This window comes from Martes martes (assembly GCF_963455335.1).
Source record: "Martes martes genome assembly, chromosome: 7".
Lineage (NCBI taxonomy): Eukaryota > Metazoa > Chordata > Mammalia > Carnivora > Mustelidae > Martes > Martes martes.
Window position 1 is genome coordinate 48,004,223 of NC_137894.1, and position 229,777 is coordinate 48,233,999.

Below are 229,777 nucleotides of genomic sequence, written 5' to 3' on the forward strand. Positions count from 1 at the left end.
TAATTCTATAAAATTATTTTTAACGGTTGCCAAATATTCCATTATTCACTTACTCTGTAAATAATAATTGAGCACCTACTACGCGAGAGGTATTGTTTAGGGCTCTTGGGATACATCAGTTCACAAAACTGAGAATAATCCCCATCCTCATGTAACTTACATTTTAGCAGGAGGAGATAGACATTAAAAAACAAAACAAAAAAACCCGTAATAAATAAATAAATGTAGGGCCTTATAGGCCAGTGTAAGGATTTTTATTTTTAGTGTGAGTGAAATGGGGAACCACTGCGCTGGCCATTGTGTAAATATGTAATTTATCCAACCAATTCAGGCATCGGTTGGACGTTTAGGTTATTTCTAATATTTTGCTAGTATAAGAACATATTTTTATACGCTCATATGATGGGTACATTTTTTGTTTATTGGATATTCTAGCCATAGAAGAAATCTATACTAATTGTGACAAGTAAATGATATAGAGATCTATACACAGAGAATTTATATACTCTCCTCACTATCTTCTTCAATTTCACCCTCCTTAGTTAATTAAAATGTATGGGTCAGGAAAACAGAAAATACCTCAGCATTTTAACAGACAAAATTTTATCTAGGGTGGAGTTGGCACACTAAGGCCCACAGGCTAAATCCCACCCGCCACATATTTTTGTAAATAAAGTTTTATTGGAATACAGCCAAGCTCATCCCTTTCTGTATCGTCTATGGCTGCTTTCATTCTATGACGGCAGAGTTGAAGAGTTGTGACAGACACCATATGGTCTGCATAGCTTTAAATATTTACTGCCTGGTCTTTTACAGGAAAAGTTTATAAACCTCTGATCTAGGGGTTTGGGATAGTACACATATTATAGTCCCCAAAGATGTCCATGTCCTAATCTCCAGAACCTGGTCATTTACCCGATGTGGAAAGAGGGACTTGGCAGATGTGATTACATGAAGGATTTTGAGATGGGGAGATGACTGTGGATTCTCCATTTGAGTCCAGTGTAATCACAGGGTCCTTATAAGGGAGAGAGGAGGCAGGAGAGTCAGAGAAAGATTTGAAGATGCTGCGTGGCTGTCCTTGAATATGGAGGAAGGGGCCATGAACCCAAGAATGCACGTGGTTTCTAGAAGCTGGAAAAGGCAAAGAAATAGATTTCCCCAGAGCTTCCAGAAGGAGTGAAGCTTTGCTGACATCTTGATTTTAACCAGGTGAAACCCACTTTGGACTCTGACACCCGGACCTGTAAGATCATATATGTGTGTTGTTTTAAGCCCATTACAGCAGCAATAACAAACTAAGACAGTTGACTTGACAGGTGGTGGACTGAGAAGGCAAAGTGTCCACGTGGAACGGCGGGAGGTGGCTCCCATCCTAAGGCCTGAGGAACAAAGGGGACTGGCTGAGTCATTTGAACCCAGAAACGTGGGGAAGGGGCCTGTGAAGCCAGCACCCAGACCTCTGAGGAGTGGGCACTCCAAAGTTCATTCTGGGCATGTGGAATATACTGGAAACCAGAACCAGGGTGAAAAATGACCCTGCTGCCAGGGTGAAAATGACTGGGGATACTCTGATAGGAACAGGAAGCCCTCAGGAAGCAAACAGGAAGTTCCTTCTCCAGCCTCCTAGAACCCCATATCACCACCCTGTTACCAAAGTGTCACAGGGCAGCTGGCAAGGCAGAAGTGTAGTTTGTAGAATCTCATCCTGGAGTCACAAAGAGTTAAAGGGTTGGTTTGGACCCGGGACGAGAGCCTAATCATACACAGCGCTAATAATTTGGGCTGTAGCTTACAGGCTTTTCTCTATGCTCATCCAAAGATACAGTCCCATGTGTTACAGGCTTTTCCCCTCCTTCCTACTTAGAAAAAATGTGGTCCTATCATACGCGTGACTCAGAAACTTGTGTTTCATTGAACAATATATCATACACATCTTTTCATGTCAGCATACCAGAGTGATCTCATTTTTTAAAGAAGCGCTTGGTTAAAGAAAGAAAGAAAGAAAAATACATTGCTCAGTAGTATCTCATGGAAATGCCAAAACTGATCCAATCACTCCCAGTCTCACTGATTGGCTCGGGTTTGCCATGTGACCCCAATCCAGTCTGATCCCCACCTCCCGCTGCAGGCTGGTGTGGTCAGACCTACCCAAATCACATGGCTGAGAATGGGAGAGGGGCAGCTCCCCCAGAGAAAATCTAGGTGCTTTTGTCAGGAGAAGGACAAACAATGCTGGAGGAGGAAACAATTGTCCCCGACTTCCTCATATCCTTTGCCCTATTGTTTCTATTGGGTTGTTCTGTCATCGGTTTACGGATGTGCTTTGAGTATATGGCTCATGTTAATGCTCTGTATATGCGCTGCAAATGCTTTTCCCTGCATGTAATTTCTTGTAGTGTCTTTTTGCTGTGTGAGAGTTAAAATTAGAATATTGTCCAACGTAACTTTCTTTCACTTTATGGCTTGTGGATTTCCTTTCTTGCTTAATAATGGTTTCCTCCTACAAAGATAAGCCCACTGGTCACTGGATTGGTCAGGTTAGGTTAAGGATGCTATGGTAAGAAAACAAACAACCTCTAAAATTTCAGTGGAGTAACTCAAATGAAGTATTTCTTCCTCACACTATGTGATGGGTTGAAAGAAAGCTGCCTAGTCAGTTGTGGTCACTTAGGGACCCAGGCTGATGGAGGGGAGACTCCTTATCAAGAAATGATCAGTAAGCCCTAGCTCTTAAAGTTTCTGTCCCCAAATGACATACATGATTTCCTTTCACATTTTATTGGAAAAAAAAAATCAGTCACATGGTCAGGATTCATTTCAAATGAATTGGGGAAATACAATCCTACCATGTGCTTAGGAGAAGAGAGCCAAATATTTGGGAACAGTCACAATGTAAGCAGAAAGAGTTAGGAGTCCCTGGAAAAAGAAAGACAGGCATAGGTTTCTTGACAGAAGAAAAGTCATTTTAGGGGCGCCTGCGTGGCTCAATGGGTTAAAGCTGCTGCCTTCGGCTCAGGTCATGATCCCAGCGTCCTGGGATCGAGCCCCACATCAGGCTCTCTGCTCAGCAAGGAGCCTGCTTCCTCCCTTCTCTCTCCGCCTGCCTCTCTGCCTACTTGTGATCTGTCTGTCAAATGAATAAATAAAATCTTAAAAAAAAAAAAAGTCATTTTAGGGGGCACCTGGGTGGGTCGGTCAGTTGAGTGTCTGCCTTCAGCTTGGGTCATTATCCTGAAGTGCCAGGATTGAGCCCTGTGTGGGACTCCCTGCTCAGTGGAGTGTCTGCTTCTTCCTCTGCTCGTCGCCCTCCCCCATGTCCTCTCTCCCTCTCTCTCTCAAATAAATAAATTCTGAAAAGAAAAAGAAAAGAAAAGTCATGTTAAGACCCCAGCCATCTTGTGAAAGAATGTAAGAACAAGCAGCCACTAAAAACAAAAAAACAAAATGAAAACAAAAACAAAACAGCCACTATCAGGCCAGTAGGTAGCCTTATCATATCAGGGACAATAAATCAGTGGTAAAACTCCCAGGGCTGATTCAAAAGTAAAGATTGACTTGACACACATTCTTGGCTTATCTTTGCAGGATCTAAACCCCTTTGAGCATTTAGATACCCAACCAACTGGAGCCTAAGAATTGTTGATGCTAATCCTTGCCAGCCTCGTGACTTTAACCTGGACGGAGTTACCTTAAGGTGACTTTCGTCCCAATTTCATGCTGTATTCCTCATTGCGCAAGCCTCTTCATGAATATGTATGCACTCTCCGCTTAAAACGTCCCCAGTCTTGTTGTTCAGGGAGACACTGTTTTGGGGAAACAACCCCAGTGTTCTCCTTTGCTTGTCGCAAGTAAATCCTTTCCTTTTCCAATTCTTTGGGTTGGTTGTGTTTTTTGGTTCAACACATACCAAGAGGTGAACCTAGTTTCAGTAACAGTAAGGACAACTCTTCAGATCTTCCTCAACTTACAATGGGGTTACCTCACCATAAACCCATCCTAAGTTTAAAATATTGTCACTCAAGGATGCATCTCACACACGGAACATCATAGCTCAGCCTCGCCTGCCTGAAACGTGCTCAGAACACTTACATTAGCCTACAATTGGGCCAAATCCTCTAACCCAAAGCCTAGTTTATAAGAAAGTATTGAGTAGCTCATGTGATTTGGTGAATCCTGTACTGATAGTGGGCAACAGAATGGATGTCTGGGTACAGAGCAGTTCTAAGCCGATTGGTTGTTTACCCTTGTGATGGATGGCCTGGTTGCCTGGTTGCTGTGCCCACCGTCCCTGCCCAGGATCACCAGAGAGGATTGTACCACGCACCCACTAGCCAAGGAACAGATCCAAATTCATGACGGGGAGTACAGTTTCTGTTGAATGCTTTTGCACCATCATAAAGTCAAAAAATCAGTAAGTCGAACTATGGCTAGGTTAGAGACGGTCTGTAGTCCACATTTCTGGCCACCAAATGCCATCCCCGCAGTCAAAATGGCCTCATTCACCCTTTCTGAGGCAGTCAACCCCGGAGTCTCATTCTGGTTAGACCTGTATTCTGATGCCTTAATCCACTCAGAGGTTTTTAATGTGGATGTGAAAGCAATATTTTTTATTAGATCCTTGTCCTAAGGCTGAGTTTTCACTGTTTCATCTTTCATCTAATTGTAATGAGATGCAGTCTGTCTTCCAACTCTGCAAATCTCTGAATTTGTGGACTCTTTTGCTTTTCATTTCTACTTGCCAACGAGCCAATTCCTCTCTCTCTCCCTCCCTCTCTCTCTCTCTGTGTCCTCTTCCCACCCCCACCCCTCCTTCTCTATCCATCTACATCTCTATCGCTCTCTCTCTCTCTCTGATATCTTGCCAAATATAGCTAAGGCACACCATTCATATTATGTTTTCTTTCTCTCTCTCTTTTTAAAAGATTTTCTTCTTCTTCTTCTTCTTTTTTTTTTTAAGATTTTATTTATTTATTTATTTGACAGAGAGATAGTGAGAGACAGAGAGAACACACAAGCAGGGGGAGTGGGAGAGGGAGAAGCAGGCCTCCCGTTAGGCAGGAAACCCAATACAGGACTTGATCCCAGGACCCTGGGATCATGACTTGAGCCAAAGGCAGACACTTAGCAACTGAGCCACCCAGGCGCACCTAAAAGATTTTATTCTTAAGTAATCTCTACACCCAACATGGGGCTCAGACTCACAAGCCTGAAATTAAGAGTCCTATGCTCTTCTGACTGAGCCAGCCGGGTGCCCCTAATATTACATTTCCTAATTGCTTCTTCTAGAGAACAAGGTCATTAGGTACATAATCTACCTTCCAAGTAACTTCAGGCAACATCTTTACCAAATGTTTCACTATTGTGTAATATGGCTCACCATCCTTATCAGTGCCAGTCACACCTTTTAGGGTTATGTCCTGGCAGCATCTCGTATTAGGGATCGGTCAAGATAAGATAGGCTAAGGTGTAAGTAACAAATGCCAAAACATCAATCACTAACGATACGATTATTTCTTGTCTGTGCTACATGTCCAGTGTGGATCTGCAAGGACATCTGCTCTTTCAAGCTACTCAGGAAACTTAGCTGATGTGAGCAGCATTTTATCCTCTGCTTCCACAATCATCCCATCAGGGAGAGAAAGATCCATGGCTCTGCCTAGAAGGGGCATGTCTTCCTTTTCCCAATCCTTTTTTTTTTCTTTTTTAAGATTTTATTTATTTATTTGACAGACAGAGATCACAAGTAGGCAGAGAGGCAGGCAGAGAGAGAGGAGGAAGCAGGCTCCCCGCTGAGCAGAGAGCCCGATGTGGGGCTTGATCCCAGGACCCTGGGATCATGACCTGAGCCGAAAGCAGAGGCTTTAACCCACTGAGCCACCCAGGTGCCCCTTCCCAATCCTTTCTTACTCAAACCAAATCATTCCAGTATTCCTAGCTTCAAAGGGTTCTGGGAAGTGTCCATCTTATCAGATTCACAGAAAAGAGAACCTACATACTTGTGAATGTTCTAAATGGCTATCACAGGTATTTTTGTTTTGAGAGTTTATTGCCATGAAGTAGACTATAGGTAACAATTATCCATATCCTTGGGTCTAGTTTTATAACTCCATGTGGGAGGTGCCTCATTAGCACAGTAGGTAGAGCGTCAGTCTCATAACTCCATGTGGGACTTCTGCTGCTCTATTTCTTGTGGTTGTGATGGGAAGCCATCACATTCTATGCCTACTCTCAAATAAAATTTAATTTTGCTTTACACTTGAATAAAAATACCTAGTCCTTAAGACTGAGTTCCTTCCACTTAAGCCACACCTATTCAACCAAAGTTATAATTTGGATATTTCTTTTTGTCCTATCCTCCCTTCCTTATCTGACATTTCCTTCTGCAATTCTATCAGTGACTGAAGATCTTGGTTAATAATGTATTTTGCAAGAGGGTCCATTCAGAAAAATTACAAGTGTTTGTTTTTATTCAAAATGAAATGTTTGTTTTGGGGTTTTTTTTTTTTTGCTTTTATTCAAAAATTTAAAGATTTTTATTTATTTATTTGACAGAGAGAGAGATATCACAAGTAGGCACAGCAGCAGCAAAGGGGTGAGGGAGGCAGGCTCCCTGCTGAGCAGAGAGCCTGATATGGGGCTCGATTCCAGACCCTGAGATCACAACCTGAGCTGAAGACAGAGGCATAACCCACTGAGCCACCCAGGAGCACTTTTTATTCAAAAATTTAAAAATGGCTTACTTTAGTTCTAAAATAATGGATATTCTTGGGGCGCCTGGGTGGCTCAGTGGGCTAAAGCCTCTGTCTTCGGCTCAGGTCATGATCCCAGGGTTGTGGGATCAAGCCCTGCATTGGGCTCTCTGCTCAGCAGGCCCAGCCTCTGCCTGCCTCTCTGCCTACTTGTGATCTCTGTCTGTCAAATAAATAAATAAAATCTTTAAAAAAATAAAATAATGGATATTCTTAAGGTTATGATTGTCTATTTTGCTGAATGGAAGAATGTTAGTGAGAAAGAAAACAGAGCTGTTGTTTAGCAACTAATATAAATATCTAGGCATATTTGAGAACTTCAGTAACAACATGAGGCAGCTTTCTAATCTTTCATCCTGAAATTAGATCCTATGTCTTGAAGCTAGTCTTACTAAATGCAGGCTTTTAAATCATTGGTTGAAAATGCCCTGCCGGAAAATATGTCAAGTTAAACCTTTCAGTAAAGATGGCTGCTGAGGGGTGCCTGGGTGGCTTGTTAAGCATCTGGTCATGATCCCAGGTCCTGGGATTGAGGGGATCATGGGGCTCCCTGTTCATTATGGAGTCAACTTCTCCTTCTCCCTCTGCCCTTCCCCCCAATCGTGCACTCTCGGTCTCTCTCTCAAATAGATAAATAAAATCTTTAAGAAAAAGAAAAAGACTGTTGAAAACCCCTTTTTGTGAATAAGACTCAAGGCTGTAAGGTTGCAAGCAAAGAAGACATTCATTCATTCATTCATCATCCAACTGACATTCATTGAATCCCTGTTATAGGTCAGGCCATATTCTAAGTGCATGGCGTACAGTGGAAAACAAGACAGGTAGGAACACTGACCTCCTGGAGTTTATTCTTAGATGTGGGTCAGCACCAACTAGAGGAACAATTGAATGAAATAATTACACACTGCAATAAGTACAGTGAAAAAGTGAATGAGAGAATGATGTATCGGTCAGGATTCTTTTTTTTTTTTTTTTTAAGTAATTTATTTAATTTCTGCTCCCAGTGTGGGGCTTAAACTCAAGACCCTGAGATCAGGAGTCAAATGCTCTTCCCACTGAGCTGGCCAGGGAATGCTGCATCAGTCTGGATTCTTGATTGCAAGCAAGGATAGACATTTAAAAGAAAAAAAAGAGGGGCACCTGGCTGGCTCAGCCAATAGAGCATGCAACTCTTGATCCTTGTGTAGTGAGTTCAAGCCCCATGTTGGGCATAGAGATTACTTTAAAAAAAAAAAGAAAAAAGGAAAAAATAAAGGAAGATAATTGGGAGCTTTTAGGATCAAAGGGAGCCTGAACGAGTAGGCTTGTAAAGTGAAGTAGAACCCTGAGAAATTGGGGAGTAGGTAGCCGGAACTCAGATGGTCATGCTACAGAAAGCTTGTTTGCTGGGTCTCTGCCTTGGTGTCTGCATGTCTCCACAGAGAACTGGGGAGCCTGCAGTGAGGCTTTGCTTGATTGGGCTTGGCTCACACACCTGTTCCCCTAGCTGAACCATGAAGCTATTCTCTCTCAGCTTCTGGCCTCCAGGTTGGGTGTCTAGCTCTTGGCACTCCCCTCCCACCAAAACTCCCACAGTGGGGAATTCCCTCTGTGAGGGCTATTATAGTGAAGGTGACTTATATGTGGGTCAGCCAAAAATAGGGCTAATGTTGACAATAGTTGAAATAAACTCTACCACCTACTGTCTCTAGATAAGAAGGCATTTCAGAGAAAGTAACATTTAAGCTGAGCCAAGCCTGTTCCATTCTTCCCAAGTTTGTCACACTATGGTTTTAGTGAGTGTTTCCCTGGTGACTGACGAAGTTGAACATCTTTTCATGTATCTATAGGGCATTTGGAATATGATCTTTAGTGAAGTGCCAATTCAAGTCTCTTGTCTATGTGCTCTATTGGGTTGCATGCTTTTTGTTCGGTTAAATTGACTTGAAGGAGTTTTATAAGCTTGTAGTATAATATTCTAAATGATCTCTTTTGTTGGATATGTGTATTTCAAATATATCCTCCCACTGTTGACTTGCTTTTTTTCTCCTAATAGTGCCTTATGATGAAAAGAAGTTTTAAATTTTAACATGCTCCAATTAATGTTTTCCTTTGTGGTTGGCATTTTTTCTATCCTATTTGAGAAATCTCTGCCGAGAGGCACCTGAGTGGCTCAGTTGGTTAGGCATCCAATTCTTTTTTTTTTTTTTTTTAAAGATTTTATTTATTTATTTGTTAGAGAGAGGGAGAGAAAGAGAGCATGAGCACAGGCAGGCAGAGTGGTAGGCAGAGGCAGAGGGAGAAGCAGGTTCCCTGCCGAGCAAGGAGCCCAATGCGGGAATCAATCCCAGGACGCTGGGATCATGACCTGAGCTGAAGGCAGCCACTTAACCAACTGAGCCACCCAGGCATCCCCATCCAATTCTTGATTTTGGCTCAGGTCATGATCTCAGGGTCATGGACTTGAGCCCCTTGTCAGACTGTGTTCAGAATCTGCTTGAGATTCTCTCTCACCTTCTCCCTCTGCCCCTCCCATGTTTTCTCTCTGTGTCTCTAAAATAAATGAATAAATCTTAAAAAAAGAAAAAAGAAAAAAGGAAATCTCTGCCTACCTTAAGGTCATAAAGATATTCCTCTATGTTAACTTATAAAAGATTTACTTATGTTTTTACATCTCACATTTAGATTTATTATCTATCTAGAATTGCTTTCTAAGTGTGATTTGAGATAAGGGTCAAGATTCATTTTTTGCTAAATGATATCCAGTTGACCTGTACCTTTTATTGGAACGATTATGCTTTCCCCAAGTGTGTCTGAACTATATCTTCTGTTTCTTGATCTACTAGTCTGTCCTTGTGCTAATATTCATGATGTAATCACTTTAGGTTGATAACATATCTTGATATCCGGTATTGTGAGGCATCCACTTAGGTTGTTTCCTTTGGGATTGTATTTGCTATTCCTGAATCATTTCATTTCTGTAAATACTGGAATCAGTTTATAGTATTTACAACAAATGTGGTAGGACTCTGATTGCAATTACATTGGATATATTCCAATTAAATATGTATCAGTTTGGGTTGAACTGACATCTTTACAGTACTGAGCATTGAAATCTATGAAAAGAGTGTAATCCCTTTAGTTATTTGGGTCCTTAATAGTTTTCAGTGTAGAGGCCTTTTTGAAAAGGGTGTTCCAAGATGTTTTTTATTATTTTAAAAATTCATTGTAAGGGTGCATGGCTGGATCAGTCATTAGAGCATGTTACTCTCGATCTCAGGGTTGTGAGTTCAAACCCCACATTGGATGTAGAGCTTCTTTTAAAAAAAGATAAAAATATGAATAAAAGTGTTATTGTAACTGATATCTTTTCCTTAATTATATTTTCTATTTGTTTACTGCTGATATGTAGAAATAGAATTGATTTTTATTAGCTCACCTTGCATCAAGTAAGCTTGATAAATTCACTTATTAATTCTATTATCTAATAGTTTTTCAGAGAATTTTTTTAATAGTTTCTTTTTTTTTTAATTTTTTTAAAAAATTTATTTATTTGTTAGAGAGAGAGCGAGCGAGCACAGGCAGACAGAGTGGTAGGCAGAGGCAGAGGGAGAAGCAGGCTCCCCGCGGAGCAAGGAGCCCAATGTGGGACTCGATCCCAGGACGCTGGGATCATGACCTGAGCCGAAGGCAGCTGCTTAACCAACTGAGCCACCCAGGCATCCCCAGAGAATTATTTTAGATGTTATGTTCTCCGGGCACAATCATGTTCTCTGTTAATGACAATTTTATTACTCTTTTTCCTAGTCCTGATATTTTTTTCTATTTACCTATCACCTTTCTCATAGCCATTATCAAAAGGAATATTTTCAATATTTTACCATTAACTAGGTTTTATGTATGCTTTTGGTAGATTCTTATAATCATATAAAGGAGTTTCCTTCTATGACTAGTTTATTAAAGTTGATATGATGAATGGGTGTTAACTTTTTATTAAATGCTTTTTCTGCATCTATCAACATGATAATACGATATTTTACTTTCTGTGTCTGTTAATGTGATGCATTAAGATGATTGGTTTTTAAATGTTAAACAACTTTTTGTGTTCCTATAATAAGTGCCTCTTGGATATATTCTATTTTGCTTTTATATATTGATGTATTCAATTTGCTAATATTTTGCTTAAGAGTTTTGCTCTTATGGAAATGAGGGAGAATTGTCTATACTTTTTCTTTTTCGTAGTGTCCTTGCCAGGTTTTGGTTTCAAGGTCCTGGCCTCATAGAGTTGAGTGTATCTTTTCCTGTCCTTGGGAAGACTTTGTGTAAGATTGGTGATTGTTTCTTCCTTAATTGTCTGGAAAATTCATTGGTGAAATCATCTGTGTCTGGAGTTTTCTTTGTAAGAAGGTTTTAAATAATGGATTCAATTTCTTTGATAGATGTAGGACTATTCTTATTTTCTATTTCTTCTTGAGTCAGCTTTGGTAAGTTATATGTTTTATGGAATTTGTTTATTTTATTTAACTCATCAGCTGTATTGCAATAGGCTGTTCCTAGTGTTCTCTTATAATCTTTTTTAATGTCTACAAGATCTGTAGTGATCCTTTGTTTATTTGTGGTAGTGATAATTTCTCTTTTTTTTTCTTCTTGGTAAGCCTCATTAGAGGTAACCAATTTTATTAAAATGTTAAATAGCCAACTTTCAGCTTTATTGATCTTCTATATTTTGTATTAGTTATAAATTTTATATCTGCTCTCATTTTTATTATTTCCTTACTGCTAGTTTGAGTTTGATTTGGTGTTCTCATAATGTCTTTCTGAGATGGAAACTTACATAATTGATTTTCAACTTAAAAATTTTTATAATATATCAGGGCGCCTGGGTGGCTCAATGGGTTAAAGCCTCTGCCTTCGGCTCAGGTCATGATCCCAGGGTCCGGGGATTGAGCCCCACATGGGGTTCTCTGCTCAGTAGGGAGCCTGCTTCCCTCTCTCTCTCTGCCTGCCTCTCTGCCTGCTTGTGTTCTCTCTCTCTGTCAAATAAATAAATAAAATCTTTAAAAAAAATTTTTTTTCTAATATAGGCACATATGGCTCTAAATTTCTAAGTCTGTCTGTTGTATTTCTTTAAAAATTGTGGTAAATTATATAACACAAAGATTGCCACTTATAAGTTAAGCAAATTCAGCAAATGTGTGAAATACAAAACCAATGCACAAAAATCAGTTGTGTTTCTATAGTAGCAACGAACAATTTGAAAAAGAAATGAAGAAAATAACTTCATTTATGATGGTATCAAAAAGAATAAAATTCTGATGAGTAAATGTAACCAAAGGAGTCATAAGAGGTATTAGTCTATAGTTTTCTTTCCTTGTAATATCTTTGTCTGATTTCAGTATTTTTTTAAAGATTTTATTTATTTATTTGAAAGAAAGAGTATGTGAGAAAGAACATAAGTGGGCAGAAGGTCAGAGGGAGAAGCAGACTCCCAGTGAAGCTGGGAGCTGGATGTGGGACTCTGGGACTTGGTCCTGGGATTCCGGGATTATGACCTGAGCCAAAGGCAGTCGCTTAACCAACTGAGCCACCCAGGTGACCCTGATTTCAGTATTAATGCCAGTTTTACAGAATAAGTTAGAAAGTACTATGTTCTTGGGGCACCTGGATGGCTCAGTGGGTTGAGCTGCTGCCTTCAGCTCGGGTCATGGTCTCGGGGTCCTGCAATCAAGTCCCACATCGGGCTCTCTGCTCAGCGGGGAGTCTGCTTCCCTCTCTCTCTCTCTGCCTGCCTCTCTGCCTACTTGTGATCTCTGTCAAATGAATAAATAAAATCTTAAAAAAAAAAAAGAAAGTACTATGTTCTCTTCATTTTTGGGGAAGAATTTGAGAGGGATTGGTGTTAATTCTCTAAGTGTTTGGTAGAAGTCACCAGTGCAGTCACCTGGTCCTGGGATTTCTTTGTTAGATTTTTTTTTTTTAAGTTATGGATTCAATCTCCTTACTTGTTAAAAGTCTATTCAGATTTTCTATTTCTTCTCAAGTCATTTTGGTAGCTTGTGTGTTTCTAGGAATTTGTCCATTTCATCTAGGTTACCTAATTGATTGGAGTACAGCTGTCATAGTAGTCTCTTGTAATTCTTTTCATTTTCATGAAGTTGATTGTGTTGTTTAATTTCCATATCTTTGTGCATTTTCCAGTTTTCCTTTGGTTATTAATTTCTAGTTTTATTCTGTTGTGATTGGAAAAGATATTTTGTATAATTTCAGTATTTTTGAATTTATTAAGACTTTTTTGGACTAACATATAGTCTATCCTGGAGAATATTTCATGTGCACTTGTTTCATATATTTTGGGGCTCTGTCAATATGTACATACATGTTTATATGTGTTATATCTTCTATAGGTATTAAATCTTTGTCAATATAAATGTAAATGGATTAAACTTTCCAATTAAAAGACAGATTGTCAGAACAGATTTTATTTACTTACTTAAGTTAATTTTTAAAGACTTTATTTGTTTATCAGAGAGACAGAACAAGTCGGGGGGCAGCAAACAGAGGGAAAAGTAGGCTCCCCACTGAGCCAGGAGCCTGACTCCCTCCCAGGACCCTGGGATCATGACCTGAGCTGAAGGCAGATTCTTAAACCAACTGAGCCACCCAGGTGCCCCTTATATTATCCTTCATTCTTGAAGGATAGTTTTGCTGGATATAGAGTTCTTATTTGGCAGGATTTATTTACTTCAGCACTTTAAATATGGACTTCTCTTGCTCTGCAGCCTCTACTGTTTCTGAAGAGAAATTGGCTTTCAGTCTGATTGAGAATACTTGTATATGATATATTGTTTTACTCTTCCTCTGCTTTCAAGATTTCCTCTGCTTTCTTCTGACTGCTTAAATCTGTTCTGGAACCCATCTAGTGAATTTTTCATTTTAGTTATTGTAATTTACAGCTCTAGAATTTCTACTTCTTTAAACAATTTCTATCTCTTTATTGATATTTTCACTTTGTTCATACATTATTTACCTAGTTTCCTTTAACCCGTTGAGAATATTTAAGACAGTGACTTTAAAGTCTTTGTATAAATCCAGTGTCTGAGCTTCCTCAGGAATAGTTTTTGTCGATTTTTTTTCATTGACTGGGCAATATTTTCCTGTTTCTTATTATGTTTTGTGATTTTTTTGGTTGCTGTCATCAAAAAACTGAGCATTTGAATATTATAATGTGTTCTCTCTGAGAATCAAATAATCTCCTTTCTCCGGGGTTTGCTATTCTTTTTTTTTTTTTTTTTTAAGATTTTATTTATTCACTTGACAGAGATCACAAGTAGGCAGAGAGGCAGGCAGAGAGAGGAGGAAGCAGGCTCTGGGCTGAGCAGAGAGCCCGATGAGGGGCTCCAGGCAGGGCTCGATGCGGGGCTCAATCCCAGGACCCTGAGATCATGACCTGAGCTGAAGTGAAGGCAGGGGCGTAACCCACTAAGGCACCCAGGGGCCCCTCAGGGTTTGCTATTCTTGATTGTTAAAGCCTCAGCTTATGTTCAGCCAGTGTTTTTACTGAGATTTCTTTCGACACTGGGAACTTCAAACAAAGAAACAAACAAACAAACAAAACACCTTTCCCAATCTTTGTGGTTTGGCTTGTGTGAGGGTATTTCTTTTAACACTTAACTAGGCCATTTGAAATTCTTCCTCAGCCTTCACTTTCTGGTTGCACTGAGCATATTTATCCGTCAATGGTGGAATCTCGGGGCTTTCTTGGCTCTTTCCTGAGATGCATCTTGTCTCAGGCATATGTGCGTGGCCTTCTAAAGGCCCCAGTGTTCATGACTACTTTTCAGTTTGAATTACCTAATTTCCCAGTAAATTTCTCTCCCCAGCTTTTACTACCAGGCTTTAGGTGTCTGTTTAATACCAACCTTAATCTTTGACCCCGGGCCGTTGTAGGTTGCTTATTCATCTAATAGTGTTTCTAAGCAATGGTTGCTGCTTTTCTAGTGTGGGTCCCAGGTTAAAACAAAACAAAGATAGGGCTTGCAAGAGTCCTTCAGCTCGCTCCCAGGAAGATTAGAACAGAGGAACACAAGGATTTCCAGGGACCAGGGCTCCATCCTGGGAAGGTGGGCTGCTGTCTTCCAGACTGCTGCCAAGTCAGGGAGGGAGTAGGGCAGGGATAAGTGAAAGTATCATGAACTTTTCTTACTGTTTTTAAGTTGTCTTTTTTTTTTTTTCTTTTTGGATTAAGCATTTGCTCGGTTGCTATAAACTTTTGACTATTTTCCAGAGTTCTGACAAAGTTGGTCTGACAGTTGCTGGTTATTTTTTAAAGTTTCTGTGAAGGTATGGGACTTTGGAGCTGCCTATTCTGCCATTTTGATGATGTTCTTCTCCCCACAATTTTGATTCATTTTATCTTCAATATTTATATACACATGTACTTTTCAGATATACACATTCATATATACATATGAAAAAATGTGTACTTTTATTTTGAAGTAATTGCAGATTCAAGTCACAAGAGATTGCAAAGAAGTGTATAGGGAAGCCACATGCATCCTTTCCCCTGTCTTCCCCAAAGTCAACATTTTATGGAACTACAGTGTAATATCAAAACCATGAAATTGACATTGGTAAGAACCACCCTTTCCCCCCATCCCTAACTCCCTGGCAACCACTAGTCTATTCTCCATCTCTGTAATTATGTTATTTCATTAATGTTACATACATAGATTCAGACAATAAGCATCCTTTTGGGATTTGTTTTTTGTTTTTTGTTTTTTGTCTTTTTAGTCAGTATAATTTCCAGGAGGTTTATCCAAGTTGTTGCATGTGTCAGTAGTTTTTGTTTGTTTGTTTGTTTGTTTTTGTTTTTAGATTGCTGAGTAGTACTCCATGGTATACATGGATCACAGTTTGCTTGGCCATTTACCCTTTAAGGGGATTTAGAGAGTTTCTAGTTTGGGGCTCTTATAAAGAACGTTCTTGTACAATGTCCTGTATAGAAAGAAGTCTTCATTTCTCTGGGATAAATGTCCAAGAATTGTTGAGTTGTAGGATGAGTACCTTTTCAGTTTTCAAAGAACTGCCAAACCATTTTCCAAAGTGGCCATACCATTCCTACCACAAATGCATGTGTGATCCATGTCTAGCAAAGTTATGTCTCATTAAAGGTTATAGAGATTTACTCCCTAAGAGTTTTATAGTTTTAACTCAGATTTAGGTCCATGATTAACTCTGAGTTAATTTTTATGTGTTGGATGGGTCAGTAATTTTAGGTAACACAAAAACATTTTAAATCTTTGAAATCAGAAGAAAAAATAAGTATACTCTGCTTGGATTGCATTAGTCTTTACACTAATGTATAAAGACTACATTTATACAAATGTAAATGTAGTTTTTAAAATATAATTATATATATATTTAATATATTTATGGAAGAAGGGGTCTCTGAGGTTCTTTCTGACACCAAATATGTGAAATCTTTCCACACCAATTCTCCAATGCCAACCAAGTATTCAACAATTCAGTTTTGACACCAACTCTGGGGATAAGCTCAGACCCCACAGGTTAAGGGCTCAGCCCCACAAGACTGCCCCTACTTCAGATACCAGTTGCTAGTCCCGTGGGCCACTTGTACTGCTGACTTGCTTTGTGGGTTCCTATAATTCCTGCTCAGTTTTGATAATTCATTAGAGTGGACTAACAAAACTCGGAAAAACACTTTACTTACATTTACCAGTTTATTATAAAGGAAATAACTCAGGAACAGCCAAATGGAAGAGATGCATGGGGTAATGCATGAAGGGTGGGGATGCAGAGCTTCCCTGCCCTCCCTGGGCACCGACCATCCAATACTTCCATATGTTTACTAGCCCTTATCTAATCATGTATTTAGTCTTCGTGTTTAGTCTTAACCAGTGACCAGCTCCCATCCTGAAACTCCTGAGGAGCCACACTCTCTTACCTCATTAGTACAAGCTCAGGTGTGGTGGAAAGGGGCTCATCATGAATAACAAAAAACAATCCTATCCTCCGGAAATTTAAAGGTTTTAGGAGCTCTGTGCCAGAAACAAGAGATGAAGTCAAATTTTATTTTTTAATAATACCACAGTCCCTAGAATGCAAAAGTGTGTAGGGCAATGAAAGTCATAATGTGGTCCTCTCAGTTGAGTAGCCTTTCTAACATTCCATTTGTGAAATTATGGCATCTTGGAATCGGGTGATGGTAGTGGCCGGCCCGTGACACGGACAGGCTTCGGAAATGTTTTAGAGGTGGAGTCAGCCGGATTGGCTGATGGATTGGATGTGAGAGGTGAATGAAAGAGAGGGACCAAGGATGATTTTCAGATTTTTGGTTTGAACAGCTGGCTGAATGATGGTGCCATCCATGGAGAATAGTGGGAAAGGAACAGGGCTGGGGGTAAAATCAAGGCACAACTTGACATAAAGCTTGAGATGACTAGAAGTCATGAAACAGATATTAAGTAGATAGTTGGATTTGTGAACCTGTATTTTGGTGGGGAGGTCTGCTAAACAGACATTTGAATGTCAAAGAGTTGGATAAATTCACCTGGGGACTGTAAAACAGAGAAGACAAAAGGGTGAGGACTGAGCCATGGAGGGCTGTAACATTAAAGATTGAGCCAAAGAGGAGAAATCAGCAGATGATTTTGACGAGGAAGCTCAGTAAAGGAATAGGAAAATCAGGATAGGGAGATGTTGAAGGAAGTTCAGGGGGAAAAGTGTTTCAAGAGAAAGGAGTCTTGTCAACTGTTTACTGTTCTCCTGAGAGGTCATAGAGAATTGACAATTAGTTTTGGAAACATGGAGATCATTAATAATCTTGATAGGCGATCCTGGTGAGAGAAGTCAAGGCTGGATAAGAGGAGGCTGAGAAGGGAATGTGATGTGAGGAAGAGAGAACAATCACTGTAGAGAGATCTTGAAAAACCTGAGAATTTATGCGTGGAGAGAGAGAAATAGAGTGGTGCTGGAGGAGATTTTGGAATCAAGGTAGGTTTGTTTTAGATGGGAGGAATTTCAGTATGTTTATATGCTGATAGGAGTAAGCTAATAGGGGAAAAAGTAATGATGCTGGAGGGTGAGGTGATTGTAGGAGTAAAGTTCTTAGGAATGTGGGAGGGAAAGGAATCCAGGTCACTGGTAGAGGAACTGGCCTTCATAGGCACAGGGACACTTCATTCATAGTGACCCAAATGTTACTATGTCTGTAGAAATAGTTTTGATGGTGAGAAGATAAGGGAGTTCATATCTGTTATCTTTTCACTTTTTCTATGACGAATGAAGCAAAACTGAGAGCAAAAAGTGTGGGTTGGGGAGGAGGTATAGGAGGCTTTCAGTAGAGAGGAAAAGGTGTGAAATAATTCTTTCATCACATCTACTTAAATGTCAGTTTATTGGAGAAAGCCCTCCAGGTATTAAGTACATCTCCTTCCAACTGCTATTCTCTCACGGGACCTTTGCTCTTTTCTGGTACTCACCACCATTTGTAACTGTATCTTTATTGGTTCACTTGTCTGTTCTTCCGTTAGAGAACTACGGGAGGGCAGGCACTTTTTGATTTCCCGATGTACACATAAAGAAACAGGACTGGTACATAATCACTAAATAATTACTTGTTGAACAAAGAGTTAATGAATGAACCTCTTCAGAATTTTGTCTTGGGTCATCCCTGTTAAGTGTTTGGGCAAGTCACTTTTCCTCTCTGAGCTTTCATTTCTGACTATACACATACCACGGGAATTGTAATCTCTTCTCTGCCCACCTCACAGCGCTGTCATAAGGAGGATCTGAGCTAATAAATCCGGAAATGCTCCATCAAGTGATCCTCAAATGTAATGGATTGTTATTTTTAGTCCACGCGTAGCCTCGCAGGTAGCAGGTGCTGAAAAGGACTCGCTGATTGGGGGGAGAGGGCCATTATAGTTTCTGTGACCATAGGCTTCGAAGCTTTGCAGAAGGGTTCCGCAGGCCGCGGAGGGCGGGGCTTAGGCCCGCAGCCCACTCACTCCGGCCTTTCCCTGGAGGCGCTAGCCCAGCGAGGATGGGGGGCGGGGAGGTCGAGGGGGGAGTAACTGTCAAACCTCCCCGCTTGGCGCCATTATTTAAATGGTACGTGCCGGTCTCGCTGCTGTACGTGCCCGGGGCGGGGCTCCGAGCGCCGGGAGAGGGGCGGAGGCCAGGGGCGGGTCGGGGAGGTGGAGGGGCGAGAGGGGACGGACTAGGGCGGGGCCAGGCTGGCTAGAGGGGCGGGTCTAGCGGCGGCCCCCGGCGAGGTTCAGTGCGCTTGCGCTGACAGACGCAAGATGGCGGACAGTGCGGAACTAAAGGTAAAGCGCAGCTCGAATTCACTTCTAATATTCGGCCGCGGAGACGGCGCCGCTGGTGCTGGGGGGGATGGGTCCGGCCCTGGGGGGCCGCTCGGGCCTGACTCCCCCCGGGCCTGGAGTTGTAGGGAGGAGCGGCGCGCCCGGCCCCAGCTGAGGGGGCCCGGCAGCGGCGGGCCGCGGGCCGCGGGTGCCTCGGGGGCGCTGACGGGTCGTCCCCGGCGTGTTATTGTTGTGGGCGCCTCTGGCGGGGGTGGCGGGGTAAGAGATCGGGAGTCTGGAGGTAGGGGCCTCGGCTGCCCCCTGGGCTCTGCTTCTTCACCTTCCACCAGCCTCCCCGCCCCCCCATGGGGAACGGGGGCTGGGGCAGGTTGTTAGTGTAGGGGGATTGGGAAAGCTCCCCGCCGCCGCTTCCTCTTCCTCCTTTGCAGTCCCGGGCTGCTGTCAGGAGCTCTCCTCAGACCCCCGGGAACTTGGCTCCGGCCGCCCCGCCCCTCCGTGGCTCCGTGCCGCCCCCGCCCCAGACTCGGCTCTCCCCGGCTGCCCGCCTGTCAGGAGGCGCCCGGGGTGCCCCGCTTGTGGGCAGCGCGATCCTGGGGCTGTGGGGCGGGGATGTGGGGAGAAGCTCCGGTAAAGTTTAGTGAGCCCCTGGCCGGCGTTGGGGTTCGGCTGAGGGGTAGCGGGGGAGTCTGCCTGGGCGGGACGTTACTTTCTCTCTGATCCTGGGCAACCGGAGGGGGGGAAGAACCCCCCTCGAAGGGTGTGTATTTGGAAGCAGTGGTGGGTGGTGGGAACCAGCTACCTTTCCCTTCTTTTCCTTCTCTTCCTTTGCTTGGTGTGGAGGGTGAGAGGAGCCTTTGGGGGTCTCTGCACACACCATGATGGCGATGCTATAGCTGATGGAGGTGAATGGTTCGTGTTTATATCCCCCCGTTGCCTTTTGTTTGTAGGGACATCTTGCTGGCCATGTTGATTTGAACGAAATTCTCCCCTCATCCTACTTCAACCCCCAATAAATAGAACGTTCCTCCGTATCTCTCAACTGTACCAATTACTCACGCCTCGCGAAATTGGATGAAAGGGTGCCCCCTTTTCCCCGCTTTTTCTCCCACCCCAATCTTCTTTACCTGATGATGGCTTCTTTACCGAAGCAGATATACCACTACACAAGCTGTTGGGGGAGGGGGGTGGAACCCTTATGATTGGATTGTGACAAATGGGGCTCCGCTTGAGTAATTTTGGTTTAGTAGCAGGCAGTTTTAACTAACGCGTATTATTTAGAGGCTCTGAACGCGATATTCCCCTCTCGGTGGCTTCCTGTGTGTGAACCAGGCAGCTGGTTATATCTTGACCCAGAGAACTGACATCTCTGTCAGAACGGTGATTGGGATATACAGTTGTAAATCTTTGGGGAGAGTCCTCTGTCTCTATTTAATAAAAATTATTTTTTAAAAATGTCTCCGTTATACTGAAACGACAGCTTCTAGAACAGGCACACACTGGGTTTGTTTCTGGAGTTTTTCTGTGGAAAGCTTCGCTGAAAGATCGATTTCCTCAATAATTTTGCAATATTAACATTCCAAAATTTGTATGCTAAGGCGCTGGCTTTGAATGTCATTCTTTTAAAATTTACTTCTAATTACGAATTAATTGAACAGAGTACAGATTTGGAATGGTTGGTTTCGTTTTTTTCCAGTTTCAAACTGTTGACTGAAATGAAAAAGCCTTAGCAATTTGAATATTTTGAGGTCATTAACTCTTGAAATATAAAGTATGCAACTTTAAGATAGATGTTTTCAATAGTTTCACTCTTAAGATGTAGTCACAATGTTGCTGTGATCTCCGCCTTCTAATATTTATTTTTTTTGGAATCCTTTTGAATGGTAGCTAATCAGTTCTGTTATACATGGGCCTCAGAGTAAAGCTGAAAAGCTTGTGCTGGGTATATTGTCACCCTTGATGCTGTCTAAAGAAACTGGTATGGAAAGCACATGCTGGGAGATTTCCTCCTTTGTTCTTTCTCATTTTAAGAAAGTGCCTTTGGGGATAGATCAGATCCCTGGTGTGAGTCTTGTTAGGTAAAGTTTCTCTTTACAAAAATGAGCCTGTATCAGATAAATGCCAAACACTTGGGGGAAACATTATTTTTCTAAAAATGATCTCCCTTTTTGCTTTCTCAAAAATCTACTTGAGTTTTTTTTTAGTGGAAAAACTACTCTTGTGTTTCTGTAGTACAATTTTTTCAAATTATAATAACTGTTTTGACCTACAGGTTGGCATTGTGTGTGCCCAGTACTTTTAGAAGCTGTGATAAATTGCTTAGCTGTTGATAGCTGTGTTAAAAATTTTAGTATTTGATTGTGGTTAGATTTGCTGGTTTTTGTTTTTTGTTTTTTTTTTTTGAAGGCGGTAGATGATCTTAGGAATGCCTACCATAGTTATTTGAGAATGTGTATATATAAATTTCTGTGCAGTAAGCTTTGGCAGACACTTCTTTTGGAAATCATATTTTCTGATGGTTTTCTTTTTTGTTTTGGAAGTAAATAGCATTTATTCTTAATAAGATAGGAGAAGTCAATAAAATTTGAGAAAAACCCAGATATTTCAGCTTTAAGTGAAAATACAGTACTACAGTGGATTGCCAACTGTAAGGCTTTGAGTAAATAGTGACTTTTTTGTTATCTTGATTCACAACTCACATTTCATCTTGCTGTAGATTGTATTCGTAATTATTTTCCTCATGGCCCATTTTAGTGAGTCCTTTCAAATCTATAATCTACAAAGATCGGTTGGGGAAAATGGATAGATCTGTATCTCCTGTAGGAATAGTGCAAGCTGCAACACTTGAAGATACTGCCAATAAAAATTAGATTGTGAGTCATACATATCAAAAAGAATTCTCTATGCACATTTGTTTATGAAAGGTTTAATTTTTCATTAGGGGAATACCCATAAATGACATCTGGAAGAGTGTAAAGAGTGAGCATTTTATTATCTTTAGGAACTTAAAAAGCAGGAGGATGTGATGGCCGGATTATCTTGGAAGTTAATAATCTGACAGCTTCATGTAGTTCCTCTTAAAGTACCTTTTTTTTTTTTTGAAGATTATTTTAGAGAGAGAGAGTGAGAGCGAGTGAGCTCGTGAGAGCGCGCATGCTTCAGGGAGAGTTGAAGGAGAGGCAGAGGGAGAGGAAGAAAATCTCAAGCAGACTTCCTGCTGAGCCAGGGGTGGGGTGGGGTGGCTTGAGGGCCTGATCTCAAAACCCTGAGAGGAGCTGAGCAGAAATCAGGAGTTGGATGCTTAACCAACTGAGCCACCTAGGCACCCCAAAGGACTTTTTTTTAATTACAAGTTTTTTGTATTAACTCTCAAATCAAGTTATATGGCCATTTTAACTCACGGGAGGAACAGTGGGGAGGAAGAAGTTCATCATTTTAGTGGAATAAAATAATGGAATTCAATGGGAAGAGAAGCCATACTTTTGACACTATGCTTTTTTTTTTTTTTTTTTTTTTTTTTTTTTTTTTAAAGATTTTATTTATTTATTTGTCAGAGAAAGAGAGAGAGAGTGAGCACAGGCAGACAGAGTGGCAGAGGGAGAAGCAGGCTCCCTGCGGAGCAAGGAGCCCGATGTGGGACTCGATCCCAGGACGCTGGGATCATGACCTGAGCCGAAGGCAGCTGCTTAACCAACTGAGCCACCCAGGCGTCCCGACACTATGCTTTTAAAAGTATCTATAAGCATGTCAGGAAATTGTTGTCATATTCTGCCTCTTTATTTTCAAGAAATAGCCATTTAATCTTGATCTTTGTGGTGTGATTTTAGAAGGAAATAGACCAGTTTATTCATGAATTTGATTTGATTCTCCCTAATTTGGTTTGGTGTCAAGTGCCACATTTTGTTAGCTTTTGTTTTAAGTCACCATTTTTATGAACAGTATTTAAAAACAATTTATAAAACACTTTAGTTTTTAAGTATTTCATACAGTTGTTTTGAAATACTGCTTTTTCATCTACAGTTTTCTTCTGGGTCATTGTATTGTCTTTCTCTTCAGAGTTTCTTGTAACCGCTGTGAGTTGCAATAGTGCTTAGTGGTGAGCCCATAGCTGATTAATCTCGGGTTTCTCTTGGTGAACTACATCAACATGCTGCTCCAGGGTTCTTGCTGAGGCTTTTTGAGTTCAGTGTAATTTGTACCCTTTCTTGGTGGTAAATAGGGATAAGAAAATAAAATGGCTCATGGTTGTAGTGGGAACTGGGAAGAAGTATCTTGAGTTTCTGCAAAACTGGGTGTTTGTGATAAGATGAAGCCTTTAAAAACAAAACCCCTGGGTCATTACTTTATAGAATTGATTGTAGTGCTCTCTGAAGTATTGTGCTCTGGCATTAAGCACCTTTTTCTTTTTTTCATGTTTGAATGAATAATATTTTTTATAGTATGTTGTACTTCATGATGTTGCCGTTTATAATGTATCCCATTATCTCATCTGATCTTTCCAGCAGTTCTTTGAGGTAGGAAGGCAGGTCTTATCTCTTTTATTGGTGAAGTGAGCCCAGAAAGAGTAAGTGACTAGCCCAGGGTCATACAAGTAAAAGTGGCAGGGACTTGAACCTACCTAGGTCTTGTGATTTCAAACCCTGTACTATATAGGGTGCTGTAAAGGTCCCATGTCTGTCCTGGAGCCCTCTAGGGTGCCTCGCTCGCAAAGAATTCTAGTTATGTTGTTGCTAATACTTTCCCTCTTGCTCTATGCCAGGGTATTTTTGGATATTCCTTGGGCTTTTTGCGAGGGAGATTTTGGAGTTTGTTAGTCCGAATCATAGATGTTAATTCTTGCAAATGTCATTTTGCCAAAATTTCAGGGAATACTGAAAAATAAGAAGAAAAATAAACACCTGTAATCCCAGCACTTAGAAATATCATGGTTAACATCTGGGGATCTATCCATTTAGACTTTCTCTCTGTGAACATATGTGTATGTATATTCATCACAAAAAGAGACCACACTTTTCTTTATATGTAATCTGCTATTTTCATGGCTATCTTTGCAGGTAAGTAAATATAGGTCTGTGTGATCATTTGAAAGGTAACATTGTATTTTTATTTAGCTAGTCCCTTATCATTGGACACTTAGATAGTTCCACTTTTTTGCTCTTTTTTTTTTTTTAAGATTTTATTTATTTTTTGACAGACAGAGATCACAAGTAGGCAGAGAGGCAGGCGGGGGTGGGGGTGCGGGGAAGCAGGTTCCCTGCTGAGCAGAGAGCCCGATGTGGGGCTCGATCCTAGGACCCTGGGATCATGACCTGAGCCGAAAGCAGAGGCTTTAACCCACTGAGCCACCCAGGTGCCCCCACTTTTTTGCTCTTTTAAACAATGTCTTGACAATCAGCCTGATATAAAGGTTTGCAGATGTTTTATTCTAACAAAAATACACTGATGTGACAACTTTTTCTGTGCTTTAGGGAGCAGTGCTAATGCTATTTTGATAAGATGAAGTTTTGTGAGTGAAATAAGTAGTTCTTGATTTGTTCATTGTCTATACCTTTGTTTCTGTTTCTATAAACCTATCAGATAAGATTATTAAATGATGGCAGAGTATATTCTATAAAAATACAAGTAAACATTTGATAAAGTATAAAATAGAGTATGAAACAGCATTTATAATTTATTTCAAGTATGTTTGACACAGAAATCAAATATTGGAAGTTAATATGCCTTGTTTAGATGCCCATGTGTTTTTAACTGACATTTTAAGAAAAGCAGTGCTGACCATTAATATAGGTAAAGTAGAAATGAGAATTTGCCTTACTCATATTTTTTTCTCAAAATTAAGTGTTGGGGTGCTTGAGTGGCTCGGTGGGTTGAGCCTCTGCCTTTGGCTCTGCTGGGGTCATGATCTCAGGGTCCAGGGATTGAGTCCCGCATTGGGCTCTGTGCTTGGCGGGGAGCCTGCTCCCCCTCCACCCCCCCTCCTTGCCTACTTGTGATCTCTCTCTCTCTCCCCCTCTGTCAAATAAATAAATAAATAAAATCTTTAAAACAAAACAGCAAAAAGACCCTAAGTGTTGCCAAAGTATTAGTTTGGTAGGTAACATTGTTTTGAGGAGGTTGTTACAGGAAAGAGGTTATAGAGGCAATGAAAATACTTTTCTATTTTAGGAAGAAACCTTACTGAGTTAAATCTGCTAATAAATGCATATGTGAACCTTTATGGGTTAAGTCAATAAATGGATATGTCAGTTGAGTTAATATATATATTTTAGAATTATTTATTTATTTATTTGACAGAGAAACCACAAGTGGGTGCAGAGGCAGGCAGAGAGAGAGGGGGAAGCAGGCTCCCTGCTGAGCAGAGAGCCTGATGCGGGTCTGGATCCTAAGACCCTGAGACTATGACCTGAGCTGAAGGCAGAGGCTTAATCCACTGAGCCACCCAGGCGCCCAGTTGAGTTAATATTTGTGCAACATCTGGAAAGTACTGCACTGTAGAAGGAATAGTTGATGAGATTAAGGGCATATAAGTGCTCAAACTCTAAATTTAATGTCAGATTTAGTCCTCATGTAAACTTGAATTTATGTAACAAGTTTTAGTATTAGGATTTTTAAAAAGAGGTGATAAATTTTAAGTATGTAATTGTATTTTATTATCAATTTTGTAATTGCTATGCACTTTTTGCTTCTCTTACTACAAAATGTTTGTAATTATACTTCCCCCTTCCATGTTAAAAACTGTGGAACTCCCATTACTTTTGATTCCTTCTACTTTTGGTTTAAGTGGTATCACATGAAATGGTAGCCCCCCGAACTCCTCCTCCCTTCAGAATTAACTGGTAAAACTTCCTTCTTTGAAATGAATTTCTAAAACTTAGTAAAATGAAGAAACTATCTTCTTTCCTTTTCCATTTCACATTAGATCAAACAAAATAAATATAAACCCTTTGAACATTAACTAGTAACTTTGAAATATCATTAACTCTCCAGAGATTGTTGCAAATATTCCTATTTTTTAAAACTTCATCTCCTTCTTACTTTTCCTGCTATTCTTCTTGCTTTCAGTTTCCCCCTTTGGTTGCCAGGCTCATTTTCCCAAAACACTTCTTTTCATCCTGTCACTCCAATGGCTTTCCATCGAAAACAAGATAAAGTCTTAGCTCTCAGGTATTCAGGATTTTCTGTAGTCTGATCCTAGTCCATTTTTTGTGTGTTTTGTCTTCATTCTATGGCAAAAGTCCTTAACTTAAAGCCAGAACTGTTAGTTTGCTTCTTTTTGCTGTCTGTTCTGCTTTGTACACCACTTCATTTCCCCCCATTCCTACCCTGTGGACATAGTAGGTGCTTAAGGTGCATTTGTAAAATGAACAAATTATGTTCAAAATTTGTTTCTGTTAGTAAGGGGGCTGATGCACATGTCTGTATGATAGTCTAAATTGCAAATGTTCACATCTTCATTTTTTTTTTAATGGCTGCTTTGTAGATAAATTCGAATAACGTTAAATCTAGAATAATTTATGGGACACCTTGGTGGCCCAGTTGGTTAAGCATTTACCTTCAGCTGAGGTTCGTGGTCCCGGGGTCCTGGGATCAAGTCCCACATCTGGCTCCCTGCTTCCTGGGGAATCCTGCTTCTCCCTCTGCCTGCTGCTCTCCCTGCCTGTGTATTCTTGCTTTCTTCCTCTCTCTCTCTCTCTCTTTCTCTGACAAATAGTCTTTTTAAAAAAGAAACTTAAAAATCTAGAATAATTTATGAAAGATTTTTAGGTTTGTCTTTTATTTTCTTCAAGTTATATAAATTTAAGTGACTACATTTCTGATTGTAGTGATGTGGTAGTAAGTAGAGTACAGTTTTAAAGACCTTCATCTTCAACCCTCCCCTCCCTGAGAGGCAGTCACTTTGGTATCTATTCTTTTTGGGGGGATGGGGAGCATAACAGCTTTATTGAGATATAATTCACATACCATATAGTTCATTTATTTAAGGTACACAATTAGCTGGTTTTTAATACATTTACAAAGTTGTGTAGCCATCAACATGATTAATTTTAGAATATTTTCCTTACTCCCCAAAGAAATCCTGTACCTTTCAGCTATCACTCCCACTGCCCACAACTCATTTCACCCTGAGGCAGCTGCTAATCTGCTTTTGTTCTCTGTAGATTTGACTGTTTTGGACATTTCATACATGTGAAATGTCTTCTCTCTCTGACCTATTCATTTTTCTTTGGGTGGGCATTTATCTGTGCCTGTATAATATTTTTAATTTACTGTGTGTGTATATCTAGATTCAGATATTACTGGGCACACAGAAGGAACTCAGTATTACTAAATGATGTACATGCACATAAATATATTTTCTAAAAACGTAAATGGGATCATACTATACCTAATATCCTTTGACTTGCGTTTTTCACTTAATAATATATATTGAAGATCTTCCCATGTTATATCCCCAAATGAGATCATCTCATTCTTTTTTAACAGTGTACATATTTTGTATGTATATTTACAGAGGTTTACCTCTTGAGTTTATCAGTGTATATTGTCTAAAAGTTCTTGTTTTGATAGTTTTGTTATACTGTTGCTTTTTTTTAAAACAGTTGCCACATTTAATGTAATAGCTATGGTATTAGCACTGAAGTGTCCCTGAAAAATAGAAATAAAAACTAAAACAGGTAAAGGTTGTTTGGCTTGAGGAGAAATGGAATGTAGGCTCTTTATGGGATTCTGGCAGTGCGCAACCAAAGCAGTTCATTTTGTATTTGGGTTTCTGAATGTGAGCAAGCCTGTTTTTAGCTTCATGGCATAGTGCTTAAAATAGAATTTAACATGCTATCTTGTGCTTTATGGTGAATTTTAAGACTTTTACTTGCAGTCGTGTAGGTCTAATCTTAAAAAAAGATCCGAAAGATTTCAGGATAAACATTTTTCTCTTACATTAAAATCATCATTCTGGTCTCTAGGGTTCTGTAAGTTACCCAAGAAGGGGAATGTAGAGGCGCCTAGCTGATGGTAGGTATTTGGCAGTAGTTTGTGACTTACTCAGGAGGGTATCTGTCACATTCTGTCATTCATAATTTTTGAGTTCCAGCTCTGAGGTATCAGGCTATCAGTAGTTTGGGTGTATCTCTGTGTAGATGTATGTATTTAAACATTTTTGTTGTAATGGGATATCTATTAAAAATTACCTTTAAAAAAATTTTTTTTAAGAGTTCGTTTATTCGGGGCACCTGGGTGGCTCAGTGGGTTAAAGCCTCTGCCTTCGGCTCGGGTCGTGATCCCAGGGTCCTGGGATCGAGCCCCGCATTGGGCTCTCTGCTCAGTGGGGAGCCTGCTTCCTCCTCTCTCTCTGCCTGCCTCTCTGCCTACTTGTGATTGCTGTCCATCAAATAAATAAATAAAAAAAATCTTAAAAAAAAAAAAGAGTTTATTTATTCATTTGACAGACAGAGATCACAAGTAGGCAGAGAGGCAGGCAGAGAGAGAGAGAGAGGAAGGGAAGCAGGCTCCCTGTCGAGCAGAGAGCCCGATGCGGGGCTCGATCCCAGACCCTGGGATCACAACCTGAGCTGAAGGCAGAGGCTTCAGGCGCCCCCCAAATTATCTTTTTTAATCATACAAGTAGTGCATCAGCTATTACAGTGGTTCTCAAAGTCCATTTTCCAGGCCTTCGGTGGTTCTCTAGGCTCTTCCTGGGGGTTGTCCAGGTCTAAAACTATTAATAGTAGTAAGGCATTATTTATTATATTGGTGTTTGCAAAATCAATGGTGGGTGAAATTGCTAGTGCCTTAACATGAATTAAGGCAGAGGCACTAAACTGTAGTAGTTTAGTACATCACCATACATTTAGAATTAAAAAATAAATGCCGAATATCCTTAGTATCCTTAATTAAGCAAAAAAAGTATTAATTTGATTATGTCTCAATCTTTGAGTCCATTTGGAAATATATTTTGTGTGATGTAATGGGAAGTACCTGTAAAAGTATTTTTTTTTTTAAAGATTTTTTATTTATTTATTTGACAGATCACAAGTAGGTAGAGAGGCAGGCAGAGAGAGAGAAGTGAGGATGCAGGCTCCCCGCCGAGCAGAGAGCCCGACGCGGGGCTCGATCCCAGGACCCTGGGATCACGACCTGAGCTGAAGGCAGAGGCCTCAACCCACCGAGCCACCCAGGCGCTCCCCTGTAAAAGTATTTTTACTGAGTACCAAATCCAGCGGTTGACTCAAAGAAAAGATCTTATGCAGTTGTTTGAGTTATGGGCTGAACTAGCTGCTTTTTTAATGGAATACCATTTTTACTTGAAAGAATGACAAAGTATGGTTATACAGACTTGGATATTCAGGACATTTTCTGTATGAGAAAAACAGCTGACAGTATTTGTTGCTGATGATAAAATTTAAGTTTTCAGGCAAAATGGAATTTTGGAATACCTGTATTTGCTACTGTGAGTTTGGCAGTTTTCCAATACTTATTTTTGCTTTGTTTTGTTTTTTTAGAGATTTTACTTGTTTGTCAGAGAGAGAGGGAGAGCACACAAGTAGGGGGAGTGGCAGGCAGAGGAGGAAGCAGGCTCCCTGCTGAGCATGGAGCCTGATGTGGGATTTAATTCCTGGAGTCTGGGATCATGACTTAAGCCAAAGGCAGACGCTTAACTGACTGAGCCACCGAGGTGTCCCTTACCAACACTTTTTTTTTTTTTTTAAGATTTTATTTATTTATTTGACAGAGATCACAAGTAGGCAGAGAGGCAGGCAGGGGGTGGCGGGGGTGGGGGGAGCAGGTTCCCTGCTGAGCATAGAGCCCGCTGTGGGGCTCAATCCCAGGACCCTGAGATCATGACCTGAGCTGAAGGCAGAGGTTTTAACCTACTGAGCCACCCAGGCACCGCCCTTCCCAATACTTTTTGATAAGGTCATTGGTGGTACTAATAAATGTGATATATCACAAGTGTCAACATTTGGAAGAACTGCATAACTCAGTGAAACAATACTCTCTAAATGCGTGGTATTGAAAATCATGCATGGGTAAAAAGATGCATTGGAAATAGAAGATAGACTAATGGATTTCAGTAAATCAGAGTAAGAAGTGTTTACCTGATATGGTTTTAGATTCCATATTGCAATAGCTTTTAAGAAACTGCAGCTTATTGAGTTTTGGTGAAGGATCAGAGAATATCCACAGTTATATGAAAAGCCAATTGAAATACTGTCTTTTTCCAAGTACATACCTGCATGAGGCTGAATTTTCTTCCTGTACTTCAGTCAGAAAAACCTCATGGAGCAGATTAAATGCAAAAGCAGATATGAGAATCAGGCCGTCTTTATTAAGTCAGACATTAAAGTGGTTTGCAAAAATGTGAAACAGTGACAATCTTCTTGGTAATAGATTTTTTGTCTTGGAATGTAGTATTTAAAATTAATATGTGATTTATGTTAACAGATAATGAATTATTTTTAAATGATGATAAATCTTTAAAAAATTCTCTTTTAGTTTCTTATACAGTAAAGATGGGTAATTTTTAAAAAAGACTTATTTTTTAAAAAGGGGGGGACAAAAGGGCAGAGGGAGAGGGAGAGAATCTCAAGTAGACTCCCTGCCGAGTACGGAGCCCTACACAGGGCTCAATCTCATGACCCTAAGATAGCTCCCTGAGCAGAAACCAAGAGTTGGATGCTTAACTGACTCAGCCACCCAGGTGCCCCAATATCGATAGATTTAATCAACAAAGTTTTTTGGGTTCTCCATTTTCTAGACTGTAAAAGAGTCCAGGGAACAAAAACTTTGAGAACTTGAACATTGTTTATATAAGATTTACAGTATAGGAGTCTATAGCTTAAAATCAGACTATCCTTTTTACCCATGGCATTTAAAAAAAAATATTTAAAAGAAAAAATAGTTTGCTTATAGATAATAGTGATCCCATTTACAAGGCAGTTTGCAAGCAGAAACTGTTTAATTGTATCTTGCATCTCTGTGGTAAAAATACTAATGGTTTGCATTGCATTGCATGACTCTACTCTCAAATGCTTTAAATCAGTAGTGGTATGGGGATTGTATAACTTTTTATTTTCTCAAGGTTATGTCTCAACCCTTGATTGGCCTTTTTTCTGTAGTAGGGAATAGAAATAGCTTGAATAAATGAAAAATCCATACAGATGTCCCCTAACCTACTTTAGCCAATAATTTCCTCTTTTCATCAGATCTTACTAGTTCTTACGAAATATCTAAGACGATTGGTTTACATTGGACCTATTTTGTTTTCTTCCTTTCCCTCTTGTGGGATTGAAGTGGAACCTAGAGATTATAAAACTCTAAATGCTTTTCTAGTTTCTTTTTACCTTTCCTTAGAGTTGTATTTGAAAAGCTTTAGCTTCTGTACTCCTCAAGCGTCTTTAACCAGGGTGTCAAGGTAATAGAAAACAAAGATTTTTGTGCAAAAGTTATTCTAATCTGTGATTTCAATATAAAGTAACATCTTAAAGGTGAAAGTTTTAAGTATGGTATTTCGTGTGTAATTGAATCCTTTAGGGTTGCCATTATTTTTCACTTCTAAATTTAAATAGTAATCCCAGGAGTAGTGCAATTACTAATGAGAATGGGGAACAGTAAAAGTTAATAACCCTTAATTCCAGACTATTTTTAATAAGTTACTTCTTGGTATATGTGGCAAATATGTTAAAAACTTTTTCTGGGGTGTCTGATTGTCTCAGTTGGTGGAGCTTGTGCTTCTTGATCTCGGGGTTGTGAGTTCAAGCCCCACATTGGGAGTGGAGCCTACTTTAAAAAAAAAAGTATTTCCATGTGACAACCCTGCTATGCCCAATGGAAAGGATGTTAGATAAGATTCACTTGTAATTAGCAGCGTTATTTGCATATAAAAATGTGCTGTAACTCTTGAATAGTTTGGTTGAGTAGGTTCAACTTTGCTACTTATGGGGTTGGCTAATAATTGTTTAGAACATACTTTTTTTTTTTTTTAAGATTTTATTATTTGACAGAGGGGGAGAGAGCACAAGTATGTAGAGCGGCAGGCAGAGGGAGAGGGAGAAGCAGGCTCTCTGTTGAGCAGGGAGCCTGATGTGGGGCTTGATCCTAGGACTCTGGGATCATGACCTGAGCCGAAGGCAGCTGCCCAACCAACTGAGCCACCCAGTGCCCCTAGAACATATTTTCTTGTAGATAAACTGTCCTGCATTATTTTCTGGAATCTGCTGATTTTAACTGATCTAATCAATTCTATTGAGTGTGGGGAGTGATAACTGAACATTTTGTTTTGCATACAGTTTCCAGTTTTATCTGTAGCTTTAGTAAAAGTGACCCAGTTTTTGATGTTGAAATGTCTTGTCATGCTAACTGCATAATCCATTTGAAGGAATGAGGTGATGTTTGTGTTTATGTGGTGGGGTGGTGGTGCTGAGGATGTGAATGGTCTTGGAATTCAAGGGGTATGTCTTCTGTTGAACGTAATTCTGCAGGTAAAGTTAATCAGGGGAAAAGTGATATTGATGTGAAGTGCAAATATAGCTATACTCAAGCTTTTATTAATTAGCTGTGGGGTTAGGTTATTTGATTGAAGAAGTAATGCCTTATGAATATAAAAATAATTTTTTTTTACTTAAAAATTATTTCATCCATTAATGCTTTCCCTTTTATAATTTTTTTTAAAGATTTTATTTATTTATTTGATAGAGATTACAAGTAGAGAGGCAGGCAGAGAGAGAGGAGGAAGCAGATTCCCCACTGAGCAGAGAGCCCGATGTGGGGCTTGATCCCAGGACCCTGAGACCATGACCCTGAGACCATGACCTGAGCTGAAGGCAGAGGCTTTAACCCACTGAGCCACCCAGGTGCCCCCCTTTTATAATCTTAACATGGCTCATTAAAAACTTGGGGTTGATGAGAACTTATTTTACTTTCTATATAGTTAGGTCTGCTCATACAGTCATGTATTTATTCACTTAATATTTGAGTGTATGCCATGTGTCTGGTATTGTGTTAGTTAGCAGAATACAGGGATAATTAGAACAATTCCTGTTGGGAAGGAATTCAGTCTGGTGGAGAGACAGGTACATACTATCTTGCATCATAATTATCTGATTAAAACCAGTAATAAAGCCATGCATGGTTGATGTGTGCATTTTACTTGCCTTTGAATATTTATATTTCTGGATTATTATATTTAAGATTGTTTTCCCTCAACTTTCACATAAGAATTAACTAGATTGGTAGGAAAAAGAATTATCGTAACTTAACTCTTGAAAAACTTACTGTAATCTTTTGTTTTGAGATTTTTGTATCCCTCCTGTCCAAATGCCTGCCCTCTGCCCACTTCCCTTCCTGCCTGACCCATGGTTTTAAAAGGATCCTTCATTTTTAGGTTAGTATTTTGCCAAGCCTAATTAACCAAAATCTGTTAGGAGCAAAGGACTTTAAGTAAAGTTAAGTAAGAACTTTACTTAAAGTCTTTTTATTTATTATTTATTTATTTTTTTTAAGGTTGAACCTTAATAATGATCTTACTGAAAGTTAGTTTACTGTTAGAGTTTTGAGATATCTTAGGTTTTCAGAAAATTTTCTTCAAGGTCTAGTTTTTTCTCTTGAATGAAACTAGACAGTTTGAAGTATGGTAGAATTTGAGCAGTTAGAACAGACATTTTCTCTTGTATATACTTCTCTTTTGTAACATAAAGATGAGTTTTGCATTCTACAGGGTACAGAGTGCCATTTCATACTTGAACCTTTACATGTGACCTATATGGAGGTTTGAGGATCTTTATTCCTAGTGTGCTCAGACATCATGATGAAATGCCTTCATATGGGTATCTTTCAGTCATATGCTAAGGTACTTGATGGCGCGGTCTGGAGACACATGTCCTTCACTTCTAGGAAATCGTCTTGTATCAATCCTTTAGTAATAGTCTCCCTTTCATTTTTTGTTTTTTGTTGTTGGAGGGCTGGACCTGTGCCTTGCCTTGCCTTTTTTTTAATTAATTAATTTTTTTTAAAAGATTTTATTTACTTATTTCACAGACAGAGATCACGAGTAGGCAGAGAGGCAGGCAGAGAGAGAAGGAGAAGCAGGCTCCCTGCCGAGCAGAGAGCCCGATGCGGGGCACGATCCCAGGACCCGGGGATCATGACCTGAGCCGAAGGCAGAGGCTTTAACCCACTGAGCCACCCAGGCGCCCCAATTAATTTATTTTTAAGAGCCCAGCATGGTACCTGGACTCATGAGCCTGAGATCAAGATCTGAGCTAAAATCACGAGTCAGATGCTTGACTGACAGAGCCAGCTAGGCGTCCCTGCCTTTTTTTTTTTTTTTTAACCAGTTGATTATTGTCTTTTGCTCTTTGTGCTTATGACTTAACTTTTCTTTTTTTCTTGTTCCACTGTTATTTTGTTTCTTTTTAGGGAGGGAATATGGTAGGTATTTGTGTATGGTCGTTGGTGGACATTGTAAACTCTGTGAAGCTCATAATATGAACTGTATTAATATATGATAACCATTCTTAACTAGTTGCCAATGTTGGATGAAGATTTATATTTAGTGATAATAGAAATTGTGTTCTTTTCTGAGAGAAAGCTAGTTGCTTTAAGAAAATGTATATACAAAATAATATATATAACTTTGAGGAATGTATAACTTGTAGAAGATGAACAAAACATCCAACTTAATAGAGTATTCCAAAACTTTGAGGCTTTTTTTGGTGAACCCTCCTCCTATTCCTCTCTAGTTCCTTTTACATAATTTGTATTAATAAGTTGCTTTTAAAGTCAAAACTGATGATGAAATATTAGTTATGTATATTATTTACTTGTAAGCTTGTTTTTAAGCTGTTGCTTCTAATTAAACCATCTAATTATATATTATAGTCTTATAAATTTCCTAGATTTGATACAGCTTTCTTTGAAGAGGAAGATTCCATAGGTGGAGATGGAGAGGAAAGTTTTAGAGACCTCATTTTGAAAACATGCATAACTGTGGTAAATATATATGCCCATAGAATCTAGCAATTGTGCCTGTTGATTTTTGGGGAAGACAAAGGGACTTAAGTAATTACCACAGTGATCGACACTTGTTTAAGTTTTGAAAAGTGCTTAGATTTATATGTGTTCATCCTGTAATCCATGAGGAAGTTTAATTGAAGTGGTGAGAAAAGTCTAGCTTTTTGTGGAAGCATAAACCATTAAATTTGTGTTATACTTAATATATTTTTTCATTATTTTGTTTGATACATTTTAAAAAAAGTTTCATGTAAAGTATAATTATTTCTTTTTTTTTTTTTTTTTTTTAAAGATTTTATTTATTTATTTGACAGACAGATCACAAGTAGGCAGAGAGGCAGGCAGAGAGAGAAGGGAGGAAGCAGGCTCCCTGCTGAGCAGAGAGCCCGATGCGGGGCTCGATCCCAGGACGCTGGGATCATGACCTGAGCCGAAGGCAGCGGCTTTAACCACTGAGCCACCCAGGCGCCCCGAAGTATAATTATTTCTTTACTGGGCTATATACATTCTGTGCTAAACCTTGGAAACAAATAAGCACTCTCCCCTTTTCTTCCCTTAACCTGTTTCAAGTTTGGCCTTTCATATCTCAGTTGGTTAAAGCAAGGATCTCATTCCATCGGCAAAAATGAGAGCTGATTTATGTGTCAGATAACTGTGTTAGATGCTCAGTCGTTATTTGGAAGTGAAATAGATTTGGGTCTTGGCCCTTGTGAAACTTATATTCTAGTATTCCATTTAAGTACATAAAAAATACCTTGGTTCTAAAAAAAAAAAATACCTTCGTTCTCCTGCACCTTTCTATATATGAATTTTTATAAAGAACATATTTTTGTAATTAGCAAGAAATGCTGTTTTTAAATTTTGGAGTTTTTTTTTTTAAAGTTTATTTATTTATTTTAGAGAGAGAGAAAGAGAGGGAGAGAGTGCGTGAGTGCACAAGCATTGGGTGGGGGAGTAGTAGAGGGAGAGAAGCAAACTCTGTGGAGTGGGATGTGGGCCGCCTCCCAGGACCCTGAGATCATGGCCTGAGCCCAAACCAAAAGTCCGAGGCTCAACCAACTGAGCCACCACGGCACCTCTGGACCTTTTTTTTCTTTTAATAACAGATAGTAATTTTGAATGCTTTGATATAAAAAGTTGAATAGTCATTTGCTTTATGTATGCTTATTAAAGGTAGTTTTTGGAGGGAAGAGATGTGGGAGGAGCAAGGAATAGATTAAAGTAATTATCATGGGAAGTTTGATTACTGGCTTACTGGAAAATTTAGTGGGATGCCTGTGTCCATTGAAATTGACAATTATAGGATGCCTGGGTGGCTCAGTGGGTTAAGCCTCTGCCTTCGGCTCAGGTCATGGTCTCATGGTCTCAGGGTCCTGGGATTGAGCCTTGCATTGGGCTCCCTGCCCAGCAAGGAGTCTGCTTCTCCCTCTCTCTGCTCATGCTGTCTCTTTCTGTCTCTCTCAAATAATAAATAAAAACTTAAAGAAAATGAAAGTATAGTTAGTAGAAAATTTAAAATTACATGTGTAGCTTGAATTTGGAGCTTATATTATCTTTCTTTTGGGCAGTGATTTTCTAGAAATAATATGACTGGTAAGTAGTATGAGAATTAGAAGGGAAGACATCTGTAGGGGTCTTTGTAGAACCCAGTATAAGAATCCTTTGGGAGAGGGAGTGGATTTTTACTGGTTCTCTGATGCTTTCTCTTCAGCTGTTTTTTGTGCTTAGAGTTGCCGTCTATTCAGCCTCTCCACACCTGCCTCTGCTCCCTTTGCCCCATACCTGACCTCAAGAAGTTTGCCTCTTTCATGTGGAGGAGAGAAATGTCTAGAACAACTACAATGGAAAGCAAAATAAAGGAGTAACCATATGAATAGTTAACAATGTATTCATAAGGGGAAGAGGTCACTTCTGGTTAAGCTTATTGCAAATTGGGCCTTAAAGGAGAAGACTTGATAGTTGATCATAGGAAGGTTGTTTCAAGCAGGGGGAACAACAGGAACAAAGGTAATGTGGAGGAAAAAAACATGGAGGTGTATTTTATGGAACACCCAGTAGATTCATGTGTGGAGATATACATAGGACAGCAATGCAAATTCTGGGAAGTTAGAGATAGATTGCTATCAGAGCTTTTCCCATTGAAATTATTCTGGGGGCGCCTGGGTGGCTCAGTGGGTTAAAGCCTCTGCCTTCGGCTCAGGTCATGATCTCAGGGTCCTGAGATAGAGCCCCGCATCGGGCTCTGCTCGGCGGGAAGCCTGCTTTCCCTTCTCTCTCTGCCTGCCACTCTGCCTACTTGTGATCTCTCTCTCTGTCAAGTAAATAAATAAAATCTTTTTAAAAAAATGAAATTATTCTGAAACTGTAGTAAGTTCTATAAAGGAAAGGGACAGAGTAAGTACATTTAACAAGGAGACCTGACCTGGTTTGGGTACTCAAGGAAGGCTTCTCTGTTTCTGAATCTTCTGAACTACAAAATCCCTCCACATACAAGTCTTGTCACATCTTTCTTAATGTTAGTTTTTCTTTTCTTCCCAACCACCACTCTTACTATTTCATTCCCATAGAATCATTTTGGTGTTAGTCAACAATCTCTAAATTGGTCTCCTATTTTAATTTCCCTTTTCAGTTCACTTACTCTTCAGTTACATTGACTTTTTGATTACACACACACACACACACACACACACACACACACACTTCTCGTTCTGTGTTGGATTAAGAACAAAATTCTTTAACTTAGCCATCCAAACTAAGTAATCTATTGTTTGGATACCAGTAACATACTGACTGAGCATTGGGCAGAATTATATAATGTTTTTATTTTAGGGAGGTAATGTGTATATTTCTAATAGGTTCACACTACCAGTATGGTTCATATAATTAAGACAGATCTCAGACCATCATTACTCACATTTATTTATTGACAACAAGCAAGACACAGTCTGTATAGACAGCTTATAGTTTGATAGAGAATAGACCAGTAAACAGGACTTCTCTACATACAGCATAAGGCTCTCTGTATTGGGTTAATCTGTGGAGCATGTAGGAGGGTAAATTTACTAATGTTGGGGGGGGACTGAAGAAAGTATCCCAAAGGTGATGACGTCTAATTTGACACCTGAATGAGTTGAAGTTAGCTAGAAAAAGGTTGGGATGAGAGAGGGAGAATGACTTGCTGAAAAAACAGCATGTATATACAAATCCCAGATGATGGGGAGCTGGTTAAGGGGTTTAGTGGCAGTGGCTGAGACTGGATCGTGAAGTATATTTTAGGCCATGCTAAGATGTTTGGCCTCAGTTGAGTGCAGTGGATGATCATTGCAGGGTTTAAGCATGAGAATGACATGATCAGACTTACATTTTAGAAAGATCACTAGTGTGGAGAATGACTTGGAGGGGATAATATCGGAGATTGGTAGAACAGAGATAGCAGTAGTCTGAGTTAAAGTGGTAAATAGGGTTCTTCGGGGGGACGGCATCCAAAGGTGGTCCAGCGTTTGACATTCCACCACAGGCTGTCCTACAATATAGCCTCTAACAAAACTAGCCGTCCTGAACCCTTGGGTCATAGAACTGTTTACCCTTCTAGCACTGAAATTTGCATTAGTGTATGCCCAGGTCGACTTAGAGAAGTTCGTGCTGTGAGACCTAAAGTCCTTTTAAGGTTGTCTAAAACAGAAAAACAAGGGTGCCTGGGTGGCTCAGTCAGTTAAGCGTCTGTCCTTGGCTCAGGTCATGCAAGCCCCGCATTGGGCTCTCTGCTCAGCAGGGATCTTGCTTCTCCCTTTCCCTCTGCCTACTTGTGATCCGGAACACACCCCTCACCCCCCACCCCCCCCACCCCCCCCACCCCCCCACCCCCCCCCCCGGTCAAATAAATAAAATCTGAAAAAAAAAAAAAAAAACCCGTCAGCAGGGGCTTTGGTGGGTCTGTGTACAAAGTGTGTTCGCAACACGATCAAGCACGCTTTCCTTATGGGGGAGCAGAAAATTGTTGTGAAAGTGTTGAAAATGCAAGCCAGAGTCAGAAAGCCAGATTAAAAAACAAAAAACACAAAGCTTTTTTGAGCAATAAAAAAAATCCAAAGGCAAAAGCAACAAAAAAATAAAGTGGTAATAGGGACTTAGATATTTTAAGGTGGTAGGATTGTATGACTTGGTAAAAAGACATAGGTGAAGGAGAAGATGGTGGGGAAGTTTCTGGCTTGGACAACTGGTGAGGTAGATGGAAGGTTTGAGAAATTTGATGTTTTAGGTTTGGGCATGTTGACTTGAGTACGTGTGGGACATAGAAGAAGTGGATTTGGGAGTTAACAACTTAGAGATGGCATTTTGAAGTCATGAGATGGATGAGGTCATCCAGAAAGACTGGTCTGAGTGAAAATAGGGTCAAGAATAGAGAGGAATTCTCATAGTTAAGACCTGGAAAAATTTTTAAAAATATCTTTTAAAACTTTAAACATCTTTTACGAACTGCCTTAATGTTTTTAAGATAGCGTCTTTCCTTACGATTTTATATAATGGACTCTTTAAAATCTTGCAATTACACTGTCTAAATCTGTTTGGTTTGTGAGTTCAGTTAGCAAGAATTTATTAGTCCAGAGTTATTTTGAAAATACTTGTAAGATTGCTAGCGGAGAATTCTTCATGAAGTTTGGGAAAATGGTTCGAGATTAATCATCATCTACATAACATTTTAACTGCATGCAATAACATGGCCATGTTAATTTAACATTTGATAAAGGTAGCACATGTTTTATAACTCATATTTAGTTTTGGAGTATTAACTCTGGCTAGATAATTTATCGTCCATGCTGGGGCACTTTTAAGAGTGGAAGGGGGAAGCTTTTAATAATTCTGCTGGAACAACAAGCATAAAATCGAACTCCTAGACAACTTGAATATCCTGTAATTTGTTCTAGATTTCTTTTGTGAAGTGCTAAGAAATGAGATGTTAATAGATTAAACAAAAGTAGTAAGGAAGGTTTTGTGGTTAAGTAAATGTGCAAAACGTTAAATGCAGCATTAACATTTCTGTTGGACTTCTTGGGACCTTTAATGTGTTCAAATATGACTTGAGAAAGGAGGGCATGGTGGGGAATTATAGAATCTTGAATTTCTTGAACTTGTTTTGCCATAGAACTCTATTTCTCTGAATATCCATTAACACTGTGAACCTAGTTTGGAAAAAGCTGATTTAGAGTATCCTTTTGTTTAAATTAAAGCTCTTTAACATGAAGCCCAGTCAGATTGCATCATAGTTATGTTTTATTTTGGGATTTTGATTGGTGGTGTCTAGGCAACTCACTTTGCCAAAATAAGTAAATTTGGGGCTGCCTCAGTTGGTTAAGTGTCTGACTCTTGATTTTACCTCTGTTCATGATCTCAGGATCGTGAGGTTGAGCCCCATGTCAGGCGCTGGGCGTGGAACCTACTTAAGCTTCTCTCTCTGTGCCCCTTCTTCACTCAAACCAACCGTAGGCAAATTGTCACTTGAACAGCATTTTCCTGCAGCCTATTTTTTCTTTTTAATATTTCTCTGTAGTTTTTGAGAAATCATTTCCAGGGCTTTTATTTTATTTTTTACTTTTTCTAAAACTATTTGTTTAAGTAATCTCTACACCCACCATGGGGCTTGAACTCATGACCCCAAGATCAAGAGCCGCATGTTCTGACTGAGCCAGCCAGGCATCCCATTCTCAAGGCTTTTTTTTTTCCCCCAATGATTTTTTTTTTTTTTAATTTGGGAGAGAGAGAGAGAAAGAGTGGGGGGGGGGGTTGCAGGGGCAGAGGGAGAGAGAAAAGTAGAATCCCCACTGAGCAGGAAGCCCTTTGTTGGCTAGATCCCAGGACCCTGGGATCATGACCTGAGTCAAAGGTAGATGCTTAACCCTCAGAACCACCCTCCCCAAAAGGCTTTTAGAAAATTTGTGTACATCTTATCTAAGCTTATTTTTCTCTGAAAAGCAAGTCTGTAAATCAGGATTGAAATATGATAGCTGATAGCTTTAATTATTTTTCTTGGGCATCCCAGATAGTGTACATTAAGATTAGGGAATATTGGGGAAAAATAGTCATCTGCATCCTAAGTAGTCGAGCAATGCTATATGTAATCTTAAACTTTATTGTTAACTGAAGAGGCATCTCTTACGATGTGCCACAAGTCCCTGTAGTCTTGACCCTGTTATATCCCAAGTTTTAAGGATGACCTGTGTGAATATTTCTTATTTTGTAGGTGGCCTGGGAAGAATATGTTAGGTCACGGAATCAAAGGGAGTTAGTTTGTCATCATCTCCTGGGCACTTACCAAGTGTCAGGTACTATACCCAGCATAGGTGATATGGAGATAAGTCCTTGTTCTTGAAAAGCTCAAAGTCTAGGGGAGGACATAGATTGGAAAATAAGCAATTTATAATACCATATATGTGCTGCAGTAGAGGGTGGAGAGTGTACTTCTTCAGAGGGGTTTTGAAAGGCTGGAGTGATGAACTGGAAAAAAAAAAGTGAAGTTTAACAGAACCTAATATAAAGTTCTACTTTTAAATAAAAAAAAATTTGTAATAAAGCATGAAGAATTTTAACCTAAAAGCAGTTCATATAAAAAAATCAGTTAAAGGTTTTAGTCCACTTCAAGCTTAGTACGAGCAACTATATGATGTGGATTCACCTCCCCCTCATTGCTGAAACAAAAACATAACACATACCACATCCTTCCCCTTGCACAGGTAAAACAAACCAATTAGCCCTAAACTGTGAATGCCTTATTTGGACTGTGTTCATAATAAGAAAGTGGTAATACTGCAGTATTCAAGATTAGGCGACTATCTGGATTATTTCACTCACTCTGAGTACAGTGGACTGTTAAATGCTCCAGAGAACAGTGATCAGGATGGGAAGGGGTCTAGAAACCAAGCCTGTTGAAGGAAAAGAGACGTCTTAACACATTTAAAGAACAGGCAAAAATAGACAAAATTTTAGAACCATTGGGTTTGGATTCATACAGCTTTTCAGTAAGGTAGGTCACTTTAAGATTAGGTTGTGAAGTCTTAGAAGATTTTCAGCAGAGGCTGGGAGACCATCAATTAAGGAGGTTACAGTAAAACTTCATATATTAGACGGAGTGTTGGACAAGAAGATTTCCAAAGTTTTATTTGATGTTGTGAATCTCCTGTTTCCAAAAACCATCATTTTCCAGTTATATTTAATAGTATCTATCATTGTCAGTACTTTGGAGAATTGTGTGGACTTTGGCATCTGACTTTTGAGTTGGACCGCATTACTTCCTAGCTCTGTAACCTTGTGTGGGTTACCCCTGTTACTCGGAAATAGTTCCCTTGATAATTTCCCTCTAGGGCTTCACCTAATCTCTTTTCTGGGACTCAGACGGCTATGATTTAAAGACTTTCTGTTTAGTTATAGAATGTGTTTTTCCCCTTCACTTTTTGTTTTGTTCATACTTGTCTTTTCTTTCTTTTAAGTGTCTTAACTTTCTCTCCGATAGAGTATACTGTTTATTTCATAGCTTCTTGTCTTGTCTGAAACTTAAATTAGATGAGATGGTATCTCCCAATTGCACATGCAGTGTTTTGCTTGTTTTTGGTTGGGGGAGTTTGGAAGAGAATCCTCAGTCTTTCATAATTCAATAGAATTAAAATTTCATCAAGCCCTGCTTATTATATGTAAATGCTAAGTTTTATTTGAAAAGTGGATGGTAGTTGTTCTTATGATCATGTACGGTACTAAATGTGAAAAGAGGCATCTGTAGCTAGAATATTGCGTGTGACCGGCAGTTTTCTTTGCAGTACTTCTTGGTTCTGTCTCCTCTACGTTGACCGTCACATTTCCTGCTTCCCCTATATGTAGATAAATAATTCTTGTTGCCATACGTTTTTGCTAGAAATCTTAAATTTCTTAATATCTTTTGTTTCATTTGTCCTACAGGTAGCTACTTGGATAGCCTTAAACACTATTTTTATCACATTTTCACTGCCCCAAAATATGCTTGTTTACTTTGGGTAGTCTAAATTCCTCATGACATTTAGTGCCCCCCTGTCCTAGTGTAACACATATTCTGCTCTGGCTGAGATTTGTGATAAGACACTTCTCTTGGTTAGTGTTTATGAGCTTAGGCTCTGGAGTGAGGTCACATTTGAGCTCTGTCTCCATCACTTAGTGTTTGACTTCAGGTTTTGCATCAGTTTTCTTATCCATGCAGTGGGAATAATAATGGTGTGTCTTTTGGGTAATCGTGTCTTTTTGTGTAATCATGTTTACTATAATTGGTATATGGTTGGCATATTGTAAACATGTAACTTATATTGGATTTATCATTATTTTTATTCTGTCAGCCCAGGTAAATGACCCTTAAAATTTTGATTGAAAATCTTACTAACCTAGAATCACTGACTTTACAGATTGTTTATATTTCCTTAACTATGGAAGGGTAGAAGAATGAGAAGAAAGATTTCATTTAATAGAGTTATAACATTGTAGAGCTTTGAAATTTTAAGGAGCCTTTGAGAACCTCTAGTTAATGCCTCATTTTTTGATGTGAGGAAACAGACCCTGTGAAAGATTGTGTTTCAGTAATTGAGTGGTCAAGTTGGTACTGGAATCCAAATTCTATGTGTACTGGTACCATGTTATGTTTTATATGTACCTAGCACATAGTAGGTGTTCAGTGACTTTTGAGAATCAAATTAATATGATGATTATGTATGTCTGTCTCTGAAGACTAGCTTCTCTGTATGTGTTCAATGTTCCTGTATTCCCTTTTTCTTCATACTCATTTAGGGGCTGTGCATTGATCCAGAAAGCATTTATTGAACATCTGGGTGCAGAACAGCCTTTTACTCAAATAAAAGTCGTATTTTCCTACCTCTGCATAAGAAGTTTGGCAATGTGTTAGAATCTTACACTCTAAACTTTTTTATTAGAACAAGTATTTTATCCAAATTTTAAAATGTTCTGAGTTAGGTTTGTTATTTTTAATATCCAAGTTATCATCTGGAAGGAGCCTTTTGAAGGACACATCCAGATGTTTCATGAAATGTGGTAGTACGTAAATGGGTATGGTGTTTAAATCATCTGTCACAAATTGAAGCCGTGGTGCACTAACTTAACAGTCCTAGGTTTGTACTCTGCATAAAGGAGAGTGGAATCTCCGTATTTTGTCATTATGTGCGACTAAATGCAGCTGGTATGATGTAATAGAGACCAGGAGAAGACAGAGAAGATCAACTAGGGGAGTAGGCTCTAGAAGTCACTTTTCAGTTATCTTATATTGAGAAATAAATTAAAAAATGAGAAATTGGGTCGAACGAGATTATAGAGATAACCAACCTGACTTGATCCTTTTGTAGAAACTGTCTAACTAGGTTTTCTGGTTGAACTGAGTAGTGACAAATTACTAATCTAACAGCTGCTTATTAACTATTTCAAATGGAGAGATTAGAAATGATGCAGAAGTCATTTTCATTGATGAAGCATCTGACTTTAAAAATAATAAAATATTTTTGTTGTACAGGCTTTAATGTATGCAGTTATAGAATTTTTGATGATTGCTGTTGTGGATAGAAAGTAAAAGTATAAATGAAATATTATGACATTGTTAAATGCCTAATTTGTCTATGTTCAGAATTCATTTTGGTTTACTGTTATAAATTGATACCAGATAGTCATAATATAGAGTCTGCTTTATTATGACTGATCCTCTAAACTACTGCAGTGGGATGTATGAATGAAAGTAATTATGTTGCTCAGCAGGAAGGACCTAATTCTTAATTCACAATTTAGGCATGACCTTTAATGTAAGGTCATAAATAAAGAACAATAATACTGGCACTTTTTGTTTAATTGCAAAAAGCACTCTGTCTGTAGTACTTGTTGATACTGCTTGAATATTGTCTGTATTTATCTTTCTCAAAATGTGGTCCCTGCCCCTGTGGTTGGCATAGTTGTTTTCATACACACACGCATGCGCACACGTGTGTGTGTGTGTGTGTGTGTAAAATTTTACATATCTGAAAGGGGGATTAAGTTGAAATGTCTTAATTTCTGAATGGTGAGGACCTCCCCCTTCTTTCTCCGCATTATCCTGAGAACACTGGAAGCTGGTCATACTGCCAAAGCAGAACATTGGAGGATTCCTCTTTCAAAAGTGATTAGTTAAAAGGAAAAAAGGAATCCTCAAAACAGCCAAATTCCTGCCCGATCATCCTAGAATGAAGTACCCCAATCTGCTCACTCACACAGATCATTTGATCATGTTTTTAAAGTATTTTTTAGTATCTTTTAAATGTAAATGTACAGCCAGAAATCCCTTGTCATTTGAGGAAAACATCAAGCGGGAAAGGCAGAGACTGAAGCAGGTAGTGAAAAAGAGTCCAGAGGTTACAGAGACCCTGCAGACAGCGGAAGACAGTAACACCACCATTTATATGTATCATCAGAGAGGAAGCAAGATACTCCATTCATGAAAACTAAAAGCAAGATGTAGGGGGAGAAGAAAAGAAAAAAAGGCATGTAACAAACAGAACAGAGCTCATGGGAGTGAAAATTTTAGTAGAAACGTTAGAAGATCAAGTTGAGGAAATCTCTCAGGAAACAGAGTGAAATGCAGGAGATGTAAAATGCAAGAGAAGGGGAAAGATAGAGTAAAGGAAAATTGGAGAATTGGTCTAAGACCAGTACCTAAATAATAGGCACACAAGAAACGTGCATCTCTAAATTTAAAAGACAGCAATTACCAGGTTCATACAATTAAAGCAAAAACAAAACCCCACAGAAAACCAACCCAGCCCCAGAATGCAACACTGTAAAATTGCAGAGCACGTAGGAAGAAGCTTTTTTTTTTTTTTTTTAAAGCTTTTATTTATTTATAAGAGAGAGAGAGAACGCGAGCGAGCGCGGGAGCATGAGCAGAGGGAGGAGAAGCAGACTCCCTGCAGAGCACAGAGCCTGCTGCAGAGCTGGATCCCAGGACCCCGAGATCATGACCTCAGCCAAAGCAGACGCTTCACTGACTGAGCCATGCAGGCACCCCAAGAAACTTCTATATACGCTCCCTTAGGGGGATATACAGGCGACTGTGGAGGATTGGGGATCAGGATGATGCCAGGCTTCTTAACAGCAACACCGGAAGCCAGAAGACAGTGAGGAAAGGCTGTTAAAATTTTGACAAAACATGCTTTCCTGTCTAGAATTCAAATACTGAGCCAAACTCAGTTATTAAGTATGGGTAAATGAATATATTTTTGGACAATGCAAAGAATTAAAAAAGTAGCTTCCAGTTCCTTCTTAGGAAGCTAATGGAGAAAATACTAAAAAGAGAAAACTAAGGAAAAAGTGAGATCAGTGAAATCGGATGCAATATGGAAGAGGGACGGGGAAATTACAAAGATACGTTGAAGGGGAATTCTGTGACCATAGTTGTGTACCAGGTCTAGAGAGCAAGCAGTCCAAATTGGAACCTGATAGAGGGCTCCAGAAGGCATGTATTTAAGAAAGAAATGAAAACAGTTTTACCTGATATATTTGAATATGTTAAATCAGTTACAGTTTATCAGTTTTATCAGATGAATTAATAGTTACCTAGAAAACAAAGCAAATGCACAAATGGTGCAGTGATTATTAAGGAAAGCCAAAGTTCTACAGAATGGAAGAGTAATCATGATATACTTCAGCTCAGATATGGATATTATTTACAGCTGTAATAATAATGTAAACGACAACTGATTCAACCAAAAATTGTGAGGGGATATGGGGGTAGAGATATCACAGAGCCCAACTGTTATTTATAATAAGTCATTTTTTCCTAGAAGGAAAAATTTTAAGAACACATAAACCTGCTGTATAGAATATAGTGAAAAATGCCATAAGAAATGGCCAAAAAGACTTTAAAGAGTTTGCCCTAGGAATGTGAAAAGTGGGAGTGGGGCAGGGGATCTCTGTTTTCTGGTCGCACTATTTGACTTTTTAAACTGTGTGCATGTCTGCTTGATTAAAAAAATTAATTTTAAAAAGATGCCCCTCACAGAATGCTTTCCGTACAGTGTATATACATCTTTCAGGCATTCTGAATTTCCTGGGGTTCTGACAACTCTATCATTTGGGGATATAGTCACCAGAATGCTATTTGAGGAGGTAATGATTTCTAGTAGTAGCAGTGGTTGATGTTATCCTTAGTTAAAAATATTCATTTTGTTGTGGTGCTAACAAATGGAGACTTTTAAACACATGATGGATTAAAATATATTGCATTTCAACATCTCATATGTAAGTGTTTAGTTTTCCTCTGTGTTGTCAACACTTTGCATTGTGAATTGACTGCTCCATGCTTCTCTGAAACTTTTCGGTTGAGTGATGCTTCAGATGTTTGTGTTTCCTGTCCCCTTTTATTTATTTTTTTAAAATACTGCATGCTTATTACAGTCCTTGAGAGTATGCAGTAGCTGCTCCAGTAATAGCCGTGGATAGTACCCCATCTTTCACTAAACCTGATTTTAAGGTGCAGTGGTTAATTTGAATCTAGATGCATTCTTTTCTTTTCTGAACCACCAATTTTTTTAAAGCCAAAATATTGGTGCTTGAAACGGAGATTGAATGTTAAATCAATTAGTCTTTTAAAAGGTTTTTCTCTTTCCTAATTGGAAGTGTAAGAGCATAATATTTGGAGCAGTTGTATAGTATTCAACAAATTTCTTAACCTGCTTAGGCCTCAGTTTTCCTGTCTGTAGAATGAGGACAATACTTGCTGCATAATTGTCAATGATAATTACACATCCTGTAAAAACAAAAACAAAACTTATGCTTATGTCATCAACTTTTTTCTTTCGACTGTCACACAAGAGGTTTTATTTTATGGGAATTGCCAGTGTGTACTTCCATATAACATAAAACAATAATACATCTGTGCTGCATCCTTATACCCGTAGAGTCAGGACAAAAACTGTCATTGGGGAAAAGCCTGTGATAATCAACTAATTCAAGTTTATTCGTGTTTGACCTAGGAGAATGCAGTTGAAGTGGGAAGACATTGTTTTCTTTCTAAAATTTATACTGTATTCTCTGTAAGATGAAGTACATTTGACCAGTGCCAACCTAAATTTATTTTTAACTGATAATCTTTGAAGCATAATTTCTGTTATTTCTCCAAATGCAGAAGCTTACTTATAGTACTTCTCAGTTGAAGTCCCAGTTCCTTTTAAAATAAGTAATAAAAAAATCTTTAAAACTCTTGTATTCTTAGGACATTTTGGATAGTAGGGAGAAATTGATAGCTTGCTGACATTATAGTTAGTAATTAATCTCTGATCATATCTAAAAAAGAGAAGCATTTATAGGATTTGGGGTAGGCTTTATTTGTAAGGCCTGTAGTATTTCTTTGCCTTTTAGTGAACGTAAGAGTTTGGGAGTTCATTTGCATTTGCATTGTAGTTATGTGTATAACTTACCATTGTAGATTCCACCACCCTTTCTTCTGGTGTGACTTGTTTATTTCGTTCTTTCATTCATTTCTTTATTCATTGTCCAGTCATTTGATGTGTTTCTACTGTTGTCAGGCCCTAGTGTTAGATACTAATGGTGACATTGGCATGTGCCCTGGAGGACCTCAAACTGGTCATGGACTCACTTGTACAAATAGAAAAATATAAAAAAGCAAGACAAGTGCTAAATAAAGGTATGCGAAGTGGCCAGTAAAAGTAGTGAGAGAAGAGTCATTAATATTGCCAGGCCTAATTGGACTAAGGCTGACAAAAGTTAGAAATTGAGGAAACAGTATTTTTCAGGCCAGAGAAGTAGGGAAGGGCACATACATGTTTGATAGCCAGCTATATTTGATATAAAGCTCTTTATACACTGTTTTCTCACTATTTGATTTTTTTACCTACTTTGTTTGCACTCTTTAAATAGCTTCCACAGGATTGGTTGGGGTGAGGTGGCCTCTCAGGTAGTGGCAGTGAGTTAGGAAACGCAGTTTATCTTTTGTGTATTGCCATTAGGCCTGAGATGAGGGGATCAAATAGTGGGGGAAATAGAGAGCCAGTGGTAAGCTTACATGTGTCTTCTACCCTAGCACCTCCCTGTCAGTGGTGGTCAAGTCAGGAATCTGCTATTAATACTGTATGATCTTGGGTAAGCCATTTCTTCTCTCTGGATTCCATTTTCTTCCACTTTAAGATGAGAGGGTTGGTATAGTTGGGTATTTCTTGTTGGTAGTCTCTTAGTAATGGGAGAAAAAGGAGAAAGTGACCAAACAAGTTTGGGAACAAAGAGTTAAACAGATTTTTAAAATTACAGCCTTCCACATTATGGCATGTGGATTGAATTCCTAGACTTTTTAGCCTGGCCTTGCTAGTGGAGTGAGTCAATATTATGTTTCCAGCCCTGTCCCTTTCCTAAAGCTTTAGTGAAAAGAGTGTGGACTTTAGAATCATACATATCTGGGTTTGAATCCTGACTGCTACTTTGTATCTGTGTGGCCTTAGGTAAGTTATTTGACCTTTCTTAACTACATAGTTTCTACATGTGTAAAGAGGGAAGGGGATAATAGCTTGTGGAGATAATAAAGATTTAGTGACACCCATATGAAAATACCAAGTATATATGGTAAATACGGGGTCAAAAAGGATATATAGTTTTTAAGTCCTACAAATTCCAGGGTCAGCATAGAATGTAATACCTGGTAGTATGTTTTGTTTTTTTTTTTTTTAAAGATTTTATTTATTTGACAGACAGAAATCACAAGTAGGCAGAGAGAGAGGGGGGAAACAGGCTCCCTGCCGAGCAGAGAGCCCGATGTGGGGCTCGATCCCAGGACCCTGGGATCATGACCTGAGCCGAAGGCAGAGGCTTTAACCCACTGAGCCACCCAGGCGCCCCTACCTGGTAGTATGTTATTTATACCCTGCTTGCATCTGATGTTTGAGGTGGGCATTTATGTGTTTCATATATACTTATATACTTTTCCCCCAAGAAAACAAATGTTCTTGAAGCCTCATCATTATGTTTTGCCATCTGCATAGCAGTCAGCACTCTCCTGATGACTCAGGAGGCTCTTGATGAATGAATACCTGACAGTTGCATTGAAACAGGGCAATGAGGTGAGACATGGTTCTGCCTGGTGTATACTTCATCTTACATTTTTCATAACCCTGGGTAGAAGTCACTGAATTTATGAATATTAATTTTGAAATTTTTTTCGATTACTTATTTTAAGCTGGAAATAACTAGAATTGATTGTAACTGAGCTGGCCTTTAAAGCAGACCACGAGGGGAAAGGGTTAGAATAAAGTATTGTTTAATATTGTGAATTATACTCTTGGAATACTAACATTTAACATTTTGTTTTGTCTCTAAGCAAATGGTTATGAGCCTTAGAGTTTCTGAACTCCAAGTACTGTTGGGCTACGCTGGGAGAAACAAGCACGGACGCAAACACGAACTTCTCACAAAAGCCCTGCATTTGCTAAAGGCTGGCTGCAGTCCTGCTGTACAGATGAAAATTAAAGAACTCTATAGGCGGAGGTTCCCCCAGAAAATCATGACGCCTGCGGACTTGTCCATCCCCAATGTTCATTCAAGTCCTATGCCAGCAACTTTGTCTCCATCTACCATTCCACAACTCACTTACGATGGTCACCCTGCATCATCACCGTTACTCCCTGTTTCTCTTCTGGGACCTAAACATGAACTGGAACTCCCACATCTTACATCAGCTCTTCACCCAGTCCATCCGGATATAAAACTTCAAAAATTACCATTTTATGATTTACTGGATGAACTGATAAAACCCACCAGTCTAGGTAAGATTATTCTATAATGGTTATTTGGTTACTTGAGGGTGAGGGCGGGGAGATACTCAGTTTGACCGAGTTTATTATTCATTGTGAATAGTAGTGCAAATCTTTGATAGTAGCATTCAGATTACAATAAGGATCTTTCAGTTTTAAACAAAATCAAATATAAGCAGTCTTTTAGGCAAAGAAAAAAGTATAGTCAAGTTTCCAGTGATGGTTGCTGACCCAGTAAATATTAAAAAGTTTCCAAGAACATAAACTTTTATTAAAGTGTAATATTTTAGATCGTTGATTAATATTTTTTTTTTAAAGATTTTATTTATTTATTTGACAGACAGAGATCACAAATAGGCAGAGAAGCAGGCAGAGAGAGAGGAGGAAGCAGGCTCCGGGCTGAGCAGAGAGCTCGATGTGGGGCTCGATCCCAGGACCCTGGGATCATGACCTGAGCTGAAGGCAGAGGCTTTAACCCACTGAGCCACCCAGGCGCCCCGTTGATTAATATTTTACAGTAAACTTTACAAATTAAAAAAGTAAAATGTAGTAATACTACCAGCCTCTGAATTCAATACTTAAATTTTTAGGAGTTGATGACATCTAAAACAAATGACTGACGAGTTTTGATTATTTAAATGAGTTAATGGTTTTAATTATTATAAAAGGAGATTTGAGCTTTGATGTGTAGTATTTCAGTTTCAGCTGACTTTTCAAGTGGATATGTGTGCTTTTAGGTGCACACATGATCATGGTTTATAATATTGAAATTTTATTTACTGTGTTTTTATCATCGTTTGATTAATATTTGGGATATTAATAGAATTAAGTATATTAACTGACCTGTAATTTTGATTTCTCCAATACTACCTTGCTTTATTTAATGTAGAATAAAACTGACTATTGTGATTTCTGATACCTTTGTCATGATGTATTTTAAATATCAGATGTCAAGGTGCTGGTTTATTGTCATAAATTAGTGGTTGACAAGCTGTGGCCAGCAAGGCAGATTCAGCCTATGGTCTGTTTTTTATGATCTAATAAGCTAACTTGTGTGTGTGTGTGTGTGTGTGTGTGTGTGTCTGTCTGTCTGTTTATATTCCCAAAGGGTTGTAAAAAAAAACCAAAGACAAGAACAAAAAGAATAATATGTAGTAGAGACCATGTTTGTCTGCAAAGCCTAAAATATTTACTGTCTGACCTTTACAGAAAAAGTTTTCTAACCCTTGTTATAAATCAGTAAACATTTCAGCTTGGGGGATTGGTTAGTGTTAAATTTTGAGAACATACTGAAATTCTTTGAATTCGGAAATGTTTGTTTTTAATTTAACAGGATTTACCTGAATAAGTTAAGTTTATAGGAATCATTTTCAAACAACATGAATTTTATATCACATTATATTATTTTTAAAATAGCTATAACAAGGTATATAACAAGGTAACTTAACACTTGTCAAGAACCTATGCTTATAAAACTTACACATGCTCATTATAAAAAATGAAAGTGTTAAAGTCCCTTTCTCATTAGTAGTTTAATGTGTGTGCATATATAAACGAGTTAACATTTCTTGCTTTTCAAGAAGGAATCTTATTTTATACCGTACTCTGTGACTTGCCTTTTTCCCCCCTAATATAGATATCTCTCCTTGTCTGTCTTGTTTCACCTTTTTCACTGAAGGCCGTGTATACACACATATACACAGTATATGAGCAGATGTATATACATATATATGTGTGTATATACATACACACACACACATATTCTAGCTCATTTCGTATTAAACTATATACTATTCCATGATTTAAATCAGTCCTCTGTTAAAAGACAAATTTTTCGGGGCGCCTGGGTGGCTCAGTGGGTTAAGCCTCTGCCTTCAGCTCAGGTCATGATCTCAGGGTCCTGGGATCGAGCCCTGCATCAGGCTCTCTGCTAGGCAGGGAGCCTGCTTCCCCCTCTCTCTCTGCCTGCCTCTCTGCCTACTTGTGACCTCTCTCTGTCAAATAAATAAAATATTAAAAAAAAAGACAAATTTTTCTTATTTTTTGCTGCCAAAAACTGTGCTCTAGTGAACATCATCTGAAATATAAAAGGGAAAAAGATGTTGGTGGCTTTTTAAAAATTTCATTCCCTGTTCTCAAATTCTCTTCTGGTTTTAATTAATGTATCTTGCTGTTTTCATTTTCTGTAATATAAATCTCAGGTACCAGTGTGAATAGATGATGTTTAAATATGTATCTAAATTTTGTTATAAAGAGTAGAAATGCAAACTGGAGACAGATTATGGTTATACTGGATAATAGTTTAAACAAATTAGAATTTAGAGAATTTTAAGTCAATTTTTATTTCGCCGAGGTACTTTCCTTGAATATATTTAAGTGTTAATTTCTAATTGTCTACACTGATGGTCTTTTCATGCCTTTTTAGCTTAACTTTCCTATCATTTACATTCCTATAATTTACATTTTATATTTTATTGCTTTTTTTTTTTTTTAAAGATTTTATTTACTTGAGAAAGAGAAAGAACATAGAGGGAAAGGGAGAACCAGACCCTCGCTGAGCAGGGAGCCGGATGCCGGGCTCGATCCCAGGACCCTGGGGTCATGACCTGAGCTAAAGGCAGACGCTTAACTGTCTGAGCCACTGAGGCATTGCTAGGCAGTAAATTTTAAGTCATTTTCCCATCTTTATTCTTTATCTGGAAACTTATAAATTACTTCAGTCTGGTGTTTTTGTGTGTTAATTTAAAAACAATGCTATAAAGTTTTTTCCCATCTTTGATGACCACTAAGTAAACCCTTGTATTTATAAAATTGCGTTGAAGTACTAAAATATTTCCCATGAGGTTTATTTAATTAGGCTTTCTTTGTACTGTCAGTTCTTGTTATTTGCATATTTTGTGTTTGTGAATGTCTGCTATCTCAAATTTATTTGTAATTCTAAAATCATTACAAAAGTTTCATGATTATTTATGGACATGCATGAAAAATCTGAGTCTTCTGACTTGAACTTTCCCACAAGGTGACTCTTGCTTGCTTGTTTTCAGCTCTCATACTGTAAGGACATGTCCTCTTTTGTTCTCTATTTAATGCCATGTTTTTTGCATTTTTGTGCTTTTTGTCGGTGATTTCAGTTTTTTTTTTTTAAAAGATTTTTATTTATTTATTTGACAGAGAGAGAGAGAGATCACAAGTAGGCAGAGAGGCAGGCAGAGAGAGAGGGGGAAGCAGGCTCCCTGCTGAGCAGAGAGCCTGATGTGGGGTTTGTTCCCAGGACCCTGGGATCATGACCTGAGCCGAAGGCAGAGGCTTTAACCCACTGAGCCACCCAGGCACCCCGTGATTTCAGTTTTAAATAGCCCCTAACCATAGTGCTGAAGCTCTGTCTAGTGTTCTAAATGCGAAAAGGCTCTGATGTGCCTAATGGAGAAAAAAGTAACGTATGTATTCAGTTTTGTTCAGGCATGAATTAGTGCTGTTGGCTCTGAGGTCAAGGTTAATGAATTGTATTATTAAATAAATAAAATTATTATTAAGTAATAAGTGAATTCTATATTAAATAAGGTGTCCTTGAACAGAAACACATCTAAAACAAGATTACAGTGATTAGTTGATAAAAATGTGATCAGGGCTTGCAGGAACCTAGCCCTGTGTATTCCCTAGGAGCAGTGATTCAGTATTCACTAATTCATTGTTTGTGGTGACTTTATAGAACAGTTACCACACATAATAAAAATTGTACATTTAAAATATAATTTGATTTGAATACTAGTTTTTATTAAATAAATGTATTGTTTGTGGTGTACACATAATGAATAGGTGTTATAGAATTGCTTGGTGCTTTATAAATAGATTTCTAATTTCTCATTTTTGTCATAGAATTAAAAGTCATCATTTTGGTTATGCATAAAACAATCTTACCAGAAAGTAATTTGTGGATGTTTATTGATTCAGTAAATATATAGGGGCGGGAATGTTCAGTGAATCTGAAAAAGATTTATTGAAAGAAGATTTTGAGTAATTTGCAGAGTTTAGGATGAACATCTTTTAAAGCCCTGTTTGGCAAAGAACAAAATAAAAGAAAAGAATCTATAAGATGCTTTAATGTTATTAAAACACTATTTCTCCTTCATTAAATGAAGTGACTACTTTATCATGGAATTCAGTTTTCTAAAGGATTACTTTTGCCAGTAGATCGTTTGTTTTAAATGTAGGAAAATGATATTTCCTGAAAAATTAAATGGCTTCTGGCATTCTCTTTGTCTCTAAACATGTGTGTGTGTGTGTGTGTGTGTGTGTGTGTGTGTGTGTGTGTGTATTTAAAATCATTATAACCTCATAAGAGTTAGTTGTGACCTATAGCCAGCTAGTTCATTACCATTATCACTTGTGTCCAGAATGTGACAAGTAAATTTAATTTTTCATCCCTCCCCCCTTTTGGCCTTAACCATTAGATTTAAATGGATTTTAAGATGTTCTTATGTAACTGAATGGTTTTTCTGCTGTATGGTTCATGTTTCTAACCAAAATCACAATAGTTTTGGTATCCCCAGTTTTATTAGGTAATTGTTACCCATTCTTAAACTCATTTTGTTATTTCTTGAACAGTGAGTAATTTTAAGGTCCTTCATTTTGGAACCACATATTAAAGAGAGTTCTTTTCATTGTCCATAGTTAACTAGAAGGATGGTGAGATGAAGATGGATGATTATTTTTGCCTATAATTAAAATCCTGTTTGTTCTTTTTAGACTTATTTTAAATACTTTTAAAACCTTTTCCATGAGTCTAAGATTTCCCCCTATATCTGTTCCTTCCCCCACCCAGAATTGAGTTCACTTTCTTGCATGTTCTTATAACATTTTGTTGTTAGTTCCTCAAAGTGGAAAGGTTCTGCTGTATTTATCTGTATATTCCCATAATAGCTATCTGTGAATTTGTTATATGGTAGTTGCTCAGTAAACATTTATTAGCTCTCCAGTTTATTTAAATACAGTAGATAGAGTCTTTTATTTCACTCTGATTCAGTGAATTTTAATCATTTTAATGTTCAGATACAACCAAGGCATACTACATTATCCATCATAAATAGTGGCTTATGGTAGGGATGGAAGATAGAGTAGGGAGAAAAGAGTTGTCCTTCCCTTTATTGTTTCCACCCCCATTTTGATCTCTATGGTCAATAAGTGACTTGGATATTTAATATATTCTCCATTTTCCCCCAATTACCAAGATATATATCACATGTTTAATATAGACTCCATAGACACTACTTAACTTTAGAAAGTAATTTAAAAATATTTCTGTTGTGTTCTAGTCAGTCATTGTTTTGTGTGTGTGTTTGTGTTTATTTCTGATTTTGTTTTAATGAAAAGGAGAATCTCAAATACTGAGTTAACCCAGGAGATTCTTAGCTGCATATATTATTGACCCATATCAGTAAAGAATGGGGCACAGTAAATTATAATCTTCATAGTATATTGAGCACAATGTGTTAGAAGTGTACTTTGAAGTATCTTATTTGTACACTGTGTCACTCTTGGTGTTTCTCAGCTATCGAATTTACAATTACAAAAGTCAAAAGGACAAGTTATTTTGGATTAAAATATCTTGGGGGCGCCTGGGTGGCTCAGTGGGTTAAAGCCTCTGCCTTCGGCTCAGGTCATGATCCCAGGGTCCTGGGATCGAGCCCCGCATGGGGGGGGGGGTCTCTGCTCAGCAGGGAGCCTGCTTCCTCCTCTCTCTCTCTGCCTGCCTCTCTGCCACTTGTAATCTCTGTCTGTTAAATAAATAAATAAATAAAATCTTTAAAAAAAAAATCTTACGTTCATTCAGAGGCAAGATATTTTCCTTCAGTTCTTTAATATTATTTTATTTAGAATAATAAAATTGTTTAGAGTATTATTGTTTTGGGTTTTTTTAGAGTATTACTGTTTATATTGTTTACATTGGCCTGTGTTAGAACATAATGGCAAAAACAAAATATTTTCACAGCGATTGGAAGACTATTTGGTTTGATTCAGATGGGTAAACATCCATTAATACTCGGTTTTATGTTTGTTAGTGATTTAGTTATTTCTGTTTTCCTTGACTCAGGTAAATTTTTCAAAGAGTGGCTACATTTTTAAAAAAAATTGTGCCTTTAAATATTTTTAATAGTTTAAAGTATTTCAAAGGCTAACAGGAAACAGCTTTGCCTTCGTTTAGAGTACTTGTGTAGAAGTTTGTTGAGTCATCTCTAAGATTTGATTTATATCAAATTCAAGCCAAATTATACCTTTTAAAGGGTTGTCTTCAGGTTTTTATTTTTCATTCATTCATTCATTTTTATTTAGGAGATTTTATTTCTAAGTAATCACTACACCCAACATGGGGCTCAAACTCACCACACTGAGATCAAGAGTCACGTGCTCTGTTGAGTGAGTCAGCCAGGTACCCCCCTTCTCTGGTTTTTGAAGGTCTTAGGTAATACAGCTGAATAAGTTCATATCATGTCTCTTTGGATTTCCCATAGATTGGTATGAGGAATAATAATTGTTGAGCATTATTTCTGATGTTCTCATTCAGTGTTCTAATTGATCACCAAAGGATACATTTCCTCTTATCCAAATTGGAACCAACTGATAAAAATGATACAGAATAACTTAAACATTTTATTTTAATGTAGAACATATTAATGTATATTCACTTGCCAGTCTTTTGGTGTAGGTCAAAGCCTTTCTTTGAGACTGCAGATTTTCCAGTTTTAGTTGTTTTTGTTTTTGTTTTTGTTTTTGAAGCAGAGAGAATTTAAAGACTTGTGTCGCAGTTTGAGTGTAGAATCTGTTACAACTGGGGAAAAAATCTTTTATAGTTATGCCACTCAATTTCATTGCATTTTTTTAAAAGCAGCTTTTGTTGGGTCTTTGCAGAGCATTCAACTTAGTTTTCATGAAAACAGCAGCTCTTTCTTTTTGCACTTATATTTCATCAGTTTTGTAGTATTTAAGTTTCATAATTGCAGGTGCAACTGGCATACACAGAGTTTATTTGAGAATAAACACCCCTGGCTCTCCAGTGCAAAAGCACTGGAGAGTGTTCTGTTGTTACAAGTAGTCACCTTGCTAGAGCACCAGTCAGGATGTATGGAGGCAATGGAGAACATCAATTCATTTAAGAGCAGGTCAGTTAAGAGGGTTAACTCTCCAAAGATAAGGAAATTAGGAGTTTATTTGTTCTTTTGCTTGAGAATAATTTAACTGGTTTCTTCTTTGGAGGAATAAAGTAGATTATAATTTTTATGGTTGAGGTATTTCTGTTGTTGTTGTTTGTTTTTAAAGAAAGCATCTTCTGGGGTATCTGGGTGGCTCAGTTGGTTAAGTGTCCAACTCTTGATTTAGGGTCGGGTCATGATCTCAGGCTTGTGAGATCAAGCCCCACATTGGGCTTTGTGCTGGGCGTGGAGCCTGCTTAAGATTGTTTCTCTCCTTGCTCGCACATTCCTTCTCTCTAAAAGAAAAAAAGAAAATGAAACTTCTTTTATTTCCCGGTCACTTCTTTGGGAGGGGTAGATGGGAAGTTTAGTAGAAGTAAGGAACTAGTAAGTAAGTGATGTTTTTAATCGTACAGTTTTATGTTTGTAGTCTTTCTTTAGAATTCATTATTGTTTAATTCTTTTCTCTTTGAGGACAGTGATTGTAAAGGAAAGGATAAAAATGAAGTAAATTCACAGGCATTTTTTCTTAAATTTGATTTTTAACTAAAAATTGTCATAAAATATTAGAAATTGTGAAGACGGTCTCCTCTTGGTCCACCTCAATTCTTTTTTTTTTTTTTTTAAAGATTTTATTTATTTATTTGACAGAGAAAGAGATCACAAGTAGGCAGAGAGGCAGGCAGAGACAGAGGGGGAAGCAGGCTCCCCGCTGAGCAGAGAGCCCAGTGTGCGTCTTGATCCTAGGACCCTGGGATCATGACCTTAGCTGAAGGCAGAGGCTTAACCCACTGAGCCACCCAGGTGCCTCCACCCCCCCCCCCCCCCCCGTTTTAAAAGACTTTATTTATTTATGTCCACCTCAATTCTTAAAATGAAATATGTTTTGGAAAGCATTTGGATGCTACAGACTGAAGTATCTGAAATACTGACATATTTTAATTGATCACATGGATATCATTTCTTCAATTTGTGATAAAACAAGTCACTTGTTTATGTTTTATCTTTTTTTTTTTTTTAAGATTTTATTTTTAAGGAATCTCTATATCCTGTATGGGGCTGGGACTTAACAACTCTTGAGATCAAGAGTCGTATACTCTACCAACTGAGCCAGCCAGGCACCCCCTTTCTCTTTTTTAAATCTTGGAAGGTGGCTTCTGTTTAAGTTTTAATGTTTGTTAAACAGTCTTTCCCATTAAAAATCATGAATATCTGTTGTCTGGGTTAATTGTATTTGCATTTTCCTGAGCTTTGTTGCAGCTAGTTCTTACTTGATGTAGATACTTCCTAAGGAAGACCCCAGCATTCTAGGTGTGTTGGGTTTATAGTCTCAGTATTTTAGAAAGCTAGGTTGATTGCTTTCCTTTTTAAAACAGAACACTTCTATATAGAAAATTACAAGTATTTTAGGCTTTGGAAGATGTATGAATAATTTACAGAAAAGGTTTGAAATATATAATTCATGTATATTAAATTCATATATATAGATGTGTGTGTGTAGTGTGTGTATGTGTGTGTGTATAAATTTGGGTTTTGCCTTAGGAAGAAAGGCAGCAGATGCTTTAGCACTTCCAAATAGTTAAAATGATCCATCTTGTTTTGTGTAGCACGGGTAAGGTTTCTGCTATATCTTAATAACGTTGATTACCAGTGTTTTCTGCCAAGGGCTCCTCTGGCATTGGATTAGATTTCACAGTTTCCTTCTCCTCTCATTTTTTTATAATTGAGTTTGCCTTCCTCCACATGCCTGATAGCCACTGCCTGAAGATCAGGTGATGCAAATTCAAGGACGCAGGCTCTGATAAGTATTGGAAAGGGCATTCAAAGGTTTTGTGATTCATTCCTCTGTGCTTTTAGAAAATCTGCCTTCTAACAATTCAGTACAAGCTGTGCTCTTCTATACTTGAATTTTGGAAAATCTGAGCACTAATTTTTTCTGTAGGTGGGTTTTTTTCCTAGAAACTTTTCTTCCTAATTTGGCAGTCCTGGCTTCTGACTTTCAAAACAAAATCTAAGATTTACCTTCTAAATCTGTATTCCTTTGTAGATATATTCGGTCTTTTTATTTAATATTTTGATTATAATGTTTCTGTAGTGGTCCAGAAGCACAAAGGCATCTGTGTTTTTAATAAATGGGTGTCTTTGTTAATAAGTGTTACTGGTTCTTGGGAGCTAAGAATGAAAGACGTATGGGTTGGAAAGGAATCTTGACAATCAGAATCAGTAAAGAACCCCTCTGTGTAATTGTAAATTTGAAATTAAAAATCTTAAATTGTGACATTAATGAGCCAGCCATTTAGATTCAGAAGCAAGTAAGTATGGTTTAACAAAGAAATCAACATAAAAGATTTTACTAGGATGGAATTTAAAGATCAAACATATAGTATATAGTGTTTGGAAAACAGACTTTGCCAGCAGGTTCTACAGTTCTTTGGCCCCGTTTCCCCAGCACAAATCTAGTTCCATATGAGTTGCAACCAGCTAGCTGGAGGACTTGGGTGTGGTAATCATGGGACAGGTAGGATGGTTCACCAAAGGAAGAACTCAATTTTGACAATCCATTTTTTTCTTTTTAGAATATATATATTGATATAAATATTATGATTTATATGTATTTATATTAAATATATTATATATCATATAATTTATATATTTACATATATTTTAAAGATTCTATTTATTCATTTGAGAGAGCGAGCACAAGCGGCGCGGGGGAGGCAGAAAAACGGGGAGAAGCAGACTCCCCACTGAGCTGGGAGCCCAATTTGGGGCTTGATCCCAAGACCTAGAGATCATGACCTGAGCCAAAGGCAGATTCTGAACCACCCCCTAAGGGCTCCCTTTTTCCTTTTTTTTTAAAGAAATTTGTTGATCGATATCTGGGTGATTGGATGCTAATTTTAAGCCATTGCCTTTATTGAGCCATACTACTTTATTGCTGATAGTACTTGGAGATGAACTCGGTTTTGAGCAGAGATTAGTTCTAATTCATAGGCACTACTGCTGCTAAATTTATTTAAACAAAAATGTAAATAAGCTTTAGATGTGCCAAATATGGGAATTTTGTGGTTCAGAAGAAGCTGGATGTTGGATGTCGTGTTGGAATTAAATCGCTTCAAGGTAGGTAAAAATAAAAAGGCTAAATTACTTCTACATGTCCTTTGCAGTTCCTAAAATTTTGCTTCACTGTTTATTTTAGAGCCATATTTTTTGAATATTTTATTTCTGCTCTTAAATTTCAATTGTAGAATTAATGATTTTAATACATAAGATGGATCAGAAAGGAAAATCACTTGTGTATAATATGCTCATAACATTTTATGCATCTTTTTACCACCTCCCCATGTAAACTTTATTTTTTTAAAGATTTTATTTATTTGAGAGAGAGCGAGGGAGAGGGAGGGGGAATGAGAATCTGAAGCAGACTCCATGCTGAGAACAGAGCCCAATTTGGGGCTCAGTCTTGTGACTGCAAGATCACAACGTGAGCTGAAACCAAGAGTCGGCTGGCTGCTTACCCAACTGAACCACCTAGGCGTCCCTATCCCACATAAATTTTGAATGTAAAGTTAGCAACTTATGTTTACATACAATTTTAGGAAATCACAAAGAAAGTGATGGGTTGAGTTGATTACATAAAAATGTTAAACCTCTATATATGCATCATGGTTTTTTTTTTAAAAGCCCAAGTATAAAAGTAAATACCAAGTAGAAAATACTTTAATCATATATAAGACTAAAGGAAAGAACTCTCACAAATCAGTATGGGGGAGGCTGCTAAGACTCTATAGGGCAAAATATATGAATAGGTAAGTTAGTGAAGGGGAACTACAAGTAGGTAACATCAAAAGATACTTTTACTAGTTCCTAAAGAAAATTCAAAAGTCAACAGTGAGGTTTTAAATCTTGTCTGAAGTACTAGATATAAAAGTATATTTCTATCCCGTATTGATAAGATTTGTTAAAATACATGTAATCTGCTATTAGCAAGCTAAATTACAATACAGCTCTTTGAGAGTACAGTTTGGCAATATGTAGCAAGAGCTTAAAAATAATTTTTGAGGAGCGCCTGAATGCCTCAGTTAGTTAAGTGTCTGCCTTCTCCCGAGATCAAACCTTACATCAGGCTTCCCTGCTCAGTGGGCAGCCTTCTTCTCCCTCTCCTCCCAGCTTGTGCTTGCTAGTGTTTTCTGTCACTATCTCTGTCTCTCAAATAAATAAATAAAATCTTAAATACTTTTTGATCTATCTGTTAATTTCACCTTTGGGAACCCAAAGCCTAAGAATATTCACTGTAACATTATTACTAATATAAAAATTAGGAATAACCCAAATATCCAATAATAGAAAATAATTAATTAACCTGTGATCTATCTACTATGTAGAATATTTTAAGACTGAGTTAAAAATGATTACCCAGAGTGCCTGGATGGCTCAGTCACTTAAGTGGCTGACTCTTGATTTTTGGCTCAGGTCATGATCTCAGGGTCCTGCAAGCTGCCCCATGTCAGGTTCAGCAGGGAGTCTACTTGAGGATTCTCTCCCCCTTCTCTCTAAAATAAATAAATAAGTCTTTTAAAAAAATGATTATCATGAAGTCTTTAATGTGTGAATTAACAAGAGAAACGGGGTACATAAATAAAAATTATTGGGCACCTACTTGGATAAGCATTAAGCTAGGAGCTTTGTATTTGTTACCTCATTTAAGCTTCCAGACAACTTTGGAAGTTTAGCCCAATAGCCTAAATACTACGTAAGAGGTAGCTGAGGTCTGCACAAGGTAAACAAAACTTAAGAGATGGGGCCAGGGTTTGAATACAAGTTTGCTTCCAAAGCCAGTGTTCTTCCTGTAATATAACACGAGGCATTAAAAATAAAAAGATTTTTAAAATTGTTCTTTAAAGTACGGTATCAATTTTATAACAACATCTTTTGTTCTCAGTTTTATTTAGGAAAAAAAAGCAAAAAACAACTCCTTGAATTTTTTCTTTAGTAGAATTCATTGGGGGACCCCTGGGTGGCTCAGTTGGTTAAGCAGCTGCCTTCTGCTCAGCGGGGAGCCTGCTTCCAGGGTCCTCCTTGCTCACTGGGGAGCCTGCTTCTCCTTCTGCCTGCCACTCCTCCTGCTTGTGTGCTCTCTTGCTCTCTCTCTGACAAATAAATAAATAAAATCTTTTTTTAAAAATTTCATTGGATCTACAAATGGGATCACTCCTTTGAAATTTACTTGTAGAGTACTACAGAAGGTGTTTTTATAATTCCACTTACATACATTGAAAGGGGGTTTGAGATTTTAATTTTACATGATAATCTTTACCAGTACACACTGTAAGAGAAATGGGTTTTTATTTCATCAGATCAGTTTGGACCTGTGTGAAATTTACAGCACATATGAGGAATTCCAATTTATTACATCTTGATGTTAGCCCCTAGATTATTAAAAAAAGTATGTTAAAATTATAGCCCGTTCATAACTCAATACTGAAATATTTTAAAGAAAACTCAACTTTTTTTTGGTGCTGTCTAGATTTTCGTTTTTTTTTTGCTAACATTCATTCTCTTAAAATGTGATGTATTTGTAGTTAATCTCAGAATCTTTCTGATGATTTTTAATATTTTGCAATAGAGAAAATGAATTTTTCAAAGTTCTTCTAAAATTACTTGAATAAAAGAGAAATAAAAAGGAGTCATAGAACACTCCTCATTTCTTTTGGTAATTTTCCTCAGTTCGTTATCCCTCCTTTTGTTTTTGCTGATTTTTGTCCTTTTCATATGGATCAAGCCACTGGAAAACATTCCAAAAGAACAAAGATTTTTTAAAAAGTACCTTTTCATTTTTATGTGAATAGTCATGATCTTGGAAGTAGAATCTTCTCCATCCCTTCCTGCCAAGAAATTTGTGACTTTTTAAGCAACGTAACTTTAAAAATAACTTATACTTGGTTTTTAAAAATTTATTCATTCATGGGCACCAGGGTGGCTCAGTTGGTTAACCATCTGCCCTTGACTCAGGACATGATCTCAGGGTTCTGGGATCGAGTCCCACATCGGGGTTTTACAAACTGATCTTTTGTAAACTGAAATCTTACAAACTGATAAAATGAAAATAATATTTTGTTTTAATTAATATATCTTTGCTTACTGCTAAAGTTGAATGTTTTTATGATCATTAACCAATTGTAGTTTCTCTTGCTTGTTCATTCTCTTGCTCATTTTCCTAGCCCTTTTTATTGGTTTGTTTTACCGTGAGTACTGTTTACTAGTCAGTTCTTTATTATATATTACAAATATTTTATCTCAGCCTGTTACTTACCTTAGTGTGTAATTTATAAAATGTTTCATTACACAAAAGTTGAAAACAAGTTGTCTAATCTATTAGTTACTACTTTTATGGTATTTGGATTTTTAAATTAACAGCTTCATTGACATATAATTCATACTTTACATTTCACCTTGTTAAAGTATACAGCAATTCAGTGGTTTTTTAGTATATTCATGAAGTTATGGATCTATCACCACAATTTAATTTAAAAAATTTTTGTCACTCTGAAAAGAAACACCATACTGATTAGCAGTCATTCCTTTCTCTTCCCAGTCCTTGAAAACCACTAATCATATTTCTGTTTCTATGGATTTGCCTATTCTGCCTGTTTCATATAAATGGAATCATACATGTTTGTGAGTGGCTTCCTTTACTTAGTTCCATGTTTTCAGGGTTCATCAGTGTTATAGCATGCATCAGTAGTACTTCATTCTTTTGGAGGATATATAATTTTTTTTTTTTAATTTTAAAGATTTTTATTTATTTATTTATTTGACAGAGAGAGAGATCACAAGTAGGCAGGGAGGCAGGCAGAGAGAGGGAGGGGGAAGCAGGCTCCCTGCTGAGCAGAGAGCCCGATGTGGGGCTCGATCCCAGGACTCTGGGATCATGACCTGAGCCAAAGGCAGAGGCTTTAACCCACTGAGCCACCCAGGCGCCCCTGGAGGATATATAATTTTTAATGAGGTGTTTCTAATTTCCTTTTTAAAAAAAAAAACAGATTTATTTATTTGTGGGAGAGTGCGCCAGCAGGGGGAGGGGAAGAGCGAGAGGGAGAGAGAATCTCCAGCAGACTGCCTGCCAAGTGCAGAGCTGGACATGGGCTCAATCCCACGACCCCAAGATCATAAGCAGAGCTGAATCCCAAGATTCTGATGCCTAACAGAGCCACCCAAGTGCCCCTCTAATTTCCTTTTTAAATTTTAAAAATTAGGGTAAAAGTGGGGTGCCTAGACAGCTCAGTCTGTTGAGCATCTGGTTCTTGGTTTCAGCTCAGGTCATGATCTCTCTGCATTGAGCTGAATCTGGAGCCTGCTTGAGATTCTCTCTCTCCTTTCCCTTTGCCTCTCCCCTGCCACCCGCGCGCTCTCTCTCTCTCTCTCTCTCTCTCTCCCTCTCGGAAAAAAAAAAAAAAAAAGTTGAGATAAAATATTTGCCCTCTTAACCATTCTTAAGTATACAGTTCAGTACGTTAACTACATTCATATTATGGTGCAACAGACTTGTAGAACTTTTTATCTTACAAAACTGAAACAATACCCATTAAACAATTCCCCATTTTCTCCTACCCTTAGACCCTTGGTAACCACTATTGTATTTTTTGTTTCTAAAAATTAGACTAGTTTAGATATCTAAGTGGAATCCTTCAGTATTCATTTTTGTGACTGGCTTATTTCATAACTTAACACCACACCCTCAAGGTTCATCCTTGAGGCATGTGACAGGATTTCCTTCCTTTTGAAGGCTAATATTCCATTACATTTATTACATTTAGCAAATGTAGTATATGCTAAACTATTCCTCTGTAGATGAACATTTAGGTTGTTTTCACTTCTTGGCTGTTGTGAATAATGATGCTATGAACATGGGTGTACACGTATCTCTTTGAGATTCTGTTTTCAATTATTTTGGATATATATCCAAAAAGGGACAATGCTGAATCATGAGTAACCACCATACTGTTTTCCATAGTGGCTGCACCATTTTATGTTCCCACTAACCATGCGTAAGGGTTCCAATTTCCCTGTATCCTCACTAACACTTATTTTCTCTTTTTTTTAGTGGCTGTCTTAATGGCTGTGAAGTGGTATTTCATTGTGGTTTTGATTTGCAGTTCTCTATTGATTTGTAATGAACATTTGTTCATGTGCTTGTGGCCATTTGTATATCTTATTTGGAAAATGATCTAGTCAAGTCCTTTGCCTATTTTTTAATTGGGTTTTTTGTTGCTGAGTTGTTGGAGTTCATTATTTATTTTGGATATTAACCCATGATCCGATATATGATTTCCAGATAATTTCTGCCATTCCATAGGTTGCCTTTCATTTTAGTTATTTCCTTTGATGAGTAGAAAATTCTAAGTTTGGTGTAGTCCCAAGTGTCTGCTGCCTGTGCTTTTGGTGTCATATGCAAAAAAATCATTGCCAAATCTATTATCATGAAGTGTTTCCCCTATGTTTTCTTTTAGAAGTTTTATAGTTTCGAGTCTTTAATCCATTTTTAGTTAATTTTTGTATATATTGTAATGGAAAGGCTCAACTTCATTATTTTGCATGGGATATTTAGCTTTTCCAATACCACTTGATGAAGGTACTGTTCTTTCCCCATTGTGTGGTCCTAGCACCTTTTTTGAAGATACTTTGACCTGATTTGTGAGGGTTTATTTCTTAGCTTATTCCTGTTCCATTGGTCTAATATGTCTGTCTTTATGCCATTAACACACTGTTTGGGTTATTACAGCTTTGCTCTGTGTTTTTACATCAGGACACATTGAAGCCTCTGACTTTGTTCTTTTTCAAGATTGTTTTGGCTCCTCAGAGTCCTTTGAGATTTTATATGAATTTTAAGATGATTTTGTTTGTTTCTACAGAAAATGCCTTTGGGATTTTGATAGAGATTGTGTTGAATCTGTAGATCACTATGAAGGATGGACATTTTAACAGTACTAAGTCTTCTGATCTACGAGCACTGGATATGTTTCTATTAATTTGTATTAATTTCAGCACTTCTTTGTAATTTTCCCCATATATCTTTCACCTCTTTGGTTAAGTTTATCCTAAGTATTTCATTGTTTTTGATGCTATAGAAAATGGGATTGTTTTCTTAATTTCCTTTCCAGATTGGTCATTGTTAATGTTAGAAACACAACTGATTTTTGAGTGTTGATTTTATATCCTACAACTTCCTGAATTTGCTTATTCTAATAATTTTTCTGTGGAATCTTTAGGGTTTTCTACATATAAGTCATGTCATGTACAAGTAAAGATTTCCTTTCAGATAGAATGCCTTTTATTTTTGGGGGGTGGGGTACCTCATGCCTAGGACTTCTAGTACAGTGTTAAATAGTTCCTGGTTTAGGAAAAAAGCTTACAGTTTTTTACCATTGACTGTGATATGTTAGCTGTAGGTTTTTCATATTTTGCCCCTATTTTGTTGAAATAATCTCCTTATATTCCTAGTTTGTTGAGTGTTTTTATCCTGAAGGGTATTGAATTTTTGTCAGATGCTTTCCCTCAACTGGAATAATCATGTGGTTTTTTTTCTTTCATTCTGTTAATGTGGTACATTTGGTAATTTTCATAATTTTGAACCATCCTTACATTCCATAAATAGACCCCACTTGCTCATGGTGTATAATCTTTTTCATAATGCTGTTGAATTTGAAGAGTGGACATTCTTATCTTGCTCTTTAGAGGGAATGTATCTAGTCTTTCATCATTGAGTCTGTTAGCTATAGATTTTTTTCGCAGATGGTTTTTTTGTTGAATTTTTTTTTAGTCATGAAAGTGTGTTGGAATTTGTTTAAATGCTTTTTCTCCATTTATTGAGATGATCCTGTGGTTTTTGTTCTTTAGTCTAATACATTGATTGCTTTTCATATGTTAAGCAGTGGCTTTGGATTTTGTCATGTTTTTGGTGATCCATCCTATCTCCAAGATGAGTAAATTAAAAGTGCCTTGCATTTTCCATTTCTTGTGTGTGTGTGTATGTGTGTGTGTTTTAATCAACTCTAGATTTTATTTTTACTTACAGGGGGATAAAGCTCTTATTTTCTCCAAAACTTTTTTGAATGAATATTTTTTTTGGATCTTATTCTGTACTGCTGATTTGTTTGTATATTTTCCCACTAATATGGAATTATTTTATTTAATATCTTTGATTGTTTTAAAACTTTTAAATCAATAATATATTTGCTTGATACAAAACCCAAAAGTTACTAAAGACTTTATAATGGAAAAGAAGTTCCTCTCCAAAAAAAAAAAAAAAAAAAAAAGAAGTTCCTCTCCTACCTTTATCTCAATCACAGGTGTTGCTTTCAGTTCCTTCTTTATCTTTCCAGAGAGTTCTCTGTATATGCAAACATTTGCCACGTTCTTTCTTTCTTTCTTTTTTTTTTTTTTTTTAGCGTCTACTTACCATGTGATTGATTGGACTATGCTTTATTAAATATTCTCCTACCAAGTAACATTTAGGTAGTTTCCTGCTTTTAAAAACAGCACTGTAGAGAATGTTTTGTAGCATATATCACATGTCTAAATGTATAAAATATTTTTATAAGATAAATTCCTAGAAGTAGAATGTGTATTTAAAATTTTGATAGTTGTTGCCAAATTTCCCTTCATAGAAGATTTGTGCTAATTCATAATCCTATTGGCTATGCAGAATGTTTTTATTCTCCTGTGCCTTCAGTAATACCATGTGTTTTTAAACTTTTTGATCATTTAAAAATAATAGGTGGCTATTTGTTATTCATTATAGTTTCAGCTTTCATTTCTCTTACGAGTGAGAGTGAAGGTTTTTTTTTTTTCAATATGTATATTGTATTTTGTTTGTTTGAATTGTTCATGAACTTTTTCCATTTAAAAATTGGATTCTTGGAGGGGCGGCTGGGTGGCTCGTTCAGGTCATGGTCTCAGGGTTCTGGGATTAAGGCCCGCATCGCATCGGGCTCTCTGCTCTGCAGGGAGCCTGCTTCCCCCTCTCTCTCTGCCTGCCTCTCTGCCTACTTGTGATCTCTGTCTGTCAAATAAATAAATTTTTAAAAATCTTTAAAAATTGGATTCTTGTAAATTTTCCTCTGATCTGTAGAAGGAATTTAGCACTTTGTGGTATAAATTGCAGCCATTTTTTTCCCGTTGTGATACCTTTTGACTTTATTTATGACTGGTGTTGGAAATTTGCCATCCATTTCTTAGTTGTTTAAGTAGTATTTCATGGTATGGATGTATCGCTGTGCCCTTTTCACCTGTTGAAGGGCATTTTAGTTGTTTGCAGTTTTTGTCTATCACAAATAATGTTATTATAAACATTCATGAATAGGTTTTAGGTGGACATAAGTTTGCTCTTTCTTGGCTATATGCCCAGGAGTGAGATTGCTGGATCATATGTGTAAGTGTGTATTTGGTTTTTTGAGAAAAATACCTAACTGTTTTCCAGAGTTTAATGATAAAATGTACCATTTTGTACTTCCACTAGCAATATCTGAGGTCCAGTTTTTCTGCATCCTTACCAGCATATTTGTTATTGTCACTTTTTAATTCTAGATGTTTAAATAGCTAGGTGGTGAGAGTTGCTTTATGTGTTCTAGATATTAGTCCTTAGATATGGTTTGTAGATATTTTTTTCCAGTCTATAACTCATGTTTCTTCTTCTTTTTATTTTTTTTTAGAACTTTTGATTTTGAAATAATTATCAATTTATAGGAACTTGTGAAGAAGTATACAGGAAGGAATGTCCTGTGTACTCAGCTTCCCCCATTGTTAGCATCATTCCTAATCATAGTGTAATATCAAAACCAAGAAATTAAAAAAAAAAAAAACCAAGAAATTGATATTCACAGAGCTCATTCAACTTTTACTAGTTACTCATGCACTCACTTGGGTGTGTGCAGGTCTGTGCAGTTTTATTACATGTATAGTTTCATGTAGTTAACTATCACCAGAATCAAGACATCACAAGATTCCTTGCTGCCATTTTATAGCTTCACTCACCCCCTTCCCCAATCCCTAGTCCCTGGCAGCCACTAATCATTTCTCTGCAAATTTATATTTCACCGATGTTTTATAAAGGGATTCATGCTTTATATATTCTTTGAAGATTGGCTTTTTTCATTCAGCATAATTTCAGGTTCATCCAGTTGTGGTGTGCATTGGTAGGTTTTTTTGGGTTTTGTTTTTGTTTTTTTTTGTTCTAGAATTTATTTATTTTAGAGCGTGGGGAGTGGGTGGCAGGCACAGAGGAAGAGGGAGAATCTCAAGTAGACTCCCTCCTGAGTGCAGAATCCAAAGCAGAGCTTGATCCCACCATTCCAAGATCATGTGTTTGAGCTGAGATCATGTGACCTGAGCTGAGATCATGTGACCTGAGCTGAAACCAGGAGTTGGCCACTTAACTGACTGAGCTGTCTAAGCACCCCAGTAATTCTTTTTTGTTGCTAAGACTTATGTGATACACTACCATTTGTTTGACCATTTTATCCACTGAAGGACATTTAAAGAGCTTTCAGTGTTTGGCTATCATGAATAATGTTGCTGTGACCATTCATACAAGTTTCTGTGTGGAAATAAGTTTTAATTTCTCTGAGATAAATGCCCAGTAGTTCAGTTGCTGGGCTATATGGTAAGTTTGTTTTTAGTTTTAAAAGGAACTGCAAAATTATTTTCCACAATCACTATTCCATTTTATATTACTACCAGCCATGTCTAAATGATCCAGTTTCTCTGCATCCTTGTTAGCATTTGGTGCTCTCATTATTTTCTCTTTTAGCCATTTTGATGGATGTATAGTGACACCTCATTGTGGTTTAATTTTCATTGCCTTAATGACTAATGATGTTAAACATATTTTTATTTGCTTATTTGCTATCTGAGTATACTCTTCTGTGAACTTTCTCTTCATATCTTTTGTCCATTTTCTAATTGAAGTGTTTGGGTGTTTTTACTAATGAGTTTTCTGAATTCTTTATATATTCTAGATAGAATTCACATACTCTAAGTGTGTGGTTTGCAGTTATTCTACTTTGTAGTTTGTTTTTTTTTAATCTTAATAGGGTCTTATGCAAGAGCAAAGTTAAAATTTTTTTTTCTTTCACAGATTGTACTTTTATTGTCAAGTTTGCATACTTTGCGTAACCCTAGATTTGAAAGATACTCTTATGCTTTTTCCTAAAAGTTTTATATTTTTAAAGATTTTATTTATGTATTTGACAGACAAAGATCACAAGTAGGCAGAGAGGCAGGCAGAGAGAGAGGAGGAAGCAGGCTCCCTGCTGAGCAGAGAGCCCAGTGCGGGGCTCAATCCCAGGACCCTGGGATCATGACCTGAGCCGAAGGCAGAGGCTTTAACACACTGAGCCACCCAGGTGCCCCAAGTTTTATATTTTTATGTTTTAAAATTTTAAATTTAAATTCGTGACTTGTGGGGTGCCCGAATGGCTCAGTTGGTTAAGCATCCAACTCTTGGTTTGACCTCAAGTTGGCATCTCATGGGTCCTGGGATCAAGCCCTGCCTTGGACCCCTTGCTCTGTGGGGAGTCTGCCTCTCTCCTTCTCCCTCTCTCTTTGCCCCTCCCTATGTGCACTCTCTCTCTCCCTCTGCAATAAATAAATATTTTTTAAATGCTAAATTTGTGACTCATTTGTTGTTACTTTTTACATGAGGTGAGGCTTAGGTTGAGATTCTTTTATGGCTGGTTAATTAGTCTAGTACCATTTGCTGAAAATGATACCCTTTCTGCAATGTATTGCTTTTGTACCTTTTCAGAAATTAGTTGTCCACACTTGTATGAGTCTGTTTCTGGGTCCCTTTTCTGTTCCACCGATCTGTGTGTATGTTTTCTACCTGTACCACATGATCTTAATTACTGTGGCTTTCAAAGAAGTCATAAAAATCAGGTAGAATGATTTCTCTAACTTTGTTCTTCTGTTTAAAAATTCTTTTAGTGGGGTGCCTAGGTGGCTCAGTGGGTTAAAGCCTCTGACTTCGGCTCAGGTCATGATCCCAGGGTCCTGGGATCGAGCCCCACATCGGGCTCTCTGCTCTGTGGGAAGCCTGCTTCTTCCTCTCTCTCTCTGCCTGCCTCACTGCCTACTTGTGATCTCTCTCTGTCAAATAAGTAAATAAAATCTTAAAAAAAATTCTTTTAGCTATTCTAGTTTTTGTTTGTTTGCCTTTAGATACAGATTTTTGAGTTATCTATCTCTACAAAATATATCTTATGGGGAATTTGATAGGAATCGCATTAAACCTAAATGTCAATTTAAGGATAATTGTTTTTCTTTGTTGATTCTTCCAATATGTGAATGTGGTATGTCTCTTCCTTTTTTTAGATCTTTGATTTTGTTGATTAACATTTTGTAGTTTTCTGTATACAAGTCCTGTACTTGTTTGTTAGAGCTGTATCTCAGTATTTTACTCTTCAGAGTGATTATAGTTGTTATTGTATTTAAAATTTTGATTTTTGTTGTCAGTATATAGAAGTACAGTTGATTTTTATTCTTGTTGCTTTTTATCTTGTAACCTTGCTGAAGGTCACTCTTAGTTTTAGGAAGTTTTTTGTAAATTTTTTGAGATTTTCTAGATAGACTACTATGTCATCTGCAGATACCAACTTTTATTTCTTCTTTTACCATCTATATGCCTTTCATTCATTTACCTTGCCTAATAACACTGTTTGGGATTCCAGTACTGTGTTAATACTGTTGAGAATGAAAATCCTTTCTTAGAGTTCAATCTTAAGGGGAAAACCTCAAGATAAATTGATTTTTTTTTCTATTTTTGGACTTTTTTCCCTCGAAGTCTACCTTGTTTTTTGTCATTATTCTTATTTAAGTTTTCTTTTTTTTTTTTTTAAAGATTTTATTTATTTATTTGACAGATCACAAGTAGGCAGAGAGGCAGGCAGAGAGAGAAGGGAGGAAGCAGGCTCCCTGCTGAGCAGAGAGCCCGATGTGGGGCTCGATCCCAGGACGCTGGGATCATGACCTGAGCCGAAGGCAGCGGCTTTAACCCACTGAGCCACCCAGACGCCCCTTAAGTTTTCTTTTTATTAGCATTTGCCTAATAGAAACTTTATTCTTTGTTCTTTTAACCTTTTCTGGCTTTTTGTTTTAGGGTGCTTTTTGTTTTTTAAGTAACAGTTTTATTGAGATATAATTCACATACTATAAAATTAACTATTTTTTTTTTAAGGTTTATTTATTTATTTGAGAGACAGAGTGTGAGAGTGGAGAGCTCAGAGGGAGAGCAGACTCACTGCCAAGCAGGGAGCCCGATGTGGGACTCTAGGATCATGACCTGAGCCGGAGGCAGTTGCTTAACCAACTGAGCCACCCAGGTGTCCCTAAAATTAACTATTTTAAAGTGTGTACAATTCATTGGTTTTAGTAAAGTCACAGAGTTGTGCTACCATTACCACTCTCAATTTTAGAACATTTTCATCACCCCAAAAAGAGACCCTTATCCATCATCAGCCATTCCCCATTCCCACTTATCCCCACCCTCTGGAACTAATGATGTAATTTCTGTCTCTGTGGATTTGCCTACTCTAGACATGTCATATAAGTGGTGTCATACAATATATGACCACTGACTGACTTTTATTACCTAACATAATGTTTCCAAGGTTCATTCATGTTGTGGCATGTGTCAGTACTTCATTCCTTTTTTATGGCAAAATAACTTTTTATTTTATGGATATACCACATGTTTTTGATCCATTCATCATTGAGGGATATTCGGGTTGTTTCTGCCTTTTTGAAATTATGAATATTGCTGTTGTGAATGAATATTCATGTATAAGATTTTGTGTGGATGTATGTTTTTAATTCTCTACATCATATACCTAGGATTGGGATTACTGGGTCATATGGTGATTCTATATTTAACATCTGACATACTGCCAGATGTTTCCAAAGCAGTGGTACCATTTTACATTCTCACCAATAACATGTGAAGGTTCCTAGTTCTCCACATCCTTCTCAAGCCTTGTTATTGTATGTCTTTTTGATTATAGCCAACCTACTGGGTGTGAAGTAGTATCTGATGGTGGCAGGTTTCTATTTTATAAATAGCAAGACTGTGGCTGGCTTTTTAAAAGCTCCATCTTGGGGCACCTGGGTAGCTCAGTGGGTTGAGCCACTGCCTTCAGCTCAAGCCATGATCTCAGGGTCCTGGGATCGAGTCCCGCATCATTGGGCTCTCTGCTCAGCAGGGAGACTGCTTCCCTCTCTGCCTCTCTGCCTCTGCCTCTCTGCCTCTCTGTGATCTCTCTGTGATCTCTCTCTGTCAAATAAATAAATAAAATCTTTAAAAAAATAAAAATAAAAGCTCCATCTAAAAATGTAACTTATTCTCATTTACCACTGTTATATTTGGTCTTGATTCTGCCATCTTCGTTTCTTTCTTTCATTTATTTTTCTTTCCTGACTCTGTGAGATGAGCTGTACTTTCTTTGTTTCCCTTTCATTTTCTGGTGGTTTGGGAATTCTCCCTTTTATTTCTGATTTGTAAATAGTTACTGTTTGAAATTTACCAAATACCAAATAAATGCCAAAATAACCAAAATTTAAACCTAAATCTTCATACTAACATCAATAAAATTTCATTGTAATGAGTGTGTCTTGCTTCTCTTTACCCCTTCATTAATTTATTCATTGGTTTGTTTTACTAGAAATGTGTTAATAGCTTATTCCTCAAATTTTCTGTTAACAGTTAAAGCTTACATTAGGAGTCATTGACAAAAGAAGCATTTTCCCTCATTGCATAAGAGTAGAAATCCTAATAGACTGAATAATTATGGTTATGAAAGAATTGCTCTCTAATGGAGAAACATACAGTCATCTTTAGTGCTTTACTTCAGATAATTTTGAGAGGACTCTAGTCTATAGAATCCAAAGCTAAGAAGAAGTTGTTCTCCTCAAAGTAGTTGGGGAAGAGGGTAAGAATACCCTGATGAATACCTTGAAAATTGAGTTAAAGATCAACCAATAGAGCTCTAAAAATACTTAACATGTCAAATTGTAATTGTATCCATATAGCAGATTAGAAAATTCAGATATTCAAATTTACTCATGATGTGGATTGTTAACTCCCTATTTAGTATAAATAATACATTATTGCTTAACAGATAGCCTTGATACTATTTCTTACATTTTTATTTAAAGTTGAAGTTTCTCTAAAATTCTGTTCTAGAGAATAGATAACCATTCTAGAATGATTATTTTTGGATAAACTAAATTAGTCCCTATGTATTTATCATTTGTGTATTTGTGTGTAATTTGTTTATGTTTGTGTAGATCTTGGAATACTTTTGAAATCAGTATTAAGACAAGTTTATATTTATGTATGTGGTGGTTTTTCATATTAATTCTCACCTTCCCACCATAAGATCTAGATTTGCTAAATCAGAAGAATATTTGAAGATTGATGCTTTATTTGGTGTGACTAGAATAAAAACACTGGAGCTTTTACTACCTCATGAATAGTCTCTGTTAGCCTTTCTAAATCTGCAGCTTCCTTTTCCTTTGCTTCCCAGTCTAGCATGTCACCTCTAGCTTTATCCATTGTTTTAACTTAACCTCTGAAATGTGTTCTAACTTTATAAAAAAAATGCAATTATAGTTTTTAATGATAGTAGTTTGTTATAGCTCTCATTGCCTTACATAGATTAAACTTAGAGGATAGACACTGGTGGGTTTTTTTTTTTTTTTTTTTTTTTGGTACCTAAGAAATCACCTCACATGATTAAACATTTTACTATTTTGAAAAACTGGTATTACCTGTCTAATTCAGTTCTTCATCGTAAGGTCATTGCAAAGCATACTTTTGCTGTATGGCAACCTACAGTTTAGGTACAGATTCAATTAAAGGTGATAATTTCCTTTTCCAGTTGATTTTTATGTACCCTAGTTTGTGAATACATGGATTTGCAAAAGTGATTATGTGTGTAGAAGAGAGCACATTCCTTTGCACCTAGAGTTGGAGAAAGGATGAGAAAGAAGTGAGATTATACCTACTAGAGATACTGAACTGTTGGTACTCCCCTTCCTTCCCCATCAAAGCTAAAAGTGATGGTTAAACACAGATGAGACTGGCTTATGTTTAGGGGCACGTTGTGTGAAAAATCATTACTAGATCTGTAAAAGACTAACATAACATGGTAAGATACTCTTCTTTGGGAAGCTACAGGGAACAGACTGACGGAAGTAACCACACTTTTCTTCTCACCTAGGAACTGTGGACAAACAGAATGTCTGGCATTATTTATAATTATTTGGCACCATAGGGGAAAGATGCATTTGAGAAGGAGCTAAATCTAAGAAATCTACATTGGCTTGAGCATTCTTTTTTTTTTTTTTTTAAAGATTTTATTTATTTATTTGACAGACAGAGATCACAAGCAGGCAGAGAGGCAGGCAGAGAGAGAGAGGAGGAAGCAGGCTCCCCGCTGAGCAGAGAGCCCGACTTGGGGCTTGACCCCAGGACCCTGGGATCATGACCCGAGCTGAAGGCAGAGGACTTAACCCACTGAGCCACCCAGGGGCCCCTGGCTTGAGCATCCTTGTGGGTCCGCACCAGTAAAGTAATCTTGGTATTCATAATATTTCTACTTTTGAACCTGTAGGCTCCCCACTTTAGGGATGAGAGTCCAGGACAATAGGGGCTATTGTACATGTTTGCTTGTTTGTAATTTAGGTGTTTGTCAGAGATTTCTCATTAACTTACGGTGTCTTTCCTTTAATCACTGTTCATAGGCAGGTATGCTTAGGTTTGGGCTCACTTGCCGCCACCTTCCATCTCATGAGTCATCTTAATCCTTATCAGAAGGAAATTCATTTCTTCTCGGGGAAAGTAAACATCATAGTTGGTAAAATTGAGTTCTCTTAAGCAGTATATTTTAGGGGTGCAAATCAGTATTTACCTAAATGCCTAAAATTTCTAGTTTGTCTTTTGTAACTGTAAAATTAGTTATAGGCAAATGTTATTAAATGCCTAATGTTTACACTAGATAATTGTAGTCTTTGGAGCCTTTTCTAGGTTTATGAATTTAGGCACTTAATTCAGATTTTCTTTTTTTTAGATTTTATTTATTTATTTGACAGAAATCACAAGTAGGCAGAGAGAGGGAGAAGCAGGCTCCCTGCTGAGCAGAGAACCCGACGCAGGGCTCTATCCCAGGACCCTGAGATAATGACCTGAGCCGAAGGCAGAGGCTCAATTCTCTGAGCCACCCAGGCGCTCCTTAATTCAGATTTTAATATTTTATTCTTACGTTTTATGTAAGAAAGAAAGGATAGTGCAGAATGGATTTGAAAATGGCTGTTAAACCATATCTAAATGCAGTTATACAATTAATAGTGATGTATGATGAAAGATAAAGTGGCCAGCATTTCTAAACAAAAAGTTGACATAAATACTTAATGCTTATACTTAGCTAGAGAAAATACACATTTAAGAAAAAAAATTTCAGTGTAGTCATTTTGTTTCAGTCTATACTAGGTAAATAGTGAAACATTATTTAAAATAATTTCCCTTTCTAGTCTAGAGTTATATAGTGTAGCCAGATACTTCTAGGTAAGTTTTATACAAGAACTTATGTACAAGAAAACTACTAGAAAATCAACAGCGAGGAACTGTTAGAACTAATTAAGAGTTCAGCATGAGAGCTAATTAATAGTTAATGTGAAAAAAAATTTTGTATTCTTTTTACTGCAAATGATAGAAAAACTGTCCACAACTGGCATTAACATAAAAGCTAATCCTTTAGTTCATATAACCAAAGAATAAGGGCTTGATGCTGAGCTCAGTGAACACCAAGATCTTTTTTCTTGACATTCTACTTTTTCTTCCAGCTTCCACCCCATTGCTTTGCTCCTCATTATGGCAGAATTCCTGAGCAGGTCTTCCATAGTATGTCTCCAGTTCCTCACCTTCCATTCACCTGTATGTTCATTCCAGTCAGCCTTTTGCTACAGGCCCTCCATTGAAACCTCCCTCATCAAGAAGATCTGTGATGTCAAAATGTTGTGGTCCCTTCTCAGACCCTGCTTATTTGATCTGTTAGCAGCATTTGACATAGGTTCTGCTGCTTGCAGCACTTTGCCACTTGGTTTGCAGGATACTACCCCCTCTCTTGATTTTCCTGTGTCATCTCTTCTTATACCTCTTTGCTTATTCCTCTCTTTATCCCAGACTCTTTTCTGCCTACACTTCTTTGGTGATTTAATCTAGTCTTAAGCCTTTAAATAGTCATTACACATCGATGACCCTAAATTTATATCTTTAGCCAAGACCTGTTTCATGAATCCCAGAGTCTCTTCTAACCACCTATACAAAATCACCATTCAGATGTCTGTCTCAAACTTAGTATGTCCAGAAGTGAGTTTTTGTTCTCTTTTGTCCCAAATAGATACTGCCCAGAGTTGTCGTCTTGGTTAAGGGAATCTTCATCCTTCTAGTTGCTCAGACTGAAATATTTAGAGTCATCCTGGGTTTTTCTCTTTTCTTATGTCCCAGTCTAATTGGTTGGGAAGTCCTGCTGGCTCTACCTTTAAAAAACATCCAGAATTTTACCATTTCTCATTACCTTTGCTGCTACTCCTCTAAACTGAGCCATTATCATCTCTCACCTGAGTGATTACATTAATCCCGGCTTCTACTATTGCCCCCTTTACAACATTCTCAACTTAAGAAGCCAGAGTCATACTTTTAAATGTACACTAATCATGTTACTTCTCTGTTTAAAACTCTTTGGCCTCCCATGTGACGCAGTAAAATCCCAAATCCTTATGATCTATCTAGCCCTCTGTTTGTTACTTGTCTAATATCATCTGCTAGTGTTCTCTTTGTTAACTGGACTCTTTTTTTTTTTTAAGATTTTTATTTATTTATTTGACAGAGAGATCACAAGTAGTCAGAGAGGCAGAGAGAGAGGGGAAGCTGACTCCATGTTGAGCAGAGAGCCCAGTGCGGGGCTCGATCCCAGGACGCTGAGATCATGACCTGAGCCGAAGGCAGAGACTTAACCCACTGAGCCACCCAGGCGCCCTGTTAACTGCACTCTTTACTACAGTGGCTTTCTTCCTGTTGCTCGAATACATGGTATGCTCTTGTCTTAGAGACTTGGCATGGGTGTTTTCTTTACCTGGAAGGCTGTCCCCACAGGTACTCACATGGCTATCTCCTTCACCTCCCTCAAGTAAAGGTATTACTATTTTTAATGAAACTTAACCCAGACTCCTTATTTAAAATTGCACCGCATTCCTTCCAATCCTCGTTGTCCTGCCTTATTATTTCCATAACATTTATCACCTTCTAATATACTTTACTTCATATTATTTATTTATCTTTCTTTGCCCATTAGAACATAAGTGCCATGAGGGCACATGTTTTGGTCTCTTGTTCATTGATTATTTCAAGGCACCTAGAATAGTATCTTAAAACATATTAGGTGCTTAGTAAATATTTGTTGAATGAATGTGTAACAGTTGGATTTATGTTCTCCATTTCATGGCTCTGCTTCCTTGATGTTGGTCGCATTTTTTAGGCACTTACGTGGTTCCCAGCAGTTCCTTTCAGATTCCCATCTACCTGAAAAGATGAAAAGTCTTTGTCTTAGCATTCCCAGGGGAAAGTCCTGAGGTTCATTATGACTGAACTGTTTTAAATGCCATGTCCAGACCTTGATCAATCAACCCTGGCAGGGGAATGTAATGTACTTTTTGGCCTAGACTTTGGTCATATGCTCCATTCTGAGACTGGAAGTAAAGCCACAAACAAAAATGTCTATTAGGGGAATAGAAGGTGCTGAATAAGTGTACAAGAAATGTCTACTAACTTATATACCGCAGTTATACAAAATGTGATCCTTGGATACTGGTTCCGTGGGATGTCAGGAGGTATTCTTTGACCATGTCCTATTAAGTTTGGAAACTTAATTTTAAGTGAGTTTTGTTACTGTGGAATTTCTCAGGGCTTTAAATATGATCATGTGCTCTATGAATCTCTAAGTAGAAAATGTTTTACGCAACGACTTCCCAAAATTCTTTGAACGTGGAATCCTTTCCCTCTATAGAGCATTTTTCCCTTTTCAGGGCTCTTTTCAGAACCTTTTAGAACATCTCAAAGTGTATTCTTGTGGGCCATACTATGAGAAATATTGATGTTTACTAAGAACTAGTTATAAAATTAAAGAAAAAGCTCATGGAACAATAAAAAACTACAAAAGAATACCCCTCAGTTGTATAGGACTTATTTGAAGAAAAAAATGTTTATAGACTCCTAAAGATCTTAATATATAGAAAGACACCGTCCTTTGAATGATGGCCAGTCTCAGTAATTTAGTATAGTTATAATTAAAAATCCAACTTAATAGGGAGGTGAAGGGAAGAGGAAGATTCTAAAATTCCTTTGCGTTACAGGCTTTTTTGATTTCAAGAGAAAGGTAATAATACCTCATGTTACCTAAGAAAAGTTTAATGTAAGGGTATATAGGAATTAAAACCAGAATCAGAAAGTTATGATTATGTATGTTCTTTGTCTGGTTATGTGCCTTCTTTCCTTCTATGGCACCTCTGTATCTCTCTAAGCATCTGTTTTGTTTTCCTCTGGCTACAAAGAACTCTCAGAAACCATGCATGTTCCACCCTCCAAATCATGGAAGAAGCTAGTTTGAATTGATTTTAGTTAATATGTTGATAATGGATGGATTCCTTCAAGCCCAGTCATTTTGTGAGTTGTCCAGAAGTCAGTGGGTAGGCCACCCCTAGAAAAATTATGCTCCCTGGTCCTGTTAATGTTCAGGGCAGAAAACAGCCTAGAGCTGCTGCTTTGGTGGGATATGTGAACTGGGAAGATACCAGCTAGAAGGGAAATTTGGATGTGGTGTAGGTACCATGAGTAAAAATGTCCAGTATAAGAGAAGGAAAAATAAGAATTAAGGAATTCTGACAAAGGGCTGTGTGCCATACCACATATAGAATACACTGTCTTTATATGTGGCAGAGGCACAGTAATTGAAACTGTGGAGCTGGTGCCTGAATAAGCAGCTAATGAAGTAGAAGTACAATTTAAAAATAACATGAAAGTGAAATTTCCAATTAGTAGCATGAATTAGATATTAAATTATTCAGGAGTTCCTAATTAGCCATTAAAAACTAAGATTCCTACCTTGCAACTTACCAGAATAATGTCAGAATGGCTTAAAGATTTAAATGCTTAGAAATGAAATTAAAACATCAGAGGGAAATATAGGTTGCATTTAAATAAATGCATTAAATTACATAAATAATACTTAAATAATATTGGTGTAAGGAAAGAATTTTCCCTAAGGAAAGAAAACATTATTTCGTGGTGAAGACTCAAAAAAAAAAAAAACAAACCAAAACAAACCCCAAAACTTTCTTACATTAAATGGCACAATAAGTAAACCAAGGGAACCTATTTTCAGTATCTGACCATAGTATGTATCTTTATATGTGAAAGGCTGTTGAAAATCATTTGTATGTGGATGTCCTACTCAGCCATCATACAGTGTTACCCTAGTCCCTACTTTTCCACTCTGCTAGATGATCATTTCATTCTCGTTCTTTCACAAACAACTGTTCTTCCACTCTCTTTGCTGATACATTTCCTTTTTACTTCTCTTTCACTGAGGAGATGGGACCAACCAGAAGTATAAGTTCATCATAAGTACCTTATACCCACCTACCTGCTTCTCTGCCCATATGTTATCAATTTTTTTTTTCCTCTGGGACCCTGGATGAAGTCTCTGGGCTCAGGCTAATCCTTAACACTTTATGCATCGTCAACTCTTTGCCTCTTTACTAGATATTTCTATTAATATACAACTTTAGGCTAACTTTCCCATCTTAAACGGCTTTTCTCCTAATTTCCTTCTAGCTGTACCCCCATTTTCTTTTCCTTCATCACAGAATTCCTTGCCAGGGGTGTCTCAGTTTACTGTCTCCTATTTCTTTTCTCCCTTTCTTTCATGAACTGTTTCCAAGTAGGTTTGCACCTACCCCATGCCAAAGAAACTGCTCTTATCTAGGTCATCAATGACTGTAATGTCACTAAAAGCAGGGGTCGTTTCTCAGTTTTGAAGCATCAAGAGAAAAAATGAAAAGATGACTCACACAGCAAAGTAGTGCGATTCACAACACAAAGAAAGCCAGTAAGGGTATGAAAAGTAGTCAGTCAACTTAGAGAGTAGCCAATGAAAGGCAAATTTAAGACAATAAGATGTTTTTAGCCTACTGCCCAGTGTTGCCAAGGAAATCTAGAGCTCTCATATACCACTTACGTATGCAAGTGAACTTTTCTTGAAGCAATTTGGCACCTTATACAAAAGCTTTAAGAATGTGTCTATCTTTTGACCTACCCGTTCCTTTTCTAAGACGATGTCCTAAGGAAATAAAGATCATACAGATATACACACACACCTGCACACACACCCAGAGAGGGATTGATTGTGGAATGAAAAAATTAAAAATGATATAAATGTCCAGCACTAAGAGATTAGTTGTATTACGGCACATCTTCATAATAGAATATCATGTAGCTACTTAAAATGATGGCAAAGATATGGTTATTGATGTGGAAAGATTTTATTGCACATTTTTAAGTAAAAAGTGTATTCATTGATCTTACACTCAGGGATTATATATATATACACACACACACATATATATGTATATATAGGAAAATGCCTGGAAGAATATATATAATAGTTTTTAGCTGCTGTCATGAACTAGTAGACTTTTGGATTTTTTTTTCCTAACTTGGAATGGTTGTATTGTATTACCAATAACCAAAATCAATCAGTCGATCAGGCAGAAAATGAAAAGAAGTTTTTGCAAAAGAGAGAGAGAAAACTAACTTCTTAATTATAGTCTATTTTCCATTCTGTTTTTGCATTTAAACATTGATCATCAGACTTGGTTCATAGCTGGCTGGCTTGATTTGACCCAGTCCTGTTTCTTACCCCACTGGACTTAAAATAGCCCGATGGCCTGCCAGCTGTGAGAGAATAGATAGGCCAGACAAAATATTTACCATACTTTTAGCTTTAAAGTTGCCCAGGAGTCTATAGGCTCATTTGATTAAGTCTATCAGGAAACCAGCTACTAACTCAGCAAACTATTAAAAAAAAAAAAAATGAATAAATAGGAGTTAAACTCCAGAGGAGAAAGATAATGAAAGGCACAGGCAAGCATACTGAAAATGAGTTTATTAGGAACTTGCAGTTAGGGTATGATAAAATGAAATCAGAGGGTTTTATGGAGCTGAAGTCTTAACAGTATTGCATGTTACAATTGTTTCCTGTTTCTTAGTATTGGTAATTTTCGTTCTGTGGGTTGAAAAATTCACATGTAATTAAATATTGTTTACTTAAAGAAACCTCCCATTTTAAAGATAAGGTAGTTCGTCAAAGCACTCTTAGTTTGTTGATGATTTGGTGTATCTGCCTTTATTGGAGGAAATAAGTTTTCTTAATAGTAGTTAGCAGCTCACTGGCTGAAAATATATCATTCCAGCTCTGTTTTAAAAAAATTATATAGTTGTCCAGGTTTTTGTTTGTTTGTTTGAAAAATTAGAGATCTCATTAAAAATTTTAAAGCTAACATTTGTAGATAGGAACTTGAGTTTCACTTTCCCCAAGACAGCAAGAAATATTCTATAACAGAAAGATGACTATTTTTAGCTTTTCTTTCTGCTGGTGAGGTGGAATAGTGAATATTTTTAGAGCAGTTGAAAGTACAGCCACTTAGATTAGCTCAGTGTTTCTATCAGCAGAATCTCAATAGCCTTGTTTATTTTATGTATCTAGGATTTACCTTCCAGTGTTTTGAGTTATGTAAATTGCAACATGATTCCTCTTTCTCTTTTTAGTCTAGTTCATCTCTCTGTGGGACAGTGTGTAAAAAAAAAAAAAGATGAAATTTTAAAAACTTAACTTTCTCTCTGCACATTTTGTGTTTTTTGAATTTGTAGTTTTATCCTGGTTATTGTGGGCAATGCTTTTCTTTCTTACAGATGAAACATTAGTAGTTATAACTTACCAGGGAAGGGTTGTTGAAAATCTCTGAGTACAGTAAGCCCTTAATATTCATAAGAGATATTCCCCTATAACCTTTGTAAGTATCCTTAATTATGAATACCACCAGAACATTTCATCTTTTCTCTAAATTGGAGCATACAGTAAGTGAAAATCTGAGTGACTTCTGTTTTACATTCAGTGACTACAAGTGTATACAGCAATTCAGGTCATGTTGAGAGGCGGAGGTACTACCTGAAAGACACTAGTCCTTCATCTCCCAAACAGCCAGCAGTCAAACTGGTCTTAGCAAAATTTCAGAAGTTTCAAATTACTGTACATTCTAGAACTTTGGAGACCTTCAAGATTGGTTCCAGTGATTCAAAACAGTATAGTAAGTAATGCAAAACCCTGAGACACTAATACAATTTCCTGTTGCAGATATGAAAACAATTGAAGATCTCATATTTAAATGTTACAACCAGTAACTTAAACCATTCACACCTGAACCCATTGCACTCTGGCTTTTGCTCCTCCCATTCCACTGAAACACATCCAGTGGAGATCACCTATGACTTGTTGGTTGTTAAATCTAGTTCTTAACTCTCATCTTACCTGACCTCTGAGCATTTAACACTGTCCACATTTGCCTTGAAATTCTCTTCCCTTCCTATCAAGGACACCATTTCCCCCTGCTTTTCTTTCTGAATTTCTGGCCATTTCTTTTCTTTTTTTTCTTTTTAAGATTTTATTTATGTATTTGAGAGAGAGTAAGAGAGAGAGAGAGCACAGGCTGGGGCGAAAGGCAGAGGGAGAAGCAGACTCCTTACAGAGCAGGGAGCCTGATGTGGGGCTCCATCCTAGGACCCTGGGACCATGACTCAACTGAAGGCAGATGTGTTTAGCCGACTGAACCACCCAGGCGCCGTTGGCTATTTCTTCCTTGATTTGAGCCTTTAATGTTGGTGGTTCCTCAGGTTTTCTTGTTCATCCCCCTCCTCCTCTGTCTTCCTTCTGCCTTTTGCTTTAGTCACTGTTTTTTAAAAACAGCTTTATTGAAATATCCTTGGCATATCATAAGCTGCACATATTTAAAATGTATAGTTTAATACATTTTTCCTATGAAATCACCATTATCAAAATAATGAACATATCCCTCACTCCCCAAAGTTTCCTCATCCCATTAGTAATCCCTCCTTGTTACCCCTTCTGTTTTCACCCAGCCCCTAGATTGAATGTGCTTTCTGTCACATTATGACTGTTACATCTATAGATTAATTTGCACTTCCTAAAATTTTATATAATGGAATCATGGTTTTGTATACTTAGGGAAAGGGTTCGATCTTCTTTTACTAAGAATTATAACTAAGACTTATCTGTGTTGTATCAGTGGTTTATTCCATTTTATTGCTGGGTAGTATTTGATTATATAGATGTAACACTAGTCATTCATCTATTAATAGACATTTGGGTTGTTTCCAGTTTTGGATTGTTGAAAACAGACCTGCTATGAAAATTGAGACCCAAACCTTTGTGTGTTTATATGCTTATATTTTTCTTGGGTAAAATGCTAAGGAATGGAATAAATGGGTATTATGATAGATGTAGGTTCAACTTTTTAAGCAGTTGCCAAGCTATTTTTGAAAGTGTTCCCACCAGCAGTGTATAAGTTTCCCAGTTACTCTCCGTCTGTCAATACTTGGTGTTGTCGTTTTTAAAATTTTAGACATTAGGGGTGCCTGGGTGGCTCAGTGGGTTAAAGTCTCTGCCTTTGGCTCAGGTCATGATCCCAGAGTCCTGGGATTGAGCTCTGCATCGATCGGGCTCTCTGCTCATCAGGGAGCCTGCTTCCCCCTCTCTCTATGCCTGCCTCTCTGCCTACTTGTGATCTCTCTCTCTCTCTCTGTCAAATAAATAAATAAAATCTTAAAAAAATTTAGACATTCTACTAGGTGTATATCTCATTGTGGTTTTAATTTGCATTTCCCAGGCTAAAGATGTTGAGCATCTTTTCATGTGCCTATTGGCCTTTTGTATATATTCTTCAGAAAGGTAGCTGTTCAGATTCTTTGCCCATTTAAAAAATTGGGTTTTCTTTTTGTTGAGTTGTAGGAATTCTTCATATATTTGAGATATTAAACCCTTATCAGTCTATGTTTGCTAATATTTTCTGCCATTCTTTGTGTTGTCTTTCACTCTTTTTATGTCCTTTGATGTACATTTTTAATTTTAATGAAGTCTAATTTATCTTTTTTTTTTTTTTTTTGCCTGTACTTTTAACATCCTATTTAAAGAAACCATTGCAAAATCCAAGGTCATGAGTATTGTTTCCTTCTAAAATGTTTACTTTTTAGCTCTTAAATTTAGTCTTGGATCCACTTGGAGTTAATTTTTATCTATGATGTTGTAAGGTAGAGCTCTAACAGCATTCTTTTGCCTGTGGATAACCAATTTTCCTACCATCTGTTGAAGAGACTCTTCTTTCCCCATTTAATATTCTTAGCATGCTTGTCGAAAATCAGTTGACCATCGATGTAAGGGTTTGTTTCTGGGCTCTCAGTTGTATTTAATTACTCTGTGTCTTTCCTTGCAAATTTTTGTGGAGAACTGGTTGTTTTGAGTATCTTAATACGCTAACTCTGGAAATCACATTCTCACTCTCTTCAGTGATTGCTTTTGTTACTTGTTGAGGGATGCAGCTGTCTGTTTTGTATAGTGATTTTTCTATACTGTTCCCCTCCCCACCCCTCATCCCCCACCGCAAAGTCTATATTCCTTGTTGTGTATGGTTTGTGAATTGTCTGTTCCATTGTGTCTTTAGTCAGCCTGCGATCTGACAGAGATTTTCCCAGATGTCTGGATGTAAAAAAACCAAAGTTTGTATATCTCTTTAAATCTTCTGCTAGATGCTGGCAGGGAAGCTGCCGAAGCTAGAGCTGGTCTTGAAACAAAGGGCAACTTGCTGCTCTGGTCCCTTAGGGAACCACCAAACCACACAAAATGTACAATCCCCAATTTTTGGAAGACCTGGTTCTTACTGTCCATATTAGCCCCACCAGCCTCTCTAGGAACACAGGCCACAGTTCCCACAGCCACAATGGGGCTCAGAAATGGTGTGGATAGTTGCTGGATCACTGACATAGCTTTTTAAACAAATTTTAGCAGTCTTGTCTATCAAACAAACTCCCATGGTTGCTGTAAATGGTCTGATCAGGTTTTAGAGTTCTGAAATCACTAATTCTGATAGACTTTTCCCCAGCTCAGTGGCTGTTTTAGAGGAGGGACTAATCTTGGAGCTTCCTCTGTGATGTTATTAATGACCTATTTCAAATTAATGTTTGCATATGGTATACTGTGTGATTTGAAGCTCTTATTTTTCCTTCCACATACATGGACATCCCGTTGTTCCAGCATCATTCATCGAAAAGAGTATTACTTTTCAACCGAATTGCCTTTGTACCTTTGTCAGAAGTTCATTCTCATATATATGTGGGTATATTTTGAGACTCTGTTCTGCTGCATAGGTTATTTTTATACTCTCTTGACACCATTATCATACTGTCTTAATTACTGTACTTTTATAATGTCTTAAAATCAGCTAGTGTTAGCCCTTCAGTTTTGTCTTCTTTTTTGAAGTGGTTTGGTTTTTCTAGGTCCTTTGCATTTCTAAGTGAGTTTTAGAAGCACCTTGTCAGTTACTGTCCCCTCCTCCTCAAAACACCTAGCTAGGATTTTAATTGGATTACATTGAATCTGCTGATTGGTTTGGAAACAACTGATACCTTCTGATCCATGAACACTGTATATCTCTTCATTTATTTGAGTTCTTAATTTCTCTGAGTAGTGTTTGGCATTTTTAAAGGTCTTATACCTCCTGTGATATTTATTCCTAAGTGTTTCATTCTGAGGGGATGCTATTGTAAATACGTTTTTAAAATGTCAGTTCCTAATTGTTTGCTCCTAGTATATAGAATACAACAGATTTTTGTATATCATCTTTACCCACTAAATTCACTTATTCACTTATTCTAAATAGCTTTTTATAGATTTTCTACATAAGTCATCATACTGTCTGTGATGGGCAGTTTCACTTATTTTCCAGTCTTGATGTTTTCCTTTTTCTTGCCTTGTTACCTGGGCAAGAATCTCTAGTACATTGTTGAATAGAAATGATAAGAGTGGTTATCATTACCTTGTTTCTGATTTTTTGGGAATAGTATTTAGTCTTTCACTTTTAAGTATAATGTTGGCTTTAAGTTTCCCATAAGAATTCTTTCTTGGGTTGAGGAAGTTTATATCTCTGCCTGCTTTGCCAAGAGTTTGTTTTTTAATCCAGAGTGGATGTTGATTTTTTGTCAGAGGCATTTTCTACATCTACTAAAATGACATTATGGCTTTTTTTTTTTTAGGTAATCTGGTGACTTGAATGTTGGATATTGGTTCCTGCATTCCTGGGAGAAATCTTACTTTGTTATAATGTACTATACTTTTTAATATATAGTTAGATTTGATTCACTAAAGTTATGCTAAGAATTTTTGTGTTAATGCTTATATGAGGTAGTGGTCGATAATTTTCTTATAATATCTTTGTCTTGTACTGGAGTAATACCTCATAGAATGAGTTGAGATATATTCCCTTCTTTTTAATTTTTTGGGGGGAGACTTTGTTTAGAACTTGCATTACTTCTTTTTTAAATGTTTGATAGAATTATTCAGTTTTTTGAAGCAATTTTTGTATAACTGTTTTTTTTCTTTTTTCTTCAATATTTGGTAGATTTCCCTGAGAAGACATATATGGGCCTAGACTTTTCTTTGAGGAAAAATATTTAACCACAAAGTCAGTTTCTTTACTAGTTATAGGACTATTTGTGTAATCTGTTTCTTCTTGAGTGCACTCTGGTTGTTTCTGTTTTTCAAGAAATTTGTCTGGTTTTTCTGAGTTGTCAGAATTTTTGGTATAAAAGTGTTTGTAATAGTTCCTTATATGTTTTTAATATATGTAGGATCAGTAGTGATGTTGCCTTTTACTCCTGATATTGGTCATTTGTGTCCTCTCTTCCTTTTTAATTTGGCTAGAGGCATATCAGTTTTATTGATCTTTATAACGAAACCACCTTTGGTGTTACTGATTTCTCTCTCTCTCTCTCTTTTCGGTGGCAGAATGTTTTATTATTTGAGCATTCTCCTTATTTATTGGTATTTGGCATAAGAATAATCTTAATGGGGGGGGTGCCTGGATGGCTCAGTGGGTTAAAGCCTCTGCCTTCAGCTCAGGTCATGATCTCAGGGTCCTGGGATCAAGCCCTGCATCGGGCTCTCTGCTCAGCGGGAAGCCTGCTTCCCCCTCTTTCTCTGCCTGCCTCTCTGCCTACTTGTGATCTCTTTGTCAAATAAATAAATAAAATCTTAAAAAAAAGAATCTTAGGGGCGCCTAGGTGGCTCAGTGGGTTAAAGCCTCTGCCTTCGGCTCAGGTCATGATCCCAGGGTCCTGGGATCGAGCCCCGCATCGGGCTCTCTGCTCAGCGGGGAGCCTGCTTCTTCCTCTCTCTCTGCCTGCCTCTCTGCCTACTTGTGATCTCTCTCTGTCCAATAAATAAATTAAAAAAAAAAAGAATAATCTTAATGGGAACTGTGTAACTATGTGATGAAAATGACAAAACCTTAAGGATATGAATAAATGGGGGTGCCTGGGTGGCTCAGTCGTTAAGCATCTGCCTTCGGTTCAGGTCATGATCCCAGGGTCCTGGGATCGAGCCCTGCATCAGGCTGTCTGCTCAGTGGGAATCCTGCTTCTCCCTCTCCCACTCCCCATGCTTGTGTTCCCTCTCTTGCTATGTCTCTCTCTGTCAAATAATAAATAAAATCTTAAAAAAAAAAAGGGGGATGTGAATAAATGGACACAGGGTACTACTCCAGTATGACAAGATTAAAGATGTAAAGATATAAAGAGGTCAGCTGTCAAAATAATTTGTAGGTTTATTGTAATTCTACTCAAAATACCATTAGGTTTTAAAAATCATAGCAAAACTACTTAGAAGTTCATATAGGTGAATAAATATTTAAGTTGATGTTAAAGTTCTGGAAAAAGAATGGGTGGAGAGAAAGCTAATTATAAGATACTAAAACATAATGAATCTGTAACAGTTAAGAACTAGAGTGCCAGCACCAGGATAAAAAAGCCCAGAAATGGAATATGTTGGATATAAGGATTTAATATATGAGAAAGGAAACACACATCCATAGGGAAGGGAAGGATTATTTAACATATGGTGCTAGTATAACGGTAAGCAATTTGGAGTAACAGCAATTTCGATTTTTAAAAATACCACATACTAAAATAAGTTCCAGATGGATTAATAATTACATAGAAACAACAAGCCAAAAACCTGAATTATATATTGATTGAACCTAAGAAGGGAACAGTTAGAATTTGTAAAGGACATGGTTGACAGATGAGATGACACTAAAGTTTAACTTGTCCAAAAATGTAGCCAAATGAAAAAAATATAGTAGACTGGGGGAAATATTTGCAGCAAATTTCCATAGGTTAATGTTCTTAAATGTGAAACCCCTATGCAAATATAAAAATGGGTGCAGGACAAGATTGGACAATTAACTAAATAGGAAACCATACAAAAATAAACAGGGAAAAACTCTTTAACGCAAATTAAACTACTAAGGAGCTAACCATGATCCACCCATTAAATTAGCACAACTCCCATGCAGGCCAGAGTAGGGTGCAATTAGTAGATGCATAAATTACTGGTGGTATTATATATAATGTTATAATCATTTGAAAATCAGTTCCGCAGTGTGTCAAGATTCATAAAGATCTTCATACTTTTTGACCCAGAAATGCCACATCTGGGAATTGATCCAAAGAAAGTAATAACTAACCCCCTTTCAAAAAACAAACATGAGCCCAAAGATGTTCACAGAGTTGTTTCAAATAATGTAAAATTAGAAACAACCTAAATAGCTAATCAGGGGAGTAATTAAGATTTTCATTATATCCCGTAGACAGAATACAATCCCATAATTAAAATATGTTAATAGAGATTATAATTGAAAAATGTGATAAGGGTGATTTTTTAAAAAGTGAACTTTCAAATTGTCCATACAATTTGATATAAAAATGACTAAAAGGAAATAATTTTAAATGGTAAACAGTTATGACAAAGGGATAATGGGTCATTCTTTTCCTGTTTTCTGTGATCCAGTGTAATGCTAAGCTGCATGAAGAGAAGTATACCACCCAGAATAGGGGAGCTAATGAACCTGTATTATGAGACAGACATGTGCTTTGGAGATGTTTAGATATGAGTTCCAGTTCTGCTTCTACTTAACCTAGTCTGAGGCCTTGACAGTTACTTAACAACTTTGAACATCAATTTCTAAGTCTGAAAAAGGAGCACATACCTTTTTTTTTTCATAGTTGTATAGATTAACAGTAGTAGTAGTAGATTAACAGTAGTATAGTTGTTGATAAAAATATTCTTTTAGTCACATCATATCTGGAATAATATATCAGTTTATAAACAACCATAAATCTCAGTGGCAAACAAGGTTAACGTCTGGCTTATGTTACTTATTAGGGACAGATTGGGTGTGGCTGTGCTTTATGTTCTTTCCACTCTAGAATCAGGGTGGACTGGAACTAAAGATGGTGAAACTAAAGGAGAACTCTTGAAGGTCTGCCTAGAAGTGGTATACTTCCATTCACATTTCACTGACCAAGGCTATTGTCAGTGGCCCTGGAATAATCTTATTTAGAATTAACATATACGATGACAGAGTGTGTCCAGTTCTTGCTGTTGCTTTAATGGTGTGACAGCCTGAGGTATGTCTGAGGGTTAGGATGGTGAGTAATTCTGCACTGTCCCCTGAAATACAGTGAGAAGAGTTGAGAAAGAAGGGCTCATTAATGCTGTCTAAAATACTTGAAGAATGGCTGTCACTGGATGTGGTATATGACACTGATGGGTAGAAATGACTACATTATGTATTTTGACTCAGTATAAGGGCGTAAGGAGGAAAGCAGATAGAAAAGGAAATTGTTGGTTGTTTTAAATATCTTACCTCATTTATATTCTTCAGAATAACTCTATGAAGTTGTGTATATGTATGCTTATGTGTAAATAAATATTGGAGGAGGAAACAGTCACAGAGTGGATAAGTACCTGTGGTCATATGGCAAGTAAATGGCAAAGCCATTTGGGAATCTAGGTCTATGTGACCTCATCTCTTTCCTCTAAATTTTGCTACTCTCTGTAGGGTTGCATGCTTTCTTATAATTTAACTGTTAATATCAGCCATCTTCTGCCTGACAAGGTAATGGCCACTTTTCTCCCACCTCTCAACGGGTTCAGACAAAGCATGAGGAAAGGTTGAAAGGAAGGTTGAACTCTAGATTGGTGGTCTGCAAACTTATGTGATCAAATGCACCTCTCAGTAAAATAACTTAGCACAAATGTGTGTGTGTGTGTGTGTGTGTGTGTGTGTGATATCTATTAAGCTATTATACTAATATTCTATATGTTATAAAGGAAAAAAGGTTAAAAAGTTAAGATTTTACATAAAATTTTAGATATTTTTATAAACTAGATCAGAGATTTCATGTAAAATCTCAACTTTTGAAACTTAAATTTACAGGTAGGTAGGTCCTTTTTCTTGTATCCCGGTGCATTATCTTGTATAACTTCTGAGATGCATACCCTTAACATTAGAAGTCACTGTTGGGGATGATACGCTGGACTCCTTTTTCAGTATGAGGATTCTGTGATTCTGTTTGGCCTGGGTTTTTCTGAAGGGGATAATAATAGCTTAATTGCCTTTCAGAAAAGTTTTTAAGAGAGTCTCTTACTAAGACAAAACTCTAAGTTCGTCACTGGCATTCATACATTCAAATTAAGCCTGAAAACCACATAGATGAAAGGTGCCTTTCCAGATAAACTGTAATAACTTCATGAGCATTACAGTCTAAAAGAGTTTGTAAGTAGGGGTTATTACAAAGTAATAAACCTCATTTCTGTGTGTGGCACAAGCAACTGCCTCTTTATTTTAGTCATGTCTTCTTTATCTAAATCTGCATGTGTGTGTCCAAAACTTACTGTACTCACACATTCTAAAATGAATCTGAAATTTTGCCTAAAGAGAAATATGAATTTTTATACTTGGGAAATTATTTTAGCACTGCATTAGAGTGGAGCCAGAAATCTAAATTAGACCAAGCCTACTGGATTAAAATCTTCATAGAGAGATACCCTTTAAGAAGGAAAGGAGTTACTTGCATTGTTTGAATGAGGAAACTGTCTGCTTTTCTGCATTCTTCTAGTCCTTGGTTGTCAGCCATTTGCCAGGTTGGTACCTCACAATTAAGATAACTTTCTGGTTAGTAACTCTTTTTGGGGATAGATTCTTTAAGAAAAGGCCTTCCCAGTTCACAGAAAGCAGAAATGCAAATCTGGCCTTTAAAAGATGCTTCTATATTGAGATGAAATTGTAGATCAGCAGTGATCTTTTCCATTTTTTTCTCATCCTGATACATTTTGTAGATTTTTTAGCATGACATACTGCAATTTGGTGGTAATTGTAGGGGATGTGTTGCTTACAAGTCAGTTCAAATCCCGTTTAAACAAGAGATGGCCAAATTCAGCTACTTTTTCTGCATGGCTTTAAGTAGCCCACAGGCCAGGATTTCCTTGATAGTAACTTTTAGTGATCCTTTTGTTCTAGAAAATTACCCTGAAAAGTATAGTTTAAATAGTTTGGTGTTTTTAAATTGTCATATTCTTTAATTCATTCAGCAATCATTCATTGCTTCTTTGTGCTAAGCACTGAGGAAACATTAACACTGGTTTTTAATATGTATGTAACTGGTATAAGCCAATAGAATTATTTTTGCTCACAGCAGCATGCTATAGGAATCCCTGCTCTTACACAGACCTGCCCTTTTTGCCTGCTCTCTTGTTCTTTTCTCTCTCCCTACTCCCCTTCCCCTCGCTCCCTTCTCTTCATTCCCTTCCTTCCCCTCTTTTTGTAGCTCTTTCCTTCTTTGAGGTAGTGACCACAGGCATATTCTGAAGTCAGATCATCTAAGTTTAGGAGAAACTAGCTATGGTATTTACTGTATAACACTTGAATGATACAGTTAGGAGGGAGCTGGTGAAATTTATATTTTGCCTTTAAGACCAAATGTTATCTCACCTGTGCAGATCTCCAGATGTGTATATTTGTTACTTAGCTCAGAAATCATGTGTCTTTAAATGGGTTTATATTTTTCTATTTTAGATAAAATTAATATAAGCATGTTTTTATGCACGTGTGCTCTTCTATATGCACACATTTATATGATTAGATAATTTTCAATTAGTGTTTCTTTGATTAAGTATTTTCTGAATTTGAATCCTGATGGCTTTTGGAATTAGCCATTTTGGTGCCTATTTCTGTTACATTAGAACTGGCACATTTCTTACTTTTCAGTGCTTTAATTGCCTTGTTATCTAAACTCTAGAATACATTCCAGTTAATTAAAGTCATGTGAATAATTGAGCTTGTTTTTTGTTTTTTTCTGGCTGCTGTGTTCTCTATTGATGAATTTGAAGGTAATTAAAAGTATAATTCTTTTCTTCTTTAGCATCAGACAACAGTCAGCGCTTTCGAGAAACCTGTTTTGCATTTGCATTGACACCACAACAAGTGCAGCAGATCAGTAGTTCCATGTAAGTTTTCTTCAAGTGTATCTTGCAGTTTGGCCTTTGAAACCAATAATATCTATAATAAGTGATTTTTAAAAACAGTGTATTGGGTGAGTATTAGTGTCATGCAAATAATTAATATCGAAAATGCTATTATAGTGTTAGTTAATCTGAAGAACAGTTATATCTCTGATAATTTGAAGAACTTTTGGAGTAACAGTATCTTTGAATCAGCTTTCATGTACATATTTTAAAAATAATTACGGTTCTTACCCTGTCTTTTCTAGGGATATTTCTGGGACCAAATGTGACTTCACAGTGCAGGTCCAGTTAAGGTATGGTATTGCTTACAGTATATATCCAGTGTTTAAAAGTTAATATTCCTTAAAGATCTTAAAAATTATGTAATTTTCAATAAGTATATTGAAAGTACTAGCTTTAGATGCTTGGGTGAGGGAAGACCTTCTCCTATTTTTATCCAGTTTAGATTTTAATATAGCAAGTCATATATCTAACCTCCATTTTGGTTGCCATTACTTGGTTGGGAAGCTCCAGCTAGAGATATCTTTAAATGATATGATAGTGTGAACTCTTTAGAACTACTCTGTTTATGAAAGTGCAAAGAAGGGCCTTATCCGTATTGATGACAAAGGAACTAGTACTTATGTTAAGTGTACAGTGTCTCACAGAATAACAAAACCAAAAACAGTCTAATTTGCTTTGTCCTGTATTTTAAATCATTAATTTAAAAACACTCTTCTAGATTTCATGAGGCATCTCTTGATAGTTTTGCAAAGATGAATGGAAAATTTTCTAGCATGGATTCACCGTTTCCCCTTATTCAGTTTCTTTCCTTAGCTCATTTTTTCTAAGGATATCTGAGAATTCTTTTTTGTTAATGTGTCTCTCTGTCTTATATAAACCATTTTATGGTACTCTTTTTACTCTTGGACTATATCCCTGTAGGTACCTGAGTGCTCCACACTAGTCTTGTTGCGGTAGGGATAGAAGAGGAAGTTACAAGACCGTTGTTTTCCTCCATAAGCTAAAGTAGGAAGGATAAGTCAAACAGATAGCCACAGTCTCAGTAATTGGATCTGAAGTTGTATATACAAATTATAATACATTAGGAGGTCAGAAAAGAGAATAAAGCACCTGCTCATTGCTTCAGGGAATGATGTGAAAAACTCTGATCTTAAAAATAGAGTGATGAAAACAGTGAGAAAGCAGTGGAGAGATTGAAGTCTTGATCTTACTATTTTTTAAAAATTTTATTTATTTATTTTTAAAGATTTATTTATTTATTTGAGAGAGACAGAGCATGAGCAGGTGGGAGAAACAGAAGGTGTGGGAGAAGCAGACTCCCCGCTGAGCAGGGAGCCCGATGCAGGGCTCCATCCTAGGACCCTGAGATCATGCCTTGAGCTGAAGGCAAACTCTTAACCAGCTGAGCCATCCAGGCACCCCTGAAGTCTTGAATTTAGAGGGCACTGACAAAGATGTTCTGTGTAAAAGGTACGTTATCCTCTGTCAGGGGCAGAACGTGATAATGACTGAATAAATTAAAGGATTAAAAAGTATGATGCCTTCATAATTATGTATTTTTGTAATTTTGCTTACTTCTGCATCAGCAGTTTTATTTTGTTCATACTGATATGTGACATTATTGTTTGAAACATTGCATTTCAAACTGTTGCTTGGAGCCACCCTTAGGGGTCTTGCTAGGTCTTCCCATTCCCTACCCACCCCCATTCCCTACCCACTCCTCCCAACCAGAGTGGTACTGCTTTGATCTATTTTGCATGTTTGACTTCTGGGTTAGTTTTCACTTGAAGAAAGAGTTCCAAGACTAAAATAGAGTTTGAAAACCATAGTCTAGAACAAAAGATCTAGTTCTTGTCCTCAAAATTTTATATTAACATACATGCATTCTGTAACGCAGCAACAGGTATGGGTCAAATTCCAAAGGAATGTTTTTAAGGTAGATCAGCTCTCTATTTCAGAGGTTCTGAGACCTCTGAATCTTGGTGGTTAAAAATGGTTTAGCCATTTTCAATTCAAATTCATCTCTAGAACTTGATGAAAAAAGAGCCATTATGTTATATTTTGTAATTGTTAGATGGTTGTGTTTTGATAAAATGGTTATTTTTCATCTTAACCCCCTTATCCTTGTTAACTAGGTATATAATTCCTGTGTATTGTTTAAGTTGGGAATGTATACTTATTATCCTAATTATAAATTGTATCTAAAGCATGACAATAATTTGGTCAGGATTAGGGTCAGTGTTTTCTCTCTTGGGTTCCTAGTCTGTTTTCATTTATGTACCTGTTTTCTTTTCCCACCACCATGAACTCCTTCCAGCAACTTTCTGTTATTCCTCCCCTTTTCCCTTTGGTTTGTTAAAGTGGCTTAGATTTTCACCTTTTACTTAAATGAATAGGAGTCAACTTGTCTTATAAATCATTCTTTTCTGTAGCTTCAGGCAGCCAGAGTCCATGTTTCAAATTTATCATTGCATTGGACTAATTTATTAAAAAACTCTGGCATCCTTGTACTGTTGCAGTATAAACGATTGTGCTGGGGTTAGAGATGATCCTTGGAGCTTTGACATCTTTATATTTTCATCTGTTTACTGTGTTTATTTCAAGAAAATCTTTGTAGATCAGTAATTCTTAACTCTTTTATGGGTCCTTTACCCTTTGAGAATCTGATGGAAGCTACAGATTGTTGCCCATACGGATGAATGTATATATGTACACAGAAAATTGTCCAATTTGTGGATCCTCTCATACCCAGATTCTGTAGCTGGCAGGTCAAGACCCTACACCATAGATGTTGAGAGAAGATGTTTGTGTGTGATGAATATTTCACAGAATTCAGATAGGGTTCTTCTTAACATATAACTTAAAGATGCTGTGAGGTGCAATGAGCCAGTACACCTGGATGGCTTAGGTTGGTTAAGCATCTGCTTTCAGCTCAGGTCATGATCTCAGGGTCCTAGGAACAGGTTCCTCATGGGTCTCCTTGCTCAGCAGGAGAGCCTGCTTCTCCCTCTGCCTGGCATTCCCCCTGCTTCTTTTCTCTCTCTCTCTCTCTCTCTCTCTCTCTCTCCGTCTACCATAAATAAATAAAATCTTAAAAATTGGGATGAGCCTTAGCTGTATACTGGGAATAAGGAAGTTATTAAGATGTCTTAAATAGCAAATTAATAATTTGTTTCATTATCTATGTAAGCATGAGCAGAGTGAGAATTTACAAATTATGTAGCCATCCATAGTCTTCCTAAAAGATTGTGCATTTAATTTAGAAACAAATGGTTTCATGAGTTTCTAAAATAGTATTTTAAATGTATGTGGATATAATACAGATAATGTTATTTTTCCACACCTTCAGTTCTCAGGGAAATTATAATGGCTTAGTGGATAGAATTTGGTTTGGGGGATGGACTTAACAGCATTTCAGTATATTCTGCTGAGAACCAAAAAATGACTTTTATAAGCAGATAAGTTTGGGAGATACTGTGTATTATATCTCCCTCTTAGAAAGTTACAGTGCATGTTACCCTAGCTCTGGGATGTTCTGTATTAAGGTAATTGAATTTTTTGAATCAGAATGTCTTAAATTTATTCCACCACAGAGCCTTTTTTTCCCTCCCTAAAATGTCTTAAGCAAATGATTGGCAATATTATGAAGACAACTGTAGGTTGATAGTCATGATTATTAAAACTCTATGTTGACAGAATTATTTATTTCAATTTGTTTAAATATGCTTATTCATCATGTGGAATATCTAGCTCTAGTAGTTTTTGTTGTTGTTAAGATTAGCAACCTTTTAGATTAGCTACTGAATAAAAATATTGAGGTCATCCTTAATAAAGGAAGTTAAACTTACTCTTTATTGTTTAGGTTTTGTTTATCAGAAACCAGTTGTCCACAAGAAGATCACTTCCCACCCAATCTTTGTGTGAAAGTGAATACAAAACCTTGCAGCCTTCCGGTAAGTTCTAAAAGCTGTTTTTTAAATGCATTGCCAACATAGCTATCAAATAAGTAATGACAGCTGTTGTTAATCATAGTTTTTCATTAAGAAACATCTTCATTTTGAATATATATTCATGGAACTGTGTAAAACACTTGTAACAACTATATAATTAACAGCTGTAACGTTAGCTATGGAGACAAAGTCTAAGACTTGGAGCTGAGTGTGGTAGTTTTAGTTTTATACTGGATTTTGAGAGATAAGAAAAACCTCAGAGGTACTCAGTGTGAATCCGGAAGCCTTTGGTAGAATAGGGGAAGAATGCTGTGTCTTAGAGAATCAGAGTGCAGGCTGTTGTTACTGGTCACCTTTAAAATGTTCCTTATATACTTGCCCAAGCTCTTTATGAATTCATCCTGATTCTTAAGTTGAAGAGATTTGTAACTTTTATTGCCAGTATTATTCGCAGGCTTACTATAATGAGACTGTAGGGGTGTTCAGAGAAATAATCCTGTAAATGTTTGCTTCTCTAATTTTTAATGAAAATATTCATATTCTAGTATGTAGTTTGTGGGGTTTTTTGTTTGTTTTAGTAGTGGAAGTTGAAATGATTATGGAAATAATAAGTGGAAATAAATGATATTTCATCCTTAGGGTTATCTTCCACCTACAAAAAATGGTGTGGAACCAAAGCGACCCAGCCGACCAATCAATATCACCTCACTTGTCCGATTGTCCACAACAGTACCAAACACCATTGTTGTTTCTTGGACTGCAGAAATTGGAAGAGTAAGTAAATTTTATTTCTGCTAGATGTTAGTATCATAAGGAAGGGTTAATCTCCATGGCTACCTGAGCTTATATGTAAATGATATTGTAAAATGAGTTGCAAAAGGATTTATTTCTGTCTCACAATGAATTTTCAACATGTTCCCATTTTTAAAAATGGGATCATGCGGTATTCATTGTTTTATAACCTGATCCTTTCACTCAGCAGTTTATCATGAACATCTTTTTATAGTATTACGTGTTCATCTCTGTGATTTCTAATGGCTAGGTCATATTCCGGTATGAATATGCCATAGTTTAGTCTATTCCCTGTTGTTGAGCAGTTAGCTGATTTATTGATTGATTCATTGCTGTTTCAAAGAACATCCCAATAGCTATAGCTTTGCATACATACATCATAATTTCCTTAAATTCCCAGAAGTGGAATTCCTGAGTCAAAGAGCATGCAGAATTTAAAGAATTGCCTTACCAGAATATGTACACATTTATTCTCTGACTTTCAGTGTTTGTGTGCCTGTTGACCTGTACCCTCTCAAAACTTTCATCTTCTTTAAAATCTACCAAGTTTGGTAGGTAAATAAAGGCACCATGTTGCTTTGATTAGTGCTTCTTTTATTACTGAGATTGTGAACATATTTTGTCTGTTCTGATTTATATTTTAGAAGTATATCCATAATTTATTTCTCTATTGCTGTTTTTTATATTCTTATTTATGAATTCTTTATATATTAAGATTTAACCTCTTTCACAGATTGCAAATATTTGTTTCCAGTTGTTTGCCTTTTACTTTTATTTATGTAGTTATTTAATATTTAGAGGACTTAAATTTTTATAGAGCCAGTTTTAACCAGGTTTTTTTTTTGTAGTCTTTCCTTCTCAGTCCCCGTCAACCTTAAGTCTGTCTGCCCTTCCCAAGCTTACATAAATATTTGTTTATATTTTCTTCTAGACTCTTGAGGTTTTTTTATTTTGCCTTTAAATAATCCATCGCAAGTTCTTTGTGGTATGAAATGAAAATTTACTTTCATTTTTCAGTAGTCAGTTGGTCTGATAGCATTAACTAAATAAATGCTGATTCAGAAGCTTCCATTACTATATATTTGATTTTTATTTATCCTGTGTGCATTTCTGAATTATTTTTATATTGTTTCTTAGTCTTGCATTCTTTTTCTGGGACAATTTCAGAGTGTTTTTGATTATTTCAGTTTTATCATGTGAGCCCATGTCTGTTCATTAATTCATTTGAAATTCATTGAATGCTTACTGTATGCCATGCACTGTACTGAAAACTGACAGTACCATAGCAAGAAAAGAAAGTCCTCATTCTTTCAGAGCCTGAGATCTGGGGCCAGGTGGTCACACACAAAAAGGTGAACATACTTACTAGAAGGGCTGTGAAGGATAGGTGTGCGGTGATTTAGAGTATTTTAAAAGCTACTTTGAGGGAACCTGGGTGGCTCAGTGGGTTAAAGCCTCTGCTTTCGGCTCAGGTCATGATCCCAGGGTCCTGGGATCAAGTCCCGCATCGGGCTCTCTGCTCAGTGGGGAGCCTGCTTCCTCCTCTCTCTCTCTGCCTGCCTCTCTGCCTACCTGTGATCTCTGTCTGTCAAATAAATAAATAAAATCTTTAAAAATAAAAATAAAAATAAAAAAAATAAAAGCTACTTTGAATTAGGGAGAGGTCAGGTAGGGCTTCCCTGAGGAAGTAGTGACTGAGCCAAGAGTTAAGAGAAGGATAGAAGGAAGCAGTTTCAGTGGAAGGTTAAGAGGACACAACCTGCACAAAAGCCCAGTGGCAGGGGTGAGCCTGGTTCTTTTCAGGAAACTGAGAGGGAGCCACTGGGCTTAGAGCAGAGAGTGGAGAAGAGCCGGGTACAGAATGAAGCCGCAGAGTAAGAAAGGTCCAAGCCATGCGGGGCCTGTGAGGTGCTGCTGCTAATGTTAAGGATAGTCTCTCTCTCTCTTTTTTAAAGGTTATTTATTTATTTATTTGAGAAAGCTCATGCTAGGGAGAGAGCACACATATGTGCCCACATGTGTGTGCCCAACCCAGGGGGGAGACAGAGGGAGAAGGAGAAGCAGACTCCTGAGGAACAGGGAGCCCGATGTGGGGCTGGATGGACCCTGGGATCATAACTGGAGCTGGAGGCAGATGCTTAACTGACTGAGCCCCCCAGGCGCCCCAAGGATAGTCTCTTTTTAAGTGAGAATTTTACAGTAGTATATTTCTTTTTACAAAACGTTCTTCAGAGAGGTAAGCAATTTGAGTGGAGGCCAGAATCATGCAGCATGGTCACCTCTTAGGAGCAAGCTGTTGCTGAAGTATTAGTGGAAGAGAGCAAGTATTAGCCTAGAGCAGTGGCAGTGGGGCTGGAGAGAAGTCGTGGGTCGGTAGGACTGAGTGAGAAATCACAAGTAGGGACGGAGAGAACCCGGAGATGTCAGGGATGATTCCTGAGTTTCTGGCTGGAATGAGAAGGTAAATGATAATATTATTGAGATAAAAGAAACACTAAAAAAGGATTGAGTGTAGGCATGTTTTTTGTCTTTGTTTTGGAGGAAGGAGTGTGGGAAAACTAGATGGAGGAAATCATGAGTTCAGTTTTGACTTTGAGTTTGAGATGCCTGAGAGACATTCTAAATAGGCAATTGATAGTAGACTCAAAGGGTAAGTTTGGGTTAGAGAAAAAAATGTGAGCTGAGGGTGAGGGAGGCCGTGAGGAGAGCAGAAGAGTAATTACAGAGAGGGAGCTGCATTTCCCTGCATTGCTCCCTCAGATCTTTCTGGGAATTGGAACAAAATTGCTTTAAATTAGTATATTAAATTAAGGAGGATTAATTTATTTACAGTATTTAATATTTCCATTCCAGGAGCTGTATGTTTCTCCACTTATTCAGAGCCCCGTTTATGTTCCTCCGTCATTTAATAGTTTTTTCCTTATAAATCTTCCATGTTTTTTATTAATTCCTGTGTTGTTTATTGTTATAATTGCTGTTTTAAGTAATCTTTTTTCTATTATATTTTCTATTATATTTTGAAAAGATGTATCATTATACAAATAATGATAATCTTAGTACTTACGTCATAATTTGTTTTTGTTCTGTTGTGCTGGCTAGAACCTGTTGTGCTGGCTAGAACCTTCAGAACAATGTTAAATAATGGGAGTGTTAGTGGACATGCTCAACTTGTTTCTTATGAAAATGAGAATACCACTAGTACAAGTATTGATGTAATTAATTTTTGACAGAATTTAATTACATCAACAGTATACTCTTGTATTGCTCTTTTACTGGATATCTTTGTGAGACATGGATTTTGAATTTTATCAGAATCCTTTTTGACACCTATCAAGATTATATTTTTTCCTTTGCCTAATTAATATGTTATGATTAGGTTTTTGAAATCCTTTTAAATGTTTTACTTCTAGTGTACCTTAGGGTTTGCCTTTTTGTCTCCCTTTTTGAAGAGGATGTTAAAAAATGTTTTTAGTTTTGTATTGGCTTTTTTGACTGTGTGTGAAACATATAGCCTACCAGGATATTTACAATGAACTATGAAAGAAGTCTCAAACTACGGCAGAGGATGGAAATGTGGTGCTGAAATATAGCATTAAAGGAGAGAGGAAAGTCTTTCAAATCTCAGAAGGAAGACAGTATGTTCAGTGATTTGAAGGTGATCTACTAGGTTAGATATTTGTATAGACCCCAGTCTACAAGTTGGAGACCTTCTTTTTGAAGTAAAGCATTGAAAGAAAATTGTTCTTTACCAAAGCCCAGGAGATAATTTATTAGATTGTTTTTCTGTCACTACTTTTAATTCAACTTGTAAGGATACTCTGTTAGTTTGTGGAGGATTTCTTATTGTTTTGGGGATTAACTTGCATTTTTAGTTCCACTGAGAAATGTTAAAAATACATCTGCAAAGGAAATAGAAGAGTTAGTGTGTTAGCTAAAGCTAAGGTGGTAATCATGTTACAGCATGTACGTCTGTCAAATGAATATGTTATACACCATAAACATACACAATGTTGTATTTCAATTTTGTTTTTTTAAAACTGAGATCTAAAATAATAATAAAAATAATAAATTATATAAAAATAATTATGTAAAAATGTGTGTGTGTGTGTTTTTTTAAAGAAGAGCCAGTATAGTGCTTGAAGGAAATAAGTGAACTATATTGTAACTTCTTTTTTTTTTTTTTTAAGATTTTATTTATTTATTTGATAGAGATTACAAGTAGGTAGAGAGGCAGGCAGAGAGAGAGGAGGAAGCGGCTCTCTGCTGAGCAGAGAGCCCGATGTGGGGCTTGATCCCAGGACCCTGGAATCATGACCTGAGCTGAAAGGAGCGGCCTTAACCCACTGCGCCACCCAGGCGCCCCTATATTGTAACTTCTTATCCTGCCTCAGGGTAGTCATTGCATTTAGCATCCATTAAACTTCCATTGTTTATAGAAAAGTTATTTAGATACTGGTGTAAAGGACACTTCATGAGAAATTATATCTTACTGTGGAGAAGATGTCCTGTGAACTTGATAGACAATTCTGAAGACTTTTGAGAAGGCATTTGACAAAAACATCAGTGTAATGTAATATTTATGAGTAGTTGGAATTAAGCAGTACTTTGAAGGGTTAGCAGAAACATTATATTATCTACTTAGAAGAGATAGCATGCCACTGTGAAGGTTTGGTGTTTTTTTGCTGCTTAATCTCTTTCAGGTGATATAAAATTGAATTCCATATTATCAGTAAAGTGGTATTTGTTAATACCTGACATTCTTTTTGCTGCTGCTACTTCTTTTTTTAATTTGGTTACATGTTTTAACTAGAGTGAACATACCTTTTCACTGAACTTGTAGTTGTGGTTTCTACTTGATCTCTCCTTAAAAAATTATAAAAAGCCTGAGGGGAGTTTCTAGTACTGAAGATTCAAGCTGTCAGTACATAATTTCACAGTGTTAATTAGCATTTCTCCAGTTTCTATCATATTTGAAACATTAATCAAATAAATAATAAAGGTGAATAAGTTTTTTCCCCCAGAGGAAGCCTTTTAGTTTTATTGTAGATTGGTGTGTTGTATGCTCTAAAATTTAGGCAATTTTACAGTTCCTTGTAAATTAGCTTTTTTGACACTTCATTTTTTTCTCCAGAAAATATGTAACATATGAACATGGATAGATTTCTGAACTCTAAATGAAAATTTGGCCTTGCAGAGGATACTGTAAGATATTTTCTCTTGTTGTTAAAAGAGGAGAGTGTATTTTTGAAAAGTCTGGAATTTGGTTAGGAGGGTCAAAGCCAACAGGGTGTGTTATAGCAAGAACTGTTGAGAACTCTGCTAGCCTTGGTCATGAGGTCCACTGTTCTGACAGCCCTGTTCTTTCCTCCTGGGTTCTTGTGCCAGCTCTGTCACCAAGCAGATGCACGATCGATCATGAGCACATGATGTATCTTTTTGTTCCTCCTTTTCATGAACCTCTACTTAGAAAAATACTTATCCTGTCTCTCTCCTCTAGGCCTTCTGCGAGGTTTAAATTAAGTAGATAGTATATGTTAAGAGTGCTTCAGAAATTATATGTAGCTGTAATCTAGAAGGTGGCAGTAAGTATTTTTTCCTTTTACTTCTTTCCAAATCTCTTGATCTTCCTCTTGATCCCAACACCAAATAGAAAGTGGCCCTTCTTACTGAGATCTCTCTCCTACCCTTAATAAGCCTCAGCCCTCTTTTCTTCCTCTTATCCAGTCATGTACCCGTCACTCCACTTTGGCTTTATTGATTAATGTTTTCTTTGTTCCCTTCTCCTGCTACCATCTCCTCTACCAATCCTCTGTTGGTAATAGATACTCATCTCTTCATTTGCCCAACCAGCAGCTTCTCTTTGAGAATCTTTAATATTCCCTCTGTTTGTGATAATGGCCCATATAGGGTCTTTTTGAAACTAGTTAGAAGTAAAAAGAGAGATTCGATGGTATGGATTAGGAAGCCAATCTAATTTGTAATTTTTAAATAGCTACTATTTTAGCTCTGTTACCTACTAAATATGGTTTATGGTGATTTTTTGACGTCTTACTGGCCTTGGTTTATATTTTAGTTTTAACAGTGTTTTTTTATATAGGTGCTTCAAATTGATTAGCTTCAAGCATAGGTAGTCAGGTAATATATAAGCATGACAGACTTGACTTTATTGCTTAAAAGTTGCAAAATTCTTTTACTTCTCTACACTTCCCTTTCCTTGTCCATAAAAGTAGGTTTATGACCACCTCAGCAGCTTTTTGGTTAGGACTAAATTCTCGTTCATGAAAACACCTGATAGTGCCTGGCCACACACAGTAGGTGTTTTAACAAGTGTTAGTTTTCTTTCCCTGTCATTGTGGGATTAAAATAGATGTACTATTTACTTATATATGTTGTTTTTCTGCATCTTTTTTTTTTTTTCCAGAACTATTCCATGGCAGTGTATCTTGTAAAACAGTTGTCCTCAACAGTACTTCTTCAGAGGTTACGAGCAAAGGGAATAAGGAATCCGGATCATTCTAGAGCTTTAAGTACGTATAATAAACTTATTTCATTTATGCAGCTGAACTATTTTGGTAAAGGTTAGAGTAGTATATTTTCAACGAAAGAAATTTTTTTCACTAGACCTTGTCATAGGGGATACAAAACACTGAAAACTTGTTTTCTGAATAAAGTAAATCAAAGCTTAGAGGTGGTTTTATTATCTTTGTTATGACCTATATTTTATAGTCTCTATTTTACTGACCTTAAAGGTAACTTTGGTAAGCTAGGAAATGAATATGGAAGAATATTTTATGAAAACATCACAAAATAAATGTTTATGGAATTCTAGGAGACAGGAAGGAAACCTTGGCATATGTTTCATGAGAATTATTTTATATTTAATGTTTATCCAGGAAAAATGTACTTGAGTATGTGATGACTGTATCCCTGCATTAATAAAGTAAAAAGATAGTGAGATGGTAAAAATAATAACAAAGCAGTTTCTGTTCATCAGTTATATAAGCCTTGGACAGGTCACTGTCTTCTCTGAGTTTCAGGTCCCTCATGTGTAACAAGAGGTTGTTACTTCGTGACTTCTAAAGTTCCTCTGAAGTCTGGGCTCGTAGTTATGAATAACTAGATGGTTCATAGTGTTGCGTAGAATTTGAGACGCAGAAAGGTCTGCAGATTAACCATTCTGGCCTCAGTTCTTGGGGATGAAGGCCAGAGGTTAGCATCCTTTCTCAGGAGGAGAACTAAGTCCTTCTGTTGTTCTCTTCTTTGTGAGAGATAGATTCCTTATGGATGGATTCATTCATGGGGCTGGACACAGGGAAACCAAACTTTTACAGGCAAGGATTAGATAGCTCCTCTTTAAGGATTCTTGATGTGAGTTGATTAATGAAACCCACTTTCAGATTTGTAGTTAGGCACACTCTGGTGAAAAGAACTAAAGTAGTAAGGCCAGCTTTCCTCTCACTTTCCTCTGTGGCATAGCTTTTATCTTATTATGCTAACCTGTTTCTGTGCCAGAGTGAAAGATCCCACCACCTCTGACTAGCAGTATACCCTCAATAGTTCATTGAAGGACTTTTCTGCATTAAAAGAACCCTTTTTAAAATGCAAATAATCCTGAGTCAAGAGGAGTATACTTTTGGCTAATGTCTGTGTAGACATTCCTCAGAAGACTGTGGAGAGCTAGAATGACGGCACTGGTTTGGAGTCTAGGGGAGAGGAAGCACCAGTGAGCAGGGACAAAGAAGGAAAGGGACAGACATCTGCTTTGAAGGAGGAGTGCAAGAGAAGGAATTTTTTTTTTCCCCCACTTGCTGAAGTCCATCCCTGGTCATTCACTGGAGAATCTTTATATTTGCCATATAGCTGTAGAATCTCATCTAATCAAAGTGTTACGGAATTAAGTGAGCTTGTGTAGAAAAAGTAATACCAAGAAATAAGGCAGATAAGAATGTTATATTTAATAATAATAGTAGTAGTAAGGCAAACCATTTTTCCTCAAGCTGTTCACTCTTCTTCATTTGTAGTTGTAGCACCATCTGGAGGGAGAGTAGGAAGGTGAGCCTAGTATTATTTTATTTTCTGGAAGGAACCACTGTTAGTCATTATTCAGGAGCAGAAACTTCTTAATTCAAAGGTTGTTTATTTCATCTCTGATACAGTGTTCGAAGTGAAGAGTAGTAGAGTGGGTGGGATTTTGGGGGCAGTTTATATCTTATCTTACTTATTGGCCTGAAGAACCAATAAAACATTAATTTGGATCCTACTAGTAAGACATGCATTGTAATTGATTAAAGAACAGATTGTTTGCCTTTATACTATCTATAAAGAAATAACTTTCTGAGTAAATTAATTGTGTAATTAAAAGATTGTCTAAAACAACTTGATAGAAGAAAACGTTGACAGGTTTTTCCAGATATTTTTGAAAAATAAGTTTGCCTAAAAGTATATTCACTGTAAGTCCTTCTTAATCTTATTAGTAAATTTTGCTGGCGGAGTTGTATTCATCAAATCATGCACTATTATGTTCTTGAAAGAATAAACTTAGTAATATTGAGACTTTTCACAGAGACATCTGCTCTGATTCTTTGGATTTAGTAGATTTTTGTCTTGTGATTTCTGCCTTTTTGTAGAGTTTGTCCCCTCTATCGCAAAGGCAGGCCTTCACAAATTTTTGGTCATGTTCCTGTCTCCTCTCCTTCTTTCCTGCAGCAGTCACTTTAAACCCTGGCCATAGTTTACTCAAACACTACTCCCCCTCTCTCAGCTGCTACCCCTGCAAGAAAATTAGGGCTACAAGATGGGAATTCTCTCAAACGCCCATTTCTTCCTTAATCCTAGTGTCACCATAACTGCTTTTCACCTTATCTACACTTGCACCTATCCTTACTTACTCTTTTCAGTCTCAGGAGGAAATGTCCCTTTTTCTGCTCAGAGTTAATCTTTTATTCATTTATTCTTCTCATTCAAGAAATTATATTAAGAGTCTACAATGTTCCAGGCACAGGAGAATATAGCATTAAACAAGACAGACACCGTCTCTGCATCCCTTAGAAGTTTGCAGTCTTGTGGGAAAGACAGAATTAAGTGATTGAGTGAGTCATTAATGAATTACAGTTGTGACATGTGCCTTAAAGAAGAAAGACAGGGAATTCTGGAGGTAACAACAGAAGAACATAGTCCTCTCTGGTGCTGTGAAGTTTAAGACAAGATTAGAAGGGTGAGGAGGAGTTAAGCCCCAAGATGAGAGGGGAATATGCCAATAGACAGGCCAGTGGAGCTAGAGAAGAGAGAACAAAGGAGAACAATGGCCAGAGAGATAGCCATGGGATGAGTTCACATAGGTAGATGGTAGATACAGGTAGATACAGTTCATAAAGGTAGATAATAGAAAACCCTGAAAAGATTTTTAAGCAGAGTGACATGATCAGATTTGGGCAATAAGAAGGTTGCTCTGCCAACTGAATTGAAGAGAGGCTGGCCTGATACAGTGAGTCTAGTTAGGAACCTGTTGTCCAGGGAAGAGGTGATGGTGTCTTGAACAGACGTAATGGTGATGGTCATAGAGATTGATGGCTTGAGAACTGGTGAAGGGTAGCAGTGGTGGCAGATTACATGTGGGGAGTGAAGGAAAAGGAGAAGTCAAGGAGCAGTTACATGATAGTGCCATTTGCTGAAATGGAAAACAGTTTGGAAAAGATTGAGATACAGAGGAAAGATCAGAGTGTATGTTCACGCTAGTATTTGAGATGTCTGAGACATCCAGGTGGAGATGCTCAGAAGCAGTGTTTTAAGACCTCGCTCATTTATCTGCTCTCTGTCCCTCTATAAACTCTTCCTGTTAGCCTTCCCCATCAGGTCTTTTTCATCCTTTAAAGAGTACAGAAACAAGCTATTCTCTACTCTAGATAGAGCTCTGTGCCCCTCCTGTTGTCCTCATCCTACTTTCTTCAAAGAGCGGTCTACACTTGCTGTCTACCTCCTCGCTGCAACCCGTTGTGCTCTTTTAACTCCGATCTTTCCACTAATGTCACTACTGACAGTCTGGTTGCCAAATTTAAACTTTCTTTCCAGTTTTCATCTTAGATATTTTTGCTTCATTTCCTACCAGCCACTTTCTCCTTGAAAGTCTCTTCTCTATTTCTTCTCAATTAGCTGCCTTCAGTGGATTCTCTTGAGGGAAGCATCCTAAATGTTTGTTTTCCCTGGGGTGTCATCCCTGGTCCACTTTTCTGCATACTTTACCTAGAGATAATCACATCTAGTCTTATAGTTTAAATTAGCATGAACTCTCCCAAACACCTTCATCCCAGACTTTCCCCTGAACTTCAAATATAGATATGTGTAGCTAGCTAACTGCCTTACCTGGAACATTCCACTGGTTCCTCAGATTCAATTATTTAAAACCAAACTCAACGAATCCTATCAGACTTCCATCCTAAATACTTCTCATCCATCTTCTCTCTCTCTACCATTGCTGCCCTCATTTAAGCGCTCATATTCTGCCTTTGTTTAAAAAACCTATTCTAAAATAATATATCCTTCTTCATTCTTGTCCCCTCTTCATATCTCTCTCATGGTAGCAACCTAAGTGATGAATGCAGATCTAATCTTACTATTTCCTTGCAATTCCATAGCTTCTTAACATCGGTGAAGTAGAAACACCCAACTTTGTTAGCATGACAGATGCAGCTTTCCCTGAAGCGGCACCTGCTTACTACTTCCCAGGGTCATCTGTATTTACCCTTCTTCTTATACTTAAATTCCATAAATACTGAATTCTTTTATGTACTGCTCTACTAGTGTTGTTCTCTGTGCCTCTGAACTTCCCTCTTCTTTGCCTGACTCCAGTTATCCTTCTGGTTTCACTTTTTCCAGGAGGCATCTCAGCATCCCTGAAGTGGGTGAGTTGACTTTCAGCTAGCTCCCTGAACACATTTGCATTAGAGCACATTGCAGATGATCCCACTGAGCATCTTTACTCTCCACTAGACTCTGAGTTCCTCTGGGCAGGAATTTAATCTTATTTATCTTTGAATTCCTAGCGCACAGTTCCTGGTGCATAGTAGATTTCTGTTAAGGTAAACTGATTAAAAGAGATGTAGAATAAAAATCTGGCATCTGTGCCTCTGTTTCCTTGCCTATAAAATGAAATATTGGCCTTAATGTGTTCAGGTGTTTACAGCCTTAAAGTTCTAAAAGGATGACTATAAAATAATCTGATATTAAGGGATGATAGAAATTATTAGAAATATTAGGAAAAAAAAGTAAACTGCAAGAAATAGATCTGTGATGATGGAAATATCATCCCTTTGCCCTGACCCTTGTGGTAGCTACCAGCATCATGTGGCTCTTGAGCTCTGAAATGTGGCCAGTGCAACTGAGGAACTGAATTTTAAACTGTGTTTAATTTTAATTTAAATATAGCCACGTGTGACTAATGGCCAGCTCTCATAGGTCATGACAACAGAGGTATTTTAAAAGAGTAAATGTGGCTTGCTATAACTTTATTATAGGTCATATAATAAAATACTGTTACCACTGCCCTCATAGTGACATAGGAAAACTTTAATTCCCGGAAGACCTCCCACACATTGGTTGATGTTGCAGGGTAAATATTATGATTTGTCTTTATTTTTTACTCCCTTGCCCACATATCATAAGGATTTGCTTACTTTATTTTTCCTCACTTTCTTGTGATGAAATTTAACATGGTGATTCTCCCCTTTCTCTTCTTTTTTTGGGTTATGTTTCTTGAAGTTTAGTTTACAAAAGTAAAAATTTACCTTTTTAATTGTACAGTTTGATGAGTTTTATAGGTGCATGGAATCCTGAACCACTGCCACAATCAAAATACAGAACATCCTTCATCCCAGAAAGTTCCCCTGTGGCCTCTGGCCATTCATCTCATCCCCTTATTCCCAGTTCCGTAGCCATTGGTGTGATTTCTGTCTCTAGTTTTGTCTTTTCTAAAATGTCAGCTATCTGAAGTCCTGAAGCATGTAGCGTTTTATGTTTGGCTCCTTTAACTTAGTAAATGCTTTTGAGGCTCGTCGGTGTAGCTTGTTCTTCTTTATTACTGAATAGTTTTCCATTTATCTGTACCATCATTTGTTTATCCATTTATCAATTAGTAGACAGGTTGTTTCCACTTTTGCATCATCATAAGCAAAGCTGCTAAAATATTTACATTTTGCATATGAATATTCCAGTTTCATAGACATATGTTTTTGTTTCTCTTGGGTAAAGATTTAGGACTCAGATAGCTGGGTCACATGAAATGTGTATGGAAAACAGATCGGCAGTTTCTTAAAAAATGTATATGCCATTTGTGCATTCTTACCAACGATGTATGTGAATTCAAGTTTTTCTCCATCCTCAGTAGTGCTTGGTATTGTCAGGCTGCTTTGATTCTTGGCTGTTCTGATCAGTGTTTAGTAGTATCTCATTATAGTTTTAATTTGCATTTTCCTAATGACTAATGATATCTTTATAGCTTCTTTGAGGCAGTGTCTGTTTGGATCTTTTCACCATGTCTTTTTATAGTTTGTACTTTTTGTATACTGTGAAGTCTTTGCCTAACCAAGGTCACAAACATTTTTTTTTCCAGAGGTGTTGCTTTTTTCATTCTTAGATTTAGTTATGCAAATTATTTTAAGTTAATTTGTGTATATGATGCAAGGTGAGGTTAGAGATTCATTTTCCTCATATAGATACCCAGTTGTTCCAACATTTGCTGAAAAGACTACCTTTTTTGCCATTTAATTACCTTTCAAAAATCATTTGACCATAGATGTAGAATCTTACTTCTGGACTCTGTGATTTTCCATTGACCTGTATGTCTATTCTTAGGGCAGTGCAACAGTCTTGATTACTACAACTTGATAGTAAGTCTTGAAGTCAGGTAGAGTCTTCCAGCTTTGTTTCTCAGAATTGTTTTGACTAAGTCAACAATTCTAAGTCAGATATATAAGAAGATGATACAGTATGCCAACTATACTTCAATTAAAATAAGAGATAATCGATAGCAACCAAATAGAGTTTATTCCGGGAATATTAGGTTCATACAATATGACTGAAAATCAATCAGTGTAATTCACCTCAGCAAACTAAAAAAAAAAAAGAAAAAGAAGAAGAAAGAAACAAATCATATGATCATCTCAACATCTCAGTAGGTGTGGAAGAATCATCTGGTTAAACGTCAGTATCCATTGTGATAAAACTCTTAGCAAAGTAGAAGAGAAGGGAACTGTTTCAGCCTTGCCCTTGAGATCTTTTATATATATATATATATACATACATACATATATATATATATTTTTTTTAAGATTTTATTTACTTATTGGAGAGAGAGATCACAAGTAGGCAGAGAGGCAGGCAGAGAGAGAAGGGGAAGCAGGCTCTCTGCTGAGCAGAGAGCCCAGGGCTAGATCCCAGGACCCTGAGACCATGACCTGAGCCACCCAGGCCTCCCTGCCCTTGAGATCTTAGCCAGCACAGTAAGGCAGGGGAAAAAAAGCATACAGATTAGAAACGCATAAATAATTACTGTCTTTATTCAAAGATGATTTCATTGTCTATGTAGAAAAAACATGAAGAATCTATTAAAAATCTACTAGAGTGCAGATGCCTGGTGGCTCAGTTAGCCATCTGCCTTTGGCTCAGGCTGCGATCCTAGGGTTCTGGGATTAAGTCCCCCATCAGCCTCCTGGCTCAGCAGGAGTCTGCTTCTCCCTCTGCCTGCTGCTCTCCTTGCTTGTGCTCTCTCTCTCTATAGCTGACAAATAAATAAAATCTTTTTTTTTTTTTTTTAAAAAGGCTACTGGAGCTAATACATGAATTTAGCAAGTTGCAGAATACACAGTTAATTTATAAATATCAATTGTATTTCTGTTAGCACTGAACAACTAGAAAGTGAAATTCAAAAAACAAAGAATTTACTGTAACATCCAGAAATATGAAAGACTTAGGGATATGTCCCACAAAACTTGTGCAATATGTATATGATGAGAACTTCAAAACAATGCTAAGAGGAATTACAATAAAGCTTGAATAATAATGGGGAGATATATCTTGTTAATAGAGCAGAACACTTAGTATTGTTACTGGAGAGATGTCATTTCTCTCCAAATTGACCTATTGATTAAATTCAATCCAATCAAGATCCTAGTAGGATCTTTAAAAGTATCTTTACATGAAAGGATTGACTAAGATTGAGCCTATAATGGCAAAAGGAAAAAGACAAAGCTTTTTTTTTTTAATGGAAATTGGCAAGATTCTAAAATAATTTGCGAAAATTTTGCCATCTCTGAGAGAAAATGAATGTACAAATCATTTTGAGTAGCAGTAGCTAATATTTATTGAACATAATATTGGGTTATTTTAAAGCATTTTATGTGTATAATCCTTAGAACATTGCTATCAGGTACTGATACTCCTGTGACTTGGCTAACATCTGGATTCTAAGTTAGGCTGATTCTAGATCCTGTTGCCTCTTCTGTTTCAATTTCTCTGGAAAGTACTAATCACTGAACTTTGTTTTGCAAAGCGTTGATACTATGGTCTGTGGTGTTCCTTCATTTAGATGGAAGTTTATCTAGATAAAATTCGAACTGTTCCCATTGCTGTGTATAGGGTGATGAAGGCATGCAGATGTTTAGTAATCACATTGCAGTTCTGTTTACATGTTTCTATTGTATGGTGATTATTTGTTACCTTTAAAAGATACTATTTGTTAAATGTATCTTTATAAGAAAGGATTGACTAAGATTGGGTCTGTCATGACACAGGTGTACTTTCTATAATTTACATATGATATTGTATAGCATAAGGGATGTGGTAACTATATTTTCCAAACTTAAACTCGGGTTTTATGGCTTTTCAGGTGCGAGAGGCAGCCTGTGAATTCTAGAGATTTCAAATATTTGGAATCTCTGGACCAAATGAAAATGACTTTTTATTCTGGCATCAGAGTCACTTCTGGAGCTTTTAAAAAACAACCCATTGGTGTCCCTTTTCCCTATTCCAGTTCAGTGGGCAATATAAGTTAGAAGACACTGTAGGTAGTTCTGATGTGTATCATGGTTGAGATTCACTAATTTATGGAGACAGAAGATCTAAAGTGTGGACCATCTTGGGGCACCTGGCTGGCTCAGTCGCAAGAAGAGCGTGCAACTCGTGATCTCAGGGTTGTGAGTTTGAGCCCCACATTGGGAAATTATTTCAGTAGATAAAACTTCAAAAAATAAGTAAAATGTGGACCTCAAAAAATTCAGATTATAATGATAGCTATGTTTAATAAAGGTGGGACTCTTAATTTTCAGCACAATGGACATCTACTCTGAAATCATTCTAACTTATCTGAGTACTTTTCTGCTCCCCCTTTTCTTAATTCTGTATATAACATATATATAATATTAACTCTCTGTAAAAAAAAAAAATGCTAAAAAAAATAAAAAAAAATATTAACTCTCTGGTTACACTTAGTTGTGCCACTGCTCTGAAATTCTGTGATTGACTGACTATGTACACAGCCACTGTGCTTGGGCCCCACCTTACACAGATGTCAAAGGCAGGGTGGGACAATTTCTAAAATGATTGGAGTATTGCATTTAGGCATTTCCAGTCTCACTTCAGTGTTTGAGATTTTCAGAAGTAGCATATGCCTCAGGATTCCAGAGAAGTGTACAGGTCCTTGTTATATGAGACTGACAAAGTAACATTACTAATGCCTCCGCTCTTAAGAACCACAGGAGGTTTGAGCTAAAAGGCTTAGAGATTATCTAGTGTGGGTTCTTATTTTGCTAGAAGCAAAATTAAGGTCAGAGAGGAGGATTGACTTGTCTAAGCATAATTAGTTTATGGATAAATAAATATAAAACTCAATTATATGGGGAAAAAGCATTGAACTTTTTTCATAATTTGAAAATAAAATTAATGTATTTTCATAATTTAAAAATAGAATAGAAAAATAGAACTAATGTATTAACATATAAAATGTAATAATATATTTTATTATCTGAGCTTTGAAAAAACTTGTAAATGTTAGTTGTATAGTCCATATTGATTGATTTCTTTAAAAATAATATTGGCATGAAAAATATTGGTCATAGTTTAAAAGAAAGAAGAACTTTATCCAGTTTCTTAGAGTTTATAAAAGGAAAAGTTTCTGCTATTAGTTGAGTATGTCAGCTTACTGTAGAAATTTCCTTTATGTTACTGCAATGCAGTTTTTGTTCCATGAATGAGAAATAGGAAACTTACAGGAAATTTAGTCAGTCTATAGATATATGGTGGTTTTTCTTTTGCTTATGATAGAAATTATAAACCATGTAATTATTTTTATCTTTACATTTAGTTAATTGGAAATAATTAAACAGATTATTTTTGAGTTCATTTTTTTTAATGGTTACTCATTTTAAGTTCCTTGTTCTTTTTCGTGTTGCATCAGTGATGTATCTTTAATAAACATGTTCTGTTTGTGTGTTTTCTCTTCAATGAATGTCAGTTAAAGAGAAATTGACCGCGGATCCAGACAGTGAAATAGCTACAACCAGCCTAAGGGTTTCTCTACTATGTCCAGTAAGTGTTAACTAATACTTGCTTTCCAAAAGATTCAACATACATTTTTCCCCTTTTATGAAGTATTTCCAGTATTTGCAAAATGATGTTTACTTTTGAAATATGCCCACCTTTGTCACAGTTTCTGAAAAGTAGAAAGACATTATTATTATTTAGTCATAGGATTTGGAATCTAACCAAATTTTTAAGTCTGTAAAAATGTCCTACTCTTCGTAAGCTGTGTTTAAATATTGCTTATGATCAATGATTATCTCTCAGACTCAAGTGTAAATTCTTCAAATAAGGAATGGGTATATATTGGTATATTTATTAAAATTGAATTTTTAAAAATAGTATCCTTTTGAATAGAAATCTAGCCATGATTTACCCACACATTCAGTTTAACCATTTTGCCAACAATGACTACATTGTAAGAATCCACTAATTAAAAACTGTTCTATTTAGCCTGAATAACTGAATTGGTTATGCAGATAAAAATAACCTAGAAATATTTTTAAACCAGAAAAAGAGGTCAAAATCAATTGTTTGCACAAAATGAATATAAGGTCCAAAATATACCAGATGATTAAACTTGTAGTGAATAAGTTTTCCCAAAAAACGTGTTGTTAATATTTATTTCTTAACCAGCATGGTGTTAAGTCCACCAGTTGTAGGAATGGTAACTGAATGTGGCTTTCATACAAAAATATGTGAAAAAGTAGGAGTAAATTACTTTGACATTTTAATTACCTTTTGTTCTATAATTAATCAAATTAATCATATCTAAATTGGGGAGAAAATATAAAGAATAAGAGGACACAGCTGTTTCCTAATTTGCCTGGATTATTCAGGCAGGCCTGATATTGAAAGTCTTTAATATTGAAATCTTCCTAATCTAAGATGAAGATGAAGTTATTGTATTCTTAAATAATTTAAACAGAAACTAAATTTTATTTATCCTACATCTTAGTCTTTTATAACTTATAAAATCTCAAACCAAGATGAAAAAGTCTTTAGCTCATAAATTAGTTTATAGTACTGTATTTGATGTAGCTCTTAAAAAAAAACTTTTTTGTTTTATAATACTGCTAAGGGAATCCCTATTTTTAATCAGGCTTTTATAAAATTATAGAAATACAATGGAGTGAATAAAATCCCCCAAATACTATCATTTTGTATATATCCTTCTATCTTTTTATTACTTATAATAGCCAATCTTTTTCTTAAGAAAAATACTTGATTCTAGCCTTTTTAATGTTGTTATTAAAATTCTTTCCCAAATATATGATGCAATCATTGGCAGAACTAAAAGGAGAAATAGAAAGCAACACAATAGTAGTAGAAGACTTGATACCCCACTTTCAGTTATGAATAGAATAACCAGACAGAAAGTCACTAAAGAAGCAGGGGGCTTAAACACTATAGACCAATTCACCATATGTATGTATGTGTGTGTGTGTGTGTGTATAATACTTTTATATATATAAAATACTCCGTACAACAACAGCAGATTACACATTCTTCTCAATTGCACATGGAACATTTTTCAGTGTAGACCACAAAACAAGCCTTAACAAGTTTAAGTCGTACAAAGTATCTTCTTTGACCACAGTGGGATGAAACTAGAAGTCAACAGCAGAAGGAAAACAGGAAAATCCACAAATAGGTGGAAAAAAAAATTTTTTTTTCTAAAGATTTTATTTATTTACTTGAGAGAGAGAGAATGAGAGGGGGAGAAGGTCAGGGGGAGAAGCAGACTCCCCGTGGAGCTGGGAGCCCGACGATGCGGGACTCAGTCCTGGGACTCCAGGATCATGACCTGAGCCGAAGGCAGTCACTTAACCAACTGAGCCACCCAGGTGCCCCACATAGGTGGAAATTAAACAACAGACTCTTAAACAGCCAAAGGAGTTATCACAGGGAATTTAAAAATGGAGACAAATGAAAAAAAAAACCCAATACAACAAAACTTACGGGATGCAGCAAAAGCAGTAGGAAGAGGGAAGTTTCTAGCAGTTAATACTTACATTAAAAAAGATCTCAAATCAGCAACCTAATGTTATGCCTCAAGATTCTAGAAAAAGAAAAACAAACTAAACCCAAAGTCAGCAGAAGGAAGGAAATAACAAAGATTAGCACAGAGATAAATGAAACAGAGAATAGAAAAACAATAGGAAAAAAACATTGAGACCAAGAGTTAGTTTTTCAAAAAGATCAACAAGATTGACAAACCTTTAGCTAGACTAAGAAAAAAGAGGGGAGACTCCAGTAGCTAAAATTAGAAATGAAAGCGAAGATACTACAACTGATGAACTGATAAAACAGAAATATAAAAGATTATAAGAGACTACTATAAACAGTTATATGCCAACAAACTGGATAACTTAAAAGTTGAAGTATATTTAACACCAATCATTTTCAAACTCTTCTAAAGAATTGAAGAGCAGGGAATACTCTCAAACTCATTCTCTGAAGCCAGCATTATCCTGATCCCCAAATCAGACAAAACCAAACAACTAAAAAAATCACACATCATGACCAAGTGGGGTTTGTAGCTGGAATATAAAGATGGTTCAGCATACAAAAAGTCAATCAGTGTGGGGCGGCTGGATGGTTAAGCATCTGCTTTGGGCTCAGGTCATGATCTCCAGGTCCTGGGATTGAGCCCCATGGCAAGCTCCCTGCTCACTGGGAGTCTACTTCTCCCTCTGCCTGTGTCCCTCCCCACTGTTCACACACACACACACACACGCGCGCGCGCGCGCGCGCGCGCACACACATACTCTCTCTCTCTCTCTCAAATAAGTAAAACATTTTTTTAAAAAAATCAATGTAATAATACCACATTAACAAAATGAAGGACAAAACCCACATGATTGTCTTAGTGGATGCAGGAAAAGCATTTTGCAAAGTTCAGTACTCTTTCATCATAAAAACACTCAACTCACTAGGAGTAGAAAGAAGCTTCAGCATCATAATAAAAGCCATATAGAAAAAGCTGACAGCAAACATGATACTCAAGGAGACAAGAATGCTCACCCTCACCACTGCTATTCCACATAGTACTAGAAATTCTGGCCAGAGCAATTATGCAAGAAAAAGAAATAAGACATACAAATTGGAAAGGAAGTACAATGATCTCTATTTGTAGATGTCATGATCTTTTATGTAGAAAACCCTACAGATTCCACAAAAAAACAAAATAGAGTTGCAGGATACAAAATCAAAATACAAATTTAATTGTGTTTCTAAACATTAACAATGAACAATCCAGAATGGAAATTAAGAAAACAGTCCCATTTACAATAGCATCAAAAAGAATAAAATACTTGGCAATAACCTTAGCCAAGGAAACAAAAGATTTGCACACTGAAAACTGTAAAACATTGCTGAAAGAATTAAAGACATAAATAAATGAAAAAAAAAAAAAGACATAAATAAATGGAACGACATCCCAGGTTCATGGATTGGGAGGCTCAATATTCTTAAAATACCTATACTACCCAAAGTGATTTTTAAAGATTCAGTGCAATCCCTATCAAAATCCCAGTTGCATTTTTTATTTTGCAGAAATAGAAGAGTCCTAAAATTCCTGTGGAATCTCAAAGGACCCCATAGAGCCAAAAGCAGTATTTTAAAGAGCAAGTTTGAGCCCTCACATTCCCTGATTTCAAAACATACTACACAGCAACAGTAATTAAGATGGTGTGATAATGGACATAAAGATAGATAATGGGGGGTGCCTGGGTGGCTCAGTGGGTTAAGGCCTCTGCCTTCGGCTCGGGTCGTGGTCCCGGGGTCCTGGGATCGAGCCTTACATCGGGCTCTCTGCTCGGTGGGGAGCCTGCTTCCCTTCCTCTCTCTGCCTGCCTCTCTGCCTACTTGTGATCTGTCAAATAAATAAATAAAATCTTTAAAAAAAAAAAAAAAGATAGCTAATGGGGTGCCTTGGTGGCTCGGTGGGTTGAGCCTCTGCCTTCAGCTCAGGTCATGATCTCAGGGTCCTGAGATCAAGTCCCGCATCAGGCTCTCTGCTAGGCGGGGAGCCTGCTTACCCCCCTCTCTCTGCCTGCCTCTCTGCCTACTTGGGACCTCTCTCTGTCAAATAAATAAAATCTTAAAAAAAAAAAAAAAAGATAATGTAGGGGCGCCTGGGTGGCTCAGTGGGTTAAGCCCTTGCCTTCGGCTCAGGTCATGATCCCAGAGTCCTGGGATCAAGCCCCGCATAGGGCTCTCTACTCAGCGGGGAGCCTGCTTCCCCCTCTCTCTGCCTGCCTCTCTGCCTACTTGTGATCTCTCTCTCTCTCTCTCTCTGTCAAATAAACAAATAAAATCTTAAAAAAAAAAAAAAGATAATGTAGACTAATGGAACAGAATGTAGAACCTAGAAACAAACTCTTGGATTTATGGGCCAAGTTACCTTTCAACAAGGGTGCCGGGACTACACAAGGGGGAAAACAGCCTCTTCAACAAATGTGCTGAGAAAAACTAGATATCCAAATGCAAAAAAGGAAGTTGGGCCCTTACTTTATACCACATGCAAAAGAGAACTCAAAATGAATTAAAGACCTAAAACGTAAGACCTTAAACTTTTAAACTCCCAGAAGAAAATGTAGGGGGATAGCTTCATTGAATTTCACAGTGATTATTGGACATAACACCAAAAGCATACGCACAAAAGCAAAAATGGACAAGTGGACTAGACCAAACTTAAAATCTTCTGCATGTCAAAAAAAAAAAATGAGAGTGAAAAGACAACCTATGGCTTAGGAGAAGATAGTTGCAAATCAGATATCTGATAAGGTATTAACAACATAAGAAACTTCTCCAACTCAACAACAATAATAAACAACCTGATTAAAACATGGGCAGAGGACTTGAGTAGACGTTTTTCCAAAGAAGATTTACAAGTTGCCAAAAAACATGGAAGGATGTTCTACATTGCTAATCACTAAGGAAATGCAAATCAAAGCAGCATGGGTTATCACTTCAGACCTGTCAAGATGGCCACTATCAAAAGAACAGAAGATGCCAAGTGTTGGTGAGGATGCAGAGACACTGGAACCCTTATTTTATATCCTGCCCCCCCCCACCCCCCCCGTTGGTGGAGATATAAAATGCTGCAGCCATTGTGAAAAATAGTGTGGAAGTTTCTCTAAGAAAGTAAAAATAGGTTTACCATATGATCCAGCAATTTCTCTGTTGGGTATATATCCAAAAGAATTCAAAGCAGGATCTCAAAGAGAAAATTTGCACAGGCATGTTCATTACAACATTCATAATAGCCAAGAGATAAAAACAGCCCAGATATATATTGAGTGATGAAAGGATAGATAAAAAGAAAACGTGGTAAATACATAACAGTGGAGTACGCTACAACACGGGATGAACCTTTAAATCATTCTGATGAGCAAATAAGCCAGTCACAAAAACATAAACACTACGATTCCACTCATAAGAAGTGTCTAAAGCAGTCAGAATCGTAGAAACAGAAAATAAAAGGTGGTTACCAAGGACTGAGAGGAGCAGGAATTAGTGTTATGGTATGGAGTTTCAGTGTTACAAGATGAAAAAGCTTGAGAAATCTCTTACACAATAACGTGAATATACTTAACACTACTGAACTGCATGCTTAAAAATGGATAAGGTGGTAAATTTAATGTTACATGTTTTTTTTACCACAATAAAAATATACAGGCCGCAGAGTCATGCAGTAAGTTCTTAAGTAACCAGATAAATGTTTTGTTGTTGTTGTTGTTTTTTAGAAATATTACTTGTTTTTGTGAGTGTACAAGTAAAGGGAGAAGCGGGCTCCCCACCAAGCAGGGAGCTTGATGCGTGACTCAATCCCAGGACCCTGAGATGATGACCTGAGCTGAAGGCAGACGCATAACCAAGCCCCCACCAGATAAATGTTTTAACAGATTATGGTGTAAAGGAAGCTGACATTTTTTTAACATTTAGGAAAACAACTCACAGACCAAATAAGTGGAAGATAGGAAGAAGACAAAGATTTAAAAAAAAAAAAAAAAGATATCCTACTTATTCTACCCCCTTCCCTCAAGCCCCTGTTTATGTATTTTCCTCCTCCGTGTGATTTCTTGCCATCCCATTCCATTATAAAATACCAGTTTAGAGACTGAGAAGTTTAGAAAAGTACAGAAGCTTCATTTTCCTTAATCACAGGAGGAAGTCTTGTCTTTCTTGAGTCTCCTTTTAAAAGCGTTTATAGTTGTTCTAGTATATGTGATATTTGTATCATTAGATGAAGCATTTATTCATATACATAAGCACTGTAATACAAATCTTGATGTTTTTACTTCTAGAACTAGTTTTGAACTTCCTAGTACAGGTATCTTTATCAGAAAATGTTAATCATGTTTTGCCTCTCACACCTCTTAATTTAGTGGGCCATCTTTAATTTTCTTACCATATTGCCTGTTTCCTCCCTTTTTAGTTGCAACAGCCATCTGCTTTTAAAATTCAGATCACAGAAAAAAACAACTCTAAATACATATAATCCATAATTATAATACTTTTATAGATTTCTGTTTGGCTAAAGGGAAAATCCCTTTACAATTATTCTGGAATCTAGGCAATATATTTTAGGTACATTTTTATTCTAAAAAGTAAAACTTGGTGATGACAACTCATCTATATATCAAATTTATAGAATAATAAAAGAGATTTGTTCCCTCTGAAATATGTAAATATGACGTCTGACTGTGCATTTGAATTGCCCTTGTTTTGATACACAGAGCTCAAAATAAATGAGTTTCTGTTGTTTGTGTGCCATTTAGCTAAAGGCAATGAAAATAATTAGAAATGTTTTTACTCTTAGGGAATTTTTTTTAGTTCTGATTTATTAAAAATACAGCTGGAAGAGGATCGCCTGGATGACTCAGTTGGTTGAGTGTCTGACTCTTGGTTTTGGCTCAGGTCATGATCTCAGGGTCGTGAGATCGAGCCCCACGTCCCTGCATCCTCCCTGCATCTGGCTTCATGCTCAGTGGGGAGTCTGCTTGGGATTCCTCCCCCCCCCACCCCGACTTGTGCACTCTCTCTCTTTCTCTAAAATAAATAAATCTTAAAAAAAAAAAATACAGCTGGGAGAATGTTTGAGAACCTACTTTGAGAGATATTTATTCCTCAGACCTATGAATTTCAATAAAAATGACTTGGAATTAATAGAAGAAAAAAATTCCTTGGAAATTAATTTATAAAATATTGATAATGAAGTGAAATTATTCTTGATATTACTATTCCTTTTTATGAGGAAAAAAATACATATTACTGACTTTTTAAGGTCCTTTTGTTATAAGCTATAAGCATATCTAGGTAGGGTATTTTCTCCTGCAGCATGCTCAGTTACTAAATAGTACTGTTATATGTTACAGTAAGGTTAGTGGCATTGGAAGACTTATTTAGGGGCTGACTACAGAGTGTTTATTTGCAAATGATGTAAATATCCTCATATCCTGAAAAGGAAAAGGGGCATGATAATGATTATAAGATGAAGATGTTTAGAACTCTGCTTTTCTCCTGATACCATATTGGAGAAATCCGTTTCCATTTGTAGATGAGTATTTAGGATTTAGAGATTGTTTTTAAAATCAGAACTATGAGGAGTATTATCACATAACACTTACCGATTCTTTGAAGCAAAGCATTTCTGTGACAGCTAATCAACAGTGCATTTGGAAGTGAACTTTTCCTTTCTTTACCCATTTATAAATGTCTTTCCTGCATCCTTCACATAGCAGTGTTCATTAAAGACTCTGGGTAAATTTGTCGGTGTGGCTGATCATAAAGGCTTGAGAATAGCTCTCTCACCAAAAAGATGAGCTGACAAGGGAGGATTAGAGGGAGGAATGTCTGTGAGATGATTGTTTAGAGAATAACTGCTTTTTGGAGTGTAAGTTCTGCGGCCTGTGGCTTGGATTCTGAAACCGGCTTTATGTCTTACCTTCGTGTGCATGGTCTTCATAAACTATCCAAAGTGGTCTACTAATTCTGCAATACGTGGACTTTGTCTACAATTACTATATTTGTCTAGGATTTTCCAGTCTGCGGTTTCTCTACTTAGTATTTAAGCATTAGGAAAAATACCTGCTCAGTAGCAATTTGTACTTCACAGGTAAGTTAAGGTCTGCTTTAAGATATAAAAATTTAATTTGGCACCACCAAGCAAATCTTTATTTGGAAAATGTTTCTGGACTAAATGTAACATGTCTTGGCTAACAGTAAATATATGATTCTTATGTTATAAGAACTAGTTGTTCTTTTTTGCCTTTTCATCAAGTGCTTGTATAAATCAAATCATAAAAATTGAGTAGGGCGCCTGGGTGGCTCAGTGGGTTAAAGCCTCTGCCTTCAGCTCAGGTCATGATCCCAGGGTCCTGGGATCGAGCCCTGCATCGGGCTCTCTGCTCAGTGGGGGGCCTGCTCCCTCCTCTCTCTGCCTGCCTCTCTGCCTACTTGTGATCTCTGTCTGTCAAATAAATAAATAATCTTAAAAAAAAAATTGAGTAGGAGGAGTAAAGAGTTGTTTAATCTTACATGTGGGTAGAATGGAAGAACGACTGAGCTGAAATATGGGTGTGTCTCCCATTAGCTTACAAAGTGATTTGAAGCAGATAATGTTTCTGTACTTTAATTATAATGGGTGACATGTATTGAGCACTTACTATATGTCAGACACATAACATAATTTAACATAGCATAACACATAAGTAACTTTATTTATTTATAAAAATTTCATTCATTTAATTGACAGACAGCGAGAGAGGGAACACAAGCAGGGGGAGTGAGAGAGAGAGAAGCAGGGTTCCTGCCAAGCAGAGAGCCCGATGTGGGGCTTGATCCCAGGACCCCAGGATCATGACCTGAGCCAAAGACAGACGCTTAACAACTGAGCAACCCAGGTGTTCCCACATAACATAATTTAACATAACATAGTACAACATAACATAATTTAAATCCCACAATCTTATGATGTAGATGGTATTTTTATCCCCATTTTACAAAGCTGAGACTCAGGGAGACTAAATGAGATTCAGGATTCCCACAGTAAGTAGCGGGGCCAGGATTCAAATCTAGGTAGAAAAGTCCAGAATTCATACTCTGGCCTGCCTTGTAAAGTACTTTGTGCAGCCCCCACACGCTCGGTGAGTGGTCCCTCGTAGAGCAGCTCAGTGAAGCAGAGCCAAAGCCTTAGTCCACACACACGACCATCTTCCTGCTGTATAGCACATACATTTCAAAGTACGAGGGATAAGGAATTGAGTCTGATGTATTTCTCGTAGGAGGGGACACATCCATAAGTAGTGCATAATCACGTGCAGGGTGGAGTTAGGCACACAAACAGAGAAGGGAGCTGTCCGATTGCTCTGTGTCTCTCTGTTCATCCCTCTGACACTGTAAGCTGGCACTGCTCTCTTCTCATCAGCTTATAGCACGGCTGGGGCCTGTTTTGTTCTTCATCACTACATCCTGTTGAAGTAAGGAGGAAACAGTGTTACTTTGGAGATAGAAAAAGAGGCCCAGAAAGGTTAAGTGCCTTTCCTAGAGGCACAGTAAATCATTGGTACCAGAACAATAATTTAGGGCCACAGATGACAGTTAATTTCCTTGGTAGACTTCCTAGGAAATTGCACATTTCCCTGAAATTCTTCTAAGCCAAAATCCTTTTCCTCTTTCCTTCCTCATTTAACTCATATCCTTTTCAAGCCTTTATGTTTTTCAAGCTTGCAAGTATGTGGGAAATTCTAGTTAGCAGACAGTGTGGTTATTGAAAGTAGGTAACTTCTCTACTGTATGGTCATTGTTGCCTCCGGGGGACCCCACAGTGGTAACCCAGCTGTGCTCTGTGCAGTGGCCTCCAGGGAAGGAGTTGTGATGTGACAGCTCTCTGGGCAGTTTCTGTGCCTGGGCCCAAGCCAGCAGCTCAGGGACCGGATGAAGTTGGTTTCATTTTTCATAGGACAGACTCTATTTAAACCTCAGCTTAAGCAACATTTGCAAGGCAAGAAGAGAAAGTCTCATGACATGGTGGAGATGGTAGAGGTCTACGGATGTTTGTTGAACTGTCTGTGCTAGTGCCCAGTGAGGGAAGAAGTACAGAGTGCACGCTCTTGACTTCCTTCTCAGAGCTGCCATTTGGCATCCTGATGAGTGCTTGCCCTTCGTTCCATTTTCACATGTGAACTACCCTCATTCAGAGATCAGGTTGGATAACTTTATATCTGTATCCTCCAGTATTTAATAAGACATTCTTTTTCCATTTCCCAAATGTCTAGTAAAGTGGTTCTTAACTTTTTTGGATCAGAGACTACTCAGAATTTACTGGGGCGCGTGGGTGGCTCAGTCAGTTAAGCATCTGCCTTTGGCTTAGGCCGCGTTCCTGGGATCCTGGGATTGAGGCCTGCGTTGAACTCCCTGCTGAGCAGGGAGCCTGCTTCTCCCTCTCCCTTTGCCCCTCCCCCCTTACTCTCAAGTGAATAAATTTTTTTAAAATCTTAGGAAAAAAAAAAAGAATTTGGTGAGAGTGCTCTCTCTGGGGAAATGTACAAACTTGCAGAATTTTGCATATAATTTTAAGGAGTTCATGGTTCTTTCCCCCCAAAAGCTGATCTGTGAGCTTTGGTGGGGGAGGAGGGAATAACCCTTTCTGTAGACTTTCCATAGTCACTGTGTTTAATATCTAAAGAAATACTCTAACTTTTTTTAACAGGTAGGTCTCATAGAAAAATGTGTTTAACGTTCTTCCATATTGATGAAAAGTAACCATAGTATGCTCTAAGTCAGAATACATACACATTGTGTTTCAGGAGATTTTTATCAAAACTTAAATTGAATAACAGTTGTCTCATATTTACTTTTGTCTCCCTCTTTTAAAGCTTGGTAAAATGCGGCTGACAATTCCATGCCGGGCCCTGACATGTTCTCATCTGCAGTGTTTTGATGCAACTCTCTATATTCAGATGAATGAGAAAAAACCAACCTGGGTTTGTCCTGTCTGTGATAAGAAGGCCCCGTATGAGCACCTTATCATTGATGGGTATGTCCATTTATTGTGTTTCCTTATACGGTGACATGACCGTCTATTATTTGGATTTGTCTTCGTCAGGTTTAGGATGGAAATTCTGTAGGTAGTGTTTTCTGAGTAATATATTTTTAGGATTTTTCTGATTCTAGAAATCAGTTCTTTTTAAAGTAAGTAATACTGTGAGCATTTTTCCTTCCTAAGTCAACGTCCTCCTGTTTGGGGAGCGCACGCTTTCCCATCTTTGTCTCCTTTTACCATTTAAAGTACCAGTGGTTCTGAGCAGGGTATGGTTATATCTGTTCCTCACATGAATCCGTCTACCTCTAGTCATGCAGACCATGTCAGAGAAAGAGTGAAAGCACTGAGAAACTCTGGCTAACTTAAGCTCCTCCAAATTGGGCTTTTTAGTGGAAGTTAACCTGTTTTATGCAAATGTTTCTTGTGGTTCAGTTGTGGTTCATTATACCTGTTCCCCATCATAAGGGCTGCTAAAACTGATCAGCGTGCTGAATAGGAGCTTTCTTGGTTTCTCTTTCCTCTGAAATACTTGTCTTTGTCTTGTCTGCCTCCAGCATCACAACAATCAGGGTTTTTTATGGTGGTGTTTTTTTTTTTTTTTTAACACTCCTGTGTTTTATCTGTCCTTCTAAACATCTTGTTGGAGTGTTTCTCTAAATGTACCCCTTATCCTCTAGCCTCCTTCTTTGTCCTTTTTGCCACTGAACAAAGATAAATTGTGGAAAGAAGGATCTTCTTGGTAGTTGCTGTACTTGCCAGCAAAACACTTAAGGCAGCTTATCTACAGCATTTGACAAAACTCAAGAGTCTGAAGTTGTACAGTTAGAAAGGGGATACATTTAGCAATACAGTGTCACCTAGAGCTTGAAAGATGGCAGACCAATCATGGGGAAGAAGTAAATGTGTCACTTAAGTGTTTTATGTTTAATTGTTCAGAAGTGACAGTGATCACTAATAAATCTAAGTAAAGTAATATTTTACCAATGCTTTGTATTACATAGCTTTAGATCCCCTCCTCCATAAACTGGGATCATTCTTTATTTTAAAAAGCCAGCGCACATACACACACGTTATCTATACACACATTTAAAGAAAAATGGAAAAACTTAGGAAAATAAAAGGGCTTTGTAGTGTATTTTCTGATTTTTGTTTTTCTAGAATTGTGATAGTACAGTATTAATATTTTTTTATCCGTTGGTTTCATTTCAGAATTTGACACTTCCACACATTTTTTGCAAATCTCATTTCTTAATATCGGCATGGTATTTTTCAAGGAGATGTACCATTTTTTGTATGTGTTGTTTCAATAAGATATGCTTACTGTGGACAGTTCGGATGATGCACAAGAATGTAAAGGAGAAATGATGTCCCCACTCAGAAATAACTGCTGTTCGTGTACCATTCACACACAAAATTTTATTTTCACACTGTAGAATTTTATTTCCTTGGCCTCTTCCTGCTTTCTGTGACTATTTACCCTATTCTTAAAAATCTTTGAAAACCTTGCTTTTCATGGTTATCTAAGGTATCTTGTATAAGATACTGTAATCTAAGTAATATTTCTCTAAAATAGGCCTCATTTGAGAACAAATAATTGTCTGTTCCCCTTTCTTCTTTCTTTATACTTCTACCAAATGTAGGAGATCTGAATGTTTTTTGAACAGCAATACTTCTAGTCTGTTTTCATTTAGAATGTGATATTCAGAGGACCACATATTTTTTGTAGCTTGTTTATGGAAATCCTAAAGTACTGTACAGACTGCGATGAGATACAGTTTAAGGAGGATGGCTCTTGGGCACCTATGAGATCAAAAAAGGAAGTACAGGAAGTCTCTGCTTCTTACAATGGAGTTGATGGTGAGTTGATGGTTTTCCAGAAGGGTGGGGCAGTCTCCCTGCTGTGGTATAGCCCTGCTTTTCAGTATTAAAACACATGTATTTCTGGGGCCACCTGGCTGGCTCAGTCAGCAGACCATGTGACACTTGATCTTGGGGTCGTGAGTTTGAGCCTCACATCGGGTGCAGAGATTACTAAAAAAATAAAATAAGCTTTTTAAAAAAGTATATATTTCTGAAAAACATAGCAGTTTATGGGTAGCTCAGTAACTCTTACGAAATTATTGATTAAACATTCAGAAGTAGTAGAGAACTTTTAAATTCACTTTGCCAGCTTTTAAAATTTTGGGATATTGAGATTTAAAAGCAACATAATCTAGTAAGTCATTTCTAAGGTCATGCTTTTGAAATGGTATCCTTTTAAATTTTTAAGAGATTTGGTAAGGATTAATGAACATTTCTTCTTCGTTTATGTTATTTTTCTGGTTTTTAGTATGTTTTTGCTAGCAGGAAACTATGACTTTTAAAAAATTTTCTATTTCTTAAGTATCTGGGGTACATATGTAATATATAGTATTTACCCTCAAGCTGCTTTTATTCTGAAAAAGCTGCTTTTATTCTGAAATAGACATACGTTTTGATTGTTTGCCCTAATTCAGAATTGTCTTTCAAAAAAACAAAACGAAACAAAAAAAACCCTTAACAACCAATAATAAATAGTATCTTTAAACTTAGGGGACCAGAGCTACTACTCTCTGACCGCAGCAATATTTTAAGTCTAAACTATAATTGATAAATTAATCCATAAGGGCACACTGAGGAAAAAAAGAGAGGTGTCATAGGTCTTTTTTTGCCTTGTGTTTTGATCATTCCCACACAGGATGCTTGAGCTCCACATTGGAGCATCAGGTGGCTTCTCACCACCAGTCCTCAAATAAAAATAAGAAAGTGGAGGTGATTGACTTAACCATAGACAGTTCATCTGATGAAGAGGAGGAGGAGCCATCTGCCAAGAGGACCTGTCCTTCCCTGTCTCCCACATCACCACTAAATAATAAAGGGTAAGTACCGAGACCTTGAAAAGTCATTGTGAAAGTTAATTTGCAAATACGATTTAAAAGATCTGCCAAAGAAAATGATTATCCATGATTGTAAAACTTAACTTGGTAGTCAAAGAATAGGTGGTATTTTCCCCAGGTGTGTGATAATCTTGAGGGGCTGGGATAGTGCATTCAAGGAGTCCCTTGGATACAATATTTATCATACCGAAAGGTATTCTAGTGCAGTGGTTCTCAAACTTTGGTGTACAGCAGAATCGCCCAGAGAGCTCATTAAAACACACATTGCTCCCTTATTCCCCCATGTCTGATGCAGGAGTAGAGACTGAGAAAACTTGTCTCTCTGATCAGTTCTTAGGTGATCTTAATGCTGCTCATAGGATTTAAAACATTTACTCAGGCTGGAAATGTACGCTATAAGATTAATCCTGAGTTGAATCTTTCAAGTAGAAAACTGAGGAAGACCAGAGGAATGCTTTAAGCCGGCCTCAGAGTGTGTGAGGTTTGCAGAAAGAAGTCAGAGCCTGAAGTTGCAGGGCACAATGCCTTCTGTTTTGCAAACTCATGTCCCATATTTGCCATTAGTCTCTTATCAGTAATAGTGTACCTTGGTTATGCTTCAGTTCAGTTTAGCAAACACTGTTATCTACTTTAGGTAAAACACCCTGTGCTTAACATGGGTGATAATAATAATAATAATAATAAGTACAGACCTAACCTTAAAGGTTTAACATTTTGTGGAGGATAGTAAAACACATGGCTAGCGCTCTAGCTATACTCTTAAATAGACTCAGCCGCATGAGACACATTAGGGATTCTCAACAAAAAGTCTGAGGCACAGTTGTGCACACGAAAGGTGAATCTAGAAAGAGGTGTGCCCTTTTTTAGTTATGTGTCAGCAGAATGATGTAGCCTGTTGGAACTGAAAAGGAGCTATTCAAAAAATCTCCTTCCAACAAACAGTATGCCTGAAGAAGGAATGTTAAGTGGGAGAAGATCTGATGTAAGGTTGCAAGGTTCAAGAGGGAAAGTTAACACCAGACCAAGAGCAGGCATTTCCATGTTTGGAGTGAAATAATTTTCAGGTTTGAGACTGATGAAAGATCTTCTATATGATATGATAAAAGATCTTCTATATGAGAATATTTGTAATTACTTGAAAGGTAAAGTTGAAACAATAACTACATAATAGTGATAAATGTATCTCACTCATTAAAAACTTTGACTGTTTCAGGAATCTTCATAATACGATCAAACCTGTTACACAGGTTGGTATTTTCACTCTAGAGGAGCTTCACACACATCAGACAGCAGTAAAGACATTAATAGCAGTATCATTATTCTAAAGAAAAAAAAACGAATTCACTAATTCTAGTTTAAGTCTTACTTCATGAACATTTACCTCTGATGAAAGCCTACCCTGATGGCTGCTACCCAACAAGCCTGACCTTGTTACTGCCCCGACTTATTTTATAAATCTGATTGAGAAAAAAAGAAAAGTCAAATGGCCAGAAGCTGGTATATTTAGAACAAATATCGATAGACTCTTGATTCCAAGATATTTTATATATCAAAGCATACTGTGACCAAATACATATTATATTGTTTCTTTAAATACCATAATTTGGCGACATGAAAAGATATTTCATAAATCTGGGTGTATACATACCTTGTAGATTAAATGCGCCATTGTGTGTAAGTTAGTTCTACTCCTTAGAGTATTTTAGTAGTCATACATATATGTGACCTGTGTGGTAGTTTTGCTCTCTTGACTATACATTTTTCCTTAAGAGAAACTTTTTTGAGTGTTTAGGAATCTAATGTTTCAATTCTTCAGGTATTTGCTTTGCTGTTTTTCCAAAAATAGTTTTATTATGTTTAGAAAATTACATTAGATGCATTAACTACTTCCTGAGCTTCCCAGTGAACAAGTAAACCCAGATACAATATTTACAAATGTCAGACCTTTCTCTGTTCTCAGATAAAAACAAGCAGCCTTGGGGCGCCTGGGTGGCTCGGTCGTTAAGCCTCTGCCTCCAACTCAGGTCATGATCCCAGGTTCCTGGGATCGAGCCCTCCATCGGGCTCTCTGCTCTTCCGGCAGCCTGCTTGTCCCTTTCCCACTCCCCCTGCTTATATTCCTTTCACTGTGTCTCTCTCTGTCAGATAAATAAATAAAATCTTAAACACACACACGCACACACACACACACACACACACACACACACACAGCCTGAAAGTTTATGGCATTTTTAGAAGGATACAGCCATATTCAACACTAGTGGCCATTTTACAGTAATGACTAGCCGATAAATAAAAACCTAAACCCTGAGCATATTGTATTTGTTATTGTGCAGTGTAAAGGTGGAAATGCTTTTTCAGAATATTATCACAAAATTGAAAAGAAAGTTGCCAGCCAGGAATTAGAGGCAAACATTAGTAAATGTAAAACATTTTGTTGTCTTTAGCCGCCAAGTGTTTAGTATTCATCCAGAAGTGGGTTTTTTTTGCTGTTTGGTATACCAAGATGTTTTCAAAGGCTGGCATTTCATCTGCTTTCTTCTCTCTTGTAATCCCTTAGGCATTGTCAGAGGAGACGGCTAATGGAAAATGGTACTTTTTATAGATGTAAGAGGTTTAATTAAGTTTCCATTAGACAAAACATTTTTATGAGGTAGATGAGAGTTTATTTTATGCTTCAGATTCCATTCATGAAAATATGGTAGATGGTCATAATTAGAATGTTCCTAGACATCCAGCCTTGGCCTCTTTTGAAATACTCTGATCTTGCACTGCACCACTGAAATTGCGTCTCCACACCCAAGTACCTGCTATGAAGTTTTTGCAAGCAAAAAAGCAGCCTTTCTTTTCTCTTTATTTTCCAAAACATACATGCCTATTAGCCTAACCCTTATGTTCACACTCAGGGCTATTAGAATTCTTTTTCTTTATAAAATCATTTCAAGTCTTCCTTTTCTTTTTCATTTCTTTCTCGCTTTTTACTTAATTTTTTTGTAAAAAAAAAAAAAGATTCAGGGACGCCTGGGTAGCTCAGTCAGTTAAGCATCTGACTCTTGGTTTTGACTCAGGTCATGATGTTGTGATCATGAGATCAAGCCCCCGTCTGGCTCCACACTCAGCATGGAATCTGCTTGGGATTCTCTCGCCCTGTGCCCCTCCCCCATGCTCACTCGCTCACACACACTCTCTTTCTCTCTGGAATAAATAGTAAATCTTAAAAAAAAAAAAGAATTTAATTTCTCAGCTACTGAAACATTTCATGCTGTTCTTCCAGAATCCCTTTTTTTTGTCATTCCCCACCCCCTACACACACAGTTCTGTTCTCCCTTTAAAACCTCTCCACCACCTGTTCATTTTGGAGTATCTCCTCTTGTCTGCTGCCTTCCTTCATTCAGCCGGCCTTGTATGCAAACAGTGTGCTGATGAGTGTGCGGGGCATTAGGGATACCAGGATAAATAGTTCCTTGTCTCTGTTCCATAAAGCTTATAAATCTGGGGTCCAGCTGTTAAATCCACTGCTCAGATTGCTACCGTCCCCCAGGCTTGTCTATACGTGTTTTCTTTGCGAGGACATACCTATACTTTTTACCAGACGGCGCTCAGTGCTTATTTTTAAAACGTTTCAGAATCGGAGCACCTGCGTGGCGCAGTCGTTAAGCCTCTGCCTTCGGCTCAGGTCATGATCCCCAGGGTCCTGGGATCGAGCCCGGCGTTGGGCTCTCTGCTCAGCGGGAAGCCTGCTTCTCCCTCTCCAGCTCTCCCTGCTTATGTCTCTCTCCCTGTCAAATAAATTAAAAAAAAAAAAAATCTTTAAAGGTTTCAGAATCTCAGCTGCCGTAGATATCTTCCGCTAATCTCTCACTGGAGGGGCTCAGCCGTGCATTCCGAAAGTGTAGATGAAGCAGCATGTGATTTTATGAATGTTGAACATACCATTGCACCCATCCATTTCCCCCTGTAGCCCCTGCAAACGGCTACTGTATATGCAGATTACTTCCTAGTCATTATGATAGTCTGAATTATATATTGCTTTGGTTGTCTTTTTATTTCCAACAAAAGATATGATTCATTTTGTGAGATTCAGTCCCTTTATTACACCTAAAAGTTAACTAACTCATGAAAATTACGCAAACCTTTCCTTCTAGCATATTAAGTCTTCCACATCAAGCATCTCCAGTGTCCCGCACCCCAAGCCTCCCTGCTGTAGACACAAGCTACATTAATACATCCCTCATCCAAGACTACAGGCATCCTTTCCACATGACACCCATGCCTTATGACCTACAAGGTGAGTCACCAGTTCTTCTCTCTTGTCACATAGCATTATGAATACCTTTCATCTCCATAGTCTTCCTGCGGGTGAGTCTAAAGAAGGATGGAAAGATTGATAAAACAGGGGCTTGGGCTTAGGGAACTGGGGGAAATGCATACTGTGATCTTAAATAAATAGAGGTCTAGTTTCTTATTTGTACCTTTATCAGTAGCTAGTTCTTTACTGTCAGTAGTGAAGATTGTGTGATGATCTTTAGGGTTTTGTGAGCTTCAGAATAGTCTGCAAGTTGTTTGGGGGTGACTTTCTGTATATTGCTTTGAATTTTGATATTTATGAAAATTATTCATTGTTCCCTCCCTGGATCCAGTTATAATGCAGCAGGCATGTGGGTAACTCTGTTGTATTATCTTTAAAATAGTGCTGAATTGAGACATTGACAGTTTTAACTTTTGTTCCAGTGAACCTGATTCTTCCTTTTAAAAGTAGTTTTGAAATGTCAGTGTACTCATTGCACAATGTATTTTGAGTTGATAATTATTTACATTATCACAAAATTATTAGTTCTCTTATATCTTTGTAATTTAATAATTTGTATATCTAGGAAGATTTTTATTTCAAAAAGCTGTATGTGCCCATTGTAGAAAATTTAATACAAAAAATGTAAACTGGGAGTTGTCCTCTGCCCCTCCCCCTACGGAAGAATCCAGTGCAGAGATTCCCAGAAGCTTAGTTAGTTGAGTAGGTTCTTAGTGATTGTTAGGAATACCCTGTTTGAGCTCTGTCCAATAGCACTTTCCTCGGGGAGGGAGATGTTATAACTGATAGTGACCATTAGCCCCATATGGGTTATTGGGCATTTGAACCATACGCTAGTGTGATTGAAGAACTGAGTTTTTCATTTTATTTCATTTTAATAAATGTAGATACCCACATCATGTGGCTAAGGGCAGCCCTGTTTCTCACTTAGGTTCTGCCAGATCTCACTATCAGGAACCACGGTGCTATCCGTTTTGCAGGTCCTCATGTTATCTGTTCCAGTGTAGATAGTGGATGGATCCCCAAAGTATTTGTGTTGTTGTGGTATTTTTCACTACATCTTCTTGTTGTCCTTTCCCCCAAGTTGAGATCTCATAATAAAGCATTTTATTCACATAGGTTTTCTTGTTCTTCATTACATTACACATTGAGTGATATGGACAAGAGTGGGAATTAAAGAAGGGGCAGCCAGGAATCAGAGCTGGCCCTTCTGTGATGCACCACTCCAGCAGTGAGGCACTCCCCCCAAACCCCCCCACCCTGCCAATCTGTTTTCCTCCCTTCTGCTGCCGGAGGGTCTCTGAGTTAGAATCTGGTAAGATAGTGGTGAGTGGGCAAATTTGAGAAAGAAAAAAAAAATCTGTGCTCCAGGTTGCTGAAATTTTTCTATGTAAAACTTGTCTCATTCACAAAATGAAGCCAGAAATAATGACCTACCTCGTAGGTGCTTGCGAGGAGTAAATTCGAGTAGTTTGAAATGTTCCTTAAGAGGAGTCGATGAGAACGTTTGGTGGAAAATGCTCTGTCAGTTTAAGGGATCGGTGTTGGATCCAGCAGGGCGGCTGTGGCCCAGATCGCACAAATGGAGCTACAAGGAGGGCACGTCATGACTAGAGCTTGGACTTCAGCCTCGGTAATCTAGAGATGAGAGAGATGTACAACATTCAGCTCCACTCTTCTTGTTTAACTTCTAAATGACTTCAGAATTAGCATTTTAAGATTTTTGTTTATTTCTGGAGTATTGGGGGCATTGGGGAGGGTTTTTTCTTTTGTTTTTCAAAACTAAAATAATTTTTTTTCTCACAGGATTAGATTTCTTTCCTTTCTTATCAGGAGACAATCAGGTATGTTATATGAAAAAAATGCTGTTGTTTTTTTTTTTTTTTTTTTTTTTTTTTTTTTTTTTTAAATGCTGTTGTTTTAATTGCACATTGGAATGTTTATAATATTTAGCTGAGAGAGAAGATAAATTTCTTGGGAAGTTCAGAGTAGCCCTACTTATTATTGTTAAGGTTTTATGAATTTAAATAAAAATACCCTTGTTTCTGCTGTGTCTGAGTATATAGTAGGAACAGTATCTATTTGTTGGTTCCCCAGTAATTTTTTAATAAAGAAACAGGGCAGTAAATCAACTGGTAAATTCTTGGCCAGATATCTCTATAAGAGAAAAAGGGTCGACTGTCTTCTTTACTGCTGCTTCTGAGCATATGCCTCTTTGGAAATAGAATTTTGAGAATTGTTTGTATTACAAATTAAAACAAAACAAAAAAACCTACCAGTTTTATTTTGGTATTCCCCCCGCCCCAGTTTAAAATATAGAAATGTCTCTCAAGTTCAAGGATGTGATCATTATATAAGGACATCTGACTCTGCGAAATGTTTTATTAGGTATTTCAGACATAGCAGATATGCAGTATATATTAAATTTAGGACTCTGGGGATGCATGGGTGACTCAGTTGGTTAAGCGTCTGTCTTCAGCTCAGGTCATGATCTCAGGGTCCTGGGATTGAACCCCCACGTGGGGAGCCTGCTTCTCCCTCTCCCTCTGCCTGCCACTCCCCCTGTTTGTACTACTCTCACTCTCTCTCTGTCAAATAAATTTTTTTTAAAAATCTTTTTAAATTTAGGACTCTGTTCTGCCAAGAAGAAGGTTTATGATTTAGAACTGATGGGTTTTGTGTCTTCTGTTCCCCGCCCCCCAGCATTATAACACGTCCCTCCTGGCTGCCGCCGCCGCAGCAGTGTCAGATGATCAAGACCTCTTACACTCGTCTCGGTTTTTCCCGTATACCTCCTCGCAGATGTTTCTCGATCAGTTAAGTGCAGGAGGCAGTACTTCTCTGCCAACCACCAATGGAAGCAGTAGTGGCAGTAACAGCAGCCTCGTGTCCTCCAACAGCCTGCGGGAGAGCCATAGCCACACCGTTGCAAACAGGAGCAACACGGACACAGCTTCCATCTTTGGCATCATACCAGACATTATTTCATTGGACTGATTTCCTTGCCCCTGCTGCTCCCGCCCCCACCCCAGATTAAATGAACTTGGCAGAAAGAAGAGAACTTTGTGCTATGTTTTACCTTATTCTGTTTAGAAAAGTACACAAGCGTGTTTTTTTCCTTTTTTTAGGGAAAAAATTAAAAGAAATGTACAGAGAACAAAACTATATTTTCAGTTTTACTTTTGTATATAAATCTAAGACTGCCTGTCTGATAAAACACTTGTAAAAAACAAAAAACAAAAAAACAAAAAAAAAAGAAAAGAAAAAAAGAAAAAAAAACAGTACCCACAAACCACCTTCAGTTCATTTTTCTTCTGGATTCTGAAAATTTTTTTCCATCATTTGTCCTATGGTTTTGGTTTTATTTTACTTCAATGGCATTATTTTATTTGCAATAACAGAAAAGGAATTGCATGTATGAAGTTTTAAATTGTGGGCTTTTCTTCGTTGTGGGGAGGGAGCTGGGGGGATAGTTTTCATTTCCATTTTCTAAAAAGGACAGACTTGGATTCTGTTTGTGTGTGTGCATATTTTATCCAGCCTTAAGTTATAAATCTCATCTGTCCCACTGCATTCCCTGTGTATTTTCAGGACCTAGCTCGTGGGGGTGTGTGTTCAGTGTGTGTGTCTGTGTATATTTTTCTGTTGTTACTGTTCCTTCTCCTCCCAAGTTTGCATTCAGTTGATAAATCAGTTGCCTGCTTCTTTCAAAGTGCTTTGAAGGTCTTGAACTCACATATGAGCATCTTTATTGATATCCCAAGTGCATGTTCTCCATCACATATTCTCTCTTATTTGCTAGATACCCCCTGAGAATATGTTTTAGAGATTTGGAGTAAAGCTGTCTCGATAAGGAGTAGGCTTGACAGACCTGTGAATAATACACTTTAGTCTAGTTCTTTCTTCTAAATTTGGATTGCCAGTATTATGTATTAAACCAAGTCTGTGAACACCTGCCTTTTGGCCACAGGGTAACAAGTTTTCATGTAAGATCTTCATGCCAAAGTAGGAAGTAAAAATAGCTTAGAAAGTTGTGTTGGGTGTCTTGTGCAGCTGACAGAGGTAAGGTTACATCACCTCGAAAAAGAAAGTCAGTTATCCTAAAAGTAAAATCTCTTTGGAAAATACAGTGCACCACACATGTCAGTCTAGAAATCCACTATCTGATAAACAGTTGAAATGCAAAATAGGCTTGATCCTTGGTCATTTTTACTCTCTGGATCTGAGTGTACTTCTTTTCTTAGCCTAGCTATCTTGTTTGTTTTATTTTTTCTTCACCTTTTAAAGAAAAGCATGACATAGGAAGTCAATTCTTTCTTTCTTTCTTTCTTTCTTTCTTTCTTTCTTTCTTTCTTTCTTTCTTTCTTTTGAATTCGTGGATCAATCTGATCTATTTATTAATAATGGAACATGTAAATATAGTGAGAACTGTTTTTCAGGAGATGAGTGTGGGTTGGAGGGAAGGAAGGTGGTTCTACCTGTGTCCCAAAATCCTCATTAGAGAAGGTGTGACGTTCTTCAGGGAGCACCTGAGGGTGTGGAAAGTATCTTCTAGCTGATGGAGAGGTTTAGCTGGTTTAACAGAAGAGATACAAAGAAGGAAGGGGCATAACAATTACCAGTTTCCCAGGCTGGATCTTTCTGTCACAACTGTTCAGGTTCTCAGAGTTGATGAAGGACCACCTTTGTGTATAAAAGTGTTTCAACCTTGCAGTGGTAACAAAATGACCTACTTTTTCCAGGTAGAATTCAAGATGGCTGTATCTTCAGTTGTATGATAAAATTAACGGTTCACATGACTGTGTGGCATCTAAAAATAGTACCTGTTTTTACAGCATCTCTCTGCCACTAAATTGTTGACTTGAATTTTGAAAAACAAATTGGTGTTGATATGTATATGTGTGTGTGTATATATGTATTTATAGACAAGTGTGAGTGACACGTGAGTTATATAGTCTTCCCCTACGCATGTGTATTCCACACATATGGCTGAGTTATAGTCACTAAACAATCTGCAATAAAAAAAAGATTCATTGTCAGTGAAAACAGGAATTAGTTTTTTGATGAATATGCTATTATGGTGAGTAAACTCTTTAAGAACTCGCATCGCTATATTAACTTAGGCTAATACTTAATGGTACCATAATTTGTGTCTAAATTCAGATTGGGTTAGAAATCACTCAAGTTGTGGGGTGTTGCTTCTTATTTCACACTGTAATAGGAAACATTTCTGTTAATTCAGCTACCTAAAATGAATAGTTTTCTGTATTATCTTTTTTTGTTTGTTTTTCTGTCATTGTTAGTGGTCTCAAAATTCTGATCAATAACTTTGTGTATGATGCTGAATTCCAAACTCTGAATGATCCAGTTGAAAACCCATCCCTCTCCTTTCTTCAGCCCTGTTTTGGGGATGGTGAGTTTCCCTCAGTGCCCTGCATTATACCAACCTAAGTGAAGAACAGGTAATAGGGAGAAAGAAATGTCTGTCTGGTGGCTTTGGTCATGTCTCCACAAGAGAAACGATGTTAGTGCATTCCACTCTAAGGAGTTTGTTTTTTTGGAAAGTTGTTGACTTTCTCAAGCGTTGCATGAGTGGTAGCTATCTGTTGGTTTCGTGGTCGATACTGGTCAATCAGACTGTCATGATCTGTACTAGTTACTGGTAGAGTCACACACTGCACTGTTCTCTTCTAAGTTAAAAGAAGTGCATGGTCATTTCGTCTGTTTTTTCTTTAGCCTGCCCTCACTCCCCCACCCACACCAACACTGACATGCTGTCTGTGGACAAATAGCAACTCTTAGAGTCTTTTGGCAAGTTGCCACCATCCCCTTGCCTTGGTCATTCATAATAGGTGTGCATACGATTGTGTTTCTGTACAGTACTCTGTGTGTGTGTGTGTGTGTGTGTGTGTGTGTGTATACATGCACACGTCTTTGATAAAATAGCTGTTTGACTTAGCAGGGTTGAAGTGGCTTTTAATTATTTTGTGGGCATTATTGGACACATCTTTTTAAAACAATCTGAACCTTAACCATACCACACTTGGTTGACTAATTTATTTTGAGCATTAAAATTTTTCTTCTGTTAATTGAGATGTTACCACATTTCTGTATCATTACTGACTTAAGAAAGATTGCACTTAATCTTCTGATAAATGTGATTTCCTGGCAGATTTTCCGTAGAGACAAATGTCTGAAACTGAATGAAAATATATCCCAATTTTAAATGCACTAATTGTGGAAAGAACATTTTTAAACAATTCCAAGTTTAAATACATAAGACGCTTCAAGATCTTCAGGACTTTAAAGCACATTTAAAATTATTTTAGTAAGGATTTTGTTTTATCAATACATGTTGAATTGTTTTTTAATTAAAAAAAAAAAAAACACAAAGCTTAGATTTCAGAAAGAGGGAGGGAGAATAGCTGGTGGTCCCAGAGTGTGCTGCTGTTAATTGTTTAATTAACAAAGGGGAAATGTATATAAACAGATATAAAAGTTACCATAAATTCCATGAACTTAAATCTGTGATTCATTGCCTTAAAACTTTCTCTCTTAGGAATTTCCATACCGCATGCCAAACCAGTAAAATGGCTTTTAAAAATGTATAGTAGACCAATGTCAGTTTGTATAAAAGTACCAAGTGAAAATATTTATTACATGCATTGGAAAAAAAATTGTTTACCTATTGAATGTTACCTGTTTATGTAGAGCTCTTTAGATGTAATAAAAGAAAAGCCTTCAGTTAATTTGTCTTCTGTAAAATATACTGTGGGTATTCAAGGGACAATCCCTATGAGAAAAATGATAACGCTTTGTGCTTCCAAAGCACCTTTCATCCAGAGATTTCAAAGCATGGCAATTAACTAATTCTCTCGCAACATGCTTTGAGGTAAGTAATGCATATACAGCCATCGTTCCCCTTTCTTACTGAAATATGGCTAGCTTTGTACTGAACCATAGCATCTGTTTAGTTTTAAATCTGTTTAGTAATCTGCAGCATGAGTGCTAAGAGCAGTGTGGCCTTTTTTGTAAACAACTCTAGGTGCTAAGTAAACCAACTGGAATTTCAGGAATGAACAAGAAACCTGGGCTTACGGTAGTGTAAAAAGCCTTTCCTGGGGTAGAGGTTTACATCAGGACGTGTCGCAGGATCTTGGAATCCTAGCCACCACGTACCCTTAATTGGGAGCACTGAGTCGGGAGATAGCTGCAGGTGCTGACAGCTGCCGCACGCCACTTAGGTGCTTTGGGCAAGCTGTGCTTCGGATTCCTATTTGGCAACTCAGATTAATAAAACTTGCTTTAAAACCATCCTGGGGGGGCACCTGGGTGGCTCAGTGGGTTAAGCCTCTGCCTTCGGCTCAGGTCGTGATCTCGGGGTCCTGGGATCGAGCCCCACATCCGGCTCTCTGCTCTGCGGGGAGCCTGCTTCCTCCTCTCTCTCTCTGCCTGCCTCTCTGCCTACTCATGATCTCTGTCTATCAAGTGAATAAATAATAAAAATCTTTTAAAAAAAATTGTTTAAAACCATCCTGGGACCATTCAGTGACAGAGACATTTTAAAAAAGCCTTGAGGGTAAGTACCCTTGTTTATTCTGGCCCAGAGCTTCCTTTTCCTGTCCCTCCAACTCCTGGGTATCCCTGTCTCGTCCGTGGTGTTCAGCTCAGCTGTGCAGGACTTGCTTCCTAACGTCCATGATGAGTCAGAAAGAGATGTGGGGGCAGGCCCCTTAAGCCTTCCCTGAAAGTGAAATGCAGCGTTTCTCAATGGGGTGCCCGAGGAGCCTTCGACTTAATTTAAGTTTAAGCACCAGTGTGTGCCCCGCCCCCACTTCGGCCTCTAGAAGAGTCCTGGGAGTAGCCCTAACGATTATGTACTTCTATTCATGTATTCTTGAAAGAAGGCCATCCAGGAGTATAAGCCTCAGACCACACAAAACCTGGATGTGCCCTTACACCATGTGAACCTGGGCTCCCCCAGCCAGATGGTCACGACCTCACCTTCCTGGTGTCTGAGCCACTTGATGCCTGCCTCCTACAGGACCTTTCTGTAGCTCCTAGGAATTCCTGCTCGCCCCCACTGGCAGTTACACTGCTGGGAAAATGAAAGTCTCTCCTTTCTGAGGACCCTGGTTAGGTCTGAAAGCTACAGCATCTTGAGATAATTGGCAGATTATCTGATCTGCGCCGATCTGTCTCCTGCAGTTTCCCTGGCACTTAGCCCTTAGATTTGTTTTGTGTAACCTCCCAAAAGACACTCCTCCCTCTTCATTTCATTTTCTTTTTCTTGAGCCACTAAGGCACCAGTAAACAAAGCCACAGCCTAGAGAGCCCAATTTTGAGACATATAAGGATGAAGATCTCTGTACTTAGAGCTCTGGCCTCTGCCTGCTCAACGTGCTGGTGTGGGACTCCAGCCCTTTTTAGGGCTGTGCTGACAGTACCAACAGGATCCACAAATGTATGAGCACACAAGAAGTGCTAGCCTGGCCCCTCCTGGTTACAAACCTCACTGAAAACCCTGCTCAGGCTGGAAGAGGTCCCAGCGGGGCTCTTGCTGTATCCTGGCCATGGCCTGTTCCATCCCTTTATTACTTTCCATCTCTGATCAGTTTGGCCCACTGTCCTAGTGCCGTGAACCTCTCTGATAACAGGAGAGCTCAAAACAGATGGGAGCTCCTCTAGCTCCGCAAGGCTCTGATGAAGGCAGCATGTCACATCTGGTGGCCTGTGGTGTAGGCTGCAAAGTCCCATCACCCTCCCTGCCTGCCGTCTAGCTGATGCCTCTTGTTGTAACGTGACCGTGTTCACTCTGTACTCTGTGTTTATGAATGAATATCCTGAACCATGTCACTGTGTGTCGCGCTGGGAATAAGAATGTGTAAAGTGGCCCCATGGTGCTGCCAGAAATGTTAACCATACTTGTTCATTCGTTCGTTTTAGTTCTTTGCTTGATGCTAGTTCTCTGCTCAGCACTGGCTTTACTTTGGAAATGTGGAAGATGGTTCCAGCACCAAAAACAGACACCCTCAGTAGGCTCCATGAGGTAAGAAGTTGGAGTCCACCTTGAGTTTAGGGATCCGACTGAAGCTTTAAGGGGTAAAATGACTTAGCCAGAGTCACATAGCTGGGACATGGCAGAGTCAGAACTGGAACCCAGGCCCAACTCCAAACCAAAGGCTCTCTCGATGCCGTAAAAGGCTGGACTAATGGCACTTGTTAAAAATCAATACAAATCTTTTATTAAAGACTGCTAATGCCAGGCTGAAACCATTTTGTGTCATTGCTGAGTCCCCCCGCCCCACCCGGCACCGCTGCAGTCAGCTCATCTCATCTTGCTGCAGCATTTACCAGCCCACCAGGGTAAAAGAGCCTTCTCTTTTTAAAAACTTCACAGTCTGAGTTTTCAGGCCTGGGGGAGGCTCTCTTGCAATTCTCTTCATTCAGTAGTCCCACACAGGAATGGTAATCTTGTGGATAAATTCATCGTACTTCACTTTGCCATTTGGTTCAATATTTGCTTCCTTGAAAAGATCATCCACTGCAATAAATCACATTAATTTTTCAGTTTGGCTATAGTGTTACATTATAGGACATTGAATTAGTTATTGGGGGTTGAAGTTCCCCAGAGGTCTTTCCTGGTGTCCAATGGACTGTTCCTGAAGACCAGGAAATTAACCAGTGAACAGAACAGGACGACTTACCCTTATCCCTGAAGAAACGGATTCAGTTTTGAGTGAATCGGGCTTTCTGCAGGGACCCAGATAGAGGGTGGGGATGTGCTAGTGGTGAGTCCGTCACTGAAGCCACCTGGTGCTTGCTTGCTTCTTTGTTTTTTTTTTTTTTTCTTTTTTAATGAAAATATCTGACCCCTGCAGCTATATTTCCAGAAACATTTGGTATGGATGTTACCTTCTATAACCCACTCCCTCAGTCTCCCGGCAGAACAGCCCCCTCCTGGGCCACCCTGCCCGTAACTTTGGCCTGCCCCCCAGCCTGTCTGCCTTCCCTTCCTGCCCCACCCCAAGCGGGGACTTGGTGACAAGTGGTGTCTGCCACCATCACCTCTTTTTTAAAACGTGTGTGTTTAGGGGGCGGGGGTAGTAGGAGAGAAGATAAATTCAACTGTGTCTAAAGCTCAAAGTGTACAAAAGTGTCATTGTTCTCTGACGTTGCTCAAAAAAAAAAAAATCACTTCATTTACTTGTTTCTTCTGGTTCTGGATTCTTGGGACAAAATACTAGCTTGTCCCAGATATTGGCAAGAAAGGCCATTTCAACCTCCATTTCTCCACAGTGGCCTCTTGGTGCCAACCTACCTTTGGCTCTTTGGACTGATCCTCATCCCCTTGCAAAAACTGTTTCACTGCCCTGTGTCAGCTTCCCTGGCGCTAGACGTCCCTGACACATAATTCTGGGCAGTTGGAAAATCTCCTGTGATTCTCTGCTTAACCATCCATCCTCCTGTAAAATGTAATTACTATGCTCAGTGCCTAAGCTGATGGTAGTTCTCAGTATTTTTAGAATGTTGAGGAGACTGTAATTTATCCTATTTCATGGAGAAGCTTCTACCCATCAGCCATTGGGGTCAACCCTTTCCAGTGGACAGGTCCAGTGGCAGCTGCAGTTCAAGCATACAGGCCCCTCCTGTCCCCAAGAGGGGCTGTACTCCTCGGCTGAGCACTGACCATGCCTTCTGGGTTCACTCGGACCCCACAAAGGCCCAGGGGGCTGAAATCAGCCTCTTCCAGGCCTTAGAATGGAGGCCTCCCGGCAGCCTCCTCCAGCCTTCGGAAGATGCTTAATAAAATTGAAGATGTTCTTTTAGTCACCCAGGGTAAAGGATTCCTACTTCTCATATCATCTTTCCTCCCTCCTATAGCAAGAGGAAGGGAAGTGGGTCTTCCTGCTTGTCTGGAACACATTACCAGTTTGTTTGGAATGTTTCTTCCCTGGTTAAATAAACAAGAGATGGGTGTGAGTCTGGGGGGCCAGGGCACGGCTTCAGACAGAGATCATTAACCGTGAGAATGAAGGCTTCGGCTGCCCTCTCCACCCCTGCCGCACTCCACCTGCAACGTAAGAGGCCGAGCAGTGTCCTCAGAGCCTGAGCGCGAAGGAGAGCCCTTGCGTCCCACGTTCCCATGAACGCAGCCACAGTGAAAGATGAGCTCACGGTCGCTGCCAGCCCGAAAAAGCAGGGAGAGCTCAGTGTGCCGTCTGTAGCGCTATTTTTAAATGCTCTGTGCTGTGCCTTAGTGACTGCAGATAAAATCTAAGCAGACTGCTTTACAGAATGCTAGCTCCTGGAGGGACCTGAGGGATTGTCTACTGTACTGTCGTTTCCCAACCAGGAAACCGTGGAGGCTGAGAGAGGTTAAGAAACACCGAGGGCCCCCCAGAATGAGGGGGAGCCAGGCATCAAATCAAATTCAAGCCACCGGTTGGTTGTGATTTAACCAAAGGCTAAAGGTCCACCATTCCCAAAGCCTTTCCCTCCACCTGCCTGTGTCCCAGCCCAGCACTCGCATCCCTGCCACCGGCAGGCCCAGCGGCCTAACTGGAAATGCCAGCCTCTGGTGGCAGCCCCCGGACGGCTGCTGTGACAGGGCTGAGGGGCAGGGCAGGAAGAATGTCGGCTGGCGGCCCAGCATGAGGGTCACCCCCTACAATGGCCAAAGGGCGTGCCCAGAAGACCCCAGCCCCTCGTCCTGCTCCAAGACAGGAAGGCCCACTGGCCTGCCGGAGGCAAAGGCCACCGCAGACGCTCCTTCTGGAAGAGCACTTCAAACCGGCTGAGTCGTGAGAAGGGGGGCAAAGTAGCATCTCAGTTCGGAAACTCTCAGCATCAGCAACCACTTCAGAAGACAGCTTTGGCAAGGGGAAAGCGTCTGAGGGGCCGTATGTGTGTCGAACAGACTTGCATTCATGCCCCAGCTTGTCACCTGTTTGTCAGTATAACAGGGGCACTGGTGCCTCCAGGGGTCTTGTGAGCACTAAATGAAGGCCCAAGTAGATCCTAGCATGCTCTCCCCAGATCTTCCCTCACCCTGGCAGCCTTCTCCCGTCACTCTCGGGCCCCTACTTTTTCCCTTGGGCTTGAGTTCCCTGAGCGCGACACGGAGTCACAGCCGTCTGGGCGAACGTCCCATGCGGTGTCTGCACAGTCCTGACGACCGGGCTTTGCTGTCCTTCCCCCTGCCCCCCACTCCTCCCTCACTGTTGCAAAAGAGGGACTCAGGCCTTTACCTTCCTTGTGGGTGAGCTTCTCCCCAAGTTTCATGAGTTTGGACCGCAGCTCAGATGCCATGATGTAGCCTTTCTTCTCCTTGTCTGTCATCAACATGGCCAAAAGAATTTCTTTCTTTGGATCCTCTTGTTTTATTTGCGAGTGCATGATGGTCAGGAAAGTGGAGAAATCCAGCTCTCCATGTCTGTCTGGGAAACCCCCCAACACAGCAGACTGAGCAGGGAGGAAGAGGCTCTTCTTGGAGAAGCTAAATGGCCTCCTGCCCAAGTCTATGGCCGGCTCAAGGGCCCCCAACTCAGAAAGTGCCATGCTGGCGACAGAGTTATCGTGAGGAGGATGCAGCCCTTCCTACAGAGCCCCCCACCATGGATCTGCCTCGTGAATCCTCTCAGGAGCCCTCAGTGACTGGGATGACCCTTGCCCCATTTTGCCCACTAAGGCGACAGAGGCCCTGGAGCATGGAGTCACCTCACAGGGCAGTGGCAGGACCAGGATGGGGCATACTTCCTTTGCTCCGGGGGCTCCCCTCCTGCCCAGGGCTAGAGGGAAGTACTCTCTGCATCCGTCCTTCCTCAGCGGCCACTGCGCACACCCACAAGGACGGACACGTGACCCCACCTGAAGCCTCAAGCCCCAGCCCCACCCCCTCTTCGGCGTTCCCCCTCACTGCAGCCTCTGCCCTGGTCTCCCCAGCCCAGGCCCCTCCTCCAAGCATGCCTGCAGGCCTCAGCCCAGGCCCTGGCCAGCTACAACTGCAGGAGATCAGAACTTCCCCTGACCACAACTTCCCGTTTGGAGGACACAGAAGCCAAAGGAAACCACCACCCCATTCAGAGCTGGAAATGGGGATCTCAGTCACTGAGCACCCCATCAGCCGGCTCCAGATCTTCAGAAGCCCCCCCCACCCCCCTCCCATGGGCTCCCAGTGCTGCTGCAGGTACGTTCTGATGGGACCTCAGAGTAACCCTAGCCTATGGGTGAGGAAACGAGGTCCAGGCACCCAGAAGTCACCTCTGGGCTCCAGGTCAAGTGCACTTTCCAGTCTACCTCCTTCCTCTGGGCCAGGCTTTCCTTCCTGTGTATCCAACTACCAGGGCAAACATCCACCCGGCCTCTGACACCTCTCTGGTTTTTCTCATTTTTGTTTTTTTTAAAAATAAAACTTGTTTCTGGTTATAAAAGTCCTAGGTGTTCCCATCGTCAAACATGCTAGAAACAATAAAGGGAATGAAAATCATCATCCCTAATCCCATCACCAGAGAGAACAATTATGGTAGCATCTCGGGTGGGTTTTCTTCTACCTTTTTCCTCAGAGTGTTGCACAGTGTTTAGGAGGTCGGTCTTTGAAAGAAGAATCGGGTCCCAACCCTGATTCCACCACTGGGTTAAGAACTTGGGCAAATTACCTAATGGCTCTGAACCTTGGTCCTTACCTGTAAAACAGGAGGATGGTGCGTACTTCACAGAGTTGTTTGAGCTAAGCATGAGACAAATACTCAGTGAAGGGAAATTGTCCCAACATGTGGGATCACTGTTAACACAGTCTTTACTGCAGGTTTGTGATAATGGAATGCCTAGATCCTGTGGTCCTCTGTGACAAACGGGCATGTCGCTGGTTGCTGTGGGGCTTCCAGGAAGCCTGAGTGATACACAGCACACCTGGCCAGATGTCTCCATAGCTTCTGCCGGTGAGTTCCGACTCCCACCTGCCCCTCAAACGTCTGAGCTCTTCATACCCCCACCATCTGTACCCACCTGCTGGGCCCTGCCCCAAGATGCCAGCTACAGGACTTGTCCCCCACCCCCAGCCCAGCTGGTGTGTGCCCCTCCAGCAGCCACGTCTGGCCCAAACCACTCACCGATCCCGTGGATCTGCAGATGCCGCTGCACCTCCCCTGGTGTTGGGCTAGCCCCCAGGCACCTCATCACCACCATGAGGTCAGTGGCTTTTATCTTCCCCCGCTGCTCCTTGTCATACAGGGAGAAGCATTCCTTGTACTCTGTGCACAGCCCAGAAGGAAGAGTCAGCTGCATGTAATTGCCCTCCACCCCCATGCCTTGCCTTGCCCTTCCCCTCCCTTCCCCTTCCTTTCCCTTCCCTTTGCTGACTCTCCTCTTAGAGTTCCCAGACACAGCAAATAAAAATACAGGGCTGGGGCGCCTGGGTGGCTCAGTGGGTTGAGGCCTCTGCCTTCGGCTCGGGTCGTGAGCTCGGGGTCCTGGGATCGAGCCCTGCATCTGGCTCTCTGCTCGGCGGGGAGCCTGCTTCTCCCTCTCTCTCTGCCTGCTTCTCTGCCCACTTGTGATCTCTCTCTGTCAAATAAATAAATAAAATCTTTAAAAAAAAATACAGGGCTTCCAAGTTAAACTGAATTTCAGATAAATAAGGAATACATTTTTAGTATAAGTATGCCCCACGTTTTGCATGGGATATACTTATACTAAAAAGTTTTTGTTGTTTATCTGAAATCCAGATTTAACTGGGTGGCCTATATTTTATCTGGCAACCCTATCCCCTCCCCCTCCTGACTTCCCTTCTGCCTCCTCCGTCTCTCTCCCTTCCTGCCTCTTCCTCCCCCCTTTCTTCTGTTTTTTTCCCTTTCCTCTTTTCTCCCCTTCCATAACTGACTAAGACCAAAGGAAAGCAATCCTACCCTCCAGGCCAGGCCATGGAGACCAGGAGTTTACAGCAGGGCCTGCGGACTCTAGAGCACCTTTGCAAAGACAGCGTATGTGGGAAACCAGGGAAATTATGCCGCTGGTAGAAATCCCCTCTGGGAAGGCCTGGCAGAGAATGGCTGTCCTATCTGGTGAGTTATTATCACATCTGTGAGCACTGCAGTGTCCACTCTAAAGCCTCCAACCTCCAGGCTGCTGAACCCTCAGGCGGTCCTCTGACACAGATAGCCCTGGTCCTATTCTTAAAGACTCTGGGGGTTCTCCCAGGCTCAAACTAAATCTGGCTGGCTGCTCTCCCCACCCCTCCTCCTGGGGAGGAGATGCAGTGCTGCGGGAGCTAAGGCTCCCCTAGACCCAGCAGAGCCCAGCTCCCTGCCCTCGGTGCATTGTGAGGCCAGCAGGGAGCTGGGGAGGATGGCTGCGCCCCACCTCCGAGATTCCCAGACAGGCTGGGGTGGGGCTTCGGGCAGAACTGGTCAAGAGTTTTCCCGGTAACTCTAATCCCTGAGCCCCACAGCAGAGCCCCATCGGGCCTCTGAGCATTCAGCTCCCCTGTGCCTCACACCGCTGGCTGGTGCCTCTGAGGCCCCGGCCAGCCGCTCCTCAGCTGATACTAACAAAACCAATGCAGGCTCACTCTACCGAGCGCTTCCCCTGGGCCCTTGTTTCATCCTGCCATCCCCCTGTGATGCCCAGCGCAGTGCCTCTACTGTTCCAGTAGTGCGGGGGGGCCACTGAAGGCTGTGGCAGCTGAGGGCCTGGGGAGGGAGGTTGGTGGGGGGAAGCAGTCTGGCAGTCTGAAGCAGAGCTCCACCCAGGCCACTCTGGAGCCTGGGTGCCCAGGCAGAGGCCACCAGAGGGTAGACGGGAGTAGGGGAGGCTGAAGGAAGGTCCCCAGCTTCTGCCCTATGGCCCTTTCATGTTCCCCAATTAAGGCCTCTCCTTGAGGATTTCAGGGGCGCTGCTAATAAAAGGCAGCTTCCCTGGTAGGGTTTAGGGACAATTAGCCAACTTTGTGCCTGTGGAGAGGCTGAAGGGGAAAGCCTAGACCTTTCAGAACTTTCCAGAGCCTGGGCTTGGAGAGGGCCAGAACACATGAGCAGGGGACAGGAACTGAAGTGGCCTAGATGAAGCAGCACCAGAGCCTGGCCTAAGATCCCACCTTTGGTTCCTGAAAAACCTGATTCCCTCCAAGAGGGCCCCGTGCCAGTGGGGGTGATGCCACCACTAATGTGGGGGCACCCTGAGGGAGCCACCCTGCATGTAGGCCTTAAAACTCCCCCAGCGCCCTTCCTGGGGACCTCTCATGACCACCCACCTTGTCTTCTGAGTGTGCCCCCTGAGACCTCAGCCTGTGACAGTTGTCCCTGCCTGATGCCCGTCACACCCTTGGGACCTAAAATTGGCCAGACTTTACAGACAGGCAGACTGCCTCTCCCACATGGATGAGTGACTGGGACCATGCCCCTGACAGCAGCAGGGCCAGGGGCAAATGGAGTCCCATCTCCTAACTGTTAGATAAAACACGTTCTATCTTCCCACATTGACAAACATATCATTGAAAGACCCGGAAGGCCACAGCTGAATGGGGACTCCCGAGCTAGAGCAGGACAGCAGGCTGTTCTCCTCGCCGCCCCCTTCCACCGTCCATGACTCCCACACCTCCCTGCTCCCCCTTTCTGGCCTTTTCCTCTGAAGGGCAGGCCCTGTGACCTCCTACATAGGTTATTGCTTTAGCTGTCCCCCTCCTCCCTGTGTGTGAGCTAGTGAATGGATTTTGTCTGTCGTGTTTGCTGCCATATTTTAGTGCCTAGACCTGGGCTGGCGCAAAGAAAGGACTCATATTTGGTGAAGGAAAGAATAAATTGGTTAAAAATCCCCCTCAGGTCTTCCCTTTGGGAATGCAAAGGCCCTGGAGCAAGAGAAAAGCCTCCGCAAGGCCTATATTAATACCAGTTGTGTGCTGGTGCAGGTGTAACAACCAGCTCTGATGGTATATGTACACAAGTTCGTTACGACGTTTACAGACATCAAGGACGTGTAGCACACCATTTATAAGTAATGATAAAATGTGCACTATTCTTTATGAGTTCCGTTCTAGCCAGCTGATTGTCACAAGTGAGTTTTGCCAGCTCTCGTGTGCCTTGCCAGCCTACAGTTTCCATTCAACCATGGTTGGCCGAGGGAGGCCGCATACCAATGAATGCAACTCTTTGCCCAATGAATGTATGGTCATTAAATCTGGTGAGGTACCATTACACTATTTCTCACCCTTGTACAAATTCATTAAACTGAAATCTCTTTCAAATCTTCAGCACTAAAATGAAAAGATGGGATTGGGAAGGAGACAAACCATAAAAGACTCAATCTCAAGAAACAGACTGAGGGTTGCGGGGGGGAGGGGGGACAGGGGAGGGTGGTGGGGGGAAATGGACATTGGGGAGGGTATGGGCTATGATGAGTGCTGTGAAATGTGTAAACCTAGCGATTCACAGACCTGTACCCCTGGGGATAAAAATACATTATATGTTTATTAAAATAAAAAAAATTAAAAAAAAATATTCAGCACTGATGATAGGGTTATTTTAAAACATTCACTGTGTAGATGCAGGGATTGAAACACTGTTTGATGCTACATTATTTAATAATGACTGATTTTAACAAGCAGCTCAAAATATTCATACCACCCAGCTCATGCTAGCTAGAGGAGTCTGGGTGACACCATGTGCCTGATTGACTTCCTCTCCGCCCCTTGCTCACAGTGTCATTCTCCCTACTTCACAGAGGAGAAACTGAGGCTCAGAGATGATGGAACCCCCAGTCTGCTGCCTCCAAGACTCCCGCCCTTACCACTCTGGTGAGCTACCTCTGTGCAATCTCTCATTCATGAAACATTAGTTGCCGCTTTCTTAATGTCAGATTACAGGGATACAAAGGGAAGCGTCCCTTCTTGCCTTCTGGGAGTTTCACAGATCCTGGGAGGGAAGGCAGTGAGCCTCAGAACTAGGCGTGGGTTGGTGGAGGGGGGTTTCTGAGGCCGACAGCTGGGCTCCAGCCTTGAGTCACCACTCAGTCTGCCCTTAGACTTGGGCAAGAGAGGCCCTTGCCCTGGGCGTTATGTTTTCACAGTCCCTGCTCTGGCCCTCTCTTGGGATGAGGATGTTGAGCCATCTAAGACAAGGTGCCCACCCAGAACCTGCACCCCCTACCCCCCACCCACTCTAGACCAAGCTCTGGGGGCCCAGAACTCTGGCATCCCTGCCCAAGAAGTGCTAGGCATACCTCCAGCACCTGCGGGACCCTTGCTGGGCTCTGGCAGGCCCTGGGTTCTGTGTAACCCAACTCTCCCCTCCTGGCCTTCTGGAAACACAACTCCATGCTGTGCTACACTGAGGCCGGCTGGGCGGCGGGTGGGCTGGGGGCTCGGGTAGTAAGTGCTCCAAACGCTGCTTGATGTCAGGGCACAGGGGACCGCAGAGGCCACCTCAGCCCACCCCCATTTCACAGATGAGGAGACTGAGACCCAGAGAGTAGAAGTGCCTGCCTTAGAGTGCAGACCAGGGCTCTCAGCCACAGCCAGTTAATGGGGGCACCCCCCATCTCCCATCCCTCCTCCCAAATCCAGCTATCCGGTCCTGGAGAAGCCCCTAGTGGGAGCCCTCTCCACTCTCCCCCACCGGTAAGTCCCACTGACAACTGTAACACCAACACTTCACCTCTGAGCCCTACCCCCTTCCCTGCTGCAGGCAGCCCCCTGCCTGTGGGTGGGCCCGGCTCTCCCACCAGCTGCCCTCCTTCCCACCCACAGAAAAAACGAGCAAATTGCCTAATGAGACCCACATTTTGCTGCGAGTTGCTAATCAAAGAGCAACGCCAACCTACCATTAATTTGGTCCTGGGAAAGGAACTTGGCCTGTAGCAGAGAGAAGAAAACAGTCAGGGAGAGGAGCCTGTGAAAGCGCCCCCCTCCGCCCCGCACCCCCAGCCCCGGGGCAGCCAGGCTCCACAACGTCACAGGCCCCCACTCACCATCTTGGGCCTCAGGCTGTCGCCTTCGGACTTGAGGCTCCCACAACTGCCTGCTCCGTCCCCTTCCTCCCGGCTTCAAGTCGAAAGTCCGCCAAGTTGGGTGGAGGCTCCGTAATAAATCCGCCGCTGCCATGGAGACCAGGCCAGGCGCCTGCCCGGGTCAGATTCCAGCTTCCCCTGTGCCTCAGATGCCCCGGCAGGCGGCGCAGGTTTCGCTGTGAGTCAACGGGGGTGCAGAAGGGCCCCCCAACTTGTCCTTCTTCGGGAAGCTGGTGCTCTCTAGCAGATGGACACATGCCGCAGTTCCTTCCTGGGGGGCCCTCCATGGACGGGGCGGGGTTGGTGATACCCAGAAAGGGGGTGCCTTGGGGGTTTTTCCTGTCTCTTCCCTGGGGCTAGGATGGGACTGATTACAGAAGACCCATCAGACAGCACCCTCTGGGCCGGAGAGGACCCCTCCCATGATGGCACAGCCAAGCAATGGGGAGCGCCCCCACTGCCAAGGCCTCGGGATGCCCTCTGGAGAAGGGGCCCAGGCTCCGTGCTCTTGGGCTGGAGTCCAGTCCTTCCCTCAGGTCCATTTGCTGAGTAACCTTGGCGTATCGTTTCACTGCACTGTGCCTCAGTTTCTGCACCCAGCCTCATCACAGGGCTGTTGAGAGAATCAAAGGGCCAGCACACAGTCGGTTCACCCCTTCCTTCCTTCCGGACACCCTGAGGGTAGCAGTGGGGTGGGTGCGTGCACTGGGGTTCCAGGCCCCACAGTTGAGCTATCCCGCCAGGGAGGCCTCTTAGATGACTTTCCCCAGCCAGAAGGGCTCCTCTTCTTCATTTCCCTCTTCTGCTCCCCATAGGCGCCTCCCCCCCCCACCCCCCGCAGAAGCTGCTGACTATCCCCATGTCCTTGCCCCGGAAGTGGGGTGGTTCCCTGGGGCTGCGCACTGGGCACAGCTGGGTCTCACCCTGGCTCTCCTCCATAGCTGTTGGCTCTGTCTGTGGGGCTCCAACTCCAGGGCACCCCCCGCCTTGTCAGGATTGCCGTGGAGGGCTGAACAGGCTGTGTTCTGCACAAGGGCCCCCCGCCCAGGGGACGCCTGGGATCTGGTGAGTGGCTGCGCGTGCCTGCAGGAAGGGGGCCCTCTTGCTAATGTGTACAACGCGGACAGGGGGGCCTGCCCTTGGTCTGTTCTCCCTCCCTCCTCTCCTGACCGCCTCCGCATGGAAGATTTTCTGTTCTCCAAAATGGTGTCTCCTGAGTCACCTCTTCACATCTGTTTCTAGACCCAGAGAATTTCAGCTGGAGGATTTGACTCCTCTCTGTTGGGGGACACAGGAGGCGGGACAGGAGGGAGCTTCTGCTGGCAGCCTTGTGGGGAGAAGTGAGGCAACGTCAGGCAGGGCCTTGGAGGCCGGCGGTGGGGGGGGGCAGGGGGTAGGGGGGCAGAGCTGAGGCTTGTGGGGAGGCCCCCAGGGGGGGCCAGGCTAGAGTGCTGGCTCGGAATCACCCTGTGTTTGGGATGGAGCTCATGGGGGAGACAAGGTATTTTCTCGGTTGGCTCCACGAGGGGTCGCTACAAAAATCCATGGAGCTGTGAACTTCACTGCGTCGTGTGTCTGCTACACTTCAGCTCAACGTGAAAAACAGAAAGCCCCTCCAATACCGCCTGGGACCAAGACTTCGTTCCCCTGAAGGGCCCGATCACCAGTTTCTTTTTTTTTTTTTTTAAGATTTTATTTATTTATTTATTTAATTGTCAGAAAGAGAGAGAGAGAAAGCACACAAGCAGGCAGAGAGGCAGGCAGAGAAGGAGAGAGAGGCAAGCTCCCTGCTGAGCAAGGAGCCCGATGCGGGACTCGATCCCAGGACCCTGGGATCATGACCTGAACCGAAGGCAGCGGCTTAACCCACTGAGCCACCCAGGCGTCCCCCATCACCAGTTTCTGATGTGGCCATTAGAATGGGACAAAAATTTGTATTTTCTTCTGCCATCCCAATGCTGCCAGTCAGGGCCACACTTTGAGAACCACTGGCCTCCAGTCAGTGAGGTGGAGTGAAGCCAGGCTGCAGTTAAGAAGTATTTCTAGGGAGGGGCGCCTGGGTGGCTCAGTGGGTTACATCTTCTGCCTTCGGCTCGGTTCATGATCCCAGGGTCCTGGGATGGAGCCCCACATCGGGCTCTCTGCTCAGCAGGGAACCTGCTTCCTCCCCTCTCTCTCTGCCTGCCTCTCTGCCTATTTGTGATCTCTGTCAAATAAATTTAACAACAACAACAACAACAAAAAGTATTTCTAGGGAAATGTTTCCAGCAAACTGCCCAAAGAGATCCTGGTCAAGGGGGACATGAAATCATTCTAAACATTCACTTTCATACCTTTTTTTTAATGGTTTATTTTAGAGAGAGACGGAGACAGAGAGAGCACGCGAGCATGCCCTGGGGTGGGGCGAGGGGCAGGGAGACCCTGAAGCAGACTCTCAGCTAAGCGCAGAGCCCAATGCAGGGCTCCGCTTCATGACCCTGAGCTCGTGACCTGAGCCAGAACCAAGAGTTAGACACTTAACTGACTGAGCCCCCCCAGGTGCCCCTCATTCTAATTTTTTATTCACTTTTTTTTTCTGTTTTCTTATCAAGGACTGCCCTCCCCGCAAGTTGTATGAACTCCAGGCCCCACATGACCAGGCCTGTGCCTGCTCATAAGACACCCAGCAAGTCTTGCTGTGGAGAACCGGCCAGAGACATGGGTGGAAGGAGAAGTGTCCTCGAGGCAAGGAAGGGATCTGGTGAGATTGCTGGGCCAGTGGGGGCACAGCCTCTGACGATGCGAGCATCGAACATCTCCTGTCCAGCATGGCCCTTCCTGCACTGTCTGCTAACAGGAGCCCCTGCTAAGTCCCGGGAGCTGGGTGGTGAGTCTGAGATGCCGAGGGAGTAAGCGACTTGCCCAAGGCTCAGGGCCAACTTCCAACAAACCCGACTCCCCACCTCCCCCCAAAGGGCACCTTTCTCTGTTTTAGCCTCTGGAATGGGCTGACAGTGCAGCTGGGAGGCCTGAGGGGCCATCTCTGAGAGGCAGGCCTGGAGAGGCTCTCTCCTGGCTCCCCACTCCCCATATGCCCCAGACTTCTCTGAAGAGAGCTGGAACTGACTGGGAGAAAGCCCTTCTTGTCCCCCAACCCCAGCATCCCATGGGGTGGCACGGATGGCCAGTGGGCAGTGGTGGCGCCTGCTCTCAGCCACTGACAGGCCCCACACCAGCCACTTTCTCCCCTGCCCCAGGAACTCCCTCCTGCTGCCCAAATTCACACACAAAGCAAGCAGCAGCCACCAGCCAGATTGGGCTCCACACTGGTCTTTATTCACACCTCTCTCTGCCTGTGGGACCCGGGGCTGTGGACCTCTAAGGGGGCTGCTAAGGGACCCCAACATGAAAGGAGCATCTGAGGCACGGGGTTCCCTGAGAACACAGGAGGAGGCAGGGCCTGGGGAAGGCAAGGCAGGAGGCCCCCTGAGATCCACAAGCTCACCGAGCCAGCACTGGCTTGAAAATGAGACTGGTGCCGGCAGCTGTGTGGGCAGACCTGGCCCCAAGGCCTGGGGGGAAGATGGGCCCTTCATTCCCTACTGGGAATGAAGCTTACTTTTTCTGGAAGCAGGGCTGTGAGCAGAAGGCATGAGATTCAGGATGAGACAAGGTCTATGGGGGAGAGCCTCCAGATCCCCCTCCCAACATCCCCCAAAGGCCCCCTGCCCCTATAATGGGGCTCAGGACACACTGCAAGTGTTTGAGAATGCAGCGTTCAGCTGCAGCTCAGATCTCCTGGTCAGGGTGCCAGGAAAGGGTGCCATAGTTCTGGTGGGGAGCAGGGAGACAGCTTCTGGCAGAGGGAAACGGTGGTCAGGGAAGTGGGCTGGCCTCTGGCTCTCCAGGGTTGGGGCGGTGCAGCACTCCACGTGACGTGAGTTTGGGTGAGGATCCGCGGGGCACATACCCTTCCCGGAGTAGCAGAGGGCAGTGATAGGAGAGAACGATCCATCCATCCCAAGGCTGCCCCAACAACCAGCCCACAGACATACTTTGGGCCCTGGTCCCAGCTAGGGCAAAGGAGGCCCAGAGGAGGGATGTGCTTTGCTCAACAATATGCAGGAAGTTAACTTAACCTTTGTAATCTGGCCTCCAGGGTCAGGGCAGGTCTGAGGGGTGAGCCTGGTGGCAGAAGACAAGCCCAGTCCCCTCATGGCTGCTACCCCGCCTACCAGGCCTACCCAGCATGGCTACCAGAAGCCTCCCCAGGAAGACACCAGCCCTGAGCAGTAAGTGAGAGTGCCCCACTCCAGTCAGATGCACGAGAAGGCAGGGCCCAGACCTCGGCCTAGACACATGGCTTCAAACTATAGCCCAGCCTGAAAAGATCCAAACCAAAGAGAAACTTGATCCAAATAATTGCATATTACAATGAGGCACTCTGTACCTGTGTGTGTGCACGTGTGCGTGCACACACACACACAACCTGTCTTTGTGCACGTGTATCCTTACCAATGTTCTCAGTTACCAGTTACACATACATACACACACACACACACACACACACACACACACATCCCATCCATGTGCACAACGTGTATCCCTACCTGTGTTACAACTGCACACACATGGGCGGATACACACGTAGGCGCCCACACACACACACACGCACACATACACTCCCTGCTCAGACATGCTCTCTGGCCCATCTTCACTAGGCAGAGCACTGGTGAGTGGCTGGTGCCGGGGACTCAGCGTCGGCTGCTGACATGGAGGGTGTAGAAGGCCCAGGGCTCAGGGACATAGATGACACCCGGGTACTTCTTCCTGAGTACAGGGTCATTCCATAGCCAGGCGACCCACAGTGCCACAAGCAGGAGGGTGAGGGCGAAGGAATGGAAGAGGAAGAGGCCGTTGCTGTCCAGGAAGAGGCACTTGCGCTTCTGGTGCAGGACGAGGGCCAGCATGGCAAAGAAGGTGAAGATGAAGAGGATGAAGATCTGGCCCTCGGTGACCAGGTACCTGAAGAGGCCAGTGGGGGAGGTGAGGCCGGCGCTCTCTCTGCCTGGCCTCCCTCCCTGTACCCACATTCCAGGCTGCCCCTGGTCAGGCAGAGCAGCTCATCTCAGGCGAGGTGGAGGGAAGTGTACTACTTGGAGCCACAGCCCATAGGCTGCGTATTGATTTGGCTTGTACAGTGGCTATTTTTAAAAATGTTGAGTTTGTTACCAACATGTACATAACAGCAGAAAATGTGGATTTTTGGTTTCTTTGGTCACATCAGGCCTCTATTCCCACTCGACAACAACTGATTAGAGAAAGCAGCTGTCCCCTCTAGAAAGAGAATGGTTCTCTTTGCCACAGTCTCCACCATTCCCTATTGCCTTACTGGATGCCTGCTTGATGCCTTTCTGTTACTGGCTTGTTTGAGATTGGGAATGCAGCTGCAATTCACGGAGGCTGTCATTACTGTCTCCTTGACGGCTGGGACAGTCTCAGGTCTCCCAGGGTTCTCTGTAGCTCCTAAGGCAGTACCTAGCACATGGCCAGGAATCGAGTCACATTTGTTGGAGGGCTTCTGAGAGGCTGTCTGGTCCATGCCCCTGCCTCTAGAGAGAAACATGATGCTGACCCATTCCGTTCAAGGAATGACAGCTCTGCAACTCAGTGGCTGTGGGACCTTGGGGAATTTGCATGACATCCTGGAGCCTCTGTGTTCTTACTTAGAAAGGGGGAGTAAATGGCCCTATCTCTTGAGACATAAGACACTGACAAGAGCTGTGTACGCCTCTCACTTGGAAAGGTACGTTATTCAACAAATGGTTGCTGTTCCTACTGTGGTTGTCTCAGCACTAACGTGCTGCGCGTGTCAAACCACTTTCCTTCTTGCTGTGGTTGCCACTCCTTCTTCATCCTGTCCTCAGGGGCATACAGATTGGTCCTGGTCAACCCTCTCCACCCAGCCAGGGACAGACCCAGGAGCGGATCTAGGAAACTGGCCCTAGGAAAGAAGGCCCTTTTCATTTTAAGGCAAGCTTCCCATCAGAGAAGGGTCCAGTCCTTTCCCAATGCTCAGGGAAAGCCTGTCCCCAGGGCAGAAGTGACAGAGACGTAGGGCCTGGCTGAGGCTGAGTCCTCTGAAATGGGAGAAGAGCTCTGAAAGGCACAAAGAAACCAGGGACGCCTGGGTGGCTCAGTGGGTTAAGCCTCTGCCTTAGGCTCGGGTCATGATCCCAGGGTCCTGGGATCGAGCCCCATATTGGGCTCTCTGATCAGCAGGAAGCCTGCTTCCTTCTCTCTCTCTCTCTCTCTGCCTACTTGTGATCTCTGTCTGTCAAATAAATAAAATCTTAAAAAAAAAAAAAAAAAAAAAAAAAGAAACCAGGCAAGAAACTTCCCCCTTATCTGTCCTTGTCACCTTCATAGTACTTTATAGTTTATGAAGCCTTTTTTTCTCCTCCTAGATCCTCACCATCTCCTGAGAGGGAGACAAGCATGGGCTGTCCCAATGTCACAAAGGAGGAAACAGGCCCACAGGACTCGATGGGCTCGATATTACAGGTGGGCTCTACTGGGCTCCACAGTGGCACTGGGGTTCCAGGAGGTAGGGCAGAGGAGCATGAGAATGGAGAGGAGCACTCAGGCCTGGCTTCCTGGTGACAGAGAGGCTACCACAAAGCACTGTCGCCATCCCCACTAGACCCAGGCGGAAGCAGGAGCCCAGAGCGGGACTGTGGTCAAGAGGACTTTTTTACCACCCGGTTCCCTGAGTGCCCCCCCGCCCCAGGTCCAAGGTCCACTCACCAATAGTACAGGCCACTGGGCATCACCAGGAGCACGGCCACCCCTGGCATTGAACTCTCGGCTTTGGTGGGAGTGAAACAACCACTGAAGTACATGAAGAGGATGAGGAAGAAGGGGATGTACCTGCAACAGGGAGGCCGGGGCCTCAGAGGCCTGCCCAGCTGCCCCGTCGCCCCTCCACCCAGCCCTCCTCCCCACCTGTCCTTGCACCATTCCATGCAGGCCACATCATGGTTTACCAAACGCCTGGTTTAGGCCCGGGCACTCATCCCCACCAGACTTCCCGTGCTGGGGGCCCTGGGGGCGGGTGTGCAGGAAGGAAGCAGGAAGATGAGGCCTGCTCCCTGGCATATACAAATCAGAGGCTCACAGGCCGTGGTGTGGGGAGGACCCTCCCACACGGCCCTGACCCCCTCACTCTACGTGGGTGTGTGTGTAGGGGGTGCCTCTGTCTCATGCTGGCACTCCGCACGCCCAGAAGAAGTATACCCAGCAGGGCTGAGGAGGGAGAGCCTCCAGGCCCAGGTAAAAAAAAAAAAAAAGAAAGAACCATACCTGCTGGGGTCCTCCAAGGGGCTCTGTGAAGCCCCCTCACCCATACACAACCCAGCGCCTCACCCCTTCCCCACACACAGCATCTTACCCAAAAGTACCAGCCTCTCCTCTCCACACAGGATGCCTCTCCCACACCCCCTTCTCTCAGCTACCTTGTGTCCCCCTCCCACAGCCCCCATTTGCTCCCAGCCCACCCTCTCTTCCCTTCCCAAACATCTCTGGGCAAAGGCCTGTCCAGGGCCCCTGGACTCACTGCCAAGAGGACCAACTTTGCCTGTTTTAAGTGGATCCTGGAGGGCCACCTGGGGGCTCAGTCAGTTGAGCATCTGCCTTTGGCTCAGGTCATGATCCCAGGATCCTGGGATCAAGCCTTGCATTGGGCTCTCTGCTCAGCGGGAAGCCTGCTTCTCCCTCTCCCACTCCCCCTGGTTCTGTTCCCTCTCTTGCTGTCTGTCAAATAAATAAAATCTTAAAAAAATAAAAAATAATAAACGGATCCTGGAAACACGACTGTAGGCCTGGTATGACAGGAGCCAGCCACCTCACTCAAGGGTGAGGCTACGGGGTGCAGAGCTTGCTGGCTGTTCCCCCACACCCCCCCAAACCCTCTCACTGGCCCCAGCTCCTCCTGTAAGGTGTGGGGCAGAACAGACAGCTGTGGGCGGCTGGGGCCCTGGCTCTCCCGCGGCTGCGCACAGCTGGGAGGTTTCCGCTGCCTTTGGGGTGAAGGGGGCCCCTCCCAGGAGTTTCAGAAGCAGGGCAGACAGCCCCTCCCCCTATTAATCCAGTTGGCCCTCCTCGGCTTCATCCCGACCTCCACTCCCAAAGACCACTTCCTGACCCGGTGCGGGACCCCCCCTCGGTGCCCACCCGCACCCCACGGCAGCGAGAGGGGCGGGACCTAGCCTGAGCCGCGCCCCTCCCCCGCAGACTCCAGCAGGGCCCGGGAGGGACAGCCGCTTGCTGCCCTCTAGTGGCCGCCGCGGGCACCGCCGCGCTGGGACGAGGAGGGCCTGGCACTCCGCACCCAGAGGCTCGTGCAGTGTCCTCTGGGGCCGGACCCGGGGCCCCTGGGGAGACAGCCCCACTGGCGCTGCCTACCTGGCCCTGACACTCACCACATGGAGTGGCCCAGGTACTCGTCGTAGTAGTAGAGCAGCTCGAAGGAGTCGATCTGAGGGTGGTGGGCACGGCAGGTGAGAGCAGCAGGTGCGTCAGGGCGGGTGCTGGGGCCCACGGGGCCCACCCTTGCCCGGGCCCAGCCCTTCCCCCAGCAGCCCTCATGCCCCACCCTCAGTCTTGCCCTCTACTAGAGGGCGCCCGGGTGGCAGCCAGTCAGGGGCCCCTTCCTGAACTGTCAGAGGCATCACAGCTCAGCAGGTACAGTGCCCTCCCCTAGCAGAATGCTTAGTGGGTCAGGCGCAGTGACGGCTGGGGGCCAGCTCTCTGGCCTCCGGGACAGACTGTGCCAACAAGGCTTTACATGCGGGGTTTGGGGGAGGGGGGGTGGCTCACCAGCGTCTCTGGCTTGAGATTCCTGATGATGGGATTCTCCCTGACGGACAGGTGGTGCTGGTAGCCGCTGAAGAGCAAGCGGTGGTTCACGGAGTCGCCCACCAGGTGGATGCTGGCGCCCATGACGAAGGTGATGATGCTGAGGTAGATCATGGCGCGTGGCAGCGTGCGAGGGGACCGCTCCATGAGCTGGGGTCAGAGGGGCACCGGAGAGCGTGACTCAGCCTCCACCACAACAGGAAACAGCCCCTGGTCCCTCCCCCATGCCTGGGGTCGGATGGATGCCACCGCTGAAGAGTCACTCGGGAACTGGGTCCCTGCAGCAGGCTGAGCCAGCCTCCACAGTCTCCTAGGATCCCCGTGAAGCCAGCATGAGTTGGGAACCAGCACCCCCGTTCCTCAGAGAGCACCCCCAGCCACAGAGGGACGAGCTGACTGCCCAAGGTCGCACACTGACCCTGTGCTGGCAGTGACAGCCAGGCCTTCAGCACAGGCACCCAGGCCTGGCCCTCTCCCCACTCCCAGCTGGGCCTCTGGATGGCTGGGCTGGTTCAGCGCTGCAGGACCCTCTCATTTCGGAGCCACTGGTCCATGGTAAACACCAAGAAAATGTCAGGGAAGTGGGGTGGGGTGGGGAGGATGCTTTGGAAAGGACACTTTAACTTACGACTCCTCTGAATTCTAATTTTATACCCTTCTTACTTTTGGTGATTAGACACATTTTTCTAGAAACAAAATGATGGGGATGGTAGGTGGCGATAGTTGTTTTAAGAGCCCTTATTTGGACCTGCAAAGCCAGCAGCCCGGGCTAGCTCTGTGCTCCCAGGGTCATCTCCAAGTCCCGGATCCCCAGGCCAGAGTAGAGGTCACCTCTGTTGCTGCCACCTGGACCCTACCTGCCTTCCTGACTTCTCCCCAGATAACCAACCCACTCACTCCCTCTGCCTCAGCCTCCCCAAATGTAGTTTCACAGCACGACCCTGTCTTCAGGTCCTTTTGCTTGACCACCTCTCCTACATCATCCCCTGGCACACAAAGCTGAAGCCCAAATCAAACATCCCTCCTTGGGGAGGGCTTCTCCATCCCTCCTGGCCAGGCCTTTGGTGTGTCCCTTCATCACAGCCTTTACCCCCCAAGCTGGGGCAGGGTAGGCCTGCTGCCATATCTGCTTCCATGACTCCCAGGGCTTGGCACCAGCTTCCTGCCAGAGAAGGAGGAAGGAATGAGGGTGGGAAGGGAGGGCAGGGAGCTGGGTACTGTACCTTGAGCAGGAGGAAGGGCGTGATAATGTTGTAGGCCATGTGGAAGTAGTCCCCCACGCTGGGCTTGTTGAGTGGAAACCATTCGAGAGGGAACACCAGCTGGGGAGCAAAGGGAGGAATGGTGTTCACCCAGGCAGAGCCCCACAAGGCCCTCAGGGAGTCAGCCCCCACCTCCTCCACACACACTTAACTCTTTTTGTGATCTATGGGGATCCTCTGGGCAGCCCTGGGGTACCCAGACAGAGAAACTGAGTCCCAAAGAAGGTAAATGGACATGTCCCCAGGCACACTAGTAGATGCAAATCCAGGGCCTGACTCTGGGCCCCACCCCCAATGGGTACTAAATAAATGTCCCTGGGTACTGGTCTGGGAGCTGGAGGCTGATCTGGGACTTCATGGTGACCCCTCGCAAATCCTTCTTTTCTACAGGCCTTGGTTTCCCCATCTGCAACATAAGAGATATGACCTAGGTGGTCTCCTTGGGCCCTCAGGGGTCTGACAGTTCAGGTCCTATGATGATGAAAAGGTCTCCTGACCACGAGGCCCCATGCTGTATGCACTGAGCAGATGGACTGCAGGCGAACTGCTTCCAAATCAGGTCAAAAGCATACATTAGGAAACAAGGAGAAAGTAAGTGAGTCCTACAGAGTAGCTTCAGTTCTTTCTTTCTTACCTTCCCTGAGATAGGAGGCAGGCCAGGGGCAGTTCCTCTGCCTGGGAAGCCCTCTCTTACTGGTCTGCCCCAGTGAGTCCTGGCCTTGTCAGGGTCAGTGTGAAAACCCCTGTGCAAAGTCGAAACATGTTATGACCCCCAAAACTACACTTCCAGGATCTGTTCATTGAGAACACAGTCAAGGACTACAAGTTTCAATCCAAATTATAAATGTTTATCTCTTTTAACTCAGAAATGCCATGCTGGGTGCCTGGGTGGCTCAGTGGGTTAAAGCCTCTGCCTTCTGCTCAGGTCATGATCCCAGGGTCCTAGGATCGAGCCCTACATTGGGCTCTCTGCTCAGCGGGGAGCCCGCTTCCCTTCCTCTCTCTCTGCCTGCCTCTCCGCCTACTTGTGATCTCTGTCAAATAAATAAATAAAATCTTAAAAAAAAAAAATGCCATGCTTGTTAAAACTAACCTGCACATATAAAAGTCCCAAGACACAAGGTCTGTTCCTCTCTTTCTTTCTGACTCGGTGTGTATCTCTGTATCTTCATCTATATCAAGATAGATATGTTGGATATATATACCACATCTTCTTTATCCATCCATTTATTGATGGACACTTAGGGTGTTTCCATCATTGGGCTATTGTAAATAGCGGGGTACATACCTTTTTGAATTGGGGTTTTCATTTTCTTTGGGTAAATAACCAGTAATGGAATTACTGGATTGTATGGTATTTCTATTTTTAATTTTTTTAGGAAACTCCATACCGTTTTCCCCAGTGGCTACACCAATTTGCATTCCTACCAACAACACATGAGGGTTCCCTTTTCATCCCATCCTTGCCAATACATTACTCAGCCATAAAAAGAATCTTCCCATTTGCAACAATATGGATGGACCTAGAGGGTATTATGCTAAGTGAAATAAGTCAGAGAAAGAAAAATGCGATGTGATTTCACTTATATATGGTATTAAAAAAACCACAAATTTCAATGAACAAACAAACACAGAAACAGAATCATAAATACAGAGAACAAACTGGTGATTGCCAGAGGGGAGGAAATTGGGGGATGGGCAAAACAGGTGAGGGGACTAGGAAGCACAAACTTCCAGTTATCAAATACATAAGCCACGGGGCTGAAAAGTACAGCATGAGGAACAGAGTCAGTAGTGCTGTAATGGTGCAGTACGGTGCCCACAATTATTGTGGCGAGCACGGCATGATGTACAGAACTGTCAGGTCACTGTGTTGCACACCTGAAACTAATATAACACTGTATGTCGATTATACTTAAATTTCTTTAAAAAAGATACATACGATGGCTGAAATACTCTTTGTGATAGCAAAATACTAAGGACAGGCTAACTCTTCAACTAACGAGGACAAGCTCAATACATCACAGGGCATCTTTGCTACAGCAGGTGAAGTAGCCATTATCAGAAATGACACCTGATAGCTACCAACATGGGAAGACAGCCATCGTGTATTCTAAGGTAAAGCTAGCAAGTTGTAGAGCAAGGCATAAAGTAAGATCTCATTTCTGTTAGAAAAGGAAAAAGAATATATGTTTGCAGAAGCAGAGAAAGGGGCAGGTGCCTCTGGCCCAAACCGTCAGGGGTGGGCCTGGAAAGGGAGACTCTAACACTTCCGCATACACCCAGGCATTACTGACTTGTTACAACCACTACATACTACTTTTATAACTTGTACGAGTTTGGTTTTCATTATTACAGATTCGGGAATGTCGTGCCTACATTTCAAAAGCTCCAGTGCAGGGGCGCCTGGGTGGTTCAGTGGGTTAAGCCACTACCTTCGGCTCAGGTCATGATCCCAGAGTCCTGGGATCAAGCCCCGCATTGGGCTCTCTGCTCAGCAGGGAGCCTGCTTCCTCCCTCTCTCTGCCTGCCTCTCTGCCTACTATGTGATCTCTGTCTGTCAATTTAAATAAAATCTGTTAAAAAAAAATTGGTTAAAAAAAAAAAAAAGCTCCAGTGTATATATGGGCTTCTCAAATGTATACTCTCCTAAAAAGTCCACTGAGGTTGCTGGGCAGGCTAGGGAAGGGACTTGCCCTGCAGGAGACCACCATGGCCAGCTGTGGCTGAGTCCTAAGGAGTGAGAGCAGGGGATAGCCATGAGCCCACTCCAGGCCTCATTTTCCCCTCTCCATAGCATCAGTGTGATGGGCAGCTCCTTTGGCCCCCAATCTGTGGTACTTCACACCGGAACGGGGCTGGGAGCCGCCAGGCCAACCAGCCTCCTTACAGATGAGAGAACCAAAGGCCAGCAGACAGTGACTTGCCTAAAAGCACCCGCAGAGGTAACCAGGTACCCTGACTCCTGGTTCTGTTTCTTTTCTTTCTCCCACACTTAAACAGCACGTAAGCCTTACAGAGTCTGCAGGAAGGAGAAACAGCATCCACCCCAAACCCACAGTGCAGCCAGAATGGTTTTAAAAATTTTTTCTAAATATTTCTTTATTTGAGAGACTGAGAGAGAGAGAGACAGCGCACACAAGAATGAGCTGGGGGAGGGAGAGAATCCCAAGCAGACTCTGAGCTGTGATGTGGGGCTCGATCCCAGGACCCCGAGATCCTGTCCTGAGCCAAAATCAAGAGTCAGCTGCCTAATGGACTGAGCAACCAGGTGCCCCAGAAGAGCTTTTCGTAATCCCCTTCCAGTCTCTGACCCATGTGTACAAGGTGTTGAGACTGTCACTGACCTGCAGTCAGGTGGTATGCACACCACTGCCACACCTCTCCTCTCCTAGAGCAACCTGGGTCGTTGGCTGCTCTAGGGCACTTAGGGCTGCTCTAGGGCACCTAGGATTCCTGTGTCACGGCCAGATAATGTTTTCTATACCAGATACCAAAAGCTGTTCTACTCAGTCCCTACCGCTGAAGTAGGTACTGAAGTCATGTCCAAGGTAAGCAACACTGCAGTACAGAGGCTATTGTCTTCTTGCTCCTTACACCTTCAGGGCAGATTCTTGGAAGGGGTCTTACTGGGTCAGGAGGGATGAACATCTTAGGGTTCTGGATATATCCATGACAGGAAGGGGGTAGGCTCTGGGGCTGGATAACTATATGCTGATGCTGGCTCTTCCACGTGCTACTTGGGTGACCCTGAGCCAATGAGCCAGTGACTTGCCCTCTCTATCCTGAGTCTTCCCGTCTATAAAATTGAGATTAGTAAGAGGGCTGAGCTGTTGAGTGGAAACGTTTAAACACATACAGAATGTTCAGTATGTTTAAACACATACAGAGCTTAGGACAGAATGAACACTCAGTGTGCGTTAACCACAATTTCTACTTTCCCATTATTATTATTATGATGATCTTTGTTCCTTCAATAAAAGTGCATTGAGGGGTGCCTGGGTGGCTCAGTTGGTTAAGAGTCTGACTCTTGATTTCAGCTCTGGTCATGATCTCAGGCTCCTCAGATCGGCTCTGCATCAGGCTCCATACTCAGCAAGGAGTCTACTTAAGATTCTCTCTCTCCCAAAGGGGAACCCTCCTACACTGTTGGCGGGAATGCAAGCTGGTACAGCCACCTGGAAAACAGCATGGAGGTTCCCCAAAAAGTTGAAAATAGAGCTACCCTACGACCCAGCAATTGCACTACTGGGTATTTACCCTAAAGATACAAATGTAGTGACCCAAAGGGGCACGTGCACCCGAATGTTTATAGCAGCAATGTCCACAATAGCCAAACTATGATGTTCATCAACAGATGAATGGATAAAGAAGATGTGGTGTATATATATGGAATACTATGCAGCCACCAAAGGAAATGAAATCTTGCCATTTGTGACAACGTAGATGGAACTAGATGGTATTATGCTGAGCGAAATAAGTCAATCAGAGAAAGACACTGTCACAGGATCTCACTGATACGAGGAATTTGAGAAACAAGACAGAGGATCATAGGGGAAGGGAGGGAAAAATAAAACAAGATGGGACTGGGGAGGGAGACAAACCATAAGAGACTCTTAATCTCAGGAAACAAACTGAGGGTTGCTGGGGGGAGCAGTGGGGGAGGGATAGGGTGGCTGGCTGATGGACATGGGGGAGGGTATGTGTTGTGGTGAGTCCTGTGAATTGTGTAAGACTGATGAATCACAGACCTGTACCCCTGAAATAAATAATACACTATATGTTAATAAAAAAAAAAAAGAAGGAAAAAAAAGATTCTCTTTTTCCCTCTGCCCCTCCCCCACTCATGCATGCACACCAGTGCACTCTCTCTCTAAAATAAATAAATCTTAAAAGAAATAATAAAAATAAAAATCCAGGAAGCACTTATGCTAGGCACTGTTCTAGGTGCCTAGGTGTCATCTTGACAAACTGCTTTCCAAAAGGGCTTTGTTAATTTGCTTATCACTAGCAGGTGCAAGATGTCTGTTCCAGTGTTGGATATGGTTATTGTCAACACACGTACACACAAATTAACAACTTGGTTCATGGTGGTGCCTCATTCAATTTGTTCACATTCTGTTACCTATTTATCTATCTATGTATGTCCTTATTACAAGCCAGGGACTTGCGTGCTCTTCCAGTATTAACCTCTCTGGAGGCCACTACTGTCCACTGATGCATGGAGTATCCTGGAGGGAAGCGGATGGTAGCATGAGATAGCACTAAGACTTACCTGAGGCTCAGAGTCACACATAACATGCAAGATCAGCCTATACTCTTTACCTCCAGAAAAATATTATACCAAGGCCGTGGGGATGCTCTGCTTTCTTTCCCATACCCCATGGTATGACTTGGTGATTTGGTTAAACCTGGATCTAGGGCGTTGGGGTGGGGAGTGTACAGCATTCCTGTTTAGAGCCACCAGTTCCCCTGTGAGAGTCAGGGCACAATATGACTATGCAGGCTCCCAGGACCCCCACTTGCTGACACAGTCACAGAGCTAAGGACATGTAAGCATCCAGGCCTATTCTTGCAGTTTACTATAGGGAAAGTGACTTGTCTAAGGTCACTTGGCTAATTCAAGTCACACTGTGTCCTCACTGCTGACAGGGGCTCTGTCCGTGGCTTCACACTCACCATGACAATGGGGCGGCCAAAGTCCAGAATCCAGTTCTGCAGGGTGAAGTAGAACCAGAGGTCAAGGTGGAAGGGAGCTGTGCCAGCAGCTTCGTCAGCCTTGACAGCACTGTGCCTGGGAAGGAACCAGACAATAGGGGTCAGCTCTTCTCTCCTCCCATGAGAATCTTCCCCCTGAGATGAGCCACAGAGAGGTATGGGGATTGGAGGGCAGGAGGATTAATTTCTAGGAAGAGTTTTGTTGGAAATACTGGCTCCGAGGCCAAGGGGAACGTGTCCTGGGAATGGACTCTGGCTGCCCTGATGTTAGCTTAGCTTCTCTGTGATTCAGGAAACTGCCAAACCAGTATGGGGCATTCTCACCTACAGAATGACCGGGAAAGGAAATGGGTCAAAGGATGCAGTGTGGGTTAAGAATGGGAATCATGATGACGGATGACAGCAGTGAGCCTGTATCGAACACTTTACTACAGTCCAGGAACATGGCATGCATTTTCTCATTTAACTCTTTTCATCCTCACAGAAATCCTTGGAGGTTGGAATATTACCCCCATTTCACACAGCCAAATATTTAAGCCTAAATGATTAGGCTCCATAGCTTATACTTTTAACCTCTCTGCCAACATCACGTCCACAGTGATTGGGCCACCAGATGGGCATGTGACCTGAGCTGAACCAGTCAGAGCCCTCTAGTCAGATCAGCCTTACAGACCACAGACTGGGATCAACGGGCCCTTTCCCTCAGTTCCTGAACGAGGAGGAAGTAAGAACGGGGCTGCTGGTGTTACTCTTCTCACTAACCCACAGTGCAACGAGCCAGCAGGGGACAAGCTAATGCAAGAGACACAGCAAGAAGCGGAATGCCATCTGACAACACGTCTTTGGATGCCTGTCCCTCCTGCAAAGCAACTGTTAGCCAACTGCTTTTCACAGAGGAGCTGAAGTTCAAAGGCCAGTGCACATGCCACTTCTTCCAGGAAGGCTTCCCTGATGAAGCATTTCCCAAAGCCCCACCCCACAGGGGTGCATCATCTCTAACTCTCAGTCTAGCCATGACGTCATGAGCCTGGAGTTTTGCTTTTACCCAGCCCCTCAAGAAGATGAGTGACTTTTAAGGTTCTCTCAACTCACACACTCATCACAGTCCAAATCCTCTTTACAATGTCCTAACACATCTTGCATGCCTCCAGCAACAAGCAGCCTCCTACTTCCTAAGATGATTGAAGTATGAGTTTTATTGTTCTCTCTGTGCCAAGCACAGAGCTGTGTGAGTGGCCCATGTTACCCAGAGTTCTCAGCTCAGCTCCTGGTTTATGCTTAGCGATTACTGGCTAATTTAGAACCATCCCAAGGGGCGCCTGGGTGGCTCATGTGTTAGGCATCTGCCTTCGGCTTGGGTTGTGATCCCAGAGTTCTGGGACTGAGCCCCACATCAGGCTCCCCACTCAGAGGGAAGCTTGCTTCTCCCTCTCCCACTCCTCTTGCTTGTGTTCCCTCTCTCTGTGTCTCTCTATCAAATTAATAAATAAAATCTTTTAATTAAAAAAAGGGGGGCACCTGGTTGGCTCACTCAGTTGAGCATCTGCCTTCAACTCAGGTCATGTTCCCAGGGTCCTGGGATAGAGTCCCACAGGGACTTGGTGGGGAGCCTGCTTCTCCCTCTCCCTCTGCTGCTCCCCCTGCTTGTGCTCTCTCTCTCTCTCAAATAAATAAAATCTTTTAAAAAATAAAAATTAAAAAAAAAATTAAACCATCTCAATTACCAGTCATTCATTCTTTTTACTGGCAGATATTAGCTGAGAGGCGACATGAAGGTCTTCCTCTTCTCAGGGCTACTGTTGCTTCTGTAATCCTTTTTGGCCAATCGAAGAATGGCCCACAGGGGGCCAGTAGAGCAGCCCAGGGCAAGCTCCTGGGGAGAGGGTGTGGGGGGGGGGGAGGGGGGTTCTCATCATCCTCTGATGGCAGGCAAGATGGGGTGGGTGGGGTGGGCCTTTCTTGGGTCAACTAAGCCTTCCTGTCCCTTCTACTTGGTGCCGTGCTCCCCCCCGCCACTGAGTATTGTGTGCTGTGCTCAGAGCTTCCCCTGCATCATCTCACCGAATGTTCGCAGCAATACCAGGAGGTCGGTCCCCTCTTGTGTGATGGATGAGGGTACTGAGGCTTACAGGGGCTAAGTGCTTCAATCACCCACATAGTAAGGCTCTAAATCAACTACTCCTTTTGTCAGTCTATTTCCCACTCCATGATTCTAGTAAAAGATGATGTTTCCTTGGCCACAGGGAGTGCGGGCGACCTAAGCCAGCCCAGGAGGTTTTACCAACTAGAGTTGGTGGAAGGAGTGTCTTCCTTTCTGGGGTGCTTAGGATGCAAGTTCAGGGCTGCCTGTGGCCAAGGTACCAGCCTCAAAGGACAGTCAGGCGAGAACGAAGAAGCCTGCAGAGAAGACCAGGGGAAAGGAAGAGGAAAAGCCCTGAGAGTTCTGAGCAGCCCCCACGTAACGGGTTGGCCACAAGAGCTAACACATTCCTTTTTGCTAAGGGCGCTATACTGGCTTTATGTCACTTGCAACCCAGGGACCCTGAACAGCATAAATTCAAACCTATATGAACTCGAGAACTATGTTTCCTCTCCTGTATTATAATAAACTATGTGCCATATGAAGAGATCAAGACACAGAGGGTCAGTAAGGCCTGGGGTGGTAGGCAAGGCCTGCATGAAGGAAGACAGCCTGAAAGCATGGATGGGTGGATTTAAGAAGGCAGAAAAGCAGGAGAGTGGGATCGAAGGCCTGGGTGGAAGGGAGGAAGGTGCTGCATGGAGGTGAATGCCTGGGCTTATTAACAGAGAGGAAGGGAAGTGAGGGACTAGCTGGGCTTCAGAATGGGCAGATAGAAACTCACTGTCAGGACTGCTCTGAGATGGGTCTGAGCTGAGGGACTGTCTTAGAGGGTCCACCTGCCCTTCCCCTTAGTGACTGTCAATCAAGGCCTCAAAAAGCAGATGGTGAGGGCGCCTGGGTGGCTCGGTGGGTTAAAGCCTCTGCCTTCGGCTCAGGTCATGATCCCAGGGTTCTGGGATCGAGCCCCGCATCAGGCTCTCTGCTCAGCAGGGAGCCTGCTGAGAATAGATGAAAAGAACCATCCTCTCTCTCTCCACCTGCCTCTCTGCCTACTTGGGATCTCTATCTGTCAATTAAATAAATAAAATCTTAAAAAAAAAAAAAAGCAATGGTGAGAACCTCCAGTCCTGAAGAACTTGATAGGAGAAAGAGGATAACAACCCTCAGTGTTTTATTCTGGAAACCTCCAAACTGGACAAGGAGTAGGATGTTTGCTACAGAGGAGAAAAGTATTTTGAAAGCCTGGGGAAGCACTTAGATATGGGTCTCTGGAAGCTGTGGATACCTAGCATATACTAGGGGGTCAGTAACTGTTTCCTCCTCTACCTAAGGGGGCATCTAAGCTAATGGGGATCCCTGTCAGTAGTCCAGCCTGGCTTAGCAGTCAAGAAGAAAAAGGGCAGATACAGGGCATTCGACTTGGAAATCAAGACTGGTTAGCATCTGACTGGTTTTCTTCTGTTGGGACTGTGACCACAGGAGGCAGATTATGGAGGGTGAAGGCATCCTCTCCCCTAGTCCTTGTTCTTCGGATGAGCAACCTCAAGCCTGTCCCAAGTTCCTGACCACAGACTTCACATACTGGGCCCCCAGCCTGTGCCAGCTCTTGATCTCAGTCATCAGAAACTGCAGCTGAGAACACCAGTGAATGGCAGGTAACCCAAGACAAGGATGGCCTTCTCTCCCCTCCACAGCTTTACGAGTCTACCATATGGGGGGACCTGATACCATGACAGGTGGGGAATACATAACATACAGCTGAAATATTCAAAGCAGTCAGCATCTGCAAGATTGTCTGGCAGGAAAGGAAGGAGCCAGCCATGGTGGAGTCAAGCAGGGACCCATAAATGGGAACTACAGGAGGATTAATTTCGGTTCTACATAAAGAATGGTAAAATACCTGACACGATGGAAAGCCTGAACAAAAAAATGAGAAAATGAAGGCAAATAATAAGAGGGGGAAAGATAAGGCAATTAGAAACCCCAGGAAAAACAAAAAAAAAAAACAATATAAGACAGCATATGGCACTGTTAAACATTCCTCGGCTTTGTAGGGAATGTTCACATGGCTTGACTAATAAAAACACTGTATACTGACTTTCAAAGTTTAGAATCCATGCACACCCAAAACATGGAAGACAACTATGCCTAAAAACAGCAGGTAAATACCATTAACCTTGAGAACATGAGAGTAGAACTAAAGAGTACAGGCGTTAGAGGAAAGGGTAGGAAAAGTCAAATGTTAGGGTAGGGGACTATTACTCTCCTCTGAAAAAGGAATCAAGAGATAGCGCCCATACTTCCCGAGAAAGGAGATAGTGTATGCACGTTCCCTAAGGCTACAAAGGTTAACAGAAGTACTAAGAATAGTTTAAAAACTGAGAATAGATGAAAAGAACCATCTTGTAAAGATGAGGGAGGTAGAAGGGAGACAAATCTAACAGGAAATCAGCAAATATTATCTTAGAAGCTACAAATGATAAATCAAGGGGCACTTAAGTGGCTCAGCTGGTTAAGTGTCTGCCTTTGGCTCAGGTCATGATCCTGGGGTCCTGGGATCAAGCCCTGTATCAGGCTCCCTGCTCAGCGGGGAGGCTGCTTCACCCCCTCCCACTGCTGTTCCCTCTGATTGTCTCTCTCTCTCTGTCAAATAAATAAATAAATAAATAAAATCTTTTTAAAAAATGATAAATCAAGAAATGCCAGTTAAGCATAGCTTTTAAGAATATGGACTTCGCCAACGGGAAAAAGACAGTCTCTTCAACAAATGGTGTTAGGAAAATTGGACAGCCACATGCAGAAAAATGAAATTGGACCATTTCCTTACACCACATACAAAAATAGACTCAAAATGGATGGAAGACCTCAATGTGAGACAGGAATCCATCAAAATCCTTGAGGAGAACACAGGCAGCAACCTCTTCGACCTCAGCCACAACAACTTTTTCCTAGAAACATTGCCAAAGGCAAGGGAAGCAAGGGCAAAAATGAAGTACTGGGACTTCATCAAAATGAAAAGCTTTTACAAACAGCAAAGGAAATAGTCAACAAAACCGAAAGGCAACTAACAGAATGGGATAAAATATCTGCAAATGACATATCAGATAAAGGGCTAGTATCCAAAATCTATAAAGAACTTATCAAACTCAACATCCAAAGAACAAATAATCCAATCTCAAAATACAAAAAATACAAAATACAAAAAATACAAAATACAAAAAATGGGCAGAGGACATGAACAGACATTTCTGCAAAGAAGACATCCAGATGGCCAACAGACACATGAAAAAGTGCTCCACATCACTCGGCATCAGGGAAATACAAATCAAAACCACAATGAGATACCACCTCACACCAGTCAGAATGGCTAAAATTAACAAGTCAGGAAACGAAAGATGCTGGCGAGGATGTGGAGAAAGGGGAACCCTCCTACACTGTTGGTGGGAATGCAAGCTGGGGCATCCACTCTGGAAAACAGCATGGAGGTTCCCCCAAAAGTTGACAATAGAGCTACCCTACGACCCAGCAATTGCACTACTGGTAAGCACAGGGGAGCCATGGAAGGTTTTTGAGCAGGAGTGTGCTCAGAGTCAATTTTCTGCACTACATATACAAAGATACAAATGTAGGGATCTGAAGGGGCACGTGCACCCCAATGTTTAGAGCAGCAATGTCCACAATAGCCAAACTATGGAAAGAGCCTAGATGTCCATCAACAGATGAATGGATAAAGAAGATGTGGCGTATATATATAATGGAATACTATGCAGCCATCAAAAGAAACAAAATCTTATCATTTGCAATGACGTGGATGGAACTAGAGGGTATTATGCTGAGTGAAATAAGTCAATCAGAGAAAGACAATTATCATATGATCTCTCTGATATAAGGAATTTGAGAGGCAGTGTGGGGGGGATGTGGGGGGTACGGAAGGAAGAAACGAAACAAGATGGGATAAGGAGGGAGACAAACCATATGACTCTTAATCTCACAAAACAAACTCAGGGTTGCCGGGGGGAGGGGGGTACGGATGGGGTGGCCGGGTGATGGACATCGGGGAGGGTATGTGCTATGGTGAGTGCTGTGAAATGTGTAAGCCTGATGATTCACAGACCTGTACCCCTGGGGCAAATAACACACTATATGTTAATTTTTTTAAAAAAGGATATGGACTTCAGAGACCACCTAGGTTCACACCCTAGCTTTGCCACCAATCAGATCTTGAGCAAGTTCCTTAACCTCTCTTGGGCCTCAATGTTCTCATCTATAAAATGAGTGGTAACAGTAGATCCTATCTTAAGAGTTGTGGTTGAATTATTACATGCAAAACTTTAGAGTGGGCTCTGGTTCATGGAAAGTGTTACACAGTATTTGTTGATATTATTTAAAATACGAATTTAGGAGCACCTGGGTGGCTCAGTGAGTTAAAGCCTCTGCCTTCAGCTCGGGTCATGATCCCAGGGTCCTGGGATCGAGCCCCGCATCGGGTTCTCTGCTCAGCGGGGAGCCTGCTTCCTCCTCTCCCTCTGCCTGCCTCTCTGCCTACTTGCAATCTCTGTCAAATAAATAAATAAAAATCTTAAAAAAAATAAAACATGAATTTAATTCTAGTAGAAACGGCTAAGAGAGGCTACTGTGGTTATCTCTGGTGCCAGGGAAAGGTGGAACGGAGAACCACTGCTTTTTACTTTAAGCCCTTCTGTGCTATTTAACAATAGGCATGTATTACTTTGATAGCAATACAGAAACTATCAACAGAGCAGGCAGAAACCGGAATGGGCTACTTTGAAAGATAGCAAACACTGTGTCATTAGACGCGTGTAAGCAAAGCATGGATGCAGCAGAGGAAGTCCAAGCATCTTAGGAACCGGACAGGTTGATTCTACCCACCGTCTCAAGCAACAGTGATACTTAAAATGGTCCTACAGGTACGCTACAAGGGTGGTGGGGAAACCCTGGAAGTGAGTCAGTCCTTGTGCCACCCCCAGGGAGCACCCTGGCTGGTACTGAGCTCCTACAGGAGGAAAGAGGAACACTACTCCTCAGCAGCCCAAGTGGAACAGAAAAGAAGCCCTGGGTTTAGACCCTGGCTCTTGCCAGCAAATGATGTAACCTCTCTGGGACTCAAACACAAAACGTTTTTGCACATATACAAAGTATGTCTATGTTTCCACATACAAAACAGGAAAAAGATTGAGTCAGATACTGCATATGGAAGCCCCACATATGAGATAAAGTGGGATCATATCTGATACCCACAGATTGTTCTAAATCGGCCACCACCGTTCAGGGCAAAGACCCCCAACTTGAAGAGGATCCAGAACCGAGATGACCCTCGGTAGCAGGAGAAAGAGCTATCCCCACAGCCAAGTCTCTCAGACTTCTCCCCTCATACCAAATCATACCACAAACTTCCTAAAATTGACTCTGAGCACATTCCTGCTCAAAAACCTTCCATGGCTCCCCTGTGCTTACCAGAAAAAGGCTGCATTTTTTAACCTACCATTTAGGACTGAAACTAGGGTGAGGCAAGTGAGGCACACAGGGCTTAACATTTAAGTAGGCACAGGGTGCCTGAGAGTGAGCGTCTCCTTAAATGTCCTTAAAACTTGCACTCTAGGCCTTCACTCTAGTCCCAGCCCTGCTGCCAGGAAAGGCCCTTCCCAGTCAGTCCACTTCCCCTGGCCGCTGTACACCAGAAAGCTCCAGAACCACTGACCACTTGACTCCCCAAACTTTCCACCACCTCCTCCCCGGACTGGAAGAGCCTTTCCTCCGAGTCCCCTACTAAATACTCGGGGACTAAGCTCAAGTGCCACCTTCTCCACGAAACATTCCAAGATGACCTCTCAGCTTCTTCTGGCTTCACGTCGCCCACCCCTTTCATGCCTCCACAGCACGGGGCACACCGAAGATGCTTTCTGGCCTGTACAACAGGATGAAGGCTGAATGGAGGGAAAGACTAAAAGGTGGTTACCGAGCTTCTTCTGCCCCTCCTGGTCTCAACTACATAAACCTGTAACTTCTTCCCCTTAGTGAGAGAAGGGAACGGGCAGAACCAGTGAGAAAAGCCCTTCGTCGTTCTTTCTCGGGAAGGGAGCTTCCACACACTTCACTGTCTCCTGAATTTCCATTCTCACATTCTTGGGATAAGAAGCGAGCCTCCCCACTGACACCAGAATCCTATTCCGCTTGGAGGGACCCCAAGAGCTTGGTGGCGCCCGGGGCGTGCAAGTGCGTTGCGGGCAGTGTGCGCCGGGAACCTGGGGCACGCCTCCCCACCCCGAATTTCTTGGACCCCTAGACTAGTATCGTCAGAGGCTTGTCCCAAGCCGGACCAGGAGGCGGGGGCTGCCGAGCCTGCCTAGTCCGGGGGCGTCCCCAGGAAGAGAAGGCTGTGGAGACGCGGCCCAGGCGCCAGGGCGCAGCGAGTGCAGCGCAGAATATTCGGACTCCGGCGGCAATCCCCGGCCCACCCGGGGATCCTCCAACCCAGTCCCCGCCGCCCGCCCCGCGTCACGTGGGGGCCGCGGCCTCGCTCCCCGCGCCGGCGCGCGCCCACCTGGCCTGCAGGAAGGAGGCGCCCGGCTGCGCGGCCGCGCCACCCGCAGCTCCCGGATGCTGCCGCCTCCGCGCCGCTGCCTCCATGGCTGCCCCGCCGGCGGCCCGGCTCTCGGCCCGCTTTCCGGGTTGCGGAAGCACTCTGTCGGCCCGGAGGCGGCGGCCAGCGCAGACACAGAGCAGGGGGCGGACCGGGGCGGACGGGGGCGTGCGTGCGAGGGAGCGCGCAGCCCGGGAAGCATGGGCGGGGGCGGGGCCGGTGCGGAGGAGGGGCGCGGGGGGGCGGGGTCGGCGCCGGCTGGGAGGAAGGGGAGGGGCGCGGGGAGGGGCGCGGGGAGGGGCGCGGGGAGGGGCGCGGGGAGGGGCGCGGGGAGGGGCGCGGGGAGGGGCGCGGGGAGGGGCGCGGGGAGGGGCGCGGGGAGGGGCGCGGGGAGGGGCGCGGGGAGGGGCGCGGGGAGGGGCGCGGGGAGGGGCGCGGGGAGGGGCGCGGGGAGGGGCGCGGGGAGGGGCGCGGGGAGGGGCGCGGGGAGGGGCGCGGGGAGGGGCGCGGGAGGGACCGGCGGAGCGGGGGAGGCGGAGCGCGCCCCTCCAGGGATTGAAGGGACTGCCTGGTACTGGCGTTCCCGCGGGGAGCGGGGCAGTGGCCTGCGCGCGCGACGCGTGTGGTGTGGCCCTGTGGGGGCTGGGCGTTGCTGGGGTCGCCGATGACGTCCGGGCGGGAAGCTTGGCCTTGGCTGGCTGAGGCCCGGATACTGGTGGAGCGGGGTTGGGGGGGCGGCATAGGTACCTGGGGTAAGACTCACTTGATCCAGATGCTAAGGCTGGATTTCCCTTGTCCTTGAGGACAGGGACAGGGGTGGGGGGGGGGGTTCTGTCCTCCCACCCTGAACTAGGCGCTTTCCTTTTTCAGATGGAAGATGTCGGTTCATAAAATGACACCTCTATGGCACTTGACGCTAGGAATTAAATAATGGGCGGGATTAGAGGGTAGGACAGAGAGGAGCAGAGAATTCTTTCCAAGTTGGGGTGGCCTGGAGTGGATTGATGCAAATTCTAATTATGGATTTGTCACTCTCTTGGACTTTGTGGCTTTGGAAAAGTCACTTGCTCTCTCTCCCTTCCAAACATGTATTAACTCCCTGCTGTGAGCAGCTCACCATGCCGACAAACCCAGCTCTAGTAAGGCCTACACTGGTGGCGGGAAGGGGGCATTGGTAAAGGGTGTGGTGAGAAAAGTACTGAGGTGTGAATATAGACTTGGAGCGGGTGGGATCAGACCAGGCTTCTGGAAGACCAACATCCCAGTTGTGACTTTGGACTTCTGAGCTGATAGTGAAGTCTGAGCAGCAGTGGAGGGAACACAGGGAGTGTAGCAAAGTGTTCCAGGCAGAGGGAACAGCCAGGCAGGAGGCTTAGCATCTAGAGAGAAGCTGTTGTTTGGAGGAAAGAAAATTTCAGCCAGAGCAGCAGAGTGCAGGAGGAAGGGCAACGGGAGGTGGCCTGGGGAAGGGTTCAGACGAAGAGGGCCTCTATCCTGGCAACAACCGGAAGCAGTTCAAGAGTTCTGGGGTAGGGAAGTAGCACCATCATATTTGCATTTTAGTGTAGGGTAGATGAGAAGAGGCAGGACCAGAGACCCCCAGGTGGAGCACATGACGTGCATTTGTTCTAGTGAGGGTCCTGCACTGCTAGCAGCCACGGCAGCAAGGAGAAAGTTGATGACCTCAGTTGTATGGAGGTACCCATGGTGGTACCATGGGTATCAGGGGTGGGGAGAGAAAAGTCCAGGCTCTGGCTAGGTTCTACAGCTGGGTGGGTGGTGGAGGTGCCCTCTGGGAAGTGGGTTAAAGCGAGTTTAGGATAAATGAGAATTCTTCGTTGGAAGAATACTTGAGGTGGGTCAGGAAGGCTGTTGGGCCCACGGATCTGAAGCTTAGGCCAGACCTGGGAACAGGGCAGACTGACTCGTGAATCAGGGGAATACAGATGGTAATCTGACCCTAAAAGGCTTCTTGGGGAGACATGTCCCTGGGAGAAGAAAGAACAAAGGGCAAAGCCCGAGAACAATCAGGAAGCAGACTGCCTGGGTTTCAATCCTGGTATTGGTCCTAACTAGCTGTGACACTCGGGTAAATTGCTCAACCCCTCCCAGCCTCAGTTTCCTCATCTGTGACAAGGAGAAGCCTGTTACATCTACTGCACTGGGGCTGTGATGATTTCATGACGTCATGGAGATGGAGTGCTTGGCACAGAGCCTCACGCTGGTGGGTTTGTTCTTTACCATAGTCTGACCCTGAACCTGATGTTTCCTGAGTGAGATGATGGATTTGAGCCTATTTCCATTCCATTTTCTTGCCTGTGCTTTCCTTTGGCAGACTTTTACAGAGTTTTATTCCTTCTCATTTTGATCAGAGCCCATGTCCTATCTTGGCTGTGACTGGGGCCTGTCTTGGGGTCATTTTCCATTGGCACCCCCCCCATGGTGCACAGCAGCCCACAGGCCGCACATCCCGGTGCCCACCCCACCCCCACAAAAGGGCACGTTGGCTTTATAGCTTTTTTTCTTTCATTTGCTCTGATGTCCCTATTTTGCAGCAGAGAAAGCCAGTATCCTGAGCTGAAATAGCATCCCCAAGGTCAGCCAACAATGCTCAGACTGGATCCCTCGTTTGATTTGGGACAGTCTGCTCTTCCTTCTACAGATTGCTCTATGTATATGCCAGAGAAGAAGGATTGAGGCATCCGGCTCTGACCCCGATCTCTTATTCTCTGCTGGCTTTGCAAGCCTGCTGGGCTTCAAAGGAAGGGGCATGAAGTGCCTATGATGTAATATCAAATTAATAACACCAGGGTTGGGCTTCCAGCCATTAGAGGATGAGGCTGTGTGGAGGAAGCTTCTCTGGCCCATTTAATCCTCCAATCCCTTAAATACTAACAAATCTACCTCCCATCTGGAGCCGGCAGCTGCCCCCTGAATGGAGGGGAGCCTAGGCTAACAGCAGGGGCCAGGCCTGCCTGAACGAACATGATGAATACCACGCCTCCCCCCACCCCCCGCCTGGTGGGATTATCAGTCCCTCTCTTTCCTGTCTCACCAGAGCTCCTTAAGAACATTATCTTCATGTGCTCTCAAATTGCATGGACATTTGGGTGGGGGCGGGGGCATCTAGTATCATTGGTGCTCATGGTGGCCACCTCAGCAAACCTCTCTGTCCTCATCTGTCTCACCCCTTTTCCTCACTGCAGCTTCCCTGGCACTGCACTCCCTCACCAAGTGGCGGCACACACACTCTGCCTCGAGCTCTGCTTCTAGGGAACCTGGGCTAAGGCAGCATCTGGCAAGGATGCTCAGAGTAGAAAGCAGATACAAGTGGGGCCACTCTGAGTGAAGAGAAATGGGGCCCCATGGGGCCATCCCTTTTCCCTCCATAGGGTTTCCAAGGTGATGACCCAGGCACCTCGACTAGGGCTCCCTGGCAAGCCTTTGATCTCATCTATTTCTGTCACTCAGCAGCCAAAGCAACTGAAACTTAAAGTCACACAGCAAGTTAGAAGTGAGGCCAGACCAGAATCCGGTCTCCTCACTCTGAAGCCGGCACTCTTTCTTTCAAGTCCATTTAAGAACTTCTGAAAGTGTTTCTTTTTCCCAAGCATCTCCCCACACCGGCTGCCGGGGAGACTTTGAAAGCCCCATTAAACTGTAGCCACCGCCTGGGAGGTATGACACACACAGCCACAGGGGCAGACAAAGAGGAACTGGGACAGGGAAGAAAGGTAGTCACGAAACAGCCGGTCCGAGGACCTCTGTGGGCAGGAACCAGGGATGAGGGGTGTTTGGAAGGCTGCACAAGGACAGGCTCCAGAGAGAGTAGGGGACAGGCCTGGGGGGAGAAGGAGGGGCCACAGAAGGAGCTGGAGACTGGCCTCCCCTGTCCACTGGTGTTGCCCGGGGGGCACCCTTGTCTGGGCTGAAGTTGCCCTCCAGGAAGCTGGGAGGATGACCAGAAGTCACCCGGAGGGGAAGGAGACAGAAAGAGGTGCTTGCCTCAAGTTGCCTTCATGAAGATTCTTGGGACTGAGACTGCTAGAAATAACTGGGGACAGGTTAATGACCAAGGGGGATTGTATGGTATAGCGATTCAGGGACATCTTAAGAAATCTAAGCACAAGGATACAGCTGGGTCTTGGAGAAGAGATGAAACCCAGGGCCTGGGTTTGGAGGACTCAGAAAGTCACTTTCCTCCAACTCTGTTTCTGTTCCATCTTTCTGTCTCCCTGAAGCCTGGCCTTCCCTGCATCCTAGGGAGCATGACAGCAAATGGCCTCAGCCAGCAGCTTCCAAGTACACCTCTCTTCCAGGGTGATGAGCAGAATGAGCCCGGAGTCTTCTGGGCATGATTCTAAATCATCAGGGAGGGATTCTGGTTGGCCTGGCTTGAGGCAGGAGCTCACCCTGGGCTGGCCAGTGAGGCCAGGTGGTACCTAACCAGGGCTGCTCCCTCTCTGACCTGACGGGTAGGAGAAGAAGAAGGGGACAGTTCACCGCCTTGGGCTTGCACCCTTGAACAAAAGCTCCAAACCAGGAGATTCTGCGCTCTTTCCTAACTCCTTAACGATCTATGTGTGGCTATAAACTCAAACCTTGACCAGAAGCCTGCCTCCCCCAGTGCAGCCTACAGGTGAATTGGGCTCAGCCAGCACCTCCCCATCTGTTGCTGAGAGCTGGAAGAAGCTAAGAGGGCCCCAGCACCTGCCACAGTCCTGATGTCATATCCTTAGCGCTGAAATGAACACTGGTGAAGTTTACTTTGGTTTGATTTTAGACTCTTTTTTTTTCAGTCAGGTCAGTGGGCCTCAAAAGAATTCCCAGGGACCTTGTTCTGAGCTTGTGGTGGGAAAGGCTATTGGAGGCTTCTAGAACCAGAGCTTACGTGGGGTTTTCTGCTTCGGGAGTCTGTAGTTTCAAAGCCCAGAAAGGAATTCAGGGTCCTTTTCTTTCAGTTCTAACTAACATTTATTGCACAATTACTGTGTGCTATGTCCTGATCTCAAGGCTTTTCAAGATTTTTTATTTTTTATGATTTTATTTATTTATTTATGGGGCGCCTGGGTGGCTCAGTGGGTTAAGCCTCTGCCTTCGGCCCAGGTCATGATCTCAGGGTCCTGGGAATCGAGCCCCACATCAGGCTCTCTGCTCAGCAGGGGGCCTGCTTCTCCCTCTCTCTCTGCCTGACTCTCTGCCTACTTGTGATCTCTGTCAAATAAATAAACAAAATCTTACTTATTTATTTATTTGAGAGAGAGCAGGAGTGGGAGGTGGGAGAGGGAGGCCGGAGGGGAGGGGCAGAAGCAGACTCTCTGCTGAGCAGGCTGGATCCCAGGACCCTGACCCCTGACCTGAGCTACCCATGTACCCCAAGGGCTTTATGTATAGGATTTCATTTAATCCTCACAACCGCCCTAAGGGGTAGGAATAACTTTTCTCTCATTGACAGATGAGGAAACTCAGGCACAGAGAAGCAAAGTCACCTGGCCAAAACCACACAGCCTGTCAGTGGTGTAGTCCTTCCTCTGGGGCCCCATGGAGTTCAGAATCCCCCACACGAACCAGTGGGATGGGCCATGCAGGTCTGAGGGAGTCTTTCCCATGGCCATAGCCAGCAATGAGTAATACCTGCTTCTAAAAGCGGTTTAAGAATTATTATCCTGAACTCTGTGTTGTAGGACTCTGAAATGTAACCACCTATGGGAGTGTTACAGAGACCCAGAGCTGTTACTCTTCAGAAAAACTTAGCTTCTTAAAGTATCTTCAGAGGCCTGATCCTTTAAAACTAGGAGAGCCCTTCAGCGGGTGGACAGCTTGCTGCCGAAAGTGAGGGCTTTGAAGAGAGAAGCCTTAGGCAGGATCTGGCCCTTCTGGGTTGATTCAGGGCTGTGTGATCCTGCAACAGCGACCCAAGCTCTCTGATTCTTGGTTTCTTCACCTACAAAATGGGGACAATGATAACAGCTGCCTTGCAAGGTCATTGGGAGGCTCCATGAACGCATTAGAATATTGACAATTCGCGATCATCATCCTGGTGGCAAGAAATATGTCTCCTGGGTGGGAAGCTCTGGGAAGGTGATGCTTACTCCAAAGGAAGTGCTGACTAGAAGATGAGCGGCGCCTCCATGGCTCAGTCGGTGAAGTGTCTGACTTGATTTCAGCTCAGGTCATCATCTCAGGGTTGTGAGATCAAGGCCCGTATCGAGCTCCCCACTCAGCAGGGAATTTGCTTGAGGATTCAATCTCTCTCCTTCAGCCCCATCCCCCAGGGGTCATCTGAAGGACTTTGGGGTCCCCTTGAGCCACACCAGGTGGTTCCACATCATAGGAATGACCCGAATTCCTTTCTGGGCTTTAAACCTGTGGACTCCTGAAGCAGAAAACACCATGTAAGCTTGGTTCTAGAAGCCAGCAGCAGCCTTTGCTGCCACAGGGTCAGAAAAAGGTCCTAGGGAATTCTTTGGAGGCCCATTGACCTGCTTGAAAAGTGAGTCTGAGATCAAATTCCAGTAAGCTTTGCGAGTCTTAGGTTTTACTGAGAGATAAACATGATAGCTGCAAGTTACATAATTTTTTTTAAAAAGTCAGCTTCGTTGAGGTACGATTTATACACAATGAAATACTTTAATTTTAAGCACAATCCAATAAGATAGGAGAAGTGTATATTTTCACGTAACCACCACCACAGTCATGTTACAGAATAATCATATCACCTCAGAAAATTCCCCTGTACCCCTTTTAGTCACTCCCTCCCACTTTCCCCAGCCCCTTCCAGCTGACCAGCCCAACCGCTGAACTTTTTTACACCATTATAGTTTTGCTTTTTCTTAAATTCTATATAAATATAAATCATCTAGCTTTTTCCATCTGGACTCTTTCACTCAGTATGACGCTTTTGAGAGGCATTCGTGTTGTTGTATATATCAAGAGTCAAGTTCTTTTTATTACAGAGCAGAATTCTCCTGCTTAGATGAACCCATTTGTAATTCATGCTCCAGTTGAAGGACATCTGAGCTGTTTCCAGTTTGGGGCTATTATGATAAAGCTGCTAGAACATTCACCTACAAGTCCTTGTGTGGACAAATGTTCATTTCTCTTAGATAAGTACCTCTTAGGCAAATGGGATTGCTGGGTCATACAGTGAGTGTATATTTCACCTTATTAGAAACCGCACAGTGTTTCTGGAAGTAGTTGCACTCTGCCTGGCAGTAGGATCAGAAAGATTACCTTCTGGACTGTAGCAGAGGTGACCACTGGGTATCTTAATGATGAATCAAGTTTGTGTTCATCCCCAATGGCCGGGAGTTTCTTCATCCCTGCAGAGTGAGAGGGAAGCTCTAAACTGGGTCACTGACCCCTACCCTCACCCTCGTCCCCCCTACCCTTCTATGATCTTGCTGTGCTGGGCACTGGCCTGAGTGCCAAGCACAGAAGCGGGTCAAGGCAGTTTATACATAATATATGGATTGTCTGGGAATTAAGTTTCCACCCAAAGCAAAAAGCCCTAGTTGCCTGGCTTTCAATTAACTATTCATTTGTTTGGCTACAGGATCCCCCACTGAACAATAGGCAAGTCATAATTCTAAATGGACCCAGCAGACAAAGCCAGATCCCTTTTCCTAGCTAGACAATTAACCAGAACCAGTTCTCAGTTACAGTCAATAAACATTTGTTAAGCCACACCAGGATAGTGTGCAGGGAATCAATGTTTCTTGCAACCTTACTGTCCTTGCCCAAGCACTCTGGGGATATTGTCATTGTTCCTGGACAGATGATTAAATGAAAATTTGGAGATGGGAATTAATCTGCCTGAGGCTTCCTGGCAGAAGTCAGAGTGGACTCCCAGGTCTTTCTGCTATGCCATTTCTTTCCTGGGGGCCCTGAAAGGTAGCCAGGGGATGGGAGTGGGGACAAGACTAATGTGCATGAAACAAGACAATCCAGCTTTTCAGCTGGGGCATTCCTAAAAATCTGACCATTGCATAAAACTGTTTTCCCCATAAGGAAATTGTTTGAGTTGGGAGCTTGTTCCTGGTTAAGGTCTTGGCATAAATGAAGTGACGAAAATCTCATTCATATAAGCAAAGTTATTACAAGTAGAAACTCTTATAACAACTTATTAGTGAAACTATGCTCAGTCTTTGCGAAATAAGAATAAAGACAGTGTAGGCATTAATTACACAAAGGGGCCTATCACCCTGCACATTTTTTTTATGCAACATGAAAAACCCGACTAGATCTTTGATTTAATTTAAAGTTAATATGCTAAAAATGGTGAACAGTGAACATTTAATTAGAGATGCTTTTATTTGTCTTTAGAAAAGCATTGGGAAAAAAATCCCAATGGCTTTGTCTTCTTTATAAAAGTTGGGCTGAGATTTTGTATGAGACCTTATTTCTCTTTGGTCACATTCTTATTCCCCATGGCTAGCTAGGGTGGGCGAATGGGCATCAGGGGTCTTTGAACCACATGAAACTATACCCAACATGGTTTGAGGATATATTTTTTTGGTAATTATAGCCTTTGTCAGATCCTCCAAGGTCTCTGGGATACAGCCACAAGTTTGAGTCACTTCTTTCTCAGTTTTTTTCTCTTGCCAGCAGCAGCATCAAAATTACTTCTCTGACTTTATGGGAGTGCTCAGAGTTGGAATCATTTTCTTTTTTTTTTTTTTTAAAGATTTTATTTATTTATTTGACACACAGATCACAAGTAGGCAGAGAGGCAGGCAGAGAGAGAGAGAGGGGGAAGCAGACTCCCCGCTGACCAGAGAGCCCGATGCAGGGCTTGATCCCAGGACCCTGGGATCATGACCTGAGCCAAAGGCAGAGGCTTTAACCCACTGAGCCACCCAGGCACCCCTGGAATCATTTTCTTTTAAAAAGCATCTGGATCAGGGCACCTGGCTGGCTCAGTCAGTGGAGCATGCAACTCTTGATCTCAGGGTCATTAGTTCAAGCCCCACATTGGGCATAGAGTTCATGAAAAGAAAAATAAATAAATAAATAAATAGACAAAACCCTGAGACACATCTAAAATAAAAGGATACGGAAAGGATAAAAATAAAATGATGAAAAAAGATATAAAAGCGACATGCTAACTAAAAGAGAGCTGGTGTAATTATATAGATATGAGACAAACTACACTACAAAGCAAAAAGTGTTATTAGGGCTCTTATCATTATCATGATAAAAGGTTTAATTCATCAAGAAGATACCATAGTTCTAAAGTTGTAGGTACCTTCTGAAATAGCATTCAAACATATAAAATAAAAATTTATAGAACTATAGAAAAAATTGACTAATCTAATATAGGGGATGTATATATTATCAGTACAATGCTTTCAATTATTGGTAGGTTAAGGAAGATTTATTTCTTATTTTTTTAAAGATTTTATTTATTTATTTGACAGAAAGAGAGATCACAAGTAGGCAGGGAGGCAGGCAGGGAGAGAGGGAAGCAGGCTCCCTGCTGAGCAGAGAACCCGATGCAGGGCTTGATCCCAGGACCCTGGGATCATGACCTGAGCTGAAGCCAGAGGCTTTAACCCACTGAGCCACCCAGGTGCCCCAAGAAAGATTTAAATAATAGAGTCAACCAGCCTGATTTATTGGATGTTTACAAATTACTCGGCATCCATTCATCAAGGAATAGACATTATTTTCAAGTACACATGAACATTTCTAAAAACTGACCATATAAAAGGCCATAAAGCTAGTTTCAACAAATTTCAAATAATATGGTTTACATAAACCACTTTTTATGACCTATGACCATAGATCTAAGTTATGCAATTAAATTAGAAATCTGAAACCGAAAGAAAAATGACACCCTCCCCAAGTTTTGGAAATTAATTAGAAAGTGCACGTCTAAATAATGTATGATTCAAGTAAGAACTCATAATAAAAACTGAACACTGTATAGAGACAGTTACATGATGTGATAAGAATTCTACATAACAAAACTAGTGGATACAGCAAAAATGGTAATTACAGGGAAATTTATAGCTTTAGATGCTTATACTAGGAAAAAAAAAAGACTGAAAATAAGTGAGCTAGAGGAAAGCAGAGTGGAGGGAAAGGAAAGAAGGAAAAAGGAAAGAAAAACCCCACCAGAAACTCAGAGCATAAGGAAGACGTAAAGATGAGAGCATAAACTAATGCCATGGTCAACAAATGTGCAATAGAGATGACCAACAAGCTTACACCAGATAAAATAGACCCTCTGGTAAGAGTCATTAAGAAAGAGGGTAATAGCATGCATGAATAATAGAGATAAAGAAGAGAAGAAAGCTGCAAATACTGAAGGGGTTAAAAAGATAGGGTGAACATACCACAGATAACATTACATCAGTGAATTTAAAAACTTATTAGAAAGGGAAACATTTCTAGAAAAATACAGTTTGTCAAAGAGATAACAAGAAAGCCTGAGTTTTCAATAGTATTACAGAAATTGAATCAGTGGCTTAAAAAAAAAATTAAGCTTCACTGGATTTTAGGCAATTCCTAGCAGGTTCTCATAGGATAAATTAATTTTATTTTATTTTACTTTATTTTAAAGATTTATTTATTTTAGGGAGAGAGAGAGCTAGAGTGCATGCAGGGTAGGGGAGGGTGGAGGGAGAGAATCTCAAGCAGACTGCCTGCTGAGCGTGGAGCTGGGAGCAGGGCTGGATCTCACAGCCCTTAGACCATAACCTGAGTCAAAATCAAGAGTCGGACAGTTAACACTGAACCAACTGAGCCACCCAAACACCTCTATTCTAATTTTATACCAACTCTTATAAAGAATATCAAAAGAAGCAATACTCCCCAACTCATATGAGATTAGTACAACCTTGAAATAGAATGAGCCAAGACTCTGCGAGAAAGAAACAGACCAGAATCCCTCATGAACATAGACGGAAATGCTATAAACAAAATATTAGCAAATCAAGTCCAACAGTGTATGATAAAGACAATTCATCATGACTAAGCTGGATTTATTCCAGAAAAATTAGGATGATTCAACATAAAACCCTGTAACGTTAACTCTTCACATTAGTGGGTTAAAGGAGAAGTTATATGATTATCTCAACAGAAGTAGTAAACATCCAATCATGAAAAAAGCCCTTAGTAAAGCAGGAATAAAATGAAACCTAACATTAAAGGCTTTTTTAAAAAAAGCCTTCAGTAGTCAACATTCTTAACTGCGAATCATTGAAAGTCGCTATTCCTTTAAGAGCAGAACAAGATAAAGGTGTCTGCTCCATAGGGCAAGTGTATCACAGATAGAAGGAGAAAGAAGGAAACAATACTGTCATTGGCTGCAGCTACTGTAACTGTGTACAGAGAAAACAATAAACGAATCTACGAATCAAATCATTGAAATTATTAGAATCGTGAATTGGTATAACTGAAGACACTTTGCAATATTTCTTAAAACTGAACTAGAATAGATTACGGAGAAATCCTTGTGCGTGCATAAGAGTATTTGTCACAGGACTGTTTATAACAGCAAAACAGCAAAAAATTGGAGGCGGGGCGCCTGGGTGGCTCAGTGGGTTAAAGCCTCTGCCTTCAGCTCAGGTCATGATCCCAGGGTCTTGGAATCGAGCCCCATGTCGGGCTCTCTGCTCAGCAGGGAGCCTGCTTCCTCCTCTCTCTCTCTCTGCCTGCTTCTCTGCCTACTTGTGATTTCTGACTGTCAAATAAATAAATAAAATCTTAAAAAAAAAATTGGAGGCTACCAAATGTCCACTGAGAGAACGTATAAATAAAAAGCCTACACATTCAGCTAGTGAATGTACTACAGCTACACACGTAACCTGGTCGAATATAATTAGAACATTTATATTTTCAAATATAAAATAAAACAAATATTTTCCACATAAATTTTTTATAAACCTGAAAAAGGTAGGTTGCAGAAAATGGCATCATCACGATACCACACTTATTGTAAAGCTTCAGCAAGTAAACTAAACAGTATTTTGTTTGAGGTTGATTACGCATATGATAAAGCTACATATTTAAAAAAAATTTTTTTTAAATGGGCACCATAAAATTCAACCTCCTGTTCCCTGTGGTGAGGAGGCAGGACAAGATAGGAACAAGGTGCACGGTTGGAGGCACCAAAAGGTATTTTCGTAGTTCTTAAATTGAGTGGTGGGTTTCCCCGGAGTTTATTTTATGCGCATTTATTCTTTTGATGTATCAGACACTAGGCATTAAGCTTTTTATAGAGCGGCCTGTAGTTACCCTCGTTCACCACTACATGACAGGCTAGTCCGTCGGTAAAGTCATTCCTAAAAGGAAAAGGCTGGTGAGAGGGGAGATGCTGCGTAATGGCTGCGTTCTAGCGGCCAGGGGCCTGCCGGGGAATTCTGAGTGTTCACATGCCCAGTGGGGCAGCTCGGATGCGCCTTACTCTGGCTAGGATCTCCAAGCCAGGGGGCCAGGCTTTGTTTTTTTGCCTTTCTTTTGGCCTGGCTATGGAACCATTTTGCAAACTTAAAAGTATATCTGCTGGAATGTTGATTTTTATTTCTCAGAGTTTTTCTGTGTTTCCCAAGGTGGTGGTTCCTAAACGAACAGCATGGGGCTGTCTCCCTTGTGGCAACTGACATGTCCCCTTCTGTGTTTATGGATCTGGGGCTATTGTTTTTCAGCACTAGCATTAGAACTACGCTTCAATAAACACCTGCATGACCTGGTAATCATATATACAGGAATATTTAAATCTTGGTAACAATCGTTAAAATCGCGACACAATAGTCATCAAAATTACTTGCAGAAATCATGATGTCCAGTAGCTTTTTCATGTAATGTGCTTGCCTGAGGTTGGCAGAGACTTGTTTCTGTTAGGAAAGCGTTAGGACAGCAAGTGGCAACAGGACCCCAGTCACCCACTTCTCTTTTCATTCTCTAGACCTGCCTCACTGGCGCACTACATTAGCCACTGAGCCACATGTGGCACTGAGCACTTGCAGTGAGATGTGCCCTAAGTGTAAAATACACCTTGGATTTTGAAGACTCAGTATGAAAAAAAAAAGGTAAAAAAAAAAAAGGTAAATATCTGTTAATAATTATTCATATCAATTACCTGTTGAAATGATACTATTTTAGATACATTAAGTTAAATAAAATATACTATTAAAATTAATGTCATGTTTCTTAGAAATTTTAAAATTACTAGAAATTTTAAAATTACATACTGCACGGCTTACATATGTGATTCATATTATTAATTCCATTGGACAGCACTGCTCTGGATGTTACTACCAGTGCTTGCGATCCCTGCCTCCAGAGCCAACCTCATGGCTAAAGCCTCCACCTTTCGCCCGGGGAAGTGTCCTGGGGGCCCTCGTGGGGATGGTCAGGATGGGGTGCTACGGTAGCCATCCCTTCCTGGCGCTGCTCTCGCCTATTCAGATCCAGGGGCGGAGCGTGAGTGGCGCCGCGCGGAGGTGACGGTAGCGCTGCGAGTTGCCTGTCTGACTGGTAGGGGCAGTGGGCCCTTGGGAAGGTGAGACACCTGGCCGGACTGTCTCCAGACTCGGCCAGGGCGCGGCACCGGCGTCAGCGGCTGGAAGGAGCCACAACCCACCAGCACGCCCGTCTGAGCTGAAAAAGAAAGCGTGCCCTAGTCGGGCTTTGAGCTTGGGGAGAGATGGGCGGGTCTTCCCCCTTCCAACCATCCTCAATCTTTCTTGTGTTTGTCTCTTCTCCGCAGCTCTAGGCACTCCCTGGAGACAGGCCAAACCACGAAAATTGTGGAATTTCTATGATTCCGCCTGTGGTTAAATACTAATGATATCTGCATTTAAAACTGGCATTACACATTACAGAGAATGGTAAAAATTCATGCTAATAATGAAAATCTTAAGTTACTCCTGACATTTTCTTTAATTAATTTTTTTTTTAAATTTATTTTTATTTTGACAGAGAGATCACAAGTAGGCAGAGAGGAAGGCAGAGAGAGAGGGGGAAGCAGGCTCCCCGCAGAGCAGAGAGCCCGATGTGGGGCTCAACCCCAGGACCCCGGGATCATGACCTGAGCCGAAGGCAGAGGCTTTAACCCACTGAGCCACCCAGGTGCCCCGACATTTTCAAACGGTTGAAAAAAAAAATTTTTTTTTAAAGATTTTATTTATTTGACAGAGAGAAATCAGAGCTAGGCAGAGAGGCAGACAGAGAGAGGGGGAAGCAGGCTCCCGCTGAGCAGAGAGCCCGATGCAGGGCTCGATCCCAGGACCCTGAGACCATGACCCCAGCCGAAGGCAGAGGCCTAAACCACTGAGCCACCCAGGCGCCCCACGGTTGAAAATTTTTTAATTTGTAATTGTGGTATAATACATCTTCACCATTTCAACTGTGCGGCTCAGTCACATTAAGTATATTCCTATTGCTGTGTGACCAGTCTCAGATTTTAGTGTATGTGCTGCCCAAATGAGCAATATGCAACCAATCTCCAGAATTTTTCACCCTGCAAAACCGGAACTCTATACCCATGAAACACCAACCTTCTTCCATTTCGTCCTCCCACTAGTCCTGGCAACCACCATTCTGCTTTCTGTTTCTATGAGTTTGACTGAAACTCTGTAACATTTTTTCTTTTTGCATAGTTTATTTCAGTTAGCATAATGTTCTTAAGGATCATGCATGTTGTGGCATGGGTCAGAATGTCCTTCCTTGTTAAGACTGACTAATTTTCCATTGTATGTGTATACCATGTTCTTTATCCATTCACCCATCAAGGAAGATTTGTGTTACTTCCCCCTTTTGGCTATTAAATAACGCTGCTATGAACAGGGGTTTACAAATACCTCTTTCCAATTTTTGGCTAAAATAAACAAGATTGCAATTAATATCTTTGTATACAACCACTTTGCACACGTGTGAGTGCATCTGTAGGATACATTTCTAAAGGTAAATGGGTCAAAGGGAATGTACATTTTATAATTTGTTCAAGATTGCCAATCTGCTGTCCATAGAGGTTAAACAATTTTACAACAACCTAACGCTGTATGTTTTCAGCCAACGATCTTTGACAATACAGTAGATTAGAAATAGAATTTCCATCAGTAAGAATGAGTGGAAACATGTAAAATATGCTGAGATCCACGAGTTTGGAAGGATACCACAAAAACTCCCAAATTTTCAAAGTTCACTTCTGGAGGATGCTAGGGAAATAATTCACTAGTTTGAAAACAAGCAAATGAAAACAAAAGGCAGGAGTCGAGCGTGACCTGTCTTTGCTACGTCAACACTTTATATCATATATCAGGATAGCCAGATAGTTGATGGGAGAAATTTTCTTTCTTTTTTTTTTTTTTGACAGAATAATAGAGGCTTTATTTTGAACTCATATTAGACTTACAGAGAGGTTGAAAAAGGATATGAAGAATCCTCCACATGTCTCTCACCCTACTCTGCCGACCATTAACATCTTCAATGCAGTTATCAAGTACAGGTCATTAACATTACTAACTAACCTACAGACATTTTTCTAATTCACCAGTTTTAACATGAATGTTCTTCCCTGTTTGTTCCAAGATCCTTATCCACAGTCTAACATTGTGTCTCACTCCGTTTTCTCCTTTGTCCCTTCTAGTCTGTGATAGGTCTGTAGTCTCTCCTCAGCTTGAGGACACTGACACATTTGAAGAGTATCTCACCATTTGGATATGTCTGATGTTTTCTCACGATTGAGATGAGATATGCATTATTTTGGCAAGAATACCAGAAAAATGGTGTGTCCTCCTCAGTGTATCACACCAAGGAGTTTACAATGTTGATTGTCTTGCTGACAATACAGCTTCATCACTGGGTTGATATGTGAGTGCCTGCTGGGTTTCTCTCCTGTAAGGTGCCTATTTTTTCCTTTGTAGTCAATAAAGTTGTTTGGGGAAGATAATTTGAAATTATGAAAAATCTTGTTTCTCCTCACACTTTTGTCCATTAATGTTAGCATCTTTCAGTTAATCTTAGCTGCAATGATTTGCTTTATTTGCTTTTAGTAAAAGACTTGCAGAATAAGTAGAAATACTGGAAGATTATAGCAAGAATCAAGATTTGAATGCAAAATGTTCAAAAGCTACTTCTTAATAATCATTGCCTTTTGATTTCATAATAGCATTGATATCATAACTGCTCATGAATGACTTTTGTAACTTTGAGGAAGCATGAACAGTTCAGAATCAGTTTGCTTATGGTTAATGGGGACAAAAATTGCAATTTCAAAGTGTCGCTACACAGAGAGGAAATCATTAAGAGTAGATGCTCCAGTCTGGCTGCCTGCACCGGGAGCCTGAAGCTGTTCCTCACGAACTTTGTGACTTTTGGTAGACTGTGCAACCTCGCTATGCTTCAGCTCCTCAGAGAGCCAATGTGAGGATTAAACAAAAAAACAGATGTCAAATGCTGACAGTAGGATGCCTGGCACATAATAAGTAATCAATATGTTTTTGTTGAGTCCCAACTTGATATAGCCAATCACCAACATTAGAAGTAATACTTGTTAAGAATTGTGCAGGGTCTGAGATTTTACACTATGTGAAATTAACGCAGGTTACTCTGCCATAGTTTTGTGGATACATACAGAACTCTCAAGACCCCTGGATCGGAGGTAGAAGAGTTTATTACTCACAATACAGCAAACAGCATGAGCTTCTTATTCTCATCAGCTCCCCTGACTTCCGAATCCCATGGAACCATGTGGCAGGACCCAGGTGGATGCTTCACAGCTGGGGAATCCTGAGGTCAGGAAACCTCTATCTTTTCTATTGGACCCCAAACAAAACTGCTTTCTGTTCTGGAGGGAGATACTCTCTGTTTTCCAAGGTTGTTTACTATGGAAATATCCTTGATACATTAGTCCAGAACAAAATATTCAGTGTCTCTGCTCAGAAGATGTGCAGAGACGAATTGTCTCCCAACAACACTGGACAATATTTGATGCTTCCCTTGGAAGAGAGCACTGTGACTTGTAAGGATTTTTACCAGGATTCCAGAAATTGATGGACATTTGTCTGCTCAGTTAACTTGATAGCTACCCCAGTTTCTTAAGACTCTGTATTTCTCTTTCGAGAAATTTTCTCTTTATAAAAATATTCTCGTTGTTAAATGGAGAAGGAATGATGGAACCACTGAAAAGAGTGGTGGACAGTGATCACCAATGATCACAAAAGAGAGACAAAGAAAGAAAGAGACAGCTAGATATCCTGTGGCCCCTGACAGGAGATCATTACACTGTCTCTGAACTATACTTCCCTGACATCTAAACTTGAATCTGATCAAGTCACCAGGGTTAACTGCCAACTACCAAGTTACAGAAAAAATCAGGGTAAGAACACGTCAAGCAATATATGAAGGGGATGGGATCAGCAAAATCCAGGCTGTAGGAAACTCAAGTGACCTAGTTTCTTCAATAAATAAATTAAAAGGAAAAAAAAAAAAGAGGAGGGAGGAGGACTCTTTAAATTAAAATAAATTCAAGGTGGAGTGCCTGGGTGACTCAGTCAGTTAAGTGGCTGTCTTGGGCTCAGGTCATGATCCCAGAGTCCTGGGATCGAGTCCCGTGCTGGGCTCCCTGCTCAGTGGGGAGTCTGTTTCTCCCTCTCCCTTGGCCTGCTGCTCCTGCTGCTTCTGCTCTTTCTCTCAAATAAATAAATACATCTTAAAAAAAAAGTAAATTTAAGGTTCATAGCAACCAAATGTAACATATGGGCCTCTTTATATTCTGAGTCAAACAAAAAATATGTGTTATTATTTGTAAGATGATTGGGAATTTGAACCCCAATTTGATATTTAATTATATTAAGGAATCATTGTCAATTTGAAGGTACTATGGTATTATGCTGTTTTATCATAACATTTTAGATATTAGGATATTGTTTTGTAGCTTTGTGGCATCATGGATAGGTTAAAAAAAATCTTATCTTTTTTTTTAAAGATTTTTTATTTATTTATTTGACAGAGAGAGATCACAAGTAGGCAGAGAGGCAGGCAGAGAGAGTGAGAGAGAAGCAGGCTCCCTGCCGAGCAGAGAGCCCGATGCGGGACTCGATCCCAGGACCCTGAGATCATGACCCGAGCCGGAGGCAGCGGCTCAAACCACTGAGCCACCCAGGCGCCCCCCAAAATCTTATCTTTTAAAGATCAACTAAAATAATTATTGATGAAATGATACAACGTCAGAGATTTGCTTCAGAATAACACAGTGGGAGTGTGTGTGGGATGGAGTGCGGATGAACCAAGACTGACTATGAGCTGATGACTGTTGAATCTGTGTGATGCATACCCTATAATTCTCTGTACTTTTGTTCATGTTGGAATTTTTCCAAACAAAAGAGTTTATTCGAAAAGAGAATGAAAAGAGAGTAATTAGGAATAATAGGTACAAATAGCTCTTTGTAGCAATTTTAATGTAAAAAAAGGAGCAAAAAGGAAAAAGAATAGCTAGGAGGGTCAATAGAAGGTTTTTTGTTTTTGTTTTTGTTTTTTAACTAATCTCTCTGCTCAACATGGGGCTGGAACTCACAACCTGGAAATCAAGAGTTACGCGCTCTACCAGTTGAGCCAGCCAGGTGTCCCAATAGGAGGGTATTTAAAAAAATTAGGGACACCTGGGTGGCTCAGTTATTAAGGGATTGCCTTCAGCTCAGGTCATGATCCCAGGGTCCTGGGATCAAGCCCTGCATCAGGCTCCCAGCTCCTCGGGAAGCCTGCTTCTCCCTCTTGTTCCCCCTGCTTGTGTTTCCTCTCTTCGCTATGTCTCTCTCTGTCAAATAAATAAATAAAGTCTTTTAAAAAAATTAAAAAGGAAAAAGAAAAATTATTCAAGTATTACATATATATGGAAAAGCAAGTACCTCCTCACCAAGTAAATATTTCCCATGAATGATAAAAGATATTTTATTGCAGCTTTTGGGTAAACACTTCAGTAAAGCACATAAACATTAAACTCAACCGATTTTAGAAATGAGTGTCTCCATGTAATCATCATCCAAGTTAAGTCAAGAATAAAACATTTGTAAAATGCTAGAAACTTCCTGTCTTCTGCCAGACAATAAATAACCCCTGCAAAAGGTAACCTCTCTTCTAAGTTCTATCATCAAAAATAAGTTTTGTTTTCTTTTGAACTTCACATGATGGAATCACACAGTAGTTACTCTTTTATATAGTTTCTTTTGCATATATATGTATATATATATATGGGAAGAAGGGAGAAAAAAGGAAAAATTTTGAGAGAGCCTTTGTACCAACCTGTGACAACAATAAATTATGGACCAAGGAGTGTTATTTATGAATTCTCGGCATCTGAGTTCCAATTTCAAAAAGAAAGGAAAACAATGCATAATTTCAAAAAGTAAATAAAATAGGAAACAAATACATGAAAAAATCCAACATTTTTAGGACCCAAACAAATATATATCCATATACCAATGAGATATTAGTTATACTATCAAGTTAGCAAATAAAAATATTAATATCCAGTGTTATGAAGAGTTTGGTGAAACAGGGCTCTCATATTGGGCTAGAAGGTATGTAAATTGGTAAAATTATTTAGGAAAGCAATTGGTAATTGTTGATCAAGCTTCTAAACAGTTTTATACATTTTATCTTAGTAATTCTACTTCTTGGAATCTAGCAAAGGATATTTTTTCAACAACCCAATATTCTATAACAAATCCACTGGAATGGTTTTTATAAAGATTGTGTGAAATGCAGTTGCCTGGGTGGCTCAGTTGTTAAGCGTCTGCCTTCGGCTCATTTCATGATCCCAGGGTCCTGGAATCAAGCCCCATGTCGGGCTCCCTGCTTGGTGAAGAGCCTGTTTTCCTCTCCCTCTCCCCCTGCTTGTGCTCCCTCTCTCACTATTTCTCTCTCTGCAAAATAAATAAATAAAATCTTTAAAAAAAAAAGACTGTAATATGATGGGAAATTATGATATAATATTAGGGTTTTTTTTTTAAGCAGGCAACATCAACAAAGGCAAATATTACAAACAACATATATTATACCTTTTGAATATAAATATGTAGAAAACAAACTAACCCCACATCTCGGAGGAGAAGATTTAGCCTTTACCCGTGGTAAACTCACAGTATGGAAGGGACAGATGGCAAAAATAGGCAAAAGTAGGCAGGCCTCCATTTTTTTGAGAAAGGGGATTTCGGGCTAAGAAGCTGGTCTTGTTGAGTAAGAACTGACACCACCCATATCAACATGACACAACTGTTCCAGAAAATTCTTGCCTAGGAAGATAAATAGATTAATTGCTAGCTCCAGAAATTAATTTATCTGGGCAAATAGTTTGCTCATCTGGACACGACAGATGACTGCTTTCCTATCAAGACCACTGACTACACACAGAGGCAAAGAACTAACCATTATGACAAAGTTTATTTATCAAGACTTGTTTCAAGGCCCTTGCTTCTCTGAGTCTATGAATCCTAAACTGTCTTACTTTTCCCAGACTGTGCCCAATCCCCATCAATTTCTTGCTTTGGAAAACCACTTTAAACCATTTGAGCCCAGACCCCCAAATCCTATGTATGTCCTTTCTTGAAATCTCCTTTCTGAGACACTACCAATCTCTATCAAGGTGTTATTCTCCCTTGCTGCAGTAAATATCTAATAGAATTATGTTGCTTGATTAACAGGTTTCGCGGTAGTTCTTTTGGGGAGTTGGGAGTGGACAAGATCTGTGAATTCAAATGAGAAAAAAACCTGACATTTATTTTCCTAAACCTATAACTGAAATTGAACATTTCCTTCAACTAGTAATATAAGCAAAACCACAGTGACTATAGCCATGTCACCCGTAAAAATTATGACCACTTGTCACCAGTAAAAATTACAGGTATTTTCAATCTGTATTACAGCTATCATATCTATCTCAAAATATCATTTATGCTCACCACTATTTTAAAATTAATGCAAGGTCAGAGCTGTGAAGGCTCTGAGATTTTACCCAACTTGCAAGCTAACAAGTCAGCTTGCCAGTTTAGTGGATCATGACAGAAGACACAGAACTCCTGAGTCCGAGATGACAGACTTTATTATTCACAGCAAAAAGGGGTAGCCAGAGTATCAATGTATTTGTGCGGTTTCCCTAATTTCTATTTCCACAGGGATGGTGGGTGAGGGGTGGGGCAGGACACAGGTAGCAGATTTTGTTAGAAGACAGGAATTTAGGGCTCAGGGCTGGTGTACTTTTTGAGCAAGCAACAAATGTAGGCAAGCAGCAAATAAGCTAGTCTGGTTGCCTAAGTGTTTAGCTACTGATGCTGCTCAGTTTCAAGTAACGGAGAAGCCGTGCAGTCTGGCACACTCAGCAAAAGTGTACAGGGACAATCGGGACCCATGTGGACTGCCTCTCCAGCATGTAGTACTAGACCTTGCTCTTAATGCGTTTTTAAAGGAGCAGATACTTTATCATATCATCACTTTTTTTTTTTTTAAGATTTTATTTATTTACTTCTGTAAGTGAGAGAGAGAAGGAGCACGCACAGGAGTGGAGAGGGGAGGGGTAGAAGCAGACTTCCCACTGAGCAGGGAGCCCAATGAATGATGTGAGGCAGATCCCAAGACTCTGGGATCACGACCTGAGCCAAAGGCAGACGCTTAACTGACTGAGCCACTCAGGTGCCTTCATCATTGTGCTTTTATATTTTAATATCACTGGTTTCCTTTGTTATTTTAATTAACATATACATATAAATGCATTATTCGGAGAAAGGGTTGGTAGGCTTAACCAGATTGTCAAAGGAGTCCGTGGCATAAATAAGGTCAAGAAATGGAAGATTTAAAAAAATATTTTCACCAAGTATTGATGAGAAAATGAACTGTTATGTAACTCCATTGCTCAGGAAAACCTGTTCAGATCTCTCCTTTTCAAGAAGGCAGAGTGGGAAGGGCCCTGGTGCCAAATCCAGGAGACCAGAATTTGGGTCTCAGCTACAGGAAGGCCACATTAGTTACTTAAACATTTTGCGTCCAGTTTTCCTCAACTGTAATGTGAGAAACTTGTCACCTAACTCACTGTCTGACTGGCTCAAAACAGAGACTGAGAGATGTACTCTCACATGTTGCCTGTGGGAGTGTAATCTAAATATGTTTCTGGAGATTAACTTTGGTTCTATGTGCTCAAAAACATTCAAATCCTTTAAGCAAGCAAATTCATTACTAGAAATTAATTATTATTAGATGTAATCAGATGTACAGACAAAAATGCAATTGAAAAGATGTTCGTGGCAGTATTATTTATAATCGTTGCAGTTTTGTAAACATCTTGAATGTCCAGTAATTGCAGAAATTGTGGCACATCTATACTGATAAATGCTATCATTATGAATCATCAGAGCAGAATATTTTGTGACATTAAAAGATGCCCATGATTTGGGGTGCCTGGGTGGCTCCGTTGGTTAAATGTCTGCGTTCCACTCGGGTCATGATCCTGGGGTCCTGGGATGGAGCCTCACATTGGGCTCCCTCTGCCTGCCTCTCCCCCTTCTTGTGCTCTTTGTCAAATAAATAAAATCTTAAAAAAAGAAATGTCGGTGGAAAAAAATGCAAAACTCTGTGAGGTGCGTCCAATTCTGTTTAATGAATTATATACATGTATATAGGCTTAGAAAAAAAACTAGTTGGAAATTTACTGAAAATGTTATTGCTAGTGGTATGATACATATATATATTAGAAATTTTTAAATTCACATTAATAAATTTCCCCTTGTATTTCTCAATAAGCATATGATGCTTTGTAATAAAAGAAGCAAATAATTTTATTTTTTAATTTATTTTGTTATTTTTTAAGATTTTATTTCTTCATCCGAGAGAGAGAGAGAGCATGTGTACACAATTTGGGGGGAAGGGGGAAGAAGACTCCCCACAGAGCTGGGAGCCTGTTTTGGGGGCTCCATGTGGGCTTCACGTGGGGCTTGATCCCAGGACTTGGAGATCATGACCTGAGTCAAAGGCAGGAACTTAACCATCTGAGCCACCCAGGCATCTTGAGAAGCAAATTATTTTAAAAAGCAACTCAAAATTAAGGTTATTTGTGTGAAAGTGCTTTGACAATCATATTGTGCTACATAAATGTGTAATGCTATTAGTGTTTTTCTGGAAATCAAGAAGCACAGTTGGATTCACGTTTAAATCAATAAATTTGACTGCAAGGAAGAAAAATTGGTCAGTGGGCGGGCTATGTTTTGTGCGGCTCTGCAGCAGGCCGGCTCCCTCTGATTCCTCCTGCTTCCCTCCCCCTGCCGCCTGTCTCTCACTCCTGTTTGTTTTTCTCCTCCATGCACCATCCAGGCCTCCTTCCTCGGAAGGAGGCTGTCTGGTCTTGTCTCCTGGGCTCAATCATGCCTCAGAAATGGAAAAAGCCCCAAGGCTGGGGCCTGTCTGGCTTGAAGAGCCGGGGCTCAGTTTTGAGTGTGACATCAAAGTGCATAATGAGAGTTTTGCTGCAGATTCCAGGCTAGAGGGCAGGTGTGGGTGGCGCCATGGTTATAGGCTTCTGGGCTGTGGCCCCAAAGGAATGCTGAAGCCATTTGACTGGATGCAGGTGAGGAAAAAATCTGCTTTTTCTGTGGGAGGATTTGAGAGCATCTTGTGGTCTCCCTCACCCCGAGCTTCTGGTGTCAATTCACTGTCTAGTGCTCCTGACATCTCCACTGTTAAGGAAATGTATATAGGTCCTCTGGGGGCAGCAACCTATCCTAATACTAGGATTGAGGCTCTGGAATTAGGCAGACTTGGTTAGATTTGGATCCCAACTCCGCTGCTGCTTGGAACCATCACTCAGTGTCTAAAAGCCTGGGTCTCAACATCTGTAAATGATGACAAAAGCACTCACATGTACCAGGCACACAACAGGCATGGTTCTAGGGGCTTTTCTTATATTAACTCATTTGATCTACACAGCCACCTTACTGGGCACTTGCTGTTATCATCATGTCCATCTTAGAGATGGCGAAACTGCAGCTGGGTGGGTTGATTCACTTGCCCAAGGCCTCACAGGGTCAGTATCAGGATGAACCCAAGCAGTGTGGCTCTAGAGTCTGCGTTTAACAACCACGTTTGGAAGCCTCACTGTAAGATGAGCCAACAACAATAACTATGATTTATTAGCAGCTCACTTAGTGCCAGGCATGAGGCTAAATGCTATTCAGGAACTTCTCATCCGTGTGTCCCCATGCCTGGATGAGGCGGGGACTGTCGTTATGTGCTAACATTGACCTGCAGCACAGCCCATGGTATACAAGGCCCTCTGGGAAAGGCTGGGCCTTGGCGAAGTTGTTACAGTATAGAAGAGCTAGGATGTATCCATAAATAAATGTGATTCATGTAGAATTGGAGCTAAGAGATTATCTGGTTTCAACTCATTTTTTACTGAGGACAAGAACTGACTTGCTTTGTTTATTCCCATAGAGTTTGGAGGAAGAACCAGTGAGAGAACAATAGGCAACAGTTACTGGGTTCCCAGGCCCTGTGTGAGTGTGTTTATATCCTTCAACCCTCACAACAGCCAGACAGGAGAGGCCCTGTTATTACGCCCATTTCGCAGATGAGGAAACAGATATGGAGAAGTTAATAAGCAGCTCATCCCACCTCCCACAGCTAGCAAGTGGCAGAGCTGGGATGCTGGCTGTGGGTTCCAGAGTTCAGCCACTAAACCACCATGCTCTGGGCCGCTCCACTCACGGAAGGTGGTTAAGGAGCCTAGGAGGTGGATCAGGTAGATCAGAAAGTTCTTTGTAGATTACAAAGAGCTGTACAGACACGGCTTCTTATTAGAAAGAAGAGTCCCAAGAGAGTTATAAAGTCATATAAAAGGATGCCTGGGTGGTGGCTCAGTCGGTTAAGCATCTGCCTTCAGCTCAGGTCATGATCCCAGGGTCCTGGGATGGAGCCCTGCGTCGGGCTCCCTGCTCAGCGGGGAATCTGCTTTTCCCTCTGCCTCCCTCTGCTCATGTTCTGTCACTCACTCCTCTCTCTCTCTCAAATAAATAGATAAAATCTTAAAAAAAAAAAAGACAAAAAACCCCCAAAGTGGTATAAAGCCCAGGGCAAGACCAAGGACTATCTCTAAGATGAGATGGCTTCGCTTTGCACTTGGACCCATGCTAAGTAGGAATGAAAAATGTCCAGGGGTGGGGGAGTGTTATGGGGTAGTGGTGGGGAATGTTCCCTCTAGTCCTCCCCCATTAGCTCAGGATGGCTGATCAGATTAGCCCATGGGCATGCTGGCCCAGGTGAAGTGGTGATAGGACCAGAGAGAGCCTTGGGGACCTGCAGAGAGGAAGCTGGTGGGTGGGGCCACTCAGAGGGGGATAAATGAAGGCACAGAAGGCTGGTAGCAGGGCCAATGATGGGGGTGAGACAGTCTGAGTTCAAATCCTGCCGTTCTACGACATTCTGATTAGGAGGCCACTGCCAAGCTACACAACATCTGTATCTCAGTTTCCTCATCTGAAGAATGGGAACAATAATGGTGAGTCTTCAGAGGTTCATGCAAAACTGACATGCTCATTTTTTTTAAGTGTTTACTCTGATGCATGGCACACAGTAAGCACTGGATAAGAGCTAGCCATTGTTATTTGTTATTATTGTCCCAGGAAGCCTGACTGGTGTCCTAATTCAGGGAGGAATGGGGTTAGAAGAAAAGCAGACACATAAGACTACTGCAATCTGCTCCTGGTAAATCGAAATCTGCTGGGGGTGAACTGGATTACAGAAGAACACGGACTGGCTCCCCCCTTTCCCACCTTAGGTTTTGTTTCCAAGAATCATTGGCTCTGCTGTTCAGGGAAAGGTAAGGCGTGGGAGGACGAGGAGATAAAGGCCAATGCGCCACCAGTCCTCTGGGCTAATACAGAAGGGTCAGCAGTGGTTTCTGCAGTTCTGTTGGCATTTCTGAACCCTTGTTAATTAGCCTCCTCACCCCTTTGCATACTGTGGATTTACTTTCTATTCTCACAAGCAGACACATCCCTGCAGGGAAAATGCAGATGGATGAGAAGTCTTTTCTTGAACAGATTAATGGCAGGATTGGAGGATGACTGTTGGGTGGGGACTAGGAAAAGTGAAATGAATGCAAATGTGTACTTACCCATACTCCTTTGCAGGGCCAAGCTGGGTGAAGAAGCTTGTGTGTTGCCATCACGCCAGCCCTGCAAGGACAGTAATTCTTAGCTCCATTGTAGAAACTTGTCTGAGGCCACAGCTAGCCCATGGAGCAGGGAGTCCAACCCAGATGGATTCAGTGCCAAGGGTCATCCTTTATACAAAATCTGAGAAACTCCACTGACTCAGAGCTATCAGGCCAGGCCAGCCTGGCTTGGGGGAAAGGACTGCTCCATGGAAGGAAGGTATAGTTCATCCTGCTCGTAGGACTCCTCCCAATCCCCACAAGTTGAAGTGCTGGAGGTCAGTACTGTCTTTGGTCCAGGTAGAAGGTTGCAGTTTATTGTCACCAGCAAATTGACCTCCATCGGGATATTACTAGTTGCACTTCTATCTTCCTATTGTTCCGTTGCTCAGTAGCCTCTTGTCACAGGTGTGGGGGATAGGTCAGGAGCACAAGGAGCTATTTCTGGGCTCTGGCCTTTGGGAAAGCAGCTATGTCCTGTTTACACAACCTCTCTCCAGATTTGCACAACCTGACCACAGAAATGTCATCTTCCAAGCCCAGGTAAATAGAGGCAACCAGATAAGTCTGGTTGGCCAATGGCTACTGAGTAACCAAGGGAGCCCAGAACCCTATAGTAGGCAACTATGGTAAATATAGAAGAAAAGAGCAGCCCAAGACTCCTGACCTCGGACTGCTGGAGCAGAAGCATATTCCTATCTGGGGGAGGAGGTCACACAGTGCAAGTTTTGAGCCCCTCTCTCACATGAATGACTCTTGGTCCAGTCACCTCTCCCAGCAACCACCCACTTACACCACCAAATTGAGCTGTCAATGCTAGCGTGAACCCTAGTTTATCTTGCAAGAGTGAGAGGAGGAAGAAGGAAGTCTCTTATTCAATGATGAATAGCTGGCTGAATCAGGTCTCCCTCAGAAAACAAACTGAAGGGAAGAAAGAGCCTGTGTCTGGATCACCTTCTTCAAAAAGTTAGGTGGGGAAAAAAAATGACACAGGGCAACAGGCTGGGCATGGGGGTGAGAAGGGATGGGGAGCCTGGTTGCTCTACGGAGCTAGGGAAGGAAACCAGTTAGAAGGGAGGCCCTGGTCACACATCTAAATGTGTCCCTGCAAAGTCCCCAGAGGCCAAAAAGTCTGTCAGGAACCAGATATTTTGCCAATTCTGAGAGCCCCAGAATGAAACCTACCAGCCTTCCCCTCTTTTCCACCAACAGAACTTCATCTTCAGCCCCCATTTTCAACATTGTTTTTGTTTAATATCTCAAGGGGGGAAAACGATGTTTGTGTAGGGATCTGCCAAGAGGTAAAGTCGTGCTGCCCAATAAAAGGACAGTTTTGGTTTTTTTTTTTTTTTTTTGAGAAGTAGCCAAACCCTACCAATAGCTCTATAACTGAGGGGAGGCCTTCACCAACTAGGATTGGGGGTGGGGTGGGGTGGGGTGGGTGTCAAATGAAATAATTTATGTCAACTTGTTGAGCCCAGCCCGGTCTCTTGGGACCAAATACACGTATTTGTTCTTTCTCTGTGGTAGATATTGTCCTTTGGGGTTAAGTGGGAGAGAGGAAAACTTCCCTATTGAGCTTGCACATTTTGTGACTGTCCCAGGAGCTTCATCACCTCTGCCTTCTACCATCCTAGTCCAAGACCTTTCTTCCTAAATAGCTTTCCTGCTTCTACACTTGCCTCCTAGTTTATTCTCCACACAGCAGCCAGAGCGATATTTTTAAAAATGTAAATTGTTATCTTGTCACTTTCCTGTCGAAAACTCTTCAAATGCCCCCATCACACTTAAAAGTAGAAGTTAAACACTTCATCAAGGGTTACTGGGCAGGAGGGTGACCTGCACCCTGCTGACTTTGCCTCCCAGCATTCCTCCTACGGCCCATTCTGCGGCAGCCACACTGACCTTGGTTTCTGAGCCTGCCGAGACTGTGACCTCCTTAGGGCTTTGGTACTGGCTATTCCCCTTGCCTAGAATACCCTTTGTTCTTCTTACCTGCCCACTCTAAGTGGCGAACCCACCGTCCCTCTATTGGCCTCACAGCAAATGGTAATGATACGAACTCAACAGGGCTTGTCTATCGTTTGCTCACTTGTTTACTGTCTGTTTTCCTCACAACACAAGCCCCAGAAGGGAAGGCACCGTGTCTATCTTGTCTATCACCCAATCTCTGGGGCCAAGCAGAGCCTGGCATGCAGTAGATCTCTAGTATTCGTTAGATAAATGAGCTCTTCAAACCTGAACCATCTTGAGAGGTCTGTGAGAAAAGGGAGGTTCTGTCAGGCTGGGGATCAGAGTCCTGGTCTGTCTGAATACAGACCTCGCCTTCCTTCCAGACACCTCACCCCTTTCCATGGCGGGAGCAGCTCCCCCCACCCCTTCTCACACACTTGATCCCCCTCTCTCCAGGGAGGATAGGCCCGAATTCCAATCCCTTCTCCGCGCCTGGTGCCAGCCCCCAAGTCCTCCTACATTTCGGGGGCTCAGAGACACCGCCCTTTTCTTAAAATGGACCCTGTCGGGTGCGTGCAACCCCCTCCCTGGGTCCCCAGTCAGGGCACAGAGGAGTCCCGCACCGTCTATGGTAAAATGGGGCGAGATCCCCGGCCCACCTGTGGTATCGTCTCAAGTCCCCGACTGTGGCCCCCTCCCAAGCTAGGGAGCCCCCAGGCCGTGTGGGGCGAGGAGGACGGTCCAGGCGTCAAGGGCAATGAGGACATTCAGGCCCGAAAACGGGGTGGGCTAACTTCGCGCAGTAGAACCTTTCTTCACCATGCCCTCGTTTGCCGGCCGGGCAGCTTTGGAAGAGACACCCGGCTTAACCGTTCCTCCCGCTCGCACCCTCCCCCTCCCGGCCCAGTCTGCGGAGGCGCGCCTTCCTGCCCGCCCCGAGTTCGGGAGCTGCTGCCGCGGAAGCGTTCCATCTTGCTCCGGAGGCCCCCCAGGCGTGGAGCTGCGAAGCCATCGGTAGCGTCTGGCGCTTCTGAGCTCCGGTGGGCGAGGATCTGCGTGTTTCCTGCAGCGGGGGAGGACGCACAGCGGAGGCGGAGGCCGAGGCAGTTTCGGGCCTTAGGCCGGGCCGCCTGGGACGGGGGAGACGCGCCCAGGATTCGCCATCCGGGGCGCGTGCAGTCCTCTTGGGACCTCGCCGGCGACCCGTAGCTCGGGCACGCGCCTGTCGCAGCCCGCAGGAAGGAGGGGTCCGGCCTGAGGCCCGGGGCGGCGGCCGCCATGGAGATCGCCTCGGCCCAGAGCCGGCGCATGGGGCCTCGGGGGCGGCCCTGACCGCCCTCCTCCCTGCCCGGGCCGGGTCGCGGACGTGCCCCCTGCGGCATTCGGCCACCTCTGCGTCTCCGCCCTCCCCGGGCCGCGCTGCTGCCTGGGCGCGGCGGCGGCGACGGCGTCCTGTTGAATGGGCTGTGAGGGCCCAGGTTTGAAGCGCTGGCGAACGCGGCCTCCGGGGGCGCAAGGCAGCAGCAGCGGTGGCGACCAAACGGGTGTTGGAGTTGGCGGCGGCCATGGAGGGCCTGGCTGGCTATGTATACAAGGCGGCCAGCGAGGGCAAGGTGCTGACCCTGGCCGCCTTGCTTCTCAACCGGTCTGAAAGCGACATCCGCTATCTGCTGGGCTATGTCAGCCAGCAGGGAGGGCAGCGCTCCACGCCCCTCATCATCGCAGCCCGCAATGGGCACGCCAAGGTGGTGCGTTTGCTGTTAGAACATTACCGGGTGCAGACTCAGCAGACTGGCACTGTCCGCTTCGACGGGTAGGTACATCCCAAGCCCCCTCCCACGAGCGCGGACCCACCACCTCACTGGTCCTTCCCTCCTTCACTCTCTTCCCACAGAGGTATCACTTCTTCCCTTTTGCGCATCCTCCTGCCGCATGAATGCCCGCTTCGTCTTCCAGTGCTAATGCTTCGTCCCGTGGTCTGCTGCCCATACTCATCAGCCCCTACCCCTTATTCCCTCTGTGGGTAAATAGCCACACCCTATGTCTAGATACCTAATGGGTATTCTTCACTAGAGAGTCCGTGTTACGAAGGAGGTGCTCCTTCCCAGGTTTCACCTTTATCGGTATTGGGGTTGTAAGCGAGATCAGTAATTAACGCGGTCAACAATTAACATCGAAGACCTCTGTTTGATGAGTAATTTGGTCACCCAGTTTTTACTCCTTCAACTGAGTGGTCCCTTCAGACGGGTTGTGGGGGCCTTAATGTCAGAATAAGCCCCTAGAACTCCAGCCTCTTTGAGGGATTGTCAGGCAGCCAGACATCCCTAGACCTGATTCTGACACTTGCACATAGCTCGGGGTTGATAGGTTGGCTGCAAAAATGGCCCTGGGCCTGGTATAGGAGATAATGGCATTGTTAATACATGTTATCTTTTGATATTGTGGGGAAACTTGATGGTTTATGTTTTTTGAGGTAGGAAGTTCAAAAGTTCATATTGTCATAGTTAAAATTTGTCTTTTAGGTTTAATTGTATATATTGTGTAGGCATGAAAATATTTAACACAGAACTGTCAGGTTTGACATCTTCTTTGCTGTGCTGGATTATTATAAAGTGTTCTTCAGTTTACAGACTTCATCGATTGCATTTGTTTTTGTTGACTTTTGTGCCAGTACATAAGCTATTCTAGCATTTTCTTCTGTTTGAGGTAGATGTGGTCCAAGCATGAAGATATGTATCTTTAGTTTTGGTGACTGAAAACTGCTTGGTTACAAACCTCATTGGAAAAGCACTTCTTGAAAATAACTAGAGCATTGTTGAATTTTAGTTCTTTTTTAGGTTTAAATAATAAAACAACTAGAGGAAGATATTTTTAGATGAGAGGAAAATATTTTAGAGCATTACATTTTATGAAATGATAGCCCAAGTTGGTGGTTAATCTCCGGTACCACCTCCCTAGATATCAAGGAGATGGTCTTTTCCCTCTTGATTAAAGATGGCAACCTGATTCATGTTTGCTTTCCCTTACTGGCTTCTGTGTCCATTCTGGAACTCCCTGCATTTCCACAGCCTTTCCTATACCCAGGCAAGGAGTGAGACAGAATGACCCCTGAATTTCAGCAGCATTCCAGTTGTATAGGCACATGGATTCACTGAGATACGAATCTCAGTAACAGCTGCTAGAAACATCGCAGCTAAGGAGCTTGCTGAGGCCTTTTTGAATGAGGGGAGGATAGTGGTGGGAAAAAAAATAGTTTCCTAAAGCATTGGAAAGGTTTTGCTTATTGCTGTCTTTTTTACCATCAGAGAGAAAGGTTTTTTGAGATGGAATCAAAAGAACCTGAAATTAATGGAAATGACTAGAAATACAGCCTGCGTTCTGCACTGGGTGCTGAAATTAAAGGGTTCAGGAGGCAAACACTTACTGAACCCCTGCTGTGTGCTGGGCTGTGTGGTAGGGATTGGGTATGCAGAGGTGAGTAACATACTGTTCCCAATGTGGGGGAAGACGTTTTAGCGGGGGAGAAAAGAGAAATAGAGATATAAGTGAGTAATTGCAGATGCCGTGCCATATAGAGTTTTAGAAGTCTGTTGGACTAGTGAGGGATATGGGAAGAGGAAGTGCTCAGCTTTGCCTGGGGAAACAGGGAAGGCTCCCCCCTTCCCAAGCTTGAGTTTGGGTCTTAAAAGAAGTGAAGAAGAGGGGCAACAGCATGGTGAGCTTGCAGTGACAAGTGTTTGAGTGTGGTTGTAGGAAAGGATTCAAGCTGGGGAAATTAAGAAAGAGATTGTGGGAGACTGGAGAGAGGTGGAGGCCAGATTTTGAATCAGGAGTTCCATGGGGGAGACTGCAATTGCAAACGGTTCAGTCATTTACGATTTTGGCTGAGCATCTTTTTTGTTTATGGATCATTACAATTATGAATTTATTAGCTGCTGTGTAAGATCATGGAGAATTTTATTTATTAAATGCCTGTGATGAGTCTAGCCCTATTACACCTTCTGTGGACAATACAGAAAAAATGTAAGGTTTCTGCTTTTTTGAGGAGCTTGCCAATTAATTAACAAGGAAGAATTGAAGTTCATGGCCACCTTTATGCCCATTCAGACCACTCTATTACTATTCAGTTTATCCCAGTCATTTTGGCATTTCAGAACTAGATAAAGAGTGTTATGGCATATGTCATGATTTCACTTTGCATTCATTCCAGACATTGTGAAAATAGTCTGAATGAGGTGTTAACAATATGCCCACTCACCCCTTAGGGGCTGGCTTTTTGAGACGTATTTAGTAAAATCCCCCTTTATTTTTTTATTTTTATTTTATATATTTTTATTTTTTTAAAATCCCCCTTTAGATTCCCTCAGCTCTTGAGAACCATGGCCAGGTGGGGACTAACAGGTTCTCTGTGTGTACTGAGGTAGATTAGTGTTTCCTCGTTTTTAGTCACTTGTGTACCATCTTCACAATTTTTGTCAAATTGTTTCTTATCCTGTTATTTGCCTAATATTTAAAAAAAGGTTTCACTTCTTAGTTTCATCCTAAGCAACAGTTACCTGTATAATTATGGGTTTGATATAGTATGTTTTGTGTGAGAGAGAGAAAGAGAGACATTAAAATAAATAGCTTTATTTAAAATTTTGTGAAAGTCTATGTTCTGCCTAAAAATTTCTATAATATCTTAAGACACTCAAGTGGATTCATAACAGATTCTCAGGGAGGAAGGGACTGCCTACCTAGATCAAGCCCCATGGTGATATTTGAGCCCTTGTTCATATTTTTAAAAGTCATATTTGAGATCATTTTACTTATGGCTTAATATGTGAAGACTAGTATTGACAGACGAGTGGGCAAGAAAAATTACTTGAGTAGAAATGAAAGAACCTTTAGTTGGAGAATGGGAAACTTAAGAATGTTAAAGAAATGGAACAGAACAAAGGCAAGGTGTCCTGTGACCATGGACTAGAGTGCTGGCCTGAGTTCCTAGGGCCTGCCAGTTCTGTACCAGAGTTTGTGGGGGAACCCTTGTCCTAAAAGAAGTTTGCTGACAGGGATGGGAAGGAGAACAGGACCTCTGGGAGTTCTGAGGCTTTTTGTTGAGTTCTCTCTTAAAGTTGGCACTAGTACTAATACTTTTAATGTTCAGGTAGAGGACAGGCTTGAGGGCCACATCATCATTTGGTTTCATTTAAAAAGTCATTGTCATGCAGTATACATTTCAAAGAAACTATGTTTGGTCTAATAAACAATTTTAAGGACTTTGGTTAAAATAAAGTGTTGATCATTTACATTTAATGGATTTTTATTTCCATTTCAAATACTTGATCAGACATTTTTATTTTAAATTGAACCAGGAAATAGTTTCAGCTTAGTTTTGTGATCAGAAATGTTATCTTTTTTTTTTTTTAAGATTTTTTTAATTTATTTGACAGAGATCACAAGTAGGCAGAGAGGCAGGCGGCGGTGGGGGGGGGCGGGAAGCAGGCTCCCTGCTGAGCAGAGAGCCCCTATCCCAGGACCCTGGGATCATGACCTGAGTCCAAGGCAGAGGCTTAACCCACTGAGCCACCCAGGTGCCCGAAATGTTCTTTTATTGTAAAATGTTTCCATCATCTGATGTGTACATTTTGTTTAAAATGGTGAATATCAGATTATAGTTTATTTTTATTGTATTTATTATTTTTAATGTAATCTCTACCCCCAATGTGGGACTTGAACTCACAACCCTGAGATCAAGATACACACACTCCACCTACTGAGCCAGACAGGTGTCCTTCTTTCTTGATTTGTTTGTTCGTTGGTTTAAAGATTTTACTTGTTTAGAGAGAGTGCGCAGGAGCTCGTGCTTGTGTGTGTAGGGTAGGGGCAAAGGGAGATGGGGAGATAGAGAATCACAAGCAGACCCTGCCCTGAGCTTGGAGCCACCTGCAGGGCTCAATTTCACCACCCTGAGATGGAGCCCTGTATCGGGCTCTCTGCTCAATGGAGAACATACTTCTCCCTCTCCCTCTCCCTCTGCCCGGCCCCTCCCCCGCTCATTCTCCTTCACTCTTTTGCTCTATCTCAAATAAATAAATAAAATCTTTAAAAAAAAAAAAGTCAGATTCTTAACTGACTGAGCCACCCAGGCACTCCCTGGCTTCTTGATTTTTTAAAATGAAATACATTATAGAGAGTTTGCATTGCAATTTTGGAGTGAGTCTAGAAAGAACTTTGTTTCATAATACTTATCCCTTAAGGACTAAGTACATATTGCATTAATTTTATCATATTTTTATTTTCTGTTATAAATGTGGTATGTTGTTTTGAGGAAGTCTGTGCTCATTATTTCAGCTGAAGTCTGTGGACAAAGGACTGTCATAGATTTTAGGCTTATGATTCCCTTTAATCTGTTTAAAGTTTTTGTTTAGATGTAGAAATTCAAAATTTGCTCAGGCTAATGTTTCTGAAGGACTAGTCTTTTTCTAATACATTCTGCAGTGAATATTTTTATCCTAAACTACTTAAAAATTTTAATTGCCTCAATAAAAATAGATAATTGAAACTTTCTTGAGGCTTCTGTTACATCACTCTATGGAAAAATGGAAACCATTAGGCTACACCACAAAAAGTATTAAACTGTACAAAAACCAAGTGAAATATGTATTTATAATTTAGTTTTTACTCCTACATCATTAACTCTGGGACATTTGAAGTGAGAAAAATATATTAATCACTTTTTGCTCTTTTTTTCATCTTTAAAATGGTGATCATATTTATCTTTCATGGTTATTTTGAGAGTTAAAAATAATATATGTGAATTCCTATTTTAATGTAACATTTTTAAGTTTTACATAGTTTGGGTTCATGTATATAATAATTTCATATTTTTAAAGTGCAAGGAAACATTTAACCATGTAAGTGTAACTACATATTAACTATTTTTGATAGATTACTGTTAATTAGTTTGAAAAAATGCTTTTTATTTTTTGGAAAAAATGCCTTTTATATTGAAACTGAACAATGACATGTATTATGTTTCCTTAATACATAGAGTACTATATACTAGAGTACTTTTGTGTTTTAATCTCATGTAAACTTTTAGTTATGTATCTGTAAAATGAGCATAATAATAGTGTTGATCTCAGGGTTTTGGGGAGGAGGTTATTATGAGGATTAAATGAGATATATTGCATATTGAGCACTTAATACAGTGAGTACTTGGGACATTGAAGATACTTATTAGCTATTTGTGTTCCTTTAAACTGTTTCTTTAATTGTGTCTCATTTTTGTTTTTAATTATAACTTTTTATTTAAGGTGTAACATCTAGTAAGGTGCATACATTTTAAGTGTATGATGTGACAAAATTTTAGTATGTTTAGCCATGTAAACACCTTCTAGATCAATATCCAGAAAGTTTTTATCACTCAGTTTCTCTTATTCTCCTCAGTCAGTTCCTTTCCTTTCCCTTCCCAGAAGTAATGATTATTCTGACTTCTATTACCATAGATTAGATTTGCTTATACTTGAACTTCTATAAAGGAAATCATACAATACGCTCTTTCCTTTCTGGCTTTTTTTTTTTTGCTTAACACATTGTGAGATTCATCTGTGCAGTTGCGTATATCAGTAGTTTTTTTTATGCTTTGTGGCATTCCATTGTATGAATATATGGCAACTTATTTATCCTGTACACAGGTATTAAGTTGTTTCCAGTGTTTGACTGTTATGGGAAAAAAGCTGCTATGGACGTTTTTAGGTGTACATCTTCAGTGGTGGGTGTTTGTGTCCACTTCTTGTCAGTATATGCCGGAGAGTGGAATTGCTGGGTCATGGGGTTGGTGTATGTTTAACTTTAATAGTTACTGCTAAACAGTTTTCCCAAAAGTGGTTCAAACAAATTACATTCCTACCAGCAGTGAGAGTTTGAGTTGCTTCACATCCTGGCCAGCACTTAGTATTGTCATGTCAGTCTTACTAATTTTAGTTATTCTAGTGCTTGTGTATTGGTAACTCATGATTTTAATTTGCATTTCCCTTTCCAGTAGTTATCTTGAACATCTTTTCATATGTTTATGGTCACTTGAATATCTTTTGTGAAATATATTTGTTTATTAGTCTTTTTTGCCCATTTTTTTAGTTGGGTTGTTTGCCTTTTTCTTACTGATTTGTCAAATACATTTAATGTAAATGTCCTCTCCCAGTGAGTGGATTGCATATTTACTTCCTTCTTAATATCTTGGTGAATTGAAGCTCTTAATTTTAATGAAGTCCAGTAAATCATTTTTTTTTCTATGATTAGTGCTTTTTTTGCATTTTGTTTAAGGAATAGTCATTAACTCCAAGGTCATGAAGATAGTCTGCCTTTTTTTTTTTTTTTTTTTTAGAAACTCTCATGGTTTTGCTTTTCATATAGATCTATGCTACTTCCCTAATTTCTATGCATAGTGTGCAGTTTGATGAGAAATTTCCCTAAATATCCACCCATGTAGCCACAACCCAGATCAAGATCTAGGACATTTCCGATAGCTTTAAGACTCTTCCTAGTTAGTCCTGCACGCTCTCCCCTAGGTAACTCCCTCCGTAGGTACTTGTTAGTGAGCAGGCTTTTGTGGTCATTTGGTGCCATTATTTGAAATTGAAGAATTAACTGCTTGAATTCTTATAAAGTGGGTCTTTTGTTTTCAGCAGAAACAACAGACAAGTGGTGTTTTGGGAAAGTTGTTAGTAGGGGTTAAGCTATGATATTTATATTCTGCCAGGGGATTATACTCTTTCACTTGATGGGCAATATAGTTTGACCTGTGTTAAAACATTAGGTTGTATAGTGAGAAGCTCAGCAGTGAGGTTTTTGGTATAAATACTTAATAGTGCTAGTAAATACTGCTTTTGATTGACCTTTTCCCTTAACACTTGCAAATATACTTATTTTAGTTGTTCAAGACAGTATATCTAAGTATGTACAACAAAAGTCTAATTTTTAGGTCTGATGGTCAGTAACAGGATAAACAGTTGAAAAATTGAGGCTGGGGAAAAACGGAAGGTAGAAAGATGGGAAAGATTGGCCTCCTAGCAAGTGTCTTATTCTATTATAAGAACCTAGCACATATCAGACAATAAGTGGTGACTGTGAAGCCACCAAAGTGCAGACATGGGCCGAATGTCAGGGAAGAGGCCCACTGGTTTTAGGAAAGTGCTGATTGTTTCTTGCTGTTAGCATTTCCCCCTGTGGTTTAGTTGAGGAACATATATAAACCCATAAGACACACACACACATACACATATGTATTTTTAAGACCTTTAAATTGGAGTAGAATGGTTGGAAAAAATGCAGTAATTGAAAGCATTTACAAGTTTCACAAAGTGAATGTATTTGTTTACTAAAGTTCCCTTTGTGCTTCTTCCCACTATCTGCTCCCCTTAAAATAAACAGAGTTCTGACTTCAACACCACAGATAGGTGTATGAAAGTAGTAATATAATATGTACAGTGTTTGGTTGACTTCTTTTGCTCAGCACCATGTTTTTTTTTTAAGATTTTATTTATTTATTTGACAGAGATCACAAATAGGCAGAGAGGCAGGCAGAGAGAGAGGGGGAGGGGGAAGGAGGCTCCCTGCTGAGCAGAGAGCCTGATGCGGGGCTCTATCCCAGGATCCTGAGATCATGACCTGAGCCGAAGGCAAAGGCTTTAACCCACTGAGCCACCCAGGCGCCCCATCTCAGCACCATGTTTATGTGATTGTTCTGTATTACATGGAGCAGGGATTTTTTTGCATTCTCATTGCTGTAGTAGAAGTATATTTGATTAGCTTAGATAATCTTAGGGGGCAGTTACCTGCTTAAATATTTTTTTTCCTAAAGCAGTTCCTAACACAGTGTTACTGTAGGGACTGGGGTAGCTTTCTCACTGACCTATTGAGAGAAACTGTGGCACCTGGGGGATACTGGGAAGGAGGAACATGTTTTTCCTTAAGAGCCAGTGCATGAACTTGGTGGTAAAGAAGTTATGAACCTCCTTGCATTTCTTCTGTGTTTTCTGAAATGTATTTACTTTTGCTAGTAGAAAGTTTGTGATTTTTTTTTTAGAATTATATACTTTAGCAGTAACAGTAATAGCTAAGGTTTGTTGAGCTTCTGCTAGGTAGAAGTATAGTGCAGAGTGCTTTATTTAAGTTACGTAATTTTGTTTTCACCCAAACTAATGTTATATTCGTGTTCCACAGATTGAGGTTTCAGTCAGTGCAAACGAATCCATTCTTTACACTTATGTTAGGACGTGTGGCCTCTGTTTTCTGACCCTTTGCTCTTTTCACGAATAGGTATGTCATTGACGGTGCCACCGCTCTTTGGTGTGCAGCAGGAGCCGGACATTTTGAAGTTGTTAAACTTCTAGTCAGCCATGGAGCCAACGTGAACCACACCACAGTGACTAACTCGACCCCGCTGCGGGCAGCGTGCTTTGATGGCAGACTGGACATTGTGAAATACTTGGTTGAAAATAATGCCAACATCAGCATCGCCAACAAGTACGACAACACCTGCCTGATGATTGCAGCATATAAGGGACACACGGATGTGGTCAGGTACCTTTTAGAACAGCGTGCTGATCCCAATGCTAAAGCACATTGTGGAGCCACAGCGCTGCACTTCGCAGCTGAAGCTGGGCACATAGATATCGTGAAGGAGCTGATAAAATGGCGTGCTGCTATAGTAGTGAACGGCCACGGGATGACACCCTTAAAAGTAGCTGCTGAAAGCTGTAAAGCTGATGTCGTCGAACTGTTGCTCTCTCATGCTGATTGTGACCGAAGAAGTCGGATTGAAGCTTTGGAACTCTTGGGTGCCTCCTTTGCAAATGACCGTGAGAACTATGACATCATGAAGACGTACCACTATTTATATTTAGCCATGCTGGAGAGGTTTCAGGATGGTGATAACATTCTGGAGAAAGAGGTTCTCCCACCGATCCACGCTTACGGGAATAGAACTGAATGTAGAAATCCTCAGGAACTGGAATCCATTCGGCAAGACAGAGATGCTCTTCATATGGAAGGCCTTATAGTTCGGGAACGGATTTTAGGTGCTGACAATATTGATGTTTCCCATCCCATCATTTACAGGGGAGCTGTTTATGCGGATAACATGGAATTCGAGCAGTGTATCAAGTTGTGGCTGCATGCCCTGCACCTGAGACAGAAAGGGAACAGGAATACCCACAAGGATCTTCTTCGATTTGCTCAAGTTTTTTCACAGATGATACATTTGAATGAAACTGTGAAGGCCCCAGACATAGAATGTGTTTTGAGATGCAGTGTTTTGGAAATAGAACAGAGTATGAACAGAGTAAAAAATATTCCAGATGCTGATGTCCACAATGCTATGGACAATTATGAATGTAATCTCTATACTTTTCTGTATTTAGTGTGCATCTCCACCAAAACACAGTGCAGTGAAGAAGATCAGTGCAAAATTAATAAGCAGATCTACAACCTGATTCACCTTGATCCCAGAACTCGGGAAGGTTTCACCTTGTTGCATCTAGCCGTCAACTCAAATACCCCGGTTGATGATTTCCACACCAATGATGTCTGCAGCTTTCCAAATGCACTCGTCACAAAGCTGCTGCTGGACTGTGGTGCTGAGGTGAATGCTGTAGACAATGAGGGGAACAGTGCCCTCCACATTATCGTTCAGTACAACAGGCCCATCAGTGATTTTTTAACCTTGCACTCTATCATCATTAGCCTGGTTGAAGCTGGCGCTCACACTGACATGACAAATAAACAGAATAAGACTCCGCTAGACAAAAGTACCACTGGGGTATCTGAAATACTACTTAAAACTCAAATGAAGATGAGTCTCAAGTGCCTGGCTGCCCGAGCAGTTCGGGCTAATGACATTAACTACCAAGACCAGATCCCCAGAACTCTTGAAGAGTTTGTTGGATTTCATTAAGTGACTGGATATGTAAAATCGTTTAATGTGGTGCTAAAAAGTAAAGGACTTTAATCACAGACAATAGAATTATGTGTTCATAAATTCTACTTTTCTTTCCACTACCCTTCCTCCCTGCCCATCCTTCCTTAGTTCTGTATTTGGTCTTTCTGCCTCATAACGGTTATTGATTTCAAATACACTTTAAACAAAGCCACATTGTTTAGGTGTAACTATAAGGTATCTGAATATTGGTCACTTAACTTTTTCTTTTTTCTTCGTTTGTGTCTTTTTCTTATTGAAGTATGATTGAGATATATTAGTTTCAGGTATACAACATAATGATTTGACATTTGTATTTTTTTTTTAAGGAATGAGTATAAAATATTTTGTTTATGTTACAAGGGACATTTATGATTTGAAGTTGATAATGTTTTAAAAAACTGTCTACAAAAGTATTTCTGTTAAGCCTGTGTCAGCATGTTATCCTTGCAGCAGTTTTGAGGATCTCATGAAGAAAAACAACTAAAAAGGACCATTAAGAGTAACGGGATACCTAGGTGTTCTGCACGTGCCAAACTGCTGTAGGTAGTTTTCGCTCTTCCAATATTTATGTGGAGTGATACAACACCTTATAACATCAGGAGGATTTCAAAAAATATAGCTGCAGCTTAATCTGAAAATGTGCTAATTTAATAATAGTTACACATTTATAAATTTAAATCCATTGAAATTGTTGCATTATGCTGAGTGGTATATACAAAGTAGTAGTAACCTTAAAGCAATGTTTCAGAGAGTATTGATGGACTACTTGCCTTTAGGCTTAAATTCTAAAATTCTTTGACATCTCTGTTTTAATGTAATTTCTCTAAACTGCAGCAGTCTGCATTTGACTTAGCTCACAGACGTGTAAAAATTATGAATGCTGTGTTTTCTTATGAAACAAATTGTTATAATATAGTTACACATTCTGTTTTTGTCCCTTTCTCCCTTTCCTCCTGTGTGGTCTCTTAAAATTTGGAAACTGCTTTTCCAGAGGGCATTGTTTGTGTGTCCCCCCCCCCCCATAAGGTGTTTATGACAGATGAAAAGGAACCCAAGATATTTGTGATTTTTTTTTTTCACTTTCTCTACTTTGTCCCTTATAACTAGTAGGAAAATCACTACTGTGGTATAGGAAATTAAATGGTTTTGATGATAAGAATAATTTGCAGTGCTCTTTTGAAAGGTGTTTCTGTGAGAGCTGCAAGTTTTTCAACCGCAAAATGTCACGGATTCTGATAGGCTATGCAGAGGTCTCTGTGTTTTTTCTGTTCTGTTTAAATGGCAGCATTTTAACTGTCAGACTGAAAGTATTCTGTGATTATCTTTTAAGCATCACAGAAATTCAAGTAAAGGATACACACCTATCGATGTTAAAAATGATAAAGTAAAATTAGCTATATCTGTATTTTTCTCTCTAGTGCCAAATGAATGCCTTAGCTACTCATAGTGCATGGTACTGTAAGTGAAGACCTGCAGCTTTTTTTTTCTTTAACGAAAAGCATTATGATTGTGTAGTACCATCAGATATAAACTAAAAAAACAAACAACCCTCCCCAACATTTATGGTTTCAGTGGTCATTTTATGTATGCATATTGTTTTGTGAAGTATAAGAGAAGGATTGCAGTTGGATCAGTAGGAAATATAATGACCAAGCCAAAAGTAGCACCTAGGGCCTTAAATAAAATAGATACCCCATGAAATGAAATAGTTTGAAGGGTGGGAGGAAATGGCAGGTGGGAAGCTTAAAAACTTTTCCCCCCAGGAGTGCAAGATACTTTTCCAGCTACTGTAGTTATTCTTCATGTTCTTCTTGCTTCAGCTGGGAATGTTTTGATAGTAAATTCTGTCATGGTAATGTATTTTTGTTTTCCTAACCTGAGGTTTTTACAAGGAGGGTTTTTAGGATGGTTTAAAGGGAGGTATTTGAGCCCTAATTTGAAAATTACAGGCCTTGCTCCTCTGGTATGAATCAAGGAAATACTGTACCTTGATCTTGGCAACTCTCATGGCCTGAAAGAGAAAACGCATGGCCTCAAGGTGAGTGAATCCTGCCTTTTCCACAGCTTAGATCAGACCCTGTGTTTTTCAGACTTCGGGGCCTGCTTTGATAGCCTGAGGAGTGACTATGATACTTGGTATTCAGTTGGTTCCATTATTAATGTGTATAATTTTTAAACACCAAAACTTAAAATATCATATGATGTTGCATGTTTTAAAAACCATTTCATCCCTTTGGCTATCCAGGACCAGCGCTATTTTAGGTATTGCTTATTTATAAAATGAGGATAATGATTATATGTACATATTCAGACATCAAAATTTAATGACAGTGTTTTTGAGAAGGGATGAATGCTGGAGAAAATAGAACTGCTGATTGAAATGCTGACAGAGTTGGAGAAAGAATTTGAAGACCGTGGAATAAACTATGAACTCTGCTAATGGTAACACATTTTTTTTACTATAGTATAGTAGTACATTGTGCACTCTATTGCTAAGGATCTAATTTTGTCTTGTAAAATAAGTCCAAGTATGTATTGTGAAACATCTGTATAAAACCATTCTTGAAACAAGTGATCTACATGCCTGTTTTTTATTTGTTTTGGTAGAATTATTTTAAATCTGTTTAGCCAAATCCTTCCCAAGCTTAAGCGTTTTTTTGTTTTGTGTCTGTGTGCGTGTGTGTGTTTTAAGGAAAATAAATCGGTAAGAAAGATAATCTGTATCTCTGCTCACTGAGAACTCTAGGCTCCATTTCCAGCCACTTCTGTCATTTCCAGTTTTTTATTGGTAGAAATATGCTTTGGATTGTAAGTCTTCGTTGAGGATACTGCAAATTCAGTCAAAACTTCTTTGTCTTGCTCAGTAATTGTCCTACAAATTTGGCTGAGCTAGAGGCCCAGGTGAATGACGACCTGGGCAAACCATGTGAGACTTGGGTGGGTTTTACACTTTAGTGGAGTTGGTGAAATTGAACCCTTGAACTTAGGTAACTGTTTAACTCAAGGAATGGGCAACAAAGCCATCCCCGCAATTGATCAAGAAGGGGGAAATCTTTGATGTAAGAACTCTGACACAACATAGTTTTTTTCAGTTTAGCTAGTGCATGGCTAGCAGGCCACAGTCCAACTACCTTAAGGTTCTTTGCTGTGAGAACTGAAAACAAACCAACCAAAAAGCAAGCGTTGGTCTGACTTGTTTCTGGGAAGGTTTTTGTTTAATTATACTAATAGTTGACTAATAACTGATAATCACTGAGAAACTTAGGTACAATAGCACTGTTCGAAGTGTGCATTTGGCAAGTGTTTTTAAAAAATTCAAATCCCAAGGGAACAACAGCACCCTGTCACCAGTCTCCACTGCAGTTTGAGGCACCTGCTTTATGGATAAGACCATTTTGGATTATTCACGCGGAAGCATTTCTTTTTTGGAATGGGGCGGGGTGAGGCGTGAGTTCTGGACCTCGGGTTACAGTTTGCTGGGTTTGGAAGCAACCAGTGATTGAACTAGTGAGTAGATGGATAAGAGTATATTAAAGGACTTGTTTTTATGGTAGATTTTCTGTAAAAATCTTAAATGTTCCTTTTTAGGCTAGCCAGATATATCTAGGTACAGATGACTATTCTGTTTTCCTCACTGACTATGCTGTAACATTAAAATGGATTAAAGAAAACGAAACTCTGCCTTTTGCTCTTATGAAAAGTTACTAGTCCATAAGATGTTAAGCTGCGTGTTTATTCCTACTCTGAAAATGCACAGCTCTGCTCTGGATACCCTCCCTGGAAGGTAGAAAGCTCCTGGTTATGTATGGCACATCGCAGGGCTTTCTCCTACATTTCTGGCAGATTTGCCCAAATCCTCAGATGGGCTGGGCTGTATGTACAGCATCCCCTCTCCCAAATATGGGATCTGACCTAAACAAACTGATAGTGATGATAGATGTATTAATTTTTAAAACTGTAAAGTAAATGTGGTCTCTAGTCCTAGGTTTGTGGTGTGTTCATTTGTGTTAACGTGCAGGGAAGGGACACCGACTTGATGGTTATGGGGAGCGTATCTTGATGTGTGTGCAGGGGTGAGTATTGCTAAATTATTAACAGCTTTTCATTTAGGGGTGAGTCATGTGATCAGTGGCCTAATCAGAAAAATGAAGGAGCGAAGATGCAAGCTTTGCCAAGTGATGAAGTAAACAAGGTTTTGTATCTGTTTTTTATCAGGTGTTGTAAAATTTGTGCATGGCTTTTTTTGGTTGTGGCTTATTAGTAATGGTAGATGAGAAAAGATGAGGAAAACCCCTCAGCTTTGCTAACCAATCTTTTCAGAGTTGCATAGTTGGGAAGTAAAATCCGACTGGCCCTAATGTGTTGAAAAGATCCTATCCTCTATAATATTCACCCCATCCTGTAATCCTCTGTGTAGAAAAACAACATTGTTGTATTCTAGTAATTCCCTGTGATTTATAACAAACCAGTGATGTCATTCTATTGTGCACTTTTGTCAAACCATTTACGTGACTTTAATAAACATAGTAAACTTGCTGACTGCGCCAGAGGTCTGTTAGTGATTTATATATTGCATGACATTTTCTATTTGAGTTTGACATGTAGAATCATTTTTAATTTCATGGCAATTGATAGTCCTAATAGCCCAGCTAATTTGAAGCTTAACAATACTGCTGTGTAAAAGGAAAAAAAAAATGGTGTTTGTGTTCAGTAAATGTTTGAAAAAAAAAAAACCTGCCTTGAAGTTTGTGTCTTTATTGTTCAGTGTGTCTTAGTGGAGATGATCTTTTGTTGAGTGCATTTAAAAAAGAGTTGTCAAAGTTATATGTGCTTGGGGAAGAAATTCAGCTAGTAAAGAAAAATTCAGATAGTAAAAAACAAAAGACTCCAGTGCCCTCTCCGTGTCTACCTGCCTCCCATTTAGACTCTTAAGAGGGCAGTCACTGTTTACTAGACTTTTTAAATAGCTTCCCAGAATTTTTCTGTGCATATATATATTTTTTTCTCCTCTTCATTTATTAAAAATGCAAATGGGCTTTTTCCTACTCTCTTCTGCATCTTGTGTTTTTCATTTAATATATCTTGGACTTCTTCGTATGGGGATGGCTGTTTCTTCTTTTTTTTACTTTTTAAAAAATCATTTATTTATTTATTTGACAGAGAGAGAGACAACAAGAGAAGGAACACAAGCAGGGGGAATGGTAGAGGGAGAAGCAGGCTTCCTGCTGAGCGATGAGCCGAATGGGGGTGCTCAGGCGAAGGCAAACACTTAATGACTGAGCCACCCAGGTGTCCTGGTTTTTTCTTTAAACATGTTTAAATAGATTTAATTCTGAGTGGGCTTAGCATTTATTTAACCAGACCTTGTTGTGGACTTATAGGTTTTCATTTTATTGATATTCCAAATAATGCTTCAGTGAACATCCTTATATTCCATATTCCTAGAACAAATTCATTCCTTGAATTTATGGTTTGGTGGTTATGGTTTGGTTTGGTATTTAAATTTTTTTTTTTTTAAGATTTTATTTATTTGACAGAGATTACAAGTAGGCAGAGAGAGAGGAGGAAGCAGGCTCCCCGCTGAGCAGAGAGCCCGATGCGGGGCTCGATCCCAGAACCCTGGGATCACGACCTCAGCCGAAGGCCTCAGTGGGGCTTTAACCCACTGAGCCACCCAGGCGCCCCGAGGATTTAAAGTTTTGATAGAAATTGTTAAATTTGCCTTCCATCTACCTACGCTATTATTGACATCAGATTTTACCTGATCACATAGTTTTTGCCAAGGTGCTTAATGAAAAACAGCATTCCATGGTTTTGATTAGTGTTTTTTTATTACGAATGAGGTTGACACTTTTTTTAAAGAAAGATTGTATTTATTAGAGTGAGCGTAAGCTGCTGGTGCAAGAGTGGAGGAGGGGAGGGAGAAGCAGGCTCCCTACTGGGAGCCTGATGTGGGCCGGGACTGGGACCCTGGGATCATGGCCCGAGCCCAAGACAGATGCCCAACTGACTTAGCCACCCAGGTACCCAACAGTTTCATATATTTACTGACACATTTGTATTTCTTTTGCTTGCTTTTGATTTGTGGTCTTTTTCTTACTAGTTAGAAATTCTTTGGAAGTTTAAGGAAATTTTCTCTGTCATAAGTCACAGCTTATAGTTTATTTTTTGACTTTGAATATAGTAGTTTTATATTAGAAGTTTACATTTTTATGTAGCCAAATTTATCATAATTTTTAAAAATGGAGTCAGTTTTGTATCTTGCTTGTCTCCACCCCAAAATCATAAATCTTTTTTGCCATTGTTTTCTTCTAATGTTTTTATGGCTTCTCCCATGTCTCTTCTCCCTTGTTTCCTCCCTCTTCCTCCTCTTCTTCTTTGGCTTAAATTTTTATCTATCTGGAATTTATTTCATTTTTTATCTTTCTGAAATTTATTTTCATGTAAGGATCCAGCTAGCCAAAGACTTCCTTAATTCTTTTCCACTGAGTTCAGTCATAAACCAAATTTCCATAGTGTAAGTGGATCTTTTTCTGTTTTGGTTTAGGTTTTTTTGTTTGTTTGTTTGTTTTGTTTTCTGTTCTGTTGATCTGGCTGAGTGATGGAGCTCTGGGGATTATTGTCAAGGCTCTATAACTTACTAGCTCTGTGGCCTTGGGCAAGTTACTTTTCTATCCAAGCTTTAATTTCTGTAAATTGGGACGTTAATACTTAACTTGGACTGTGATGAGCAAATGAGAGAATCAAGATACTTACTTAAAGTGCCTGACACATGGCAGTGAGATGCTTGCTAAATGTTAAGTATTAATGATAGTGGGGCTAATATGTCTTCATTTGCCTTCTTCGGCGGAGGGGATATAATTATTTTTATTTATGTGTGTGTTTTTTTTTCCAGAAGAATTTTGGTGTCCTGTTAATGTTGAAAGATGATTTTGTTTATCATTGAGTTTAAAAGATTAAGTTAGGGAGACTGTCTTTATAGATCTGAGCCTTTTTATTCGAAGGAAAGATAGTCCCATTTAGTGAAGTCTTAACATCTCTTAGAGACCTTTTTCAAGCCTTTTTTTAAAAAATGAAGTTCTTACAGATATCTTCCTTTTATTATCATATTCTTTGTTTATATTGTGGATAGGAGTTTTTCCTCCATTACATATGCTTCTAAATGTTAATGTTTTTACATAGGCATTTTAATGGATTTGCCTTTTCTTGAAAAATGAAATTTTTCAGTTGCTTCTTTTGGATGTCCCAGATACACATCATTTACAAGTAATGATTATTTTGCCTTCCCATTTCAGCATTCATATTCTATATTTCTTTCATTTGCCTAATTAACGTTGGTTAAGGTTACCCCCAGAGTATTACATATGGTGGTATTAGAGAACATCTTCCACACATGTTTTCAAATTTAGATTTAGTGTAGCCTCCCCGTCCCTTTATAGATACCTGAGAACACCCTTTAGTGCAGGTCTCTTTACAGCTGAGGTTGTAGACCTGGAAAGAAGTGACTTGTCCATTCAGGTTCACACAAGGATGGAATGTTAGAGCCCAGGGTAAACTGTGTCTCCACCCAGTGAGCAGTGCTCTTTGACTAACAGACTGTCAGGCTGGTACAAACAAAGCTCCCCTAGCATCTCTGCCAGGTGTGTGCCTGGCTGCAATATCCAGCTGGGCTCTGGAAATCACCCAGACAAATTCCAAACTTTTTTTTCCCCTGTGTTTGAAGTAACATCTGCTCTATTAAAGTAACAGATGACCAGACAAAAGAAAATACTGGTAGTAATATATTTAATCAGATGCTTGATGTAGAAAATGTCAGTATGAGAAGCACATTTCAGGTAGTTCATAAAAGACTTGGCATGTTGGCAGGCTTAGACAGAATTTTCTACTCTAATTTCCCTGTGCTTTGTACATTTGTTGTCCTGGGTCTGTCCTGAGAGCAGAACTGGGGTTGTGTTCCTGCCTCCGACAGAAGCACCGTACCACAGATGTGCATACCAAAATAAGAAAGATGATCCCTGCCCTCGATAAGCTTGTCATCTCGCTAGTTGCCTCTATCTGAAACCTGATTTTCTGTTTTTCATCAGATTTTAACTTTAATTTCCCAAACAAAAGTTTATGATGTTACCTTCAGACTCTGGCTTGGGCCATTTTCTGAAAACATTTCAGAAAACATCATTGGATTGTTGCTTGTCATTTTTGTACATCGTACCAGGGAGATGAGGACAAAGAATGTACACAACCTATTAGAAAGGATGAATCCATTAAAGAATGGTGTCCCCTTTTAAGAAAAAAATGTTCTGCTCATATCCTACTTTGGACCTTGGGAGTGGTGTCCCCTTTTTAAAGAACATGTTCTGCTCATACCCTACTTTGAATCTTGTGAGTTTGCTAGGTGTATTTTAGTCTGTATCTTACTGAAAAGTTTCAGAACCCTAGTGCCTGGCTTCTAACCCTCTTTCCACACTTAACCAGCAAAACTCCTCCATCCCTGTTTCAGTTTCTGTTTGGAACATGGTGTCCTACTTTAGTGTGATGTCAAAGCTAATGGAATAGATAGTGACACAGCAGCGCTGGCATAGTTTCAATATGGTCAGTTAAGCTGAACTGCCCTTTGCACGGAGCCTAGCTGATGTTAATACTAACAATAGGATAATTTGGGGGGATTTCAAAAAAAAATAGTAAGAAGTAGTGCAGAATAAAGGGCTGATGTGATATTAGCTGAAGGTAAAAACAGGCCAGTGTGGCAGTGACTGAAAACAGGAGACCACTCACCACTAATGGTGATATTAAGTTAAGCCACCCAAGACATATCTGGTGGTGGAGAGATCTGGCCACTTTATCGTTTGGGGTGAGGTGTGGTTGGAGTGAGTCATGCTGGAAAAGGAGCATGAGCAAGCTGGCCATTTCTCTTACAGGGTGCAGAGCATCTTGGGACTTGAAGCCAAGGGGACTGACAGGCTAGTGTCATTCTGGGGGAGCACTGACACTAAAAACTCCTGAGTGCTGATGGAAATAGCAACTTGTCTTTTAGACCTCTAGGAAAGCCACTTCCATACCTTCTGTCCAAATTTCTTCCACATTGATTCTCCCTCTCTGTTGTGTTTGTGTTAGCACATTGCCCCTCCTACCTGATAGCTGTCTTATTAAAAATACCCGCTTCCTTAACAAAAAGGAAAACCCGGAATCTCCATTCTTTGTGCTGGAAGGACACTCCTGGGGGGATTTTGCTGATGACCACTGTCACCGAGATCCAAGGGCAGCTGAGAAAGGCTACACATCTCAAGAAACTGACGTGGAAATCTAGACGTAAGAGAATATTATGGCTCCAGATTGCTGGTTCTATAAACTGAATGTGCTTAGAATTACCTCACAGAAATTGGATTTGTGAGGTCTGGAGTGGAATGTAGACTGTGGTTCTGATCTGGGCAGCTCTGGGATCCCACTTTGAGATGCTCAACTTGGGATAGATCATGTGTTCTAAGAGTCACACTGTCCTGCCTGCTTACATGCCCACACCATCTAATGCCAGAAAGAAGCCCTGCCCTCGCCTGGATTTCTTTCCCGTGCTCAGCTGGCTGGATCTGAGGGATCCAGAACTGATATCCACTTCCCTGCAGAGCACTGGGTACTGATGGCACAGGGCTTGGCTTGAGGCCTCTCTCGAGTCCATCCAAAGCCTGCCCCTCAATTTCTGGATCTTTTCTGAGAGCCCCCATCCCACCTGGGGGCTCTCAGAAACCTCACAGAACATCTCGCATGATTCATTTCATAACTCCTATCTTTTTCCTCTACGAGATGGTGAGCCTAGAATTTAGGAACTCCACACAATCCACCAAATTCTTTTTTTTTTTTTTTTAAGATTTTATTTATTTGTCAGAGAGAGAGAGAGACAGCGAGAGCAAGCACTGGCAGACGGAGGCAGAGGGAGAAGCAGGCTCCCCGCCAAGCAAGGAGCCCGATGTGGGACTCAATCCCAGGACGCTGAGGATCATGGCCTGAGCTGAAGGCAGCTGCTCAACCAACTGAGCCATCCAGGTGTCCCAATCCACCAAATTCTAACACCATCATCTGTTGATATTTGGTTTATAAGAGCCAGACCTTGCCCCACGTGTTTTTCACCCATGCGATTGTTTGCTATAGACTTGCTTAAGCAAGTACCACGGATTGCCTTAAAGTCAAATCAGCTTGTTTAGAGTAACGCCTAGGATTACTGGTAATGCTTTTAAGAAGACTGAACCCTTTTTAAGTTGGCTTCACTTCAGGTTAACACTGATTTCAACCCTTAGTCCATCAGAAAAAATTATTCTTAACTATAGAATAGAGCATTGCTAATAATATCCATCTGTGTACCATGATACGAATTTTATGTTGATTTGAGGTTGAATTTGGGGTGCTTGCCACTAAATGCGAAAATTGCTTCATCTCTCCTCCAGACAATAGCAAATGTGTTCAGCTTCTCCAAGAGTCCCCCCGGGGCTCTGGAGACCCAGGAGAACTAAGGGAAATCTGCAGCAGATCCCACTCTGGAGACTTACTGGACGAAGAAATTCTTCCCAACTCCAGGCTGGGATCAGGCTAACTTGAAGATTAGAACGACAGCATAGTTCTCATTAGTCGTAATGGAAGGTCACCTGGATATGTTCACCCCTTACTTGTTTTCTATCCTATATACACCTGCCTCTTGACCTCGACTCTGCACAATAGTCATGGGGGAGGGGGAGGACTCTGAAACAAAGATGGTGCCCTGGCCCCTCCCGACCAATTAAATCTGAATCCCTGGGGCGGGCCCTTGCATAGGTATCTTTCCGAGCTCCTGGGCCTGAAGAACACTGCTCTAGCAGGAGCTTTGCTCCCTAGGAAATGCATCTCTGTGGCCCCACCAGGCACTCTTTAAGGCCAATCTCAAACATTTATACCCCAGAGCAGATAAATTCCAAAAGGGAGAACTGATAAGAGAAAGAAGGCAGAGACACGAGAGGAGGGCTTGAATTCCCTGAAGTTTCTGCCTTTTGATCGTCCAGTTCTTGCTGTAGAGCTGGGGTGGGGCATGGACGGACCGTGGAGCCCTGGAGGTAGAGGCTGCCTCTGAAGGCCCCGAGGTTGCCATGTGGTCACTTCTGGGTTGCATCTGACCTGCAGATAACATTGTGTTTGGCATGCAGTGTGGCTGCACAGAGCAGTTTTTAAAATGTGAATGCCAGTCCCTAAAAGGTTTCACATGAAAGCATTCTCAGAGTTGACAGTGCTTGACAGAAGACCCGGCACTAAGTCCCATGACACACTTGTGTGTGCGGGTGCCTCGGGTTTCCTCTCATCAGGTGTTCCATTCATGGGAGTAAGACTCCAGGGAAACATGATTGTAAATGCATCCTTCTGGCTTGGGGTTCACCATCTGAGAAAAAATATTCCCATAGTTCCATCAGTGCCTTCTTCCGTAAGACCCCTGAGGCTGGGCTATAATGACTGGCTTGAAAGAGAGCCATCATGGGGTGAGTCTGGATTTTGCTGTGGAACTGCTAACTGCTCTGGTTCTGAGTGTCCTATCTATGGGGGAACAAGAGCCAATAATTTCTAAGGTTCCACTTCCGGCTTCTTGGGATTCCAGTAGCGTAAGGGTAGAATGGAGACCACTTGGTTTAAGAGCAGTCTGTATGTAAAGGTGGAGAAACTCTTAAGTCCGCG

The 229,777-nt window shown here is 41.0% G+C and overlaps 4 protein-coding genes across 6 annotated transcripts; 2 read left to right on the forward strand and 2 right to left on the reverse strand.

Annotated features, from left to right (window-relative positions):
• Positions 1-19,027: 19,027 nt before the first annotated feature.
• On the forward strand, positions 19,028-137,887 carry PIAS1 (protein inhibitor of activated STAT 1). Its single transcript, XM_080807867.1, has 14 exons — positions 19,028-19,081; positions 50,451-50,895; positions 94,786-94,870; positions 95,134-95,181; positions 98,754-98,844; positions 99,481-99,615; positions 106,055-106,160; positions 116,135-116,208; positions 127,086-127,246; positions 128,979-129,109; positions 129,969-130,149; positions 134,313-134,455; positions 136,283-136,320; positions 137,180-137,887. The coding sequence occupies exons 1-14, from the start codon at positions 19,058-19,060 to the stop codon at positions 137,471-137,473; spliced, it is 1,956 nt and encodes a 651-aa protein (XP_080663993.1). The 5' UTR covers positions 19,028-19,057; the 3' UTR covers positions 137,474-137,887.
• Positions 137,888-143,704: 5,817 nt separating this feature from the next.
• CALML4 (calmodulin like 4) lies at positions 143,705-153,569 on the reverse strand (the record flags this gene model as incomplete). The annotated part of the gene is given in 7 exon segments (XM_080808945.1): positions 143,705-144,020; positions 146,728-146,916; positions 148,588-148,728; positions 153,290-153,320; positions 153,437-153,450; positions 153,453-153,548; positions 153,551-153,569. Coding segments are annotated over 7 exon segments (588 nt in total). The 3' UTR covers positions 143,705-143,922.
• A 2,254-nt stretch (positions 153,570-155,823) lies between these two features.
• CLN6 (CLN6 transmembrane ER protein) lies at positions 155,824-178,164 on the reverse strand. 2 transcript variants are annotated; one of them, XM_080808519.1, is made up of 7 exons: positions 177,996-178,164; positions 169,312-169,426; positions 163,594-163,692; positions 162,332-162,520; positions 161,935-161,990; positions 160,262-160,384; positions 155,824-158,479 (listed from the first exon to the last, which is right to left on the reverse strand). In XM_080808519.1, the coding sequence occupies exons 1-7, from the start codon at positions 178,079-178,081 to the stop codon at positions 158,209-158,211; spliced, it is 939 nt and encodes a 312-aa protein (XP_080664645.1). In that variant the 5' UTR covers positions 178,082-178,164; the 3' UTR covers positions 155,824-158,208. The 2 variants fall into 2 exon arrangements, with proteins under 2 accessions (XP_080664645.1, XP_080664646.1); XM_080808520.1 differs by lacking the exon at positions 161,935-161,990 and having other exon boundaries at positions 177,996-178,141.
• Positions 178,165-205,541: 27,377 nt separating this feature from the next.
• On the forward strand, positions 205,542-222,810 carry FEM1B (fem-1 homolog B). 2 transcript variants are annotated; one of them, XM_080808517.1, is made up of 2 exons: positions 205,542-207,946; positions 216,436-222,810. In XM_080808517.1, the coding sequence occupies exons 1-2, from the start codon at positions 207,699-207,701 to the stop codon at positions 218,069-218,071; spliced, it is 1,884 nt and encodes a 627-aa protein (XP_080664643.1). In that variant the 5' UTR covers positions 205,542-207,698; the 3' UTR covers positions 218,072-222,810. The 2 variants fall into 2 exon arrangements, with proteins under 2 accessions (XP_080664643.1, XP_080664644.1); XM_080808518.1 differs by lacking the exon at positions 205,542-207,946 and adding an exon at positions 209,530-209,607.
• Positions 222,811-229,777: the final 6,967 nt, after the last annotated feature.

Bases quoted from the DNA above. Each gene is read 5' to 3' on its own strand.
- PIAS1 (XM_080807867.1), top strand. From the start codon at position 19,058: ATGGCGGACAGTGCGGAACTAAAG. The intron at 94,871-95,133 runs GTAAGTTTTCTT...TGTCTTTTCTAG, and splicing joins CAGCAGATCAGTAGTTCCAT to GGATATTTCTGGGACCAAAT. The intron at 130,150-134,312 runs GTAAGTACCGAG...CTTTCCTTCTAG, and splicing joins TCACCACTAAATAATAAAGG to CATATTAAGTCTTCCACATC.
- CLN6 (XM_080808519.1), bottom strand. From the start codon at position 178,081: ATGGAGGCAGCGGCGCGGAGGCGGCAGCATCCGGGAGCTGCGGGTGGC. The intron at 161,991-162,331 runs GTGAGCCACCCC...CACCACCCTCAG, and splicing joins ATCTCAAGCCAGAGACGCTG to ATCGACTCCTTCGAGCTGCT. The intron at 158,480-160,261 runs GTGAGTGGACCT...TGGCCTCTTCAG, and splicing joins CCCAGTGGCCTGTACTATTG to GTACCTGGTCACCGAGGGCC.
- FEM1B (XM_080808517.1), top strand. From the start codon at position 207,699: ATGGAGGGCCTGGCTGGCTATGTATACAAGGCGGCCAGCGAGGGCAAG. The intron at 207,947-216,435 runs GTAGGTACATCC...TTTCACGAATAG, and splicing joins GGCACTGTCCGCTTCGACGG to GTATGTCATTGACGGTGCCA.